The sequence below is a fragment of the Mauremys mutica genome, chromosome 13, assembly GCF_020497125.1.
Source record: "Mauremys mutica isolate MM-2020 ecotype Southern chromosome 13, ASM2049712v1, whole genome shotgun sequence".
In the NCBI taxonomy this organism is placed as follows: Eukaryota; Metazoa; Chordata; order Testudines; family Geoemydidae; genus Mauremys; species Mauremys mutica.
In genome coordinates, this window is record NC_059084.1 from 46064450 (window position 1) to 46295577 (window position 231128).

A 231128-nucleotide genomic window follows, 5' to 3' on the forward strand; every position below is an offset into this window, starting at 1 on the left:
GTCTGTGTGTACTACAAAGGAAGGAAGAGGCTGAGGGACAGGACACAGAGAGATAAATAAAGAGGCACCAAACTTAGGCCAAACTCCACCTCCGCATCAGCTTGAACAGTCTCTGGCGTGTGGTTGTTCCTGCAGCTCAGCCACCAGCCCCATCTCCGTTCCTGTAAAAAGTTACATGACTCAGCTGCTGGGGGACGCTGACGGCTGAGACACGTCCGTGACCCCTGCCCACGCGGTGTTCGCCTGAGAGCGGCGACCGGAGAGCTGGCGAGAAGTGCAGGTCTAATTCAGTTCTGTCCAGTTACATGTTCTGAGTCAGTGCTGACCCCGTGTCCCAGGGCAGTGCTAGGAGGCGCCGTGCTGCAGGGATCATGGAGGGGCTCACTAGGGGGCGCTCTCCCCCCCAGTCAGTGCTGACCACCATGTCCCAGTGCTGGCCCCATGGCCCTTCACAGCCGGGAGTGCGGGTTTGGTGCTGGGCCCGTGCCCCCTGCTGTACCTGGCCAGGGTAATGGATGGAGTGAGGAGCCGTTACCTGGTTACCCTGTAACTGACCCTTCTGCTATTGTCAGACCAGGCCCTGCAGCGTGGCTGGGAGCTGCAAAGCATGCTGGGAGCCCCCCGACCTGGCTGTGGTCAGCCCACAGCGTGTGGTGCCTCGATGGTGGGGCGGGGAGGTGGCTGCGTCCCTTAGGCAGCACTTCCTCCAGCTGTGATCAGAGGGGAGCAGGCGGCTCGCAGGAGATGGAGGTTGGGGGTGCAGCTTCCAGGCTCAGACTGGTCCCCCCAGAATGGAGCTAAACGTGTCTCCCTGCGCCAGGTGAATGACTCACCCTGCACCCCTCCTTCCGTGCCTGCCTCATTCACGCCTTCCCTCCGTCTCCCCCTTTCCCTGCCTCACTCTGCCACCCTCTTCTTCATCCTCCCCACTCCTCCATCTCTCTCCCTCATTCACAGATTCACTCCGTGTGTCTGACTTTCATTCCCCCTCTCCCTCCCCCCCTTCTCTCACAGTCGCCTCTCCACTCCTCCTTCTCGCTGTCTCTCATTCAATCTTTCTGTTTCTGACTGTCCGCCTTGTTCTCAGTCAGAGACCTCCTTCTGCACTTCTCCTGCTGTCTCTTTCTCTTTCACTCTCTCCATCTGCATCACTCCTCTTCTTCAGACACTGTCTCTTCTTCTCCCTCTTCACTCATCCTTTTGTCAGTGTCTCATTCCCCCTTTCCTTTTCTCACTCTTCTCCATGTCACTGATCAGTTCACTCCTGTTCTCTTTCACTTCCTCTATTTGCAAAGCAGCCTGTCTCTTCATCTCTTTGCCTCTGTCTAGTTCCCCATTTTGCTCTCTCACTCTTTCATTCCATCTCCCCCATTAATCTGTCAGGTTTCTCCATCCCGGACACCAGGGTTCTCCAGTGATCAGCAGGTCTTGAGGCTGCATCATCACCACACTTCCGGGCTCCTTTCAGACACCGGCTGGCCCATCCCAGGAGCTGGTTCCTCTCTCGGATGTGCAGACCTTGGGGAAGTGTCTCGCCCCATGGGACGGACGGTCACAGATATTTGTAAGAGCTCAGTTGCTATTTAGGTAGCCCATTGCAAGAGCAGATTCACCTGGCAGCATCATCCTGTTACACCCAGCATGGAGCTCCTCCATCTCCTAGGTGAGTGACCCTGAACTGCTCCTTCAGTCTGTGTCTCCTTCCCACCCCCCGCTTCCCTGCATGCGTCTCATCTTCTCCTTCCTCCTCCAGCTCCTCGGGGCCTCTCGTTCCCCAGCCTCCATTCAGCGGCAGTCGAGGGGGCATCCGGCATTTCCCTGCTGTGCGGGGTCAGCTAACGGGGCCTTTCTGTGCAGGGGCCATGAACCCTGAGCCTCGGGCTTCTGCAAATAGAATCTCAGTCACCAGGTGGCTTCTTTCCTAGGGCTTTACTCAAGTATCGAGCTCCTGGTCTTTCCCCGACAGTCATTTCCTTCCACCTACTGCCTGTCGCTCTGCCCTAGGGAAATAGATGTTGAGCCTCGTCCACCTGGGCTCACGTCTCCCTAAATTACTTTACCTGTTCCCCAGACCTGTTCCTGCCTGTGCCGTTTCCACAGCTCTCAGTCCCCATCTCATCTCTTCTCTCCTTCAGCTTCTCTCCAGATCTTTCCCCGGCTGGTGTCACCTGCAGGTAAGGAGGAACTCAATCCACACACATGCCCCAGTTGTCTGTCCAGGTGGGTCCCCTCCATGTTAGGGGGTCACCCCATCGGGCAGACTTCAAGTTCCAGTCTGGCCCCATGGCAAGGGGTCTGGCTGGTTGGGTCAGAGAATGGGACATGGGGCCTTTCACCTCTAGGGGCTGCCAGTTCCGATCCTGCCCCAGAGGAACTGGCTGGTCAATGGGATGGGGAATGGGACCAGACAGGGGACACTGATTCCAGTATTCGCTTCTCTCCCTGGCTTCTCAGTGTGATGTCACAGGCACTGTGTGTAGATACCACCCCCTTCCAGGCATTAGGTGCAGAGACCTTCCCACCCCTCCTCTGAATGTGTCTTACTCTCTTTATGCTCCACTCAGCTCCCAGATTCGGGACCTGCCAAGGGCCCCAGGCAAGACTTCCCAAAGTGACTGGAGATTTCTGGGGGGCTCAGTTTTCTGAGGTCCCCTGGAGGCCTTATAGGGTCTAGATTCTCTGATGGGGGAGCCACTCCCCTGCTTAGAACCAGACCCCTGTAAGCTGCTTGAAATGGAGCACCCCAGAAACAGACTCTAACCGTGGCCTCAGGGCCAGACGCAGAGTGAAATCTCAGCAGCGCTGGCTGCAAGCCAGGAGGTGGGTTGGGATTTGATCCTGGGGGCTTCTGTGGCGGGAGGTCTCTCTCCCTAGCTGCCATCTCCTCTCATCTTCCCACCCCCACTCCCACTTCCCTCATCCATCCGGTCTCAGCACCCCCACAGTTCTGACTGAGCTGCTCCATGACCTGCAGAGCACATGACGTATGGCGTGGCCAGGTGGGAACCAGAACCCCCTAGAGGGGACGGGGGCTCCTGCCCCATCCCCATGGAGCACAGGGGTGGGGGTGAGGCCAGGAGGGATGAAGCCAGAGCTCGGGGGCCTGTGAGCTGCAGACACCAGGTGTCTTGTTGTGTGGGAGGAACGGAGAGCTGCAAGGGGCTGCCAGCTACAGCCAAGGGGGACAGAAATAGGGAGGCATCACTTGGCTGGGGGAGTGTAACATCTCCTGAATCTCTCTGCCCTTCCTCAGCCCCCCTGCAAGCCCCCACCATCATCGTGGACCCCCAGCACCCTGTGTATTTCCCGGGGGAGCGTCTCACCCTCAGATGCTCGGCCCCTGGCGGGGAGGCAGTAACCAGCTACCAGTTCTACAATCAGCGCGGGGAACGGGTTTTCACGGAAACCACCAGCCTGTCTGGGGGGCCCTGGCTGGTCCTGACGGCTGAGACTGGGAAGGCCGGGGCGTACAGCTGTGAATACTGGGCAGTGAGAGACGGACGGCACATCTACTCTGCACGCAGCCAGCTTGTCCCGGTATCAGTGATGGGTGAGTCCCCTTTCTCCTGCTGTCTAATAGGGGATTCCCGTCCCCATCTCCATCACACGTGAGACCCCAACCCCTCATATGTGGGGAGGGTCACCAGCCTGCTCACTTCCACCCCCAGGGTCTCCTACCCTTGATGGATGGTCCCGTTGTCTTCACTCCACCTACCCCAAAAAAACAATGAACCCCCACAAACAAACCAGAACCATTTCACAGATTCTCAAACCAGAAAGGGCCCCTGTGATCCCCTAGTCCCATCTCCATCGGACATCTCCAGAGTAATTCCTGTTTGAACTAGAACAGATCTTCTAGGGAAACATCCACCCTTGTTTTAAAAATGGCCAGTGATGGAGAATCCAGGGAGACTGCGTTCGATTTTTGTCAGTAAACATCAATTTCGCTGCCCACACACAACGCATCAGAGAAATATTTCCAACCTTCATAATTGACATTTACCACTAGGCAAAGTAAGAACAATGATGACGAGATCTATTTACTTTGTATGTTTTGTCCGCGTGGTCTCACCACAAGCACTGGGCTGGCCACGTTGCGTGAGCACAGCCTCTGGAGTGCAAGCCAGAGGCCTCTTCCTTTTCACCTCACCAGGCCCAAAAGGAGCCCGGTTTGAACCAGCATCTCCTATGACGCTTTCTCACAGCCCTTGGGGGTGCAGGGGGCAGCCGGCCCTCACGCTCATCGCGTTACTCTCCAGTGCTCAGCTCCCAGGAGGGAGATATCGCTTCAGCGATAAAATCAGGGTGCACTCCTTGCTCAGAACAGGGGTGCTCAGCTGGGGCTCACAGCTGTGATGGGGATCCTGAAAGCACACACCTGCCTGTCCTGGGGAGCAAAGTCTGGGTGGGAGACCATCTTGGAGCGCAGCCGTCCCTGCTTGGCCCTAGGGACTGGTGCATCTGTTTCCTAGGGCTGGCTGAGCTGGGGTCGATGGCATTTCTTCCCCCCCGGGGCTCAGACGCAACCAGCAATCTAGCTGCTGTCAAGGGAATCAGCTCAGTTTCGCTACCTGGTTCTCCTCCTACTTGTGTCAGGTTTTCAAGAACTGAAATTCACTCTCCTCTCAGAGCCTGGGATAGAACCCAGGAGTCCTGGCTCCCAGCCCATGCCTTGATTTGACCTTTACACCCCACTTCCTCATCACCAATTGCTCTGCTGTTTCCGCACTCTCGGTACATTAACACCCCGTCTTCTCTCCTGTTGTTGCTCTTCACAGATTTCCCTGTTGCTCCATCCATATCTGCGATTTCTCATCCCCCCAGGAAGAGCCCTGTTACCATCCTATGCTCGGCCCCTCCGGGAAACGTGGCTACAAGGTACCAGTTCCTGAGGCAGGGGAATGTCATTGTCTCACAGCCGGGTGCCCATCTCCAGCTCCATCAGTCTGATTTGGACGCTACCAGCACTTACACCTGCAGCTATGAGATCAGTGTCTCAGGGAGAATGATCCAGTCACTGCCGAGTGCCCCCCTCTCAATCCATCTGACTGGTGAGTCATGTTTCCATCTACACCTCTTGGGTCAGGCGATGGCTGTTCAGACATCTGGCCTGCAGAACGGAGAGGCTGTGGGCTACCAACCGGTACGTCTGTGATGGACTGAGCAATCTGTCCGTAGAGCTGATGAATCTTGTCTGATATTGGCGGGTTGGTATCCGGGCCAAACTGCAGATTCCATTTTGGATGGGGGATTCTTTACCTTCGCAGTGGTCAGTTGGTCTCCATCTTCAGCTGAACCTTCGAAGGAAGGTGGCAACAGAATCACACAAGAGAGTGGTTAAAATGCTCAGCCATTGTAATGTGATTGATCTGGGCAATCAGAGAGCTCCTGTCCAGGAGAGTTGGTTTGTCAAGGGAGGTCGTGTTAGCAACTAAGTCCCTGTGATGCTCTCCTCAGCAAGGGAGAGCTGTGGTACTGCTGAAATCCCACCTGTCGGCCTTGCCAGCAAATTCCTTGAGATCTGCCAGTCCAAACCTGGCCTTGCAGGTCCAAATCGGTGTCCGCAGAGGCATCTCCCTGCAGTTCCCAGTCCTGCTGCTGGGAGACTCAGAGAAATTACTAAATTCATTGTCTCCACAGAGACCGAGCACTGGTTGGCCTGTTGGGTTAGCTGTAGGCTCACACCTGCCTGATTCCAGGAGCATCACCTGATGGTCTTTAAAGACCAATTAACCTTCTCTGAAATGAGCAAGAAAATGGAAAAAAATTAGTAAATGAAAAGTGGGTGAACCCAGAACTGATGCTCCTCAAAGAAAACATCACTGGGTGGGGAAGGAACGTTAGTGACCAGGGAGGGAAATATGGCGTGGTAGCAAATGAACTTGAGTCTCATCTACCTTTGGACACATCAGCCACCTCAGGGGACTGAACAGTCAGGCTTTGGGGATCTTTCTCCACATGACTCATCCTTACATTTCTGGCCAGGTTTGGCGCTGAGTAACGCTCTGATTTGCTCTTTGCTGTTGGGGTGCAGAGTGTGGCCACCAGAGGATGCATGGTATGAAGGGATTCTCTATCGAAGGGTGGAAGTGGAGGTGTAGCTTTTCCAAGGGGTATGTGACAGCTCCCCATTTTATTTGCACAATCAGCCAGGGCTCTTCATTCAGAGCCCTTCCATTTCTCTCCTTGTTTTCTGTGCTCTTCATTCTCTCCAGGTGTCCCACTCCCCCCACCAGCCCCCCAAATCATTCTGGACCCCCCAAAACACATCTATTTTCAGGGGGAACATGTCAAGCTCACCTGCTCAGTTCCTGGCAGCGAGCAGGTGAGGGGATACAGATTCTACCATCGAAGAGGGGAACAGATCTCCGAGCTGGATGAGGGGCCTTGGCTAGAGCGCATGGCTATGACTGGGAATACTGGGGCATACTCCTGTGCCTATTGGATAATCCGATCTGGGCAAGCGATCCTGTCAGGGAAGAGTGACTCTGTCTCCATCACCGTGAGTGGTGAGTCCAGCCCTGTCTGCAGCACCCCTTTGCCCTTGGTGTGTGTTCTGGAGAGGCCCTACTCCTTCCATGGGCTCCAGAGTCTTCATGGCTTCCTGTTGAATCCCACTGACCATTGCGAGGTGGGAAACTGAGGCAGGATCCCACCCAATATTGGCTTAATCTATTTTTTTACATTTATTTATAAATTTTCAGATTGAATCATTGACACTTGTCCGTTCTGATCATACACGTGTGACAAACAATAAGACAGATCAGACTGAACAGGTAGGGGCCCAATTTTCCAAATTTGTCTGTTTCTGGACCAGTGTTCTCCAATTTGGGCCCTTGGTCACTTCCTTTTTATACATTAATTTGTGCTTCTATGTCTGTCATCCTGTTTCTCCAGTTATACATTTACCCAAACGTTCATAAGTTGTTCTTATTCTTCTCTGTAGTTACAAACACGGGCATTACATCAGCATAACTCCATGATTCTTTTACCAGTCAGCGTACATCATCATGAGCTATGAAGATTAAACTAATAAAACAGCCCTTATTTTTCCCATTCCACATATTGCAGTGGTAGGTTTTCAGCAGGATTTGCAGATTGAGACAGTCTGACATGGGCCGTGATGTGCACGTGTTTGCCATCCCAGCCATGGTCATTGGTGGCTTCCTAGGTGTAATGGAATTGCTTAAAAAAATCCATGGCCACACAACTGGAAAGGTGGCATACATGACTTGAAATACTTACCAAGGTTGTCAAAATGTAGAGCGATTTGCTGAATGCCTCCCCAGAGGAGTGAAGATTGGTCGACCTGGAGATCTTTAAATCATCTCCGAACAAAAGTTGGCAACTCCAAAGTGAATCTCTGGAAGTGGGGCTAGTCCACTGACCCAGACACAAGTGACTGCGGCAAACACAAAATAGGGAACATCTCTTGGTCTGCAGGCTCCTGGAGGAAGATCTGCAGACTGGGCCATAGCATGTGCCCAGCACTGGGGAAACCTATGATTGTCGTGGAGGACACACGATGAAATAGACCATTCAACATCCATCATCATGAACGATTAGTATTAAACTAGCAAACCACAGCCTTGATTTATACCATTCAGCACATTTCTCACTCTTTAGCACCACAGGTCATTTCCTGTGTCTCGTCCTCAGTTATCCAGCAGCGTCACCATTATTTTTCTTGAGAAGGGAAATTTATGGAGACCACCAGGTCCTTCTGGTGTCATATCCTCGCCTTTGTCAAATGTGGGTGTGTCCAGGCTCATTTGCTCCAAGTTGAGCAGCTCAAGGTTCAGCACTTCTGATTCTAAATCACTCGAAAGTCTCGCCAGGAATTTCCTTTGTTACATTTTGAGGTGGTTGTTCGGTTAGGTGCTGTAACCGTTCCCCCACAGCTCTGCCAGTTGGGAGATGCCGTTCCACTCAGACTGGTGACTGGCATCTGCCCTGTGGGGTGTTTGCTGTGGAGTGTTTCACAGGCTGGGGGATCACTGGACTCCGCATATTGACTTCTCTTGACTCTGGGGGGGTTTCCCCTTTGCACTGACCCCTTTCTCTATTGCAGCTCCTCCACTGGCCCCCAAACTCTCTCTGCACCCCAAGCTCCCTGTGTACCTGCCCGGGGAGAAGGTCACCCTCAACTGCTCGGCCCCCCAGGGCGAGGAGGTGGTGGGGTTCAGGTTCCACCAGCACAGAGGGGATCAGAGCCCTGAAGAGCTGCCAGCTGCCAGCGGGGGGCCCTGGATGGACCTCACGGCACAGACGGGGAATGACGGTGCCTACACCTGTCAGTACTGGAGACGGGAGGCCGGGCAGGAGATTGTATCTGAGAACAGTAACAGCATCACTGTACCAGTGTCAGGTGAGGTGCTGACCCCTGGGATGCTCCCGCCAGGGTCTCTCCCCACATCTCAGGTGGTGCTAGACAGCCAGAGGAGCAGTGGATTCCCCATCATTCACCTCTGTTGCTCATTGCACAGTACAGCCGCCCCTTCTCCACCCCCACCCTCTGCTGCCCCCTAGTGTCCATTATACAGTACAGCCGCCCCTTCCCCACCCCCACCCTCTGCTGCCCCCTAGTGTCCATTATACAGTACAGCCGCCCCTTCCCCACCCCCACCCTCTGCTGCCCCTAGTGCCCATTATACAGTATAGCCGCCCCTTCCCCACCCCCGCCCTCTGCTGCCCCCTAGTGCCCATTATACGGTACAGCCGCCCCTTCCCCACCCCACCCTCTGCTGCCCCCTAGTGCCCATTATACGGTACAGCTGCCCCTTCCCCACCCCTCACACTCTGCTGCCCCCTAGTGCCCATTATACAGTATAGCCGCCCATTCCCAACCCCTCACACTTTGCTGCAGCTAGTGCCTATTATATAGTACAGCCTCCTCTTTCCTGACACTAAGCATTCAGGAAGGTCCTTTCTCTGCTGACTCCTCCCCTATTCTGCCCCTCTCAGATCTCCCTCCCCAGCCAGCGCTGAGTGTATATCCCCCATCCAGAGCAGTGAGCGAAGTGCTCCCCCTGCTCATCACCTGCATGGCCCCTGAGGACGCCAGCAAGCGGAGATTTCACTTCTACAAGGATGGAGCTGAGCTCATTCCCGGGGACATGGGGTCAGAGATCAGCACCATGGAGCCCGGCACCGGCTCTATGAACGTCTCTGTGCTCAGTATCCCACGGGCCAGTCCCGAGAGCACCGGGGAATTCACCTGTGGGTACGAGAAGAACATGAGCGGGAGGTGGATCTCTTCCCCCAGGAGCCGGGCTGTGAATGTCACCGTGACAGCAAAGGCTTCCCCAGGCTCCATTCAGGGTATGTCTACTCTTCACACCATGCCCGGCTCTCACTCATCCACCCATAAATCAGTCTGACTTGGGTCAGCAAGCACTCAGGAGCAGGGCCCCGGAATCCTGCTGTGGGGGTCAGAGCCCAAGTCCCACTGTGATGCGGATTCAAGCCCCTCCATTGCTAGTGTGAACACAGCTCAAGCCCCAGACCTGGCTCAGAAGGTCTGCGTGGGGCAGTGTGGATGTGTTAGCATGTTGCAGAAACCTGGGTGCAGCCATTGCAATCCCAGCATAGACTGAGAAACACCACCTCCACCAGTCTGGGTCCCACACATCTGGGTTCACAACACAGTGGGGACATAGCCTCAGATACACCCCCCAAAAGCACTGGGCAAGCTGCTTGCTGGGGGAGAAATCAGAGCCAGGCATCACCCCTGGGAGATGGAGCATAAAGAATGGAGGGGGCAGGGACAGAGCCTGTCTCATGAAAGACTCTCTGGTGGGATTTATGACCCGTGGGGTGCGGCTCCTGTGTCTGAGCCACGGAGGGCAGCACTGCAGCTGAGGGCAGCTCCTGTGTTCATAGAATCATAGAACTTAAGATCAGAAGGGACCATTTTGATCATCTGGTCTGACCTCCCACAAGATGCAGGCCACAAAAGCTGACCCAACCACTTCTGAAATAATTCTCTCCCTTGACTCAGCTGTTGAAGTCCCCAAATCCTGATTTAAAGACTTCAAGTAGCAGATAATCCTCCAGCAAGCGACCCCTGCCCCATGCTGCGGAGGAAGGCGAAAAACCTCCAAGGCCACTGCCAATCTACCCTGGAGAAAAATTCCTTCCCGACCCCAAATATGGTGATCAGCTGAACCCCGAGCATGCGGGCAAGACTGTCCAGCCAGACACTCAGGAAAAAGACTTTCAATATCCCAACATTGACCCTTGGTACTAATTACCAGTGGTTGCACGTTATTGACCTATTGACTAAATCACGTTATCCTATCAAACCATTCCCTCCATAAACTTATCAAGCTTAATCTTAAAGCCAGAGAGGTCCTTCGCCCCCACTGTTTCCCTCGGTAGGCTGTTCCAGAATTTCACTCCCCTGATGGTTAGAAACCTTCGTCTAATTTCAAGCCTAAACTTCCCGACTGCCAATTTATATCCATTTGTTCTCGTGTCCACATTAGTACTGAGCTGAAATAATTCCTCTCCCTCCCTGGTATTTATCCCTCTGATATATTTAAAGAGAGCAATCATATCTCCTCTCAACCTTCTTTTGGTTAAGGAAAACAAACCGAGCTCCTCAAGTCTCCTTTCATACGATAGGCTTTCCATTCCTCGGATCATTCTAGTGGCCCTTCTTTGTACCCGTTCCAGTTTGAATTCATCCTTCTTAAACATGGGAGACCAAAACTGCACACAGTACTCCAAATGAGGTCTCACCAACGCCTTGTATAACGGGACTAGCACCTCCTTATCTCTACTAGAAATACCTCGCCTAATGCATCCCAAGACCACATTAGCTTTTTTAACAGCCACATCACATTGCCGACTCATAGTCAGCCTGCGATCAACCAGGACTCCGAGGTCCTTCTCCTCTTCCATTACTTCCAACTGGTGCGACCCCAGCTTATAACTAAAATTCCTGTTAGTCATCCCTAAATGCATAACCTTACACTTCTCACTATTGAATTTCATCCTATTACTAATACTCCAGTTTACAAGGTCATCCAAATCTCCCTGGAGGATATCCCGATCCTTCTCTGAATTGGCAATACCTCCAAACTTCGTGTCATCCGCAAACTTTATCAGCCCACTCCTACTTTTGGTTCTGAGGTCAGTGATAAATAGATTGAATAAGATCGGACCCAAATCCGAACCTTGAGGAACTCCACTGGTAACCTCCCTCCAACCCGACAGATCACCTTTCAATACGACCCGCTGCAGTCTCCCCTTTAACCAGTTCCTTATCCACCTCTGGATTTTCATTTCGATCCCCATCTTTTCCAATTTAACCAGTAATTCTTCATGCAGTACCGTATCAAACGCCTTACTGAAATCAAGATATATTAGATCCACCGCATTTCCCTTGTCTAAAAAATCTGTTACTTTCTCAAAGAAGGAGATCAGGTTGGTTTGGCACAATCTACCTTTCGTAAAACCATGTTGTAATTTGTCCCAATTGCCATTGACCTCAAGGTCCGTAACTACTCTCTCCTTTAATATTTTTTCCAGACTTTACATACTACAGATGTTAAACTAACAGGCCTGTAGTTACCCGGGTCACTTTTTTTCCCCTTCTTGAAAATAGGAACTATATTAGCTAATCTCCAGTCAAACGGTACAACCCCCGAGTTTAGAGATTTGTTAAAAATTATCGCTAACGGGCTTGCAATTTCACTCGCCAATTCCTTTAATATTCTAGGATGAAGATTATCCGGGCCGCCGGATTTACTACCGTTAAGCTGTTCAAGTTTGGCTTCTACCTCTCGGATACTGTAATTTCCAACCCCGCACTTTCATTCCCATCAGTCACTCTGCCACTATTCCTAAACCCTTCATTAGCCTCATTAAAGACCGAGGCAAAATATTCGTTTAGATATTGTGCCATGCCTAGCTTATCCTTAATCTCCACTCCATTTACAGTTTTAAGCGGTCCCACTTCTTCTTTCTTGGTTTTCTTCCTATTTATATGGCTAAAAAACCTTTTACTATTGGTTTTAATTCCCTTCGCAAGGTCCATCTCTACCCGGCTTTTGGCCTTTCTCACTGCATCCCTACACCCTCTGACCTCAATAAGGTAGGTTTCTTTGCTGATCCCTCCCATCTTCCACTCCTTGTACGCTTTCTGTTTTTTCTCAATCACCCCTCTGAGACGCTTGCTCATCCAGCTTGGTCTAAAACTGCTACCTAAGGACCGTTTTCCCTTTCTCGGGATACAGGCCTCTGACAGCTCCTGCAACTTCAACCTGAAATAATCCCAGGCGTCTTCCGTCTTTAGATCCCTAAATATGTTAGTCCAATCCACTTCCCTAACTAGTCGCCTTAATTTAGTAAAGTTAGCCCTTTTGAAATCGTAAACCTTAGTCTCAGATGCAATTTTGTTTATCCTTCCATTTATTTTGAACTGAATTAGCTCATGATCACTCGAGCCAAGGTTGTCCCCTACAACCATTTCCTCAACAAGGTCCTCACTACTCACCAAAACCAAATCTAAAATGGCATCCCCCCTCGTCGGTTCAGCTACTACTTGATGAAGGAATTCATCAGCTATCACGTCTAGGAAAAGCTGAGCCCTATTATTATTACTAGCATTTGTTCCCCAATCTATATCCGGGAAGTTAAAGTCTCCCATGATCATACAGTTCCTATTAGTATTTACCTCCTTAAAAACATTAAAGAGTTCTCTATCCATATCCAGGCTAGATCCCAGCGGTCTATAGCACACCCCAATCACTATCCCAGGGGAGGCTCTAGTAGTTTTCTTCCCTAATGTGACCATTGCCCAAACAGACTCCGTATTATCCATTCCATTACTAGTTATTTCATTACAGTTTACCTCATTATTGACATACAATGCTACTCCCCCACCTTTACCTTTGTTTCCGTCTTTCCTAAACAGCACATACCCTTCCATACCTGTACTCCAGTCATGCAGCGGGTGCAAAATACCCCTCATTTACCAGCAGCTCACCCATCCCCTTCTCAACCCCAGCCTGGCCTCCATGGATCCCCCTGGCGGCTGGAGGCATCGGGGCCACAGCTCTGCTCCCCCTGCTGCTTCTCCTCATCTGCCTCTGCAGGAGGAGGAAAGGTACTGGGGAGGGGAGACTGGGAGGAGGGGTGGAAGCTGGGTCTCCCACTTAGGAGCCCTGACATGTGACAGAGGAAAACAGGATCAGATTCCCCCTTCTGCACTCTTGGGGGCGGGGGAGTTTTCAGAGTCAATCAGCAGAAGGGAGCCCTGGCCACCAGCTCTGAGCCCTGCTCCTCTGAAAGCAGACTAGCCCCCAATTCGGTCACACACGCCTGCTCGGTCCCTCAGCTTCCAGGCAGCTCGGGTTTATCCAGTTCACCGGCTTCACCTTAGAGCACCGTTCTCCTCCGCATGAGGTGCTCGGACGTGTCTCCAGGGACACCGAACTGAAGGTTATTTCATGGGGCTAGAGGTAAAGATGCAGAGAGAATCAGGAATCGGGATTTGGAAACAGAAGGTGATAAGTGAAAAGACCCCTTGAGATGCAATCGAGAGCCAGTGTTTGGGAACACGGGACGTCCTTGTTCTCTTCAGTATGTCTCATCCCAACAGCCGGCCTTGCAGCCTTGTCCGATCTGTAGAGCAGGGAGATCCCCCTCTCAGGTGGTGGGTTTCTCCCCCCACAGGCTCAGTGCACAATATCCTACATCGCTCTAAAGTGGTTCCCTGTTCAAACACTTCCCACTGAGCATGGCAATCCTGAGACCTTTGCTTTCGGCCAAGGCCCCACAATACCATGCAGGCTCCTGTTTAATGGCTCTGTTTCCCCTTCTCTTCACAGGTGGTATCGCGGCAGAGACACAGTAAGTTGCCTCAATTCCAGAGGCCGATACACCCCCACCCCTCAGGGACTGGCTCTGTCCATCCCTCACGGGGCTTGTCCGGGTTCCCTCCCCACTCTGAACTCTGGGGTACAGATGTGGGGACCCACATGAAGGACCCCCTACGCTTATTTTTACCAGCTTAGGTTAAAAAATTCCCCAAGGTACAAATTCCTTCCCTTATCCTTGGACAGTATTGCTGCCAAGTGATTTAGACAAAGATTCAGGAAAAGGACCACTTGCAGTTCCTGTTTCCCCAAAATATCCCCCCAAGCCCCTTCATCCCCTTTCCTGGGGAGGTTTGAGAATAATATACCAACCAATTGCCTTTAATAAAAGTACAGACCAGACCCTTTATGTTTAGGACACTAAAATCAATCAGGTTCTTAAAAGAAAAACTTTATAATAAAGAAAAAAGTAAAGGAAGCACCTCTGTAAAATCAAAATAAAAGGTAATTTTACAGGATAATAAAGAAAATTAAAACAAAGAGGTTTCCCCTCTAGTCTCAACTTCAAAGTTACGAAAACAGAAATAAACCTCCATCTTATCATAGGAAAAATTCACAAGCTAAAAAAAAAGATAATCTAATGCATTTCCTTGCCCTTACTTGCAATTATGTCATTTTAGATGTATCGTTTCAAGGTATCTTTTCAAAAGATGGCTTCCCTGCTTGGTCTCTCTCTCTCTATCCAGAGGGAGCAAAGAGATCACAAACAAAACCTCCCCCCTCCCCAGATTTGAAAGTATCTTCTTTCCTTATTGGTCCTTTTGGTCAGGTGCCAACCAGGTTATTTCAGCTTCTTAAAAATAATTCTGTACCTCTGTCTGTACTTCTGGCCAGGAGAGATTTTATGTTACTGCATACATAACGGTTGTTACCCTTCCATTTTATATTTATCACAGGCTATCCATGCCCACCCACCCCAACAGACTGTCCCATCCCATAAGAAACTCATTGTTAGCAATGGGCAAGGGGAATGGCCACCCTAGCCCGGCATCTAATCCAGTAAATTTCCTAGGTCCCCAACTTCTAATCTATGGTCATGTAATATTTGCTGCAACACTGCCATGTACTAGGATGGGGCATCTTCTCCCCTAGGCCAAGCTCGTAGGACCTGTGTTGAGAATGACTAGGCTTGGCAGAATTCATTTTTTGTTTTTCTGTAATTTAAATGAATAATATCAATGGTTATTTTTAAGCGTCCCCCCCCACCAATTTTTCCTCTTCAAATTGTCAAAATCACAGGAAATTCCAAGGAAGACACTCTAATTCTTTAAGGACAGGAGACATCCACTAAACCAAACTGCCGATGTCCCATGTCAAAATAGGCAAAGTAAATATCCTTAAAGCAAACTAAATAGGCAGCAAGTATCAGAGAGGTAGCCGTGTTAGTCTGGTTATGTAAAAGCAGCAAAGAATCCTGTGGCACCTTATAGACTAACAGACGTTTTGCAGCATGAGCTTTCGTGGGTGAATGCCCACTTCGTCGGATGCAAGAGTGGAAATTTCCAGGGGCAGGTAAATATAAGCAAGCAAGAAGCAAGCTAGAGGTACCTCGTTATCTCTAGCTTGCTTCTTGCTTGCTTATATTTACCTGCCCCTGGAAAATTCCACTCTTGCATCCGACGAAGTGGGCATTCACCCACGAAAGCTCATGCTGCAAAATGTCTGTTAGTCTATAAGGTGCCACAGGATTCTTTGCTGCTTTTAAATAGGCAGCATTTCTCTTACTTTTTCTATTTGTAAATTTTGATCATCATCAATGGAAATACTTTTTAAATCCGTTTGTGTGTGTACGGCAAAGTTGACCTTTGCCGATGTTGACCAAGGAAGATCTAATGCTCCCAAACCTACAAATGAAAGAGAGAACATGGAATGAATGAATGAGTTTGAGAGGAGATGAATGAGAGAGAGGATGAATGGGAGACAGAACAAAAGAACGAGACTAAAGGAGAGTGCATGAATCAATGAAGAAAGGAAGTAGAAAAGATGATTGGGAGACAGAAGGAAGGGGTGTGTGACAGAGGGAACTAAAGAGAGCAGAAAAGTGATTATGAGAAAGAATGAATGAAATAAAAAGAGGAAATAATTGAGAGAGACAGACAGAATAAAGGAAGGAAAGAAGGAGAAAATGACCGAGTTTGCAAAGAGATGAATGAGAAACAAAGATGAATCAATGGGAATGGATGATTGCAAAAAACAAAGACTACAGTAACCTTGACCCAACCACCGCAGCCACCTCCTCTCTCCCCAGTGCCATTACCCCAGTAACCTTAAATCTTCCTGCCCTGGGATCAGAACCCCAACCCGGCTCAGCAGACCCTGCTCTACCACTGATGTTTGGTTCTCCTTCTTTCAGCCCACTTTATGTCAACAGACCCTCCAGCACTGGCACAGGTGAGTAACACTCCCAGGTGCCACCATAGGTGACAGAGACGCATACCCCACTGGTGGAAGACATGGGGTCTGGAACCCTGGGTTGGGGTCTCTGAGGCACTTCCCCTTTAAGAGGGGAATTTCTGACTACCACACTCTGACTTCCTTATGGGTAACTCTAATGTGAGGTTGCCACCTACTGATTAAAGATGGGAACCACAGAAAAGAGAAGATATTCACCCCCTGAGATCTCCTGGGAGACCAGGCCACAGGGAATGATTTCTTGTGTGGTTAGTTCTGCAGCAACGGATCCATGATGGGCAGGTCCAGCCAGTGACCCATAACCACCCAGCACCGCCCAATGACCCTGGAGGGAAGCCCAGAGTGGGTCGAAACCCACAGGAAAGAGGCAAGAGAGAAGAGGATGCAGATGCCAGGGTAGAGTGCAACTCCTTGGTAAGATCAGGAGAGAGCGCACCACCTTCGGAGCCCCACATCCCGCTCCCTGCATCACAGAAACCCCCAGTGCCATCCTGGGGCATTGGGGTCAGCAACGACTGCATGGGGAGAGCACCCTCTATTGTGTCTCCACCCTGATCCTTGCAACACAGCTCCCTCTGTCATTGCATAGGGGTCAGCAGAGACTCCAAGGGGAGAGCTTCACTTCTGAGCCTCCCATCCTGCTCCCCACAGCACAGTGCCCCCTACTGCCACACTGAGGCATTGGGGTCAGCACAGACTGCACAGGGAGACATCCCCTACTACAACTCCCCATCCAACGGCTTGCAGCAGAGCACCCCCTAGTGTCCCACTGGGGGATTGTAGTCTGCTCTGAGCAGAGAGTGCCCCCTCCTGATCCTCCCACCCTGCTTCCTGCAGCAAAGCCCCCCTCCACCCCCAGCTGACACGAGCCCCTGTCTTTTCTGTCCTAGGTGAGCAATCCCATCTATTCCATGCTGACTCCCTCTAGCGCCGTGGCCCAGCAGAGAGGAGGAAAGTACATCTCAGAGGCCGTGGTGTACAGCGAAATCCCGTACTGATCACGGCCTCTGCCACCACCCCATCCCCATCCCACCCCATGCTGAGAACACCTCACATAACACCCCATCCCCCCAACCTTCCCTTCCCTGCAAACCCTGCTAACGGCCACAAACTTCTTCCTGGTGTACTTTGAATGCGAGGGAGGGGGGGCTGGCAGCCAGGACTCCTGGGTTCTATCCCAGCGCAGGAATGAGAGTGGGCTTAGTTGGTTCGAACAGGAGATGGGACTGGGATCCAGGATCTGTGAAGGGAGTAGATTAGAATGGGGAAGAGTCATAATTCCTAACACTTGGGTTATTTTCAGCATACGGGTTAGAGGAGGGAGTTTGGGTTTTAATCTGTCAAAGAGAAGCGGTTGCAGAACTATGTGAAATAGTCCAGAGGGGCCCCTACCCCATGTCTGTTCCAATGCACATTGCACCCTTTTGTTGTGGGAACCTTCTCTTACAATGGGACCCCCCTGGATATTATTACTTTTGTTCCTTTGCCATGGAGTTCTGGGTCGGTGTTTTCAAAAATCCTTTAAACAAAATGAAATCAAATTGATTTTTATTAAGGGGTTAGATAGGGGAGTGGCCTCGACACACACACACATCTCATCCCCTCCAGTAGGGGGCAGAAGGGAGGGACACACACACGGCTGGAGGAGAGCGTGTGAGCAAGACATCTATGCAACATCCCCAGCATCAAAAGAGCATCCAATACTGGGAAACATTAAGAAACCACTGAAATGCAGCCACTGGGGGTGAGTGAGGTGAGCACTGACCACTCTTAAACACAGTTAGTGCTACCCCTCCAAAGGGATCTTCACCCAGGGCTGAAATGCAGCCACTTCTGGGGGATGGTTTGACAGCAGTTTAGCAGCATCAGGGCAAGTACTGCGGAAGGGGATCTGGCCCCCAGTACCAAAATGCAGCCACTTCTAGGGTGGAACATGGCAGCTCTTGAAGAGGTGCCTGGAAGAGCTGTTCGAGAGATGGGGATGTGATGTTCCCCTGGTGTTATCTAGACCAGTGATCTGCTTGGTCACTCCAGTCCTTGACTCTGGGAGCCAGCCTTACCCTGCTCTGCTGTGAGAACCCCCACTCCTGAGCTGTTCACGCACAGCCTCTGGCATGTAAGCTGCTCCTTGGCTTGTGCAACTGAATGACACTAGCCAATATCTCCGGTCCCAGACACAACCATAGGAACCTCCAATCTACAGTTTCCAGTTATGCCCTATGGACGCTGCAAGCTTATATGCGTTTGTCAATTTAAGAAAGAAATTGATATATACCGGGCTTGTTATCCCAAGGGGAGTCTCTGACACGCTTCAAACCAAACGCACTGCTTCAGGTAGAATAAACAAACAGATTTATTAACTACAAAGATAGATTTTAAGTGATTATCAGTCAAAACACAAGAAGTCGGATTTGGTCAAATGAAATAAAAGCAAAACGCATTCTAAGCTGGTCTTAACACTTTCAGTGCCCTTACAAACTTAGATGCGTCTCACCACAGGCTGGCTGGCTGCCCTTCAGCCAGGCTCTCCCCTTTGATCAGCGCTTCAGTCGCTTTGCGGTGGTGTCTGTAGATGGAGGTGGAAGGGAGAGGAAGAGCAGGGCAAACGTCTCTCCCTTTTATCATGTTCTTTCTTCCCTCTTGGCTTTGCCCCCCGCCCCCTCCTGCCACTTCAGGGTCAGGTGAGCGTTACCTGATTATAGTCCCAAAGGGCCCAAAGGAAGGGGGGGTTGTTCAGCCTCAAAACTATATACATGAAATTACAACCTATAACATCACTATAACAACAATACCCAGTGCATCATGGGCCTTTCGAAGACACCTGACATGACAAACTTTTCATTGGATACCACAGAATCATTTTACATGGATGAACATGGGGGTGCAGGGTGTTCCCCTGAGGTACAGAGCATCACAGGGGGCTGGAGAAACCTGGGTTCAATTGAGGCTGCAATTTGAGGGAGGCAAAACGAGTTGTGAAAATGCCAAGGGACCTGTGATGACCACGAGCAGTGAACGAAGGAGTATTTCATTTTAAACCAGACACCACAGCGCCCCCTAGTGCCATGCTGGGGAATTGGGGTCACCATTGACTGCAGAGTGAGAACACCCCCTCCTGAGCCCCTGCCCTGCTCCCTACAGCACAGCGCCTCCTAGAGCCACACTCGGGGATTGAGGTCAGTACTGACTCTGAAGGGACAGTGCCCCCTACAGGCTCCCCTGCCCTGCTCCCAGCGGTGCTTTAGAGATCCTCCTCCGAGCACTGATGTCACCCATGTGTCTCTCCCATACAAGGTGGGATTGGACAATGGCACGAGAAGCTATGCCAGTCTGCGTTGCTCCTGGCCTGCATGGGTTTCACAGGAGGATCATAGGCCAAGCAGAGGAGTCCGGACTCAGAGATCTGATGCATTCCCCAAATTGCCAGCTCAAACGCTCTCCGTGAGTTTGCTCGATTGCTCACAACACAGAGCTCATCCGCTTTCCTATGACTGAATCTTGCCTATGACTTGTGTTGCCTAGAGGTAGCTTATCCAGTGGTCAAACAAGGAAGAACCTGGGATGCGGGACTCCTGGGTTCAATTTTCCCCCCTCCACTGAGTTGTGTGCCTCAGTTTTCCCATTTATAAATTGGGGATCACGCTTCTGTCACATGGGGATTGTCACAGCTGCAGACTGCGGTGAGATGCTCAGATCAAAGATGTGGCAGGGGCACCAAAGGATTAAATCTCACCACCCGTAGCCCTGTTCACACTGTGGAGGCAGTATTTCCCTTCAGCTCCTCGAGGCAGGGCTGCAAGGTGGTGATGGCGCAGTGCGGGGGCGGGTGGGCCTATTACTCATCTCTGCAACCACAACAGCGCCAGCTGTTTCTCTGCGGCTGTGAGGCTCCCTGCGTCGGCTGGCTCCCCCGGGCTGCTGCGCCCTGCGGTTTCCAAGGGCAGGGCAGTGGCTGGGTTGCTATTGGCCCCCGCCCCAATGCACTGGGTCTGTGTGTCCTGCCCTCCGTGTGATTACGGGGTCGACACACACCCAACGCTGGGTCTCCTTCCTGCTCAGAGACACACACAGCAATGGCTACTGCATTGGTGTCACCCCCACAAACACACCTGCATAGCCGGTATGGAGCGGCAGGTCTGTGTGATCCTGGACGCTGACCATCCCGAGCCAGAGCCAGAAGCAGGCAAAGCAGGGTCCTCTGGACATACCGAGATCTTCCTACAGTTTTCAAATGGGCTGACAGGCCATTTGCTCCAAGCTACACCTCCCTAAAGTCTCTTCCTCACAGCACCACACCTGCCCCTTCTCCCCAGCGCTCTCACTCCCTTTAGCTGATCTCCACCTTGCTAAACCCACCATCACCCCCAAAATAGCCATGCCGTCAGTTGCCATCCCATTGATCTCTCCCCTCAGGGTGTCCTACCCCTTTCCCTGGCCTGTGGCCACCTGCTCTATTTCAATCCATGGCCAGTCGTTAGGCCCAGCTGAAACAGACGTAGTGAGGCAGGTGATATCGGTTATTGGACCAACTTCTGTTGGTGAGACACAGGCTTTCAAGCCACAGGGAGCTCATCAGGTCACTAAAGAAATCTTCATCTGGGTTAGTGTAATGGAGTCAGCACCCACCTCTCGCGAGCGCCCCCACTGGTTGGGTGGGTCCATGGTCTTTAAATCAGTCCCAGCCCTGCCTTTGGGCCGTACCCCCCCCACGGCTTCCTCCCTCCAGGCTTCCTTCCCTCCCTCTCTTCCTCTAAGGCGTGGGAGGGGGACGGGAATCGACCTAAGATACGCAACTTCAGCTATGAGAATGTCTTTGGTCAACTTACCTCACATCCTCACAGCACAAGGTCAACCGCCGCCGCTCCCCTATCGACTCCACTTCCGCCTCTCACCGCGGTGGAGTACAGGAGTCGACGGCAGAATCCGGCGGGTAGTGTAGACATACCCTTACTCTGTTTTGGTCCCAGTTTTCAGCTGGGGCTCCTGACAGTTCAGTCCCCTTCTGGGGGTTTGCTGATGTCCACTTGTAGGCCCTTCCCCAGTGGCCTTCAGGAGGGCTTGGGCACACCCACAGCTACAGGCCCCAGCCTTCACCGCTGCCTTATCCTTAGCTTAGGGCTCAGCTAAGCTGAGGCCTAGTAGCCAGCCAGGAGCTCTTCCTTGCTCCCCCAGTCCCTACGAGCACCGGGCTGCCTGTCGTGCTGCAGGTCCCTGAACCTGCCACACCATACATGCGCCTCTAGCTCTAGCAAGGAGCTGCACTGGCTCTGTAGCTCCTTTTTATACAGCCCTGCTGGGCATTGATTGGCTGCTTCCCCTGCAGCCACTCTACCCTCCTTGGAGGACCTCTCCACTGCTCCTGACCTGTGACAAGTGTGGTAGGACCCTGAGGGCTCCAGCAGGGGGCCTCTGGGCTAGTCCAGCCCATCACAGTTAGTTAGAAGCATCAGGGCATTTCCCGGGTCTGCCAGTTGCTCAGAGCAGCTGTTAGACTGTAATGACGGCCAGACTGGGTCAGGCCAATGGTCCATCTAACCCGCTATCCTGTCTCTGACAGTCACGGATGCTTCAGAAGGAAGGAACAGAACAGGGCAATTTATCCTGCGATTCATCCCCTGTCATCCAGTCCCAGCTCCCGGCAGACAGAGATTTAGGACACCCCAAGCACAGGGTTGAGTCCCAGACCATCTTGAACCCAATTTTACTTTGGCCTTCACAGCATCCCCGAGCAGTGAGTTCCACTGGTTGTCAGTGCATTGGGTGAAGAAGTATTTCCTTCTGTTTGTTTCAAACCTCTTGCCTGTCCATTTCATTGGGTAATCCCTCACCCTTTTAAATAACCCTTCCAAGTTCACCTTCTCCACATCCTTCATGACTTTATAGACCTCAATCATATCCCCTCCCGCCTCAGTCATTTCTCTTCTAAGCTGAACAGTTGCCGTCTTTTTGGCCTGCCCCCTGTTCTGTCTGGATTTATATCTGTCTCCAGCTGTGACAAAGGGAAGAATTTTTTGCAATATTTTCACGATGCTGGCATGTGCCTCAGTTTCCCCTCTCTACTTGACAGTGCTACCCAGTGGGAGGGGAAAAGGGGGAAGGCTGCTATAAGGCATTTGACTGCCAAGTGTCCCTGCAAATCCCGACTCAGGTGCATTGCTCCTCCACGGGTGGACAAGCCTCTACCAGGCATCTCCCTCATCTGCCCTCACTGGGCAGAGCTTAGGGGGTGAAGATGGAGGGCTGGGGAGCAGAGACTCAATCCAGGAGATAGGGAGGTTGTGTGGCCGACCCTGAAGGACGTGTGGTCCCTCTCAGGGGTCTGGCACATGGAAGAGGTTCCTCCAAAGGACAGTTGAGAAGATGGGGTATCCCCTGAGCCTGGGTGTCCGTGGCAGAAGCCCAGGGAGGCCCTTGGCATCCTTTCAGCTTGGCCTATGGTGCCCAGCGGATCCATGGTGCACTGCTCTGGACATGCGATCCATGCTCAGCAGTGGGAGGGAAGGGGGATCTAAGGGGAGCGGTGGAGGGGAGAGGTCAGCGGGGGAACCAATGTGCTGAGTATAAGGAAGGGGTGGCTATACTGCATAATGGGCAGCAGAGGATGGGGGTGGGAAGGAGCAGCTGTGTGGATGTTGAGGTGCTCTGTTGCCAGAGCAGGGAGTAGAAGACCCCAGGAGACAAAGGGCTAATGAGGGGGGTGAGAGTTTCACCCCCCCAAAATCTGTAGTATCTGTGTAATGAAGAGAAAATGGGAGGTGTTGCGGGGATATACTGGGACTCCAAGTTGTCTTGACAGGCCAGGATCCTGATTTCCAGCTCCTGAAGTGCTGTCACCACTGGACCCGACTCCCTTCCTGAAGCCATGACCCCTTGGACTGGATGTGGGGCCTAGATCAGAGGTGGGAAGATTATAGCCCATAGCCCACATCTGGAAAAATTGTGTTGTTTGGGGAACACCCCCCCACACACACACACACACAGGAATGTTGAGAAAACTTAAAATATCTGCGGTAGTTACGTGCTTATCAAAACTAAACTTGCTTTACTCCTTAAAGAATGGGACATGCATTATGTAAAGTGGTGGTTTTCAACCTGTGGTCTGCAGATCCCTCAGGGTCCGTAAACTAACATTTCCAAAGGCGGCCGCACCTCCATTTGAAATTCTTTAGGGGTCCGCGTTCATGTCACCCTCCCCGTCAGTACCTGGGCCAAATTTGGTGATGAATCCTGCTCACCTGCTACATGAGGCCACACACTTTGGGCCCCACACTACAAGAAGGATATGGAAAAATTGGAAAGAGTCCAGCGGAGAGCAACAAAAATTATTAGGGGGCTGGAGCACATGATTTATGAGGAGAGGCTGAGGGAACTGGGATTGTTTAGTCTGCAGAAGAGAAGAATGAGGGGGGATTTGATAGCTGCTTTCAACTACCTGAAAGGGGGTTCCAAAGAGGATGGATCTAGACTGTTCTCAGTGGGGCAGATGACAGAACAAGGAGTAATGGTCTCAAGTTGCCATGGGGGTGGTTTAGGTTGGATATTAGGAAAAACTTTTTCACTAGGAGGGTGGTGAAGCACTGGAATGGGTTCCCTAGGGAGGTGGTGGAATCTCCTTACTTAGAGGTTTTTAAGGCCCGGCTTGACAAAGCCCTGGTTGGGATGATTTAGTTGGGATTGGTTCTGCTTTGAGCAGGGGGTTGGAGTAGGTGACCTCCTGAGGTCCCTTCCAACCCTGATATTCTATGATTCTATGAGGCACGTTGCGCATATGCTAAGAAGGGTCTGCAAATGCAGGGAGAGGGGAGGTTGAAAACCACTGATGCAGAGTTGAGTTAGCGTCTTAAACAGTGTGGTTTGGTAAGGTTCTGAAATGTTTAAATTCTTTTAGTTTTGCTTCAGATAATGACAAATACACCTCGTCTTAGGGCTGGAGCAGCAGATTCACAGTAAGGTTCTTAGGAGTATTTTTCTTTTTGCCCCTCGGCAAATAGGGGAAAAATATAAAATGTTGTGACTAGCAAGCGTCAACAGTGTAAACAACACAGGTTCTAGCCTCTAGGCTGAAATAGGATGTAAAGAGACCGGATCTGACACTATCATGCAGTTGCAGAAGAAATGAAAGTTTCTAAAGGCAAAGCTCAGAAAAGGAAATAATTGGGCCTCTAACGTAGTTAATAGAGCACAGTATTAAGAGGGACGCTCCCAAGAGCTCCCTGCAGCTAGAAAGCTTGCCTCATTCACCCACACAAGTTGGTCCGGTAAAAGATATCACCTTGTCTCTCTCCTAATGCCTGCACCCATGGGGGTATGAAAAGACGGCAAACCACAGTGTTAAAGGCCAACAGTGCATTCGGGTATATAGCTAGACTTTATAGTAACACCACCAGACTCTTTAATAGCACATTATCCTCATGCTCCTACCTGGGGCGAGGCTCTGTAGCTCAGGGGGTTAGAGCTGTGGTCATGGAATGCAGGGGTTGCAAATCCAAAATTCACTAGGGCCTGGGTAGCCATCTGTGCTGTCCTAGGAACAGTCACTAACATCTCCTTGGAAATGCTGGTGGAACTCAATTTTTCTCTTCTTCCACTGTTGGTTCTGAGAGAGGAAATAGTCCATGTAACGGCTTCTTTTCAATTCCATGGCCCATCCCCGCCACTAGGGGGCAGCAGGCACACACATATACACACACAGAGAGAAGTTCCCATATCCTCCAACAGGGGGCAGCAGGGACACACACACACACACACACACATTCCCATATCCTCCAACAGGGGGCAGCAGGGACACACACACACACACACACACACACACACACTTCCTACCATTCTTAACCTTTATCACTGTCTCTTGCTTTCGCTGCATTTGCTAAACTCAATTTCAATTAGAAAGGCATGACTCTTTCTGTCCCAAACTGCGCAGTTCTGTTGCTGGGAGGAGGAAGGAAACATTGAGCCCCAGGGAGAAGCGGCTCATGAAGAACATCCTTCCCACCTAGGGGAGTCGGCGGGAGCTGCCCATGGGCGATGGGTGATCACATCAAGGGGAGAATGAATGGAAGGTTCTACCAGGCCAGGCAGCTGCTGTGGGGTCTGTGGCAGGGACACCCCCTGTGGTGAGACACTGTGTGTATTCACGAGGGGGCCCTCTGAACAATGGGGGGGGCTGATCTCAGCTGGGGTGTGAGCAGTGTCTGGCAAGACTTGGGGGGCCTTGATCTGAGTCTGTGCAGCACCTGGCACAACGGGGGGCTTGATCTCAGGCGGGGTCTGGGCTGCATTAGACAATACGCTGAGGCTCCGTGCTGCAGCTCCCTGCACAGCAGCAGACACTGTGCTGCAGGGCAATGGGGAAACTGAGGCACAGCCTCATCCAGCAGAGAATAACCAGCTGCAGAGCTAGAGCTCAAAGGAGATACCGAGCCCCCATAAGCTCTGGGAAGGGGCCGCTGCCTTTGGGGACCAGGGAAAAGCCCCAAGGAGGGAGACCCAGGCGGGTGTGAGGGGTGCCATGCAGAGTCTACCTCTGTGAAAGTGGACCTGCTGGAAACAGACTCTGGTCCTGTTAATCTCTCTGGAACCCAGGAGTCCGAGGTGCGGAAGGCTGATGGAGGGAGAGAGGGAACGAGACAGGCTGAAGGAGAAGAGCAGGAGGTGACTAGGAGAGAACGAACAGACACAGAGGGGATGACAAGGGAAAGAGGAGGAGCGTAGATGTTGCATGTTATTTATTGTTTGATGGACACAATCTGGTCAAGCCGAGCCACAGCGTCTTATCAGCCACGCTCAAGGCACGAAGACCTGCAGGAAGCTGAGTCATTTTGCAGCCCTCACCAACATGTGTCAGGGTTTGGGGGACAGAAACGGAGTGGAAGAGAGAAACAAAAGAGTGAATGGGCCGGGCTGTGGGGAGGAGTGTGAGTGGGAGCAAGAGATGGAGAGAAAGAATGAAAGTGAGCGACAGAGGAAAAAGACAGAAAGCAAACGGAAGAGTGAGACCAACAGCAGAGAGTGAATGAGGCAGGGGCTGAAGGAGGGGAGCAGAGGGAAAGAGGCAGGTGCCAAGGGAGAACAGCGGAGGGGAAGAGGGGAACCAAGGCAGGGACTGAAGCTGGTTGGGTGTGTCACTCACCCAGCACAGGGAGGAGGCCAGTTAGCTCCATACTGGGTTGAACTGGCCGAGGCTGGGAGCTACATCCCCCGCGCCCGGCCCTGCCTCTCTGCTGACAGCAGCCGGGGCCCCGGGGCCACTCTCGGTGCAGCGGGAGGAAGTGCTGTCTGAGAGACGCAGCCACTGCCCCGCCCCAGCACGGAGGTGTCAACCACTGTGGGCTCAGAGCCAGGCCAACCACAGCTGGGAAACAGGGCTCCCACAATGCCTTGCTGCTCTCAAGCACTTGCTCCAGGTGTGAGCAGTGAGGGCTTTGTGGGGGTGGGGCTCCGGGGGGGAAAGGTTGGATCCTCTTACATCCTGTATTCGGGGTGGGGGAGAAAAGGGGCACACAGAGTGTTAAGGGGCACCTTACATGGTCCAAGGCCGACTGCCCCGCCTCTCCGTGGGGTTCTGCTGCAGCCTTCACCACGAGCCGCTCCACTCCACCAGCCATCCTGTGAGCTGCTCCCGCCGTCCCACAAACTGCTCCGCTCTGCTCTGCTCGCCGTCCCGCGGGCCACTCCAACCAGCCCACAAACTGCTCCGCTCAGCTTGGCTCCGCTCCACTCCACTCACTGTCCCACAAACTGCTCTGCTCTGCCAGCTGCTTAGCTCCACGTCCCATAGGCGTCTGCTCCACTCGATTCACCATCCCACAGGCCTCTCCAACTGGCCCGCAAACTGCTCAGCTCCGCTTGCCGTCCCACAAACTGCTCTGCTCGGCCAGCTGCTTAGCAATATATCTTCAAGCTCCCCCACTAGTCAACACAGCACTCAGTGATCTGAGCAGCTGGCAATCTTAGCACTTTAGTGATTTCAGCTTGTAGTAAGGGAGCCCCAGCGCTGGTGCACCATTGGCCCAAAGTGAATTCAGCATAGCAGTCTGTAACTAGATCCTTTATGAAATCAAAATTAACTCTGGTATTTCACAGTGGAGGAAAAAGAAGAGAGGGAACTGGTATTTCATGCCCTCAAAATAGACCCATACTATCAAGTACAAATACCTGTCCTCAGTTTCTCTCAATTCACTGGGTTTTGGAACACATGTCCCTTGTCTAGCGAGTGCTACTTAGTTGATGGTGAGACCCTCTGTCATAAAACAGTTCCACTGGCCTTGATTCACATAATCAGGATAACAACACTTTATTCTTCCTGCCCCAATAACAGAGAAACTGGGGATCCCACAACAGCCAAAGTGACCATTTGGGCACCTGAGGGCTCATGCTAGGTGGGGTGGGTGTGCCTATGCAAACAAGACCAGCCCCTGAAGTTCTTTTCCTCATTCGCCACCATTCACCGCCAGATGTCAGGGTAGAGCTCATCCTGACTCTGCTTACACTGGTAATGCAGCCAGCTCTTGGGTGGGGCAGCTGGGGAACAGCCGCAGAGGAAGCACCAGGCAGGGTCTCTTTCCAGCCCCTCTCCCCACTTCCTACAGCATTTCCAGGAGCTGCTATTTGGGGCCCAGGGCCAGGCTGTGGCTAGTGCAGTCCCTGTCTCTGGGTGCTTGGTGCTGAACTTTCCCCTTTAGGGGGTGCTGGCTCCACCCCTCAATAACAGGCCACGCCCCATGTATCTCTGAGCCCCGCCAATATCAGGTCCCACCCTAGAGCTGGGGTATCAGGGTCACCCCTGACTGGGAGGGGGCAGCCACATGCCCCTGCCCCCAACACACAGAGCCCCCTGAGCCAGCCAGTCCCTGCCCTGAGGCCGGATCAGAGCCAGCACCCTCTAGAGGGGACAGTACAGGGGTGACTAGCAGCAGGTCTCCTCCCCAGCACCAGGCGCCCAGAGCCTGCAGCCGGCTCAGCTGAACCCTGTGGCTTGAGGTCGGCTCTCAGCCACATTCCCTCAGCCTGGCCTCAGCGTGTGCCCAGGAGAGGGACTGCACTAGCCATGGCCCGGCCCCTGGGCCCTAAATAGCAGCTCCTGGAAACGCTGCAGGAAGTGGAGAGAGGGGCTGGACTGAGACCCTGCCCTGTGCTTCGGGGGAGGGGCTGGAGGGGTCAGTAGGTGGGGCCGTGCTGCGGGGAGTGGGGCAGGGGGCTCAGCAGTCTGTACTTTCCGCTTGCCGTCAGTGCTGACCTTAGTACTGCAGTTAGGCACTAGGGGGCGCTGCCTGTTACGCCAGAATGAGGGGGCCCTAGGCAGTGTCTCTCTGTGGCTGTTCGCCAGCCACCCCACCCCAGGATACATGATGCAACAGGATCCTCCCCCGACCACCCCCAAAGCCCTCTCTGCTCACACTGGGTGAGGGGAAAGCAGTGGACGTGTTATTCCTTGACTTTAGAAAAGCTTTTGATACAGTCTCCCATAGTATTCTTGCCAGCAAGTTAAAGAAGTATGGGCTGGATGAATGGACTATAAGGTGGATAGAAAACTGGCTAGATTGTCAGGCTCAATGGGTAGTGATCAACGGCTCCATGTCTAGTTGGCAGCCGGTATCAAGCGGAGTGTCCCAAGGGTCGGTGCTGGGGCCGGTTTTGTTCAATAACTTCATTAACAATCCGGAGGATGGTGTGGGCTGCACCCTCAGCAAGTTTGCAGATGATACTAAACTGGGAGGAGTGGTAGATACGCTGGAGGGTAGGGATAGGATACAGAGGGACCTAGACAAATTAGAGGATTGGCCCAAAAGAAACCTGATAAGGTTCAACAAGGACAAGTGCAGAGTCCTGCACTTAAGATGGGAGAATCCTATGCACTGCTACAGACTAGGAACCGAATGGCTGGGCAGCAGTTCTGCAGAAAAGGACCTAGGGGTTACAGTGGATGAGAAACTGGATATGAGTCAACAGTGTGCCCTTGTTGCCAAGAAGGCTGACAGCATTTTGGGCTGTATAAGCAGGGGCATTGCCAGCAGATTGAGGGACGTGATCATTCCCCTCTATTCAACATTGGTGAGGCCTCATCTGGAGTCCTGTGTCCAGTTTTGGACCCCACACTACAAGAAGGATGTGGAAAAATTGGAAAGAGTCCAGTGGAGGCCAGCAAAAATTATTAGGGGGCTGAAGCATATGATTTATGAGGAGAGGCTGAGGGAACTGGGATTGTTTAGTCTGCAAAAGAGAAGAATGAGGGGGGATTTGATAGCTGCTTTCAACTACCTGAAGGGGAGTTATAAAGAGGATGGATCTAGACTGTTCTCAGTGGTACCAGATGACAGAGCAAGGAGTAAAGGTCTCAAGTTGCAGCAAGGGAGGTCTAGGTTGGATATTAGGAAAAACTTTTTCACTAGCAGGGTGGTGAAGCACTGGAATGGGTTACCTGGGGAGGTGGTAGAATCTCCTTCCTTAGAGGTTTTTAAGGTCAGGCTTGACAAAGCCCTGGCTGGAATGATTTAGTTGGGGTTTGTCCTGCTTGGAGCAGGGGGTTGGACTAGATGACCTCCTGAGGTCCCTTCCAACCCTGATATTCTATGGAGCTGTCAGCACAGGCGGTGCACAGCGGCTGGTAGCTGCAAGGCATGCTGGGAGCCCTGAGGCTGGGCCGTAGTCAGCCTCGCTTTGAGCCCACAGCACTTGATGCCTTGCTGCCGGGACGGGGTGGTGGCTGCGTCCCTCGGACAGCACTTTGTCACGGACTCACAGATCGTGCGGTCCATGCGGGGTGCCCCTTTCCGTGAGACAGCCCTTCTCGGGGGTCCACTCTCTCTCGGGGTCAGGGCCCTCCACCTCCTGGAGCCGCACCTCTCTGAGCATTGGCACATCTGTTTCTCGCCCTGAGCCTGTCCCGGAGTGTGGGGGAGACCAGACCCTGCACCCCCGGCTTCCTGCGATTCACCGTGACTCTCAGCCAGCCAGTAAAACAGAAGGTTTATTTAGACGACAGGAACACAGTCCAACACAGGTCTTGCTGGTACAGGCAACAGGACCCCCTTTAGTTAGGTCCATCTGGGGGGTCCCAGGGAAGCCACAGCCCCGTTGGGAAGCCCAAGCCCCGTTGGGGTGCCCCTCTCCATTTCCCAGCCAGCTCCAAACTGAAACTTCCTCCAGCCTCTCACTCAGCCAGGGCCGGCTCCAGGCACCAGCATCCCAAGCAGGTGCTTGGGGCGGCAATCTGCAAGGGGCGGCAGTCTGTGTGTTTTTGCAAGTGGACTCCCTGAGGAAGGTTACAGGGGATCCTGCATTGGGGAAGGGAGCATATCTGAGCATGTAACATGAGAACCCAGGAGGGGGGTTGGAGGCCAGGTAACACCTCTGCCCGGAGTGTTGATATCATAGAGTCATAGAAGATTAGGATTGAAAGAGACCTCAGAAGTCATCTAGTCCAACCCCCGCTCAAAGCAGGACCAACCCCAACTAAATCATCCCAGCCAGGGCTTTGTCAAGCCAGGCCTTAAAAACCTCAAATTTGGCGGCAGCTTCTATGTTCATCTGTCCGCGGCGCTGCAGCTTCTGTCTTCCGGCTGAAGACAGAAGCTGTTGCCGAATTGCCACTGTGGCGGAAACGCGCATCATGCTGCCCTAACAGCACCCGGACTGCCCCCGCCCTGCGAGGCAGCAATTCGGCGCGCTGCTTGGGGCGGAAAAAACAGTAGAGCCAGCCCTGCACTCAGCCTCCCCCCGGCTCCTCCCCCAGCCTTTGTGTCCTTTGTCCAGTTTCCCGGGCAGAGGTGTCACCTGGCCTCCAACCCCCCTCCTGGGTTCTCATGTTACATGCTCAGGTGTCCTCCATTCCGCAATGCAGGCTCCCCTGTAACCTTCTCAGGTCAATACGCCCCACTCAGCATTCAAATAACACATCAAGAATATGCCCACTTCGTCACAGGGCCCCCTCAGGGAGTCCACTCGCTCTGGACCCCCAGGGCCTCTGCCCCCCAAAGGGGTTGATACCCCCTGTTCTCTAGCCCGGAGTGACTCTCAGCCAGCGTAAAACAGGAGGGTTTATTGAGCATGGAACACAGCACAGGAAACTCTCTGACCCTTAGGCCTGGCCTCCCTCAGCCCAGCACATTCCCCGTCTACCCTGGATCCAGGTCGGCCCTGCCTGCCTCCTCTCTCCAGCCCCGAGACCCCTGCTCCCCAGCTGGACATCTGATATCACCAGCCCCAGGCACCACCTCTGTCCATTGTCTTCTCTCCAGGTAAACAGGGTCGTCTGGGCCTCCTCTCCTCTCCTCTCCGCCCTCCTCTGCTGGAACCGGCTGGTCAGGTCACTGGCCAGAACCGGCTGCCACTCCTGAGCTGGGCCAGGTCACCAGTCGCTGGGGTCTCCATCCTCCAGGCCTCGGCTGGGGTCCCAAGTTCCCTCTCCGGTCCTGTGTAACAACAAACTCCCTCTCCCCTCCCTCGTTAAACCAGTAACATCCAGAGACACTGAGTCCCACTCCCTCTGCATGCAACCCATTGGAAAACCACAAAAAAAAATAAAAAAATCCCCCACTTCGTCACACACTTCCTCCCGCTGCACCAAGAGTGGCCCCGTGTAGCCCCGGCTGCTGTCAGCAGAGAGGCAGGGCCGGGCTCGGGGGATGCAGCTCCCAGCCTCAGCCAGTTCAACCCAGTATGGAGCTAACTGGCCTCCTCCCTGTGCTGGGTGAGTGACCCCCCCACCCCGGCTTCAGCTCCTGCCTCGTTCCCCCTTCCCCTCTGCCCCCCTACCCTGGCCCCTGCCTCGTTCCCCCCTTCTCCTCTGCCCTCCTCCTTCAGACCCTGCCTTGTTCCACCTTCGCCTCTGCCCTCCTCCTTCTGCCCCTGCCTCGTTCCCCCTTCCCCTTTCCCTCCTCCTTCTGCCCCTGCCTCCTTGCCCCTTCCCATCTGCCCTCCTCCTTCTGCCCCTGCCTCCTTGCCCCTTCCCATCTGCCCTCCTCCTTCAGCCCCTGCCTTGTTCATTCCCTGCTCTTTGTCTCACTCTACAATTTGCTTTTTGTCCTTTTCCTCTGTCACCCACTTTCATTCTCTCTCCATCTCTTGCTCCCACTCCCACGCCTCCCCCCTCTCCCCACCCCGGCCCGTTCACTCTTGTCTCCCTCTTCCTTCCGCTCTGTTTCCGTCCCCAAAACCAGGACACACGTCGGGTGAGGGCTGTAAAATGACTCTGTTTCCTGCAGGTCTTCGCGCCTTGAGCGTGGCTGATAAGACGCTGTGGCTTGGCTGGACCGGACTGTGTCTGCGAAACAATAAACAAACCCCACGCGACCGCCGCACCCCTCCTCTTTCCTGTGTCGTCCCCTCTGTGTCTGTTCTTTCTCTGCTAGTCACCCGCTGCCCCGCTCCTTTGGCCCTGGCTCATTTCCCCCTTCAGCCCCAGTATCACGCAGGGAGCTGCAGCACGGAGCCTAAGCGTGTTGTTTGGTGGGGAATTTCCTAGAGCAACAGGCTCCGTCAGGCCAGGCGCTGCCCAGACCCCGGCCGAGATCAGGGCCCCCTAGTGGCAGGTGCTGCAAGGACACAGATTGGGGCCCCCCTTGTGAATACAGAGAGTGAAACTGACAAGAATCGTGTCAGTTTCACCCAGCAGCTGCCAGGGTCTGGGGGCCCTGTCATGTGCCAGTCTCTGCCCCCAGAGCTCCCAGGCTCCGGGGCCGCCCAGCTCCCAGGCAGGCAGCGGGGAGGCCTGGCCTGGCAGGGCTGCCCCGATCTGCGGGCCTGGGAGCCCAGGATCCCCTGCAGCCTTCCAGGAGCCCGGCCTGCGACCCACTGACCAGCTCTAGTGGGACCAGAGCCCAGGTGTCCTGTCAGCCACCCCCGGCCCCATCCCCCGACCCTCCTCCCTGTCCAGCCCCAGCTCCATCCCCCGACCCTCCTCCGTGTCCAGCCCCGGCCCCATCCCCCGACCCTCCTCCGTGTCCAGCTCCGGCCCCATCCCCCGACCCTCCTCCATGTCCAGCCCTGGCCCCATCCCCCGACCCTCCTCCGTGTCCAGCCCCAGCTCCATCCTCCAACCCTCCTCCGTGTCCAGCCCCGGCCCCATCCCCGACCCTCTTCCGTGTCCAGCCCTGGCTCCATCCCTCGACCCTCCTCCCTGTCCAGTCCCGGCCCCATCCCCCGACCCTCCTCCCTGTCCAGCCCCGGCCACATCCCCCGACCCTCCTCCATGTCCAGTGTTGGCCCCATCCCCCGACCCTCCTCCGTGTCCAGCCCCAGCTCCATCCTCCAACCCTCCTCCGTGTCCAGCCCCGGCCCCATCCCCCGACCCTCCTCCATGTCCAGTGTTGGCCCCATCCCCCGACCCTCCTCCGTGTCCAGCCCCAGCTCCATCCTCCAACCCTCCTCCGTGTCCAGCCCCGGCCCCATCCCCCGACCCTCCTCCGTGTCCTGCCCCGGCCCCATCCCCGACCCTCCTCCGTGTCCTGCCCCGGCCCCATCCCCGACCCTCCTCCGTGTCCAGCCCCGGCCCCATCCCCCGACCCTCCTCCGTGTCCTGCCCCGGCCCCATCCCCGACCCTCCTCCGTGTCCTGCCCCGGCCCCATCCCCGACCCTCCTCCGTGTCCAGCCCTGGCTCCATCCCTCGACCCTCCTCCGTGTCCAGCCCTGGCTCCATCCCTCGACCCTCCTCCGTGTCCAGCCCTGGCCCCATCCACCGACTCTCCCCTGTGTCCAGTCCCGGCCCCATCCCCCGACCCTCCTCCTTGTCCAGCCCTGGCCCCATCCACCGACCCTTTTTCTTTCCTTCTTTCCCCTTGTTCCCTGTAACAGACCGGGATGGTCTGTAATCCAATATCCAGCGTCATTTGCCCCACACCCCTCGATCCTGCCCCCCATCACCTGTCCCACCCCAGAGCCCTCACCCCCCTCTTGTCTTCTCTCTTACAGCCTGGCTGCAGATCCTCCCCCGGCTGGTGTCGTCCACGGGGACTGAGGGACCCGGTTCATCCCCTGGTCTGTGCAGGGGGGTCTGTGGGTGTCGTTGTTGGAAGTGGGGGCTGGCTGGCTAAAGGGGGGTGGAGAATGGGGCACGGGGCCTTTCTCCTCTAGGGGGCACCGGCTCCCATCTGGTCTCCCCATGGGGGGGGGGGGGCTGGCTGAGGGGTGGGGGATGGGCTGTTGTCATCTCTTGTCCTCTCCCTCCACTTCCTGTGTCTCCTGACCACAGCCCCTGAGTCAGCTTCTCCCAGGCTGGGGTGGGCAGCGCGGGGCTGGGCCCCTCCCAGCAGAGCCAGGCCTGGGCCGAGCAGAGTCTCCTGGGGCTCGGGGGGGAGGATAGAGGGAGGGCTTTTGAGGCCCTGGGTCTCCAGAGGTGCCAGTCATCCCTGGGTCCCTGTGGAGACGAGCAACATGCAGACCATACTGCTTGTCTGGGGGTCACCAGGGCTGATTGAGAGGGAGGGGAAATGGGGGGAAAGAGAGGGGTGGGGTCCCAGCAGGGTTGGGCAGCAGGAGTGGGGTGTAGGGTGGAGTCCCAGGACGGTTAGGGGGTGGGGGAAGGGGAGTCTGTGTTACAGACACTCAGAATTTGGGGCTCTGACCCCATCGCTCCCCACCCTGGGGAGACTGACTCCCCCCTTGCACCCCAGATGTTGCCCTCCTCTTTTGCCACCCTGCTGACGGTCCCTCCTTTGCCAGATTCCCAGCCGCCCACCACGGTCCCGGCTCCCCCAGCCCCCAGCCTGTCTCTGAGCCCCCCGAGTCCAGTGAGGGGGCAGCAGGTCCAGCTGACGTGCTCTGCTCCGAGGGGCTCCGGGGCCCTGGGGTTCGTTTTCTATGAGCAGAGGAGTGGGATCTGGGAGAGGCTGCGGTCCCAAAGCAGTGGGACCTGGAGGATCAGCACAGAGAACAGTGAACTCAGCCGGACTTTCACCTGCTCCTATCGGATCCAGAGCAGCCCCCCAAGACAGCCCCACTCCCAGTCTCTGCAGAGTAATGCAGTGACCTTGCTCCTGACAGGTAATGGGAACCGGGGTCGAGATCTCGGCTTTCCTCTTGCTGCAAAAGTAGGGATTAGGAGCTAGGACTCCTGGGTTCTCTCCCCAGCTCTGGGAGAGGAGTGAGACCTGATGGTTGGGGTGGGAGCTGGGAGCCAGGACTCCTGGGTTCTCTCCCCAGCTCTCAGAGGGGAGTGGGGTCTGATGGTTGGGGTGGGAGCTGGGAGCCAGGACTCCTGGGTTCTGTCCCCAGCTCTCAGAGGGGAGTAGGGTCTAAGATGGGTTGGAGCATGAAAAGGGGTTGGAAGACAGGACTCCTGGGTTGTAGTCCTGATCGTTCCACTGAGTTGGCTGTCACGCTATGTGCCTCAGTTTCCCCTTTTGTTAAGTGGGGATGTAACCGTCGTGACCGCCCCCCCGCCATAGGGTTCCTGAGGCTTGAATTACATCCCTGCCCTTTGAGCTCCCGGGCGGCGCTTTCCCTTGGGTTGTCAGGGATAGAGACGGGGGTGGGGGTGAGGGAAATATCTGGCAGTGGGAGAAACGGAACCAGAAGGAAGTGGGTTGGGTGTACATCCCAGGGGAGCGGGTGACCCTCAGGGGCGAGGGGGTGGCCAGGTACAGGTTCTACAGGCAACCAGGGGGACTGCAAGCTGACGAGGTCCCTGAGCCATCTGGCGGCGCCCGTTCCCCGCCCCTAACCTCTGCTGCCCCCTAGCGCCCATTATACAGTACAGCCGCCCCTTCCCCACCCCACCCTCTGCTGCCCCCTAGTGCTCATTATACAGTCTAGCCGCCCCTTCCCCACCCCTCACCCTCTGCTGCCCCCTAGTGCCCATTATACAGCACAGCTGCCCCTCCCCACCCCCACCCTCTGTTGCCCCAGTGCCCATTATACAGTATAGCCACCCCTTCCCCACCCCCACCCTCTGCTGCCCCCTAGTGCCCATTATACAGTACAGCCACCCCTCCCCCGCCCCCACCCTCTGCTGCCCCCTAGTGCCCATTATACAGTACAGCCTCCCCTTCCCCACACTCAGCATTGTGGTTTCTCTGTTGACCTCTGCCCTGTCCTGCTCCCCTCAGATCCCCCTCCCCAGCCAGTGCTGAGCGTGGATCCCCCGTCCGGAGTGGTGAGTGAAGGGCTCCCCCTGCTCATCACCTGCATGGCCCCCGGGGACGCCAGCAAGAGGAGGTTTCACTTCTACAAGGATGGAGCTGCGCTCATCCCCGGGGACACAGGGTCTGAGATCAGCACCACAGAGCCCAGCACCGGCTCTATGAACTTCTCTGTGCTCAGCATCCTGCGAGCCGATCCCAGCAACACCGGGGAATTCAGCTGCGGGTACGAGGTGAACATGAGCGGCAGGTGGATCCCATCCCCCAGGAGCCAGGCCTTGAATGTCACCGTGACAGGTGAGGCCTTTAATCGCACCCCACAATAACCCCAGCACCCCAACACCTGCTACCCTGGGGGAGACCCTAGAGCCAAGAAACAGCATGTGTTAGAGGCGGGCAACAGAACCACATGTGGATCCAAGGGTGAAGTACCTGAGTCTGACACCAGGTGGCAGCAGTTCCTCATGGGCAGGCAAAAAATCCCACCTTAAAAGGGAGGGCCCAGATTGTTCCCTGTCCCAGCTGGGGTCTGGAGCAGTTAGTGGGTCTCCAGACGCTGCCTCCTCCCTTCTTCCTGGCTGTTAACTCGTCCCCTCCTTTTACCAGACTGGTCTCTGCCCTTCCCCCTGGTGGCTGGGTGCGGTGGGGCTGCTGCGGCTCTGGCTCTGCTGCTGCTGCTCATCTGCCTCTGCAGGAAGAAGGCAGGTGCGTGAGGCGTAGGATGGGGAATGGGACCCAGGCGTCCGGGATGGCAGCACAGGGCATTCACCCCTAGGGGGCACCGCAGCTCTCAGTGCCTGTGGGGGATGGGACCCAGGCATGAGAGACAGGAGTGTTCTCACCTTGGGGCGGCTTCAGCGCTCTCAGCCCCCACAAGGAGTGACGTGGGATAGCAAGAGCCAGTTGCAAAGGACTGTGGGTAACTGGCTAGAGCAGAACTGCCATACAAGGGATCATAGGTAGTTGGGTACCACAGGACTCTGAAACAAAGGACTGTGGGTAACTTGGCACAGCAGACTCCTATGCAAAGGATTGTGAGTGATTTGCCTCTGGGGGGAGGGAATACCAGGAATGGGCTGAGACCCAGCCAACTTCGGGTAGGGGACAGGATGGGGGATGGGACCCAGGCATCCAAGAAGCAGCACAGTCACCTCACCCCTGGGGGAGCCGTTCAGGTCCCAGACCCAGGGCCAGACAAACTGGGAGGGTGGATGGGTCCCAGGCGTCCGGGATGGCAGGGTGCTCCCCCTTAGGGGGCATCGCAGCTGGGGAGAGACGGGTACGAGAGACTCTGTGGAATCTCACTTTAATTCAATCTCTTTCCCTTTCTTCCCCAGCTACCCGCCGGCTCTCCACGTAAGTTCCTCCAGGTCCTCTGGGTCCTCAGGGCCCTCCGTGGGGCCAGGAGCCATTTGTCCCTGGGAGGGCAAATCTGTTCTAACTGGTCCCTCAGTCCCCAGGGGATAGAACCCAGGAGTCCTGGCTCTCGACCGCCCCTCCCGTCTCCCCCGCCCCATCCCCGCAGTAGGTCAAAATTCTGCTTCCCACCAATTCTCTTTTCCCGCACCTCACAGCCTCCTGGTGGTCAAATTGGGAATTGCAGTCACCACCCTCTGGACCCAGCTAATCCCAGCAGTCCCCCCTTGCCATGCTGAGCCCCATATTGACACACACACACACACACACACACACACACACACCACCCCCAATTCCCTTCCAGGTCCTACTGGAAGAGAGGGGAGCTGCGCCGGTCATGGATAGCGAGACGGTATGTAAGGGGACAGGGTCTGGTCCTCCTGGCCCCACCCCCCCAAGGGACTGGCTCTAGGGTCACCCCTCCCAGCCTGGCTCGCTCACACCCTCTAGTGGTGACACCAGCACATAGCGGGTCGCACAGCTTGGATGAGGGCTGGGCATTGAGCTCAAGTGATAGGGGCTCCAGTCCATGGATCCAGGTGGCCAGGGGAGTCAGTCTATGGGGGGAACATGTCCCATAGAAAATAAAGGGGGGGATTTCTGTAGCTGTGATGCCATGAATGATATGGAGGGGCTGGGGCCCATGTGGGGCACTGGATGGCTACATGCACCCGGGGCTGGTCTCAGTGGGGAACACCATGGGAACAGGGATCGTTTGGAGGTTGGGGGAGACCAGGATGGATCTCAGGGGAAGATGTGGGGCAGGGAGACCAGGCTGGGGCAGAAGGGGGGTCAAATAGTGCACAGGACAGGAGGGAGGTTGGAGGGAATCAAGGGGAGGGTAAGGAAAAGAGAATGAAGGAGGGAACTGGAGTGTGACCGAAGGGAACGAGTGAAGGGAATGGGACGAAGACAGGAGAAATTGATGGAGGAAAGGGAATAGAGAAAAAAAGGAGGAGAGGAGGAAAATGGGGAGGGAGGAGGAAGGAGAGAGAATGAAGGAGATGGAGGAGGACAAAGAGAATGAACGGCTAGGAAAGGAGGAGAGAAGAGAAAGTGGTGACCCAGAATCCTTTGCAACAGCGTGGGGCATTGGGGGTCATATGGGCTGAGGACAGGGGCCCCCAGCAGCCTCCCACCCCACCACTGAACCTCTGCTTCTGCCTTCGCAGGTCGGCCGAGATCTCCGGGCTAAATATGTGTAAGTAATGACTGCTCTGATCCCACTAAGGTCAGCCCTCCCACCTCCAGGACACCGCTGGCCTCCCCTTTAAGAGGGCGATTTCTAACTGCCATACTCTGGCTTCAGTGGGTTACGATGTTGCCTTTCAATTCGTGGGTTTCTCCCCGCACAGGCTCAGCGCACAATATCCTACATTGCTCTAAAATGGATCCCCGTTCAAAGGCCTTGCACTGAGCACAGCGATCCTGAGACCTTCGCTTTTGGCCGAGGCCCCAAGGTCCACAGGACCAAGCGCCCTCCTGTTTAATGGCTGTTTCCCCTTCTCTTCACAGGCGGTGTCGCGGCAGAGACACAGTAAGTTGCCTCAATTCCAGAGGCCGATACCCTCCCCCCCCCAGGGACTGTCTCTGCCTTTCCCTGGCAGGGCTGTCCATGCCCGCCCACCCCAACAGACTGGCCCATCCCATAAGAACCTCGTTATTGGTGAGGGGCAAGGGGAACGGTCACCCCAGCCGGCATCTGATCCGGGTAAATTTCCTAGGTCCCCAACTTCTAACCTATGGTCACGTAACCTGCGGTGCAACACTGCCACCTAGTGTTATGGGGCATCTTCTCCCCAGGCCAAGCTGGTAGGAACTGCGTTGAGAGTGACTAGGCTTGGCAGAATTCGGTTTTCATTTTTCTGTATTTTAAATGGATAATATCAGTGGTTATTTTTAAGCATTTTCCCCTCAATTTTTCCTCTTCAACTTGTCACAGCTGCAGGGAATTCTGAGCGGGGCTTAGACTCTAATTATTTAAGGACAGGAGACCAGGGGCGGCTCTACACATTTCGCCGCCCCAAGCACGGCGGCATGCCACGGGGGGCGCTCTGCCGGTCGCCGGTCCCGAGGCTCCGGTGGACCTCCCGCAGGCGTGCCTGCGGAGGGTCCGCTGGTCCCGCGGCTTTGGTGGAAGGCTGCCGGCAGAGCGCCCCCCGCGGCATGCTGCCCCAAGCATGCGCTTGGCGCACTGGGGCCTGGAGCCGCCCCGGCAGGATACAATGAGACTCAAAAAGATGAGTGTCACTAAAACAAATTGCCAATGTCCCATGTCAAAATAGGGAAATTAAATATCCTTAAAGCAAACTAATCAATTCTCAGGCAGCATTCTTCTTACTTTGCCGATTTGTAAATTTTGATCATCAATGGAAATACTTTTTAAATCCGTTTGTGTGTGTACGGCAAAGTTGACCTTTTCCGATGTTGACCAAGGAAGATCTAATGCTCCCAAACCTACAAATGAAAGAGAACATGGAATGAATGAATGAGTTTGAGAGGAGATGAATGAGAGAGAGGATGAATGGGAGGCAGAACGAAAGAACGAGACTAAATGAGTACATGAATCAATGAAGAAAGGAAGCAGAAGAGATGATTGGGAGACAGAAGGAAAGAGGGAACCAAAGAGAACAGAAAAGTGATTAAGAGAAAGAAAGAATGAATGAAAGAAAGAAAAAAGAGATGATTGAGAGAGAGAGAGAGAGAGAGAGAGAGACTGATGGATGGAAGGAAGGAAGGAAGGAGAAAATGACTGAGTTTGCAAAGAGATGGATGAGAAAGAAAGATGAATGAATCAATGGGAATGGATGATTGCAAAAAACAAAAACTATAATAACCTTGACCCAACCACCGCACCCACCTCTCTCCCCAGTGCCATTCCCCCGATGACCCTGCATCTTCCTGCTCTGGGATCAGACCCTGCGCCACCACTGATGTTTGGTTCTCTCTCTTTCAGACCCGTGTATGTCAACATACCCTTCAGGGCCGGCACAGGTGAGTAACATTCCCAGGTGCCCCCACAGTTGACACATACCCCACTGGTGGGGGACATGAGGTCTGGAACTCTGGGGCAGGGTCCATAGGCACCAACACCAGTGCCTGGAGCACCCACGGGGAAAAATTGGTGGATGCTTAGCACCCACCGGCAGTTCCCCACCCCACCCCAGCTCACCTCCGCCTCCACTCTGCCTCCGCCTCGTCCCCTGAGCATGCTGCGTGCCCGCTTTTTCCCCCTAGCTCCCAGTGCTTCTGCCATGAAACAGCAGTTTCGCACAGCTGGGAGGGGGGAGGACAGGGAATGTGGTGCGCTCGGGGGAAGAGGCAGGGCTGGGGCAGGGATTTGGGGAAGGCGTCAAATAGGGGCAGGGAGGGGGCGGAGTTGGGGCAGATACTTTGGGGAAGGGGTTGGAATGGGGGCGGAGTGGGGGTGGGGCCAGAGGCAGGGGGGCGTGAGCACACAGCGGCTCCGGGGAAAGTTGGCGCCTATGGTGGGGTCTCTGGGGCACTTACCCTTTAAGATGGGAATTTCTGACTGCCACACTCTGGCTCCCTTGTGGGTAATTCTAATCTGAGGTTGCCACCTAACGGTTCAAGATGGGAACCACAGCACAGATAAGCTCCTCTGGGAGACCAGGCTGCAGGGCAGGGGGGATGATCTGTTGTGTGATTAGCTCTGCAGCAATGGAGCCGTGATAGGCAGGTCCAGCCGGTGACCCACAACCAGCCAGCGCAGCCCAACAACCCTGGAGGGAAGCCTGGAATGGGTCAAAAACCCCAGGAAAGAGCCAAGAGAGAAGAGGATGCAGATACCACAGAAGGGCGCAACTCCTCGGTAAGATCCAGAGAGTGCACCCCCCCCGAGCCCCACATCCTGATCCCTGCAGCACAGCAACCCCCAGCGCTGTCCTGGGGCATTGGGGTCAGCAATGACTGCATGGGGAGAGCGCCCCCTATTGCACCTCCACCCTGCTCCTTGCAACACAGCTCCACCTGGCACTGCATAGGGGTCAGCAGAGACTCCATGGGGAGAGCCCCCCCTTCTGAGTCTCCCATCCTACTCCCCACAGCACAGTGCCCCCTACTGCCACACCGAGGCATTGGGGTCAGCACAGACTGCAAGGGGCGAGATCACCTACTACAATCCCCCATCCCACGGCCTGCAGCAGAGCACCCCCTAGTGTCCCACTGGGGGATTGTAGTCTGCACTGAGCAGAGAGTGCCCCCTCCTGAGCCTCCCACCCTGTTCCCTGCAGCACAGCCCCCCTCCCCCCCAGCTGACACGAGGCCCTGTCTTTTCTGTCCTAGGTGAGCAATCCTGTCTATTCCATGGTGACTCCCTCTAGTGCCGTGGCCCAGCAGAGAGGAGGAAAGCACATCTCAGAGGCTGTGGTGTACAGCAAAATCCCGTACTGATCACGGCCTCTGCCACCACCCCATCCCCATCCCACCCCATGCTGAGAACACCTCACATAACGCCCCATCCCCCCAACCTTCCCTTCCCTGCAAACTCTGTTAACGGCCACAAACTTCTTTCTGCTGTTTGAATGTAAGAGAGTGGGGGGCTGGCAGCCAGGAATCCTGGGTCCTATCCCAGCTCTGGGAGGGGAGTGGGGTTAGTGGGTTCGAGCAGGGGATGGGGCTGGGAGCCAGGCTCTGTGAAGGGAGTAGGTTAGAGCAGGGAGAGCAGTAATTCCTAACGCTTGGGTTAGTTTCAGCACACGGGTTAGAGGAGGGAGTTTGGGTTTTAATCTGTCAAAGAGAAGTGTTTGCAGAACTATGGGAAATAGTCCAGAGGGGCCCCTACCCCTATGTCTGTTCCAATGCACATTGCACCCTCTTGTTGTGGGAAACCTTCTCTTACAATGGGACCCGCCTGGATATTATTACTCCTGTTCCTTCACCGTGGAGTTCTGGGTCAGTGTTTTCAAAAATCCTTTAAACAAAATGAAATCAAGTTGGTTTTCATTAAGGGGTTAGATAGGGGAGTAGCCTTGACACACACACACACACAGATCTCATCCCCTCCAGTAGGGGGCAGAAGGGAGGGGGACACACACACACACACGGCTGGTGTACAGCCTGCGAGCAAGAGATCTATGCAACATCCCCAGCATCAAAAGAGCATCCAATACTGTGAAACATTAATCAAACCACTGAAATGCAGCCAGCTCTGGGGTGAGGACTGACCGCTCTTTACACAGTTAGCACTAGCCCTCCAAAGGGATCTTCACCCAGGGCTGAAACACAGCCAATTCCGGGGGATGGTTTAACAGCAGTTTAGCAGCATCAGGGCAAACGCTGCAGAAGTGGATCTTGCCCCCAGCACCAAAATGCAGCCACTACTAGGGTGGAAGGTGGCAGCTCTTGAAGAGCTGCCCGGCAGAGCTTTCGGGAGATGGGGGCCTGGAGAAACCTGGGTCCAACTGAGGCTTCAATTTGAGGGAGGCAAAACAAGTCGTGAAAATGCCAAGGGATCTGGGATGGCCACAAGCGGTGAACTAAGGAGTATTTCATTTTAAACCAGACAGCACAGCGCCCCCTAGTGCCATGCTGCGGAATTGGGGTCACCACTGACTGCAGGGTGAGAACACCCCCTCCTGAGCCCCTGCCCTGCTCCCTACAGCACAGCGCCTCCTAAAGCCACACTCGGGGATTGAGGTCAGCACTGACTCTGAAGGGACAGCGCCCCCTACAGGCTCCCCTGCCCTGCTCCCGGCAGCGCTATAGAGATCTCCCCTCTGAGCACTGACGTCACCCATGTGTCTCTCCCATACGAGTTGGGATTGGACCACAGCACAGGAGGCTACACCAGTCTGCATTGCTCCTGGCCTGCATGGGGTCCGCAGGAGGGTCATAGGCTGAGCAGGGGAGTCTGGACTCAGAGATCTGACGCATTCCCCAGATCGCCAGCTTGAAGCCTCTCTGAGTTTCCTTGATTGCTCACAGCAGAGAACTCATCCACTTTCTTATAACTGAATCTCTCCTATTGTGTTGCCTGGAAGTGGCTTCTCCAGTGGCCAAAAGAGAAGGATGCTGTGACACGGGACTCCTGGGTTCGATTCCCCGCTTCCACTGAGTTGTGTGCCTCAGTTTCCCCATTTATAAATTGGGGATCATGCTTCTGTTGCATGGGGATTTTCACACTGCAAACTGCACTGAGATGCGCAGATCAAAGATGTGGCGGGGGCACCAAAGGATTAAATCTCAGCATCCATCACCCTGTTCACACTGTGGAGGCAGTATTTCACTTCAGCTCCTCGAGACAGGGCTGCAAGTTGGTGATGGCGCAGCGCGTGGGCGGGTGGGTCTATTACTCATCTCTGCAACCGCAACGGCGCCAACTGTTTCTCTGTGGCTGTGAGGCTCCCTGCGTCGGCTGGCTCCCCCGGGCTGCTGCGCCCTGCGGTTTCCAAGGGCAGGGCAGTGGCTGGGTTGCTATTGGCCCCCACCCCAATGCACTGGGTCTGTGTGTCCTGCCCTCCGTGTGATTACGGGGTCAACGCACACCCAACGCTCGGTCTCCTTCCTGCTCAGAGACACACACAGCGATGGCTACTGCATTGGTGTCACTCCCACAAACACACCTGTGTAGCCGGCATGGAGTGGCAGGTCTGTGTGATCCTGTACGCTGACCATCCCCAGGCAGAGCCAGAAGCAGGCAAAGCAGGGTCCTCTGGACACACCAAGATCTTCCTGCAGATTTCAAATGGGCTGATGGGCCATTTGCTCCAAGCCACATTTCCCTATAGTCTCTTCCCCACCACGCCACACCTGCCCCTTCTTCCCAGACCTCTCACTCCCGTTAGCTGATTCCCTCCTTGCTAAACCCACCATCACCCCCAAAATAGCCATGCCGTCAGCTGCCATCCCATTGATCTCTCCGCTCGGGGTGTCCTACTCCTTCCCCTGCCCTTTGGCCGCCTGCTCTATTTCAATCCAGGGCCAGTCGTTAGGCCCGGCTGAAACAAACATAGCGGGGCAGGTGATACCGGTTATTGGACCAACTGCTGTTGGTGAGACACAGGCTTTCGAGCCACAGGGAGGTCGTCAGGTCACTGAAGAAACCTTTGTCTCGGTTAGTGTAACGGGGTCAGCACCCACCTCTCGCGAGTGCCCCCACTGGTTGGGTGGGTCCGTGGTCTTTAAACCAGTCCCAGCCCTGCCTTCGGGCTGTACCCCCCACAGATTCCTCCTTCCAGGCAATAGTTTTGCTCTCTTAGTCTGTTTTGGCCCCAGTCTTTGGGCCTCCTGATAGTTCAGTTCCCTTCTGGGGGTTTCCTGATGTCCAGTTGTAGGCCCTTCCCCAGTGGCCTTCAGGAGGGCTTGGGCACACCCACTGCTCCAGGCCCCAGCTTTCACCGCTGCCTTATCCTTAGCTCAGGGCTCGGCTAAGCTGAGGACCAGCAGCAGCCAGGAGCTCTTCTTTCTTCCCCTAGTCCCAACTAGCACCGGGCTGTCCGTCGTCCTGCAGTTCCCTGAACCGGCCACACCATCCATGCGCCTCCAGCTCTAGCAAGGAGCTGCATTGTCTCTGGTGCTCCTTTTTATACGGCCCTGCTGGGCATTGATTGGCTGCTTCCCCTGCAGCCACTCTACCCTGCTTGGAGGACCTCTCCACTGCTCCTTACCCGTGATGAGTGTGGCAGGACACTGAGGGCTCCAGCAGGGGGCCTCTGGGCTAGTCCAGCCCATCACAGTTAGTTAGAAGCATCAAGATGGTTTCTGGGTCTGCCAGTTGCTCAGACTGGGTCAGGCCAATGGTCCATCTAACCTGCTATCCTGTCTCTGACAGGATGCTTCAGAAGGAAGGAACAGAACAGGGCAATTTATCCTGCGATCCAACCCCTGTCATCCAGTCCCAGCTCCCGGCAGACAGAGGTTTAGGACACGCAGAGGACAGGGCTGAGTCCCGGACCATCTTGAACCCAGTTTTACTTTTGGCCTTCACAGCATCCCTGAGCAGCGAGTTCCACTGGCTGTCGGTGCGTTGGGTGAAGAACTATTTCCTTCTGTTTGTTTTAAACCTCCTGGCCGTTCATTTCATTGGGCAACCCCTCGCCCTTGTAAATAACCCTTCTCAATTCACCTTCTCCACACCCTTCATGACTTTACAGACCTCAGTCATATCCCCTCCCACCTTAGTCATCTCTCTTCTAAGCTGAACGGTCCCAGTCTTTTTGGTCTGCCCCCTGTTCTCTCTGGATTTATATCCGTCTCCAACTGTGACAAAGGGGGTAATTTTTGGCAATATTTTCATGATGCTGGCATGTGCCTCAGTTTCCCCTCTGGACTTGACAGTGATGCCCAGCAGGAGGGGAAAAGGGGGAAGGCTGCTATAAGGCAGTTGACTGCCAAGTGTCCCTGCAAATCCTGGCTCAGATGCATCGCTCCCCGAAGGGTGGACAAGCCTCTACCGGGCGTCTCTCTCATCTGCCGTTGCCGGGCAGAGCTTAGGGGGTGAAGAGGGAGGGCTGGGGTGCAGAGGCTCAATCCATGTGGCAGGGAGATTGTGTAGCCGACCCTGAAGGACGTGTGGTCCCCTCAGGGGTCTGGCACGTGGAAGAGGTTCCTCCAAATGATTGTTGAGAAGCTGGAGGTAGCCCTGAGCTTGGATGTCTGTGGCACAAGCCCAGGGAGCCCCTTGGCATCCTTTCAGCTCAGCCCAGGGTGCCCAGCAGATCCATGGTGTGCAGGGGAAATCAATCCAGCCCCATGTCACCACCGGGGGTTATTTCCACAAGCCTTTGCAGAAGGGGCCTTGCCCCATGCAGGCTCACAGGGATGGCAGAGCCGCTCGGATGTGGCTGGTGCCCTGCACCATTTCCCGCCACACCGGAGGGGCTGAGAGGTGACCCGGGCTCAGGCCGCTGTTCCCTGCCTGCGTCTCTTCGGTGGCATTGGCAGAGGGTGGGGCCAGGGGCTGAGCCAAGAATCCAGCTCCTCGCCCCAGCGGGACCGGCTCGGCATGGCGCCAGCTCTCCTCTTGGCACTTGTTAGCTGACCTCCCCCTGTCCTGAGCAGCCCATCCCCCGTAACCCCCATCCCTCCCCCTCCAGTTTCTCCCCCAGCCGGGTCCCATGCAGGCCACACTGACGCCTCCCCTTCCAGCAGGGTGACGAGCTGGCAAGTGTGAAAACTTGGGGCATTGGGAGGGTGTAGCTGCGTATATAAGGCCAAGCCCCTAACATCGGGTTGGCTGTTAAAGAGTCTGGTGGGGTTACTATAGAATCTAGCTATATACCCGACTGCACTGTTGGCCCTTAGCACTGTGGTTTGCCATCTTGGCACAGCCACGTGAGACCCAGCCCCTCCATGCAGCTGCATCTCCAGAATCCTCTCTGGGATCTGCACAGCAGCCCCGCTGGAGAACAGGGCCGGGGGCAGTTGCGCAGCGGCGAAAGGAGCAGAACATCAGGCGGCCCCACGCCGGCAGCTCCTCCGGTGTGACTATCGCCCCCAGCCCTGCCTCCAGCACAGTCCTCCGGCAGGGCTGCCTACGGACCCCAGACCGGAGATGCTGACGCAGCTGCATGGACGGGCTGGGGGCGGTACAACCACACCAGAGGAGCTGTGCCAGACAGCCCCACATTCTGCTCCTCCTGTGTCTTTCCAAAAGTTTTTGGTACGCCATAATGGCTATAAATAGCTCACTGGTATGGTGTATCGGATTGTACCACCCTAGTTCCACCACTGCCTGCCCCCTGGACCTATCCTTCTTCTCTCCTCCGTGGTGGGAATTCTGATTGGCCTCCTGCCCTTCACAGCATCCCTGATCCAGCCACTCTTCCCTTGCTCTGCACCCCCTGGCTTCAGAGGTCAGCCTAGATGATCACAATAGTCCCGTCAGGCCTGGAAATCTGAGCCCTGCTGGCCGGACGAGGGGAGAGCAGCAGGGATGGAAGGTCTCTGGGGAGCGATCGGGGGACCAGAGGCTGGGACAAAAAGGAGACAATGGTACAGGGGACAGTGCTGGGGTTTGCTCCTCAAAGCAGAGAGCAGAATGGTGTCTGCTGCGAATCATGTCTCCAGGATGCTCCATCTCAAGGTAGGGATTTGGACGGACAATCTGCAAATCTCTGGGGACACCCTGGCAGGTCTAACCTCTGCTACCCCCTCTTTGATCCCTAGTCACCACTTCTGTGGTTACCTATGTCACCCCCACCCTCCATCAAGGGCTGTGAACTCATGAGGTCCCACCCACCACAGCCAAGGTGGACCCTTCATGGCCTCAGAGCCTGGTGAGTACCACTGATGGGATGCTACATCCTCACGGGCAGGACGTCAGTGGCCTCTGTGGAGGCCCACGGGCAGTGCACTGTTACCAGATTTGCCCGTTACTTTGGGATATGCTCATTTAATTGGGTTACTCTTCGGGGGAGGAGAGGATGTTTATGTAATTCTGTCAATGTTCTGCTTGTGTCACATGTGTTTTCATACAGAGCTCTACTTCTCCCTGCTGCAAGTGCCCTCCCAATGGAGCTGTCCTGCAGGACCTCGGTTCCCCAGGGCTGGGTTCCTCCAGCCCCAGAATCTCTCTCTCTCTCTCTCTCTCTCTCTCACACACACACACACACAAACAGAGCAAGTCTGAGTGGACCAGGTCAATCAGCACTTTCAAGCTGTCCCCCCCACTTATATTCCCCTGGGCTCTATGGACTGGGTCAAGCACAACTTCCAAGCTGCCACCCTTTTGTGTCCCAGATTCAGCAGGTCCCCATCCCCACTCTCACAGCACAATTGTACTGGCAGTAACCTACTTGGTGAGCAAACCCCACAGGATTCTGGGCACTGCAGGGATCTTTAGCTCAGGTAAAAGCAGCGTTGCTGTAGAGTGACTGGGGGAAGCTAAAAACACAAAAGAGTAAAGTTCAGCAAGAGAGAGAGAAGCAACCAGCTTAACCATACCAGTTATGTATTGAATACTAGTGATCACTCCACAAGGAGCCTAAACCAACATAACCTTTAGTAATGTATGCTCATACCTAAGGTAGAAAGGAAAACAGAGGGGGGAGGGGGATCTCACCCACTCCATGAGGCTTGAACTGGTCGGGGTTCCCAGGTGATGGTGGTAGCTCAGGGTCCGGAGGGCTGGAGACAGGCAGAGCCCCCAGCACGATCAGTCAGGAGACGATGGAATCCCAGTGGAACTGAGGCAGAGTTTGGAGCTAAGCATCAGAACCCTGACTGGAGTGTGAGTAGGGTTTTTGTAGAGAAACAACAATGGGTCAAGGGAGACACTAGATTTGTTTATGGGTAAACTGATGACTCAAAGGTTTGCTTTAGGCTAGGCCAGGGGTAGGCAACCTATGGCACGGGTGCCGAAGGTGGCACACGAGCTGATTTTCAGTGGCACTCACACTGCCCGGTCCTGACCACCGTTCCGGGGGGCTCTGCATTTTAATTTCATTTTAAATGAAGCTCCTTAAACATTTTAAAAACCTTATTTACTTTACATACAACAATAGTTTAGTTATATATTATAGACCTATAGAAAGAGACCTTCTAAAAACATTAAAATGTATGACTGGCATGCGGAACCTTAAATTAGAGTGAATAAATGAAGACTCGGCACAGCACTTCGGAAAGGTTGCCGACCCCTGGGCTAGACAATAGGGGCTGATCACTCTTGGCGATGGGTGGTGTTTTCTTTCAGGGAGCTCACAATGCAGCTAGGCTGCTTCAGTATTTTGGATACCAATCAAGGATTCATTGCTAGATTTGGTCTGATAACCACTGAGCTGGGTGTGGGCAGGTTCATTAACATCTACAACAGAGATTCCTATGATGCCGTGCTTCCCTGCTTTTCTGGTCCCAGAGTTCAGTGTGGTTCTCTGTTCTTCATTCTGTGTGCTAATCCCTGTCCCATCTTTCATGCAGGTGAGGCGAGGGGAGTGGTCTCTGCTCTCCACTCTGTATGCTAATGGAGATGTCTTAATCTCGTCACCCTTGTGACAATGCCCTTCACTGTTCTCTGCAAGCATTTTCTCTGATCGGTTTTGGTTCAAGCAGAGGCTGGGGGCGGGGAGGGTGTCTTTCATGAGTCAGACAAGCTAGATACTGCGCCCTGGTTCCCCCAGAACACAGAGCTGACTGGTACCAGCGCTCAGACCAGGACGGCACTAGGGATGCCGGCTCCCTGGGGACACCCCAAGCCAGATGGAAAGTCACATCCAAGGAGCACAAAGTCCATCCCTGGAGCTGCCCACACAGAGGGATTGTGCGAGCGAGGACACAAGGGATGTTTCTTTGGCCCCCCGTCTTGGCGCTGGGGTGTGACGTTCAGTCCATGAGAAGGGTCTGGCTGTGAGACCACTGCTCCCAGCAAATGTCGGGGTTCTCAGAGCAGGATCCACAGCACGACCAGTGAGGGGGAAAATAGTCCACAGAGCCTGAGCTCTCCATGTTATATCCTTGGGGCAGCCGGTGTAGGAAGCAATCACTTGAGGCCAGAGAGCAGGCAGCTAACCAAAACCTCCATTTTATTTACATATATACAGAGAGCTCCCTCGGCCGGTTGAAACCGGTTGAGCTAACCCATAATAATCTAACTCAGTTGCCATAGCAACAAAACCATGACAACCAAATACACAACATATTCCTCCCCCCCTAATAAGAACATCCCCTAAATAAAACACACACTAGACTAGAGAAGGAGGGTAGACTGCCTCCATTCCCGGCTAAACCCTGGGGATTATTTTGCCCCATAACCGTGGGTTTGCCCTAGCTAAAGATCCAGCCGATGAGGAGGCCTTCTGTCTCTAGGTGGATTACGGCGAACTACTGGTGTTATTGCACCCGAAAGCACTAGGGGCTCAGGGTCCGCAGCACGAACAGGTGAGGAAGTGGTATCAGCTCGTGCTGGGCAAAGGGGTATCTCAGCCGCCGGCAGTAATGGAGGAGAACAGTCAGAAACAGGTGACTCGTGATTCGATCCCTCACCAGAAGAGGTGAAGTCAGACCCCTCAACTGCAGATGGGTCCTGAGGACTGGCATGACCTGGCAACAGCTGATCTACATGTCGCCGCCAGGTAAGATTCTCTGCAGTCCGGACTGTGTAGGAAACAGGTCCTGTTTGAGTGATGACTGTGGCCGGAACCCATTTAGCTCTGGAAGTATAATTCCGAGCCAAAACTGGCTGTCCCGGGCTAAAGGTTCGGTCTTTTGCTCTGGGTGCCCGTCTGATGACTTGATATTGCTGCTGATGTTGCACAATTTGTCGGGGTTCAGAAGGTTTCAGCAGATCAAAGCAAGTGTGCAGCTGTCGTCCCATCATTAGAAAGGCCGGAGATGCGTGGGTCGTAGCATGAGGTGTGTTTCTGTAGGAAAGTAAAAAGGTATCCAGACGCTTTTGAATGGAGTGTTGTCCCCTTGCTGATTTCAAAGCGTTTTTCATTGTCTGCACAAATCTTTCAGCTAATCCGTTGGTGGACGGATGATATGGTGCTGACGTGATGTGGTGTATCCCATTTGCTTTCATAAAATTTTGAAACTCCTGAGAAACGAACTGCGGTCCGTTGTCGCTCACAAGTTGTTCTGGCAGACCAAAACGACTAAAGAGTCCTCGTAGTTTTTGGATAGTACTCTCTGCAGAAGTGGACTGCATTATAGAGACTTCTGGCCATTTAGAATGGGCATCTATTGCCACCAAGAACATGCTTCCTTCAAGGGGGCCAGCAAAGTCAACGTGAATACGTTGCCACGGGTTTTCAGGCCAGTCCCATGGGTGTAGGGGTGCCCACTGGGGTGCATTCCTCACACCCTGACATGACATACAAGCTTTTGCCTTCTCTTCAATAGCGCTGTCCAGTCCAGGCCACCAAAAATAGCTTCGTGCAATTTCCTTCATGCGCACTATTCCACAGTGACCGGAATGTAGCTGTTCTAACATCTGTGATCTCAGTGGTGGTGGAATAATGACACGTCTCCCCCACAACAAACAACCAGATTGGACCGATAACTCCGTCCGCTTGGACATGTAGGGAACAAGGTCGGATGAGACCGGAGAGGTTTGTCGAGATGTTCCATGCATCACCAGGTCCATAACGTGGGACAATACTGGGTCAACGCGAGTTGCCTTCTTTATCTGAGTAGCAGTGATGGGTGTATTCTCTACCTGTTCAAAGTAGAAGATTTCCTTGTGGGCACTATCTTGGTGTTTGACCGGCAAAGGCAACCTTGAGAGGCCATCTGCATTGCCGTGTAGAGTGGATTTCCGATATTTGATTTCATATGTGTGTGCTGAAAGTAACAATGCCCAACGTTGCATACGACTAGCAGCTAATGGGGGAATGCCTGTGTAAGGTCCAAAAATTGATGTCAGAGGTCGATGGTCTGTGAGAAGAGTAAATTTTCGCCCAAACAGGTACTGATGAAACTTCCGAATTCCAAAAACAATTCCTAATGCCTCACGTTCGATTTGGGCGTAGTTAGTTTCTGCTTTGCTTAGAGTGCGTGAAGCAAAAGCAATAGGTCTCTCTTCTCCTGAAGGCATAATATGTGACACGACTGCTCCCACTCCATAAGGGGAGGCATCGCAGGCCAATTGCAGTGGTAAGGATGGATCAAAGTGCGTTAGAACTTCAGAATTTAGCAATGCATCCTTAGCTTTGTTGAACGCAACATCACAGGCTTCAGTCCACTTCCAGGCCTTGTTCTGCCCAAGGAGCTCATTAAGTGGTTTTAGCAGTGTGGCTAACTGTGAGATGAACTTTCCATAATAGTTCAGGAGTCCTAGAAACGAGCGCAGCTGGCTTACATTTCGAGGTGGGGGAGCCTCCACAATAGCTTTAACTTTTGCAGGGGCCTTATGAAGACCTGCAGAATCAATGATGTGTCCCAAATATTCAACAGAGGGCTTGAAGAATTCACACTTGTCTTTGCGAACTCGTAGGCCATACTCTTCCAGTCTTTGTAGGGTAGCCTCTAAATTCTTTAAGTGATCCTCTTCATTTCTTCCAGTGACCAGGATATCATCCAGATAGCACTGAACTCCTGACAAGCCACACAAGATCTGGTCCATAGCCCTCTGGAACAGGGCGGGAGCAGATGTTATTCCGAAGGGTAGACGACAGTATCGATAAAGCCCCTTATGAGTCACAATAGTCAACAGCTCTTGGAACTTTTCATCGACGTGCATCTGTAAATATGCTTGACTCAGATCAATCTTACTGAACTTTTGTCCCCCAGCCAGGCCTGCGAAGAGGTCATCGATGCGGGGAAGCGGGTATTGCTCTGCACACAACACTGGGTTGACAGTGACTTTAAAATCCCCGCAAATCCGGAGAGAGCCATCTTTCTTCACTATTGGAACGATAGGAGTGGCCCATGAGCTATGGGTAACTGGTATTAGGACTCCATTGGTGACCAGGCGCTCCAGGTCTACTTCAACCTTTGGCCTGATGGCATATGGCACAGTTCGGGCTTTCAGATATTTTGGTGGACTGCCAGGTTTAATGTTCAATGTCACAGTGATTCCCTTCATACTTCCCAAATCATCTCCAAAACCAGCAGCATGTTTCCTTAGTATAGGGGTTAGACTGGTTTCTTCTTTAGTCATCCGGTGCACTTCTGCCCAGTTCAGTTGAATCTTCCCAAGCCAAGACCTACCCATTAAGGCTGGGTAGTTACCTCTCACCACAAACAGTGGCAATTTAGCCACCTGTCCATTGAGCTCCACCTTAACATCAATAGTGCCCAGCATAGGCACAGCTTCTCCCGTATACGTCTTCAGAACAGTTTTTGTTGCCTTAAGCGGAAGATGCTGTAGCTTTTCTTTATACACAGTCTCGGAGATCAGTGAGACGGCTGCACCGGTGTCCAGTTCCATGCGTATACGTTTGCCATCCAATAACGGGGTTACCCAGTATTCATGTGAGCCCATTGCCAAAGACAAAACATGCAGTGGCACTTCCTCTTGCGATGAGGTGTCACCATGATCATCCTGGGTCTGCTCTAGGGTATGCAGGGTTCCTCTTTTTGTCGGCCAGACCACAGGCCTCTTTTTCTTTTGTTTACAGGCACACTCAATGTGTCCCTTTTTGCCACAGTGTCGACACACCAGGTCCTTACACCAGCATTCTGATCCCTGGTGACCCGGCTTACCACAGCGGTAACATTCTTGACTCTGCACAGTTTTGTGGGTCGGTTCTTGTGACACTTTTTGCACCCTAGGGGGTGCACCGATGAATTGTGCCTCCCTTGTAGCCAGTTCCATGGAGACAGCAATATCAACAGCCTTCTGTAAGGTAAGCTGAGCCTCTGTCAGTAGGCGCTTCCGTATAGCTTCACTGTACAGGCCACACACTAACCTGTCACGCAGGGCATCATGTAACATTTCTTTAAATTCACAGTGTTCTGCTAGCTTTTTTAAAATGGCTACAAATTGTACAACTGTTTCATCTTCCTTTTGGTCTCTTTTGTGGAACCTATATCTTTCAGCAATTACCAGTGGTTTTGGGGAGAAATGAGACCCCAGGATTTCCACAATGTCACTGTAAGATTTAGTCTCAGGCTTAACAGGGTGCAGTAAGCTGCGTAGCAGAGAGTAGGTTTTAGCCCCTACAACAGTTAAGAATATTGGCACCTTCTTCGCTTCTGTAATGTCATTTGCAATACCAAAAAGCTCAAAACGCTCAGTATACACATGCCACTGCTCTGTATTCTCATCAAAAGGCTCCAGGGGCCTGGTCAGAGTAGCCATGATTTTTAGTTTCACTTTCACAGTCAGTGCAACAAGCAGCTTTTTTGTTTGTTTGTTCTTTACCTTAACTTCTACTTCCTTCTGTTACTGGAGCAGCACCGGAATCCCATCCTCGTCGCCAGTGTTATATCCTTGGGGCAGCCGGTGTAGGAAGCAATCACTTGAGGCCAGAGAGCAGGCAGCTAACCAAAACCTCCATTTTATTTACATATATACAGAGAGCTCCCTCGGCCGGTTGAAACCGGTTGAGCTAACCCATAATAATCTAACTCAGTTGCCATAGCAACAAAACCATGACAACCAAATACACAACACTCCACCCCCTCCCGGACCATAACAGAAAGGTGCCCACCTTCTGGCAGTGACTCATGACCAGCCACCCAACAATCCCAGAGGATTGAACCTGTGCGAGGCTCCCCACCGTTTTAATCCCTCCCCCCCCCCAGGGCAGGGGCAAAGCCAGGGGGTTCTCCCCTAACACCTCAGGACACTGTGATGGAAAATGAGCCTCTCTGGTCTCCACCAGGAGCATTCTGCCCTGTCCCTGGCTGCAGGGGGGCAGACTCAGGGGGCCCCATATGGGGAGGCTGGAAGCGCAAGCCGGGAGATGGAGAGACCCACAGGGTCTGTCTGTGCCCAGCAGCCCCAGGCGAGAGTCTGCTCAGCCGGGGCCTGGCCCTGCAGGGAGGTCTGTGGTGAGAGCAGCCAGCTCCAGTGAGAGACAGGAAGTGGGGGAGGGGACAAGAGGCAGCAACCGCTCATCCCCGCCCCCCTCCCCAGGCAGCCAGTTCCCCACCCAGGGTCCCTATGGGAGCCAGCCCCCCCTAGAGGGGAAAGGCCCCGTGCCCATTTCCCACCCCCTGAGTCAGCCAAGCCCTCCCCTTCCAACAACACGCACAGACCCCTGTGCACAGACCAGGGGATGAATCCGACCACACCAGCTGGGGAAGGATCTGCAGCCAGGCTGTAAGAGAGGAGATAAGAGGGGGGTGAGAGCTCCGGGGTGGGACAGGTTATGGGGGGCAGGATCGAGGGGTGTGGGGCAAATGACTCTGGATACTGGATTTACAGACCATCCCAGTCTGATACGGGGAGCAAGGAGAAGAAAGAAAGAAAGAAAGAAAGAAAGAAAAGAAAGAAAGAAAGAAAGAAAGAAAAAGTTTGTCACAGAGTCTCTGGGGTGATGCTCTGGAGCTGCTCCCTACGAAGCTATTCAGGACTCTGGCGGAGCCTCCTCTCTCTGACACTGTCTCCAGGGCAAGAAGCTTACCCAGCTTTGACCTTCCTGGGTCTGACCTCGGAGCATTCAGCATCACCTGCCCCACCATGCGCTTCCCACAGAGTTCAGCTGAGCTGGCTGCAGGCTCTGGGCGCCTGGTGCTGTACTTTCCCCTCTAGGGGGCGCTGGCTCCACCCCTCAACAACAAGCCCCACCCCTAACCTCACACCACGCCCCATGTATCTCTGAACCCCGCCAATATCAGGTCCCACCTGGAGCTGGGGTATCAGGATCAGCCCTGACTGGGAGGGGGCAGCCACACGCCCCTGCCCCCAATACAGAGAGCCCCCCGCCCTCCCTGAGCCAGCCAGTCCCTGCCCTGGGGCCCCCCTTAGAGGGGACAGTACAGGGGGAACTAGTAGCAGGTCTCGTCCCAGCACCAGGCGCCCAGAGCCTGCAGCCGGCTCAGCTGAACTCTGTGGCTTGAGGTCGTCTCTCAGCTCAGCCGCGGCCGGGTCTCTGTTCCAGTAACAGCCACATCCCCTCAGCCCGGCCTCAGCGTGTCCCCAGGATGGAGACTGCACCGGCCACAACCCGGCCCCTGGGCCCCAGATAGCAGCTCCTGGAAACGCTGCAGGAAGTGGGGAGAGGGGCTGGACTGAGACCCTGCCCAGCGCTTCCGGGTGAGGGGCTGGGGGGCTCAGCAGGGGGCGCCGTGCTGCGGGGAGTGGGGCAGGGGGCTCAGCAGGGGGCAGTTCCCCCCTGGAGTCAGTGCTGCCCTCAGTGCCACAGTGCGGCACTAGGGGGTGCTGCCTGTTACCCTTGAAAGGGGGCCCTAGGCAGTGTCGCTCTGCGGCTGTTCCCCAGCCGCCCCACCCCAAAACTGGCTGCGTCTTAGCCCCAGGCAGGCCATCACGTGTGGCGTTATGTGTGGCTGTCCCCTAGCCGCCCCACCCAGAGCTGACTGCATTTCCAGGACACACGATGCAACAGGATTGTCCCCCTCCCCCGACCACCCACAAAGGCCTCGCTGCTCACACTGGCGCGGTCGGCGCAGGCAGTGCAGAGGGGCTGGTAGCTGCAAGGCATGCTGGGAGCCCCAAGGCTGGGCCGTGGTCGGCCTGGCTCTGAGCCCGCAGTGCTTGACGCCTCGGTGCTGGGACGGGGCGGTGGCTGCGTCCCTCTGCATTTCGCTACACTGGGGCCCTGGCTACAGTCAGCAGAGAGGCAGCCTCATCCAGTTCAACCCAGTATGGAGCTAACTGGCCTCCTCCCTGTGCTGGGTGAGTGACCCCCCCAACCCGGCTTCAGCTCCTGCCTCGTTCCCCCCTTCCCCTCTGCCCTCCTCTTTCAGCCCCTGCCTCATTCGTTCTCTGCTCTTTGTCTCACTCTGCAAATTGTCCTTTTCCTCTGCCGCCCACTTTCATTCTCTCTCTCCATCTCTTCCTCGCACTCACACTCCTCCCTGCACCCCGGCCAATTCACTCTTTCTCTGTGTCCTCTTCCGTCTGCTCTCTTTCTGACCCCCAAACTAGGACTCGGTGAGGGCTGCAAAATGACTCTCTTTCGTGGGATCCTCACGCTTTGAGTGTTGCTGATAAGACTCTAAGAAGCTTGACCGGATTGTGTCCACAAAACAATAACTAAATCCCACGCAACCTCCGCACGCGTCCTCTTTCCTGTCTCATCCCCTCTGTGTCTGTTCTTTCTCTCCCAGTCACCCTCTGCCCCCCTCCTTCGGCCCCTGTCTCCTTCCCTCTGTGTCTGTTCTTTCTCTCCTTTTGTCACAGAGTCACTGGGGCGATGCTCTGGAACTGCTCCCTATGAAGCCAGGCAGGACTCTGGGGGAGCCTCCTCTCTCGGAGCAGACTGTCTCCAGGGCAAGAAGCTTACACAGCTTTGACCTTCCTGGGTCTGACCTCGGAGCATCCAGCATCCCCGTCCCCCCATGCGCTACCCGCAGCGAGTCCGCCCGGGCAGGGTCCTGGGGGAGCCAGAGGGCCCTGCCCCCGACTCCGCAGTCAGACGTGACTCTCAGCCAGTGTAAAACAGAAGGTTTATCAGTTGACAGGAACACAGCTTGTTAGCTCAGAAATCAGTGGCTTTCAGCTGAGTCCATTTTTGGGGGGAAGAGAACTCAGAACCAGGGCTCAGGTCCTTCCCCTGTGCCCTAAGCCAGCCAAGACTGACCCGCTTCCAGCTGCCTGGCCCCTGCTGTGACGGGTTGGATCACAGAAACCCCCTTGGGAACTGCCACCTGATGTGCTGAGACCACATCTGAGCCTGTTTTCCCTGCCAGCCTGGGACTTCAGTGCCCTGACTGGTTGTGCCAGACCCGCTAACCTGCTGCAAACCCACACTCAGGTCTGAACCACATCCCCCAAAAGCTGCAGGCTTAACTGAAAACAGTTTAAGAAGTGCTCCTGTCTCTAGCACCCAGATACCCAGGTCCCAATGAGATTCAAATCAGTGGTTTGAGCATTGGCCTGCTAAATCCAGAGTTGTGAGTTCAATCCTTGAGGGGGTCACTTAGGGATCTGGGGCAAAATCAGTACTTGGTCCTGCTAGTGAAGGCAGGGGGCTGGACCCAATGACCTTTCAAGGTCCCTTCCAGTTCTAGGAGATAGGATATCTCCATTAATTATTAAATCTGTTTTACTCTGTATAAAACTTATACAGGGTAAACTCATAAATTGTTCACCCTCCATAACACTAATAGAGACATATGCACAGCTGTTTGCTCCCTCAGGTATTAATACTTGCTCTGGGTTAATTAATAAGTAAAAAGTGATTTTATTAAACATAAAAAGTAGGATTTAAGTGGTTCCAAGTAATGACAGACAGAACAAAGTAAATTACAAAACAAAACAAAATAAAATAAAATACGCAAATCTAAGCCTAATACAGTAAGAAAGTGATTATGGATTAAATCTCACCCTCAGAGATGTTCCAATAAGCTTCTTTTACAGACTGGACTTCCTCCTAGTCTGGGTCCAGCAGTCACTCACACCCCTGTAGTTACTCTTCTTTGTTTCGGTTTCTTTCAAGCATCTCTTTGGGATGGATAAACTATCTCTGGAGCCAGCTGAAGACAAAATAGAGGGATCTCCCACGGCTTTATATAGTTTCTGTCTTGTGGGTGGAAACCCCTCCCTCCCCCTGTGTGGAATCCCCTCTACAAGATGGAGTTTTGGAGTCGCATGGGCAAGTCACATGTCCATGCATGAGTTAGTTTTCTACAGGAACGTTCCCAGGAAAGTTCAGATGTGGATTGGTTTCTATCAAGGTCCATTGTTCGCCAAGTACTTCCATTTACTTGAATATGATCACATTTGCCTTAGGTTCTTTCTACAGCAAACACTTTAAATACAAGCATAGAGTCAACGCTCATAACTTCAGATATAAAAATGGTACGTGCATACGAACAGGATGAATACATTCGGTAGATCATAACCTTTGCAGAGATATGTTACATGGCATATCTAGCATAAAACCTATTCCAGTTATGTCATATTTACACTCATACTCATATTTCTATAAAGCATTATGGGGTGCAATGTCACATCTGCCCTGCCCTGCCCATTGCTCCTCCTCTGGCCTTTGTCTTCCTGGGCCAGAGTCACCTGATCGCACCCCCCTCCTGGGTCTCAGCTTACGAAGGAGCGGCCATAGCATCTGTGCAGGCAGCTGGAGCAGCCTCCAGAAGAGTCACACGCCCCTATTCCCACCACCTAGACATTGGTGCAATACACAAGGAAACTGAGGCACACACAGCATTCATGCAAAACAGCAGGACACACACAACATAACAAGGGAAAATCCCCACTTCATCACATCTCTCCCCTATTCGAGACTGAACTGAGCAGGGCCACTTTAGCCAGTGACCTGGGGAAGTTCAGGCCTCCCTCTCCAGGACAAACATCAGCTATAACATTTGCACTCCCCTTAACGAGGACCACCTCCATCTCATACTCCTGGGAGAACAGACTCCACCTCAGGGGCTTGGCATTGGCCCCTCTCCTCTGGTGCAGCCACAGCAGGGCGAGTGGTCCAGGTACACAGTGAAGCGCCGCCCAAATAGATCTGGCTGCAGCCTTTTAAGAGCCCAGTCCAGGGCCAGGCATTCCTTCTCTATGGCCGCATAGCCCTGCTCCCGGGGCAGCAGCTTCCTGCTCAGGTACACGACGGGGTGTTTCTCCCACTTTGCATTGGTCTGCCTCACCACCGCACCCAGCCCTGTGTCTTGTCACAGTCTGGCTTTCCCAGCTCCGGGCCCTTGACCAGATCCTCTTTCAGCGTGCAGAGAGCCCCCTGGCACTGCCCGGCCCAGACCAGCTTGTCTGGCTTCCCCTTCCTGCACAGCTCAGTGATGGGGGCTGACACAGAGCTAAAGTGGGGCACAAACCTCTGGTTCTGCCCCACCTCCCAATAAAGGCCGGGGCCTGTTCCTTAGTCTGGGGAGCAGCCCAGGCTCTGATCGCCCCCACCTTGGCTGACTCCGGCTTTAGGCAGCTGCTCCCCACCTTGTGGCCCAGGTACGACACCTCTGCCATCCCCACCTTGCACGTCCCAGCTTTTACAGTCAGCCCTGCATCCTGGAGGCGACTCAGCCCCCTCTTGGGACACCTGGTCCTCCCAGGTCTGGCTAACGGCACAAATATCATCAATGTACGTTAGGGTAAAAGTCTCCTTCCCCCTCAGTAACTGATCCCCTGGCACTGGTAGGTGACCGGCGCCTCCTTGAGGTCAAAAAGTAGGACCAGGGATTTGTACAGCCCCAAGGGGTGACAAAAGCAGGTTTCAACTTGGTACCTGGATCCAAAGGCACCTGCCAGTAGCCTTTGGTGAAATCCCTGGTCATGGGGTACCGCATGCCCCCCACCCCCAAATTGTCTAGGATCTCATCAGGCCTAGGTATGGGCCGGCACCAGACATGGTGATGGCATTGTGCTTCCAATAGGCCACACAGCATCGGATGGACCCGTCTTTCCTTGGGACCAGCCCCAGGGCTGGTGGGTGGCTGGATCACCCCTAAAGCCAGCAGGTCTCTGACCTCTCCCTCCAGGGCCTGGGCTGTGTTCCCAGTTACTCTGAATGGGGAACACCTGATGGGAGGGCCGGCTCCCATCTCCACCCAGTGGACAGGTCGGTTAGTGAGCCCAGGCCAGTTGGAAAACAGCTGCTGATACGAATGCAGCCTCTCTCTGATCTCTGCCTGCTGGGCAGGCTTCGCTGGTCAGAGAGGGGAGCTGATTCCAGCAAGGGGCCGGCTCCTGTCTCGGGGCAGAGACCCACCGGGGGATCTTCCCCCTTCTCCCACTGGCCCCACACGCCCAGTACCAGCCTCTCCCTGTCAGAGTTCGGCTCCATCACGTTGACCTGCTCCCCCCGGTGGCTGTGAGCCCGGCTGGGCAGTTCCAGCACTTGGTTCTCCTCACCCAGCTGCTGGATGACTTTGGGGCCCATCCCAGGCAGCTTGCGGCTTATTCTTCTGCACCAGGATGAGAACCCTCACCTGGTCCCTGGTGCCATCGGCTGAGCTGTCGTACCAAACCCTCTGCCACCCTTGGGACCTGGCTAGGTTCCCCCTGGCCGGACCCATGCGCTCAGTGGGCTTTTCCCGGAAAATCAGCACGTGCTCCACCACTGCTTCTCCATCGGGGCAGACGTCCCCTCCCATCCGTCCCTCCCCAAGCCCAGGGCCACCTTCGGAAAAGGCTCCTCTAGGACAGGCAGGGGTCCCAAGGCTGCTTTGCCCTTGTCCCAGGCCATTTGCCCCTCTGGACAAGGCAGCCCTGGCTGGCAGCTGTCCCGCCCGGCTGCGGTTCCCCACACTCAGCTGGGGTCTCCGATCCCCCTGGACTCAGCTCTGCCCCTGCTGTCCCAGTGAGGGCAGGCAGGGAGCCCGCTGCTTTGCTCACAGCATCAGAGCCAATGTCAGCCACCTCCCCGTGTGCAGTGGGGTGGGGAGCATCTCTCTGCCCCACCCAGCCCCAGGGCTCTGGCTACAGGCAGGCAGGTGTCCTGAGCCCAGCAGCTCCTCCCTCCTGCCAGCCAGGTCATTCGCATTTTCACTGACAGCTTCAGTCTCAGCCAATTGGTTCCCTGGATTCAACTTCAAACCCTCGGCCGTTACAGGAGCAGGGCCTGGATCCTGTCCCAAAGAGACACAGTCACCCCCCAACAGGGCCTCCCAGCCGATATCCTGGAGAACCCCAATGACCAGCCAGCCCCACCCCTCCTGGGGCTGCACAGGGATCCAGGCCATAGGCAGGGCGAGGGGCTTCACCCCTTGGAGCTTCACCCAGGTCACCCAGCCCCTCAGCATCTGGTGAGGCTGCACCACCCAGGGCCTGACAACAGTTCTCCCTGTCCCAGGGTCTCGCCACCCCAGGCAGGTCTCACCATTGACCATCACCTTCCGCTCCCACTGGGGGTCCAGAGGGGCCTGAGCCCAGCAGACTCCATGCAGACATATATGCTGGGGCCAGGAGTGGGAGCCAGCCGGCCACTTCGCCCATCTGGCTAAACAGCTCCATGGCCTGGGACCCTGGAATGGGGCTAGACACTGGAGCCTTTCCACAGGGCCAGCCTGGTTCCAATTCCCAGCCTCCCAAAGGCCGCAAGATTGGCATCTATAGCCCCGCCCCCTCCTTAACCTGGGGAAGAAACTTAGCGTCATAAGACCATAAGAACGGCCGTACTGGGTGAGACCAAAGGGGAAATCCCCACTTCGTCACACCTCGTCACTCTCTGAATCCCTCCTTCGGCCCTGTCTCACCCCTTCTCTGACCTTTCTCTCCTAGTCACCCTCTGCACCCCTCCTTCGGCCCCTGTCTCCTTCCCTCTGGGTCTGTTCTTTCTCCTCTCGTCACCCAACCAACCATTCTCTGTGTCCATCCTCTACTCATCCGCCGACCCTCCTCCGCCCGCGTCCATCCTTCTCCCATCCCCCCACCCTTCTCTGAGTCCAGCCCCGGGCCCATCCCCCGAACCTCCTCCATGTCCAGCCCCTACCCCATCCCCCGAACCTCCTCCATGTCCAGCCTAGGCCCCATCTGTCAACTCTCCTCCACATCTAGCCCCGAACCTCTCTGCCAACCCTCCTCCGTGTCCAGCCGTGACCCCTCTGCCGACCCTTCACCATCCAGCCCCAACCGCATCCACTGAATCAATCTTTCTTTCTTTCTTTCTTTCCCCTCCTCCCCATAACATAACGGGATAGACTATAAATCCAGTATCCAGAGTCCTTTGCCCCACACCCCTCACTCCTGCCCCTTATCACCCACCCCACCCCAGAGCTCTCACCCGCCTCTTGTCTCCTCTCTTACAGCCTGGCTGCAGATCCTCCCCCGTCTGGTGTCGTCCGACAGGAATGAGGGACCCGGTTCATCCCCTGGTCTGTGCAGGGGGGTCTGTGGGTGTCGTTGTTGGAAGTGGGGACTGGCTGGCTCGGGGGGTGGGGAACAGGGCACGGGGCCTTTCCCCTTTAGGGGACACCAGCTCCAATACGACCCCATGGGGGGAAACGGGCTGACTGGGGGGTTCCATCTCTTGTCCCCTCCCCCCATTTCTTGTGTCTCTCTCGAGCTGTCTGTTCTGACCACGGCCCCTGAATTGCCTCCTTCTCTGGGACTCCCGGGTCGTGGGGTGGGGTGGGACGGGGAGTTGGGGAGGGGGGCTGGGGCCCTCCCAGCAGAGCCAGGCCTGGGATGAGCAGACTCTCTCCTGGGGATGCTGGGCACAGACAGACCCTGGGGGGGTCTCTCCATCCCCTAGCCAGCGAACGGCTGGGACCCTCATCCCGGGGGAGCCGTGCCAGGACTGTGGGCTGTGGCACTAACTGGGTGCTGGGCTGTCGCCACTGGACCTGGCACCACCCGCAGGCCCTGAGTTCAAAGCCCATCCGGGACGAAGGATCCCCTGGGAGCCAGGTGGGGGGCTGGGGTGGAGAGCTGGGACACTGAGTGGAGATCCAGGGTGACCCTGCCAGCTGGGATAGGGGTGTCTGCCTTGGATTTAACCTCCGCCCACGCCCCCTCTGTGCCCATAGATCTAACCCCACATCCTGCCCACCCCCCCTCCAGACTCCTCTGAGCCTGAGGAAACCTTACGGCCAACTCTGCGGCTGCACCCGCCGGGTCCCCGGTACCTCGCTGGATCCTCCGTCACCCTGACGTGCTCGGCCCCCCTGCAGGCCGGGCGGCTGGGATTCTGGTTCTTCCACGGTACATGGTCCATGCGCACTCTAGGGACCACCCCCCAGGCCTCCCGCAGCTACCAGATCCCCCGACTCGGCCTGGAGCACATCGGCATCTACACCTGCAAGTACTGGGTAGAGCAGGACGGCCAGGAGAGCCCATCCCCCGAGAGCCACCCTGTCTCCATCACAGTGACCGGTGAGGCCCCCTTCTCCTGGCATGTGGGGCGAGGGGGCTGGGAGGTCTCTTCTGGGGTCTCTCATCCCCACAAGCACCACCTGGTGCCCTAGATAAATGGTGGGGGGGCTGCAGACAGTGACCCCGCAAAACCCACCCATTCCCTCCCTTCTGCTCCAGCCCCCAGTGACAGCAGGCAGAACTGCATCCCCCAACCCCACCAGGATCCTCCAGTGACAGCAGGCAGAACTGCAACCCCCAACTCCACCAGGATCCCCCAGTGACAGCCGGTGGTACTGCAGCCCCCAGCCGCACCAGGATACCTCACCCCCCCCCCCCCCCCCCGAGTGACAGCAGGCGGTACTGCATCCCCAGCCCCACCAGGATTTCCCAGGTGTCAGCAGAAGATACTGCAGGGCATAGCCCCTCCAGGGTCCCCCCAAGTGGCAGCAAGCGGTACTGCAGCCCCCAGCTATAGTGGGATGTCGGGGGTGGTGAGGGGTAAGCAACCTATGGCACGGGTGCCAAAGGCGGCACGCAAGCTGATTTTCAGTGGCACTCACACGGCCCACTGGTCCGGGGTGGGGGGGGGGGGCTCTGCATTTTACTTTAATTTTAAATGAAGCTTCATAAAGGTTTTTAAAACCTTATTTACTTTACATACAACAATAGTTTAGTTATATATTATAGACTTATAGAAAGAGACCTTTAAAAACATTAAAATGTATGGCTGGCACATGAGACCTTAAATTAGAGTGAATAAATGAAGACTCGGCACACCACTTCTGGAAGGTTGCCGCCCCTGATTTCTGTGAATTACCTGCCGTGTGCTGTTTCCCAGGCTGGGGGAGCGCAGCAGGCAGGGGAATGTAGCTGGTTTTATCACTGTTTTTAAGATCTCACCACCCCTTTTTCCTTCCCCCAAATGTCTCCCCCTCTGTCTCTGTTCCAGGCCCCCTGCCGTCCCCCACACTCTCTCTGGGCTCCCAGGACCCTGTGTATTACCAGGGGGAGAATGTTAACCTCAGCTGCTCAGCTCCCCATGGCGAGGCAGTGACAGGATACAGATTCTACAGGGGAAGAGGGGACCAGACCCCGGAGCAGCTCCTATCTCCCAGCAGGGCAGCCTGGCTGGAGCTCAGGGCCGAGACGGGGAATCAGGGGCCCTACACCTGCCAGTACTGGAGAAATGAGGCTGGGCAGGAGATCCCCTCCGCCGAGAGTAACAAGGTCTATATAACCGTGCAGGGTGAGTGCCTCCGGCCGGGTATAAAAAGGGCTGTTTGTTACCCTCGCCCAGGGGAGACAGGGCTGGGGGGCCGATCCAAGGGGAGGGAAGAGAGGGGGCCAGACCAGCTCAGCGAGGCTGATCTGGATCCTGGTGGCCCCAGTGATTATTCTAGCAGGTGCCTCATACCAAATCCTAGACATGGGAACCAGGGTCTGGGCCCCACAGCCTGCCCCAATGATGCCCAGGTTCCGAGGTCTCCCCCACAATTCACTTCTGAGCAACGTTCAGCTCCCACCAGCTATTGCTCTCTGCTAGCCCCCCAGCACTGCATCCTGCTGCCCCCCAGCGTGGCTGGTGCTCAGAGCCCAGTGGGATGCTGCCCCCCAAGTGCAGCGACTGAGTGCTGGTGTCGGGGGCACATGGGGGGCCGGGTGTGAAGGGAGTTACATGAGGGTCGGTTGGAGGCACGTTGGTTGGGGGGCCAGACTCAACGTGGGAGGGGGCAGCTCCCCCTATGTGGGGGCCATTGGCTCTTGACCAGGTATTTCTCATTCTGAACTCTCACTCATTTCCCCTCCCCCTGTGATCTCCTCTCTCCTCATCCCAGCCCCCCCGACAGCCCCCACACTCTCCCTGCACCCCCCACACCCGCTCTATCTCCCGGGGGAGCGTGTGACTCTCAGGTGCTCAGCTCCAGGGGGCGCCAAGCTGCAGGGATACAGGTTCTATAAGGAACAGGAGAGGCTGATCCATGACAAGGTCCCTGCCCCGGCTGGGGGCGCCGGGCTGGAGATCGTGGCCGAGATGGGGAAAGCCGGGGTGTATACCTGTGCCTACTGGACCCTGCGATCCGGGCGACATATCCCGTCAGAGAGAAGCCAGCCAGTGTCCCTATCAGTGCAAGGTGAGGCCTCTTTCCCTGGTGGGAATGAAATGGGGGGTATCATCTCCTATGGGGTCTCTCCCCACTACCCTGGATCCCCCATTCCCTGCAAACCTCACCCCCGTCCTGACACCCATCCACCTGGCTCCCTCTGCCCCCCCATATGCGTGGCAAGGCATCCCCCTTGCCCCAGGGCAGCAGGTGGTCCAGCCCCCTGCAGTGCTGAACCGAACCCCTCCCCACCTCACCCCCTCAGCAGAAGCCACTTTCTCTGCTGGAACCTCTTTGTGCTCCCCGTCCTGGCGGGAGTGCTGCCTAGTGATTAGCGCCCCAGGCTCGGGCGTGACAGACCTGGGATCTGCTCCACGGTCAGCTGCATCACATCCCCCCCCATAAAATGAGGATAATGCCCCGATCTCCTGTACAGCACTGAGAGCTCCTTGGCTGGACGCTGAGGGCGAAGGATTGTTCTTCTCCCTTTCAGCCCCCCGGCAGCCCCATCCCTCTCCCTGAGCCCCCCGCACCCTGTGTAGCTCCCTGGGGAATCTGTCCCACTCACATACTCCCCTACACAGGGGGCGCCGGTGGCTGCCAGATTCTGGTTCTCTGTGGACGGGGGATGGAGGATCTCATCTGGGAGCAGCGATGCCCATGCCCTGAGCATAATGGGGCTGGAGGACTCGGGGTTGTACACCTGTGCATACTGGATACGCCACACTGGGTGGAGATCCAGTCCCCGGACAGCCGTGGTGTCTCCATCACTGTCACAGCTGAGCTCCATGTGCCCCCTCCAACTCCAGGGACATGTATTATGGGGAGATCCCCACTCCAGGGCCCCGGCTGGGGTATGGCTCTGGGGTGGAGCCAGGGATGAGGGGTTTGGGGTGCAGAAGAGGGCTGAGGGCTGGGGCATGGGTGTTGGAGCAGGTTTGGGGTCTGGGGTCCCGGTGATGCTTACTGCAGCTCCCCGGAACTGGCCACCAGGTCCCTGCAGCCCCAGAGCAGGCCAGGTCTGGGGGGAAGGTGACCCCACTGGGCTCCCAGGGGCTGGCAGAGCTCAGCTGGAAGCCTGACTCTGGTCCTGGGCACCCGTGTTGGGAAGAGGCCGGATCCCGGCTGGAGCTGGGACAGGGAAGGGCTCAGGGGGCACCAAGGGGTATGGAGAGCCAGGCCCACCAGAGGGGACTGGGGGAGCTGGGGTGGTTTGCCCCAATCACCGGCCGAGTGGGTCTGATGGTGCCGTAACCACGGGGGGGGGGGGCGGCTGTGCAATAGCAGCCAAAGGAGGCAAGAGAACAAAGGGGATGAGAGGAGCCGGGCTGGGCTCGCTGGAGGCTGGCCAGAGGGAGAAGGTTTCTGACCATCGGGGGTGGGATGCTCTGGACCAGCCTCCAGCAAGAGATAGGAGGGTAAAGACCTGCTGTCCCCAGCTCCCCAATGCGCTGCTAGGAGACCTTCTGCGGCAGGAAGCCGAGATTGAGACACGTTTTCCCCCCAGATTTCTCTAGGAAGCCCTCGGTGTCCTTGTCTCCGGACTATCTGGCCTATGTGGCTGGAGACAAAGTGAAAATTAACTGCTTAGCTCCCACCGCTACCTCCCCGGTGCAGTACTGGTTTTACCAGAACAGGACACCCCTAGGATCCCCGCCAGGAAAGGATTCATCTTGGCAGACGGGTCTTCAAGCCAACACCAGAAACGCCACCCCGTCCTTCTCCTGCGCCTACGTGGAGCTGATCCAGGGCAGGGCAGTGCCCTCCTATGCCAGCGACCCCGTCTCCGTCTCCGTGTTCCCAGCACCGGCTGCCCCGTCCCTGCGGCTCATCCCGCCCCTCCCGCTCTACGTGACGGGGGAGATGGTGACGGCCGAGTGCGTCGTCCCCGCTGGGCTCTACGTCCCCCGGGCCCACTGGGTGCTGAGAGATGGGGAGGCACTTCGAGAGCAGCCGGGGCCCCGGCTCCCCCTGAACGTCACCCCCAGCGACAGCGGGACCTACCGGTGTGGGTACAGCACAGAGCTCCACGAGCGCCACCTCCGCTCACCCCCCAGCGACCCGGTGCCACTGAGCGTGACTGGTACGGACCCCCCCAGCCCCCGTTCTACATGATAGACAGCCCCCCCCCCCGCTGCCTCACTTCCCCTTATACAGTACAGCCGCCCCTCCCCCACCCCCACCCTCTGCTGCCCCCTAGTGCCCATTATACAGTACAGCCGCCCCTTCCCCGCCTCCACCCTCTGCTGCCCCCTCGTGCCCATTATACAGTACAGCCGCCCCTTCCCCGCCTCCACCCTCTGCTGCCCCCTAGTGCCCATTATACAGTACAGCCGCCCCTTCCCCACCCCTCTCTCTGCTGCCCCCTAGTGCCCATTATACAGTATTGCCGCCCCTTCCCCAGCCCCACTCTCTGCTGCCCCCTAGTGCCCATTATACAGTACAGCCGCCCCTTCCCCACCCCCACCCTCTGCTGCCCCGTAGTGCCCATTATACAGTATAGCTGCCCCTTCCCGCCCCCACCCTCTGCTGCCCCCTAGTGCCCATTATACAGTATAGCTGCCCCTTCCCGCCTCCACCCTCTGCTGCCCCCTAGTGCCCATTATACAGTATAGCCACCCCTTCCCCTCCCCCACCTTCTGCTGCCCCCTAGTGGCCATTATACAGTACAGCCGCCCCTTCCCCGCCCCCACCCTCTGCTGCCCCCTAGTGGCCATTATACAGTACAGCCGCCCCCCCCCCCCCCCCACCCTCTGCTCCCCCCCGGTGCCCATTATACAGTACAGCCGCCCCTTCCCCTCCCCACCCTCTGCTGCCCCCTAGTGCCCATTATACAGTATAGCCTCCCCTTCCCCACATTCAGCATATGGTTTCTCTGTTGACCTCTCCCCTGTCCTGCTCCCCTCAGATCCCCCTCCCCAGCCAGTGCTGAGGGTGGATCCCCCGTCCGGAGTGGTGAGTGAAGGGCTCCCTCTGCTCATCGCCTGCATGGCTCCCAGGGACGCCAGTGAGAGGAGGTTTCACTTCTACAAGGATGGAGCTGAGATCGTCCCTGGGGACACAGGTTCTGAGATCAGCACCACAGAGCCCAGCACCGGCTCTATGAACTTCTCTGTGCTCAGCATCCTGGAAGCCGGTCCCAGCAACACCAGCGAATTCAGCTGCGGATACGAGGTGAACATCAGTGGCAGGTGGATCCCATCCCCCAGGAGCCAGGCCTTGAATGTCCCCGTGACAGGTGAGACCTCTAATCACACCCCGCAATAAACCCAGCACCCCAACACCTGCTACCCTGGGGGAGACCCTGGAACCAAGACACCACATGTGTTAGAGGGGGTGACAGAACCACATGTGGCTCCAAGGGTGCAGTACCTGAGGCTGACACCAGGTGGCAGCATTTCACCGTGGATGGTACCAAGAGCATCTGGCAGGCAAAAAATTCCTCCTTAAAGGGGAGGGCCCAGATTGTTCCCTGTACCAGCTGGGGTCTGGAGCAGTTAGTGGGTCCCCAGATGCTGCCCCCTCCCTTGTTCCTGGCTGTTAACTCATCCCCTCCTTTTACCAGCCTGGTCTCTGCCCATCCCCCTGGTGGCTGGGTGCAGTGGGGCTGCCACGGCTCTGGCTCTGCTGCTGCTGCTGCTCATCCCCCTCTGCAGGAAGAAGAAGGCAGGTGTGTGAGGCGTAGGATGGGGAATGGGACCCAGGTGTCCAGGACCACACCACAGGGCATTCACCCCTAGGGGGCACCGCAGCTCTCAGTGCCTGTGGGGGATGGGACCCAGGCATGAGAGACAGGAGTGTTCTCACCTTGGGGCGCCTTCAGCGCTCTCAGCCCCCACAAGGAGTGATGTGGGCTAGCAAGAGACAGTTGCAAAGAAGTGTGGGTATCTGGCTAAAGCAGGACAGCCATGCAAGGGATCATGGGTAGTTGGGTACCACAGGACACTGGTGCAAAGGACTGTGGGTAACTTGGCACAGCAGATTCCTGAGACAAAGGATTGTGAGTGATTTGGCTTTGGGGAGGGGAGGAGGGAATACCAGGATTGGGGATGGGACCCAGGCATCCAAGTAGCAGCACAGTCACCTCACCCCTGGGGAAGCCGTTCATGTCCCAGACCCGGGGGCAGAGAAACTGGGAGGGGGGATGGGACCCAGGCGTCCAGGATGGCAGGGTGCTCCCCCTTAGGGGGCACCGCAGCTGGGGAGAGACTCCATGGAATCTCACTTTAATTCAATCTCTTTCCTTTTCTTCCCCAGCTACCCGCCGGCTCTCCATGTAAGTTCCTCCAGGTCCCCAGGCCCCTCTGTGAGGCCAGGAGCCATTTGTCCCTGGGAGGCAGCTCTGTTCCATCAGGTCCCTCGATCCCCTGGGGATAGAACCCAGGAGTCCTGGCTCCCGACCTGCCCCCCCACCCCACTGGTGGGGCAAAATTCTCTGATTACCCCCCATTCTATCCTCCTGCACCTCGCAACCGCCTGGTGGTCACATTGGGAATTGCAGCCACCATCCCCTGGGCCAGCTAATCCCAGCAGTGCCCCCCCACCAGGTCGAGCCCCATATTGACCCGTGTAACAAAGCAGCCTTTGGCGGGACACTACGGAGAGTATCTATTCAGGACAAATTGCTTAGAGCTGGGCAGTCACAGCCCGAGGCTGGGGGTTCTTCACTATTAAGGCACCAAACCAGCCAGACAGAGAGGAATTCGGTTTTACCCCACGGGCTGACCAGAAGTCATACAAGCAATTCCCTCAGATTCTCCAGTTCCTTTGTATCACCACCAGCAGCACTCCTTATGGGGATGACTGGTTATGAAACCCAACACCCCAGTAAAAGAGAAAAACCGTTCTCCCGATCCCAAAGGACCACAAACCCCAGACGCAGGTCAATATACAAGTCAGATCTTACCCACAAATCACGCTGTTACCAATCCTTTAGAATCTAAAAATCTAAAGGTTTATTCATAAAAAGAAAGAAATATAGACGAGACTTAAAATTAGTTAAATGGAATCAAATACTTACAACAATTGCAAAGTTCTTAGTTCAGGCTTGTTGGGATTACTGCTGATTTAGACCAATCAAATCTCTGGAGTACAAACATCCCAGCTTCGATGGGTCATTCAGTCCTTTGTCCAGAGCTTCAGTTTCTAGCAAAGTCCTTCCAAAGGTCAGAAGCAGGATTGAAGAAAAAAATGGAGGGGTTTCCAGGGCCTTTTATATTTTCTGCCATGTGGAAGGACACCCTTTTGTAGTTACTGTGGAAAATCACAGCAGCAAGATGGAGGTTGGAGTCACATGGGCAAGTCACATGCCCATGCATGACTGTGTTTGCAGGCCGACGCCATTGTTTACATGTTAGTTTGAACATTCCCAGGAACACTGGGTGGAGCAGGGATTGTTTGGAGGGTGGGGGAGACAAGGGTGGATCTCAGGGAGAGATGGGGGGCAGGGAGACCAGGCTAGAACAGAAGGGGGTCAAATAGTGCACAGGACAGGAGGGACATGGGCGGGGGGGAAATCAGTAGGGAGGGTAAGGAAAAGAGAACGAAGGAGGGAACTGGAGTGTGACCGAAGGGAATGAGCGAAGGGAATGGGGGGAAGACAGGAGAAATCAATGGAGGAAAAGGAATAAAGAGAGAGAAAGGAGGAGCGGAGGAAAAGGGGGAGGGAGGAAGGAGCGAGAATGAAGGAGATGGAGGAGGACAAAGAGGATGGACGGCTAGGAAAAGAGGAGAGGAGAGAAAGTGGCGACCCAAAATCCTTTGCAGCAGCGTGGGGCACCAGGGGTTGTATGGGATGACCTGTCCCCATCCCCATAGAGGACAGGGGCCCCCAGCAGCCTCCCGCCCCACCACTGACCCTCCACTTCTGCCTTCACAGGTCAGCTGACATCCCTGGGGTCAATACATGTGAGTAACGACTGCCCCACCCCCACTGGGGGCAGGCCACCCACATCCAGGGCCTCAGGTGCCCGACCCAGCACCGCTGGGCACTGGCAGGGGAGGCACCATAAGCCTTCCCCTTTAAGAGGGGAATTTCTGACTGCCACACCCTGGCTTCAGAGGGTTACGATGTTGCCTTTCAAGTGGTGGGTTTCTCCCCCCACAGGCTCAGTGCACAACATCCTGCATTGCTTTAAAATGGATCCCCGTTCAAACACCTCACACTGAGCACGGCGATCCTGAGACCTTCGCTTTTGGCCGAGGCCCCAAGGTCCACAGGACCAAGCGCCCTCCTGTTTAATGGCTGTTTCCCCTTCTCTTCACAGGTGGTGTCGCGGCAGAGACACAGTAAGTTGCCCCAATTCCAGAGGCCGATACACCCCCCCCCTCAGGGACTGGCTCTGTCTGTCCCTGGCGGGGCTGTCCATGCCCGCCCACCCCAACAGACTGGCCCATCCCATAAGAACCTCGTTATTGGCGAGGGGCAAGGGGAACGGCCACCCCAGCCCGGCATCTGATCCGGGTAAATTTCCTAGGTCCCCAACCAGGGCCGCCCAGAGGATTCCGGGGGCCCGGGATCTTCGGCGGCGGGGGGCCCTTCCGTTCCGGGACCCGCCGCCGAAGTGCCCCGAAGACCCGCGGCGGGAACCCCCTGCCGCCGAATTACCGCCGAAGCAGGACCCGCTGCCGAAGCGCAGCCCGGTCTTCGGCGGTAATTCGGCGGCAGCGGGGGGGGTCCCCGCCACGGGTCTTCGGGGCACTTCGGCGGCGGGTCCCGGAACAGAAGGGCCCCCCGCCACCGAATTACTGCTGAAGACCGGGCTGCACGTCGGCGGCAGGTCCCGCTTTGGCGGTAATTCGCCACTGGGGGGTCCTTCCGCTCCGGGGCGGAAGGACCCCCCGCCGGCGAAGACCGGGAGCGAAGAAGCTCCTGCGCCCTCTTGCCCCACCCCCTCTGGGCGGCCCTGACCCTATCCCCCCCCAGAACACCCACAATCCAACCCCCCCATTCCCTGCCCCTGACCGCTCCCCCAACCTCCGCCCCCTCCCTGTGCCCTGACTGTCCCTGCCCCTTAGCCAACCACCCCGGCCCCAGCCCCGGCCCCGGCCTCTTACCCCCGGCTCCAGCCTCTTACCCCCGGCTCCCTCCTCGCCCAGAGTCTCAGCGCCTCGCCCGACAGCCGCAGTGTGTCTCCGCCGGGGCCCCTGAGCCCCGCCCCGCTCAGAGCCGCGTGGTGAGGGGGCGGGGCTGCGAGCTCCATGCTGAGCTCTGAGCGGGGCGGGGCTCAGGGGCCCCTCTGGAGACACGCTGCGGCGCTGTCTGAGGACACCGCTTGATGTGCTAAGGCTCCCGGAGAGGGGCGGAGGCAGGAGCCTTAGCTGTTCTCTTGGGGGCCCCTCCGGGGCCCGGGGCAAATCGCCCCCTTTGCCCCCCCCTCTGGGCGGCCCTGTCCCCAACTTCTAACCTATGGTCACGTAATCTGCGGTGTAACACTGCCACCTAGTGTTATGGGGCATCTTCTCCCCTTGGCAAAGCTGGTAGGAACTGCGTTGAGAGTGACTAGGCTTGGCAGAATTCGGTTTTCATTTTTGTGCAATATAAATGGATAATATCAGTGGGTATTTTAAGCGTTTCCCCCACCACCACCACAATTTTTCCTCTTCAGATTCTCACAGCTGCAGGAAATTCTGAGCGGGGCTTAGACTCTAATTCTTTAAGGACAGGAGACAGTGAGATTCAAATAGATCAGAGCTTGCTAACCACTCAAACAAACTGCCAACGTCCCATGTCAAAATAGGCAAAGTAAATATCCTTAAAGCAAACTAATCAATTCTCAGGCAGCATTTTTCTTACTTTGCCTATTTGTAAATTTTGATCATCATCAATGGAAATATTTTTAAGGCCATTTGTGTGTGTATGGCAAAGTTGACCTTTGCTGATGTTGACCACACCCACCTACTCTATCCCCGGTACCAGTGGTGAGCTTGAGCCGGTTCGCACGATCCGGTTGTTAAATTTAGCAGCCATTTTAGAACCGGTTGTTCCAGGACAACCAGTTCTATAAGGGCTGCTAAATTTAACAAAAGCTCCGGCCCAAGCTCTCCTGCTCCGCCCCCTTTCTCCTCCCCCTGCCCTGCTTCCCGCGAATCAGATGTTCGCGGGAAGCCTGAACAAGCAGCAGGAAGGCAGGCAGGTAAGCTGGGGAGGGGAAGTGCGGCTCCGCGGCGCAGCCTGGCTCGGCTCCTGCCCCGGGCTCCGCGGCGGGGGCTCCTGCCGCCCCGGGGTCTGGGCAGCGCACGGCGGGGGCTCCTGGCGGTCCGGGGTCCGGGCGGCGCGGCCTCCTGCCGCCCCAGGGTCCGGGCGGCGCGGGCTCCTGCCAGTCCAGGCGGCACGCGGCGGGGCCTCCTGCCGCCGGTCCGGGGTCCGGGCGGCGCGGCGGGGTGTGGCGCGGCCTCATGCCGCCGGTCCGGGATCCGGGCGGCGGCGGCTCGCGGCGGGGCCGCCTGCCTGTCCGGGGTCCGGGCGGCGCGCAGCGGGGCGGGGCAGGGCCTCCTGCCGGTCCGGGGTCTGGGCGGCGCGCGGCGGGGGCTCCTGCCGGTCCGGGGTCCGGGCGGGGCGGCGGGGCGCAGCAGGGGCTCGGCTCCTGCCCCGGCGTCCGGGCCCCAGCCCCAGCCCCAGCCCAGCTGGGCCCCCATCTCCAGGCAGCAAGGTAAGGGGAGCAGGGAGGGCGTGTTGGATAGAGCCTGGATGGGGTAGGGGTCCTGGGGGGCCATCGAGAATGAGAGAAGGGGTTGGGTGGGGCAGCAAGGGGCAGTCAGGGGACAGGGAAGGGGGGGATGGGTCAGGGGTCCCAGGGGGTGTGTGTCAAGGAACATGAGGGGTTGGATGGGGCACGACCCCTCCTGGGGGGGGCGGGCATGACCCCCCCCCGGGGGGGGCGGAGGGAACCGGTTGTTAATATTTTGGCAGCTCATCACTGCCCGGTACCATTCCCCCAATGACCCTACATCTTCCTGCCCTGGGATCAGAACCCTGAGCCCTGCTCAGCAGGCCCTGCGCCACCACTGATGCTTGGTTCTCTCTCTCTTTCAGGCCCCTGTATGTCAACATACCCTTCAGGGCCGGCACAGGTGAGTAACACTCCTAGGTGCCCCCACAGGTGACAGAGACACATACCCTGCTGGTGGGAGACAGGGGGTCTGGAGCCCTGGGGTGGGGTCTCTGGGGCACTTCCCCTTTAAGGGGGGAATTTCTCACTGCCACACTCTGGCTTCCTTCTGGGAAACTCTAATGTGAGAGGTTTCAGAGTCTGTATCCGCAAAAAGAACAGGAGTACTTGTGGCACCTTAGAGACTAACAAATTTATTTGAGCATAAGCTTTTGTGGCTACAGCCCACTTCATCAGATGCATAGAGTGGAACATATAATGAGGAGATATATATACACGTACAGAGAACATGAAAAGGTGGGAGTTGCCCTACCAACACTAAGAGGCTAATTAAGATGAGCTATTGTCAGCAGGAGAAAAAAACTTTTGTAGTGATAATCAAGATGGCCCATTTAAGAAAGTTGGACAAGAAAGTGTGGTGTTTAGATGCTGCTTGTATTATTAGAACTGGGAGCACTGGCTGTTGGGAGTCCGAAAGGACAGGAAACAGGAAGGGGGGAGGAGTGGAGGAGGCTGAGTGAGAGTTACAGAGGGTGCAGCAACAGCTTGGTGAAGAGGTTTCCACTGACAAATAAAGTTCTATTGAAGCTCGTTAGCACCTTGCCTGGCTGATACAACAGAAGGTGTGAGGATACTTAACATTCGATGTGTGTAATGGCTCAGCCATTCCCAGTCTCTATTTAAGCCTAAATTGATAGTATCTAGTTTGCATATTAATTCAAGTTCAGAAGTTTCTCGTTGGAGTCTGTTTTTGAAGCTTTTCTGTTGCTAAATTGCCACCTTTAAATCTGTTACTGAGTGACCAGAGAGGTTGAAGTGTTCTCCTACTGTTTTTTTTATGATTCCTGAGGTCAGATTTGTGTCCATTTATTCTTTTGCTTAGAGACTGTCCGGTTTGGCCAATGTACATGGCAGAGGGGCATTGCTGGCACATGATGGCATATATCACATTGGTAGATGTGCAGGTGAATGAGCCCCTGATGGCGTGGCTGGTGTGATTAGGTCCTGTGATGGTGTCCCCTGAATAGATAGGTGGACCGAGTTGGCATCGGGCTTTGTTGCAAGGATAGGTTCCTGGGTTAGTGTTTTTGTTTTGTGGTGTGGGGTTGCTGGTGAGTATTTGCTTCGGGTTGGGGGGCTGTCTGTAAGCGAGGACAGGTCTGCCTCCCAAGATCTGGGAGAGTGAGGGATCATCTCTCAGGATAGGTTGTAGATCTTTGATGATGCGCTGGAGAGGTTTTAGTTGGGGGCTGAAGGTGATGGTTAATGGTGTTCTGTTATTTTCTTTGTGGGCTCGTCTTCTAGTAGGTGACTACTGGGTACTCTTCTGGCTCTGTCAATCTGTTTTTTCACTTCAGCAGGTGGGTATTGTAGTTTTAAGAATGCTTAATAGAGATTTTGTAGGTGTTTTGTCTCTGTCTGAGGGATTGGCGCAAATGCGGTTGTATTTTAGAGCTTGGCTGTAGACAATGGATCGTGTGGTGTGTCTTGGATGGAAGCTGGAGGCGTGTAGGTAAGTATAGCGGACAGTAGGTTTCTGGTATAGAATGGTGTTTATGTGACCATCACTTATTAGCACAATAGTGTCCAGGAAATTGACCGCTTATGTGGATTGGTCTAGGCTGAGGTTGATGGTGGGATGGAAATTGTTGAAATCATGGTGGAATTCCTCAAGGGCTTCTTTTCCATGGGTCCAGATGATGAAGATGTCATCAATGTAGCGTGAGTAGGGGAGCTAGGGGATGAGAGCTAAGGAAGCGTTGTTCTAAGTCAGCCATAAAAATGTTGGCATACTGTGGGGCCATGCGGGTACCCATAGCAGTGCCACTGACTTGAAGGTACGCATTGTCCCCAAATGTGAAATAGTTGCAGGTGAGGACAAAGTCCCAAAGTTCAGCCACCAGGTTCTTTTTTCTAATGTGAGATTGCCACCTAGTGCTTAAAGATGGGAACCACAGCACAGAGGAGATATTTGCCCTCTGGGATCTCACTGGGAGACCAGGCCGCAGGGCAGGGGGGATGATCTGTTGTGTGGTTAGCTCTGCAGCAATGGAGCCGTGATGGGCAGCTCCAGATGGTGACCCACAACCAGCCAGCGCAGCCCAACAACCCTGGAGGGAAGCCCGGAGTGGATCAAAACCCCCAGGAAGGGGTCAAGAGAGAAGAGGATGCAGATGCCAGGGTAGGGCGCAACTCCTCGGTAAGATCCGCAGAGTGCACCCCACCCCACCCCCGAGCCCCTCATCCTGCTCCCTGCAGCACAGTGACCTTCAGCACTATCCTGGGGCATTAGGGTCAGCAATGACTGATTGGGGAGAGCACCCCCTATTTCACCTCCACCCTGCTCCTTACTGTCAGGGACTCGAACCCCGACAGCAAAGTTCGTTGTCTGACCACAGAGAGACAGGCAACACCAGCAAGGTCCGATCAAAAGCTCTTTATTGACAAGTGCACGCATCAATAGAGAGCAGCTCGGCTCCAGAGAGAACCAGACCCCCTTTACAGCTTAGTATTAGCCTATATAGACAGTTTTATTACATCATAGATCATTCACTTGAGCAACCCACCCCCCTTTGTCTAACAACTAGAAATTAGACACCTTTTAATATATACGCATGCCTAGTCTCTACAGTATTAAATTGTTAATATCTTAACAAGCGCCAAAAGTTAGGAATGTAAGGGAGTTAGAGTCAGAACTGTGGGATGTTAGTGTTTCTTATCAGTTCTTCAAACACTGTTCCTAACATAACACAGCTGGTACCAACCCCTCACTTATCTCACTCTTTCCCAGGGCTTTGTGAGACAATGCTGCTTCTCAGTATTTTTCCACTCTGGGATTACCCAGAAACCTCTGTTAGCCTGACTTCAGTCAGGTTGGCATAACTGGTTTTGTGCTACATCTTTATTCAGGCCTAATATTACCACACAGCTCCCCCTGTCACTGCATAGGGGTCAGCATAGACTCCAAAGGGGAGATCCCCCTCTTCTGAGCCTCCCATCCTGCTCCGCACAGCACAGTGCCCCCTACTGCCACACCGAGGCATTGGGGTCAGCAAAGACTGCAGGGGGTGAGATCACCTACTACAATCCCCCATCCCACGGCCTGCAGCAGAGCACCCCCTAGTGTTCCACTGGGGGATTGTGATCTGGACTGAGCAGAGAGTGCCCCCTCCTGAGCCTCCCACCCTGCTCCCTGCAGCACAGCCCCCCTCCCCCCTCAGCTGACATGAGGCCCTGTCTTTTCTGTCCTAGGTGAGCAATCCTGTCTATTCCATGGTGACTCCCTCTAGCACCGTGGCCCAGAAGAGAGGAGGAAAATATATCTCTGAGGATGTGGTGTACAGTGAAATCTCCTACTGATCATGGCCTCTGCCACCACCCACTCCCCATCCCACCCCGCTGAGAATACCTTTCGTAATGCCCCATCCCCCAGACTTTCCCTTCTCTGCAAAACCTGCTAATGGCCACAAACTTCTTCCTGGTGTACTCTGAATGCAAGGGAGTGGGGGGCTGGCAGCCAGGACTCCTGGGTCCTATCCCATCTCTGGGAGGGGAGTGGGGTTAGTGGGTTCGAGCAGGGGATGGGGCTGGGACCCAGGCTCTGTGAAGGGAGTGGGTTAGAGCAGGGAGAGCAGTAATTCCTAACGCTTGGGTTAGTTTCAGCACACGGGTTAGAGGAGGGAGTTTGGGTTTTAATCTGTCAAAGAGAAGCGGTTGCAGAACTATGTGAAATAGTCCAGAGGGGCCCCTACCCCATTTCTGCTCCAATGCACATTGCACCCTCTTGTGGGAAACCTTCTCTTACAATGGGACCCCCCTGGATATTATTACTCCTGTTCCTTCACCGTGGAGTTCTGGGTCGGTGTTTTCAAAAATCCTTTAAACAAAATGAAATCAAGTTGGTTTTTATTAAGGGACCTCGACACACACACAGATCTCATCCCCTCCAGTAGGGGGCAGAAGGGAGGCGCGCACACACACACGGCTGGTGTACAGCCTGCGAGCAAGAGATCTATGCAATATCCCCAGCATCAGAAGAGCTTCTCATACTGGGATACATTAATCCAGGGGAAGGCAACCTATGGCACAGGTGCTGAAGGTGGCACACGAGCTGATTTTCAGTGGCATTTACACTGCCTGGGTCCTGGCCACCAGTCCGGGCGGCTCTGCATTTTGATTTAATTTTAAATGAAGATTCTTAAACATTTTAAAAGCCTTATTTACTTTACATACAACAATAGTTTAGTTATATATTATAGACTTATAGAAAGAGACCTTCTAAAAAGGTTAACATGTATGACTGGCAAGCAAAACCTTAAATTAGAATGAATAAATGAAGACTCGGCACAGCACTTCTGAAAGGTTGCTGACCCCTGCATTAATCAAATCCCTGAAATGCAGCCAGCTCTGGGGTGAGGACTGACCACTCTTTACACAGTTTGCGCTACCCCTCCAAAGGGGCTGAAACCAGGGGCTGAAACGCAGCCAATTCTGGAGGATGGTTTGACAGCAGTTTAGCAGCCTCAGGGCAAAATGCTGCATTAGTGGATCTCGCCCCCAGCACCAAAATGTAGCCACTTCTAGGGTGGAAGGCGGAAGCTCTTGAAGAGCTGCCCGGCAGAGCTGTTCGGGGGATGGGGGCCTGGAGAAACCTGGGTCCAACTGAGGCTGCAATATGAGGGAGGCAAAACGAGTTGTGAAAACGCCAAGGGATCTGTGATGGCCACAAGCGGTGAACGAAGGAGTATTTCATTTTAAACCAGACAGCACAGCGCCCCCTAGTGCCATGCTGGGGAATTGGGGTCACCATTGACTGCAGAGTGTGAACACCCCCTCCTGAGCCCCTGCCCTGCTTCCTACATCACAGCGCCTCCTACAGGCTCCCCTGCCCTGCTCCCAGAGGTGCTTTAGAGATCTCCCCTCTGAGCACTGACCTCACCCAGGTGTCTCTCCCATATGAGGTGGGATTGGACCACAGCACGGGAGGCTACACCAGTCTGCATTGCTCTGGGCCTGCATGGGGTCCGCAGGAGGGTCATAGGCCGAGCAGAGGAGTCTGGACTCAGATCTGATGCGTTCCCCAGCTCAAACCCTCTGTGAGTTTGCTTGATTGCTCACAGCTTGATTCGCTTTCCTACAGCTGAATCTCACCTATTGTGTTGTCTGCAGGCAGCTTAGCCAGTGGCCAAAAGAGGAGGAAACTGGGATGTGGAACTCCTGGGTTCGATTTTCCGCCTTCCACTGAGTTGTGTGCCTCAGTTTCTCAATTTCTAAACTGGGGATCATACTTCTGTCACACGGGGATTGTCAGAGCTGCAAACTGCGGTGAGATGCTCAGATCAAAGTTCTTAAATCTCACCATCCATCACCCTGTTCACCCTGCAGAGGAACTATTTCCCTTCAGCTCCTCGAGGCAGGGCTGCAAGGTGGTGATGGCGCAGCGCGAGAGAGGGGGGATCTATTACTCATCTCTGTGACTGCAACGGCGCCAGCTGTTTCTCTGTGGCTGTGAGGCTCCCTGCCTTGGCTGGCTTCCCTGGGCTGCTGCATCCTGCGGTTTCCAAGGGCAGGGTAGTGGCTGGCTTTCTATTGGCCCCCACCCCAATGCACTCGGTCTGTGCGTCCTGCCCTCCGTGTGATTACGGGGTCGACACACACCCCACGCTGGGTCTCCTTCCTGCTCAGAGACACACACAGCGACGGCTACTGCATTGGCATTTCCCCACACACACACACACACACACAGCTGCATAGCCAGCATGGAGCGGCAGGTCTGTGTGATCCTGTACTCTGACCATCCCCAGCCAGAGCCAGAAGCAGGCAAAGCATGGTCCTCTGGACACACCGAGTTCTTCCTGCAGATTTCAAATTGGCTGACGGGCCATTTGCTCCAAGCCACCTCTCCCTAAAGTCTCCTCCCCACCACGCCACACCTGCCCCTTCTCCCCAGCCCTCTCACTCCCTTTATAGGTTCATAGATTCTAGGACTGGAAGGGACCTTGAGAGGTCATCGAGTCCAGTCCCCTGCTCTCATGGCAGGACCAAATACTGTCTACACCATCCCTGATAGACATTTATCTAACCTACTCTTAAATATCTCCAGAGATAGAGATTCCACAACCTGCCTAGGCAATTTAGCTGATCTCCTCCTTGATAAACCCACCATCACCCCTAAAAATAGCCATGCCGTCAGCTGCCATCCCACTGATCTCTCGGCTTGGGGTGTCCTACTCCTTCCCCGACCCTCTGGCTGCCTGGGTCTATTTCAATCCATGGCCAGTCGTTAGGCCCAGCTGAAACAGACGCGATCGATAAGCTGGCATCAAGACACCCAGCTAAGCGCCTTCCTCTGGGATGACAAGGTGGGGCAGATGATATCGGTTATTGCACCAACTTCTGTTGGTGAGAGACACTTTCAAGCCACATGGAGCTCGTCAGCTCATAGAATCATAGAATCATAGAACTTAAGATCAGAAGGGACCATTATGATCATCTGGTCTGACCTCCCGCAAGATGCAGGCCACAAAAGCTGACCCACCCACTCCTGAAATAATTCTCTCCCTTGACTCAGCTGTTGAAGTCCCCAAATCCTGATTTAAAGACTTCAAGTAGCAGATAATCCTTCAGCAAGCGACCCCTGCCCCATGCTGTGGAGGAAGGCGAAAAACCTCCAGGGCCACTGCCAATCTACCCTGGAGGAAAATTCCTTCCCGACCCCAAAGATGGTGATCAGCTGAACCCCGAGCATGCGGGCAAGACTCTCCAGCCAGACACTCAGGAAAAAGACTTTCAATATCCCAACATTGACCCTCGGTACTAATTACCAGTGGTCGCACGTTATTGACCTATTGACTAAATCACGTTCTCCTATCAAACCATTCCCTCCATAAACTTATCAAGCTTAATCTTAAAGCCAGAGAGGTCCTTTGCCCCCACTGTTTCCCTCGGTAGGCTGTTCCAGAATTTCACTCCCCTGATGGTTAGAAACCTTCGTCTAATTTCAAGCCTAAACTTCCCGACTGCCAATTTATATCCATTTGTTCTCGTGTCCACATTAGTACTGAGCTGAAATAATTCCTCTCCCTCCCTGGTATTTATCCCTCTGATATATTTAAAGAGTGCAATCATATCTCCTCTCAACCTTCTTTTGGTTAAGGAAAACAAACCAAGCTCCTCAAGACTCCTTTCATACGACAGGCTTTCCATTCCTCGGATCATTCTAGTGGCCCTTCTTTGTACCCGTTCCAGCTTGAATTCATCCTTCTTAAACATGGGAGACCAAAACTGAACACAGTACTCCAAATGAGGTCTCACCAACGCCTTGTATAACGGGACTAGCACCTCCTTATCTCTACTAGAAATACCTCGCCTAATGCATCCCAAGACCGCATTAGCTTTTTTAACGGCCACATCACATTGCCGACTCATAGTCATCCTGCGATCAACCAGGACTCCTAGGTCCTTCTCCTCTTCCGTTACTTCCAACTGGTGCGTCCCCAGCTTATAACTAAAATTCCTGTTAGTCATCCCTAAATGCATGACCTTACACTTCTCACTATTGAATTTCATCTTATTACTAAGCTCACTGAAGAAACCTTTGTCTGGATTAGCATAACGGCATCAGCACCCACCTCTCACAAGCGCCCTGCTGGTTGGGTGTGTCCATGGTCTTTAAACCGATCCCAGCCCTTCTCCAGGTCACCACCTCTCCACCAGGGTCAAGCCGCAGACTCCTCCACCCCTGGAATCACTCACCAGGGAGACCCCATCCCTGCAACAGTCCTTCTCTCTCCCAGGGTCAAGCCACAGACTCCTCTGCCCCTGGAATCGCTCACCATGGTCCCTGGGGGACCCCATTACTGCAACAGTCTTTCTTGCTGGTCACACACTCCTAGGGGTTAAGTGTAGCTTCTCCAACCCACTCCAGCCCTCAAAACCGCTCCTCTCCGAGCCTTCAGCGTGCCTGGTCCTCATCAATGCCCCTTCGTTTTACTGCTCCCCATTCACTTACTGCAAGAACTGCCATCCATGGGGTGCAGTAGATCCCACTGCTAACACCAGTCATCATGGAGCGTTGGGGAGTCAGGACTCTGCACTCCCCACTTCCTGTGATTCACTGTGACTCTTAGCCAGCCAGTAACACAGAAGGTTTATTAGATGACAGGAACACAGTCCAACACAGAGCTTGTAGGTGCCAACAACAGGACCCCCTCAGTCAGATCCATGTTGGGGGGGGCAGGGAGCCTAGACCCCAGTCCTGGGTCTCCCTCCATTTCCCCAGCCAGCTCCAAACTGGAACCCCCTCCAGCCGTCTCACCCAGCCACACCCCCCAGCTCCTGCTCCAGCCTTTGTCCAGTTTCCCGGGCAGAAGGTGTCACCTGGCCCCATCCCCCTCCTGGCTCAGGTTACGTGCTCAGGTATCATCCCTCGAGTGAAGTCACACCCTGATATCCCACCACCATCCAGCACCAATGCAGACAGTACCAGTAAAACTCCCACACAACATCCCCAGGTCAATACTCCCCACTGCCTGCACCGTCACTCTGATGTCCAGTTGAAGGCCCTTCCCCAGTGGCATATGGGAGGGGCCCAGCCTTCACCGCACCTTACCCTAAGCTCAGGGCTTGTCTAACCTGAGGCTCAGTAGCAGCCAGGAGCTCTTCCTTGCTCCCCCAGTCCCTACGAGCACCGGGCTGTCCGTCGTGCTGCAGTTCCCTCACCCAGCCACACCATCCATGCGCCTCCAGCTCTAGCAAGGAGCTGCACTGGCGCTGTAGCTCCTTTTTATACGGCCCTGCTGGGCACTGATTGGCTGCTTCCCCTGCAGCCACTCTACCCTGCTTGGAGGACCTCTCCACTGCCCCTGACCTGTGACCAGTGTGGCAGGACCCTGAGGGCTCCAGCAGGGGGCCTCTGGGCTAGTCCAGCCCATCACAGTTAGTTAGAAGCATCAGGGCATTTCCCGGGTCTGCCAGTTGCTCAGAGCAGCTGTTAGACCAGGGGTCGGCACTGCCTTTCCGAAGTGCTGGGCCAAGTCTTCATTTATTCCCTCTAATTTAAGCTTTCGTGTGCCGGTCATACATTTTAACATTTTTAGAAGGTCTCTTTCTATAAGTCTATAATATATAACTAAACTATTGTATGTAAAGTAAATAAGGTTTTCAAAATGTTTAAGAAGCTTTATTTAAAATTAAATTAAAATGCAGAGTCCCCCGGGCCGGTGGCCAGGACCCGGGCAGTGTGAGTGCCACTGAAAATCAGCTCGAGTGCCACCTTCGGCACCCGTGCCATAGGTTGCCTACCGCTGTGTTAGACCATAACGACGGCCAGACTGGGTGAGGCCAATGGTCCATCTAACCCACTACCCTGTCTCTGATAGTGCCAGACGCTTCAGAAAGAAAGAACAGAACAGGGCAATTTATCCTGTGATCCATCCCCTGTCATCCAGTCCTGGCTCCTGGCAGACAGAGATTTAGGACACTGTGACGGGGATGAGCGGCCCTGCACTGGTATCTCAGGGGTTAACCCTTCCTTCCTAGCAGAGGAAGCCTCGCCCCGGAAGCTCTGCTGGACATGCTCCAGCTGGAGAAGAGGTATAAAAGCCTGCAGAGCTGCTCAGTCTGGGCTGACCGCCGGACGGGAAGGAGGTACGTTGCTGCCAGTGCCTGAGAGGGACAGACAGTGCACCAGGACCCAGAGGCCAGCCAAGCCGGGACGCACCCTGATGTCCAGGCGGAGGACGTCACAGGAGGGGAACAGACTGGAGGACTCCCCAAAGTGGAGAACCTGGCGTTTATGGTAGGAAGTGACCCAGAGGAACTTTAAAGGCAAACGCCACAGAGCCACACCTACGTTCGGTGTGTTGCGTGAAGATCCCCACTGAGCTGGTGGCAAGGGGAATTTGCCACTATCAGGGTCCTGGGTCAGGACCTCGTGGAGAGGGCGGGCTCGGGTCCCCCTAACACCGCCTCCCTCTGCACGCACCCCAGGAACTCTACAGACTCGGGCCAATAGGCCATTCTACCCTGCCTGAAAGGGGATTAGATGGACGCTGACATTCGGGTCATTAAGAAAAAACAAAGCGTACCAGGAGTGGAAAATGGGAGGGATCAACAAAGAAACCTACCTTATTGAGGTCAGAGGGTGTAGGGAAGCAGTGAGAAAGGCAAAGCGACGGGTGGAGATGGACCTAGCGAAGGGGATTAAAACCAATAGCAAAAGGTTTTTTAGCCATATAAATAGGAAGAAAACCAAGAAAGAAGAAGTGGGACCGCTTAAAACTTTGAACGGAGTGGAGATTAGGGATAATCTTGGAATGGCACAATATCTGAACGAATATTTTGCCTCGGTCTTCAATGAGGCTAACGAAGGGCTAAGGAATAGTGATAGAGGGACCGATGGGAATGAGGATATGGGGGTAGACATTACGGTATCGGAGGTGGAAACCAAACTTGAACAGCTTAACGGAAGTAAATCGGGGGGTCCGGATAATCTTCACCCTAGAATATTAAGGGAATTAGCGAGTGATATTGCTAGCCCGTTAGCGATGATTTTTAATAAATCTCTAAATTCGGGGATTGTACCGTTGGACTGGAGAGTAGCTAATGTAGTTCCTATATTCAAGAAGGGGAAAAAAAGTGACCCGCGTAACTACAGGCCTGTTAGTTTAACATCTGTAGTATGCAAAGTCATGGAAAAATTTTTAAAAGAGAGAGTGGTTACAGAGCAGGAGGCCGATGGCAACTGGGATAGTTTACAGCATGGATTTACGAAAGGTAGATCGTGCCAAACCAACCTGATCTCCTTCTTTGAGAAAGTAACAGATTTTTTAGACAAGGGAAATGCGATGGATCTAATATATCTGGATTTCAGTAAGGCGTTTGATACGGTACCGCATCAGGAATTACTGGTTAAATTGGAAAAGATGGGGATTGAAATGAAAATCCAGAGGTGGATAAGGAGCTGGTTAAAGGGGAGACTGCAGAGGGTAGTATTGAAGGGGGAACTGTCGGGTTAGAGGGGGGTTACCAGTGGAGTTCCTCAAGGTTCGGTTTTGGGTCCGATTTTATTCAATCTATTTATTGCTGACCTGGGAACCAAGAGTAGGAGTGGGCTGATAAAGTTTGCGGATGACACCAAGTTGGGAGGTATTGCCAATTCGGAAAAGGATCGGGATATCCTCCAGGGAGATTTGGATGACCTTGTAAACTGGAGTATTAGTAACAGGATGAAATTCAATAGTGAGAAGTGTAAGGTTATGCATTTAGGGATGACTAACAAGAATTTTAGTTATAAGCTAGGGACGCACCAGTTGGAAGTAACGGAGGAGGAGAAGGACCTGGGAGTCCTGGTTGATCGTAGGATGACTATGAGTAGGCAATGTGATGTGGCCGTTAAAAAAGCAAATGCGGTCTTAGGATGCATTAGGCGAGGTATTTCTAGTAGGGATAAGGAGGTGCTAGTCCCGTTATATAAGGCGTTGGTGAGACCTCATCTGGAGTATTGTGTGCAGTTTTGGTCTCCCATGTTTAAGAAGGATGAATTCAAATTGGAACGGGTACAAAGAAGGGCCACTAGAATGGTCCGAGGAATGGAAGGCCTGTCGTATGAAAGGAGACTTGAGGAGCTCGGTTTGTTTTCCCTAACCAAAAGAAGGATAAGAGGAGATATGATTGCACTCTTTAAATATATCAGAGGGATAAATACCAGGGAAGGAGAGGAATTATTTCAGCTCAGTGCTAATGTGGACACGAGGACAAACGGATATAAATTGTCAGTCAGGAAATTTAGGCTTGAAATTAGACGAAGGTTTCTAACTATCAGGGGAGTGCAATACTGGAACAGCCTACCAAGGGAAATAGTGGGGGCGAAGGACCTCCATGACTTTAAGATTAAGCTAGATAAGTTTATGGAGGAGATGGTATGATAGGATACCGGGCTTAGTCAATAGGTTAATTAAGTGCCACACTGGTAAATAGTACATGGGTCAATGATATGATATTCTTAACCTTTTTCCAGAGGGTATGGCTGGAGAGTCTTGCCCGCATGCTCGGGGTTCAGCTGACCGCCATATTTGGGGTCGGGAAGGAATTTTTCTCCAGGGTAGATTGGCTGTGGCCCTGGAGGTTTTTCGCCTTCCTCCGAAGCATGGGGCAGGGGTCGCTTGCTAAAGGAGTGGGGGGATAGGCTTATGTGGCCTGCATCTTGCAGGAGGTCAGACTAGATGATCATATTGGTCCCTTCTGATCTTGAATTCTATGATTCTATGATTCTGACCATTAGGCCACACTGCCCTGATACTTGGGGCGAGTTGTAAGGACTCCGGCCGCTAAGCCGCACGACCTAGCTTGCAAGGGGGATTGCACAGACTCTGGCCATTAGGCCACACTGCTCCAAAGTGGTGAGTGGTTTATATGGATGCTGGTCATTGGGCCACACTGCCCTGACACTCGTGGCAGGTTACTGGGACTCTGGCCACTAGGCTGCACTACCTCGCCTGCGGGGGGGGGAGGTTATGGACTCTGGCCATTGGGCCGTACACTGCTCCAACGCTGGGAGCAACTTACAGGGACTATAGCGGTTAGGGCCCACTACCCCGGCCAAGGGGTGATTGCGGAGAGGCAGGCCATTAGGCCACATCAGACCACCCACAGAGAGGTGAGCGCGAGAACTGCTGAGTGGCGAGGTTCTGACACCCCATCCCACCCCTGCCACAAAGGGCTCACCCCATCCCACCCCTGCCACAAAGGGCTCACCCTGAGGCTCACCACAGACACCCCGAGCACAAGGTTGAGTCCCGGACCATCTTGAACCCAGTTTTACTTTTGGCCTTCACAGCATCCCCGAGCAATGAGTTCCACTGGTTGTCGGTGCATTGGGTGAAGAAGTATTTCCTTCTGTTTGTTTTAAACCTCCTGCCTATTCATTTCACTGGGCAATGTACAGTCACCCATGGAATTTGTTGCCAGGGATATTGTGAACACCAAAATTATAACAGGGTTCAAAAAAGAACCAGATAAGTTCATGGAGGTTAGGTCCATCAATGGCTATTAGCCAGGATGGGCCGGGATGCAGCACCATGCTCTGAGTGTCCCTAGCCTCTGTTCGCCAGAAGCTGGAGTGGATGACGGGCTGGATCGCTCAAGGATTCCCTGTTCTGTTCATTCCCTTGGATGCACCTGGAATAGTCACCGTCGGAAGACAGGATACTGGGATAGATGGACTATTGGTCTGACCCAATATGGCCGTTCTTACATAAAAATTAATTATAATTACAAAGTTTAGTACAGAAACTTCCCAAGATAGCAATGATGTGAAATAACGACCTTGGCAAATAACGCATTTTTTTAAATCTTGGCCTACTAGGAAATGTATATTTTTATACGTTTCCCTGTCACAAATCTAGCATTCTGGAGTGAAGTCACTAAAACACAGTCCAACAAACAAATGCTCTGGCCATTGTTGTTTATCGTGCCACCATTCACTCTATCGCTCCATCCCCAATGGCCCTGCACCGTCACTTTCTGCTGCCACCTGCCACTGTGGCCTCTGCGAGTCCATCTCTCGAGGTTCCACCAGCTCCGTGATTTCAGCTGAGCTCTCGGTGGGGGAACCTCGCTGCTCGTCCAGGCTGGGCCGTCTCCTCCACAGAAACACTGTCCCACAGCAGGTCTAAGCACTTAGACCTGTTACCAGTGATTTCAGCTGTAGCCGTCACTTAACAAACCAAAAGACTCTCTATGAAGCCTAATCAGCTCTCTCCAAACAGGAGTGCGGGCAGGTCAAATAGTGCCTGTGACTTAGGCTGTGGCTACACTTAGCGCTTCAAAGCGCTTTGAAGCGCTAAGTGTAGTCAAAGCGCCAGCGCTGGGAGAGAGTTCTCCCAGCGCTGCGCTGTCCGTACTCCACCTCCCTGTGGGGAATAACGTACAGCGCTGGGAGCCGCGCTCCCAGCGCTGGGGCTTTGACCACACTGGCGCTTTGCAGCGCCGCAATTTGCAGCGCTGGAGAGGGTGTTTTTTCACACCCTGCTGCAGCGCTGCAAATTTGCAAGTGTAGCCAAAGCCTTAGGCAGAGCCCACACCACCAAGCAAAACCCCTGTGCCCCACCCTCTCTCACTATTTGCCGTATTGTAATTCAAACCCCATTTTAAAATGCTCACTGCGTTTTGTAAAAGCTTCCTCCAACCTTCATTTCTGCAAACCCTGCTGTAATCTTATTAGTTTAGGTTAGCTGTGTGGCTGAGGTATGGAAGGATGATGGAATCAACCTCCAGCCCCAGCCTGTGCTGATGAAATGGAGTTCAAACACCACCGGCTCAAGATGCAGACAAGAGCCCTAACCAAGTAAGCAGAGTCCACCCTAAAAAGAAAAGGTGCAATAGAAGGAAGATCAAAGCCAGGTCCCAGGCTGAAAGTCACCTGCAATTGACAGGTGATCGATCACCAAACCCAGAGGCAGGCTGACACAGCAAGACCTATAGACTCTGGATACAAACTAAAGCCTACAAAAAGGATGGGTGAGATGGGGGACTTTGGAGGGTAACATTCTGCTGCCAACATGGAAGGGCCCAACAGAGACCCAGCTCGTCCTTGTGCCCGGCTTTCCTGGCCAGTTAGCCACCATGTTGCAAACTGAGGCCACGAACCAAGCTATGTTCAGGACTGGTAACTATGCAGCAGCTGCAGAACATCTGATGGATGTGTGTGTGTGGGTGTGTATAGGTGTTAGGTATAATGTGTGTGTATATGGATTAAATTATTAGTTATTGGTCATAAATCAGATTGTTATCATAATAAATGTGGCATCTTTGTCTTGCCCCCTGAAAAGATCCTGTGTAGTTTTGTCTGTACAACAAAACTCATGGGGAGCCGGAAGCGCTTCTGAGATCTGCCCCTGTGTTTGCGTGTCGGATCGGTGCCTCATCAGCCCCACAGGGGTTCTCCAAGGCGCAAGAGGGGAGTGGGGTCTAGGGGCTTGTGGGGGACTGGGAGCCAGGACTCCTGGGTTCTGTCCCTGACTCAGAGGGGAATGGGGTCCAGTGCTTAGAGAGCGGGGAGGCTGGGACTCAGGACTCCTGGGTTCTATCCCCAGCTCTGGAAGGGGAATAGGATCTAGTGCAGGGGTCCCGAACGTGGTGCCCGCCGGGGCATCCAAATGCACCCGTGAACTGGCCAGCGGATGAGCATCTGCCAAAATTCAGCAGCATTTTGGTGGTGACGCCTCTGGATGACACCGCTTGTCGGTGGGATTTCAGCGGATGCTCGTCCACCGCCACAGTCCTCCGTGGTCGTCGTCTGGCGCCCGCCAGAGAAAAAAGGTTGGGGACCATTGATCTAGTGGCTTAGAACAGAAGGGGACTCACAACCAGGATTGCTAGGTTGTGTTCCAGACCTGAGAGAGGTTTTCAGCATGTAGCCCCATAAATTGCGATGCTGAGTGGGGATGTGCGAGTGCATTGTTTGTAACAAGCCCTGCAGTGGATTCGGGCTAAGTGGGGGCACTGACTAACTGGTTCAGGTGAGACAGGAACAGAATATGGAACCTTTCCCCTCTGGTGGGGGGCAGCTCCCAACCGGCCCCAGAGCAGGGACTGGCTGGCTCAGGGTGGTGGGGAATGGACACGGGGCCTTTCCCACTACGGGGCGCTGGCTCCAATCCAGCCCCAGGGCAGGTCTATGGGAGAGGGTTGGAATCGGTTCTGTCTTAGGCACCAGCTGCCTTCTGCTCCGGGTGACTCGACGCTTTGAAACAAAAACCCCGTGTGAGCAGCAGGGGCCTTCTTTGCCCCCCCTTGGGGTTCCAGTTGCAAGGGATGTCCGGGAATCGACCCCACAGCCCAGTTGCAGCCGGCTCCCCTTGCCTCATTTCCTGTGAATACAGAGGTGCTACTGAACACCCAACCACGCAGGGGCCGTCTCCCTCGGCTGGGGGGGCATGGTTGGGGGCTGTCACTGCACTTCCTGTGTTTGTCACTTTTCTGAGCGAAGCAGAGACGGGGCCGGTGGCTGAGCTGAGAACCCAGCTCCCAGCCCAGAGCAACCGGCTCCGCATGGCGCTAACTCACCTTCTGCCTGTGCTGGGTAAGTGGCCTCATTTGGCCCCCATCCCTCTGTGTGTCTGTCCAGAGATCCCCCTGCCCCATCCCTCCATTCCTCTCCAGCCCCAGCCCCTCCCAGGAGCTCTGAGCCCATAATGGTCCTCACTCGGTTGGGGAGCGTGGCCTATTGGTCACAGCCACAACCCCTGACTGCCAAGGAGGGTGCAGGGAGGGCCCCCCCATTCCACCAGGCTGCAGGGAGGGCCCCCCCATTCCACCAGGCTCCAACCCAGGGGCCTTTGGCCTACCAGTGGTCTGGCAACCAAGGCTGCTTAAGGCTGTCCTCCCTGGGCCAATTCCTCTCATCCTGAAATGGGTAAGTTTAGTCCAAGCCTTTCCCATGGTGGGGAATTCCAAACCAAATAAGTAAGAGGGGGTTACCCATGTCCAAGCTTCACAGGCTGAGGGGCCAGGGATACTTCCCTCTCTGATTGTCTCTGGGGGGGCAGTTGTGTCAGAGCCTTAGGCTTCCCTCTTCTCTGCACTACTGGAGCCGAGGGCTGCATGTCTCCTCACCTTTTAATGCCTCCAGATGGAGCATTGGGGGTCCCCACGGGCAAGATGTCTCCTCTGGAATCCAGCAGCAGCGTCACTTGAGATTCCTGGCCAGGGTGACCCCTGGCTCATGACAACCGTTTCTCCTTCCTCCCAAGATCAGCAGTACCCCACCTCCAGAGTTCTTCCTGCCCCCACGCTAGCCCCCCGTAACGTCATCTCCCCCTTAACGATCTCTCTTCCTCTTCCATTCCCGTGTCCCCTCTCCGGGGGCTCTGACCTGTTCTCCTCTCTCACACAGCCTGTCTCCTGACTGTCCCACAGCTGGTCTCACCTGCAGGTAACCATCTCTCCTGCCTCCCCGAGAGGCTACCTCCGGGGTGGGGGAGGGTCTTGGTCTGGGGGGAGCCTCCCCTCTAGCACACAGCGGGGGTTGCAAGTGTGACACAGAGGGAGGCCTGTTGCATTTCCCTGTGATTAGACGGATGGCAGCTCAGACCCAGCCTCCTGTGGATGGGGACTGGAGATCATCCCTGCCTGAGGCCTGGTTGGTGAGATGAGTTTGTGGGGTCTCGGTTCCCAGCGAGACAGGGGCTCACCACGCTCACTGACTGCTCCCTGCACTGACGGCCTCAACAGAGGGCTTGGCATTGTGTGGGGAAGGGTTTGGGGGGTCCCAAGAAGCCCCCTTCACAGCATCCATCTCTCCTTTCAGCTGCAGTGACTCAGCTCCCCCCCCCCCACGATCTCCACTGGCCACAGACGTTTGGAGACACGGGATGGGGGGAGCGAGGGGGGTTGGGATTTGCCAGTGAGATGGGCTGACTGAGCTACAGGTCTGGGGGTCCCTGCTGGGTCTAACCTGGCCAGACTCCAGCACTGGCTGTCGTGTAAACCCTCTGCAATTACAGATACCAGCCCCCAGCCCTGTCACTGACTGCGACCCCACAGGGCCCCCTCCCGCACTGGGGGGCCTCTGACCCTCGGCCCCACGGCGCCTGCCAGTGCACTCAGCACGACCCTCTGCCCAGCCCCGGGGTGCTGCACGCTGGGTTGTCCAGCTGGATGTGCTGGGCCCCCTGAGCTGGGCAGATGGATCCGTCCACACAGGGCCGGGCCATGTCCGTAGCTGTCCCGGGTGCAGGGGATACTTGAGAGGAACGGGCCATGGAACCTGGGCTCTCCTCTCACCCGACGAGTGTCCCTGCAGCGCAGGGGACGGCACATTCTGTGGGACCCTTTGGGGGCACATGCCCAGGCTGCCCGCAGAGCTGCCAGGCGCTGCAGAGCCGATACCTTCAAGCAGCAATTGAAAACCAGGCTGCAAAGCCCACCCAGTCGTGGAGGAAACCCATCCCCCTGCTCACATCCGGCTGCACTTCTCACCTTCCTCCCTCAGCCGGCAGCTGCAGTTCAGCACAGACGCTGCCTCCAATGGGCCCTGGGAGCCACCCAGCTCAGGAGAGGGAAAGGGAGCTGGTGCGCTTGGGCGGCACGTGATCCACCCGTTCGGGGGGGCTAGTCCCCAGCCCACCCCTTCCGCCCACCTTCCCTGCCAGAGCCCCCCACACCCTTCCCTGCCCCAGTCGCCCCAAGTCCCGGCCTGGGCTGGGGCCATGGGGGAAGAACAGGGAACCATGAGGGGGCCTCGGGGTGGAGCGTAGGCAGGGCCACGCCTGGCTGTTTGGGGAGCCTGAGCCTCCCCTGGCCTGTGAGACCCACCTCCCGTGCTGGAGGGGCTCAGAGAGCCAACATGGATCACGCATGGGGATCGGCCTATGTAAGAAAAACTGCAGTTGTGCCCGGAGGGCCATGCTGGGCGCTCTGCTCCTGTGTCCACACCACGGCACGGGGAATTCGGAGCTAACGGCAGCGCTCAGAGCTTCATGGGGGCCCCTCACTGATGGGTGGGATGGAGCAACCTAAATGGAGAAGTCTCGTCACCACCATCTCCCTGGTTTTCCTTCTCTTCCACCTCCACAGGATTTCCAGACGTGGCTCCCCGGGCCCCGACACTGTCTGTGAACCCCCACAGACCTGCCTACCTCTCCGGGGAATCCCTGAGCCTTACCTGCTCCGCGCCCGGAGCGGACCAGGTGGTGCAATTCCAGCTGTGGAAGGACGAGGCGGCACAGTCCCCTATGGACAGCCACAGGCAGCGAGTTCACAGCTTCCCTCTGGCACAGCTCGGGGTGCAGGACTCCGGGACATACACCTGTGTGTACCTCGTACAGCAATCCAAAGGACAGAGCCAATCCTGGAGGAGTAACCCCGTCTCCATCTCTGTCTATGGTACCGTCAGCACCTGCTCTAGGGCTGCGGCTGTGTGAGCAGGTTATTAAAGATTGAGGTGGGAGGAGGAGAGCAGTTTCCTTTTCTTCAAGGCAGGCATGGGCTGGGAAGCCAAGCCCCCCGATGTGACAATATTCTGCCCAGCAGGTGTCAGGCCAGGAGATGCCACCTCCAATGGGTTATCAGCGTGTGGGGGGCTCTTCCCACTGGGTTACTGGGGAGTGTGATTTACTGGTGGTTTATCGCAGGATATTTCATAGATGGGGAGCTCAGTCCTGGGCCGGCAGATGGGAGGAGAGTCTAATGTATGTTCCCATGCTGGGGTCTCGCTACCACCTATTCCCTGCGCCCCCACTCCCTGCTGCATTGACCCTCTGTCACTATTCCAGACCCCCCCACCCAAGCAAGAGCCATCTCCTCCACCCAACATTGTCCAGCCCCCTTGCCAGGCCCCCACCTCTCCCTGAATCCTCCTACCCTGTCTACACATCACCCTCACCCGTTCAGCTCCCAGCAGCCTCAGGGTACAGATTCCCCACCCAAAGCAGGGAGCAGATCTGGGAAGGGGACCCCAAGCCACATGGGGGCTGCCTGGTTGGAACAGGTGGTGGACGTGGGGACCGGTAGGGTGTACAGCTGCAGGTACTGGTGAAGGGAACTTGGGCGAGACTTCCTGCCCCGACAGAGCAGCGCCATGCGGATATCAGCAACGGGGGAGTTCCTGTGTCCATCACTGGTGATTTCACTGGGCTGCCAAAACTTTTGGCAACCACGTGATCGCCAGCAATTCCTTGGTAAACACGGCATTGGAATCTGTCGGTTTTCCATCCAGCGGAGGAAGAGGGTGAGACTCAAACCCAGCAATCTGCTGCTCTTCAGCCTTGCTCGGGGCCCACGTCTCACTGCCACACAAACAGAGCTGGTACACGCACGGCTCTGCAGATCTGCAGCGTTGTAGAGAGCTAAATAGTCCCTGTTGTTAAAAGAGGGGAACAAGGAGATCCGGGGAATTATAGACCAGCCGGCCCAGCTTCAATACCGAGAAAGATACTGGAGCAAATTATTAAACAATCAGTTTGTCAGCACCTGGAGGATAATAGGGTGATGAGAAAGAACCAGCAAGAACAAATCACGCCAAACCAACCTCATTTCCTCCTTTGATAGCGCTAGTGACCTAGGGTATAGAGGGGAAACTGGAGACGTGTTGAACCCCGATCTGAGTCAGGCCTTTGACACAGGGCCACGTGCCATTCTCACAAGCAAGGCGGGGGAATGTGGCCTAGATGAAATTACTGTAAGGTGGCTGCACACCTGGTTGAACGAGCATACTCAGAGACTGGCTGTCAATGCTTTGCTGTCAGATCGGGAGGGCGTATCTAGCGGGGGTCCCACAGGGTGGGTCCTGGGTCCGGTACCATTCAATATTTTCATTAATGACCTCAATAACGGAGTAGCGAGTATGCTGGTAACATCTGTAGATGACACCAAGCTGGGAGGGGTTGCAAGCACTTTGGAGGGCAGGTGTAAAATTCAAAATGACCTTGACAAATTGGAGACTTGGTCTGAATTCAACAAGATGAAAGTCAATGAAGACAAGTGCAAAGTACTTCACTTAGGAAGGAAAAATCAAATGCGCAACTACAAACTGGAGAACAACCGGCTAGGTGGCAGCACTGCTGAGGAGGATCGGGGGTGACACTGGGTATCCTGTTGAATATGTGTCAACAATCTAATGCAGCTGCACAAAAGGTTAATATGATTCTGAAGTGTATGAACAGGCGTGTTGTGGGTGAGACACGGAGAGTCATCGTCCCATCCTACTCGGCACTGCTGAGGTCTCAGCTGGAGAACTGTGTCCAGACCTGGGCCCTGCACGTTAGGAAAGATGTGGACAAATGGGGAGCGTCCAGAGAAGAGGAACAAGAACAATCACAGATTTAACAAACCTGACCTACGAGCAAAGGTGAAAAAACCTGGACATGTTTTACTCTGAGGGGAGACCTGATAACAACCTTCAGACAAGTGAAGGGCTGTTACGGAGGACAGGGATCGATGGTTCTCCATGTGCACTGAAGGCAGGACAAGGAGTGATAGGCCTCACCTGCAGCAAGGGAGATTGAGGTTACATATGAGGACAAACTTTCTAGCTCTAAGGGGAGTTGAGCTTTAAAGGGCGGTTGTGGAATCTCCATCACTGGAGGTTTCCAAGACCAGGCAGGACAAACCCTGTCAGGGCTGGTCTGGGTTTACTTGGCCCAGCCTCAGCACAGGGGGCTGGACGAGATGCCCTCTCGGGTCCCTTCCAGCCTGATGTTTTGATGATGCTCAATGCCCAAAACATGCCATGGCTGCTGCTCTGAGTGTCCGTATCTCTCACAGCCACACACACATTCAACTGCAACCATATGTGGTGTCATTGCTGTCTCTCTCTGTATATTATTCTGGTGTCCCAGGCCCCTCTCTCCCCCCAAAACATTTCTCCCTGGCTAAAGGGGATCGGCGCCATGGGAAGCCCTTTTCAGGGGTGGCCGGCTGAACCGTAACCAGAGACGTGAGGGTTTTTGCAGGGTGAGTCTGGAAACTTACACTGGGTGATTCACAGACTCTTCGATTTCCAGGCCAGAGGCTCAGGCTAGTCTGCTCTCTCGTAGGCCGGAGAACGTCCTGTCCTAGGAATGGGACTCAGGGAGGGCTCTCCGAAGCTTGGGGAGAGGGCATGGGGATGCGTATGAGACTCTCATTCAACGTTTCCCATTGAACCTGTGTTTTTCAGACCGTCCCGCAGCCCCGGCCCTGTCTGTGAGCCCTCAGCGCCCCGTGTATCTCCCTGGAGAAGCTGTTACCCTCCAGTGCATGGCTCCCCCTGGAGCTCACCCAGTTACAGGATTCCAGCTCTCGAAGGTTGGTGGAAGGAACCTCTCGTCTGGAAGCAGTGACGCCCACACCCTGAGCATCACAGGGCTGGGTGATGCTGGGTCCTTCACCTGCCTGTACTGGATATGCCCATCCAGCCGGTGTATCCAGTCCTGGGAGAGCCACCCCATCTCCATCAGTGTAACAGGTGAGCTCTGCGCTGACTCTCACACGTTTCCCCCTCGGGTGTAGGGATATTTTATTCGTCTGTCTTGCAGTCATGGATGCGGATTTGCTCTTGGTCTTGTTCTTTTGCTGCTGTGTTTGAGTTTGAGTCACTTTCTAATCTAGTCACTCAGTTTTCCTCATCGAACTGGCAGCATTTCTCTCCTATTCTGTGGAATTTTTTCGTTACTTTTCTTCCTTGAAGTCTCTCATCCAATCGGATTGGGACCAACGTGGCTGCCCATCTGCTGTCAATATGGCAGTCCAATATGGACGCCCAACTCCCAACAACATGGCCACTCAAATACCAACAACATGGCAGCCTAACTTCAAGCGACATTGCTGCCTGATGAATCCAGCATGAGTGCCCAAGTGCCTACAACACGTCTGCCCCATATGGCCTCCATAGGCAGCTTGACCGGGACAATCAGCTACCAACACATGACAAAAACAAGAATGCTCCACTTTGTTGATCTCTTTGAGTGTAGATGCCTCAGTCAGCCTGGCCTCAAGGCCAAGGAAACTGCCATGGGTCAGTGGGACTTTAGAGAAGGTGGGTGAGATGGGAATTTAACTATCAAAGCCCCTGCTGACTCCTCCCCATTGGGCTCCCCTCAGATCCACCTTCCCGGCCACTGCTGAGCGTAGATCCCCAATCGGGAGCAGTGAGAGAAGGGCTTCCCCTGCTCGTCACCTGCATGGCCCCCGGTGACACTGGCGATCGGAGGTTTCACTTCTACAAGGATGGAGACGAGCTCGTTCCTGGGGACGTTGAGTCTGAGATCAGCACCACAGAGCCCAGCACCAGCTCTGTGAACGTCTCAATGCTCAGCATCCCCCGGGCCAGTCCCAACAACACCGGGGTATTCACCTGCGGGTACGAGGAGAATGTGAGTGGAAGGTGGGTCCCATCCCCCAGGAGCCAGGCCGTGAACATCACCGTGAACATCACAGAGACAGGTGAGTTTCCCTGACCAGAGAGTGTCTGCCAAGCCCCGATAGATAGAGCATCACTTTTGGTTCCTGACCAGTCCCTTGTCACCTTTTCTCTTCTCTCACAAGCAGCCTGGGCCCAACCTAGGAACATGCTGCCGGCATGTGGGATCCTCGTGGCTCTGGGCATGGCTCTGCCTGCCCTCGTCTGGTACTGCAGGAGGAACAAGAGAGGTACGTCAGGGAATTATAGCCACCGGACACTCCCAGAGCTCTAGTTATCTGAGTCTCCCTTGAATCCCAAAACTAAGCCAAAACCTGCATGTCTCCTTCTCTGCACCCTGGTGAGTTGTTCCTTAACTGGCCACATGGGTGGTGTTGAGTGACATTATCAGAGCTGAGTTAGCTGCCCCTGTGGGGCTCCCGGGCCCCTCACCAGCTCCAGCAAAGGAGAGACTGGGATGGGGAATGGGATCAAGCGTGGGAGCAGAAGACTCTACCAAGCCCCTGTAATATTCCCAGCTCACAAGGAGCAGGCAAGCCCCTGCTGAAATGTCTAGGGTTCCCTCCAGCACAGGGGGGTCATCAGGTGGTGGAAATGGACAATCCCACAACCCCTGGAGTATGCTTTTTTCTAAAGAGGGTCTCAAGCAACTTGCTATGACTAAAAATAGTTTTCAATGATTTACAGGAATAGGGGATATGGTCTGGGTTCAAATCAAGTGTTAGGCTTTAAGGGTAAGACTAGGTATTAGGCTTGTTAGGTGTTATGATTAAGGTTGGGGGAAAGGTTATGGACAGGGTTAAGGCTATGGGTATAATAAAAGCTAGGAGTTAGGATTAAAGACAGGAATGAAGACTAGGGTAAGATGTTAGGGTTAAGATTAGATTTTATTATTAGGATAAAGGTTAATATTGGATTTTAGGGTTACAATTAGATTTAGATCTTAAGTTTAGATTCATAGATCATCAATTCCAAGACTGGAAGAGACCCCTGATAATCTTATCAGACCCCCTGCATAACACAGGCCAGAGAACTTCCACCAAATAACCCCTAGAACAGAGCTTTTAGAAAAACATCCCTGTGATGGGTTAGATCACAGAAACCCCCTTGGGAGCTGCCAACTGATGTGCCAAGACTACTTCTGCTCCTGTTTTCCCTACCAGCTCAGGACTCCAGCACCCTGGCTTGCTGAGCCAGACACTCCCATCTGCTCCGACAAAGACCCAGGGTCTGAATTACCTGCCCCAAAGCTGCAGGTTTACCTGAAAACAGCTCACAGAAGTGTGCTTGAGGATAAGGTTATGGTTAGGGTAAAGGTTAGGGGCTAGTGTTAAACTCAGGTGATAGGACTACATCTAGATAGCAGCAGTATGGTTTAGGTTAGCTTTTATGATTATGATAAAGGTTAATGTTTGATCAAAGGGTTACGGTTAGTTTGAAATGTAAGTGTTAGGATAAAATTCCCTATGGAAAGGAGCAGCTGTTACATTTAGTGCTAAGAATAAGATTAGAAATTAGAGCCAACTGCTAAGATTAATGTTAAGAAAAGCTGACAGGACTAAATTTCAGTATTAGAGTTAATGTGGAAGTCCTGGGTTCGGGTTAAGTTTAGGGAATGAGGGAAAAGATTTCAAAAACTTCAATGGTCTCCTAACTTCGTGGATCTATGTTTAGTCAGTTAACCAAAAGTGAACCAATGAAATCTGTGCCCCCACGCCCCCCGTCAGGCAGTTGCTTCACCACGCTCTGTCTATCTGCGGTTTAGTTCCGGAGCCTTCGCAATATCTGACAGGATCTGAGCCCAGGGGAGGCGATGGGGAACTGGACTCCAGGAGGTGCTATGAGGAATTGAAACCCAGCAGTGTCGGAGTGGAGCTACCGGAAGAGGTAACAGGGATCTCTTAACAACAGAGTTTCAAACACGTCCACATTCCAGAGCCTCCTTGAGCCTGCAAATTCCTTGCAGATAAAATAGTCAGGGGGTGGGGGGCGAGTGAGAGAAACTGAACGGCACATTAGCTCCATCAACCTGCCATTCCTGCTGGGGTCATAACCATGGGGGCTAAAATGTGCAAAATCCCACAGTTCCATCAGTTCCCTTCTGTTCCACCCTCACCATAGTCACACTGAGCAGCACTTTGGGACAGGAAGTGAAGGAGAACCGTGTATCCAATAAACACCGCAGGCAGGGCTCAGAGAGGCAGGATGGATCAGCTGATTTGGGGATGTGCTCAGGACACCTGGGTTCCATCCCCAGCTAGTGGGGGGAGTTCCGAGGGAACATCAATGAGTGGGGGAGGCCATTCTATGTCTCATTAACTCCCCTTGCTGCGGAGATTGGGGCAGAAGGGGGTGTTAGAAACTGATGGCAATAGTGGAACAGCCGCAAAGCAGGGGGTGACACACAGCGCAGGAGAATCCAGCATCCCGTACACAGCAAAGCAGGACAGAATGGAATAAGAGAGAGGCTGCGGGCGGGACACCGGGATTCACAATGTGACGCATGGTGGGGAAGCACCAGGGGATGGTTAATGATCGAGATCAGGTTGAGGGGCTGGTTTGATATCTCATTAGCGCCCCCTTGTGGGGAGATGTGAATTCACCTCTCCCCCCCGGCTCCCCCGCTGCCCCATTCACTGTCTCTTCCCTCCCCAGGTCTCCGATGTGTACACACTCCTGACCTTCCCCTCCTCTGCAACGCCCTGAGCACTGGGGAAGAGGAATAGACCATCGGGAACAGAGGGGATGCTGTGCCGTGAGGGGCTGCCCCGGCACATATGGGGAGCCATTTGGTGAGGGATTGGGAGAGAACCCAGAAATCCAAATCAGGGGTCCTTTAACAACCAGGGCTCGGACACCCCAGCCTGGGCGTCTCCTCCTGTGGCCGATCATCCAGCTGCCCTCATACACACACGAAGTGGGGCCCATCCCCACCAGCAGGGGGCAGCAGGGACATGGATACACACACACTCACACACACGGAACAGGTCGCATCCCCTCCATCGGGGGCAGCAGGGACACACACACACACACACGCATAGCAGAGCCCATCTCCTCCAGCAGGGGGCAACAGGGACAGACACACACACACACACAAACACACACTTCCTACTATTCTTAACCTTTATCACTGTCTCTTGCTTTCGCTGCATTTGCTGTTCCATTAACAGGGCCGGCTCCAGGCACCAGCATTCCAAGCTGGTGCTTGGGGTGGCAATCTGCAAGGGGGGGCAGTCCCTGTTGTTTTGCCCCCAAGCAGCGCGCCGAATTGCCGCCGCGGACGGCGGGGGCAGTCCATGTGCCCTTAGGGCGGCAGGGGCGTTTTCGCGGTACCGGCAATTCGGCGGCAGCTTCTATGTTTAGCTGTCCGCGGTCGCTTCAGCTAAACATAGAAGCTGCCGCTGACTTGCCGCAGACGCAGAAACGCGCCTGACGCCCTAAGGGCACAGGGACTGCCCCCGCCGTCCACGGTGGCAATTCGGTGCGCTGCTTGGGGCGGCGAAAACTGTGGAGCCAGCCCTGTCCATTAACATTCATTCTCCAAGGACAGAGAATAAACTCAATTTCAGTTAGAAAGACATGACTCTTTCTGTCCCAAACTGCGCAGTTCTATTGCTGGGAGGAGGAAGGAAACATTGAGCCCCAGGGAGAAGCGGCTCATGAAGAACATCCTTCCCACCTAGGGGAGTCGGCGGGAGCTGCCCATGGGCGATGGGTGATCACATCAAGGGGAGAATGAATGGAAGGTTCAACCAGGCCAGGCAGCTGCTGTGGGGTCTGTGGCAGGGACACCCCCTGTGGAGAGACAGATCCAAAATGCAAAGAGCCAAAGGGGAGGTCCTGGGGAAAACAAGACTTTTTTTCTGGGCTCCGGGCTCCCCGGGGAACAGCATTGAAAAGGCATCGACCCAGTTGTGAGTCTGATGCTGCAACATCTGAAATGTCCCGTCCCCCCCCCACCATCTCCCGTTGGGATGTGCCACAGTCACTGCTCTGCTGCTGAGATCCCAGATCCCTCCCCTCCAAGCTTTACTCTGCACCTCGCTTCCACGTTGGGGCAGGACCCTTCTGCCTCCAGCCCCCGCCCCGCTGGGCACAGCCCCAGCTGCAACTTCCACTGCTCAGAGACTCATAGACTTTAAGGTCAGAAGGGACCATCATGATCATCTAGTCTGACCTCCTGCACCTCGCAGGCCACAGAACCTCAGCCACCCACTCCTGTAATAGACCCCGCACCTCTGGCTGAATTACTGATGTCCTCAAATCATAGTTTAAACACTTCACATTACAGGGAATCCCCCATTTACACTAGTTAAAACCCATGCCCCACTCTGCAGAGAAAGGTGAATAATCCCCAGGGCCTCTGCCAATCTAACCTGGGTGGAAATTCCTTCCCAACCCCAAATCTGGTGACCAGTTAGGCCCTGAGCATGTGGGCAAGACCCAGCAGCCAGACACCTGGGAAAGAATTGTCTCTAGTAACTCAGAGCCCTCCCCATCTCGTGTCCTGTCTGCGGCCATTGGAGATATTTGCTGCTGGCAGTCGCAGATCGGCCACATGCCATTGTAGGCGGCCCCATCATACCTTCCCCTCCATACACTTATCCAGCTCAGTCTTCAAGCCAGTTAGGTTTTTTGCCCCCACTGCTCCCCTTGGGAGGCTGTTCCAGGACTTCACTCCTCTGATCTTTAGAAACCTTCACCTAATTTCAAGCCTAAACTTGTTGATGGCCAGTTTAGATCCATTTGTTCTTGTGTCGACATTGGTACTTACCTGAAATAACTCCTCTCCCTCCCTGGTATTTATCCCTCTGATGTATTTATAGAGAGCGATCCTATCTCCCCTCAGCTGTCTTTTGGTTACGCTAAAGAAGCCAAGCTCTTTGAGTGTCCTCCCATAAGGCAGGTTTTCCATTCCTTAGATGATCCTAATAGCTCTTCTCTGCACCTGTTCCAGTTTTAATTCATCTTTCTTAAACCTGAGCGACACAGTATTATAGATGAGGTCTCACCAGTGCCTTGTGTAATGATTCGAACACCTGCCTGTCTCTACTGGAAATTCCTTGCCTGATACATCCTAGGACTGCATTGGCCTTTTTCATGGCCACATCACATTGGTGGCTCATAGTCATCCTGTGGTCAACCAATGCACCCAGGTCTTTCTCCTCCTCTTCCCACTAATACGTCCCCTCCTTTCCTACCTCTTGGCTCTCGCCATAAAGCACCAGGCACTTGAAAATCAATGACATGGCACCAAGAGGCAGCCAGCCTTGAGTGGGACACCTACCTTCACTCTAGAGGCAGCAGTGGGTGATGAAGAAGATGAGGGCGTTGATGACGAAGAAGGAGCCTCTAATTGCAAGGTCTATGGCCAACGGGAAAGTGACGCACTGGGCTGTGGACAGAGGGGAATCGCTCCTGAAATTTCAGGCACATTGGGATCTCTCCAAGATATGGCCAGCTGGAGATGACTCCCACTGCTTGACTTGGTAGGGTTCAACTGCAACTCTCCAGCCCCCAGTCAGTCTCCTTCCCATGAGGGGAACTGGGATCCAGACATGTCACTATCCAGGAAGCTGGATATAGAGGGACTGGATTATATGGGATACGGCTGGAGACTATGAGTTCACCTGTCACTGTGATGTTCCCGGTGACAGTCAGAGCCTGGCTTCTGATGGACGGGATCCATCTCCCGCTCATGTTCGACTCGTACCTGCAGGTGAATTTTCCAATGCTGTTGGGACCGGCCCATGGGATGCTGAGCACAGAGTCAGTGCCGGGCTCTGTGGTGCTGATCTCAGACCCTGTGTCCCCAGGGACGATCTCAGTTCATCCTTGTAGAAGTGAAACCTCCTCTCACTGGTGTCCCCGGGGATGGCACAGGTGCTCAGCAGGGGGAGCCCCTCACTCACCACTCTGGATGGGGGATCCATGCTCAGTATTGGTTGGGGAGGGGATCTGAGGGGAGCAGCAACAGAGAGGGGTGAACAGGGGAACCACAGCGCTCAGCGTGGGGAAGAGGACACTAGGGGCAGCAGAGGGTGGGGGTGGGGAAGGGGAGGCTGTACTGTATAATAGGCACTAGGGGGCAGCAGAGGGTGGGGAAGGAGCGGCTGTATTGGATAATGGGCACTAGGGGGCAGCAGAGGGTGGGGAAGGGGCGGCTGTATTGGATAATGGGCACTAGGGGGCAGCAGAGGGTGGGGAAGGGGCGGCTGTACTGTATAATAGGCACTAGGGGGCAGCAGAGGGTGGTGAGGGGGAAGGGGCGGCTGTACTATATAATGGGCACTAGGGGCAGCAGGGGGGTGGGGAAGGGAAAGCTGTACTGTATAATGGGCACTAGGGGCAGCAGAGGTTGGGGGCGGGGAAGGGGCGGCTGTACTGTATAATGGGCACTAGGGGGCAGCAGAGGGTTGGGGCGGAGAAGGAGCGGCTGTACTGTATAATGGGCACTAGGGGGCAGCAGAGGGTGGGGGTGGGGAAGGGGCGGCTGTACTATATAATGGGCACTAGGGGCAGCAGGGGGGTGGGGAAGGGAAAGCTGTACTGTATAATGGGCACTAGGGGCAGCAGAGGTTGGGGGTGGGGAAGGGGCGGCTGTACTGTATAATGGGCACTAGGGGGCAGCAGAGGGTGGGGGTGGGGAAGGGGCGGCTGTACTGTATAATGGGCACTAGGGGCAGTAGAGGGTGGGAGTAGGGGAGGGGCGGCTCTACTGTATAATGGGCACTAGGGGGCAGCAGAGGGTGGGAGTAGGGGAGGGGCGGCTGTACTGTATAATGGGCAATGAGGCAGCGGCGGGGAGGACTGTCTATAATGTAGAACGGGGGCTGGTGGGGGGGTCCGTACCAGTCACGCTCAGTAGCACCGGGTCACTGGGGGGGTGAGTGGCGGTGGCGCCCGTGCAGCTCTGAGCTGTACCCACACCGGTAGGTTCCGTGGTCGCTGGAGGTGACGTTCAGGACAAGCCAGGGCCCAGGCTCCCTGTCTTGCAGCACCCAGGGGACCTGGGGGATGTGGAGCCCAGCAGGGACGATACACTCGGCTGTACCTTTCCCTGCCTGGTGCATTCCCCCAGCCTGCGAAACAGCACATGGCAGGTAACCCACAGAACAGATCATCCCTCACCCCAACATCCCACTACAGCTGGCGGCTGCAGTACCGCCTGCTGCCACTGGGGGGATCCTGGTGGGGCTGGCGGCTGCAGTACCACCTGCTGCCACTGGGGGGACCCTGATGGGGCGGAGGGCTGCAGTACCACCTGCTGCCACTGGGGGCTGGAGAGGAAGCGAGGGGATGGGTGGATTTTGGGGGGTGTCTCTCATCTGCAGCCCGCAGCCCCCTCCCCCCCACCATTCATCTAAGGCACCAGCTGGTGCTTGTGGGCATGAGAGACCCCAGCAGAGACACCCCTCACCCGCACCACCCCGGTCCCCTTGTCCCAAACGCCACGAGAACGAGACCTCTCCGGTCCTTGCGATGGAGACCAGGTGGCTCTTGGGGGATTTTCTACACCTGTTACACAGCCCCCCTCCCCCCAGCTCCTAACCCCCCTGGGCCCTCACCCACCATCTTTCCCCCCATTTCACCTTCCCACTCCATCACCCCAGGTGGTTTCATGACTCCCAGACGAGCGGCGGCGTCTCCATCTCCCCCATCTTCACAGGGACCCAGGGGCGACTGGCACCTCTGGAGACCCAGGGCCCCAAATGCCCCCCCTGCCCCACACCGAGCTCCCCCCTGCCCTGTCCCTGGCTGCAGAGGGGCGGACTCAGGGGGCCCCATATGGCGAGGCTGGAAGCGCGGGCCGGGCCGGGAGCTGGAGAGACCCACAGGGTCTGTCTCTGCCCAGCAGCCCCAGGCGAGACTCTGCCCAGCCGGGGCCTGGCTCTGCAGGGAGGGACCCAGGCCCCTGCCCCAGCCTGGGAGCAGCCCAGCAAGGTCTGTGGTGAGAGCAGCCAGCTCCAGTGAGAGCCAGGAAGTGGGGGAGGGGACAAGAGGCAGCAACCGCCCATCCCCCCCAGCCAGACAGTTCCCCCCACCCAGGGGCCCTATGGGAGCCCCCCCCCCACCCCAGAGGGAAAAGGCCCCGTGCCCATTTCCCACCCCCGGAGCCAGCCAGGCCACCCCCTTTCCAATAACCACACGCACAGACCCCCGTGCACAGACCAGGGGAGGATCTGCAGCCAGGCTGTAAGAGAGGAGACAAGAGGGGGGTGAGAGCTCTGGGGTGGGACGGGTGATGGGGGGCAGGATCGAGGGGTGTGGGGCAAATGGCTCTGGATACTGGATTTACAGACCATCCCAGTCTGTTACAGGGAGAAAGAAAGAAAGATTCAGTGTCTTGGGAGGGGACAGGACATGGAAGGGGGTTGGCGGATTCACCCCTCCTGGGTGAAACTGACACGATTCTTGTCAGTTTCACTGTGCGTATTCACAAGCGGGGCCCTGATCCTTGTCTGCGCAGCGGCACAATGAGGGGCTTGATCTCAGGCGGGGTCTGCGCTGCACAGAGCACGACGGGGGCGGCTCTTGGAAACTCCCCATCAGACAACACGTTGCGGCTCCGTGCTGCAGCTCCCTGCACAGCAGCGCACACTCTGCTGCAGGGCAATGGGGAAACCGAGGCAGGGCCTCCCCCAGCAGACAATAACCAGCTGCAGAGCTAGAGCCCGAAGGAGACACCAAGCCCCCACAAGCTGCCTTTGGGCAGCAGGGAAAAGCCCGGGGGAGGGGGACCCAGGCGGGTGTGAGAGGCGCCATCCGGAGTCTGCCTGTGCGGAACTGAACCTGCTGGAAACAGGCTCCAGTCCTGTTAATCTCTGAGGAACCCAGGTGTCCGAGGTGCGAAAAGCAGATGGAGGAAGACAGGGAATGAGATGGGCCGAAGGAGGGGGGCAGCGGGTGACTAGCAGAGAAAGAACAGACACAGAGGGGACGACACAGGAAAGAGGAGGGGTGCGGCGGTCGCGTGGGATTTATTTATTGTTTCGCAGACACAGTCCGGTCCAGCCAAGCCACATCGTCTTATCAGCCATGCTCAAGCCGCGAAGACCTGCGGGAAACGGAGTCATTTTGCAGCCCTCACCCGACGTGTGTCCTGGTTTGGGGGATGGAAACAGAGCGGAAGGAAGAGGGAGACAAGAGTGAACGGGCCGGGGTCGGGGGAAGGGGGAGGCGTGGGAGTGGGAGCAAGAGATGGAGAGAGAATGAAAGTGGGCGACAGGGGAAACGGACAAAAAGCAAATTGCAGAGTGAGATGAAGAGCAGAGAGTGAACGAGGCAGGGGCTGAAGGAGGAGGGCAGAGGGGAAGGGGGAACGAGGCAGGAGCTGAACCAGGTTGCGTGGTGGGGGTGTCACTCACCCAGCACAGGGAGGAGGCCAGTTAGCTCCATACTGGGTTGAACTGGCTGAGGCTGGGAGCTGCATCCCCCGCGCCCGGCCCTGCCTCTCTGCTGAGAGCAGCCGGGGCCCCGGGCCCCTCGGTGCAGCGGGAGGAAGTGCTGTCCGAGGGACGCAGCCACCGCCCGCCCCAGCACCGAGGTGTCAACCGCTGTGGGCTCAGAGCCAGGCCGACCACAGCCCAGCCCTGGTCCCCAAATAGCAGCTCCTGGAAACACTGCAGGAAGTGGGGAGAGGGGCTGGACTGAGACCCTGCCCAGCGCTTCGAGGGAGGGGCTGGGGGGGGCTCAGCAGGGGGCGCCGTGCTGCAGGGAGTGGGGCAGGGGGCTCAGCAGGGGGTGCTGTCTGCTACCCCAGAATGAGGGGGCCTAGGCCGCGTCGCTCTGCGGCTGTTCCCCAGCCGCTCCACCCCAGAGCTGGCTGCATCTCAGCCCCAGGCGGGACATCCTGTGTGGCGTTGGGTGTGGCTGGAGCTGTCGGCGCAGGCAGTGCAGAGCGGCTGGTAGCTGCAAGGCATGCTGGGAGCCCCAATTCCCAGCCGTGGTCGGCCTGGCTCTGAGCCCGCAGCACTTGACACCTCGGTGCTGGGGCGGGGCGGTGGCTGCGTCCCTCGGACAGCACTTCCTCCCGCTGCACCGAGGGGCCCGGGGCCCCGGCTGCTGTCAGCAGAGAGGCAGGGCCGGGCGCGGGGGATGCAGCTCCCAGCCTCGGCCAGTTCAACCCAGTATGGAGCTAACTGGCCTCCTCCCTGTGCTGGGTGAGTGACCCCCCCACCCCGGCTTCAGCCCCTGCCTCCTTCCCCTCTGTCCCCCTCCTGCAGCCCCTGCCTCATTCACTCCCTGCTCTTGCTCTCACTCTACAATTTGCTTTTTGTCCTTTTCCTCTATCGCCCATTTTCATTCTCTCTCCAGCTCTTGCTCCCACTCCCACTCCTGCAAAATGACTCAGTTTCCCGAATTACCACCGAAGCGGGACCCGCCGCCGAAGTGCCGGGTCTCCTGCGGTAATTCAGCGGCAGGGGGCCCCCGCCGCAGGTCTTCGGGGCACTTCAGCGACGGGTCCCAGAGCGGAAGGACCGCCCCCACCAAATTACTGCTGAAGACCCCAGGCCCCCTGAATCCTCTGAGCGGCCCTGCCCGTCCGCCTGGGGGGCCGTGCACTGGAGGGCAACGTGCTCCCCTCGGAGATACACGGGCTGTGGGGGCAGGGCCGGCTCCAGACCCTAGCGCACCAAGCGCGCGCTTGGGGCGGCGTGCCGCGGGAGGGCAGCAGGCGGCTCCAGTGGACCTCCCAAATGCGTGCCTGCGGAGGGTCCGCTGGTCCCGCGGCTTCGGTGGAGCATCCGCAGGCACGTCTGCAGAAGGTCCACCGGAGCCGCGGGACCGGCGACCGCCAGAGCGACCCCCACGGCGTGCCACCCTGCTTGGAGCGGCGCAATTCCTAGAGCCGCCCCTGTGTGGGGGATCCAGGACTAAAGTGGGGGGCAGCGGGGGAGCTGGAATGGGGGGAGGGATAGCTCCGTGGTTTGAGTATTGAGCCTGATAAACCCAGGGTTGTGAGTTCAATCCTTGAGGGAGCTGCTTAGGGATCTGGGGCAAAAATCAGTCCTTGGTCCTGCTAGTGAATGCAGAGGGCTGGACTCAATGACCTTTCAATATCCCTTCCAGCTCTAGGAGATAGGTATCGCTCCATATATTTATTTAATACCATGTGCACCATAGGGTGGCCACCTGTCTGGTCTTTAACCAGAAAGTCTGGTCAAAAAGGGGACCTGACACTGTCCAGTCAGATCTACTGAATGGACACCCAGAGTCCGGTTACTGCAGGTGGGGAGGCACCGAGTCATCACCCATGTCAGCTTCTACTCAGCCAGGGCCGCCTCCTACCTGCATCAGGTGCCTGCAGCTCCCCGCCCCGGCTCTGCAGGTGAGTCCCTCCTGACTCACACGGGGCCGAGGGGAGAGGGGGAAGGCAGCGGGCAATGGAGGGAGGGGGAAAGTGGAGTGAATGGGGGTGCGGCCTTCCCTCCTGTGCCGTCCCCGGAGTGCTCACTCCCCATCTCTTCTCTTCTCTCCTTCAGCTTCTCTCCAGGTCCTTCCCCGGCTGGTGTCACCTGCAGGTAAGGAGGGACCCGATCCACACTCACACCCCAGCTGTCTGTCCAGGTGGGTCCCCTCCATGAAAGGGGGTCACCCCATGGGGCAGACTTCAAGTTCCAGTCTGGCCCCATGGCAGGGGTCTGGCTGGTTGGGTCAGAGAATGGGACATGGGGCCTTTCACCTCTAGGGCCTGCCAGCTCTGATCCTGCCCCAGAGGAACTGGCTGGTTAGTGGGGTGGGAATAGGACCAGACTGGGGACACTGAGTCCAGTATTTGTTTCTGTGCCTGGCTTCTCACTGTGGGGTCCCAGGCACTGTGTATAGAGACCTCCCGCTCCCAGGCATCGTGTGCAGGGACCCTCCCACCCCACCTCTGAGTGCATCTCACTCTGTTTCTGCTCCTCTCAGCTCCCAGCTTCGGGACCTGCAGGGGGGCCCGGGAAGACTTCCCAAAGTGACTGGTGATTTGTGGGGGGCTCAGTTTTCTGAGGTCCCCTGGAGGCCTTATAGGTGCTGGATTCTCTGATGGGGGAGCCACCCCCCTGCTTAGAACCAGACCCCTGTAAGCTGCTTGAGAAGGAGCACCCCAAAAACAGACTCTAGCCCTGGCCCCAGATGTTAAATCTCAGCAGCTCTGGCTGCAAGCCGGGAGGTGGGAAAGGATTTGAGCCTGGGGGCTTCCATCTCTCTCCCTAGCTGCCATCTCCTCTCATCTCCCCACCCCCACTCCCACTTCCCTCGTCCGTCCTGTCTCAGCACCTGCATGGAGCTGAGTGAGCTGCTCCATGCCCTGCAGAGCCCGTGACGTATGGCATGGCCAAGTGGGAACCAGAACCCCCTAGAGGTGCCGGGGGCTCCTGCCCCATCCCCAGGGAGCACAGGGGTGGGAGTGAGGCCAGGAGAGATGCAGCCAGTGCTCTGGGGCCTGTGGGGTGCAGACACCAGGTGACTTGTTGTGTGGGAGGAACGGAGAGCTGCGAGGGGCTGCCGGCTACAGCCAAGGGGGACAGAAATAGGGAGACAGCACTTGGCTGGGGGAGTGTAACATCTCCTGAATCTCTCTGCCTTTCCTCAGCCCCCCTGCAAGCCCCCACCATCATCGTAGACCCCCAGCACCCTGTGTATTTCCCGGGGGAGCGTCTCACCCTCAGATGCCTAGCCCCTGATGAGGAGGCGGTGACCAGCTACCAGTTCTACAATCAGCACGGGGAACGGGTCTTCACAGAAACCACCGGCCTGTCCGAGGGGACCTGGCTGGTCCTGACGGCTGAGACGGGGAAGGCCGGGGCGTACAGCTGTGAGTACTGGGCAGTGAGAGACGGCCAGCCCATTTACTCTGCACGCAGCCAGCTTGTCCCGGTATCAGTGATGGGTGAGTCCCCTTTCTCCTGCTGTCTAATAGGGGATTCCCATCCCCATCTCCATCACAGGTGAGACCCCAACCCCTCATATGTGGGGAGGGTCACCAGCCTGCTCACTTCAACCCCCAGGGTCTCCTACCCTTGATGGATGGTCCCGTTGCCTTCGCTCCACCTACCCCCCCCCCAAAATGAACCCCCCCAAACAAACCAAAATCATTTCACGGATTCTCAAACCAGAAAGGCTCCCTGTGATCCCCTAGTCCCGTCTCCACCAGCTGTCCCCAGCATAATTCCTGTTTGAACTAGAGCAGATCTTCTAGGGAAACATCCACCCTGGTTTTAAAAATGGCCAGTGATGGAGAATTCACCACAACCGTGGGTACGTTCTCCAGTGGTGAATTCCCATGGCCTCCCTTATTCCACCTTATTCCCAGTCTGAATTTGTCTAGCTGCAGTGTTCATTCATTGGATCCTGTTAGATCTTTGGCTGCCAGATTGAAGAGCCCTTTGGTATCAGATTTCTGTCGTCGCATTAGGCACTTACAGACCACGATCAAATCACCCCTCCACCTTGGTTAAGCTAAACCTGTCGAGCTCTAGAGATTCCTTCAGCGCCTGAGCTGGTAGTGAGGTGGACTGGAGATTTCAAGAACGTGGCTAAGTTTTAGGTTGCTGGTTTGATTCTGGCTTGAAGGAGCTTCCTGATGGTCTGTTCAATAGTGCTTGTAGCTCTTTGAATTCTCACTCTGTCCTCCAAAGTCCTCGCATGGGATGGGAGGGGAGGGTTGAAATTCGTTGCAGACACACAGAATGTTTCATTTAAAGATTGTGGATCCGAATGAGACATTTTCCTCCTTCTTGAAACAAAATCCTTTATTTTTGGCTCTGTTCGTATCCTGTATCTCCCAGAGCGGCTGTGGTGCCTGATGGGAGTTTCAGAGCTGGTGTTTCGTGGCCCCGTTCTCCTTTCCTGGCCAGCCCCCCCTCTCAGAACTAAGCCCCCCATGTTGTGCTGCAGCAGTTCAACTAGAGGGGTGAGCGCTGTGCCTCTTGGCAGACGTAGTCCGGAACAGGAGTCCGTTCTGTGTTCGATTTTTGTCAGTAAACACCAATTTCGCTTCCCACACACAACACTACAGAGAAATATTTCCAACCTTCATAACTGAAATTTACCACTAGGCAAAGTAAGAACAATGATGACAAGATCTATTTCAGGCTATTTACTTTGTATATTTTGTCCGTGTGGTCTCACCACAAGCACTGGGTCGGCCACGTTGCGTGAGCACAGCCTGGAGTGCAAGCCGGGGGCCTCTTCCTTTTCACCTCATCAGGCCCTAAAGGAGCCCGGTTTGAACCAGCATCTCCTAGGACGCTTTCTCACAGCCCCTGGGGATGCAGGAGGCAGCCGGCCCTCACGTTCTCTCTCACCCCTAATCATAGACACCTTACACCAGTGGTCCCCAACCTTTCAGTGTGGGTGGGCGCCGGACGACTAGCCGCCGAAATGCCGCCGAGAAGCAGCAGCATTTCGGCAGCGACGTTTCTTGATGTTGCCGCTTCTCGGAGGCATTTCGGCGGCTGCTTGTCCGGCGGCCGCGCTCCTCGGTGGCGGGGCACAGTAGGCGGGTGCCCATAGATGCCCCGGCGGGCGCCATGGAACCCACAGGCACCGCGTTGGGGACCACTGCCTTACACAACAACCTTTGTATAATATTTGCTGCAAATATCTGTAACCCTTCTGCGTTGGCAGCAACAAGGGCCGGGTTCAGTATCCAGCGGTTCCGTTTCAATAACGCGAATGCAAAACCAGCTCGAGCCCCCACCCAGTGACCTGGGACAATTACATACCACCCCCCGGGCGCCTCTAGGAGGCAGTACTTCCCCTCTCGCAAGCACAGAGTCTGAATGTAGCAAAATCCTTTTAATAAAGGAAGGAAACAATGTGGCATCATATTGGGGAAACACCACAAACAGGATTCATAACATAATCCATGAGCAAAAGACCCACCAAGTAAGTTTTGGCAGTGTCCTTTTCCCCTTAGGGTCTTAAGTCCAATCACCCCAAAGTCCAACAACCCAAAAGTCTCTGTCCCCGTTCAGTGCCGCCCCAGAGTTCAAAACTTTATCTGCAGAGTTTCACACACACTGTCACGGAGTGTGTGGGAGTCAGGCCCTGCACCCCCGGGCTCCCTGCGGATTCACCAGGACTCTCAGCCAGCCAGTAAAACAGAAGGTTTATTTAGACGACAGGAATACAGTCCACCACAGGTCTTGCAGGCACAGATAACAGGATCCCCCCTGTTAGGTCCATCTTGGGGCCCCACAGCCCCCCTCGGGGATCAGAGCCCTCTCTCTCTGCTTCCCCTCTGTTCCCCAGCCAACTCCAGTCTGCCCAACCCCCTCCGGCCCCTCCTCTCTGCTCAGCCCCTTTCCCGGGCTAGGAGGTCACCTGACCCCTTTGTCTCCAACACCTTTAGCCAGCACCTTTGCAGGGAGGGGCCCGGCCATCAGTTGCTAGGCGACAGAGTGTCAGGCATTTGCTGCATGGACTTTTGCTGCTAGATACTTAGGATCTGTACCCAGCCCCGAGTAAGACCAGTCCCACTTCGTCACACACACACACACAGCCTGGGTGGAAATGGGGGGGGGGCACACAGGGTGTTAAGGGGCATCTTACATGGACTGGGGCCGACTGCTCCCCCTCTCCGTGGAGTTCTGCTGCAGCCTTCACCACAATCGGCTCCACTCCACCAGCTGTGCCACTCCTCCAGCCATCCCCGCAAACTGCTCCATTCCACTCATTGTGCCGTGGGCTGCTCCAACGTGCTGCAAACTGCTCCGCTCTGCCAGATGCTTAGCAATAGATCTTCAGGCTCCCCCACTAGTTAACACAGCACTCAGTGATCTCAGCTCAGTAAGTTTAGCTCTTTTAGTGATTTCAGCTTGTAGTAGAGGAGCCCCAGTCAGGGGTGGCTCTAGACATTTTGTCAAGTATCAGAGGGGTAGCCGTGTTAGTCTGGTTCTGTAGAAGCAGCAAAGAATCCTGTGGCTTATAGAGGCACCTCTCCCGGCAACCGGCAGAGCACCCCCCACGGCATGCTGCCCCAAGCACGCACTTGGCATGCTAGGGCCTGGAGCCGCCCCTGGCCCCAGTGCTGGTGCACCGTTGGCCCAAAGTGAATTCAGCTCAGCAGCCTCTAGATGGACTCCTAAGGGAATCAAAATTAGCTCTGCTCTTCAACAGTAGAGAGAGGAGAAGATGCAATTGGTGTTCCAGGTCCTCAAAAGGGACCCATACCATCAGCTGTACACATCAATCCCCAACCTCTCTCCATTCACTGGGTTTTGGCACCCATGTCCCTTGTCTAGCATGTGCTACTTAATTGATGGTGAGACTCCCTGTCATAAAGCAGTCTCATAGTTCCTCATTCACATAATCAGAGTGACAACACTTTATGCCTCCTGCCCCAATAACAAAGAAATCGGGGATCCCAGAGCTGTCAAAATAACCATCCCAGGCTGCCATGGACTATGCTAAGTGGGGTGGGTGTGCAAATGCAAACACCTGAAATTCCTTTCCACACTCCCCATAATTCACCATCAGATGTCAGGGTAGAGCTCATCCTGACTCTCCTTACATCTATAACACTGCTTGCAACAATGATCTATACGGTCACAGTTTATGTCAATAATGTCACAACAGGACTTCTGGGTTCTATTCCTGAGTGTTCCTCTGAGTTGCCAGTCATGCTCCATGCCTCAGTTTCCCGTTTTGTGAAAGGGGGATGTAACTGTCTTGACCCATCTCCCATAGGACTCCTGAGGCTTGAATTACACCCCTACCCTTTGAGCTCCCGGGCGGCGCTTTCCCCTGGGTGTCAGGGAGAGACGGGGGGTGGGAGGGTGAGGGAAGTATCTGGCGGTGGGAGAAAAGGAACCAGAAGGAGGTGGGTTGGGTGTTCTCGGGATCAGCGGGGGGGCTGAGGGCAGGGCCCCAGTCACTGATTCCTCTCCCCGTTTGCTCCAGAGCCCCTGCCGGCCCCTGCACTCTCTCTGAGCCCCCAGCACCCTGTGTACGTGCGGGGAGAGCGGGTGACCCTGGAGTGTTCGGCTCCCGGGGGCCAGGAGGTGGCTGGATACAGGTTCTACAAGAGACACCGAGGCCGGGCCCCCGAGGAGCTGCCTGCAGGGGCCACGGGGCCCTTGGAGATGCTCACAGTGGAGGTGGGAGATCCCAGCGAGTACAGCTGTGCCTATTGGGCCCTGCGAGCCAGCCAGGAGATCCCTTCCCGGGAGAGCCCCCCCGTGCCTGTCGCTGTGATCGGTGAGTCTCACTAACTCGGCCAAGGGGTTGGGGCACCGGGTAATTCTCCCCCAGCAGCCACTGGGACATACTGGGGCCAGAGGCCCCCACCTGCTCAGCTTCGCTCTCTGGGCTCCAGGCAAGGGGAGAAGGAGGGGGGGCAGGCGCTGGGATCCAGGACTCCTTGGTCCCATCCGTAGCTCTGGAAGGGGGCTAAGAGCCAGGACTCCTTGGTCCCATCCCTCACTCTGGGAGGGGAGAGGTGGTTAGAGCTGGGGGGCTTAGAGCCAGGACCCCTGAGTTCTATCCCCGGCTCTAGGGGGCTAGTGAGTTAAACCAGGGGATGAGACATTTTAGCTGCACTGGAGATACAAACTCACCTGCCCCATCCAGCCGGCCTTTCTCATCCCACTCATTTCTAGCACATGTCATGCAGGATCATCCCTGCCGCCCGGCTGTGGTGAGGAAACCTCAGTCCCATGCTAGCTACCGCCCGCACCTCCGGAGGTTGGGTCTGGGTCATGCCCCGGGCAGTGGGGAGTGAATTTGGGATCTGGGGATGGCAGAGCATGAGCCGCCTTGGCTGGGTGAGACCCAGCTCTGTTAGATGAGGCTAGAGCAGGTTCACCAGCAGGGGACACCCCCCAGCTCAAAGCCTCCTCCGAGCCAGCACCCCATGGTTGGCTTGTCAGCTGTGGCCGTTTGAAGGCGTCTCCTTGGTGAGATGGGGGCAGGTGTATCTGTAGGTGAGAACTAGCCATGACCCTGTAACCTAAAGGTGATGGCTCCCAAAGTGCACTGACCCACAGTGGGCTGAGTCCTCCCAAATCCCCTAGGACTCCTTCCCCCTCACCGTCTCTTTCAGCCCCCCTGCCTGCCCCTTGGCTCACCGCGAGCCCAGCACACCCGGTCTACGTGGTGAGAGAAGCCGTGGCTCTGACCTGCTCGATTCCTGGGGCTCCCACTCTGCCCACGGTTCAGTTCTCCAAGGACGGAGGGGAGCTCCCCTCACCTCTGCTCAGCGACAGCCCCACCCTGCAGCTCGCCAGCGTGGGCACGGGGCACGCCGGGACCTACTCCTGTCGGTACCGGAGGTGGGAGTCCGGGAGAGAGATCGCATCCCCCCCGAGTGGGACCGTCGCCATCTCCGTGCTGGGTGAGACCACGTTCCCCGCAGGACCCGCAGGCAGGAGCCTCCAGTCTCTGCCACAGAGCGACTCCCTGGGCCGGGGACACGCTGGGAGCCGAGGGTGGCAGGGAAGAGGCGAAACAGATGATTGATAGGGATCATCACCATGAACAGCCGGGGCTGGGGGCGGGGGGGAGTGGGTGTCCGGCTGCCCCCTGCTGGAGGGGAAGAGCCCTGCCCTGTGTGTGGGTCTCTGCTGCCCCGGCTGGTTTAGCTTCCCCTTGTCTCATGTTGTCCCCTGTCCCTTTTCCCCATGTCACCCAGTCCCCCCAGCTGCCCCCCAGCTCTCTGTGTCCCCGTCCCATCCCAGCTACATCCCTGGCGACTCCGTCACCCTGACGTGCTCGGCTCCCAGGGGCCACACACTGTCGAGGATCCAGTTTCTCAAGGACGGTCAGAACCTAGATTCCCAGACGCCTGGTCCTGACCCACTCCAGCTCAGCCGCGCCCTCCAGCTGCCCCCCCTGGCCCCATCCCACTCTGGGGCGTACAGCTGTGGGTACTGGTTCCTGGAATCGGGGCGGGAGATCCCATCTGGGCTGAGCGACCCCGTCCACATCCTGGTGCTGGGTGAGTGCACGTCCCTTCGGAGGGTGGCAATGGGTGGAGAGAGAAAGAAGCTGCCGACAGGGCTTGTCAGGGTCCCCTCCTCACTCTGAACTCTGGGGTACAGATGTGGGGATCCTCATGAAAGACCCCCTAAGCTTATTACTACCAGCTTAGGTTAAAAACTTCCCCAAGGCACAAATCCTTCCCTTGTCCTTGGACGGTATCGCTGCCACCACCAAGTGAGTTAGACAAAAATTCAGGAAAAGGGTCACTTGGAGTCCCTAGTTCCCCAAAATATTCCCCCAACCCCCTTCTCCCCCCCCCTTCCTGGGGAGACTTGAGAATAATGCGAGTGCCAACCAGACCCTTCGTCTTTAGGACACTGAAAATCCATCAGGTTCTTAAAGGAAGAACTTTATTTCAAGAAAAAGTAAAAGAATCACACCTGCAAAATCAGGATGGAAGGTAACTTTACAGGGTAATAAAAAGATTTAAAACACAAGGGATTCCCCTCTAGGCTCAGCTTCAAAGTTACAAAAACAGGAATAAACCTCCCTCTTAGCGTAGGGAAAATTCACAAGCTAAAACAAAAGATAACATAAGGCATTTCCTTGCTATTACTTACAGTTTTTTAAATCTTAGATGAACCATTCCAGGTATGTTTTCAGGAGATGTCTTTCCTGTCTGGTCTCTCTCTCCATCCAGAGAGGGAACACCAAAGAGCACAAACAAAACCTCCCTGCAGCCTCACCCACGGCGGGTGGTACTGGTCATAGGGACACACCAGCTCTGCGTGTGGTCCAGCACAGCTGGGGAGGAATGAGGGCCACCCGGGGGAGGCGCCTCTCACTGGCGATCTAACCGTGTGCTGCCCCGTGACACCAGCTCTGGTGCTGGTTACCCGGCGGAGCTGGGCTGCAGGGGGCAAATGGAGATAACGGGGGGCAGGGGGTTGGGAGCACAGACTCACTGGGGGCAGGTTCCCATCTCTGGGCTCACCGGCTACGAACTGGGGGGTCTCATCTGAGCTGTCTCTTTCCCTATCCCCCACCCCATTCTCTCTGTCTACCCCAGAGTCGCCCCCTGTCCCCTGGCTCACTCTGGCTCCCACACCCTGTGTACGTTCCGGGGGAGCGGGTGACCAGGAGGTGGCCAGGTGCAGTTTCTACGGGCAATGAGGGGGGCTGACCACTGACGGGGTCCCTGAGCCAATGGGGGGCGCCTGGCTGGAGCTCAGGGCTGAGACGGGGAGGGCCGGGCTGTACGTCTGTGCGTACTGGACACTGCGCACTGGGTGGGAGGTGCCATCTGAGGAGAGCCGGCCCATCCCCGTGTCTGTGACAGGTGAGCTCGGTCTGGTCTCTGATACCCCTCCCAATGCGCCCCTGCACCTTGTCCATCTTCACCCTGTCCCCCGTTCCACATCCTCCTTCCCCCTGCACCCGAACTCTTATTGCCCTTCACCCCCTGCGTCCCTTCACCCTGTCCCCCTGCGTCCCTTCACCCCATCCCTCTGTGTCTCTTCACCCGTCCCCCTGCGTCCCTGCACCCTGTCCCCCTGCGTCCCTTCACCCCATCCCTCTGTGTCTCTTCACCCGTCCCCCTGCGTCCCTTCACCCTGTCCCCCTGCATCCCTTCACCCCATCCCTCTGTGTCTCTTCACTCCATCCCCCTGCGTCCCTGGACCCTGTCCCCCTGCGTCCCTGGACCCTGTTCCCCTGCATCCCTGCACCCCATCCCCCTGCATCCCTGCAACCTGTCCCCCTGCGTCCCTTCACCCCATCCCTGGCTGTGCGATGGCAGCCAAAGCAGGCAAGAGAACAAAGGGGATGAGATGAGTCGGGCTGGGCTCGCTGGAGGCTGGCCAGGGGGAGAAGGTTTCTGACCATCGGCGGTGGGATGTCCTGGACCAACCTCTGCCAGGAGCTGGGGGGCAAAGACCTGCCTTCCCCAGCTCCCCCCGGACCACTTGGAGACCGTCTGTGGCAAGAGGCCAAGATTGAGTCACATTTCCTCCCCAGATCCCCCAGGGAAGCCCTCGGTGTCCCTGTCTCTGGACTATCCGGCCTACGTGGCTGGAGACCGGGTGGAAATTAACTGCTCGGCTCCCCCCGGTGCCTCCCCGGTGCAGTACGGGCTCTACGAGAGCGGGGAGCCGCCAGGATCCCTGACGGGAGACGCTGGGATTTGGTGGATGGATCTTGAAGCCAACAACACCAGAAACTCGACCCCGTCCTTCTCCTGCGCCTACGTGGAGCTGATCCAGGGGAGGGCACTGACTTCCCACGCCAGTGACCCCGTCTCCGTCTCCGTGTTCCCAGCACCGGACGCCCCATCCCTGCGGCTCATCCCGCCCCTCCCGCTCTACGTGACGGGGGAGACAGTAACGGCCGAGTGTGTCGTCCCCGCTGAGCCCTACATCCCGCGGGCCCACTGGGTGCTGAGAGACGGGGAGGCACTTCGAGAGCAGCCAGGGCCCCGGCTCCCCCTGAACGTCACCCCCAGCGACAGCGGGACCTACCGGTGTGGGTACAGCACAGAGCTCCTTGGGCGCCACCTCCGCTCACCCCCCAGCGACCCGGTGCCACTGAGCGTGACTGGTACGGACCCCCCCAGCCCCCGTTCTACATGATAGACAGTCCTCCCCCCCCCCCGCTGCCTCACTGCCCATTACACAGTACAGCCGCCCCTCCCCGCCCCCACCCTCTGCTGCCCCATAGTGCCCATTATACAGAATAGCCACTTCCCCACCCCCACCCCCACCCTCTGCTGCCCCATAGTGCCCATTATACAGTACAGCCGCCCCTCCCCCACCCCCACCTTCTGCTGCCCCTAGTGTCCATTATACAGAACAGCCACTTCCCCACCCCCACCCCCGCCCTCTGCTGCCCCCTAGTGCCCATTATACAGAACAGCCACTTCCCCACCCCACCCTCTGCTGCCCACTAGTGCCCATTATACAGTACAGCCGCCCCTTCCCCACCCCCACCCTCTGCTGCCCCTACTGCCCATTATACAGTCTAGCCGCCCCTTCCCCACCCCCACCCTCTGCTGCCCCCTAGTGCCCATTATAAAGTACAGCCGCCCCTTACCCACCTCCACCCTCTGCTGCCACCTTGTGCCCATTATACAGTACAGCCGCCCCTTCCCCACACTCCACATATGGTTTCTCTGTTGACTGCTCCCCTGTCCTGCTCCCCTCAGATCCCCCTCCCCAGCCAGCGCTGAGTGTGGATCCCCCGTCCGGACTGGTGAGTGAAGGGCTCCCCCTGCTCATCACCTGCATGGCCCCCGAGGACGCCAGCGAGAGGAGGTTTCACTTCTACAAGGATGGAGCTGAGACCATCCCTGGGGACACAGGGTCTGAGATCAGCACCACAGAGCCCAGCACCGGCTCTATGAACTTCTCTGTGCTCAGCATCCTGCGAGCCGGTCCCAGCAACACCGGGGAATTCAGCTGCGGGTATGAGGTGAACATGAGCAGCAGGTGGATCCTATCCCCCAGGAGCCAGGCCTTGAATGTCACCGTGACAGGTGAGGCCTGTAATTGCACCCCGCAATAACCCCAGCACCCTACACTTGCTCCCCTGGGGAAGACCCTGGAACCAAGACACAGCATGTGTTAGAGGGGTGACAGAACCACATGTGGATCCAAGGGTGCAGTACCTGAGCCTGACAATAGGTGGCAGCATTTTACCATGGATGGTACCAGGAGCATCTGGCAGGCAAAAAAACCCACCTTAAAGGGGAGGGCCCAGATTGTTCCCTGTACCAGCTGGGGTCTGGAGCTGTTAGTGAGTCCCCAGATGCTGCCCCCTCCCTTGTTCCTGGCTGTTAACTCATCCCCTCCTTTTACCAGCCTGGTCTCTGCCTGTCCCCCTGGTGGCTGGGTGCAGTGGGGCTGCTGCGGCTCTGGCTCTGCTGCTGCTGCTCATCCTGCTCTGCAGGAAGAAGAAGGCAGGTGTGTGAGGCGTAGGATGGGGAATGGGACCCAGGCGTCCGGGACGGCAGCACAGGGCATTCACCCCTAGGGGGCACCGCAGCTCTCAGTGCCTGTGGGGGATGGGACCCAGGCGTCAGGGACAGGAGTGTTCTCACCTAGGGGCGGCTTCAGCGCTCTCAGCCCCCACAGGGAGTGATGTGGGCTAGCAAGAGCCAGTTGCAAAGGACTGTGGGTATCTGGCTAGAGCAGGACACCCATGCAAGGGATCATGGGTAGTTGGGTACCACAGGACTCTGCTGCAAAGGACTGTGGGTAACTTGGCACAGCAGACTCCTGATACAAAGGATTGTGAGTGATTTGCCTCTGGGGGGAGGGAATACCAGGAATGGGCTGGTAACTTCGGGTAGGGGACAGGATGGGGGGTGGGACCCAGGCATCCAAGAAGCAGCACAGTCACCCTCACCCCTGGGGGAGCCATTCAGGTCCCAGACCCGGGGCTCGACAAACTGGGAGGGTGGATGGGTCCCAGGCGTCCGGGATGGCAGGGTGCTCCCCCTTAGGGGGCACCGCAGCGGGGGAGAGACGGGGACAAGAGACTCCATAGAATCTCACTTTAATTCCATCTCTTTCCCTTCCTTCCCCAGCTACCCGCCGGCTCTCCACGTAAGTTCCTCCGGGTCCCCAGGCCCCTCCGTAGGGCTGGGAGCCGTTTGTCCCCGGGAGGGCAAATCTGTTCCAACAGGTCCCTCAATCCCCTGAGTTCTCCGATTCCCCCCATTCTATCCTCCTGCACCTTGCAGCCTCCTGGTGGTCACATTGGAATTGCAGCCACCATCCCCTGGGCCCAGCTAATCCCAGCAGCGCCCCCACCACCAGGCCAAGCCCCATATTGACCCCCACTCCCACAATTCCCTTCCAGGTCCTACTGGAAGAGCCAGGAGCTGCGCCGGTCGCGGATTATGAGACGGTATGTAAGGGGGCGGGGTCTGGTCTCCCTGGCCCCACCCCCCAGGGGACTGGCTCTAGGGTCACCCCCCCAGCCTGGCTCGCTCACACCCTCTAGTGGGGACACCAGCACATAGCAGGTCGCACAGCCTGGATGGGGGCTGGGTGTTGAGCTCAAGTGATAGGGGCTCCGGTCCATGGATCCAGGTGGCCGGTGGGTCAATCTATGGGGAGGGACGTGGCCTATAGAAAATAAAAGGGGGGATTTCTGTTTCTGGGACATTGTGAATGATAAGAGGGGGCTGGGGCCCAGGTGGGGCATTGGATGGCTAAGTGCGCCCAGGGGCTGGTCTCAGTGGGGAACACGGGGGCAGCAGGGATCGTTTGGAGGTTGGAGGAGCCCGGGATGGATCTCAGGGGAAGATGGGGGGCAGGGAGACCAGGCTGGGGCAGAAGAGGAGTCAAATAGTGCACAGGACAGGAGGGAGGTTGGGGGGAATCAGGGGGGGAGGGTAAGGAAAAGAGAACGAAGGAGGGAACTGGAGTGTGACCGAAGGGAACGAGCGAAGGGAATGGGGCGAAGACAGGAGAAATCGATGGAGGAAAGGGAGTAAAGAGGGAGAAAGGAGGAGAGGAGGAAAAGGGGGAGGGAGGAAGGAGAGAGAACGAAGGAGACGGAGGAGGACAAAGAGGATGATTGACTAGGAAAGGAGGAGAAAAGAGAGTGGTGACCCAGAATCCTTTACAACAGTGTGGGGCATTGGGGGTCGTATGGGCTGACCTGTCCCTGCCCCCATAGAGGACAGGGGCCCTCAGCAGCCTCCCGCCGCACCACTGACCCTCCCTTCTGCCTTCACAGGTCGACCGACATCTCCGGGGTCAATATGGGTGAGTAACGACTGCCCCACCCCCACTGGGGGCAGCCCCCCCCCACCTCCGGGCCTGGTGCCAGGACCTCAGGTGCCCATCCCAGCACCGCTGGCCTCCCCTTTAAGAGCAGGATTTCTTACTGCCGCACCCCGGCTTCAGTGGGTTACGATGTTGCCACCTAGTGGTGAAATATGAGAACTGCACCTGGATGGGGGGGAACATGGTGTCACATCCATGGGGAGACCCCAGGGTAAGGGAAGGCCAAGATGGCTGGGCCAAGGGACCAGTATGGGGGGGAGGGGAGAGACAGGGCCAAGGGGCCGAGCCATGGGGCAGAGACAGAGCCAAGGGGCTGATATGGGGGTGGGCAGGGGGAACCCGCTCTGACCCCCCCTCCCGTGGTTAGGTCTCCAGCAGATGACTGAGTGGGGCTGGCCCCAGGCAGTGTCCCAGGACTGGGGGCTGCTCCCCAAGCTCCCCGCAGAGGGGCCCAGGCCGGGGCAAGCGGCTGGGGGGGCAGCGCCCCTTAAAGGCCAGAAGGAGGAAGACGACGCAGACTCCGGAGCTGAGTTTGAATTCCCGGTAAGCCCCCCCCAGCACCCCTCTGCCCAGCCCTCCACTCCCCGCTCCTTTCCCCATGGCACCCCTTGCCCAGCCCCCCACTCCCTGCCCCATGGCACACCCCTGCCCAGTGCCCCACCTCCAACTGTGCTCTCTACCGCACAGCACACACCCCCATCCAGCCCCCCACACCCAAACTGCTCCCCACCACACAGAGACCCCTGCCCAGGGCCCAGCCCCTATCCCATGGCACCCCCTGCCCAGTCCCCCACCCCCAGCCTGCTCCTCACCCAGGAGCAGCTCCAGGGTTTCTGGCGCCCTAGGCAGAATTCGGGGGGCGGCATTTTGTGCGCTCCCCATGGGGCGCGCGGGAGCTTCCGGTTCCGCTCCCATCGTGCCGCCAAAGAAGGACCCTCCGCCGAAATGCCGCAGGCGACAGTGGCAGTCATTGAGCTGCTCAATTGCCTGCCGCTGTTTTCCACGGCACATCGGCAGAAGTTTCTTCTTCGGCGGCGCGACGGGAGCGGAACCGGAAGCTCCCGCGCGCCCCGTGGGGAGCGCATAAAATGCCGCCCCCCGAATCCTGGTGCCCTAGGCAACTGCCTAGGGTCACCTAATGGAAGCCCCAGCCCTGTCCCCACCCCTTGGTACCCCCTGCCCAGCCCCCCCAACCCCTACCCCTCTCCCCGCCCCAGGATGCCCCTTGACCATTCCCCACCCCAGAGCACTCCCTGCTCAGCCTCCCACTCTACCCAGTTCCCTGCCCCACAGCACCCCCTGCCCCACTCCCCACCCCCGGTGCCTGCCCAGCCCCCACCCCTACCTCCCCCCACCCCACAGCGCCCCCTGGCTGCCATGACAGATCCATCTTCTCTCCACCCTTCCAGGACATCGATCCAACGTACACACAAGTCACGTTCTCCTGCTCCACCTTCCGCCAGGGCCAGGAGCTCTCGGCCTCCCTGGAGCACGTGTACAGCACCCCTGACCTGTGACCACGGCACAAACACACACCCCAGCACCAGTCCCTGCCACTGGGGGTCGCTCTCCAGCAACCTTCCTTCTGCACCCCCACCTGCTGCAAGGGGCCTGGGGGTTACAGCCGCTGGGAGACAGGATGCCTGGGTTCTATCGCCGACTTGGGGAGTGGGGTCTAGTGGTTATACTGGGGTTGGGGGCCAGGACTCCTGGGTTCTATCCCCAGCTCGGGGAGAGGGGTCTAGTGGTTGGGGCTGGAGAGGTCTGACTGTTGGGGTCTCTTCATCCACCAAAGGGGGCATAACTGGGTTGTTATCCCCATCGCCTGCCCCCAGTGGCAGCTGTGCACGCCCCCTGGGCCCTTTGTAACTGAGGAAGGAGCCCGTATGGTTCGGGTGCAGACTAACTGGTACCGGCTACGCCGCCAGCTGCCCCCGGGAGCCGGCCTGGGTGGGGGCACCAATTAAAAGTGTCTTCGCAGTTTGATCTGGTTCCTTCTATGGCTCAGTTAGGGATGGGGGTGGCCAGCAGGGGGCAGTGCACGGGGCGCACCCAGCCTGTCAGGGATGCTCAACACACCAGTTGTCACCGAGTCCCCGGGGGATGCTCTGGAACTGCTCCCTACAAAGCCAGCCGGGACTCGGGGGAGCCTCCTCTCGGAGCAGCCTGGCTCCAGGGCAAGAAGCTTCCACAGCTTCCACCTTCCTGGGACTGACCCCAGAGCATCCCCATCCCCCCATGCGCTTCCCGCAGCAAGTCCGCCCGGGGGGTCCGGGGAAGCCAGAGGGCCCTGCCCCCCGACTCCGCAGCCAGACGTGACTCTCAGCCAGCGTAAAACAGAAGGTTTATTAGTCGACAGGAACCCAGCGTAGAACAGAGCTTGTGAGCACAGAAATCAGTGCTAACTGGTCCTCCCCTTGCGCCCCGAGCCAGCTGAGACTGACTCGCTTCCAGCTGCCTGAACATAAGAACATAAGAACGGCCGCACCGGGTCAGACCAAACGTCCATCTAGCCCAGTATCTGTCTACTGACAGTGGCCAATGCCAGGTGTCCCAGAGGGAGTGAACCTAACAGGCAATGATCAAGTGACCTCTCTCCTGCCATCCATCTCCATCCTCTGACAGACAGAGGCTAGGGACACCATTCCTTACCCAGCCTGGCTAATAGCCATTTATGGACTTAACCACCATGAATTTATCCAGGCCCCTTTTAAACCCTGTTATAGTCCAGCCTTCACAACCTCCTCAGGTAAGGAGTTCCACAAGTTGACTGTGCACTGCGTGAAGAAGAACTTCCTTTTATTTGTTTTAAACCTGCTGCCTATTAATTTCATTTGGTGACCCCTAGTTCTTGTATTATGGGAATAAGTAAATAACTTTTCCTTATCCACTTTCTCCCTTGCCTCTGTTCTTGGATTTCCCACCAGGGATGCTGGGCAGCCACCACTGGTTGTGGGTCACCGGCTGATCCCACCCGTCATGGCTCCTTTGCGGCAGAGCTAATCACGTAACAGATCAGATCCCCCTGCCAGGTCTCCCCTCTCTGCTGCCCTTCATCAGACCCTCCATCCAGCACCCGGTGTCCTGTCCCCGCTGCCCTGTGTCAGACCCTCCGCCAAGCTGCCAGACTCCAGGTCTCTCTTCTCCATGCGCAATCCCATTTTTGACCACTAGCTGGCAACATAGACTCAACATCACCAGTAGGGGAGCCGGAGCGTGGCAGTCAGAAATTCCCCACTTAAAGGGGAAGTGGCCATGAGAAGGCCCTTCAGACACCTCCCACGTACCGTGTCCCACCTCGGAGACCCCTTGGGCCACACAGTGGGGGAGAGTGTTGGGGGGGAGCAGGGCGGTCATTACTCACCTAAATTGACCCCAGGGGCTCCGTTGACACCCGGGTAGCTGAAAGAGGCAGAGCTGTGTCTCAGTGATGGAGCTGGGAGGGTCAGTGGGGGGAATTAGGCTGGGGAGGATTTGGGGAACAGACCCCTGGAGTGTGATAAGGGGTGAGGGTGGGAGTTTTGGGTGGGGCTGTCATTGGCCAGCAATGCTCTAGCTGGTAGCTTTTCTCCCTGCTGCATTCCTCCATTCCCGCTCATTCTCTCCTCTTCATCCATCGCCCCCCTTCTTTCCGTGTCCCGGAGTTACCATGGCACCAGACCCACGGTCCAAAGGGGCCCCGGCCCGTCCTGCTCTTCTCCACCCCCCACCCCACCGCTCTCTCCTGTGGGGGTCCTGCCGGCAGCCAAGCTCCCCCCTCCCCCACCTCTTCCCCCGAGAGTGCCACATCCCCGCCCCTCCCCCTCCCAGCGCTTCTCCCGCCACCTAACAGCTGTTTGCCGGCGCGAGGGAGGGGGAGGAGCGGAGCTGCAGCGCACTCGCCTCTCGGGGGAGGAGGCAGAGACGAGGCAGGGGTGGGGCCTTGGGGAAGGGGGTGGAATCAGCTCATTTCCCCGCCAGTCCCCTGCCATGATCTGCTCAGGGCAGGGAGGTGGGAGCACCCCTATGACCCCAGCCCACACCCCCGGCCCTCTGCCCTGACTTCTGCACCCCCCACGTCCCCACCCCCACCCTGAGCACCAAACAGGAGCTCCTGCACCACCCACCCACATTCCCACCTGCCCCCCTCGCACCAAATGGGAGCTGCCCCAGGTAAGTGCTCCGCACCCCAACCTCCTGCCCCAACCCTGAGGCCCCTCCCTCATTCTAGCTCCTGGCCAGACCCTGCACCCCGACCCCCAGCCTGCTCCTGCACCCTAACGCCCTCCCAGACCCCGCACCCCGACCCCCAGCCTGCTCCTGCACCCTAACGCCCTCCCAGACCCTGCGCCCCAACCCCCAGCCTGCTCCTGCACCCTAACGCCCTCCCAGACCCTGCGCCCCAACCCCCAGCCTGCTCCTGCACCCTAACGCCCTCCCAGACCCTGCGCCCCAACCCCCAGCCTGCTCCTGCACCCAAACGCCCACCCAGACCCCGCACCCCGACCCCCAGCCTGCTCCTGCACCCTAACGCCCTCCCAGACCCTGCGCCCCATCCCCCAGCCTGCTCCTGCTCCCTAACGCCCTCCCAGACCCTGCGCCCCAACCCCCAGCCTGCTCCTGCACCCTAACGCCCTCCCAGACCCTGCACCCCGACCCCCAGCCTGCTCCTGCACCCTAACGCCCTCCCAGACCCTGCACCCCAACCCCCAGCCTGCTCCTGCACCCTAACGCCCTCCCAGACCCTGCACCCCGACCCCCAGCCTGCTCCTGCACCCTAACGCCCTCCCAGACCCCGCACCCCGACCCCCAGCCTGCTCCTGCACCCTAACGCCCTCCCAGACCCTGCGCCCCGACCCCCAGCCTGCTCCTGCACCCTAACTCCCTCCCAGACCCCGCTCCCAGACCCCCAGCCTGCTCCTGCACCCTAACTCCCTCCCAGACCCTGCGCCCCGACCCCCAGCCTGCTCCTGCACCCTAACGCCCTCCCAGACCCCGCGCCCTGACCCCCAGCCTGCTCCTGCACCCTAACGCCCTCCCAGACCCCGCACCCCGACCCCCAGCCTGCTCCTGCACCCTAACTCCTTCCCAGACCCAGCACCCCAACCCCCAGCCTGCTCCTGCACCCTAACGCCCTCCCAGACCCTGCGCCCCAACCCCCAGCCTGCTCCTGCACCCTAACGCCCTCCCAGACCCCGCACCCCGACCCCCAGCCTGCTCCTGCACCCTAACGCCCTCCCAGACCCTGCGCCCCGACCCCCAGCCTGCTCCTGCACCCTAACGCCCTCCCAGACCCAGCACCCCAACCCCCAGCCTGCTCCTGCACCCTAACGCCCTCCCAGACCCCGCACCCCGACCCCCAGCCTGCTCCTGCACCCTAACGCCCTCCCAGACCCTGCGCCCCGACCCCCAGCCTGCTCCTGCACCCTAACTCCTTCCCAGACCCAGCACCCCAACCCCCAGCCTGCTCCTGCACCCTAACGCCCTCCCAGACCCTGCGCCCCAACCCCCAGCCTGCTCCTGCACCCTAACGCCCTCCCAGACCCCGCACCCCGACCCCCAGCCTGCTCCTGCACCCTAACGCCCTCCCAGACCCTGCGCCCCGACCCCCAGCCTGCTCCTGCACCCTAACGCCCTCCCAGACCCAGCACCCCAACCCCCAGCCTGCTCCTGCACCCTAACGCCCTCCCAGACCCCGCACCCCGACCCCCAGCCTGCTCCTGCACCCTAACGCCCTCCCAGACCCTGCGCCCCAACCCCCAGCCTGCTCCTGCACCCTAACGCCCTCCCAGACCCTGCACCCGACCCCCAGCCTGCTCCTGCACCCTAACGCCCTCCCAGACCCCGCCCCCCGACCCCCAGCCGGCTCCTGCACCCTAACGCCCTCCCAGACCCTGCCCCCCAACCCCCCCCAGCGCCGGCACCCTAACGCCCTCCCAGACCCCGCGCCCCAACCCCCAGCCTGCTCCTGCACCCTAACGCCCTCCCAGACCCTGCGCCCCGACCCCCAGCTCAGTGCAGAGAGAGACGAAGAGAATGGGCTAGAGCCAGGTAGGTACCCGCTCTATGTGGGCAGGGGTGGGGGGATCCTGTTTACCCCCTCCCCAGCCCTGCTGCACTTGCAGTTTACCCCAGCCCCTGCCTCGCTCCCGCTGGGGACCAATCCTTCCCCCCCGCCCCATGCCCCACTGTGCTCTTGCCCCTGGCCCCTGCCTCGCTCCTTCCCCCCCTCCCCCACACGATGCCCTGCTGTCAGGGTGGATAAAAATCAATGACTTTTTAAAAACATTTAAAAATCAGATTTTTTTTATATAAATCGGATTTTTGAGGAAAAAAACCTACCTAAAGATAGTTTTAATTAAGCTACATTGTATCTCATCCTGGAACAGGGATTATAAATTCTACGTCTACAGTACGAGACAATAGAGTCATGTCATGTTTAAGAAAACTTTTGTGACTGAGTTCTAATAGTTCATGGATTAGGGACCCGATTTTATGGGGCTCCACAGGCTTCTGTAGAGATTATTTAGGTTAATCCTTCGATCTACCCACTGGGGCCCAGTGCTCAGTCTAAAAGATGCCATCAGAGATGCTTAGCTGTGCAGTTCTCAAACTGTGGATGTGTGTCTTCAGAGGTAACATGCTTGTTAACAGCAAAAATGTTTTTATATAAATAAATAATATATTGAGGTGAGAAATAACAGACCTCAGCTCTATCGTCCCTCTGCAAATTTGTGTACACAGAGTCAATCCCTGACCTCTCTCTGTGAAAGTGCAAAGTTTCAAAAAGTTCAATGAATAGAAGATTGTTGGGGGCGGAATAGATCTGGACAAGGAGAAGAAGTCTGGAGATAAATGTGAGAAGCGAGGGACATATGCTTTTTTTGTTAAAATATTCTGTTTGCTGTTGAAGAAAAAAATCCAGAATACTTAACCTTGTTGTTTTAGTTCAATAAAATAATTTAAATGTCTGTCTGGTGGTGTTCTCCTCCTGATACAGCAAGAAAATTCTTCAAATATTAATGATTAACCTGTTGAATTGGAGCTGGTTCATCTCCCAATGACTTCATAAATATCTGCTTCAATTATCTTTGGTAAATGAAATAACCAAGCAATAATTCATTTTCTGATATAGCTGTAAAACTCATCTGAAAAGTTTTCAAAATAAATCACAGTTTAAAAATGTATAGTGTGTACCTTCTCAAAATGAACCCTACCTCTATCTCTGAGTTGTGAAGAATATGTATTAAGGGTATAACGACCAACAAGACTGCACTTTTATGTAGAAAACCATGATTAAATTGAGTCTTCCTGAGTGGTGATTTAAATCAAATCCACCCTGCCCGCTGTGCTCTTGCCCCTGGCCCCTTCATTCCCCAGGAGGGCCCACAAATATGTTTGGTGCCGGGCCCACAAAAAGTTCATCCAGCCCTGTCGGCCATCACTGTCTCCCCCGTCATGTAGAGCGGGTGGGGCGGGCTGAACTGCAGGGCCGGTGCGGCCGGTGCTGGGAACACGGAGACAGAGACGGGGTCATAGAATCATAGACTATCAGGGTTGGAAGGGACCTCAGGAGGTATCTAGTCCAACCCCCTGCTCAAAGCAGGGCAAATCCCCAACTAAATCACTGGAATAGGAGAGCACTTCCCTCCCCTGGATCACCAGCACATAGATGCAGGGGAAGGACCAGGTGGCATTTCCGGTGCCACTGGCTTCACGACCCATCCTTCAAGTTGTGGTGTCTCCTGGTGGTGATCCTAGCAGCTCCCTGCTCTCGTAGAGCCCGTACTGCACCGGGGGGAGCCGAGCTGTTAATTTCCACCCTGTCTCCAGCCACGTAAGCCGGATAGTCTGGAGACAGGGACACCGAGGGCTTCCCGGGAGGAGAGGGGGGTCTGGGTGGAAAATATGCCTCAGTCTCAGCCTCCTTCCACCGAGGGTCTCCAAGCTGCCCAGGGGGAACTCGGGACAGTTGGGTCTTTGCCCCTCCCCAGCTCTCGCCATAGGCTGGCCCAGGGCATCCCACCCCCATGATAAGAAACCTTCTCCCTATCACCAGCCTCCAGCGAGCCCAGCCTGGCTCGTCCCTTTGTTCTCCTGCCTCCTTTGTCCTCCATCGCTCCAGCACCTGCCCAACCCCTCCTTGAATGGGAGCAGGTGCCCTCAGACCCTGCTCGGCTGGCGATTGGGCTGAACCAGCCCAGGTCCCCGAGTCCCCTCTGGTGGGACCGGCTCTCCGTGCTCCTGGGCCCCCCCGCAAGCCCTTCCCTGCCCCTGTTCCAGCCAGGATCCAACATCTCCCATGGCCCCCAATCCAGGGCCAGGCTTCCGGCCAGCCCCCAGGAGCCCAATGGGGTCACCTTCCCAACAGACTGGTCATGCTGGAGCTCAATGGGGGTTTATGGAGGATGGTTCCCACCAGCCACTCCAGGGTGTGGTGTGCAGCGGGGAATGAGACCAGACCGAGCTCACCTGTCATGGACACGGAGACAGGCCGGCTCTCCCCGGATGGCACCTCTCGCCCGGCGCGCAGTGTCCAGTACATACAGACGTACAGCCCGGCCATCCCCGTCTCAGCCCTGAGCTCCAGCCGGGCACCCCCAGTCGGCTCAGGGACCCCATCAGCGATCAGCCCCCCTCGCTGCCTGTAGAATCTGTATCTGGTCACCCCCTCACCCCGGGGGGGCCGAGCAATGAGGGTCAGCCGCTCCCCTGGGACGTACACAGGGTGTGGGGGAGCCAGAGCGAGCCGGGGGGTGGGGGGCAGCTCTGGGGTAGATGGAGAGAATGAGGCAGGGGAGAGGGAACGAGCGCTCAGATGAGACCCCCCCCAGCTCATAGCCAGTGAGCCCAGAGATGGGTCCTGCCCCCCACTGAGTCAGTGCCCCCAACCCCCCCCCCCCCATTCACCCCCTGAAGCCCAGCCGGGCCCAGAGTGTGGCCAGCGGCAGATCTGATGTCATGGGACAGCACCACGTTATATCGCCAGTGAGAGCCCCACTCCCCCCACATGGCCCCCATCCCCCCCACCGCCGGCCATGCCAGGCCACATGCAGAGGTGGGTCCCTCAGACCAGCACCACCAGCCATGGGTCAGGCTGTAGGAACTGGTGGATTCAGACCCCAGGGACAATCCCCACTGCCCAGGCCCCACCCGTGGGCACCATGTTGCACCAGCGCCTCCTGCTGGTGGGTTCCGGGTCCAGCTGGGGCAGGCTGGGGACTGGTGGGACCAGAGGGGGATGGTTCTGGGGTCCCAGGGGGCTCTGTGGAGGCTGCAATGTCCTGGCCGGGTTCGCCTGAGGGGTAGGAAGTGGAGATCTCGGAGCTGGCGTTGGGATGGGGCTATGGCAGCAGGGCCAGGCCTGCATTCAGACTGAACCAACCAGGTTCTTTCACTCCCCCCGGTAATACACAGGGAACTGGGAGCCCAGAGAGAGTGTAGGGGGTGGCCACGGGCCTGGAACAGAGGCAGAGGGGGAGACATCTGGGGAGAGGAAAAAAGAGGAAAGGGGCTGGTGAGACCCTGAAAATAGTGATAAAACCCAGCCCCATTTCCCCGCCTGGTGCACAATGAACAATGGGTGGGGGGGCTGATCTTGGCTAGGGTGCGGGCAGCGCCCTGGTGCCCAGCACAACAGGGGGCTTGATCTCGGCCGGGGTCTGGACAGCACGACGGGGCGGCTCTTCTGGGAACCTCCCCATCAAACAACATGCTGAGGCTCCATGCTGCAGCTCCCTGCACAGCAGCAGAGGCCGTGCTGCAGGGCAATGGGGAAACTGAGGCAGGGCCTCGCCCAGTGGAGACTAACCAGCTGCAGCACTAGAGCTGGAAGGAGACGCAAGCCCCAGCGATCTCTAGGAAGAGGCTGCTGCCTTTGGGGAGCAGGAAAAAGCCCCCGAGAGGGGGACCAGGTGGGTGTGAGAGACGCCGTACAGAGTCTGCCTGTGTGGAACTGAACTGCTGGAAATAGACTCCGATCCTGTTAATCTCCGAGGAACCCAGGCGTCCGAGGTGTGAAGAGCGGATGGAGGGAGACAGGGAACGAGACAGGGGCCGAAGGAGGGGGACAGAGGGTGACTAGAAGAGAAAGAACAGACACCGAGGGGACGACACAGGAAAAAGGAGGAGCACAGAGGTCGCGTGGGATTTATTTATTGTTTGAGAGACACAGTCCGGTCCAGCCAAGCCACAGCGTCTTATCAGCAACGCTCAAGGCGCGAAGACCTGCAGGAAACGGAGTCATTTTACAGCCCTCACCCGACGTGTGTCCTGGTTTGGGGGACGGAAACAGAGCGGAAGGAAGAGGGAGACAAAGAAAGAGTGAACGGGCCGGGGTGGGGGCAGGAGTGGGAGTGGGAGCAAGAGTAACGGAGAGAATGAAAGTGAGCGACAGGGGAAAAGACAGAAAGGAAACAGAAGAGTGAGTCGAAGAGCAGAGAGTGAATGAGGCAGGGGCTGCAGGAGGGGGGCAGAGGGGAACCAAGGCAGGGACTGAAGCCAGGCTGGGGAGTGTCACTCACCCAGCACAGGGAGGAGGCCAGTTAGCTCCATACTGGGTTGAACTGGCCGAGGCTGGGAGCTGCATCCCCCGCGCCCGGCCCTGCCTCTCTGCTGAGAGCAGCCGGGGCCCCGGGCCCCTCGGTGCAGCGGGAGGAAGTGCTGTCCGAGGGACGCAGCCACCGCCCCGCCCCAGCACCGAGGTGTCAAGCACTGCGGGCTCAGAGCCAGGCCGACCACGGCTGGGAATTGGGGCTCCCAGCATGCCTTGCAGCTACCAGCCGCTCTGCACTGCCTGCGCTGACAGCGCCAGTGTGAGGTTTGTGGGGTGACTCTGGGGAGGTTGGATCCTGTTACATTCTGTATCCCAGAAATGCAGCCAGCTCTGGGGTGGGGCGGCTGGGGAATAGCCGCAGAGCAACACTGCCTAGGGCCCCTCATTCTGGTGTAACAGGCAGCGCCCCCTAGTGCCAGACTGGGGCACACAGGGCATCACTGACTCCAAGGGGAAAGAGTCCCCCTGCCCCACTCCCCGCAGCACGGTGCCCCCTGCTGAGCCCTGCCAGCCCCTCCCCCAAAGCACCGGGCAGGGTCTCAGTCCAGCCCCTCTCCCCACCTCCTGCAGCATTTCCAGGAGCTGCTATTTGGGGCCCAGAGGCCGGGCCGTGGCCGGTGCCGTCCCTGTCCTGGGGACACACTGAGGCCGGGCTGAGGGGACGTGGCTGTTACTGGAGCAGAGACCCGGCCACGGCCGAGCTGAGAGCCGACCTCAAGCCACAGAGTTCAGCTGAGCCGGCTGCAGGCTCTGGGCGCCTGGTGCTGTACTTTCCCCTCTAGGGGGTGCTGGCTCCGCCCCTCAACAACAAGCCCCACCCCTAATCTCACGCCACGCCCCGTGTATCTCTGAACCCCGCCAATATCAGGTCCCATCCTGGAGCTGGGGCATCGGGGCAAGCCGTTACTCGGGGGGGCCAGCAACACACCCCTGCCCCCAACACACAGAGATTCCCGCCCCCATGAGCCAGCCAATCCCTGCCCTGAGGCCAGATCAGAGCTGGCGCCCCCTAGAGGGGACGGTACAGGGGTAACTAGCAGCAGGTCTCCTCCCTAGCATCCCTCACCAGCCCGACATCCTGCTCCAGCTGGGGGCTGGGGTACCAGGGGGAGAGACAGCTCAGTGGTTTGAGCATTGGCCTGCTAAACCCACAGTTGTGAGCTCAGTTCTTGAGGGGGCCACTTAGGGATCTGGGACAAAAATCTGTCTGGGGATTGGTCCTGCTTTGAGCAGGGGGATGTGACACAGTAGGGAGCAGGGTGGATTGACCTGGGAATATCAATTAGTTTTACTGGAACTGTCTGCATGGGGGATGGGAGAGCAGGGGGTGACTTTAGGTGAGGGACGGTACCTGAGCTGGGAGAGGGGTGGGGAAGTCGACACCTTTGCCCGGGAAACTGGGCAAAGGGAAAGGGGGAACAGCCTGCTGGAGGGGTTTTGGTTTCAGTTTGGGGCTGGCTGGGAAGAGGCAGGGAACCCCAAGTCTGGGGTCTAAGCTCCTGGCCCCCCAAAGGGACCTGGCTGAGGGGTCCTGGTTGTACCTACAAGCCCTGCTTGGGACTGTGTTCCTGTTGTCTAATAAACCGTCTGTTTTACTGGCTGGCTGAGAGTCCCGGTGAATCGCAGGAAGTGGGGGGTGCAGCGTGCTGACTCCCCCACACTCTGTGACAACTGGTGGCAGTAGTGGGATCTACTGCACCCCGTGGCTGGCACTTCCTGCAGTAAGTGACTGGGGAGCAATAAAACGAAGGGGATTGATGGGGGCCAGGCGTGCTGAAGAGTCAGCGAGGGACAGTTTCAGGGGGCGATTAACCCCCAGGAGTGTGTGACCAGTAAGAAGGACTTTGCAGTAACAGGGTCCCCCGGGGGATCCCAGTGAGTGGTCCCAGGGGCGGAGGAGTCTGAAGCTCGACCCTGGCAGAGAGGTGGTGACCTCGAGAAGGGCTGGTGCACTAGGGGTCTCCCTGGAAACTGTGGGGAGCAGCGAGCACACAGGCCTGTGAGTGGCCAGCAGGAAGGTATATGCCAAGCACCTTAAGAGTGACCTGGTGGAGCTGTGCAAGCAGAGGGGGCTGCGCAGTGGGAGGCTCACCAAAGACCAGCTGATTGCCCAGCTGGAGGAGGGAGATCGCTCGAATGAACTGATCCTGTCTCTGAGAGAAGCAGCCGGGCAGATGCAGCGCAGGCACCAGTGTCTGTCCCAGCTGGGAGTGGTCAGCTGGCTGCTGAGGGCTTCCCGGCTGAGGGCTTCCCAAGACCCCTCCTTCCTATGCCTAGGGGAAGGGCGGGGAGGAGCCCAGCAAATACCGAGGGCACCGTGACACTCCCAGCCAGCAGGGGATCCTCCCGGCGACACTCGGCATCCATGGAGCTGAAGCAGCTGAAATGGGAGCGAGAGCTAAAACTGAGAGAGCTGGAGGATCACGAAAAACAGAGACAGCATGAACTGGAGGAGAAAGAGAGACAGAGGCAGCATGAAGAGACACAGAGGCAGCATGAGCTGGAGCTGGCGAGGCAGAGGAGCAGCGAGCTCCCAGCTGCAGTGAGTGAGGGGGGACCCAGCATTGCACAGAGCTTTGATAAGTGCATCCTGGCCCAGCGTAAGGAGGGGGAGGAAATGGATGACTTCCTGGATGCCTTCAAGACGGCCTGCGAGCTGCACCAGGTGGATCCTGCGGACAGGCTCCGGGTTCTCACCCCCTTACTGGACCCCAAAGCCGTGGCATTGTACCGCCAACTGGAAGGGGCGGAGAAAGGGGACTACGAACTGTTGAAAAAGGCCCTGCTGCGCGAGTTTGGGCTGACTCCTGAGATGTACCAGGAAAGGTTCCAGAGTCAGGATAAAACCCCTGAGGTCTCCTATCTGCAACTAGCCGTCCGCATGGAGGGCTACGCCAGCAAGTGGGCAGATGGGGCCTAGATGAAGGAGGACCTGGTTAATCTGATTGCCCTAGAGCAACTGTATGAGCGGTGCCCACCCGACCTGAGGCTGTGGTTGATGGACAAAAAGCCAGAGAACCCGCGACATGCAGGGCGCCTGGCTGATGAGGAACAGGCCCACCGCGATGCAGGAAGAGAGTGACCCTGGGACCTCCCCTAGGGGAAACATGGAGAACCCTCCCAAGGGGAACATCCGGCATCAGGGACAACCGACTGGCTCGAGGGGACCCATGGGACATGGGCTGCTATTACTGTGGCCAGAGAGGCCACATACGGTCCCAGTGCCCCAAACTCAAGGACAGACTGAGCAGACCGAACCCACACAGGGTTAACTGGGTAGAGACCCAGCCAGACGAGGGGCAGGCTTCCCAGCCAAGGGGGGCTGGCAGCTTATCAACTGCTCAGGAGAGAGAAGGGCCCCAGGCCAGCTCCTTGCGGCGGTTGGATGCCCCGGACTCAAAGTTATCCGTTTACAGGGTGGGAGCGGGGCTGTCCCTGCGGCGTGAGTGGCCTGTTCCCCTGGAGGTGGATGGGAGGAAGGTCAGTGGATACTGGGACATGGGTGCTGAGGTGACGCTGGTCCAGCCTGAGGTGGTAGCTCCAGATCGGGTGATGCCCAACACCTACCTGACCCTGACGGGGGTGGGCAGGACCCCATTCAAGGTGCCCGTGGTGAGGGTACACCTGAAATGGGGGGCCAAGGAGGGCTCCAAGGATGTGGGAGTGCACTACCATTTGCCGACTAAGGTGTTAATGGGGGGACCTGGAGGACAGGCAAAGCAACCCCCAGGGTGCCCTGGTCGTGACCCATAGCCAGAGCCAGCAAGGGGCATTATGCCCTGACCTCGGGGAGGGTACCTGCCCTGACCTCGGGGAGGGTACCTTGCCCAAGGCGCAGGGCCCTACCCTGGAGGGGAGGGATTGCCCAGGGACACAGCTCAGGGAGGCTGCAGCTACAGACCCAGCCAGTGAGAGGGAGCCGGTCCCCATCCCTTCCCCAGCTGCTGAGTTTCAGGCCAAGTTGCAGAAAGATCCCTCCTTGCGGAAGCTAAGGGACCTGGCCGACCTCAGTGTGATACAGACCATGGGGAGAGGTTGCCAGGAGAGGCTCCTGTGGGAGAAGGGATTCCTGTACCGAGAATGGGCTCCCCCAGGGAAAATGGATTCATGGGAGAGCAGGAGGCAGCTGTTGGTCCCCCAGAAGTTTTGTTGCAAGCTACTGTACCTGGCCTGTGACATCCCCCTCGCAGGGCACCAGGGAATCCGGCGCACCAGGCAGAGGCTACTACAGAACTTTTACTGGCCTGGGGTCTTTACTATGGTCCAACAGTATTGACAATCCTGTGACCCCTGCCAGAGGGTGGGGAAGGCCCGGGACAAGGGGAAAGCGGCTTTCAGACCTTTGCCCATCATAGAGGAACCTTTCCAGAAGGTGGTTATGGACATAGTGGGACCTCTCAGTAAGACGACCCGGTCGGGGAAGAAATACATTCTGCTGGTGGTGGATTTCGCCACCCGCTACTCCGGGCAGTGCCCTTAGCTTCCATTGAAGCAGACACTGTGGCGGATGCGCTGCTGACCATCTTCAGTTGAGTGGGATTCCCCAAGGAAGTCTTGACCAACCAAGGGTCCAACTTCATGTCAGCCCTGCTCCAGTGCTTTTGGGAGAAATGTGGGGTCTGGCACACCTGGGCCTCAGCATACCAACCCCAATCCAATGGGCTGGTGGAGAGGTTCAATGGGACGCTAAAGATGATGCTGAAAACCTTTATGAACCAGCACCCGCGGGACTGGGACAAGTACTTACCTCACCTGCTGTTCGCGTACAGGGAAGTTCCCCAGGAGTCTACTGGGTTTTCACCTTTCGAACTGTTATACGGCAGGTGGGTGAGGGGGACCCTAGACCTGATGAGAGACGAATGGGAGGGGAAGGCCGCTCCTGATGGAGAGTCAGTGGTGGAGTATGTCCTGACCTTCCAGGAAAGACTTGCCGAGCTCATGGGCCTGGCCAGGGAGAATCTGGCCCGAGCCCAGAGGAAGCAGAAAGCCTGGTATGACCGCATGGCGCGGGCCCGCACCTTCGCCACCGGGGATCAAGTGATGGTTCTCATCCCCGTGAGAAAAAACAGGCTGCCCGAGAAGGTCCCTTCAAGGTTGTCAAGCAACTAAATGAGGTAAACTATGTGGTGGAGCTGTTTAACCGGGTGCACCACCGCCGGGTACCATGTGAATATGATGACATATTATGACAGGGGGAATGTGGTGTTGGCCGTTTGTGGACATTGGGAGGAGCAGGGAGATGACCCTTTAGTGGATCTGTTCCCTAGGACAAGAGCTGGTTCCTCCCTGGAAGCAATTCCCCTCTCTGATCGGCTGACCCCTGCCCAGCAAGCTGAGATCAGAGGAGTGCTGCATCTGTACTGACAGCTGTTTTCCAACCAGCCTGGGCGCACTAATTTGACTGTCCACTGGGTGGAGACCGGGTCACATTTTCCTATAAGATGCTCCCCTTTCCGAGTTACAGGGAAAACTGCCCGAGACCTGGAAAGAGAGGTCAGGGACATGCTGGCCTTGGGGGTGATCCAGCCGTCCGCCAGCCCCTGGGCCTTGCCGGTGGTGCTGGTCCCCAAGAAGGACGGGTCGATCCGGTTCTGTGTGGACTATCGGAAGCTCAATGCCATCACCGTATCTGATGCCTACCCCATGCCCAGGCCTGACAAGCTCCTAGACAAGCTGGGAGGCGCTCGGTACCTCACCACCATGGATCTTACAAAGGGCTACCGGCAAGTGCCACTGGATGCAGATGCCAGGCTGAAATCGGCCTTCATCACCCCTCTGGGGCTCTATGAGTTCTTGACCCTGCCTTTTGGCCTCAAGGGAGCGCCGGCCACCTTCCAGCATCTGGTGGATCAGCTACTGAGGGGCATGGATAGTTTTGCCGTGGCGTATATTGACGACATCTGTGTCTTTAGCCAGACCTGGGAGGACCACGTGTCCCAGGTTAAACAAATGCTGGACTGACTCCGGGAGGCTGGGTTAACCGTAAAGGCTGAGAAGTGCAAGGTGGGGATGGCTGAAGTATCTTACGTGGGCCATCGGGTGGGGAGCGGCTGCCTAAAGCCGGAACCAGCCAAGGTGGAGGTGATCAGAGACTCACTCGCTCCCCAAACCAAGAAGCAGGTCCAGGCCTTTATCGGGATGGCGGGGTACTATCGAAGGTTCATGCCCCACTTTAGCGCCATAGCCGCCCCCGTCACTGAGCTGTGCAAGAAGGGGAAGCCAGACAAGGTGGTCTCGACCGAGCAGTGCCAGGAGGCTCTCCAGGCACTGAAGGAGGCTCTGGTCAGTGGCCCAGTTCTGGCAAACCCAGACTTTGACCAGCCCTTTATGGTGTTCACCGATGCCTCAGACACGGGACTGGGGGCGGTGTTAATGCAGGAGGATGAAAACGGGGAGAGAAACCCCATCGTGTACCTGAGCAAGAAGTTGCTACCCCAGGAGCGGAACTACGCGGCCATCGAGAAGGAATGTCTGGCCATGGTGTGGGCCCTTAAGAAACTGGAGCCATATCTCTTTGGGCGCCACTTCACTGTGTACACCGACCACTCTCCCCTGACCTGGCTGCACCAGATGAAAGGAGCCAACGCCAAGCTCCTGAGGTGGAGCCTGCTCCTGCAGGACTATGACATGGACGTGGTCCATGTGAAGGGAAGTGCCAACCTGATAGCGGACGCGCTGTCCCGGAGAGGGGGCCCTGAACTTCCCCAGGTCACTGGGCAGAGTGACCCCGCTCAGTTCAGTCTCGAAGGGGGGAGAGATGTGACGCAGTAGGGGGCAGGGTGAATTGACCTGGGAATGTCGTTTAGTTTTACTGGGGGTGTCTGCGTGGGGGATGGGAGAGCAGGGGGTGACTTTAGGTGAGGGACGGTACCTGAGCCTGTTACCTGAGCCAGGAAGGGGGTGGGGCGAATCGATCCCTTTGCCCGGGGAAACTGGACATAGGGAGAGGGGGAGGGAAGGAGGGGCAGAGCCGGCTGGAGGGTTTGGGTTTCAGTTTGGGGCTGGCTGGGAAGAGGCAGGGAACCCCAAGTCTGGGGTCTAAGCTCCTGGCCCCCCAGAGGGACCTGGCTGAGGGGTCCTGGTTGTACCTACAAGCCCTGCTTGGGACTGGGGTCCTGTCGTCCAATAAACCTTCTGTGTTACTGGCTGGCTGAGAGTCCCGGTGAATCGCAGGAAGTGGGGGGTGCTGGGCTCAGACTCCCCCACACTCTGTGACAGGGGGTGGGTCTAGATACCTCCTGAGGTCCCTTCCAACCCTGATAGTTTATGATTCTACCCTTTGCTGCAGCTGGGCACATCCTGCTGGGGCTGGGGGCTGGAGGTGGATGGATTTTGGGAGGTGTCTGTCATCTGCAGCCCCCCCACCATTTATATAAGATAATAGCTGATGCTTGTGGGCATGAGAGACCTGAGCAGAGGCACAGTCCCCTCGTCCCATGACAACGGGGCCTCACTCATCCTTGTGATGGAGACGGGGTGGTTCTTGGGGGATTCTCAGTACCTGTTACACAGACCCTCCACCCCCCTGGGACCTCACCCACCCTTTTCCCCTCCATTTCACCCTCCATCTCCATCACCCCAGGTGGTTTCAGGACCCCCAGACAAGTGGTGGCATCTCTGTCTCCCCCATCTCCACAGGGACCCAGGGGCGACTGGCACCTCTGGAGACCCAGGGCCCCAAATGCCCCCCCCTGCCCCACACCGAGCTCCCCCCTGCCCTGTCCCTGGCTGCAGAGGGGCGGACTCAGGGGGCCCCATATGGCGAGGCTGGAAGCACGGGCCGGGCCAGGAGCTGGAGAGACCCACAGGGTCAGTCTGTGCCCAGCAGCCCCAGGCGAGACTCTGCTCAGCCGGGGCCTGGCCCTGCAGGGAGGGACCCAGGCCCCTGCCCCAGCCTGGGAACAGCCCAGCAAGGTCTGTGGTGAGAGCAGCCAGCTCCAGTGAGAGCCAGGAAGTGGGGGAGGGGACAAGAGGCAGCAACCGCCCATCCCCCCCCAGCCAGTCAGTTCCCCCCACCCAGGGGCCCTATGGGAGCCAGCCCCCCCCCCCCCAGAGGGGAAGCGCCCCGTGCCCATTTCCCACCCCCGGAGCCAGCCAGGCCACCCCCTTTCCAATAACCACACACACAGACCCCCGTGCACAGACCAGGGGATGATCTGCAGCCAGGCTGTAAGAGAGGAGAGCAGTGGGGGGTGAGGGCTCTGGGGTGGGACGGGTGATGGGGGGCAGGATCGAGGGGTGTGGGGCAAAGGACTCGGGATACTGGATTTACAGACCATCCCAGTCTGTTACGGGGAGGATGGGAAAGAAAGAAAGAAAAAGATTCATTCTGTGTCTTCGGACGGGGCTGGACTGGGAGGAGGGTCAGTGGCTCAGGCCAGGGCTGGACATCAGGACACCTGGGCTCTGGTCCCACTGGAGCTGGGCCTGGGAACGGCTCAGGTTCGACAGCCTGTCAGTAGCTCGTGGGCCGGGCTCCTGGCAGGCTGCAGGGGATCCTGGGCTCCCAGGCCCACAGCTCGGGGCAGCCCTGCCAGGCCAGGCCTCCCCGCTGCCTGCCTGGGAGCTGGGCGGCCCCGGAGCCTGGGAGCCATGGGGGAAAGCCCAGCACATGGAAAGGCCCCAGACCCTGGCAGCTGCTGGGTGAAACTTACACGATTCTTGTCAGTTTCACTGTGTGTATTCACAAGGGGGGCCCTGATCCGTGTCTGTGCAGCGCCCGGCACAACGTGGGGCTTGATCTCAGGCGGGGTCTGGGCTGCACAGAGCACGACGGGGGCGGCTCTTCTGGGAAACTCCCCATCAGACAACACAACAACACGCTGCGGCTCCGTGCTGCAGCTCCCTGCACAGCAGCGCATACTCTGCTGCAGGGCAATGGGGAAACCGAGGCAGGGCCTCCCCCAGCAGACAATAACCAGCTGCAGAGCTAGAGCCCCAAGGAGACACCGAGCCCCCACAAGCTGCCTTTGGGGAGCAGGGAAAAGCCCCCGAGAGGGGGACCAGGTGGGTGTGAGAGACGCCATCCAGAGTCTGCCTGTGCGGAACTGAACCTGCTGGAAACAGGCTCTGGTCCTGTTAATCTCTGAGGAACCCAGGCGTCCGAGGTGCGGAAAGCTGATGGAGGGAGAGAGGGAACGAGACGGGCCGAAGGAGGGGGGCCGAGGGTGACTAGCAGAGAAAGAACAGACACCGAGGGGACGACACAGGAAAGAGGAGGCGTGCGGCAGTCGCGTGGGATTTATTTATTGTTTCGCAGACAGTCTGGTCCAGCCTTGTTTAAGGCACGAAGACCTGCGGGAAACGGAGTCGTTTCGCAACCCTCACCAACATGTGTCCTGGTTTGGGGGACGGAAACAGAGGGGAAGGAAGAGGGAGACAAGAGTGAACGGGCCGGGGTGGGGGGAGGGGGGAGGCGTGGGAGTGGGAGCAAGAGATGGAGAGAGAATGAAAGTCGGCGACAGGGGAAAGATGGAAACAAATCGTAGAGTGAAACAAAGAGCAGAGAGTGAATGAGGCAGGGGCAGAAGGAGGGGGGGCAGAGGGGAAGGGGGAAGGAGGCAGGGGCTGAAGGAGGGGGACAGAGGGTGACTAGGAGAGAAAGAACAGACCCAGAGGAGGAGGCCAGAGGGGAAGGGGGGACCAAGGCAGGGGCTGAAGCCGGGTTGGGGGGGTCACTCACCCAGCACAGGGAGGAGGCCAGTTAGCTCCATACTGGGTTGAACTGGCCGAGGCTGGGAGCTGCATCCCCCGCGCCCGGCCCTGCCTCTCTGCTGACAGCAGCCGGGGCCCCGGGCCCCTCGGTGCAGCGGGAGGAAGTGCTGTCCGAGGGACGCAGCCACCGCCCCGCCCCAGCACCAAGACATCAAGTGCTGCGGGCTCAGAGCCAGGCCGACCACGGCTGGGAATTGGGGCTCCCAGCATGCCTTGCAGCTACCAGCCGCTCTGCACCGCCTGCGCTGACAGCGCCAGGGTGAGCAGTGAGGGCTTTGGGCGCGGGGTCTGATTCTGTTACACTCTGTATCCCGGAAATGCAGCCAGCTCTGGGGTGGGGCAGCTGGGGAACAGCCACAGAGCAATACTGCCTAGGGCCCCTCATTCCGGGGTAGCAGACAGCGGCCCCTAGTGCCAGACTGGGGCACGGGGGCAGCACTGACTCCAAGGGGACAGTGCCCCGTACTGAGACCCCTGCCCCACTCCCTGCAGCACGGCGCCCCCTACAAAGCCCCCCAGCCCCTCCCCCAAAGCACCGGGCAGGGTCTCAGTCCAGCCCCTCTCCCCACTTCCTGCAGCGTTTCCAGGAGCTGCTATTTGGGACCTGGGGGGACAGTACGGGGTGACTAGCAGCAGGTCTCCTCCCCAGCACCAGGCGCCTAGACCCTGCAGCCGGCTCAGCTGAACTCTGTGGCTTGAGGTCGGCTCTCAGCTCAGCCACGGCCGGGTCTCTGCTCCAGTAACAGCCACGTCCCCTTGGCCCGGCCTCAGCGTGTCCCCAGGACGGGGACTGCACCGGCCACAACCCGGCCCCTGGGTCCCAAATAGCAGCTCCTGGAAACGCTGCAGGGAGTGGGGCAGGGGGCTCACTAGGGGGCACTTTCCCCTTGGAGTCAGAGCTCACCTCAGTGCCCCAGCGTGGCACTAGGAGGCGCTGTCTGTTACCCCGGAATGAGGGGGCCCTAGGCAGTGTCGCGCTGCGGCTGTTCCCCAGCCGCCCCACCCCAGAGCTGGCTGCATCTCAGCCCCAGGCGGGACATCCTGGGCTGTGTTATGTGTGGCTGGAGCTGTCAGCCCGGGCGGTGCACAGCGGCTGGTAGCTGCAAGGCATGCTGGGAGCCCTGAGGCTGGGCCGTGGTCAGCCTGTCTCTGAGCCAATGGTGCTTGACACCTCGGTGCTGGGGCGGGCGGTGGCTGCGTCCCTCGGACAGCACTTCCTCCCGCTGCACCGAGGGGCCCGGGGCCCCGGCTGCTGTCGGCAGAGAGGCAGGGCCGGGCGCGGGGGATGCAGCTCCCAGCCTCGGCCAGTTCAACCCAGTATGGAGCTAACTGGCCTCCTCCCTGTGCTGGGTGAGTGACCCCCCCTCAACCCGGCTTCAGTCCCTGCCTCTTTCCCTCTGCCCCCCTCCTTCCACCTCTGCCTCATTCTCCCTTCCCCTCTGCTCCCTTCCTTCCACCCCTGCCTCGGTCCCCCCTTTCCCCCTGCCCCCCCTCCTGCTGCCCCTGCCTTGGTCCCCCCTTCCCCTCTGGCCGCCTCCTCTGGGTCTGTTCTTTCTCTCCTAGTCACCTTCTGTCCCACTCCTTCTGCCCCTGCCTCCTTCCCCCTTCCCCTCTGTCCCCCTCCTGCAGCCCCTGCCTCCTTCCCCCTTCCCCTCTGCCCCCCTCCTGCAGCCCCTGCCTCATTCCCCCTTCCCCTCTGTCCCCCTCCTGCAGCCCCTGCCTCATTCACTCCCTGCTCTTTGTCTCACTCTACAATTTGTTTCTGTCTTTTCCCTGTCGCCCACTTTCATTCTCTCTCTGTCTCGTGCTCCCAGTCACACTCCTCCCCACTCCCCGGCCCGTTCACTCTTGTCTCCTTCTTCCTTCCCCTCTGTTTCCGTCCCCAAACCAGGACACACGTCGGGTGAGGGCTGCAAAATGACCCCGTTTCCTGCAGGTCTTCGCGCCGTGGCTGATAAAACGCTGTGGCTTGGCTGGACCTGACTGTGTCCGCGAAACGCAAACGCCGCCTCCTCTTTCCTGGCTCATCCCCTCTGGGTCTGTTCTTTCTCCTGTGTCACCCTCTGCCCCCCTCCTTCAGCCCCCGGCTCATCCCCTCTGTGTCTGGTCTTTCTCTCCTAGTCACCTTTGTTACCAGCTTTGCCCGTTACTTTGGGGTACATGCATTTATTCGGGTTACTCTTCTGGGGAAGGGGATTCTGTAATCCTATCAATGTGCTGCTTGTGTCACTTGTGTTCTCACGCCGAGCTCTACTGCTCCCTTTGGCAAGTCCCCTCCCAATGGGGCTGTCCTGCAGGACCTCGGTTCCCCAGGGCTGGGGTCTTCCAGCCCCGGAATCTCACACACACACACACACACACACACACACACACTAATCAGCACTCCCAAGCTGACCCCTAATATGTCCCTGGACTCAGCAGGCTGGGTCGAGCAGCACCTCCAAGCTGCCCCCCTCGTACGTCATAGGCACCGCACCGGAACAGAGCACACCTGAGCAGGCTGGTCGAGCAGCATTTTCCATCTGCCACCCTCATAGGTCCCAGGTTCAGCACGTCCCTGTCCCCACTTTCACGTTACAATTGTTCTGGCAGGAACCCACTCGGTGAGCAAACCCCACAGGCTTTTTGGGCGCTGCAGGGAGCTTTTAGCTTTGGTACGAGGAGCGTTGCTGCAGAGCGAATGAGGAAACGAAAAAACAAAAAACAAAAACCACCCACGAAGGGAGAGAGAGAGAAAGAGAGAGAAGCCACCAGCTTAACCGTGAGAGTTACTTATTGCCGGGTAATAACCACAGGGGAGCCAAACAAACAGCACAGCTGTACTATTAAATCTAACTGAATTTTGATTATAAAAGTCGGGTTTAGAAAACGACACCTGATCACACAGGTCAGGGTCAGAAGGCTGCACCGAGAGAGCGAGCGAGCTGGGTTCTCACCACTCCGTGAAGCTTGAATCGATCGGGGCTCCCAGGTGGTGGTGGTAGCTGAGGGTCCGGAGGGCTGGAGACAGGCAGAGCCCCCAGCACGATCACTCAGAGGAACTGAGGCAGGTTTTGGATCCAGGCAGCAGAGCACTTACTTGAGTGTGGGAAGGGGGTTTCGTAGAGAAACAACAATGGTTCAAGGGAGACGCTAGATTTGTTTACGTATGAACAAGGCAGGATACCAGTGTTGTTTTGTTCAGGCTGGACATGGGAGCTGATCATTCCCTGGCTATGGACGGTGCTCCTTGGAGGCAGCTCACAATGCAATTAGGGAGCTTCACTATTTCGTCTGATAACTACTGGGCTGGGTGTGTGCAGGCAGTAGGTGCATTGACATCTGGAGCAGAGATCCCCCATCATGCCATGCTGCCCTGCTTTGCTGGTCCCAGAGTTCTGTGCGGTTCTTGCCTTGGAGTCTCTGGTCTCCGTTCTGTAGCTAATGGAGACGCCTCCCTGTCCCATCTTCCTGCAGGTGAGGCCAGGGGAGTTTCCTTAATCCTGTCACCCTTATCCCAGGGGTTTAGGGGTGTCTCCCACGGCCTTTTCATTGCTCTTTGTAAGTCTTTCTTCTGATCGGTTTTGGTTCAAGCAGAGGCTGGAGTGGGAGGGTCTTTCGTGAGCCAGACAGGCTGGGTACTGCGCCCTGGTTCCCCCAGAACACAGAGCTGCTAGGTAACACCCTCTGCACCCCGCCTTCAGCCCCTCTCGCATTCCCTCTGGGTCTGTTCTTTCCCTCCTAGTCACCCTCTGCTCCCCTCCTTCAGCTCCCTGCCTCGTTCCCCCCCTTCCCCTCTGCACTCCTCCTTTGGCCCCGTCTCATTCCCCCGCTCTCTGTCCAACAGCGCTCTGCACCTCGGACGCCTGGGTTCCTCAGAGATTAACAGGACCCGAGCCTGTTTTCAGCTCTTTCAGTTCCACACAGGCAGACTCCGGATGGCGCCTCTCACACCCACCTGGGTCGCCCTCCCCAGGGCTTTTCCCTGCTCCCCAAAGGCAGCGGCCCCTTCCTAGAGCTCACGGGGGCTAGTGCCTCCTTCGGGCTCTAGCTCTGCAGTTGGTTATTCTCCACTGGGTGAGGCCCTGCCTCAGTTTCCCCATTGCCCTGCAGCACTATCTGTGCTGCTATGCAGGGAGCTGCAGCACAGCGCCTAAGTGTGTTGTTTCATGGGGACTTTCCTAGAGCAACAGAACCTGTCAGGCCAGGCTCTGCCCAGACCACGGCCACGATTAAGGACCCCACGTTGTGCCGAGCTCTGCACAGACATGGATCAACCCCCCCCCGCCCTTGTGAATACACCCAGTGAAACTGACAAGAATCCGCCGACCCTCCTCCGTGTCCAGCCCCAGCCCATTCACTGAATCAATCAATCTTTCTTTCTCCCCCCCCCCCGCCCCCACTTAACATAGTGGGATGGACTGTAAATCACAGAATCATAGAATCTCAGGGTTGGAAGGGACCTCAGGAGGTATCTAGTCCAACCCCCTGCTCAAAGCAGGACCAAACCCAACTAAATCATCCCGGCCAGGGCTTTGTCAAGCCTGACCTTAAAAACCTCTAAGGAAGGAGATTCCACCACCTCCCTAGGTAACCCATTCCAGTGCTTCACCACCCTCCGAGTGAAATAGGGTTTCCTAATATCCAACCTAGACCTCCCCCACTGCAACTTGAGACCATTGCTCCTTGTTCTGTCACCTGCCACCACTGAGAACAGTCTAGATCCATCCTCTTTGGAACCCCCCTTCAGGTAGTTGAAAGCAGCTATCAAATCCCCCCTCATTCTTCTCTTCTGCAGACTAAACAATCCCAGTTCCCTCAGCCTCTCCTCATAAGTCATGTGCTCCAGCCCCCTGATCATTTTTGTTGCCCTCCGCTGGACTCTTTCCAATTTTTCCACATCCTTCTTGTAGTGTGGGGGCCAAAAACTGGACACAGGACTCCAGATGAGGCCTCACCAATGTCGAATAGAGGGGAATGATCACATCCCTCGATCTGCTGGCAATGCCCCTACTTATACAGCCCAAAATGCTGTTGGCCTTCTTGGCAACAAGGGCACACTGTCGACTCATATCCAGCTTCTCGTCCACTGTAACCCCTAGGTCCTTTTCTGCAGAACTGCGGCCTAGCCACTCAGTCCCTAGTCTGTAGCAGTACATGGGATTCTTCTATCCTAAGTGCAGGACTCTGTACTTGTCCTTGTTGAATCTCATCAGGTTTCTTTTGGCCCAATTCTCTAATTTGTCTAGGTCCCTCTGTATCCTATCCCTACCCTCCAGCGTATCTACCACTCCTCCCAGTCTTCAAACTTGCTGAGGGTGCAGTCCACGCCGTCCTCCAGATCATTAATGAAGATATTGAACAAAACCGGCCCCAGGACCGACCCTTGGGGCACTCCGTTTGAAACCAGCTGCCAACTAGACATGGAGCCGTTGATCACTACTTGTTGAGCCTGACAATCTAGCCAGCTTTCTACCCACCTTATAATCCATTCATCCAGCCCATACTTCTTTAACTTGCCGGCAAGAATACTGTGGGAGTCCGTATCAAAAGCTTTGCTAAAGTCAAGGAATAACACATCCACTGCTTTCCCATCATCCACAGACCCAGTTATCTCCTCATAGAAGGCAATTAGGTTAGTCAGGCATGTCTTGCCCTTGGAGAATCCGTGCTGACTGTTCCTGATCACTTTCTTCTCCTCTAAGTGCTTCAGAATTGATTCCTTGAGGACCTGCTCCATGATTTTTCCAGGGACTGAGGTGAGGCTGACTGGCCTGTAGTTCCCTGGATCCTCCTCCTTCCCTTTTTTAAAGATGGGCACTACAGTAGCCTTTTTCCAGTCATCCGGGACCTCCCCCAATCACCATGAGTTGTCAAAGATAATGGCCAATGGCTCTGCAATCACATCCACCAACTGCTTTAGCACCCTCGGATGCAGCACATCCGGCCCCATAGACTTGTGCTCGTCCAGCTTTTCTAAATAGTCCCGAACCACTTCATTCTCCACAGAGGGCTGGTCACCTCCTCCCCATGCTGTGCTGCCCAGTGCAGCAGTCTGGGAGCTGATCTTGTTTGTGAAGACAGAGGCAAAAAAAGCATTGAGTACATTAGCTTTGCCACATCCTCTGTCACTAGGTTGCCTCCCTCATTCAGTAAGGGGCCCACACTTTCCTTGATCATCTTGTTGCTAACGTACCTGTAGAAACCCTTCTTGTTACTCTTAACATCCCTTGCTAGCTGCAACTCCAAGTGTGATTTGGCCTTCCTGATTTCACTCCTGCATGCCTGAGCAATAGTTTTATACTCCTCCCTGGTCATTTGTCCAATCTTCCACTTCTTGTAAGCTTCTTTTTTGTGTTTAAGATCAGCAAGGATTTCACTGTTAAGCCAAGCTGGTCGCCTGCCATATTTACTATTCTTTCTACACATGGGGATGTTTTAAATCCAGTATCCAGAGCCCTTTGCCCCACACCCCTCACTCCTGCCCCTTATCGCTCGTCCCACCCCAGAGCTCTCACCCCTCTTGTCTCCTCTCTTACAGCCTGGCTGCAGATCCTCCCCCGGCTGGTGTCGTCCGACGGGAATGAGGGACCCGGTTCATCCCCTGGTCTGTGCACAGGGGTCTGTGGGCGTCGTTGTTGGAAGGGGGGGACTGGCTGGCTCGGGGGTTGGGGGTGGGGCACAGGGCCTTTCCCCTTTAGGGGGCACCAGCTCCAATACGACCCCAGGGGGGGAACGGGCTGACTGGGGGGTGCCATCTCTTGTCCCCTCCCCCCATTTCTCATGTCTCTCTCAAGCTGTCTGTTCTGACCACAGCCCCTGAGTCGGCTCCTTCTCTGGGACTCCCAGGAGGGTGCAGGTTGTGGAGGAGAGCCCAGGGCTGGGGCAGCAGGGGGTGTGGGGGGGGGAAGCCCAGGGCTGGGGTGGGGGGCAGCCAAAAAATTTTTTGCTTGGGGCAGCAAAAAACCTAGAGCCGGCCTTGCCGGTGCCACCCCCTTCTCCCGGCATGTGGGGCGAGGGGGCTGGGAGGTCTCTCATGCCCACAAGCACCACCTGGTGCCCTAGATAAATGTCAGGGCTGCAGATGACAGACACCCCCAAAACCCACCAATACCCTCCCTTCTGCGCCAGCCCCCAGTGACTGTAGGCGGTACTGCATCCCCCAACCCCACCAGGATCCCCCCAGTGGCAGCAGGCGGTACTGCATCCCCCAACCCCACCAGGACCCCCCCAGTGTCAGCAGGCGGTACTGCATCCCCCAACCTCACCAGGATCCCCCCAGTGGCAGCAGGCGGTACTGCATCCCCCAACCCCACCAGGATCCCCCCCAGTGGCAGCAGGCGGTACTGCATCCCCCAACCCCACCAGGACCCCCCCAGTGGCAGCAGGCGGTACTGCAGCCCCCAACCCCACCAGGATCCCCCCCAGTGACAGCAGGCGGTACTGCATCCCCCAACTCCACCAGGACCCCCCCCCCGTGGCAGCAGGCGGTACTGCATCCCCCAACCCCACCAGGACCCCCCAAGTGGCAGCAGGCGGTACTGCATCCCCCAACCCCACCAGGATCCCCCCAGTGGCAGCAGGCGGTACTGCATCCCCCAACCCCACCAGGATCCCCCCAGTGGCAGCAGGCGGTACTGCAGCCCCCAGCCATAGTGGGATGTCGGGGGTGGTGAGGGATGATCGATTCTGTGGGTTACCTGCTACGTTCTCTTTCCCAGAGTTGGGGAGCGCAGCAGGCAGGGGGATGTAGCTGGTTTTATCACTGTTTTCAGGATCTCACCAACCCCTTTTTCCCTCCCAACTGTCTCCCGCTCTGCCTCTGTTCCAGGCCCCCTGCCGCCCCCCACACTCTCTCTGGGCTCCCAGGACCCTGTGTATTACCAGGGGGAGAATGTTAACCTCAGCTGCTCCGCTCCCCATGGCGAGGCAGTGACAGGATACAGATTCTACAGGGGAAGAGGGGACCAGACCCCGGAGCAGCTCCCATCTCCCAGCGGGGCAGCCTGGCTGGAGCTCAGGGCCGAGACGGGGAATCAGGGGCCCTACAGCTGCCAGTACTGGAGAAATGAGGCTGGGCAGGAGATCCCCTCCGCCGAGAGTAACAAGGTCTATATAACCGTGCAGGGTGAGTGCCCTCCGGCCGGGTATAAAAAGGGCTGTTTGTTACCCTCGCCCAGGGGAGACAGGGCTGGGGGGCCGATCCAAGGGGAGGGAAGAGAGGGGGCCAGACCAGCTCAGCGAGGCTGATCTGGATCCTGGTGGGCCCAGTGATTATTCTAGCAGGTGGCTCATGCCGAATCTTAGACCTGGGAACCGGGGCCTGGGCCCCACAGTCTGGGCCCCACAGCCTGCCCCAATGATGCCCAGGTTCCGAGGTCTCCCCCACAATTCACTTCTGAGCAACGTTCAGCTCCCACCAGCTATTGCTCTCCGCCAGCCCCCAGCACTGCATCCTGCTGCCCCCCAGTGTGGCTGGTGCTCAGAGCCCAGTGGGATGCTGCCCTCCCCCCCAGTGCAGTGACTGAGTGCTGGTGTCGGAGGCATGGGGGGGGCAGGTGTGAAGGGTTTTACGGGAGGGTTGGTTGGAGGCACGTTGGTTGGGGGGCCAGACTCAACGTGGGAGGGGGCAGCTCCCCCTCTGTGGGGGCCATTGGCTCTTGACCAGGTATTTCTCATTCCGAACTCTCCCTCATTTCCCCTCCCCCTGTGATCTCCTCTCTCCCAACCCCAGCCCCCCCGACAGCCCCCACACTCTCCCTGCACCCCCCACACCCGCTCTATCTCCCAGGGGAGCGTGTGACCCTCAGGTGCTCAGCTCCAGGGGGCGCCAGGCTGCAGGGATACAGGTTCTATGGGGAACAGGAGAGGCTGATCCATGACGAGGTCCCTGCCCCGGCTGGGGGCGCCGGGCTGGAGATTGTGGCCAAGATGGGGAAAGCCGGGGTGTATACCTGTGCCTACTGGATCCTGCGATCCGGGCGACGTATCCTGTCCGAGAGAAGCCAGCCAGTGTCTCTATCAGTGCAAGGTGAGGCCTCTTTCCCTGGTGGGGATGAAATGGAATATGGGGGGGTATCCTCTCCCCTGGGGTCTCTCCCCACCTCCCTAGCCCTGGATCCCCCCATTCCCTGTAAACCTCACCCCCCAACCCCATCCATCTGCCTGGCTCCCTCTGCCCCCCATATGCATGGCAAGGCATCCCCCTTGCCCCAGGGCAGCAGGTGGTCCAGCTCCCTGCAATGCTAAACCCCCGTTCCCCCCACAAGCAAGAGCCACTTTCTCTGCTGGATCCTCTGTGCTCCCCAACCTGGCGGGAGTGCTGCCTAGTGATTAGAGCCCCAGGCTGGGGCTTGGCAGGCCTGGGATCTGCTCCACACTCAGCTGCATCACACACACCCCCATAGAATCAGGACAACGCCCCGATCTCCCAGGTACAGCACTGAGAGCTCTGTGGCTGGATGCTGAGAGTGAGGGATTGTTCCTCTCTCTTTCAGCCCCCCCGGCAGCCCCAACCCTTTCCCTGAGCCCCCCGCCCCCTGTGTACCTCCCTGGGGAGTCTGTCATGCTCACGTGCTCCCCTCCACGGGGGGCGCCGGTGGCTGCCGGATTCCAGTTCTCCAGGGATGGGGGACGGAAGATCTCATCCGGGAGCAGCGATGTCCACACCCTGAGCATCACGGGGCCGGAGGACTCCGGCTCATACACCTGTGTGTACTGGATACGCCCATCCGGGCGGAAGATCCAGTCCCCGGGCAGCCGCCCCGTCTCCATCACTGTCACAGGTGAGCTCCATGTGCCGCCTCCGACTCCTGGGACATGCGTTATGGGGAGATCCCCTCTCCAGCAGGATGCCAGTTCCTACAGCTCCTGGGTGGGGGGATATTGACCCCCATACAGCCCTCTGGGGAGCCCCAGAGATTCGAAACTGAGCCGGGTTGGGGGATGCTGTCCCCACTGGGGTCTCCGGGGGCTGCGCCGCCCTTCACAAGCTGGGGTGGGAGCTCTGGGCCATGAGCCACAGATCGAAAGCCAGAAGGGCCCCCCGCACCGATCTGCACAGAGAGCTCCCCAAACTAGTCCCTAGGGGACTAGAGCAGATCCCCTCAGAACCCCACCCGGCTGGATTGAAACATGGCCAGGGATGGAGAAGCCCCCGCGCCCCTCAGTCAATCCCCGCCCCTAAAACCCTGCACCTTGGTTCCACCCTGAACTCGTCCCCCTTCAACCTCTGTTCCAGCCCCCCCGCCAGCCCCCAGGCTCTCGCTGGACCCCCCGAACACCGTGTATCTCCCAGGGGAACGGCTCAACCTTAGCTGCTCGGCTCCCGGGGCACAGGAAGTGACAGGCTACAGATTCTACAAGCAAACGCCGGAGCAGAGCTCCGAGGAGCTGCCGTCGCCCCCGGGGACCTGGCTGGAGATCCTGGCTGCGGTGGGGGACGAAGGACCATACACCTGCCAGTACTGGAGCAGGGAGTCTGGACGAGAGCTCCCCTCGGAGCTCAGCCAGCCCATCGCCATACGTGTGACGGGTGAGTCTCTCCCGCTCGGTGCCATCAGGGAGAGCGGGTGGTACCCAGGGGCTGCATGGGTTCCCCCTCGTGAGCTCTTCATCCGTCCTTCCAGCAGGCTGTGGCTCATCCCCAAAAATCAGTGGTGGGGCTGTAGCACCAGAGACCACCCCCACCCCGAGTCAGGGCAGGGCAACAAATGCTGAGTCAGGAGCTCAGGCCCTCAGGCAGGGCTGAGCAGTAACAACAGGCTCCAGCCTCCTCAGGCCGGGGAGAGGGGGAGATGCCACCCGTGAGCTGGGTAGCAGCGGGGCCGCAGGCCCTCCCACTCCACTGCGTCCCAGCCGGGCCCTGGCAGCTGCAGGCGGCCTGCTGCTGCGTCAGTGGGGATCCTGGCCGCAACACACTGACCTGGGCTCTGGCAGTGCTGCAGCCAGACGGGGGTCGGCTGCCCCCGGGCTACTTCCACTCTCCCCCTCGGGCCCTATCTGGGTCCTGGCGTTGGCCTCTGGGGCGTCCAGGAGCTTGGGCTCGTCGGGCCAGGGGTTGGTCGGCAGCTCCGGCGGCCCCTCCAGGTAGTGAGCACAGGGCGGGCCCAACCAGTCTGGGCGGCCGCCTTGGGCTGCAGGAGCTTCCCAGTCTTGGGCTCCCCCAGGGACATCTGCTCTCTCCGGCGGCTGGGCTCCTACTGAGCGCCGAGGGCCGGCTTTTATAGCTCCGGCTCACCACCTGACCCTCTGAGGGGCGGGCTCAGAGCTCCCTAGCTCCGCCCACTCCGGGCGGGATCTTCCCCCTCCGGGGCGGCAGGGAGCCACACCACCTCACTACACCCCACGCCCCAACTCCTGTCACCCCTGCACCCCATCGCCCCTGCACCCTGCACCCCCTGCGTCCCTAGCTCTCCTGCACCCTGTCCCCCATTGCCCCTGCACCCTGAACCCCCTACGTCCCTGCACCCTGTCACCCTGCACCCCCTGCGTCCCTAGCTCTCCTGCACCCTGTCCCCCATCGCCCCTGCACCCTGAACCCCCTACATCCCTGCACCCTGTCCCCTGGCTTCCCTGCACCCTGTCCCCCTGCACCCCGTCCCCATCCCCATCCCCCTGCACCACATACCCCTACATCCCTGCACCCTGTCACCCTGCACCCCCTGTGTCCCTGCACCCCATCCCCCTGCACCCTGTCCCCCATCACCCCTGTATCCCTGCACCCTGTCCCTGGCTTCCCTGCACCCCATCTCCCTGCACCCCAGCACACTGGACCCCAGAGCAGCTGGGGTGAACCGTTCCCCAGCTGAGCTCCACCAAGCCCCAGAGCAGGCCAGGTCTGCGGGGAAGGTGACCCATTGGGCTCCCAGGGGCTGGCCGAGCTCAGCAGGAAGCCTGACTCCAGTTCTAGGCGCCCATGTTGGGAGATGCCCATACAGCCCCCTGGGGAGCCCCAGTGATCCAAAACTGAGCCGGGTTGGGGGATGCTGTCCCCATTGGGGTCTCCGGGGGCTGCGCCGCCCTTCTCAGGCTGGGGTGGGAGCTCTGGACTGAGAGCCACAGATGGAAAGCCAGAAGGCGCCCCCCCCCATCTGCACAGAGAGCTCCCCAAACTAGTCCCTAGGGGACTAGAGCAGATCCCCTCAGAACCCCACCCGGCTGGAGTGAAACATGGCCAGGGATGGAGAAGCCCCCGCGCCCCTCAGTCAATCCCCGCCCCTAAAACCCTGCACCTTGGTTCCACCCTGAACTCGTCCCCCTTCAACCTCTGTTCCAGCCCCCCCGCCAGCCCCCAGGCTCTCGCTGGACCCCCCGAACACCGTGTATCTCCCAGGGGAACGGCTCAACCTCATCTGCTCGGCTCACGGGGCCCAGGAAGTGACAGGCTACAGATTCTACAAGCGACCGCCGGGGCTGAGCTCTGAGGCGCTGCCGTTGCCCCAGGGGACCTGGCTGGAGATCCTGGCTGCGGTGGGGGACGAAGGACCATACACCTGCCAGTACTGGAGCAGGGAGTCTGGACGAGAGCTCCCCTCGGAGCTCAGCCAGCCCATCGCCATACGTGTGACGGGTGAGTCTCTCCCACTCGGTGCCATCAGGGAGAGCGGGTGGTACCCAGGGGCTGCATGGGTTCCCCCTCGTGAGCTCTTCATCCGTCCTTCCAGCAGGCTGTGGCTCATCCCCAAAAATCAGTGGTGGGGCTGTAGCACCAGAGACCAGGGCCGGCTCCAGGCACCAGCATCCCAAGCAGGTGCTTGGGGCGACAACCTGCAAGGGGCGGCAGTCCCTGTGTTTTTGCCCCCAAGCAGCGCGTGAATTGCCGCCGGACGGTGGGGGCAGTCCGTGCGCCGCTAGGGTGGCTCGTGCGTTCCCGCGGTGGTGGCAATTCGGCGGCGGCTTCTATGTTCAGCTGTCCGCGGCGGTGCAGCTTCTGTCTTCTGGCTGAAGACAAAAGTTGCTGCCGAATTGCCGCCACTGCGGAAACGCGTGTGCTGCCCTAACGGCACACGGACTTCTCCCGCCGTCTGCAGCAGCAATTCGGCGCACTGCTTGGGGCGGCAAAACCAGTAGAGCCGGGCCTGGTGGCCCACAGTGGAGGCTGCAGAGCCTAGCACAATACCCCTGCCATAGCCAGTTGCAAGCATCCAGCCAGTGGGGTCTGGAGCCAGGTTCAGAGCCGGCTCCTGCCGAGCCGTCCCCAGTGGGCCGAGCAGGGCCCATGGCGATAGGAGCGCGGACACTCCACATGCACCAGCGCTGGGCCGCAGCTCAGTCGGGAGAGTGCCGGAGTCCCGTGTAACTCAGGCAGCGCCTGTGGGTGGCCGGCTGGGGCCGACCCACAGCAGCCTCGCAGAACAATGGGTCAGCCCGGCCTGGGCGCGGCTGGAGGGAGAGGCGTCCCCTTGGGCAGCCTGGGCCTTACCAGCGGGGGACATGTGTGACCCCCGTGTAGCTCCCCCCGGGGGCCGGGTACCACTTCCTGCCCCGTTCCAGGCCGGCCCTTCCTGAAGCCGGAACGTTCCTCCCGCGGCCAGGTGCGCCGGTTGGACGAGTTTCAACGGCACCGAGTGGGTGGGGTGGGGGGGTTCCGAGAGTTTGTCGCGGGAAGCTCGAGCTCGGTCCTGGCAGGTCAGTGGCATGAGCTGGGATCCACGCGTCGCCCCGCTAAGTGCCCCGACCGGCCTGGGAGAGCGGGAGCGCGCGGGTGGCAGGAGCAGGTCGGGGCTGAGGGGAAAGTAGAGTCGCGCGCATGCCACCCTAACGGCACATGGACAGCCCCCACCGTCCGCGGCGAATTTGGCGCGCTGCTTGGGGCGGCGAAAACTGTAGAGCCGTCCCTGCCAGAGACACCCCCCTCCCCCGAGCCACAGCCCTTTCTTCCCCCTCTACCCTGCCGTGAAAGGGTGGGCACCCAGCTCTTGCGAGCACCCCCTGTGGTTGGGTGTTTCTGGGCCATTTGAGTTCTGGTAACTTCCTGCAGCCCTTCCCGGGCTCATTCCCCACTCAGTCCACAGGCAGCCAGGAGCTGCACTCCCTCCCTCCCTCCGTCACTTGCTCTCCCCCACCCTCACTCACTTTCGCCAGGCTGGGCTGGGAGTTGGGGTCGGGGCGGGGAAGGACTCCGGCTGGGGATGTGGGCTCTGGGGTGGGGCCAGGGATGAGGGGTTTGGGGGGCAGGAGGGGGCTCAGGGAGGGGTATGGGTTGCGGGACAGGGTTTGGGGTCCCAGCGACGCTTATCGCAGCTGCCAGTTAGTGGCCACCACGTCCCTGCAGGCCCTAGGCATACGGGCGGCCAGGGAGGCTCCACGCGCTGCTGCTCACCCACAGGCGTCACCCCCACAACTCCCATTGGTCGTGGTTCCCAGCCAATGGGAGCTGCAGAGCCAGCATTTGGGGCAGTGGCAGCACATGGAGCCTCCCTGGGGCCACAAGGACCTGGCAGCTGCTTCCAGGAGCCGCGCAGAACCAGGGCAGGTAGGGAGCCTGCCTTAGCCCTGGGCCTCCACTGTGCCACCAACCGGACTTTTAACGCCCGGTCGGCAGTGCAGACCGGAGCCACTGGGGTCCCTTTTCAACCAGGCTTTCCGGCCAAAAACCAGACACCTGGCAACCCTGGCTCCTTCATTGCTGCCAGCAAACGCCTTGGTCCTGCTGCTCTTCCACCCCGGCACACACCCCTGTCTCCTCCAGTGCCAAGCAGCAACTACCTGCTGCTCTGGCCTGCAGCTCCTTTTATACGGCCCTCCTGGCCCCTCCTTGGCCGTTCCTGCAGCTCCTCCGATTGGTTCCTTCCTCGCAACCACTCTAGGCCCCTTGGAGGACCTCTCCACTGCTCCGTTCCCGGGATGACTGTGGCGGAGCCCTGAGGCCTCAGCAGGGGACCTTTGGGCTTAGTCCACCCCCTCCTCCCCCTCCTGCGGGGAACAAAGCTCTGGCCGCCCGTCAGAAGTGGGGAGTGATAGAAACGGGGGAAATTTCCCCCCCAAGCCCCAGGTCCTGCCCGTGGGGACCAGCCCGGAGAATTGCTGCTCTGAGCCGGGGCCCATGTGCTGGGAATGAGGGCGGAGGAGAGAGACCTGGGGGTGTCGGTCGATGCAGGAGGAAGAGGGGCCGCACCAGGAGAAAGGCCGATGCCGCCCTGGGCTGGCACAGCCGAGGTGTCTGCTGTGCAGAGGGCGGGTTTAATGCCCGTGGAGAAGGCGCTGGGCAGAGCTCAGCTGGAAGCCGGGCGCGATCCTGGGCAGCCCCGTCCCCGATGGAGGAACCCCGGCTGGAGCAGGAGCCGAGGAGGACTGGTGGGACGCCGGGGGGGAGGGGATCCTGTCCCAACAAGGGATCCTGGTCCAGTCTGAATGCAGGTCTGGCCCTGCTGCCACAGCCCCAATCCCCAGGCCAGCTGCAGCCTCCCCCTCCCACCCCTCAGACTGCCCCGGCCGTGACATCGCAGCCCCCCCCCCCCCGAGTGCTATGAGACCTCCGCACCATCCCCCTCTGACCCCAGCCCTCCCCAGCCTCCCCCGGCTGCCCCATGATGGACCCGTGCCAGGCAGCAGGAGGCGCTGGTGTCATGTGGTGCCCTTGGGTGGGTCCCAGGCAGTGGGGCTCGACCCTGGGGTCTGAATCCACCGGCTCCCACAGCCTGCCCCATGGCGGGTGGTGCTGATCATAGGGATGCACCCAGCTCTGCGTGTGGCCTGGCATCGCTGGGGGGACAAGGGCTGCCCAGTGGGGGGGCTCTCACCGGTGATCTAACCGGGTGCAGCCGTGTCACACTAGCTCGGGCGCTGGGCCCCCCCCCAGGGATCTGGGCTGCAGGGGGCGAATGAGGGGGGATTGGGGGCATAGACTCAGTGGGGGGCAGGTCCCCATCTTTGGGCTCACTGGCTATGAGCTGTGGGGTCTCATCCGAGCTGTCTCTTTCTCTCTCCCCCTCCCCATTCTCTCCGTCTGCAACAGAGCATCCCCCTGCCCCCCGGCTCGCTCTGGCTCCCCCACACCCCGTGTACGTCCCAGGGGAGCAGCTGACCTTCAGGTGCTCGGCTCCCCGGGGTGAGGGGGTGACCAGATACAGATTCTACAGGCAGCGAGGGGGGCTGATCGCTGACGGGGTCCCTGAGCAGACTGGGGGTGCCTGGCTGGAGCTCAGGACTGAGACGGGGATGGCCGGGCTGTACGTCTGTATGTACTGGACACTGCGCGCCGGGCGAGAGGTGCCATCCGGGGAGAGCCGGCCTGTCTCCGTGTCTGTGACAGGTGAGCTCAGTCTGGTCTCTGGGACCCCTCCCCCTGCGCCTCGTCCCTCTGCACACTGCGCCCCATCACCCCATCCCCCTGCACTCTATCCTCCTGCACCCCTTCACCCCATCCCTCTGTGCCCCTGCCCCCCATCCCCCTGCACTCCATCCTCCTGTGCCCCGGCACCCCGTCCCTCTGCGTCCCTGCACCCTGTCCCCTTGTCTCCCACACCCCAACTCCTGTCACCCCTGCACCCCATCCCCCTGCACCCTGTCCCCTTGTCCCCCATACCCCATCCCCCTTTTCCCCACACCCCGACTCCCGTTGCCCCTGCACCCTGTCGCCCTGCATCCTGTCCCCTGGCTCCCCTGCACCCCACCCCCCTGCACCTGTTGCCTTGTGACCCCTGGGTCCCTGCACCCTGTCCCTGGCTCCCCTGCACCCCATCTCCCTGCACCCCAGCACACTGAACCCCAGAGCAGCTGGGGTGAACCATTCCCCAGCTGAGCTCCACCAAGCCCCAGAGCAGGCCAGGTCTGGGGGGAAGGTGACCCATTGGGCTCCCAGGGCCTGGCAGAGCTCAGCAGGAAGCCTGACTCCGGTTCTGGGCACCCGTGTTGGGAAGATGCCGGATCCCTGCTGGAGCTGGGACAGGGAAGGGCTGGTGGGACACCCAGGGGCACGGAGAGCCGGTCCCACCGGAGGGGACTGGGGGAGCTGGGCTGGTTCACCCCAGTTGCCGGCCGAGCAGGGTCTGATGGTGCCGTAACCACAGTGGGGGCAGGGGGAGGAGCTGAGCAATGGCCTGGGGCGGCTCCAGGCCCCAGCACGCCAAGCGCGTGCTTGGGGCGGCATGCCGCGGGGGGTGCTCTGCCGGTCGCCGGGAGGGTCCGCTGGTCCCGCGGCTTCGGTGGAGCATCCGCAGGCACGTCTGCAGGAGGTCCACCGGAGCTGCAGGACCAGCGACCGGCAGAGCGCCCCCCGCTGTGTGCCGCCGTGCTTGGGGCGGCGAAATGGCTAGAGCCGCCCCTGGCGATGGCGGCCAAAGGAGGCAAGAGAACAAAGGGGACGAGCCGGGCTGGGCTCGCTGGAGGCTGGCCGGGGGAGAAGGTTTCTGACCATCGGAGGTTTGAAACCTTGGACCAACCTCTGGCAGGAGCTGGGGGACAAAGTCCTGCTGTCCCCAGCTCCGCCCTGGGCTACTCGGAGACTGTCTGTGGCAGGAGGCCGAGATAGAGTCACATTTTCCCCCCAGATTTTCCCGGGAAGCCCTCGGTGTCCCTGTCTCTGGACTATCCGGCCTATGTGGCTGGAGACAGGGTGGAAATTAACTGCTCGGCTCCCCCCGGTGCCTCCCCGGTGCAGTACGGGCTCTACAAGAGCTGGCAGCTGCTAGGATCCCTGACGGGAGACACTGGGACTTGGCAGATGGATCTTCAAGACAATGGCTCCGGATACGCCACCTGGACCTTCTCCTGCGCCTACACGGAGTGGATCCAGGGGAGGGAAGTGCCCTCCAATGCCAGCGACCCCATCTCCGTCTCTGTGCTCCCAGCACCGGCCGCCCCATCCCTGCAGCTCATCCCGCCCCTCCCGCTCTACGTGACGGGGGAGACGGTGACGGCCGAGTGCGTCGTCCCTGCTGGGCCCTACGTCCCCCGGGCCCACTGGGTGCTGAGAGACGGGGAGGCACTTCGAGAGCTGCCCGGGCCCCGGCTCCCCCTGAATGTCACCCCCAGCGACAGCGGGACCTACCGGTGTGGGTACAGCACAGAGCTCCACGGGCGCCACCTCCGCTCACCCCCCAGCGACCCGGTGCCACTGAGCGTGACTGGTACGGACCCCCCCAGCCCCCGTTCTACATGATAGACAGTCCTGCCCCGCCCCCGCTGCCTCACTGCCCATTATACAGTACAGCCGCCCCTCCCCCACCCCCGCCCTCTGCTGCCCCCTAGTGCCCATTATACAGTACAGCCGCCCCTTCCCCGCCCCCACCCTCTGCTGCCCCCTAGTGCCCATTATACAGTACAGCCGCCCTCCCCACCCCCACCCTCTGCTGCCCCCTAGTGCCCATTATATAGCACAGCCGCCCCTCCCCCAACCCCACCCTCTGCTGCCCCCTAGTGCCCATTATACAGTACAGCCACCCTACCCCCACCCTCTGCTGCCCCCTAGTGCCCATTACACAGTGTAGCCGCCCCTCCCCCGCCCCCACCCTCTGCTGCCCCCTAGTGCCCATTATACAGTACAGCCGCCCCTTCCCCACACACAGCATATGATTTCTCTGTTGACCTCTGCCCTGTCCTGCTCCCTTCAGATCCCCCTCCCCAGCCAGTGCTGAGTGTGGATCCCCCGTCCGGAGTGGTGAGTGAAGGGCTCCCCCTGCTCATCACCTGCATGGCCCCCGGGGACGCCAGCGAAAGGAGGTTTCACTTCTACAAGGATGGAGCTGAGACCATCCCTGGGGACACAGGGTCTGAGATCAGCACCACAGAGCCCAGCACCGGCTCTATGAACATCTCTGTGCTCAGCATCCTGCGAGCCGGTCCCAGCAACACTGGGGAATTCAGCTGCGGGTACGAGGTGAACATGAGCGGCAGGTGGATCCCATCCCACAGGAGCCAGGCTGTGAACGTCACTGTGACAGGTGAGGCCTGTAATCACACCCCACAATAACCCCAGCACCCTACACCTGCTCCCCTGGGGGAGACCCTGGAACCAAGACACAGCATGTGTTAGAGGGGGTGAGAGAACCACATGTGGATCCAAGGGTGCAGTACCTGAGCCTGACACAAGGTGGCAGCATTTCACTATGGGTGGTACCAAGCGCATCTGGCAGGCAAAAAATCCTTCCTTAAAGGGGAGGGTCCAGATTGTCTCCTGCCCTAGCTGGGGTCTGGAGCAGTTAGTGGGGCCCCAGACGCTGCCCGCTCCTTTCTTCCTGGCTGTTAACTCATCCCCTCCTTTTACCAGCCTGGTCTCTGCCCGTCCCCCTGGTGGCTGGGTGCAGTGGGGCTGCCGCGGCTCTGGCTCTGCTGCTGCTGCTCATCTGCCTCTGCAGGAAGAAGAAGGCAGGTGCGTGAGGCGTAGGATGGGGAATGGGACCCAGGCGTCCGGGATGGCAGCACAGGGCATTCACCCCTAGGGGGCACCGCAGCTCTCAGTGCCTGTGGGGGATGGGACCCAGGCATGAGAGACAGGAGTGTTCTCACCTTGGGGCGCCTTCAGCGCTCTCAGCCCCCACAGGGAGTGACATGGGCTAGCAAGAGCCAGTTGCAAAGGACTGTGGGTAACTGGCTAGAGCAGGACAGCCATGCAAGGGATCATGGGTAGTTGGGTACCACAGGACTCTGGTGCAAAGGACTGTGGGTAATTTGGCTAAGCAGACTCCTGATACAAAGGATTGTGAGTGACTTGGCTTTGGTGGGGATGGAATACCAGGAATGGGCTGAGACCCAGCCAACTTCGGGTAGGGGACAGGATGGGGGATGGGACCCAGGCATCCAAGAAGCAGCACAGTCACCTCACCCCTGGGGGAGCCGGTGCTGGACAAACTGGAAGCGGGGATGGGACCCAGGCGTCCAGGATGGCAGGGTGCTCCCCCTTAGGGGGCACCGCAATGGGGGAGAGACGGGGACAAGAGACTCTGTGGATTCTCACTTTAATTCCATCTCTTTCCCTTCCTTCCCCAGCTACCCGCCGGCTCTCCACGTAAGTTCCTCCGGGTCCCCAGGCCTCTCCGTGGGGCCAGGAGCTGTTCATACCTGGGAGGGCAAATATGTTCCAACAGGTCCCTCGATCCCCTGGGGATAGAACCCAGGAGTCCTGGCTCCTGACTGTGACACACACACCCCCGCACCCCATAGGGCAAAATTCTCTGATGCCCCCGCTTCTATCCTGCTGCACCTCACATCCCCCTGGTGGTCACATTGGGAATTGCAGCCCCTGGGCCTTGCTAAACCCAGCAGGAGCCCCCCCCCCGCCCCCACCACCAGGCCAAGCCCCACATTGACCCCCACTCCCACAATTCCCTTCCAGGTCCTACTGGAAGAGCCAGGAGCTGCGCCGGTCGCGGATAATGAGACGGTATGTAAGAGGGCGGGGTCTGGTCTCCCTGGCCCCACCCCCCAGGGGACTGGCTCTAGGGTCAGCCCCCCAGCCTGGCTCACTCACACCCTCTAGTGGTGACACCAGCACATAGCGGGTCGCACAGCCTGGATGGGGGCTGGGTGTTGAGCTCAAGTGATAAGGGCTCCGGTCCATGGATCCAGGTGGCCGGTGGGTCAATCTATGGGGAGGGACGTGGCCTATAGAAAATAAAAGGGGGGATTTCTGTTCCTGGGACTCTGTGAATGATAAGAGGGGGCTGGGGCCCAGGTAGGGCATTGGATGGCTAAGTGCGCCCAGGGGCTGATCTCAGTGGGGAAAACGGGGGCAGCAGGGATCGTTTGGAGGTTGGGGGAGACCGGGATGGATCTCAGGGGAAGATGTGGGACAGGGAGACCAGGCTGGGGCAGAAGGGGGGTCAAATAGTGCACAGGACAGGAGGGAAGTTGGGGGGAATCAGGGGGGAGGGTAAGGAAAAGAGAACGAAGGAGGGAACTGGAGTGTGACCGAAGGGAACGAGCGAAGGGAATGGGGCGAAGACAGGAGAAATCGATGGAGGAAAGGGAGTAAAGAGAGAGAAAGGAGGAGAGGAGGAAAAGGGGGAGGGAGGAAGGAGAGAGAACGAAGGAGACGGAGGAGGACAAAGAGGATGATTGGCTAGGAAAGGAGGAGAAGAGAGAAAGTGGCGACCCAGAATCCTTTGCAGCAGCGTGGGGCATTGGGGGTCGTATGGGCTGACCTGTCCCTGCCCCATAGAGGACAGGGGCCCTCAGCAGCCTCCCACCGCACCACTGACCCTCCCTTCTGCCTTCACAGGTCGACCGACATCTCCGGGGTCAATATGGGTGAGTAACGACTGCCCCACCCCCACTGGGGGCAGCCCCCCCCCACCTCCGGGCCTGGTGCCAGGACCTCAGGTGCCCATCCCAGCACCGCTGGCCTCCCCTTTAAGAGCAGGATTTCTTACTGCCGCACCCCGGCTTCAGTGGGTTACGATGTTGCCACCTAGTGGTGAAATATGAGAACTGCACCGGGGGGGAACATGGTGTCACAGCCATGGTAAGCGGGGGAGGGGAGAGACCAAGGGACCAGTATGGGGGGGAGGGGAGAGACAGGGCCAAGGGGCCGAGCCAGGGGGCAGAGACAGAGCCGAGGGGCTGATATGGGGGTGGGCAGGGGGAACCCGCTCTGACCCCCCCCTCTGGTTAGGTCTCCAGCAGAGGACCGAGGGGGGCTGGCCCCAGGCAGTGTCCCAGGACTGGGGGCTGCTCCCCAAGCTCCCCGCAGAGGGGCCCAGGCCGGGGCAAGCGGCTGGGGGGGCAGCGCCCCTTAAAGGCCAGAAGGAGGAAGACGACGCAGACTCTGGGGCTGAGTTTGAATTCCCGGTAAGGCCCCCCCACCCCTCTGCCCAGCCCCCCACTCCTTTCCCCATGGCACCCCTTGCCCAGCCCCCCACCCCCAGCACCCCTCTGCCCAGCCCCCCCTCCTTTCCCCATGGCACCCCTTGCCCAGCCCCCCACCCCCAGCACCCCTCTGCCCAGCCCCCCTCCTTTCCCCATGGCACCCCTTGCCCAGACCCCCACCCCCCAGCACCCCTCTGCCCAGCCCCCCTCCTTTCCCCATGGCACCCCTTGCCCAGCTCCCCACCCCCCAGCACCCCTCTGCCCAGCCCCCCTCCTTTCCCCCTGGCACCCCTTGCCCAGCCACCCACCCCCCAGCACCCCTCTGCCCAGCCCCCCTCCTTTCCCCATGGCACCCCATGCCCAGCCCCCCACCCCCGCGCACCCCTCTGCCCAGCCCCCCACTCCTTTCCCCATGGCACCCCTTGCCCAGCCCCCCACCCCCCAGTACCCCTCTGCCCAGGCCCCCCTCCTTTCCCCATGGCACCCCTTGCCCAGACCCCCACTCTCTGTCCCCATGACATACCCCTGCCCAGTGCCCCACACCCAGCCTGCTCTCCACCACACAGCACCGCCTGCCCAGCCCCCACCACACAGCAACCCCTGCCCAGGGCCCGAGACCTGCCCCTCTCCCTGCCCCATGGCACCTCCTGCCCAGTCTTTCACCCCCACCCTGCTCCCCACCCCTTGGTGCCCCCTGCCCAGCCCTCCAAACTCCTACCCCCCACCCCACGATGCCCCCTGGCTAGTCCCCACCCCCACCCCACAGCACTCCCTGCTCAGCCTCCAACCCCTGTCCCGCTCTCTGCCCCACAGCACCCTCTGCCCTACTCCCCACCCCCTGATGCCTGCCCAGCCCCCACCCCTGCCTCCCGCACCCCACAGCGCCCCCTGGCTGCCATGACAGATCCATCTTCTCTCCACCCTTCCAGGACATCGATCCAACGTACTCACAAGTCACGTTCTCCTGCTCCACCTTCCGCCAGGGCCAGGAGCTCTCAGCCTCCCACGTGTGCAGCACCCCTGACCTGTGACCATGGCACCCCACTCCTCAGCCCTGGCCCCTGCCACCGGGGGTCGCTCTCCAGCAACCTTCCTTCTGCACCCCCACCTGCTGCAAGGGGCCTGGGGGTTACAGCTGCTGGAAGCCAGGACTCCTGGGTTCTATCCCTGACTTGGGGAGTGGGGTCTAGTGGTTAGACGGGGGGGGGGCCTGGGAGCCAGGACTCCCTTGTTCTATTCCCAGCTCGGGGAGTGGGGTCTAGTGATTGGGGGGTGGGGAGAGAGAGAAGGTCTGAACTGTTGGGGTCTCTTCAGCCATCAAAGGGGCCATAATTGGGTTGTTGTCCCCACACCCTGCCTTTCGGGGGGGGGGAGGACTGTTCACACCCTCAGGGCCCCTTGTCACTGAGGAAGGAGCCCGGAGAGCCGACGATGGTTCGGGAGCAGACTAACCGGTACCAGCTACGCCGCCAGCTGCCCCCGGGAGCCGGCCTGGGGGGCCACCAATAAAATCATCTTTGCAGTTTGATGTGGTTTCTGTGGGCTCAGTGAAGGCTGGGAGGGGGGCAGCAGGGGGCAGCGTGCGGGTCGCACCCAGCCTGTCCCAGGCCTGGGGGCTAGAGCCGCCTGCTTGCACGCCAGAGCAGGTGGGTGGGGCTGGGAGCCAGGACGCCTGGGTTCTCTCCCTGGCGCTGGGAGGGGAGTGGGGTCTAGTGATTAAAGCGGGGGGGGTCTGGGAGCCAGGACACCTGGGTTCTCTCCCTGGCTCTGGGAGGGGAGTGGGGTTTAGTGGTTGGGGGGAGGGCAAGACTTCTGGGTTCTCTCCCTGGCTCTGGGAGGGGAGTGGGGTCTAGTGGTTAAAGGGGGGGGGGTGTCTGGGAGCCAGGACTCCCATGTTTCATCCCCAGCTGTGCCTCAGTTTCTCCCCCTACAGCACAAGGGGGAGCTGTGGGGTCTAACACTTGACTGGCACCCATGGCCTCACTTCCTGCCCTCACCCACCTCCCTCCCCGCCCTGCCCTGGGGGACCTTGGAGTTTGCCTCCCCCCACTGTGTGTCACCCTCCCCACTCCCCGCCTCTGAGCCGTGGAGTCCAGAGTCCAGGCTGGCTGGCGGCACACGGAGCGAGGGAGCCTAACGCCAGACAGACGCCCTGACCCCCAGGACAAGGACCCCCCAACCCCGCTAACGCCATGGACTACGTCAGCGCCCTGGCCCCCTCCTCCCTGCTGCAGTGAGTGGGTTCAGACCCCCCAAACTGGGGGGCCAAGGGGAGCCTCAGGCTGGGGGGCAGGGCTGGGGGTGTCACCGCCCCCAAGGAGGGCCCCTCCCCACAACATGGGGTGTCAACTCCCCCTACTCCAAGGAATGGGCCATTCCACCCTGACACCCCCCTTCTGTGACTTGGTGTGTCCCCTCCTGATACCCCCCCAGCAAGGGAAGGGGTTCTCCCCTCCTGACCCCCCTCGAGAATGGTTTCTACCACCCCAAGGGGTACCCTGGGCCCCACAGGGACGGTACCCCTCTAACAGGATATTGGACCCCCTCACCCCTCCATATCCCACCAATAGGACAGTGCCCCCCCACCGCCATGGTGCCCCCTCCCTGTCCCCCCAAATCATGACAATGGTCTGCCCCACCCCAAGCACCCCCCACTCACCCCCTCCCCGCCCCCCCCAGGTCGGTGTCCAGCGCCGGCTCAGAGCTGACCCGTCGGGTCTGGGCCCCCCGTGCTCCCCCCCCGCGCCCCTTCCGCGTCTGCGACCACCGGCACAGGGGCCGCATGGGGCTGATGGCCGGGACCCTGCAGGAGCTGCTGGCCAAGGTGAGCCCCCCCCATGCTCCCCCTATTGCCCCTGACCCCATCCCTCGCTCCCCCCAGACCCTCCCCACGCCTCCTGATACCCCATCCCCACCCCCCCAGACTCCTTGTTACCCCCAAACACCCTCGCTCCCCCCACTAGCCCCTGACCCCCACTTGCTCACACTCAGACCCTCCCTGCTTCCCCAACCCAGCCAGACCCTCCTGCTGCCCCCCATGCCACCCCCAGCGCCACCCTTCAGCACCTCAGCCAGCCCTGCCCCACTGTCCCCCACCAGCCAGCCTGCTCCTCCCCCGTCCACTCCCCCACTCATCAGCCTGCAGGACCTGGGGCCAAACTGAGCCACCCCCACCTCCCTGCTCCCCCGCCCCCAGGCTGCTCCCACCTACAGCACCTTGCTCCCCCAGCCCCTGTGCCCCACACTGACTCCTCACTGCTCCCCCACCCTTTCCTGCTCCCCCCCACAGCCCTCCTCGCTTCCCCGCCCCACGCTCTGCCCCCCCCCCACACTCAGGATGCTCCCCCCTCACCGCTCTGCCCCCCACAGGCGATGGAGGCGCTGCTGGTGGCGGGGATGGCGGGGCTGGTGCTGGAGGAGGACGGGACGGCGGTGGAGAGCGAAGCCTTTTTCCAGACGCTGCCCCCTGACACGGCCCTGATGCTGCTGGGCCGCGGGCAGAGCTGGAGCCCCCCACGGGTGAGTGAGCCCTGCCCCATCCTCCGTCCCCCCCATCCACCAGGCAGAGACTCCCCCATCCCCCATACAGCCCCCCCAGGGGAGACCCTACAGACCCCCAAAACCCCTGCAATGGAGACCTACATACACCTCCCAGGGGCCCCCATGCACACCCTGCCCCCCCCACAGTGGAGATGCTAAACACATCAACCCAGTATGCCCCCTAAGGGATGACCCCCACATATGCCCCCTAAAGGGAGACCCCCACATATGCCCTGGTCCCCATACACAGAGACCCACACACACATCCTGCCCCCCATATACCTCTGAAGGGGAACCCCCAATTCCTCCTCCTGACATAGCCCACAGGAGTGACCCCCGCCAAAGTGAGAGAGATTCCCCTACATCCCTGCCAAGACTCCCTCTGTACACACACACCCCCAGGAGACCCCCAGTCCCTCCCCCAGCCCCGTGAGAGAGACATGCACCACACCTGTCCAAGATGATACCCCCATGGGACACCTGAGGCCCCCCCACACGCACCCGTCATCCACAACACCCCTCCCTGAGATCCTCCCCAGACACCCCCAAACCTTAGATACAGCACCCCAGGGAGCCCCAGCCCCATCTTGCCCCCACAGGTGAGACACCCCATATGCACACCCCCACCCAACTTCCCTCCCAAGTGAGATCCTCCCCACCCCAGGAGCAGCAAAGGGGGATGGGCACCACTCACCCCCTGGAGCAGGGGACGGGGGAGCCCCACAGAGGGAGGTGGACAAAGGGGGGGAGGGATCCTGGGAATGGGGTGGACTTGGAGGGGGGGGAAGTGAAGGGGCATGGCCAGAGCTGGGGGGGGGGGGTGTCTGACATCACTACTGCTAAGGGGTGTGGCCAGAACTCCGGGGGGTGACATCACTACCACTAAGGGGTGGCGCTAATGGAAGTGGCCAGCCCAGGGTGCAGGGAGTGCTGACATCTCTAGCCCCGCCCCAACCCAGAGCCCCACAGCCCCGCCCTGCCAGTGGCTGGCCAGGCTGGGAGCTGGGGGGCCGCCGGGGGTCCCCTCCCCCATGACCCCACTGTGCTGCAGGGAGGGGCCCAGGCCTATGGGCGGAGCCGGGAGCAGCCGCGCCAGGGGCAGGACATCGCCCGCATCACCTTCGACGTCTACAAGCTGGGCCCCCGCGACCTCTTCGGGAGCCTCAACGTGAAGGCCACGTTCTACGGCCTCTACTCCATGAGCTGCGACTTCAAGTGCCTGGGCCCCAAGAAGGTGCTGAGGTGGGTGAGAGCCCCCACCCCCCCCACTGGCAGGGATCCCACCCTCCTCCCGCCTGCACCCCCCACTGGCAGGGCCCCTGCCCCTTCACCCTGATCCCCCCCGAGCCCCCTGCCAGCAGGAATCCCATCCCACAGCAGGGACCCCGCCTCTGCCCCCTCCCAGTACCCCCTGCTGGCAGGGCCATCTGCACTGCCCCACAACCCACAGCGCCCCCAACCGGCAGGGACCCCTGCCCCCCACCCTGCTCCCCATTGCCACTCCAGTCCACCCCCTGTTGGGCAAGGCAGGGGCTGCAAGAGCCTGGAGCTCCCCCCACAGGCAGCACCCCACGCGTCCCACAGTGCACCCTGTGGGGGCACCGCACCACCTCTCACCCCCTTCTCCCCCCGCAGGGAGGTGCTGCGAGTGGTCTCGGCCGTGATGCAGGGAATGGGGCAGCTGCTGCTAGGCGCCTCCAGTTACATCCGGCGCCTCCTGGAGGGGGTGGAGACCTGGCACCACCCTGCTCAGCTCAGCCACTATGAAGACTGAGGCCCTGGGCCTGGCCCCATCCCTACCCCGTCCCTGTGAACTCAGTGCACCCGCGAAGCTGCTGCTATTACAATAAAAAGGCTATTTAAGTTCGTTTCCGGACCCCTCTCTTTCCAGGCACCAACAGTAGCCAGAGAGGGGGCAGCTAAGGGGGTGTAGGGGTTACCGTGGGGCTAAGGGGGCTGGCTGGGGCACAAGAGTCCCCCCGCTGGCTAACCCCCCCCTACACACACTGAACACGCAGCAGAGCATGTAGGGAAATAGAAACCTTTATAGAAAATCAGGATTGTAACCGCCTCTGTGCAGCTGGGAGCAGACAAGAGGGAGAAAGGAAGTCCAGAGCGGCCCCTAGTGGGGGTGAGTCCTCCAGGATCTCTATGGTTCAGAACAGATAGTGGGTAGGGACAAGGACCCCAACACAGACACCACCCGAAGTCAGTCCTCCAATATCTCTATGCTTAGATGCCAACAAGGACATTAAAACTCCACAGTACCCACTCTGGCATTCAGTCCTCCAGGATCTCTATGGTTAGAAGCAGATGTGGGCAGCACCTATTCTGCTAGTCAGTGTTCCACAATCTCTATGGGTCAGAGCAGATGAAGGCAGCACCCGCTCTGGCATTCAGTCCTCCAAGCTCTCTATGGTGAGGAGTCAACAGCGACTCCTACAGCATCCGCTCTGGTATTCAGTCCTCCAGGCTCTCTGGTCAGAAGCAGATGAGAGCATAAGATCCAACACAGCACTCCTGGTATTCAGTCCTCTATAGTCTCTATGGTTAGGAGCCAAGAGGGGCATAAAAACTCCACAGCGCCCACTCTAATATTCAGTCTTCCACAAGCTCTATGGGTAGCAGATGTGGGCAGCACCCACTCTGGCATTCAGTCCTCCAGGATCTCTATGGTTGGAAGGAGAATCTCTCCTGGTGCCCGAAGGGGCCAGCAATCCCGTCCCTGCCCCCCAGCATTCAATCCTCCAGAATCTCAGCGAACAGCTCCCTGCGTTTGGTCTCCGCCTCTTGGTGCCGGTCCCAGTCTCGCCGGCGCTTCAGGAAATGGGTCAGAGCGAAGTTCCGCACCACGTGGTGCCCAAAGGGGTCATTACGCAGTTGCTGCTCCTGCTCAACTGAGGGAACAGATGGATTGGGATGAGAGATGCAGCCAACTCTTGAGTGGAGCACTGGTGCTTTTAGCAGCACACAGGAACAGCCCAGTTTAGGACAGGAAGTGATCAAGGATCCTGTATCCAGTCCACAGATTAGGATGGACTGGCCTGAACTGGGATTCAAACAGGACTCCGGGGTAGGGAGAGGAGCTAGGGTTGGAACGGGAAGGGGGCTCTTACCCAGTTCCTGGGCAATCTGTCTCTTGGCCGGCAGGGTGGCCCGGCTCCAGATGGCGTCCAGGACTCTGCTCCCGTGTTTGTTGCAAGCCAGAGACACGTAGTGACCCTGAGGACGAGCGGGGAGAGTCAGATGCGTAGCCCGGGCACTGCAAGCTTCCCCACAGCAGTGCCCCTGGCCCCACACTCACCTGGAGCCCGCGCAGCACCTTGCGCCTGGGCTTGCGGGGTACGGAGGGGCTGGCCAGGAGGGCGTCGTAGACGTGGCTGCCGGCCGGGCTGCAGGCCAGGGTGACCAGGTCGTGCGGGGGAAGAGCGGCCAGGCTTCGCAGCACAGGGGAGGGGTCGGCAAAGTGCAGCAGGTGTTGGAGCAGCAGGGAGCCGTGGAGGGAAACTGAGGCCAGGGTAGGTGGGGAATCAGGCTGAGAGAGAGAAGGGAAGAGGGGAAAGGAATAAGGGTGGAGGGCATCCCAACTAGCCCCTACCCTCCAGTCACTGCTCCAGCAGTGACCCACCCTCTTCCAGCCCCCCCCTTCCTCTTAACCCCCCCATTTCCCTCCTCCCCCCAATAACCCAGTCCCTCTGAGAGCCAAAACAGCCCCCCGCAATTCTTCCACTGCCCCCCCTGCTGCTTGATCACTGCCCCAGGGAATGACCACTGCCCCCCACCCAGCTCCATCTGTGCCCCCCCCACCTTTTCCCCATACTCACCTGCTCTTCCAGGGGGGGCTGCGCCTCCTGGCCCTCCCCTGGGGCATAGTACACCTCGTAGGGCAGCAGGGAGGCAAAGAGGGGGGCGCAGGCTGCCCGCCGGGCAGGGGGCTCCCAGCAGTGGAAGGCCTGTGGGCAGGAAGGGGGAGCCTGAGATGAGAGCCAGGCAAGGGGAGAGGGGAGCAGAAGGGGGGACTGATCTGGGGGGAGGGTGGCTACTCACCTCCATAAGCACCTGCAGCGCCTCCTGCTGGCCGGCCCCGCACCGCCGGCAGGCTCCCAGCAGCGCCGTGGCCACCCCCGCGTGCCCCTGGGCCAGCACCTCCTCCAGCCCAGGGCCCAGCTCTGCCAGCACCTTCCCCAGCTGCGAGGGAACAAAGGGGGCATCAGGGGGCGTGGCCAAGCCCCACCCACTGGCTCCTCCCCCCACCAGGAGCAACCTACCTCCACGTGGCCTCCCCCATTCAACCCCCTCCCTCCCAGATACCCCCCCCCAGCTCCACCCCACTTCCCACCATCTGCCCCATGCCCTCCGCCCCACACCTCCCCCTCCCCCGTGGCCCCACTGACCAGCTTGGGGGGCGCGGCCCCGATGAGGCGCTGGAGGGTGAAGTTGGCCACCCCGTGGCCCGCCAGCGCCCGCAGCTGGCCCCGGAAGTGCTGCCGGTAGAGCAGCCGCAGCGCCCGCGGCTCCGACACCTCCAGCACCTTGTCCAGCACTCGGCTGCAGACCGGGTCCTTCAGGAACACCAGCAGGGGGCTGCAGGGATCGAGGGGGCGTTAGCCAATCAGACAGCACCAGCCTGGCCCAATGAGAAGGCACCCCAACCCCCTTACAGCCAATCAGAGCACACCCAGCCAATCACCAGCCTCCTGGCAAGTCTGAAAGCAGCTGCTCACAGCCTCAGCCAATCATAACCCAGGTGGCCACAATCACCAATCACAGCCACTTGGCCTTCTCCTGACCCATCAAAAAAATAGAGCTAGTTTCCAGCCATTCACAACCCACCTAAGACAGCTGCTGACCAATGAGAAAGCAGCCTTCCTGCCCCATCATCACAACTTTCTGGACTCATTTCCTGACCAATCAGAAGGCATGTGACCACACCTCAGCCAATCACAACCCATCCTTCGTGCTCATGCCGTGCACCCAATCAGAAGTCAGATAAGACTGGCACCAGCCAATCACAACCCACCTACCCAAGTAGAACCCAGCCACCTTACCAAACTACATGCCATTCCCCCATGGCCAATCAGAATGGGTCTAACCCACAGCCAATCGCATGACCCCAAGCCCACCATCCAGCCAATCAGGCAGTACCCACTACTCTGGGAGGGAGAAGGCAGAGAGCCATACTCATCCCACAGCCAATCACAAGCCACCTGCTCCACCCCCTACAGACAGCACTAACCATCCCCCACCTCCACACCTAATTAGAGCCTATCCAAATAGACCCCATAGCCAATCAGAGCCCTCATGGCCACAACCAATCAGGAGGCTCACCTGCATCCAGCGGCGGGGTTCCGCGAGCTCAGGTAGCCAATCACAGAGCTGCACAGCTCAGCGCAGGCCTCGGGCAGTTTCCTGTGCAAAACCTCCAGTGCCACCTGCAGGCAGAGGCTGGCGACTCTGTGGGTGATGAACTCTGGGGCGGGGACAGACGGACGGGGTGAGTGGGGGGGGAGCTCTCCAGCAGGGGGCGCTGTGGGGCAGGAGGGCTGGTGGTGGGGGGTGCTCCCAATCCCGCGGGGGGGGCGCTGGGGTCGGCTCACCTGCGATGTTCTCCTGGAAAGCAGCAATGAACTCGCGCAGGAGGGCCGGGAACGAGTCCGGCACTTCAAACTCCACCGGCCCCTCGCTCTTGGCTTCAGCCCGTTTCTTGCGTGGGGCAGGGGGCCCTGGAGGGGCAAGATAGGAAGAGCAGGATGAAGGGGACCATCAGGCAGCGAAGGGGGCGACACTGAGTCGTTAACCTGCGGAACTCACGGCCACTGGATATTCAGGGGGCAGAAACAATGAAAGGCCAGGGATGGGGGATCAGTTCCCCCATTCTTCCTACACCCCCTTGTGCTGGACCCTCATATCCCTCACGCCAACCCCCTTCTCAGTCTCAACCCCCCCCACACACACACCGGGTCCCATTTTACCCTCCCCTTCCCACCTGGACCCCACTGTCCTCCTGTACGTCTCCCCACTACTGAGTCCCTTGTCCCCTGCTCCATCACAATATGCCCCCTCTTGTTCTCTCCCCGCCCCCCTCAGCCCCCCACCCTCTGTTTCCTCCAGTCTCTACCTCCTCTTGATTCTCCCCATCCTCCCTGCCCAGTGCCCCCGTCCTGCCGCCCTGTGCCCCAGTCCCCACCCCAGACATCCCCTCCCCAGTGGTAGTGTGTGGAAGTGACACTGGCCCCGATCAATACTCACCTGTCCCCGAGAGCCCCCGGGCCGCATCAGAGCCGACACGGACCCCCCCCAGTACCTGCAGCAGGGTCCTCACCACAAAACTGGCGTGGGGGTCCCGGGCGAAGGCCCTCAGCTCCTCCCTCACGGCCTGCCCCAGCTGCAGCACAAGCTCCTCCAGCGTCCCAGCGTCCTCCTCTCCCAGCAGCTGGGGAGCCCGGAGCAGGGCAGCCTCCAGAACATGGGCACCACAAGGGTGGCAGGCAGCCTGGCACAGGGCGGGCAGCAGGGGGCGCAGGAGCTTGGCCAGCTGGGCAGGTGAGGCCTCAGGCAGCAGGGCCTGGAGCAGCAGGGAGCCAGAAGGGTCCAGGGCCAGGGGCAGCACGGAGCCCACCGCCTCCTCCAACACGTTGGTGACGAACAGACCTGGGGGGAGAACACAGTGAGACGTACTGCGCTGTGCACTCCCCAGCAACCTCCTGGCCCCCAGTATCCTCCTGCCGCCACCTCCAGCGTATTGGTGACAAACAGACCTTGAGGGGAGAACACAGTGAGAGACGTACAGCACCGTGCACCCCGTGACGTTATGAGTGTAATAGAATATCTCACTGAAAGGTGACATAGGGCTAGAAAGTTAATTAACTCACAGACTGACCTGACCCATGGCCAAACTTTATAAAGACTAGTTAGGAAGATATGTAAATACACAGAGCTTTGAAATGCAGCCTGCATGTTAGAGATAGAAGGGTAGGTGTTTGCTCAGGTCTTATAATGTCAGCAAACAAATCTTGTCTATTGCTATAGCTTGGATTCAAAGATCAAAAAAGGAGTAGTACTGTAATATTTAGGAAGATACTTGAGGGAAATAGTATTATTGTCTATATGTCTCTTTGAAGGTTGTGGTATCCTGTATCTGAATAGCAACCCTGTTAGTCTGTATCCGCAAAAAGAACAGGAGTACTTGTGGCCACACGTACTCCTGTTCTTTTTGTATCTGAAGTGTTTAATGGATAAATGACCCTGTGCTAATTGCCAGGATGTTTGAGAGAAGGAGAGTTAAGCCTATTGTTTTCTCAGGCCAAAAGGCTGCTGGAAATGTATAAAAATCCCAGGGCCGAGGGGAGGGGGTGTACAAATTACCGGAGCCCGGCGGTCTGGAAGGGGGCCCGGGGCCCGGCTTCGTCTGCCCTGTTTAGCCAATCCACCCTTGCTGGAGGGCCCAAAAAAATTTTTCACCAGGGCCTGACCCCACTCTCGGCAGCCCTGCACGATCCTTCTTCATCACAGATCTGCTTTGGGTTTCAAGAGGGGGAAATCTTAAGCCATTAAGGCCTGAGATCCCCAATCATTGCCTAGATTCACCCTGAATATGGACATTGAACTATAGGACTATTTCTAAGAGGACTTTTGGCAACTACAAGCTCGTCTCTGCTATATGGATCTGAACCTCAAGAACTGAATTCAAGTCTGTCTGTATATTCATCTTTTAACCAACACTCTCTCTCTTTTCTTTTTTTAATAAATTTTAGCTTAGTTAACAAGAATTGACTATAATGTGTATTTGGGGTAAGATCTAAGTTATAATTGGACCTGGGTGTGTGGCTGATCCTTCGGGGTTAGATGAACCTTTTTTTATATGATGAGAAGATTTTCAGAAATCATCATCATATCTGACGTGTGTGTCTGGACGGAGGCCTGAAGCTGGGCACTTTAAGGCAACTGCACTATTTGGACTTCTGAGTAACCAGTGAAGTGCTAGAGCAGCTGTTTTGGGCTGGTTGGTAAATGTAAGTATTGGAAGATCCACCAGCGTTTGTGGTTTGTCTGCCCCATTCTGTTTGCAGTTCACGCTAATTGAGTGACCTCAGCGGGCTCCCACGGGCAGCAGCATCACAACCCCCCAGTGACCCCATTACCTCCCATTATCCCCCCTGCCATCTCCTCCAGCACATTGGTGATGAACAGACCTGGGGGGGGATGGACAACACAGCGAGAGATGTACAGCACCGTGCACCTCCTCCAGCACATTGGTGACAGACATGGGGGGGGGGGCCACAGTGGAAGACATACAGCTCCGTGCACCCCCCAGCGATCCCACTACCCCCCGCCACTGCCACCACGTTGGTGACTATCAGACCTGGGGGGGATGGACAACACAGCGAGAGACGTACAGCGCCGTGCACGATCCATTATCGCCCCCACTACCCCCGTCTTCCCACCGCCGCCTCCTCCGGCCGCTCGGTGACGAACAGCCCGGGCGGGGGACCCCACCCAGCGAGAGACGTACAGCGCCGTGCACCCCGGCGCGCCCCGCTCACCCCGCTCGCTGCCCGGCCCCAGCCCGGCCCGGAGGCTCTCGGCGGCCCGGCGGAAGTAGCCCGCGGCGTCGGGATCCAGGCGGGGCCGCGCCCCCAGCCCGGGGGGCTCCGACCCGGGCCGCCGCCGCTTGCGCCCAAGGGCGCCGCCTCGGGGCGGGTCCGCCATAACCGGGCCCGGAGCGCACGTGGGGCCCGCGAGAGCGGCTCGGCTACCGCGGCACGCCAAGCCCCGCCCCTGTCCCGGCACACCGCGCGCCTAACCCCCCCCTGTCCCCGCACGCCAAGCCCCGCCTCTAGCCCCGCCCCTGTCCGGGCATGCCGCGCGCCCCGCCTCTAGCCCCGCCCCTGTCCCGGCATGCCGCGCGCCTAGCCCCGCCCCTGTCCCGGCATGCCGCGCGCCCCGCCTCTAGCCCCGCCCCTGTCCCGGCATGCCGCGCGCTCCGCCTCTAGCCCCGCCCCTGTCCCGGCACGCCGCGCGCCCCGCCTCTAGCCCCGCCCCTGTCCCGGCATGCCGCGCGCCCCGCCTCTAGCCCCGCCCCTGTCCCGGCACGCCGCGCGCCCAGTCCTGCCATTTCCCCTAGGCCACGCCTGTGCCCCGCCCCTTTCTCAGGCCCCGCCCCGTCCCGCTCCGGCCCGCTCCACCCCGCCTCCCTCTATCCCTCAGTCTCCCGCAGGCCTCACGCTGGGGTGTGGGGGGCTCTGGGGTGTGGGGGGATGGGGTCGGGGCGGTCAGAGGGCGGGGACGGGGGGGTGGATGGGGTCCCGGGGGGGGGGCAGCAGGAGTGAGAGGAGGGGGCGGGAGGGGGCAGTCAGGGGCAGGGAAGGGGGGCGTGAATGGGGGCAGGGGTCTCAGGGGGCATCAGGAGTGAGAGAAGGGGTTGGAGGGGGCGGGAGGGGGCAGGGAAGGGGGGGTGGATGGGGCTGGGGTCCCGGGGGGGGCAGCAGGAGTGAGAGGAGGGGTTGGAGGGGGTGGGAGGGGGCAGGGAAGGGGGGGTGGATGGGGCTGGGGTCTGGGGGGGTCATCAGGAGTGAGAGGAGGGGTTGGAGGGGGCAGAGAAGGGGGGGTGGATGGGGCTGGGGTCCCGGGGGAGGGGGCGTCGAGGAAGGCGGGGGGTTGGATAATTGACAATGCAGCTGCGGGAGAGCCCGCTCGGCTGTGCTGCTGGGGATCTGAGCCTGCACATGGAACTGCCTGGAGGGGATTGGTCATGGGGCCAGTCCCAGCCCTGCGCCCGCACCTGCTGCCTCCCTGGCTGGACTCCAAGGACTGGTAGCAGGAGTGGGGCTGTGTGGCCCCCCAGCAGAGACATGGGTGAGCTCTGTCCACCAAGATGAACCCTCAGTGGTCCCCAACATGGTGCCCACAAGCGCCGTGGCACCCGCCGGGGCGTTTCTCTGCACCCCCTTAGTGCTGAGCAGGGGAGAGAAGCTGCGGCCCCGCACCTGCCGGGGACAGAGAACTCCGGGGCTGCAGGCTTCGTTCTGTGTTAAAGTAAGAATAATAAATAGATTTGGACCAGCAGTTCAACTGTGTTTATTTTTAAAAAGTTAAACAATGAAAACTGTTTTTGATATTTTGTAAAAACGCCTTAATTTTTCTTACAGGTAGATTAAAAAAGAGCAAATTCACGTGGTAAAGTGAAAGAGTAATTGCCAAATAATTTAATTCCTACCTTTTACATGTAAATTTACCCTTTTTATCTTATGGATTCATATGTATATTAAATATTATTTTCATATTATTCAATGTACAAATACAAAATAAGCCTTTAAAAATTGTTGGCGCCCCCCCCCACTCTTCTGAAAACATGAATGTGCTACTGGCCACAAAAAGGTTGGGGCCCACTGCCTTAGCCTGTAGCAGGGACTCTCAAACTCTCCTACTGGTGACCCCCTTCACACAGCAAGCCTGTGAGTGCGCCCCCCCTTGTAAATTAAAAACACTTTTTAATATATTTAACACCATTATAAATGCTGGATGCAAAGCAGGGTTTGGGGTGGAGGCTGACAGCTCATGACCCCCCATGTAGTAACCATGTGACCCCCTGACGGGTCCCAACCCCCAGGTTGAGACCCCCTGGCCTAGAGCACCAGTGTGTGCTGGCCACATGGGCTGGAACCTTGGGCCACAGCTTTTATGTAGCACCTTTTTTATTTACCTTCTTGCTTTTACCAGGCAGTGTGATCGGGGGGGGGGGAAGGGCTGAGGGCCCCCCTTTGTCACTGCCACGGCAGTGCCACCCCTTAGCAGCACCCTCCCCTGTCCCTCCCAGCCTGGGGCCCAGCAGAGCCGGCTGAGTTTATGTAGCGGAAGGAGTTCCCCTGATGGAGCCCTTCCTCCCTTAGGCAGGGGGAGCCCAGCTTTGCAGGGGGCTAGCAGAGTTCGGGAAAGATGCTGCTCTCCAGACCCTGTTTCTGCTCTTCACCCCCTCTCCCAGTTGGGAACTGGTGCCATCCCAGAGCCTGTGTCCTGGGTACTCTGTCATTCTGCAGCTCGCTTTTTCAGTCTCAGCTCCCTTCTCTGACTGCTGCAGAGATGCCCCACTGAGGGCATCACTGAGTTGCACTGTGCTGGGTGCTGTCTGCAGCCTGGACTCCTGATAGGTTGGCTTTAGTTCTGAAGGTGGTTTTTAAAATGTTTTCAAGCTGCCTCCCCCTCCCGTAACACGCAGTGCCGGGGAGGGGTGGGCCCTTCCTGCTGCCTCAAGATGTTTAAAAAAACCTTTGGGGCCTTTATTTTTTGTCTACATTTGTTACCTTTAGAAGCATTCTGGTCTCCCCTGTTCCTACTGGAGGTCTCCTTGGAGGAGCAGAGAGTTGCGGGGGAGGGTATGGCTTCTGCCTGCTGATGAGGGAGGGCGTGCCGGGGCCTTGCACAGACCTCTTGCACCTTGAGTGTCTGGCAAAGCCTTGGGTTCGGCACCAATCCCTTCCTACCCAAAGGGCTGGGGCTCTTGCTCTCTGATGTCACAATTCCGCAAGACCCCAAGCCCTTCAGAAGCCTCCAGCTCAGGGGCGAGCCCCTTGCCCCACTGTGGCTCCGTTTCTATTTTTAGCACACTGGCTTGATCAGCGCTAGCATGGGTATGTCTACACAAGCCCGAAATTACACCTCCCTTTTCCAGTGTAAACATACCCCAAATCATGGGGATGCTTCCTTTCGGCCACCCTCTGGGTATATGGGGAGGGGAATTAGTGACCGTGTGCCTATGTAACGGTGTTTGGTGTTTGTGAGACAAGGTATAATAATCACACTTCCAAATTGCAAAGAACTGTGGAGAAGTTCCTGTTTGGTGTGAGAGATGTTACTTATACCTAGATGCCCTCCCCTTCCCCACCCCCAGCCCTACGCATGCTGGCTTGGGAACATCACTGCTGTAGTGGCAGCTTTTAAGACACTTTTCACATGCACCACTTCTAGTATTACGGTAAGTTAAAAGAAGCTACAGTGCATTGGGACATTAATACTCTATTATAGTGTTTGTATTTGCATATTAAAAGCAATAACACTTAACAGACCAGTATATCCAGTACATTACTAGTGCACTTTTCCCCCACCGATACCGAGCAGTTGCACTGTCATCTCCCATAGCTACTTAATGTTGCAGCTTTTTTTGTTAAAACTACATTGGGAAGAAAGACTGATTCAGAACTTGTTTAATGGTTACTTTCTTGCTAAAGGGTGTCATGGGGTGGAGTCTTGGAGGGAGGAAGGTTTCTATGATATAGGCAAGATCAGGTGTTTTATCCAAAACCAGAATATGAATGGTGCTGGTCTTGGTGGCTGCCTGACCCTGAATTATGGTCAAAAGTGAGAGGGTGACGTTTCTCCTTCCTCACATTTTGGTTGAGGATTCCATTGATAAAGGGATTGGCCTCAAATATCTGGTTGTACGGCTCTTCCATGGCGTAGTTTTCATCTTGGGTGGCCCACTCCTAATTATCTTAAAGCGTGTACTTTAGTCTCTGTAATTATCTGTTGTAACTCTGTAGCTTTTTATGAAGGCAGGAGTAAAATAAAAGTAGCTGCGATGGTTCCACAGTTAACTCAAACTGAAAATTTACATCATTTAAATCAGACTCCTAATCTTAATTTTGGCTTAATAAATAAGTCCATAAGGAAACTCTGTTGGGAAACTGCTACAGTTTACTTAGAAAGTCCACTTCTCCTAGATAGGTCCTAAGGATCCGATCTGCCTGAATCCTGGCTGCTCTTTCTTTCTTTGATCTGCAGAGCGACTGATGCTTTTCAGACATCAGTTGTGGGTACAGGAGGGTTTCATTGCATCTTCTTTCTTGGCCCCAGCTACTTTTCTCCCTTCTTGTTGCATTGATAGTGGGTGGGTGTGTCTCGCCTTTTTTTTTTAATCATATATGCTAGGGACAGTCTTGTCCTCTCCTCTCCTGATGTCAGTGTAGATGCAGGCAGTGCAAAATGTACTACAGTCAGATAGTATCTCAAATGCAAAGCTGCATTTCTCTGATCTGAGGTTTGAAGAACAATGTGGAACTAGCTATTTTATGGGATGTCTAGATTTCATTCCTGTAGTAACAGAACTGATGATAGGAAAGCAGGAAGAGGTTTGTGTTTTGGTGGAGGGTGTGTGTCTGTGTGTGTGTACAGCTTAAATTGGTTAGAAACCCTAACTTTCAGTACTCAGTGTTTCTAAAATGTTAGACTGCCAACCTGTGTCGTGGAGAGGTCTTTTGTTTTAAAAAAAACCCCATGAATAAAGGTACTTTAAGGGAAATTACTGCTTTGTCCAACCCCGAAGAGCTATGAGATCTTTGCTCACCAAGTCTCATCAAACTTGTATATGTCATGCCTTTTTGGTGGCTTTAGTATCACGATCTATTATAAATAAAGTGCATTTCATTGATTGATTTTAAAATGAAATTAGTAACTGGAAAAAATGGCCAGTATTTTTTTTAAACCTGTGACAATTATAAACTACTGTATTCTGTCATTTACTTTCTAGAATCTAAAGAATATCTAAGTATAATCTAAAGTTCTCCTGTGAAATGCCGGCTGTGCAAACCCTTCCGTGGCTGGATCATTCTTGTTTTGATTTTAAGTACAAATAAATATGTATAACAAATTTAAAAGTATGTAATTAGTAATTTGATATGTCAGGTGGGGCCTTTTATGATGTGTTCGCTCCCCCTGATGTTAGAACCTGGCTATGCCACTGGCTGTGGGCTTGGGCCAGGGATGAGGGGTTTGGGGTGCAGGAGGGGTGGCTCCAGGCTGGGGGTTGTGGTGCGGGCTCTGGGGTGGGGCTGGGGATGAGGGGTTTGGGGTGCAGGAGGGGGCCCAGGTGTTGGGGGCTGTGGGGTGGAGGGAGTTTGGGTGCAGTAGGGGGCTCTGGGCTGGGGCAGGGAGTTGGGATGCGGGGGAGGGGGCGAGGGCTCTGGGGTGAGGCTGGGGATGAGGGGTTTGGGGTGCAGGAGGGTTGCTGGATTAGGAGGTGCTGGGCTGGGGCAGGGGGTTGGGGTGCGGGAAGGGTGAGGGCTCCAGATGGGGATGCGGGCTCCGGGGTGGGGCCAGGGATGAGGGGGTTGGGGTGCAGAAGGGGGCTATGGCTTGGGGCAGGGGGTTGGGATGTGAGAGGGGATTTGGGGTCCCAGTGATGCTTACTACAGCTCCTGGAAGTGGCCGCCAGGTCCCTGCAGCACCTAGGCACATGGGCAGCCAGAGAGGCTCCGCATGCTGCCCGCAGGTACCGCCCCCACAGCTCCCATTGGTCACGGTTCCTGGCCAATGGGAGCTGTGGAGCCAGCCCTCGGGGCTGGGGCAGCACATGGAGCCTCCCTGGCCGCCAGGCCCTGACAGCCACTTCCGGGAGCCACAAGGAGCTACTGCAGGCAGGGAGCCTGCCTTAGCCCCGGGCCCCCTTCAGAGCCGCCAGGGTCCCTTTTCGACCAGGCGTTCCAGTCGAAAACCAGCTGCCTGGCAACCCCAGCCTCATCGTGCACATGCAGGAGCCACCCCCCCCCCCGGCACAGCGCCCCCTGTGGCCGAGCTGAGAGGTGGGGCAGGAATGGGACCCCTTGGCACAGCACCCTCCGTGGCCAGGCCGAGAGGCGGGACAGGGCCGGGATCCTCTGGCACAGCACCCCACCAGGACCCACCCCCTGGTCCGAGGGCCCAGCTTGTCACCCTGTGCCCTGCGTGGGGCTGGTTCACACTGTGTCGGGCTCGAATGGGCCCAGGTCCGTGTCCCCGCAGGGCAGACACACCAGCGCCGTCCATCGACTGGCAGATCCCTGCTCCAGCGCCGAGCCCTGCAGGGACCCACAGCCACGCCCCGTGCCCTGGGGGCACCCCCCAATGACTCTGCTCTGACATCACCCAGCCTTTACTGCACAGCCTGTGCAAAGCTAATGTGTCACATCTACACACCTGCCTGGGCCCAACACTGACTGTGATGGGGAGTTGGCATTCCCCGGGGCAAATGGGGAGGAACCCAGCTGTAAGAAGATACTGGGGAATGCTGGGCTGGTGCCAACTGGCCAGGCTTCCCGGCCTTGTGTGACTCACGATTCCCCTCCTGGCTGGGACGCCAACACCCACCGAAAGCAGCAATTAGGGTGCGTTCAGCCTGAACACTCAGCTTGGCTCGGAGTGACGGGGCCGGGCAGGGAGCAGAACCCAGGAACCCAACCCACCAGGCCCAACTCCCCGCTCCACCCCACCTCACCCCAAGTTGGCATAGAACCCAGGAGTCCTGGCTCGCAGCCCTTTGCTCTAACCACTAGTCCCCACTCCCCTCCCAGAACTGCGGATAGAACCCAGGAGTCCTGGCTCGCAGCCCTTTGCTCTAACCACTAGTCCCCACTCCCCTCCCAGAACTGGGGATGGAACCCAGGAGTCCTGGCTCTCAGCCCTTTGGTCTAACCACTAGTCCCCACTCCCCTCCCAGAACTGGGGATAGAACCCAGGAGTCCTGGGCCCTGGTTTCACCCACCCACCGACTAGATCCCATGAAAGTTTTGAAACATTTCCCCCCACCCCCCGCCCCACCACCATTTACTCCAACCCTGCCCCTTTAAGAGCGAAGCAGCCCCTTTAAGAATGGGGACGCTCTCTCCCGCTTGGCGGGCTGTTCTCTATGCTCTGTGCAGGGAAGGAGAGGGATGGTAGAGTCCCAGCTGGCTCTCCCCTCTCTGTGCGCGGTGGTTGGTATTGCCCGCAGGAGTCCTGCGTTGCAGCCCGCTGGGCGGTTCCATCTCACCCCTGCCTCCCGCCCGCGCTTTGGTATTGCCCCCGGGGGGCCTCTGGGTGCAGCCCGTCCGGCCCCCGTGGCCCTCCGCAGGTTGGTATTGCCGCATTGGGAGCCCGGCCAGTTTCCCCGGGAGAGACCATTCCATACCCTGGGCGGGGGGAGGCCTCGGAATCCGGATCAAGGGGGGATGCCTCCGGGTTCAGCGCGCCTGGGGCGGGGCTAAGCAGGCAGGCGCGGGCAGGAGGAGGGGGGCATGCAATGGCCTGGCCCAGTGGCTACTCCGACTCAGTCCCAGAATGCACCTGGGGGCATGATCTGAGGTTGGCATGAGTGGCAGTGTGACCCCACTGGGCCCCAGGACGCCTGGGTCCTTGTGCACGCAATCCTGGACACCTGGGACCCTCCTCGTGCAAGCAGCCTCAGGGGCTCCCAGACGCCCGGGTCCCTCCTTGTGCAAGCAGCCCCAGGGTCCCCCGGACACCTGCGTCCTCCTGCACGCAATCCTGGACACCTGGGTCCCTCCTTGTGCAAGCAGCCCCAGGGGCCCCCAGACGCCGGGGTCCATCCTCGTGCAAGCAGCCCCAGGGGCCCTCAGACGCCTGAGTCCTTGTGCACACAGTCCCGGATGCCCGGGTCCCTCCTTGTGCAAGCAGCCCCAGGGGTCCCCCGGACACCTGGGTCCTCCTGCACGCAATCCTGGACACCTGGGTCCCTCCTCGTGCAAGCAACCTCAGGGACCCTCAGACGCCTGAGTCCTTGTGCACGCAGTCCCAGACGCCTGGGTCCCTCCTCGTGCAAGCAGCCTCATCCTTGTGCACGCAGCCCTGGAGGCCTGGGTTCCCTGAGCCTGCAATGGGCACCACAGGGCTGGCTCAGTGCTGGATTGGGCCCCTCCCCAACAATCACCTGTTCTCTCCTTTAGATCCAGTAGGTTCAAAGTCTGGACCCTGATTTCTCACCTCTGGGCCCCCCCACGGCTGAGTCACCATGGTGAGTGTGGTCCTCTCGGCTACCCCAGCCCTCACCCATCGCCCCCCTCAGGGTGATCTGAGCCCCCCCACTCCCCAGTAACTGCCCTGGGGTAACCGGACTTCTCCTTGTACACACAACCCCAGGGACACTGCATGCCTGGGTTCCCGGCCCCATGCCCAATAGAGGGGCAGTCCCTAGCGACCTCCCAGGGGATTACTGTTACCCCCCCAGGGGTGTCCCTGCCCCCTAGAACTGCCCCACGGGATCTGGTTTCCATATTCAGGGGTGGGGGTGCAGTCGCATTGCCCCGACACCTGCCCTTGCTCAATCCCATAATGCACCTGGGTGGGAAGCATGGTGTGAAGGCCTGGGGCAGCAACCACCCCTCCCCATTTACACAGCCCCCTCCCCCCCAGCACGGCCGTCTGAAGGTGAAGACGACAGAGGAGCAGGCCGAGGCCAAGCGCCTGGAGCGGGAGAAGAAGCTACGTCAATACGTAGCCGCCACAACAGCCATCTTTGAGAAGGTGAGATGGGCTGGGGGCAGGTGGGGGGAGCAGGCTTCCTGCTGACCTTTCACCCCTGACCCTTGCGCTCAGCATGGCTTCCTGGCGTCCAGACTTTATGCTCGGCCACTGCACATTGACCTTTGACCCCATGGCCTTTCCCTCGCTCTGCATGGTCAGGCTGTGCTGTAACCTTTGACCCCGACTTTACACTACGCCTTGTGTGGATTGGCTGCGCAGTGATCCTTGAACCCTGGCCTTCCCCATCATGGTGATTGGGGAGCATGCTGACCTTTGAACCTTGACCTTTCTTCCAATGGGTGCCCCCTTAGCCTGGATCCCTCCTGGTCAGAGTGACCTTTGACCTGACACCCCCCCAAACCAGAGAGGAAGATATCTCTCTCCTTTGGCATTGGCCCCCTGATGTTGTTTGTCACCCCAGAACTCTTCCCCTCTGAGTCATGAGTAGTTAAGGTGCAACCTTTGATCTCTGACCTCTCCCCGCAGTTGGAGATGGTTGGATGAGTGTGTGACCCTTGGGCCCTGGCCGTTCCCCTCTGGGCAGAAGCAGTTGGGTGTTTGGTGGCCTTTGACCTGTATCTAGGATGACCTTTGACCCTCCTGTAATCCCATTGGGTGACTGGAGGCAGCTGAGGTTGAAGAATTGGGTCAGTGTTAACCCTTGACTTTCTTCTGGCTCGTGAGTGGTCATGACACGTTATGCCCTTTGGCTCATGGCCTTTGACCCTTGATCAGAAGCAGATGTGGTCAGGTGACTTTTGACCACTGCCCATTGGTCAAATGTTGGCATGGGCGGGTAGAGTAGTTGCCCTTTGACCCCTGACCTCTGATATTTCACCCCACTGAGGGAGGGACATTGATGTGAATGGTGACCCCTGACCTCTTGATCCTTTGCTGGGTGAGATAGGGTGGCTCCGGGTGGGGGTAGCATGACCTTTGACCCTCTGACCTTTCCCCTCCCCAGAGGAAGACAGGGCAGCTGGACAAAGAGGCGCTGGAGCTGACCAATCAGATCTTGGGGGTCAACCCCGACTTCGCCACCCTTTGGAACTTCCGCCGGGAGATCATCCTCTGCCTGGAGCGGGAGGGGTGAGAGGGGTCTGGAGGGGCAGGGGAGGGGAGTCTAGGGGGAGAAGGCCAGAGGGGCAAGGAAGGAAGGTATGGAGGGGGAAGGATGGGGGAGCTGGGGAAGGGGGGTATATAGGATGAGGGGTAGAGCGGGGGCCTGAAGGTGAGGAGAGTAGTTCAGGGGGTCGCAGGGAACCTGGAAGGGGGGAGCCTTGGGGTCCATATGGGATTGACTGTGGTTTGGTGGAGTCACTGGCTCTGACCCCCCCAGTGACAGGTCCCCGGTGGGGTCAGTTTGGGGTTCTGGGGGGAGGGTGCCTAGTTCTGACCCCCCAGTGGCAGGTCTCCAGGGGGTTTAGTTTGGGGTTGGGGGGATCCTCAGCTCTGACCCCTCAGTGGCAGGTCCCCGGTGGGGTCAGTTTGGGGTTCTGGGGGGGAGGGCCAGCTCTGACCCCCCAGTGGCAGGTCTCCAGGGGGTTCAGTTTGGGGTTGGGGGGATCCTCAGCTCTGACCCCCACCCCCAATGGCAGATCCCCAGGGGAGTCCCCGGCTCTGACCCACCCCTCGTGGCAGGTCCTCAGAAGAGATGCAGTCGCTGTGCCGCGGGGAGCTCTCATTCCTGGAGTCCTGCCTGCGGGTGAATCCCAAGTCGTACGGGACATGGCACCACCGCTGCTGGGTGATGGAGCACGTCCCCCACCCTGACTGGGCCCGTGAGCTGGAGCTGTGCGCCAAGTTCCTGGAGATCGACGAGCGCAACTGTGAGCTGGGCCCCGGGCCCCCAACCCCAGAGCCCCACCAAATGCTCTCACCCCCAATCCCCCCACCCCCCCAAAAAAAAACCTGACCTCTGACCCTGGATCCTCCAGATGCCCCCGACATCTGACCCCAGATCCATCCAGGATTCCACCAACCTCTGACCCAAGGTCCACCCCCAAACTCCTGACATCTGACCCCAGGTCCACCCCAAAACCGCCATACCTCTGACCCCGGGTCCATCTTTGACCTCTGAGCCCAGATCCACCCCCGAACTCCCAACCTCTGACCCCAGATCCCACCAAAACCTCCAGATCTCTGACCCCAAATCCTCCTGAACCCCTGACCTCTGACCCCAGATCCATCCCTGGACCACCCCTGCCCTGACCCCAGATCCACCCTGCTGCCCTGACCCCAGATCAACCCCAAACCCCACTGGCCTGACCCTCAATCCACTCCGGCCTTTGACCCCAGATCCACCCCCTGAAAACCCCCAGACCTCTGACCCCAGATCCACCTCTGAATCTCACTGTCCTGACCTCTAATCCTGGATCCACCCCTGAACCCTCCCTTCCCTGACCTCTGACCCCAGATCCACCCACATACCCTCTGACCCCAGATCCAATCCCAACCCCCCCAACCTCTGACCCCAGATCAATCCCAAAACCCTGTTGCCTTTACCTCTAACCCCGGATCCACCCTGAACCCCCAGAATCCCGCTGCCCTGACCGCTGACCTCTAGCCCCACCTGTGACCCCCAAGCCCTGGCGTCCCCCCAGCTCACACCCGCAGGTGCTGGGGTGGCGTGGGGGCATGGGCAGCGGGGGGTGGGGGCAGTAGGGGATCCCACTCTCTGACCTCCTGCTCTCTGGTGCTCCCGCAGTTCACTGCTGGGATTACCGGCGCTTTGTGGTGCAGCGCGCCCAGGTGTCGGCGGTGGACGAGCTGCACTTCACCGACCGCCTCATCACCCGCAACTTCTCCAACTACTCGTCCTGGCACTACCGCAGCTGCCTGCTACCCCAGCTTCACCCCGACCCCCAGCAGCCGGGCCGCCCCACCGAGGCCGTGCTGCTCAAAGGTCAGGGCGGGGGCTGGGAGCCAGGACACCTGGGTTCTCTCCCTGGCTTGGGGAGGGGAGGGGAGTCTCGTGGTTGGGGGCGGGGCTGGGAGCCAGGACTCCTGGGTTCCTTGCCAGCCAGTGGCCCAGCCCAGGGGTGGAGTCATTCCTGGCGAAGGGCCCCACCTGCTTGGAGAGATCCCTGAGCCTCTGCCCTGCCCTGAACTTGGCAGAGATGCCGTTCCTGGAAGCTTGACCCTGTTGGGACATCGCTGACAGGTTCTGCAGGCCAGAGGAGGCACTGGCCCCACCCGGCTCCCTGCTGGCCTTGGCACGAGTTCCCCAGCCGAGCGCCGCCGGCCTCAGAGACCGGGATGGCACCTGGGAACCTGCCCTGGGGCGACTGTGCCTCAGACAGCTCATGGGGAGGGCCAGGAGAGCGTCCTGGGGCTGGATCGGGGCCAGCACCCCCTAGAGAGGACAGGCCCCGTGTCCCATTCCCTGCCCCCCTGACCTAGCCAGTCCCTGTCCTGAGCCCAGATCGGGGCCGGCGCCCCCTAGAGGAGAAAGGCCCCGAGCCTCGTCCCCCACCTTGCTTTCTTCTCTTGCCCTGCCAGAGCTGGAGCTGGTGCAAAACGCTTTCTTCACCGACCCCAACGACCAGAGCGCCTGGTTCTACCATCGCTGGCTGCTGGGCAGAGGTAGGCGCCGCCCTGCTGGCCATGTGCCAGAACGATACCCAAGTACTGGAGGGGGCAGGGACTCATCCCGTAATACTCAGGCACTCTTTGGCGAGCCAAGGAGAGATTCCATCGGGAGTACCATCCGGGGCACCTGGCTGTAGAGACCAACTCTGGACTATACTCCATTGGTACCTAAGTACTGGGAGCAACAATAGCAGTCTGGGGTACCTCACACTGTGGGCACGGCCACCAGCTACGCACCAGTGGTGGCCAGTTACTGCGTGCTGAAGGGTAATGTCCCCCTGGAGTATTGGCCAGTGGTGCCTGAGTATTCTTTTGCTCTAGGTCTCTACCTGCAGTATGATTGCATGATACCTGAGTACTGCACGGGGCAAGGAAGCCGTATCCCTTAAGGTATGGGCCAGCAGTACACAATTACTGTTTAGCGAGGAGAGAGTATTGTCTGATGATAGATCCACTAGGCTGTTCTCAGGATGATACCGGAGTATACTGTGCTGTGGGTATACACCTCCTATTGTTACCCAGGTACTGGGTGCATTGGAGTAATAGCACCCGGGGGCATAGTACAGCAGGACTCAATTAGTTGGTAATACTGGGTTACAATCGGCTAATACCCAAGTATTGTATGGCGTAAGGAAATATCCTTGTGAAGGGGAGACCGCTGATACCCAAGTATTGCTCAATGAGGGAGAATTGTCCCTTGGTAACTGAGTACTTGGGAGACCCCTCCCTGGAGTATAGTGCAGTGGTATCCAGGTACAGTAACTCCTCACTTAAAGTCGTCCCGGTTAACATCTCATTGTTCTGTTGCTGATCAGTTAGAGAACATGCTCGTTTAAAGTTGCGCAATGCTCCCTTATAACCTTGTTTGGCAGCAGCCTGCTTTGTCCACTGCTTAAGAACATAAGAACAGCCGTTCTGGGTCAGTCCATCTAGCCCAGTATCCTGTCTACTGACAGTGGCCAATGCCAAGTGCCCCAGAGGGAGTGAACCTAACAGGTAATGATCAAGTGAGCTCTCTCCTGCTGTCCATCTCCACCCTCTGCAAACAGAGGCTAGGGACACCATTCCTTACCCAGCCTGGCTAACAGCCATTCATGGACTTAACCTCCATTAATTTATCCAGTTCTCTTTTAAATGCTGTTATAGTCCTAGCCTTCACAACCTCCTCAGGCAAGGAGTTCCACAGGTTGACTGTGCGCTGCGTGAAGAAGAACTTCCTTTTATTTGTCTTAAACCTGCTGCCCATTAATTTCATCTGGTGGCCCCTAGTTCCTATATTATGGGAACAAGTCAATAACTTTTCCTTATTCACTTTCTCCACATCACTCATGATTTTATATACCTCTATCATATCCCCCCTTAGTCTCCTCTTGTCCAAGCTGAAGAGTCCTAGCCTCTTTTTAATCTCTTCTCATATGGGACCTGTTCCAAACCCCTAATCATTTTAGTTGCCCTTCTCTGAACCTTTTCTAGTGCTAGAATATCTTTTTTGAGGTGAGGAGACCACATCTGTACGCAGTATTCAAGATGTGGGCGTACCATGGATTTATATAAGGGCAAGAAGATATTCTCTGTCTTATTCTCTATCCCCTTTTTAATGATTCCTAACATCCTGTTTGCTTTTTTGACCGCCTCTGCACACTGCGTGGACGTCTTCAGAGAACTATCCACGATAACTCCAAGATCTTTTTCCTGACTCGTTGTAGCTAAATTAGCCCCCATCATATAGTATGTATAGTTGGGGTTATTTTTTCCAATGTGCATTACTTTACATTTGTCCACATTAAATTTCATTTGCCATTTTGTTGCCCAGTCACTTAGTTTTGCGAGATTTTTGAAGTTCTTCACAGTCTGCTTTGGTCTTAACTATCTTGAGCAGTCTAGTATCATCTGCAAACTTTGCCACCTCACTTTTTACCCCTTTCTGACTGACCCCTGGGGAACACCACTAGTTACCCCTCTCCATTCTGAAAATTTACCATTTATTCCAACCCTTTGTTCCCTGTCTTTTAACCAGTTCTCAATCCAGGAAAGGACTTTTCCTCTTATCCCATGACAACTTAATTTACATAAGAGCCTTTGGTGAGGGACCTTGTCAAAGGCTTTCTGGAAATCTAAGTACACTACGTCCACTGGATCCCCCTTGTCCACATGTTTGTTGACCCCTTCAAAAAAACTCTAATAGGCCTGGTCTGCACTGGGGGGATCGATCTAAGATATGCAACTTCGGCTACGAGAATAGCGTATACATATATATAAAATGTCTTTTGTCTGGCAAAAAAATGTCCCTGGAACCTAACCCCTCCTCCATTTACATTAATTCTTATGGGAAATTGGATTCGCTTAACATCATTTCGCTTACAGTCGCATTTTTCAGGAACAGAACTACAGCGTTAAGCGAGGAGTTACTGTATAGTAGAGTGTTACTACATAGTCCAGGGCTGGTATGCTGCATTGATACCCCAGTACTGCGTGCAGAACTGTAATACCAGCCTGGGGGATAATGCAGCTCTTACACAAATATTGTATGAAATCTGCTGTGTCCCCAGAGTTCAGTGAGATACCTGAGTACTATGTAGTATTGCTCTAGAGTATAGGTGAGTGTTCGCTGTGATGTATTTGAATACTGCTTGGTACGGCAGGGCTGCTTCCTCCAAACGGCCCCTTAATGTTATCTGAGTATTGTGTGGTACTGGCTTTGCTCAAGTCCTGAGTAATATTGCTCCAGGGTTTCCTCTAGTGATACTCAAGTACTGCATGATCCATGGAAATGTCTCCTGGTGGTACCTGAGTACTGTTTGGTACTGGCGAGGAACATCACTGCAGGGTGTTGTCCGTTTGACCCAAGTGCTGTGTGATGCATGTAGATTCTTCCCCCAAAGTACACCATGATGGTACCCGAGTAACCCTATAGCCCTGGTGACATTGTAACACTGAGTTACTCCAGAGCATTGTGCAATGATACTGGAGTATTATATGAGTCTTAGGGTATGCTCAGGGGAGATCTCAAACAGTGCCCCACTGCCCGTATAGCACGGAGGATACTTAAGTTCTCAAAAAGAACAGGAGAACTTGTGGCACCGTAGAGACTAACATTTATTTGAGCATAAGCTTTCGTGGGCTACAGCCCACTTCATCAGATGCATGCAGTGGAAAATACAGTAGGAAGATAGATATATATATATACACACAGAGAACATGAAACAATGGGTGTTACCAGACACACTCTAACGAGAGTGATCAGTTAAGGTGAGTTATTACCAGGAGGAGAGAGAAGAACTTTTTGTCGTGGTGATCAAAATGGTCCATTTGCAGCAGTTGAGAAGAAGTTGTGAGGAACAGTGGGGCGGGGGGGATAAGTTCTCAGGAATGTTACTGCAGGGATTGGCCAATGGTACTAGAGTCCTACGCAAAGCATAGAGCTGTCTCCCGCAGGCGGCACCCGAGTACTGCTGCTACTCAAAGCACTGAGTAACGTTACTCCAGGACATGATCCAGTGATACCACGTGATGCATGGGGATCCCCCCACCCAAGCATACCCTGAAGGTACCTGAGTACTGCACAGCACTGAGAAATGTTACTCCAGGACTTGGTCCCATGACACTGACCCCCCCCCTCTCTCCCCACAGCCGAGCCGGAGCCGACTATCCTGTGTGTCTACGTGAGCCGAGAGGACTCCTCGCTGGCGGTGGCTTTCTCCCAGCCCGTGGTGGTGAGTACCCGCGAGCCGGGGTGGAGGGAGGCAGTGCTGAGCCGGGGCTCATGAGTGTCTCCTCCGGCAGGTGATGCCAGGATCCTGCGACCTGCTGCTCTTCGCAGACGAGGCCCCCCTGGCAGTGAATTGGCGCACACCTGATGGGAGAAACCGCCCCGGCCTCATGTGGGTATCCTCCCAGACGCCTGGGTTCTCGCCCACTCGGGGAGAGGAATGGAGTCTAGTGGGTTAGAGTGGGAGGGTGGTGGGGGCTGGGAGTCAGGACTCCTGGGTTCTCTGGGAGGGGAGTGAGGTCTACTGGCTAGAACCTTTTTCCTTGACCACCCCAACCCCAGCTGTGCGACCTGCCGGCCTCGGCCCTCAACGAGCACTGGCCCCAGCACACCTTCCGGGTGCACTGGGTGGGTGGGGAGTCCCAGAAGGAGTGCGTCCTCTTCAAAGGTAACCAGACACCCCCCCCAACACCCCCGAAAATCCTCCCCCCACCCCCCTGACACTCTGCCTCTGCCCTCCAGGCCGCAGCGACGGCTGGTGCCGGGACTCCGTCACCGAGGAGCAGGTGTTCAGGTAGGGGACCCCGCCCCCCACCTTCGATCATCTGCCTCAGAGGCCCCAGCCCCTGGAGGGAAGTCCTGCCTACTCCCCCAGGAGCTCCACTCCTTGCAAAGTAGCCCCTTTCCCTAGTGTGCATGGTCTAGACAGGCCCCGCCCCTTCAGAATGGCCCCGCCCCCGGTCTGTCCAAGTAGCCCCACCCCCAGTGTGTTCCAGACCAGGCTCCGCCCCTAAAGAGCAGCTCTGTCGCTTTCCATTTGAGACTAGCACCGCCTCTCAGATAAACCACACCTCCTGATTGTGTGTAGGTGGATAGGCTCCGCCTCCTGGGGGTTGCCACCCCCCCTTTAAGTGCATGTTTCACACTAGGCCCCATCCCTTGAATATTTTTAATAAAACACACACACCCTTGGTGTGTAGTCAGAGCTAGCTCCGCCCCCCCATTTCCGTGCAGCGCAGCCCCCCCCCCCGGTGTGTAGTCAGAGCTAGCTCCACCCCCCCATTTCCGTGCAGCGCAGCCCCCCCCCTGTGTAGTCAGAGCTAGCTCCGCCCCCCCATTTCAGTGCAGCGTAGCTCCCCCCCGCATGTAGTCAGAGCTAGCCCCCCCCCCCCCCGCATGGGACCCGGCCCCACACATCTCAAGTGCTGGCCAGCCCCCTAACCTCCCCCCTCCCACCCAGGTGCGAGCTCTCTGTGGAGAAGTCGACTGTGCTGCAGTCAGAACTGGAGTCCTGTAAGGAGCTGCAGGCCCTGGAGCCGGAGAACAAGTGTAGGTACCTCCCGGACGCCTGGGTTCTCTCCCAGCTCTGGGAGGAGAGTGGGGTCTGATGGTTAAAGCGCAGGGGGCTGGGCGCCAGGACTCCTGGGTTCTCTCCCAGCTCTGGGAGGAGAGCAGGGTCTGGTGGTTAAAGCGCGGGGGGCTGGGCGCCAGGACTCCTGGGTTCTCTCCCGGCTCTGGGAGGAGAGCAGGGTCTGGTGGTTAAAGCGGGGAGGCGGGGCTGGGTGCCCGGACTCCTCGGTTCTCTCCCGGCTCTGGGAGGAGAGCAGGGTCTGGTGGTTAAAGCGCGGGGGGCTGGGTGCCCGGACTCCTGGGTTCTCTCCCGGCTCTGGGAGGAGAGCGGGGTCTGGTGGTTAAAGCGCGGGGGGGCTGGGTGCCAGGACTCCTGGGTTCTCTCTCTCCGCAGGGTGTCTCCTCACCATCATCCTCCTCATGCGGGCTCTGGACCCGCTGGTGTACGAACGCGAGACCCTCAGCTACTTCAACACCCTGAAGGTGAGGGGCGGGGGGGGAGGGGAAGGGGGATCTTTGGGGGGAGGGGGGCTGGGAGCTGCACTTCCCAGCCCCCCCACCCCGTCTCTCTGCCCCCCCAGGCCGCTGACCCCATGCGCTCGGCCTATCTGGACGACCTGCGCAGCAGATTCCTGGTGGAGAACAGCATCCTGCGGATGGAGTACGCCGAGGCCAGGGTGGTGGACCTGTCCGGCCGGGTACGGGCCGGGGGCGGGGCCAGGGGAACAAAGCACAGGAGCAAGAGAGGACTAGTGGGCGGAGCTGAGACCAGGGAGAGGCAGGGGGTGGAACTAGAGGATTGATGGAGGGGTGAGCACCAATGAGTGAGGCCAAATGGGAAATGGGCGGGACTAGAGGGGGCAGAGGGCGTGGCTAATACAAGCGGGGAGGCAGGAGGTGAAGCTAGGGGAGGAGCAGGGGACAGGGGTGGAGCTAAGAGAACAGGGCGTGGCCAGAAAGGCAGGGGGCGGAGCCAGGAGCTGAATGTGTAGGCAGGGACAGCAGGGATGGAGCCGATGAAAAGTGGGTGGAGCCAGGTGAGGTGGAGGAATAGAGGGCGGGGCCAAGTAGATGGGTGGGGCTAAGAAGCAAAGACCTCCTCCCTCCAGCTCTCTCTGTCCCCCAGGGCCTGACCGTCCTCTGCCACCTGGAGCAGCTGCCGCTCGTCACCCACCTGAACCTGGCGGGGAACCGGCTGCGCCGCCTCCCTCCTGCCCTGGCCATGCTGCGCTGCCTTGAGGTGAGAGACCCCGGAGAGGGGAGGGACCCAGGCATCCGGGCACCCAACCCCCTCCCCTGCTCTAACCACTAGCCCCACCCCCGGAGCGGGTAGGGCCCCAGCCCCCCCTGCCCTGGTCTCACCGCTAGGCCCCACCACCACCCAGGAGCAGGTGGAGGGACCCAGGTGTCCGGGCCTGGGCCGGGAGGCGTGTCACTGATTCTCTCTGTCCCCAGGTGCTGGAGCTGGATGGGAACCAGATCGAGACCCTGGAGGGGCTGCCCCCCCTCCCCCGCCTGGAGGAGCTCTCAGCCTGCAGCAACCGTATCCTCCAGCCCCCCCGCATGGGGCAGGGAGCCCCTCACGGGCGGCGGGGGAAGGGCAGTGGGGGAGGGGAGAAAGTAGAGGGGGTGGAGGAGGGGCAGAGGAGGGCTGGGATGGGGGGAGCTCTGGGGGCTTGGGCCCCTCTAGCCATTGCACCCTCCTTGACTCCGCTGCTCCTCACCGACCCCCAGACATCCAGCGACCTTCTGACCTGCGACCTTTGGCCTCCTTCCCCAAGCTCCGCCTCCTGGCCCTGCGGGGGAACCCCCTGGGTGACCTCCCCGATGCCCAATCAGAGCTGGCCGCGCTGCTGCCCCGCGTGGAGATCGCCCTCGCCTGATTGGCCGGGAGAGGCTGGCCCCGCCCCCTTTCCTTCCCCGCCTGCCAATAATTTATTGGACCTGGGAAATAAAAGGTTAAAAACGTCCTGGTGTGAATTGAGTCAGTGGGTGCCCCTCACTCCTGACCCGCAGCCCCCCCGTCCATCGCCCCGCGCAGCTCTGCCGGTGCCTCTCCCGACCCACAGCCCCTGCTGGTCCAGCCCTGCCCCCCCCGTCCATCGCCCCCCGCAGCTCTGTCGGTGCCTCTCCTGACCCGCAGCCACCCCCGTTCCCCGTCCCCCAGCTCTGCCAATGCCCCTCCCAACCTGCAGCCCCTGCTAGTCCGGCCCTGCCGGTGCCCCTCACTCCCGACCCGCAGCCCCCCCGTCCATCACCCCTCCTGACCAGCAGCCCCCCTGTTCCCCATCCTCCAGCTCTGCCAATGCCCCTCCCGACCCGCAGCCCCTGCTAGTCCAGCCCTGCCCTCCCTGCGCCCCTCACCCCGACCCGCAGCCCCCGCTAGCCCAGCCCCCGGCTGCCGGCCCGCTCCCTGGGCAGAAGGAATTTGCTCTGACATCACCCCTCTCTGGGGTGGGGCCATGGCTGTTACACCGAATTCCTCGCACTCAGTGCTCCGTTGGGCTGCTGCGCCCCAGCGGAAGCCGCGACATCCGCCGCTCGCCCGTGGTTGCTTCATGGTCTTCGTGGGAACGGTGACACCCCGACACGCAACTGGAGCCACCGCAGGGGTTACAACATCCCGGGCGTTTCTTGGCACATCAGGCCTTGAGTGATGTGGGGCAGCACCTAGCCAGCCCCACCTGGGGCTCCTCCCCGGCCCCACGGTGCCAGGAACCCCAGGCTGGGAGCCAGGTTCAATTGGGAGACACTTCACAGCCTCCTCCCAAATTCCTGACTGGGCAGGGGGGGAGCCCAGGGCTGGGCTTGCCGGGGCTGTGGGTGGGGAGTGAGGGGCACAGGCAGGGCTGGTGGGGGAGGCCCCGTGTCCCATTCTCTGCCCCCCTGAGCCAGCCGGGCCCCCACCCTGGGGCTGGCTCTGAGCCAGCCTCCCCGCAGGGGGAGAATCCCTGGGCTCCGTGGGGCAGGTTGGGCTGGTTTTGTCTGTTCCAGCATTGGCTTGACTAGGGCCCGAAATCCCCCATCCCTGGCACAATGAGCATCTCTGGGGCTCAGGGGGGGAGGGGCAGGCTTGGGGGTTCTGGGAGGAGGAGATGCCCCAGTGCCCCCCCAAGCCCATCAATCTGCCCCCAGCTGAGACAACCCCCCCTCCCCCAGCCTCACTCTCTTCCCAGGGCCTGTCCCGATGCAGCCCCATCAGCTCCTGCGGTTAGCATGGCCCGGATGCCTGGGTTCTGTCCCTGCTCTGGGAGGGGAGGGAGGTCCAGTGGTTAGAGCAGGGAGCCTGGCAACCCGGACTCCTGGGTTCTCTCCCAGCTCTGTCCTGGCAAGGTGGGGAATGGTTGCTGGGGGCTGTTCAGTGGCGCGGCAGGTTGGGGGAGCAGGAGACGCTGCCTCAGGGAGGTGGTTACAGGGAAGCTGAGGGCAGTGGGGGGCCCCCAGCCGGCAGGGGACTGGGGGACTCCCACTCCGCAGGCCCTGCGGAGCAGAGGGCCGGGGGCAGGGGATGGAGCTGCGGAGAGACAGCGAGGGAGTGGGGTGGCTGGAGAGAGGGGGGCGTATGGGGCTAGGTTAGCTGTGGTGTCCATGGGGAGAGAGAGGGGGACAGATCGATTGAGGGGTGCGTAAGGGGATGGGGAGGGGGTGTCTGGGGAGGGGTCTGAGGATGGGAAGGGGGTGCGAGGTGGGGTGGGGGGATGGACAGGGACGGGGGGGCTGTGAGGAGGGATAGATGGGGGGGGGTTGCCAGGCCCTGCGAGAGGAAGTGCCTGGGGGCAGCTGAGGTCACCCAGCTCCTTCCCCCCCCCCCGCCCCCGTCACGGGTGACTCGCGGGTCGCTGGGTGCGGACCCCTCCCTGACCCCCCGCAGGCCCCGCCCCCCGGTTCCGCCCCCCGCCCCCTGGGCTCCCAGCTCCGGAGCGCAGCGCCTGGCCCCAGAGCGCAGAGCAGCGAGCGAGCGCCCGGCCAGTGAGTGCGGGCTCCGGGGCTGGGGCTCGGGGGGCTGAGAAGTCTGGGGGGCTGGGAAGAGGTGTTGGGAGTTTGGGTCCTGAGGATTTGAGGTGCTGGGGAAAGAGTTGCTGGGAAGTTGGGGTGCTGAGGAACGAGGTGCTGGGGATTTTGGGGGGCTGGGAGTTGGGGTGTGGGGGAAGAGGGGCTGGGAGTTTGGGGGGCTGGGGGAAGAGGGGCTGGGAGATTGGGGGCTGGGGATGAGGTGCTGGGGTTTTGGGGGGCTGGGAAGTTTGGGGTGTGGGGGAAGAGGGGCTGGGATATTGGGGGGCTGGGGATGAGGAGCTGGGGTTTTGGGGGGCTGGGAAGTTTGGGGTGTGGGGAAGAAGTGCTGGGAGTTTGGGGGGCTGGGGGAAGAGGGGCTGGGGATTTGGGGTACTAGGAAGTTTGGAGTGTGGGGGAAGAGGGGCTGGGATATTGGGGGGCTGGGGACGAGGAGCTGGGGTTTTGGGGGTTGGGAAGTTTGGGGTGTGGGGAAGAAGTGCTGGGATATTGGGGGGGTGGGGATGAGGTGCTGGGATATTGGGGGCTGGGGACGAGGTGCTGGGATGTTTGGGGGCTGGGAAGTTTGAGGTGCTGGAGGAAGAGGTGCTGGGATACTGAGGGGCTGGGGACGATGTGCTGGGATGTTTGGGGGCTGCGGAAGGAACGGGGTGGAGTTTGGGAGTTGGGCGCTTTGGGGTGATGCGGGTGTGGGGTGCTTAGCCTGGGGGCGGGTTGGGCCCTGGCAGAGTGTCCCGGGTCCCCTCCCCAGAGCCCTGGTCCTCAGTCCCTGCAGGGAGGGGAGGGGTGTGCAGTGCTTAGAGCAGTGGCGCTCGTACTGGTGACCAAGCCTCTGAGTGCGACCCCCCCCCCCATATGGAAATTAAAAACGCTTCTTTTCTATTTACCACCATTCTCAGTGCCGGAGGCCCAGTGACCGCGGGGTCTGGGGTGGAGGCTGACAGCTCGCGACCCCCTGAGGGGTCCCAACCCCCAGTTTGACAACGCCTGCATTACAGGGAGTTCGAGCAGCGGGGTGGCTGGGTGTCAGGACTCCTGGGTTCTGTCTCCGGCTCTGGGAGGAGAGGGGGACTAGTGGCTAGATGGGGGGGCAGGACTCCTGGGTTCTCTCCCGAGCTGGGGGAGGAAAGGGGGGGCTAGTGGTTAGAGCACGGGGTGGGGGGGCGGTTAGGACTCCTGGGTTCCAGAGGCATCAAATTCCTCGATTCCCTGTTAAATTTCCACTCTGTGAGCAGGTGGGGCGCGGTGGGGTTCCTGGGGCAGAGGGTAACCCCTTCTGACCCCTCTGCCCTGACCCCACCCTGCGCTCCCATTGGCTTCCCTGGGCCCCAGCCACGCCCCCGTGTCACAGCCCCCCCCCCCCCTCCCACCAGTGCCCAATCCAGGTACTGCAGCCCGGCCAGCTCTGGGCTCTCCTCTCACCCCCAAAACCCCAGCGTCACCTCCCCGGCTGTCTGTCCGTCCCCATGCACGTTCCCTTCCTGACTCAGGCTGGACATCTGACGCAGAACCAGGGTGAAGCATCTCTGACCTAGTTCCTCACAGTCCCGAGGCCGATTTCCCCATCACTTGGTTCCTGTGGCCCACTTGGCAGGCAGCCCTCCCCCTGGCATATGTCAGGAAGTGATGCGCCCGGTACTGAAATGCAGCCGCCTCTGGGGTGGGGCACGGCTGGGGAACAGCCGCATATAACGGTGCCGGGGAACTGCGTTCACTGCTTGTCTCTCTCCCACCACAGGCAGGATGCCGGAGCCCGATACCCGGATGGATGTGGGGAGGTGGGCGAGTGCCAGCTACCGGGTCCGCCAGCCCGGCCCCTCCAGTCCCCCGCCTGAAAGGAGGAAGCGATCCTTCTTCAGCAAATTCTGCAGATGTTGCAAATGCTGCGCGGGGACCAGAGACGACACAGACTGGGGGCCGGCGCCGGGGGAGGTGCCGGGGTCCCGGCCGGCCCAGCCAGTCATCCGGGGTGAGGGGGGTTCCCCGGGGCAGGAGGGGACCCCCATGCTGGTGAACCAGCACTGGACTTGATCTGGGCACCGCTGTGGGGTCCCCGGGTGGGTGTTGGGGGCAGCAGGGAGTGGAGGAGAAACCAGATGCTACTCCCCACTGGAGTCCACCCGGGGACCCCCCATGTCCCCTCATGAGACCCCAATTCCCCACTGGGAACCCCCCTCGTTCCCCTCCCCCTTCAGAGCACCCTGCCCCACTCTGATCCCCAGCCCCAGGGTGCCCCTTCCCCCAGCACCCCCCTTCTGCTCTGGGGGGGCCCTGCTGACCTTCCCCCTCCCTCCAGCTTCTGGGCATCTGGCCCCTGCCCCTCCCACAACTGCCGTTGAGGTTCCAGCTGCAGGTCGAGTGGCCCCCATTCTGGATCTGGGGTGTCCCCTGCCCCTCTGACTTCTGGAGATCCCCTTTCTAGGTCGGGGTTTTCCCCTGCTGACCCCTGCCCCTCCCCCGCTGGGGTTCCCCTTTCTGGGCCTGGGGGGACCCTGCCCCCCCCCAGAGCCCCCCGCTGACCGGCGCCCTGTCCCGCAGAGGGGATGCTGGTGGTGAGCGGCATGGACCTGATGGGGCAGCGCTCGGGGGCCAATCGCCGAGCCCACCACACGGACGAGTTCGAGTACGACGAGCTGATCGTGCGCCGGGGGCAGCCCTTTGACATCCGCCTGCAGCTGCAGCAGCCCTACGACCCCGAGCTGCACCGGGTCTGCCTGGAGCTGCTCGTCGGTGAGAGCCGGGCCCCTGGGGCTCCCCCACGGCGCCCCCTGCTGCCCCTGCCCCCCACAACGCCCCCTGCCCCCGCCGCGCCCCCTGCTGTCCCTGTGCCCTGCTGCTCCCCAGCGCCCCCTGCTGCCCCGAGCTGCACCGGGTCTGCCTGGAGCTGCTCGTCGGTGAGAGCCGGGCCCCTGGGGCTCCCCCGCGGGGGCCCCCTGCTGTCCCTGCCCCCCACAACGCCCCCTGCCCCCGCCGCGCCCCCTGCTGTCCCTGTGCCCTGCTGCTCCCCAGCGCCCCCTGCTGCCCCGAGCTGCACCGGGTCTGCCTGCAGCTGCTTGGCGGTGAGAGCCGGGCCCCTGGGGCTCCCCTGCGGCGCCCCCTGCGGTCCCGGGCCCCCGCGGCGCCCCCTGCTATCCACGCCCCCTGCTGCTCCCCAGCACCCCCTGCTGCCCCCATCCCTCGCTGCTCCCCCTATGACCCTGAGCTAAACCGGGTCTGCCTGGAGCTGCTCATCGGTGAGAGCCGGGCCCCTGGGGCTCCCCCGCCGCGCCCCCTGCTGTCCCCACCCCCTGCTGCTCTCCAGCGCCCCCTGCTGTCCCCACCCCCTGCTGCTCTCCAGCGCCCCCTGCTGTCCCCACCCCCCACGACTCTGAGCTGCACCAGGTCTGCCTATAGCTGCTCATCAGTGAGAGAAGGGGCCCCTGGGGCTCCCCTGCTGCTCCTCGCTTCCACCCTGCTGCCCCCTGCTGCTCCCCAGGACCCCCTGCTGCCCGAGGTCTGCCTGGAGCTGCTCGTCGGTGAGAGCTGATCCCTGGGGCCCCTGCTGTGCCCCCAGCACTCCTGTTACCTCCCTGCTTCCCTCTTCCTGCTCCCACTGCTCCCTGGCACCCCCTGCTGCCCCCCAGCAGCCCCCACTGCCCTGCAACTCCCCCTGCTGCTCCTCCCTTCCACCCCACAGTGCCCCCTGCCTCCCTGTGGTTCCCCCCACTGCCCCATGGTGCCCCCCACTGCCCCATGGCATCACGTGCTGGGGGGCAGGACCTCCCGACTGCTGGACCTCCGGCCCCGCTCCCCACACCGCCCCCTGCTGAATCCTGCATGCAGTTCTGGTCGCCCCATCTCAAAAAGGGTCTATTGGAATTGGAAAAGGTTCAGAAAAGGGCAACAAAATGATTAGGGGTCTGGAGCGGCTTCTGAATGAGGAGAGATTAACAAGACTGGGACTTTTCAGCTTGGAAAAGAGACGGCTCAGGGATAAAATCGTGACTGGTGCGGAGAAAGTAGATAAGGACGTGTTATTTACTCCTCATAACGCAAGAACTAGGGGTCACCCAATGAAGTTAATAGGCAGCTGGTTTAAAACAAACGAAGGGAAGTATTTTTTCACACAACGCACAGTTAACCTGGGGAACTCCTTGCCAGAGGATGTTGTGAAGGCCAAGACCATAACAGGGTTTAAAAAAGAACTAGATCAATTATTGGAGGCTAGGACCATCAATGGCTATTAGCCAGGATGGGCCGGGATGGTGGCCCGGGCCTCTGTTTGCCAGGGGCCAATGGGCGACAGGGGATGGCTCACTTGATGATTCCCTGTTGGGTTCGTTCTCTCTGGGGCACCTGGCACTGGCCACTGTCTGAAGACAGGACACTGGGCTAGATGGACCTTTGGTCTGACCCAGTCTGGCCGTTCTTACGAGAGGCCGAGGCTGATCGGGGGGAGGAATTCAGCCTCTCCACGGGGCTGGCTCTGAGGCGCGGCCTGTTCCCGTGGTCGCCAGCCCAGCCAGCTCTGTAATTACCCCCATTCCCAGGTCCCACACCCTGGGGCCACAAACCCACCCCGTCATTAGCCACCCGCCTGCTCCGGCAGCTCTCCAGATGTGGTGGCCACATTCCCACACCCCTCCCTGCTTGGCCAGACCCAGAGGCCACGTGGCACCACTGGGCGGGGAGCTCACAACACCCGATTCTCCCCCTGTCCCGTCTGAGGGCACTGCTGGAGGGAAGCTTGCAGCCCTGGAGACCCCCTCCCTCCCCCTAGCTTGGGGCACTGCTGGGGAGAAGCTCGCAGCCCTAGAAACCCCCTCCCTCCCCCTAGCTTGGGGCACTTCTGGGGGGAAGCGCACAGCCCTGGAGACCCCCCTCTCCCAGCCAGGGGGCACTGCTCTGGGGAAGCTCGCAGCACAGCAGTCCCCGGCTGGCTGAGAGTGAGGCTGTGGGAGGCAGCAGGGTGTGGAAGGGAAGCGGGGCAACCGCACCCCACTGGGCCCCACCTCAGCTCCCCCACACTCGGGTCAAACAGGTTTGGGAGGGGCCCCTCCTGCCCAGACCTGCTGATGGAGCTGAAATCACAGGGCTGGGACAGCAGGACATGCCGGGTCCGTGAGCTTCCTCCCAGCAGTGCCCCCAGCCAGGGATGTGCCAGGCCTGCGAGCTTCCCTCCCAGCAGTGCCCCTGACTAGGGACATGCTGGGGCTGCGAGCTTCCCCCATCAGTGCTCCTCCAGTCCTATGCTATATGAGATCAGATATATCTGGGTGTCTGGGCCCAGGGATGGGGGCACATGGGGACGACTGGTCCATCCCTAGACAATGGGGGTAGATGGACAGAGTGTGGGGGGATGGGTGGTAGGTTTCTCCTAGAAGGGTTGGTGGGGGTCTGTCTGTCTGGTTGGGGGATGAGGTGTCAAGGCATAGAGAGGGGCTGGCCGGAGGGGGGCTGGGCCGGGGAGCTGGATGGAGGGCTTGGGGAATGGGATGTCAGGGACTAGAGGGGGGCTGGGTAGAGTGGGGCAGGAGGCTGGGCTGGGGGGCTGGGCCGGGGAGCTGGATGGAGGGTTTGGGGAGTGGGGTGTCAGGGAATGGAGGGGGGCTGGGCAGAGTGGGGCAGGAGGCGGGGCTGGGGGGCTGGGCCAGGGAGCTGGACAGAGGGCTCAGGGAGTGGGGTGTCAGGGAATGGAGGGGGGCTGGGCAGAGTGGGGCATGAGGCTGGGCTGGGGGGCTGGGCCAGGGAGCTGGACAGAGGGCTCAGGGAGTGGGGTGTCAGGGAATGGAGGGGGGCTGGGCAGAGTGGGGCAGGAGGCTGGGCTGGGGGGCTGGGCCGGGGAGCTGGATGGAGGGCTTGGGGAGTGGGGTGTCAGGGAATAGAGGGGGGCTGGGCAGAGTGAGGTGAGGGGCTGGCCAGAGGGGGGCTGGGCCAGGGAGCTGGCCGGAGGGCTTGGGGAGTGGGGTGTCAGGGAATGGAGGGGGGCTGGGCCGGGGGGCTGACCACAGGGCCGGGGGGGTACCCCACATAGGGTTTCACTCCCTGTCTCCCCCACAGGCCCCACACCCCAGCTGTCCAAGGCCACGCACATCCTGGTGCCGTTGGGGGCCCCGCTGCCCGGACTGGGCTGGGCGGCCGAGGTGAGAGACTCCACCAACGACAGCCTGTCCCTGCGGGTCAGCACCGCCCCCACCGCCGTCATCGGCAAGTACCGCTTCAGCGTCAAGACGCGGAGCCCGGCTGGCGAGTACCAGATGCCCTTCGACCCCCGCAACGAGATCTACATCCTCTTCAACCCCTGGTGCCGCGGTGAGTGGGGGGCACTGCTGGGGGGAAGCTCCCAGCCCATGGGGGTCAGGCTCACAGGGCGTGGGGGCACTGCCGGAGGGAAGCTCACAGCCCATGGGGGTCAGGCTCACAGGGTGTGGGATGTGGGGGCACTGCCGAAGGGAAGTTCACAGCCCATGGGGGTCAGGCTCACAGGGTGTGGGATGTGGGGGCACTGCCGGAGGGAAGCTCACAGCCCATGGGGGTCAGGCTCACAGGGTGTGGGATGTGGGGGCACTGCTGGAGGGAAGCTCCCAGCCCATGGGGGTCAGGCTCACAGGGCATGAGGGCACTGCCGGAGGGAAGCTCACAGCCCATGGGGGTCAGGCTCACAGGGCGTGGGACGTGGGGGCACTGCCGGAGGGAAGCTCGCAGGACGTGGGGGCACTGCCAGGGGGAAGCTCACAACACCTGGGGGAGCCAGTATACCTGGAGCAGAAGGGTTTGGGGGTGGAGTCATGGGGAAGGGTGGGACTGTGGGGCTGATGGCCCAGAGGACGTGGTGTACCTGGCACAGGACGAGCAGGGCAGGGAGGATGCAGTGCACCTGATGTGGGCGGGTTAGAGGGTGAGGCTTTGGGTAGTGGGCGGGGTTGACGGCCAGTGGGCGGGGCTGACGGCCAGTGGGAATGGCCGAGGGGCAGGACTGGGAGGCAGGGGGCAGGGCCGAGGGAGGGGCCGAAGGGTAGTGGGAAGGGCCGAGGGGCGGGGCTGTGAGGCAGTGGGCGGGGCCGAGGGGTAGTGGGAAGGGCCGAGGGGCGGGGCTGTGAGGCAGTGGGCGGGGCTGAGGTGCAGTGGGCGGGGCCTAAGGGCAGTGGGCGGGGCTGATGGGGTAGTGGGCATGGCTGAGGGGCGGGGCTGTGAGGCAGTGGGCGGGGCTGTGAGGCAGTGGGCGGGGCTGAGGTGCAGTGGGCGGGGCTGATGGGCTCTCTCCCCCCCAGAGGATGCCGTGTACCTGCCCCACGATGACTGGCTGGAGGAATACGTGCTCAACGAGAGCGGGCGCATCTACTACGGCACCGAGAGCCAGATCGGGGAGCGCACCTGGAACTACGGGCAGGTGAGACGGGGGGGCAGAGATGGGGGAGGGAGGGGTTCCGGGGCAGGAGGGGGATGGGGGAGGAGTACCCCAGGGGGGAGGGGTCCCAGGACAGGAGGGGGATGGGGGAGGGATACCCCAGGGGAGGGGTCTCGGGGCAGGAGGGGGATGGGGAGGAGTACCCCAGGGGAGGGGTCTCGGGGCAGGAGGGGGATGGGGGAGGAGTACCCCCGGGGGGAGGGGTCCCAGGACAGGAGGGGGATGGGGGAGGGATACCCCAGGGGAGGGGTCTCGGGGCAGGAGGGGGATGGGGAGGAGTACCCCAGGGGAGGGGTCTCGGGGCAGGAGGGGGATGGGGAGGAGTACCCCAGGGGAGGGGTCCCGGGGCAGGAGGCGGATGGGGGAGGGGGTACCCCAGGGGAGGGGTCCTGGGGCAGGAGGGGGAGGGGACATCCTAGGGAAGGGGTCCTGGGGCAGGAGGCGGATGGGGGAGGGGGTACCCCAGGGGAGGAGTCCTGGGGCAGGAGGGGGAGAGGACATCCTAGGGAAGGGGTCCTGGGGCAGGAGGGGGATGGGAGAGGGGATACCCCAGGGAAGGGGTCCTGGGCAGGAGGGGGATGGGAGAGGGGGTACCCCAGGGGAGGGGTCCTGGGGCAGGAGGGGGAGGGGGCATTCTAGGGAAGGGGTCCTGGGGCAGGAGGGGGCCATTCAGCACTGACCCCCGTCTCTTCCCCCCCAGTTTGACCGGGGGATGCTGGACGCCTGCCTGTACATCCTGGACCGGCGCGGGATGCCCCACTCGGGGCGCGGGGACCCCATCAGCGTCTCCCGCGTCGTCTCCGCCATGGTGAGTGGGGGAGGGGCCTGCGGGCGGGGAGGCACCTCCACCCCCCTGCCCATCCCCCATCCCGTCCTGCCCTCCACCCTCGGCACCTGTCTGTCCGTCCGTCTGTCCCTGCAGTCGTCCCCCCCGTCCTTTCTCCCCCCACTCACCACTTTCTCCCCCCCCCCCCCCGGTGTGGGGCAGGTGAACTCCCTGGATGACAACGGGGTGCTGGTGGGGAACTGGACGGGCGACTACGCGCGGGGCACCAACCCCTCGGCCTGGGTGGGCAGCGTGGACATCCTGCGGCAGTACCACCGCACCGGCTACCCCGTCCTCTACGGCCAGTGCTGGGTCTTCGCCGGCGTCGTCACCAGCGGTAACTGGGGCAGGGGGCGCCGGGGGGCACCACCGGGGGGAAGCGCCAGGCCTGGCTGGCCGCCAGGGGGCACTGCTGGGGGGAACGCGCTGCCAACTGGCCACTGGGGGGCACTGCTGGGGGGGGACACGCTGCCCCCGACTGGCCACTGGGGGAGGCTCTGGTCTGACTGGTCACTGGGGGGGCCGAGGGAATGACCAAAGGGAGGGGAAGCAGCAGGGCCGGCTCCAGACCCCAGCATGCCAAGCGCGTGCTTGGGGCGGGATGCCGCGGGGGGGGCGCTCTGCCGGTCGCCGGGAGGGCGGCAGGCGGCTCCGGTGGACCGGCGACCGGCAGGGCCCCTCCCGCGGCATGCCGCCCCTGATCACGCTGGGGGGATCCTGCAGGGGGTGGGGGGGCGCCATGTCCCCCATGGCAGCTCCTGACACCCCCCCCTCGTTCTGCCCCCTCCACAGTCCTGCGGTGCTTCGGGATCGCCACCCGCACAGTCACCAACTACAACTCGGCCCACGACACGGACGTCAGCCTCACCATGGACATCTACTTCGACGAGAACATGAAACCGCTGGAACGGCTCAACGCCGACTCCGTCTGGTGAGGGGGGGGGGCACCGGGGGGCGCTGGGGGGCAGCTCGTGGCTACTCCAGCAGGGGGTGCTGGGGGGCAGCTCCCGGCTACTCCAGCAGGGGCTCTGAGGCAACTGGTGACCCCCCCACTCTGCCCCCCAGGAATTTCCATGTGTGGAACGACTGCTGGATGACCCGGCCCGACCTGCCCTCGGGGTACGACGGGTGGCAAGTGGTCGATGCCACCCCCCAGGAGACCAGCAGTGGTGAGTGGGGGGCAGAGGAAGAGGGGGGAGGGGAGAAGAGGGGGAGGCTGGGGGATAGGTTTGAAGGCGGAGCCAGGGGATGAGATGGGGGGGGTCTTGGTCAGAGGGGTCCCCTGCTGCTGTAGCGTGAGAAGCCCCCTCCCCTGGCGCGCACTTCGCCTCTGTTGGTGGGTGGGATCCAGTGTCGGGGAGTTCCCCAGGACAACGGGAACGTGGCTTTGGGGCCCCAAGCCCCACGGGGGCTGTTGGGTCTGACTGTGTGTGTGTCTCCCACCCCCACCACCCCTCCCCCCCATCCTGGCCATACCTCCCCCCCTTTAACCCCTCCCCCAGGTATCTTCTGCTGCGGCCCCTGCTCGGTGGAGGCCATTAAGAACGGGCTGGTGTACCTGAAGTACGACGCGCCCTTCATCTTTGCTGAGGTATTGGGGGGGGGGAAGTCTGCTCCCCCTGAAGATGAAAATCAATATTTGGGGGAGGGCTGTGAAGGGGTGGGGGTCTCGGTCTCTCCGTGGGACACTGTGTTGGGGTGGGGTCTCTGTGTGGGCGGGGACACTCCGTGGGGGCTGTGAAGGGACGGGGTCTTTGTGGGGGTGGTTCACTCTGTGGGGGCAGTGAAGGGGCGGGGTCTCCCTGTGGGGGCTGTGAAGGGGCGGGGTCTCCGTGGGGGCTGTGAAGGGGCAGGGTCTTTGTGGGGGTGGGGCACTCCGTGGGGGCTGTGAAGGAGCGGGGTCTCCGTGGGGCGCTGACCCAATCCCCGCTCCTCCCCCCCCAGGTGAACAGCGACAAGGTGTACTGGCAGCGCCAGGCCGACGGCACCTACAAGATTGTCTACGTGGAGGAAAAGGCCATTGGGCACCTGATCAGCACCAAGGCCGTGGGCTCGCACGAGCGTCACGACATCACCGATATCTACAAGCACCCCGAGGGTACGCGCCAGGCACCGGGGGGTGGGCAGTACCAGGGGGGCCGGGCCCCTCGCCCACGCCGCCTGCCTGGCCTGCCCCCCACAATCGCACCGCCTTAAGCACTTGCGTGTGCACACTCGGTCGTGCACGCTTGCTCATGTCACCTCGGCTGCATTTGCACACTGGCTCTGGCACGTGTCACACGCCCTCTTCTGCATGGGCATGCTCACTCTTGTGCCCTCTTCTGCACGTGCATACTCACTGTTGCACATTTCACATGCCCTCTTCTGCATTTGCACACTCATTCTTGCACACTTCACACACCCTCTTCTGCATGTGCATGCTCACTCTTGCACCCTTAGTCACGCACTTGCTCTCTGTTGCACTTGCACTCTGGGAAGCACCTGTCGCTGTGCACGCTTAGTTATTGGGCTCCTGCCTGAACTCTCCTCCATTCCCATTTGCACCCTTGATTTGGAAAGCACACTCACTCGTGCACAGCCTTGTGCAAGTGCAGCACTGACTCCTGCAGGTCTCTCATGCACCTTTGGACTCTCTTACATACATACCCACTCACTGGGCACACGAATTCTTGCACTTGCGCACACTCACTAGCACTCTTGCCCTTCTCTCTTGCCACCCTGTTTGCACACTCACATGGCAGTGTCTGCACACTTGTGTGCATGTCTTCTGCACTACGTTGGCAGGCTTGCACACAGTTTTGGTTTGCACGCTCGTTCCTGTGCCCTCCCCCATCCATGTTTGCATGCTCACGTCTCCCTGTGTGCTGGTGATCACTCACTCGCTGGACCCCCGCCAACAGCCGGCTGATTTCTTGCTGCGCACCAGCAGGAGCGAGAGGTCCAATCCGGGAAGCTGCCCCGTGCGGAGTTGTGACACTCCCCTAACACGGAGGCTGGGCTCCCAGCAGTGCAGGAGGATTTTATACACTGCCAAACTCCTGACCCATCCCTACGACCCAACCCACCCTGTTGTGCCAGTTCCCTGCGTGTTTGTTCTGGGGCTTGGCTTTGCTCTGGTTTGGAGAGTGGATTCCAGGGGCCGGGCCGGCCCCTCCTCGGCGCACGCTGAGCCCTGGAATGAGCGTGGCTGGCTTTGGACACCTTGTCTCGCTGCTTGTGCCAAACACTGGGTGTCGGGCGTGTGGGCCGCGGCCCAGCGGGCGGGAGCGGAATTCATGGGAAAAGAGCCCCAGAGAGCGCCTGGACCCGCCGAGTGTTCACTACCCTGACACCGGCTAGCTGTGCACATGCACGCTGGCACACACAATCATGTTTGCACGCTGGCTTTTCCACGTGTGTACGCTCACCTGTGCACCCCCACATTTCCACGTGCCCTTTTTTGCCTGCCCACTCCCTCTTGTGCACCCACACATTTCTGTTTGCGTACTCACTTTTGTTTGCACTCATATGTTCGTGTGCATGTGTCACTTTTGCACACTCATGCACGCATACACAGCTGTTTGCACGCTCAATTTTCTGCACTTGAACGCTCTCATTCTTGCACATTTTGGAAAGACCTTTTTCTGAATTTCCACACTGTCGCAGGCACATGCCTGCACACTCGCTTTGCCATGTTTGCACACTTGCAATCCTGTTTGCACGGTCATTTTCTGCATTTCCACACTCACCCTTGCACACCCACATCTGCAGGCTTTTGTTTCTGAATGTACACACTTACACTCACCCATTTCTCTTTGCACACTCACCATTTCTGTTTGCACACCCACCTTGTACATCCTGGTGTTTGCACACACGAGCATGCTCAGGCACTGCTGTTTGCGCACAAGTGCCCACCCTTGCACAAGGACCCTGGTCCCTGCGGGGGAGGCCCGGCTGGGATCCCCTCCCGCCCTTGCTAACCCCTCGTGCCCCCCAGGCTCGGAAGCGGAGCGGCAGGCGGTGGAGACAGCGGCCCGGCATGGCACCAAGGCGCACATCTACAAGAACAAGGAGTGGGGCGAGGACGTGTCGCTGAGCGTGGAGACCTCGGAGGCCGTCATGGGCCAGGACGTGAGCGTCCAGGTGGCCCTGAGCAACCGGGGCAGCAGCAGCCGCAGCGTCTCCCTCAAACTGCACCTGGCCCCCATGTTCTACACAGGCGTGACGGGGAGCACCTTCAAACAGGAGAGCCGGCAGGTGGAGATCCCGCCGGGGGGAGGTGAGTCCTGGTTCCCAGCCCCCCGACCCCGGCAGCCCTGAGCCCCCGGCCCCCAGCTCCTCCCCCCAACCACGATCTCCTGCAGCCCTGAGCCCCCGGCCCCTCCCCCCCAACCCCGATCCCCCTGCAGCCCTGAGCCCCGGCCCCCAGCTTCCCCCCTGAACCCCGATCCCCTGCAGCCCTGAGCCCCCGGCCCCCAGCTCCTCCCCCGTAACCCCGACCCCCTGCAGCCCTGAGCCCCCGGCCCCCCGCTCCTCCCCCCCCACCCCGATCCCCCTGCCGCCCTGAGCCCCCGGCCCCCAGCTCCTCCCCCCCAACCCCGATCCCCCTGCAGCCCTGAGCCCCCGGCCCCCAGCTCCTCCCCCCAACCACGATCTCCTGCAGCCCTGAGCCCCCGGCCCCTCCCCCCCAACCCCGATCCCCCTGCAGCCCTGAGCCCCCGGCCCCCAGCTCCTCCCCCGCAACCCCGATGCCCCTGCAGCCCTGAGCCCCCAGCTCCTCCCCCGCAACCCCGATCCCCCTGCACCCCCGAGCCCCCGGCCCCCAGCTCCTCCCCCGTCACCCCAACCCCCTGCAGCCCTGAGCCCCCGGCCCCCAGCTCCTCCCCCGCAACCCCGATGCCCCTGCAGCCCTGAGCCCCCAGCTCCTCCCCCGGAACCCCGATCCCCGTCCGGCCCTATGCCCCGGGCCCCATCTACTCCCCCGTAACCCCAACCCCCGGCAGCCCAGAGCCCCCCGCCCCCCGGTCCTCCCCCGCAACCCCGATGCCCCTGCAGCCCTGAGCCCCCAGCTCCTCCCCCGCAACCCCGATCCCCCTGCGGCCCTGAGCCCCCGGCCCCCAGCTCCTCCCCCGTAACCCCAACCCCCTGCGGCCCTGAGCCCCCAGCCCCCAGCTCCTCCCCCCTAACCCCGACCCCCTGCAGCCCTGAGCCCCCGGCCCCCAGCTCCTCTCCCCTAACCCCTACCCCCTGCAGCCCTGAGCCCCCAGCCCCCAGCTCCTCCCCCCTAACCCCGACCCCCTGCAGCCCTGAGCCCCCGGCCCCCAGCTCCTCCCACCCTTCCCCGATCCCCCTGCTGCCCTGAGCCCCCGGCCCCCAGCTCCTCCCCCCTAACCCCAACCCCCTGCGGCCCTGAGCCCCCAGCCCCAAGCTTCCCCCCTGAACCCCGATCCCCCTGCAGCCCTGAGCCCCCGGCCCCCAGCTCCTCCCCCTGAACCCCGACCCCCTGCAGCCCTGAGCCCCTGGCCCCCAGCTCCTCCCCCATAACCCTGACCCCCTGCAGCCCTGAGCCCCCGGCCGCCAGCTCCTCCCCCCTAACCGTGATCTCCTGCAGCCCTGAGCCCCCGGCCCCCAGCTCCTCCCCCCTAACCGTGATCTCCTGCAGCCCTGAGCCCCCGGCCCCCAGCTCCTCCCCCTAACCCTGATGCCCCTGCAGCCCTGAGCCCCCAGGCCCAAGCTCCTCCCCCCTGCAGCCCTGAGCCCCCGGCCCCCAGCTCCTCCCCCCTAACCCCAACCCCCTGTGGCCCTGAGCCCCTGGCCCCAAGCTTCCCCCCTGAACCCCGACCCCCTGCAGCCCTGAGCCCCCGGCCTCAAGCTTCCCCCCCGAACTCCGATCCCCCTGCAGCCCTAAGCCCCCTGGTCTCTGAACCCTGACCCCCCAGCCCCCAATCTATCCCCCTGAATCCCAATCCCACATCCCCCAGCTCTTGAACCCACAAAACCCCCCCCCCACCACAGAGCCTGACCTCCCGGCCCCCAGTCCCTCCCCCGACCGCCTGCAACCCTGATCCCCTGGGCCCCAATCCATCCCCCTGATGCCAGATCCCAAACCCCCGAACCTTAATCCACACCCCTAAACCTCCCGGAACCCCAATCTCCTGAGCCCCCCCAGTTCCCAAACCCTTATCTCCCCATCACTAACCCACAAATCACCCTGTCCCCTAAGCCTCAGTCCACACCCCCCACATCCCTGTGAGCCCCGATCTCATCTCCTGCACAGCCACCCCCAAGTCACCCTGAACCGCCAGCTTCTGAACTCCCCGATGCCCAGCCCCCCTTATGCCCCCAGCCCCAGCCCCTCCGTGACCCTGGATGCCCCAGTCCTTGGGCAGCTGCCCCCCGCCCCCGCCGGGCTCTCTGACCCCCTCCTTGCCCCCTGCAGCCCAGTCCGTCCGCATGGTGGTGTCCTACGCCGAGTACCAGCCCCACCTCGTGGACCAGGCGGCCCTCATGCTCAGCGTCTCGGGGAAGGTGGCTCAGACCGGGCAGGTACTCGCCAAGCAGCACAGCTTCCGCCTGCGCACGCCAGAGCTGACGCTCACGGTAAGGGGCCCGGACGCCTGGGTTCTCTGACTGCGGGGGGCGGCCTGGATGCCAGGGTTCTCTGACTGCGCGGGCGGAGGGGCAGCCCAGACGCCAGGGTTCTCTGACTGCGGGGGGCGGTCCGGACGCCAGGGTCCTCTGACTGCAGGGGGCAGCCCGGACATCAGGGTCCTCTGACTGCGGGGGGCGGCCTGGACTCCTGGGTTCTCTATTTGGGGGGATGCTGGGGTTCTCTGACTATATTGTGGTGAACCTGATGTTCACGGTAAGGGGGCCCGGATGCCTGGGTTCTCTGCGGGGGGCAGCCCGGACGCCTGGGTTCTCTCACTATGGGGGGACCTGATGCTCACTGTAAGGGAGCCTGGACGCCTGGGTTCTCTGACTGTGGGCTGCCTGGGTTCTTGCACTATCGGGGAGGGGGGAACCTGAGGTTCACGGTGAAGGGGGGGTCCCGACGCCTGGATTCTCTCATTGCAAGTGCAGGTGGGAAGAGGGGACTCCAATACCTGGGACTGCTGGAGGCGGGGCGCTGTGTGGGGGAGCATAAAGCTGTCCCGGACACCTGGGTTCTCACCTCTCTCTCTCTCTCAGGTGCTGGGCCCAGCTGTGGTGGGGAAGGAGACGCAAGTGCAAGTGGTCTTCAAGAACCCGCTGCCCCAGACGCTGACGGGTGCTGTCTTCCACATGGAGGGGTCAGGGGTGTCCAGCCCCAAGGCCACGAACATAGGGTGAGTGATCCCCCCTCTCCCCTCTGCTCCCACTCCTCTCTCTGAGCCAGGGATGGACCCCAGGAGTCCTGGCTTCCAGCAGCCCCCCCCCGACCCCACTATCCTCCCTGAGCTGGGGAGAGAACCCAGGAGTCCTGGCTTCCAGCCCCCGCAACCACTATCCTCCCTGAGCTGGGGAGAGAACCCAGGAGTCCTGGCTTCCATCATCCCCCCGTTCTAACCACTAGACCTCATTCTCCTCCCAGAGCCAGGGATGGACCCCAGGAGTCCTGGCTCCCAGCCCCCTTCCCCCTGCTCTAACCACTAGACCCCTGCCACTCCTAGGACTGGTATGGAACCCAGGCGTCCTGACCCATTCTCCTCTCCCCACAGGACCATTGGCGGGCACCAGACGATCTCCTTCCGCCAGACCTTCGTGCCGCTCCGGGCCGGGCGGCGCCAGCTGGTGGCCAGTCTGGACAGCCCACAGCTCTCCCAGGTCCATGGGGTGGTGACTGTGGATGTGGCCCCGGCCGCAGGGGGCCAGCCGGCCCCTACCCGCAGCTCCCCGGCCCGGGAGGCCCCTGCTCGCAGCTCCCCAGCACGGGGCTCCCCAGCCAGGGGCTCCCCAGCACGGGGCTCCCCCTCGCGCCAGCCAAACCCCCGGAACTCCCCCGCCCGGCACCGAGAGCCAGGCCGCGCTGGCTGAGCCCCACAGGAGGCGAAGGGGTGCTCTGTGCCACGGGCGGGAGCGGGGGCTGGGTGCCTGCCCACCCCCCCGCCACCTCCAGCAGTGTTGAAATGCGGCTCCATCCATCCACACTCCCCCTTCATCCCTCCCTCCACTCGTCCCCCTCCACCCCCCCACACCTGCCCCCCTCTTTGTCTCCATCCATCCACCCCCCCAGCCCCTCTCTGAAGTCCCCCCAGCTGCTGCCCCATCGCCCCTGCTTTCCACCCCCCCGCCCTCAGCCAGAGGGAACAGCTCTTCCCGGACCCCTGGGTTCCCCCTGCTGCTCCCTGCCCCCCACCCCGGGGGCTCGGTCACGACAGCGGAGGTGGATCCGGACCAGGGGTTGATGCGGGGAGATCCCCAGCTCGGGAGCCCCCCCGCCCGCCCCCCGCCATGGCTGGCCCGGGCTGCCCCCGAGCGGGGGGCGGGGGGAATCCCTGGGGGGTGTCGGGCTCTGATCGTTATTTACAATAAAGGGTTTGCCCCCAACTCCTGCCTCCGACTGTGTTATTCCCCCGGGGGGGTCACGCGGGGGGGGCAGGGACCCCGCCGGGGGGGGAGGGGGATCCCCAGCGGCGGGGCGGGGCCTCCCCAGCACAACGGGGTGGAGCCGAGATGGGGACCGGCCGGGGGCTGCAGCTGCTGGGGGCGGGGTCTCCTAGGGAAGGGGGCGGGGCCTCCTCTGAGGGGCGGGGCGAGGCTACGGCGCCGCGACGGGAGCCGGGTTGATCCGGCCCGTCTCGCGCAGCCCGGGCCGGAAGTGACGTAGGGAGACCGGCCCGAAGGCGGGCGGTGCGAGCGGCGGCCGCCAGGAAGAGCCGCCAACGGCCCGGGCCGAGGCCAGGCATGGCCGGAAGTGACGTGAGACAAAACGGGTGAGCGGCGGTGGGGGCACGAGGGTCCGGGGGGGCTAGTGGGGGGCAGGAGGGGCGGGGCCTGAGCTGGAAGCGGGGCTAGAGCAGGGGCGGTGCTGGCAGTTGGGCGGCGCTAGAGCCGGGGCAGGGCGGAGGGCGTGGCTATACGTGGGGGCGGTGCTAGAGCCGGGTCGGAGGGGCGTGGCTAGAGCCGGGGGCGGGTAAAGGGGCGGGGCTAGAGCCGGCGCAGGGGCGGGGCCATTGGGGCTGGCAATTGGGCGGGGCAAGATGTGGGGGCGGGGCTAGAGCCGGGGCAGGGCGGAGGGGCGGGGCTAGGTGTGGGGGCGGGGCTAGAGCCGGGGCGGAGGGGCGGGGCCATTGGGGTTGGCAGTTGGGCGGGGCTAGAGCCGGAGCAGGGCGGAGGGGCGGGGCCATTGGGGTTGGCAGTTGGGCGGGGCTAAGAGGGACAGCGCAGAGCAGTGGGGCTGGAGATGGGGCAGGGGGCGGGGCTAGGGAGGGGGCAGGACAGAGTGGGGCCGGGGGGCCTGGAGGTGGGGGAGACACTGGGCGCCCCCCACACTAACCCCCCCCGGTCTCCCTCCCAGGCAGGCGACGGGGGGCATCACGCCGGCCCCCCCCAGTCAGGACCCCTGCGCCCCCCTGCGCCTGGCCGCGGCGGCCGCCTGGCAGGTGATGCGGGCGCGGCAGGTGCGCGACTTCCCGCGGGTGCTGGGGCTGCTGGAGGCCGTGGGGCAGGCGGCCCCCGACGTCGTCTTCTTCCGCCACTACGCCCGGCTGCGCCTGGGCCTGCAGGCTGCGGTAAGGGGGGGCAGCCCCCGCGCCACCCAGGCTCCCCCCCCAGCTCCGGGCCGCTAGCCCAGCATGCTCTGCTCCCCGCAGGTGATCATGGGGATGCTGCAGGAGGAGCAGCCGGACGGGAAGATCTACGACGCCGTGGACACCTACTTCCCTGAGGGCGAGCACCAGCGCCACCCGCTGGCCGTGAGTCCTGCCCTGCGGCGGGGGAGGGCTCCCCGGGCACCACGTGGCACTCGAGGGTGCTGTGCTGCAGGGAGTGGGGTGGGGGATCAGCAGGGGGCGCTGTTCCCTGGCCGTCAGACCTGGCCTCGGCATGGTGCTAGCGGGTGCTGTGCTGCAGGGAGCGAGGCGTGGCAGAGGCCCAGTAGGGGGCGCTCTTCCCCCACGGTCAGTGCTGGCACTAGGGGGCGTTGTGCTGCAGGGTGTGAGGCAGGACGGAGGCTCAATAGGGGGCGCTGTCCCCCAACAGTCAGTGCTGGCAGGGAGCTGGTGGAGGGTCAATAGGGGGCACTCTCCCCCCACAGTCAGTGCTGGCACTAGGGGGCGCTGTGCTGCAGGGAGCTGGCGGAGGGTCAATAGGGGAAATGGTCCCCCCACAGTCAGTGCTGGCACTAGGGGGCGCTGTGCTGCAGGGAGCTGGCCGAGGCTGGTTTTCATGCCGCGCTACGCCCTAGAGGTGGCTGCATTTCAGGAGCTGGTTGGCCCCAGGGGCTCACGTCCTGCTGCCCCCTGCCCAGACTGCCCGGGACCTGCGCCGGGTGGGAGAAGCCCAGGAGACCTTCCGGGAGCTGGTGCTGGGGCTGCTGAGTGACCGGCAGCGTCGGGAGACCTACGTGGAGGTGAGCAGGGCTGGGGCGCGGCCTGCAGGGGGCTGGTTGGGACAGGGGTGCAGGGGCTCTGGAGGGTGCAGGGGGTGGGGAATTGGGGTGTGTTGGGTGCACAGCTGAGGCTGGTGGTGCGCAGAGGGTTGGAGGCATGGGGTGCTCTCCTGGAGTGCAGGAGGTTGGGGGGCACAGAGTTAGGGGGCTGTGCCAGGGGTGCAGGAAGTTGGGGGGGGTTGTGCCAGGGGATGGGAGTACAGGGAGCTGGGGGGCTGTGTCAGGGGGCACATGGGGTTGGGGGGGCACACAGGGGGCTGTGGCGGTGGGGGTGCAGGAGGTTGGGAGTACAGGGAGCTGGGGGGCTGTGTCGGGGTTGGGGGCACACAGGGTTGGGGGGACCTGTGGGAGGCACAGGGGGGCATGGGGCTGTGCTGCACGGCTCATGGGGGGCACAGAGTGCTGGGGGGGGGCTGTGCCAGGGGCTGACATCTGCGCTCTTGCGGCAGGAGCAGCTGGAGGCCGAATACGGGGAGCCCTTCCTGGGGGGGCTGGAGGGGCTGCTCTACGAGTATCTGGGGCGCCTGGAGAGCACCCTGCCCCCGCCCCAGCTCCAGCAGGTATGGGGAGGGAATGGGGGGAGGGGGAAGGAAGTGGGGGGGTCAGTTCTGGATCACACGCTCTAATCCCCACCTCCCCCCCCAGCTGCAGGAGGCTGCCTGGAGCGAGTGCCCCCTGGCTGGCCCCCCCCAGCGCCCCCCGGAGCTCAGCGTCCTGGCCCAGTACCTCGCGGACATGGGCCACCCCCAGCACACGGGTAGGTGGGGCATTGCGGGGGCAGAGCAGGTGGGTGGGAGCGCCTGGGGGTGGGGCAGGTGGCTGGCTGGGAGCATGTTGGGGGGCAGGGCACATGGGTGGGTGGGAGTTTGGGGGGCGGGGCTGACAGAGGGGCAGGACTCATCCCAGGCTCCACCTACCTCCCCTCTCTCCCCCAGGCTCCCCCACCTTGCAGCTGGTAACCAGCACGCCCTCCCTGCCCCAGCCAGTGCCCGGGACGCCGGGGTCCCGCCGGAGGCGGAGCCAGGAGGGGGCGGTGCCCGCGCAGGAAGAGTGAGTCTGTCTCCCCCCCACTCACCCCCCCGTCCCCTCCTGTCTGCCCCCCACTCACCCCCCTGCTCTCCCCCCCCAGGATGCCCCCTGACCTTGGCCTGCGCTGCCAGCCGCCCGGAGAACAGGAGCTGGGTACGTACCGGCCGTTCGGAGAGGGGGGAACCTAGGGGTCCGGGTGGGGTCCCCCAATGCAGGGACCGGGACAGAGGAATCCCGGGTCCAGGGGGGTGGATGTTGTCATTCCCTGGCCTTTTCCCCTGGCCCCCACAGGAGCAGGGGCCAGTTGTGAACCCAGGAGTCCGGCTGTGCGTCCCCACCCCCACCCCCATGCCAGGAGCAACTGGGAGCCTGGGTGTGTCTCTTTCCCAGGGGTGAATCCTGGGGGAGGGGAGCACATGTCCCCATCCCCACGCACCCCTAGGAGGCAGAGGATGGGGTGAACCCAGGCGTCCGGGGCCACCCGTGTAACCCCCCCGCCTTCCTCCAGACACGACCGGGGACATCGTGTGGGAGTCGGAAGAGGAGGAGAGCTGCAGCCCCCGCAGGAAGGTGAGTGACTTGCGGGGGCAGGAGGCACTGCCCTGGCTAAGGCTGCAGGGCAGAGCGGATTGGGGGGGCTGGGGGCTCAAGGGCAGGGGTTGGAGCTCACGGGGCCAGGCTCAGGCTGAGGTTCAGGGGTCACTCATGGAGTTCAGGGGTCACTCGAGGTCCAGGCTCTCAGGGGCTTCAGGGGTCACTCGGGGGTTCAGGGGTCACTCAGGGGGCCAGGCTCTCAGGCTGGGCTTCAGGGGTCACTCGGGGGTTCAGGGGTCACTCAGGGGGCCTGGCTCTCGGGCTGGGCTTCTGGGGTCATTCTGGGGCTTCCGGGGTCACTCTGGGGTTCAGGGGTCACTCGAGGTCCAGGCTCTCAGGCTGGGCTTCAGGGGTCACTCGGGGGTTCAGGGGTCACTCAGGGGGCCAGGCTCTCAGGCTGGGCTTCAGGGGTCATTCAGGGGTTCAGGGGTCACTCAGGGGGCCAGGCTCTCAGGCTGGGCTTCAGGGGTCATTCAGGGGTTCAGGGGTCACTCAGGGGGCCAGGCTCTCAGGCTGGGCTTCAGGGGTCATTCAGGGGTTCAGGGGTCACTCGGGGGTTCAGGGGTCACTCAGGGGGCCAGGCTCTCAGGCTGGGCTTCAGGGGTCACTCATGGAGTTCAGGGGTCACTCAGGGGGCCAGGCTCTCAGGCTGGGCTTCAGGGGTCACTCAGGGGTTCAGGGGTCACTCGGGGGCCAGGCTCTCAGGCTGGGCTTCAGGGGTCACTCGGGGGTTCAGGGGTCACTCGAGGTCCAGGCTGTCAGGCTGGGCTTCAGGGGTCACTCAGGGAGCCAGGCTCTCAGGCTCTGACCCCATAACTCACCCCCCCCGTCACCCCCAGGCCAGCTACCAGCGCACGCGGCACAACACCCTGATCCCCACCTTCAGCGACCACCTGGACCCCCCCGGCGGGTGAGTGACCCTCCGTGTGCCCCGGCGCGAGGGGCACCCCCATACCCCCCCTCACCCACTCTCCCTCTCTCTCTGCAGGTGCCCTGGCTGCTGCGCTCCCGGGACCCTGCCCCTGCCCCACGGCACAGACACGCCAGCCTCCGGAGGGTGCCCCACAAATCTTTTATTGGTGACACCAAATAAACACAGCACATGATTCAGCCCAGTCTCCCCCTCGGTCTCCAGCTGGGGGGTGCCCCATAGCCCCCCTTTGGCAGAGTAAGGGGAGATGACCCCAGGGGGATGGATCCCCTGGAGGAGGCGGGGAGGGAATTGGGGGTCCCCTCTGCCACCCTCAACGTCAGGAGCTGCTCTGGGGAATGGAATGATTGGGGAAAAATTAGGGATCCCTGCTAGTGGATGTGCTGGGGGATGAGCTGGGGGATCCCTGCTACTGGATGAGCTGGGGTGCGCTGGGGGATCCCCACCGCTGGATGTGCTGGGGGCCTCTACTCCCCTGCCCCGAAGAGGGGGGGGCCCTGCGGGGTGACGCGGATGAAGGTGGTTCGGCGGCTCAGCTCCTTCAGCTTCGCGGCACCAACGTAGGTGCAGGTGGAGCGGAGCCCGCCCAGCACGTCCCGCAGCGTGTGCTCCACGGCGCCCCGGAACGGCACCTCCACAGCCCGGCCCTCCGACGCCCTGTGGGGAGAGCGTGAGAGTCCCACGGCGCCCCCCAGGGAGAGCCCGGCCCTCCGACGCCCTGTGGGGAGAGCGTGAGAGCCCCACAGCGCCCCCCAGGGAGAGCCCAGCCAACCCTGAACAGCACCCCCATCGCCCGGCCCTCCGACACCCTGCGGGGAGAGTGTGAGAGCCCCACGGCGCCCCCCAGGGAGAGCCCGGCCCTCCGACGCCCTGCGGGGAGAGCGTGAGAGCCCCACGGTGCCCCCCAGGGAGAGCCCGGCCCTCCGACGCCCTGTGGGGAGAGCGTGAGAGTCCCACGGCGCCCCCCAGGGAGAGCCCGGCCCTCTGACGCCCTGTGGGGAGAGTGTGAGAGCCCCACGGCGCCCCCCAGGGAGAGCCCGGCCCACCTTGAACAACACCCCCATCGCCCGGCCCTCCGACACCCTGCGGGGAGAGCGTGAGAGCCCCACGGAGCCCCCCAGGGAGAGCCCGGCCCTCCGACGCCCTGTGGGGAGAGTGTGAGAGCCCCACGGCGCCCCCCAGGGAGAGCCCGGCCCACCCTGAACAACACCCCCATCGGCCGGCCCTCCGACACCCTGCGGGGAGAGCGTGAGAGCCCCACGGCGCCCCCCAGGGAGAGCCCGGCCCTCTGACGCCCTGTGGGGAGAGTGTGAGAGCCCCACGGCGCCCCCCAGGGAGAGCCCGGGCCACCCTGAACAACACCCCCATCGCCCGGCCCTCCGACACCCTGCGGGGAGAGAGAGAGCCCCACGGAGCCCCCCAGGGAGAGCCCGGCCCTCCGACGCCCTGTGGGGAGAGTGTGAGAGCCCCACGGCGCCCCCTGGGGGAGAGCCCAGCCCACCCTGAACAGCACCCCCACCGCCCAGCCCTCCGACGCCCTGCGGGGACTGAGTGGGAGCACCCCAGGAGAGAGCCCATCCCCAGCCCAGCATGCCCCGAACGGCACCTCCACCACCTGCCCCCCTGGGGAGATCCCAGCCCTGCCCTGCTCCCCCAGTGCCCCCTGCAGGGCCGGGCCGGGCCAGGCCGTACCTGTACTCTGCCACGCCCCCGGCATGTTTCTTCATGGCCACCTCGGAGCTCATCCCATAGAAGAGTTTGTATTTCTTGCCCCCCCTCTCAATCAGCTCCCCCCCCGACTCCGTGTGTCCCGCCAGCATCCCCCCTAACATGACGAAGTCCGCGCCGGCGCCTGCAACCACAAAATGGGGGGGACCAGTGAGGCAATGGCACCCCCACCTCGCTCAACCCAAGGCGGGAGGTGAGCTGCACTTACCAAACGCCTTAGCCACATCCCCCGGGCAACTGCAGCCCCCGTCCTAGGGGAGAGAGACGGAGAGCAATCACAAGGGGAAACTGAGGCACTCCCCTGCCCAGACCAGCCGTGGAACCCAGGAGTCCTGCCTCCCTCCTCTAACCACTGGACGCCCTCCCCTCCCAGAGCCGGACAGAACCCAGGAGTCCTGCCTCCCAGCTCCCTGCTCTAACCACTGGACCCCCCTCCCCTCCCCGGATAGAACCCAGGAGTCCTGCCTCCCAACTCCCTGCTCTAACCACTGGACCCCGTCCCCTCCCCGGATAGAACCCAGGAGTCCTGCCTCCCAGCTCCCTGCTCTAACCACTGGACCCCCCTCCCCGGATAGAACCCAGCTGTCCGGCGCTGCTCACCGAGATGATGTGTCCATTGAGGCCGTGGGCTGCATCGGCGCATTCCAGGACCGCGCTCAGCTGGGGGTATCCCACCCCTGTCTTCTTCCGAGTGGTACAGACCGAACCTTGACACGGCAGGGACGGGTATCAGTGCCTGCCAGCTGGCAAGAGCACCCCACTACTGGGGATCCCCCATCCTGCTGAGATGGTCCAGCCCCCTGGGGTGTGTGTACCCCCCCATCCTGCAGACATGGTCCAGCCCCCCGGGGTGTGTGTACCCCCCCATCCTGCTGAGATGATCCAGCCCCCCAGGGTGTGTGTACCCCCCCATCCTGCTGAGATGATCCAGCCCCCCAGGGGGTGTGGACCCCCCCCATCCTGCTGACATGGTCCAGCCCCCCGGGGTGTGTGTACCCCCCCATCCTGCTGACATGGTCCAGCTCCCTGGGGTGTGTGTACCCCCCCCATCCTGCTCAGATGGTCCAGCCCCCCCAGGGTGTGTGTACCCCCCCATCCTGCTCAGATGGTCCAGCACCCCCAGGGTGTGTGTACCCCCCCATCCTGCTGAGATGGTCCAGCCCCCCCGGGGTGTGTGTACCCCCCCCCCCATCCTGCTGACATGGTCCAGCTCCCCGGGGTGTGTACCCCCCCCATCCTGCAGACATGGTCCAGCCCCCCAGGGTGTGTGTACCCCCCCCATTACACTGAGATGGCCCAGCCCCCCCACCCGCTGGGGTGTGTGTATCTGTGACAGAGGAGGGAGTGGGGCGGATTGACCTGGGGATACGGCGGGGGAGTTTTGCTGGTACTGTCTGCATAGTGTCGGGTGAGCAGACAGCAAGTGTGAAAAATTGGGACAGAGGGTGGGGGTGGGGGGGAAAATAGGAGCCTATCTAAGAAAAAGACCCCAAAATCGGGACATCTGGTCACCCTATGTGATGGGCTATCAGGGTGTGACCTCACCTGAGGGATGATCCCTGAGCCAGGAGGGGGATGGGGCCAGGTGACACCTTCTGCCAGGAAACTGGACAAAGTCGCGGGGGGGGGAGGCTGGGTGAGACGGCTGGAGGGGGTCTCACTTTGGAGCTGGCTGGGGAAACGGTGGGAGGCCCAGAGCCAGGGTCCAAGCTCCCTGCCCCCCCAATAGGGCCCTGACTGAGGGGGGGTCCTGTTGTCGGTACCTACAAGCTCTGTTCTACGCCGTGTTCCTGCCGTCGCATAAACCTTCTGTGTTACTGGCTGGCTGGGAGTCCCGGTGAGTCGCAGGAAGTGGGGGGTGCAGGGCCCTTGTCTCCCCCACATTCCGTGCCAGTATCTCCCCCCCGCCCCCCATCATGCTGAGATTGTCCAGCCCCCGCGGCTGTGTGTATCCCCCGCAATCACACCAAGATGGTCCAGGCCCTCTGGATCATGCTGAAATGGTCCGGTCTCCCTGGGAGTGTGTGCCCCCCCCATCACGCTGAGATGGTCCAGTCCACCAGATTTTAGCCCCGCCCCCAGTCCAGTCACCTGGTCCGATGCCCACTTTGATGATGTCAGCGCCAGAGAGGATCAGCTCCTCCACCATCTCCCCCGTCACCACGTTCCCAGCCTGTGGGGAGAGTGGGGAGCCCTCAAGCCCCCACATGCCCCAGGGTGGGGGGCAGTGGAACATACCATCATGGGGGTGGGGAAGGCAGTACATGTCGGGGGGGGGTGTGTGAGGGGATGGTGGGGGGGGGAGTTCATACCCCCCCTGTCAATCGCATCATGGTATGTACCAGGATGGTGGTACTGGTCAGGGGTGGGGACAGTGGTGTGATTGACAAGGGGTACATACCATGAGGGTGGTACCAGCTGGGGGCAGTATGTACCACTATGTTGTGACTGGAGGGGATGGGGCGGTATGTACCAAAATGATGCAATTCATGGGGGAGAGGAAAATACATACCATGATGGTGGTATTGGCCAGACTGGGCTGGTACATACTATCACGGTATGACTGACGGGGATGGGGCGGTACATACCACGATTGTATGAGTGGCAGGGCAGAAGGCGGTACATACCATGATGGTGGTACTGGCGGAGGTTGAGCAGAACATTCCATGATTGTATGACTGGCAGGGGTTGGGTGGTACGTTCCATGATTATGACTGGCGGGTGTGGGGACAGTACGGACCATGATTGTATGACTGATGGGGGTGGGGCGGTGCGTACCATGATGGTGTGGTTGGGAAAGCGCTTGCGCACGTCCTGCAGGAACTGGACAAAGTGCTCCGAGTAACCGTTGGCCACATCCAGGCAGATGTAGCGCACCTGGGGTAGGGCCTCCAGGATCTTCTCCAACTGCTCGAAGTCTGAGGGGCCGGTGCCTGAACTGGCCGCCACGTGCTGGGGAGAGACACTGGTGTTAGGACACTCCAAGACAGAGACCTCCAGGGGTAGGATCTGGGGAGGGAGTTGGGATGGCTCCCTGGGGCAATACGGGGAGAGTGGGGTGGTCTGGGGGCAGGGGAATCTCTGGGGCAGTGGGATTATTTTCTGGGGGGAGAACATCCCCACGAGGCAATAAGGAGGAAGTGGGGGGGGTGAGGATGGCTCCCCATATGGCAGGAGATCCCCCTGGGGCAGTTGGGGGAAAGCCAGGGCTAGGATGGCTCCCAGGACAGCATCGGGGTTCATTCCCCTGGAGGTAGTTGGGGGCGTGGAGGGTGGGGCTGACCCCCCTCCACCCTATGCACCTGCAGGCAATCAGGCTCCTGGGCAGCAAACTCCTTCCACTCCTCCAGCTTGTAGTGCTTGTGGATGGCAGTGAAGAGTGAGAACTGAGGGAAGAGGAGGATATGGGTTGTGACACTGAGCAGAGGGACACCCTCACCCAGACACCCCATCATAATGGAATGATCCACCAAGAAAAAAGATTCCCCCCCCCGTTATAATGGAATTGCCCACCAGGAACAGAGATATCCTTTCCCCCTCCCTCCTCCCCATGTAATGGAATAACCCACCAAGATGATATAATGGAAGGAGGAAAGAAAATTCTTCCCCCTGCTATAATGGAACAGCCCAAAATGATAGTCATGAACTCCCCTTCCTATAGTGGAAGATTCCAGGGGAGATCCTGATTGTTTACTGGCTGTGCACTTAATCAGGCAGTTTGAAATGCTGCTTCAGCAGGGGGCGGGAGGGGGCTGATTGGCTAAGCAGTTAATCAAGTATATTTCAGTGACAGCCCTGAGGAGAGGGAATCCCTAATGCTGATTGGCTGGGAAGTCAATCACATGGCTTATAAAGCTCCTACAGTCCTGTGGGGGAGGAGGGGGGAGATCCCTGATGCTGAATGGCTAGGGCAGTTAATCACATGGTGTTTGACCTGCGGGGTGGGAATCCCCAGTGCTGATTGGCTGGGAAGAAGAACACATGGGGGTGTGGATCTCCATTACTGATCAGCTGGGGAATCGGTGATGCTGCTGCTACAGGAGACGGCTGTGGGATCCCTGGTCCATGTACCTTGCAAAGGACTTTGGCCATCTCAAAGGTGCCCACAGTGTCCATGTTGGCAGCAATGATGGGGATACCACTATACGTCTGGTGCGAGTTGCGGAAAGTAAATGATCGGAGGAGATCCACCTATGCCAGAGAGAGAGAGAGAGGTGCTAGCAGGGCTCCCTGAGGAGGAACCCTAGAGTGCACCATATCTGCCCCCAGACACTCAGGGATAGGCTGTGGGTCTCCCACCAGGCAGGTCTGGGGACTCCTAGGGAAGGAAGAGCCAGGCTGGGGCGCTCACCTCGCTCCGGGATTTTAGGGTGCTGCGCTTGGGTCTCAGCAAGACATCCTTGAAATCCAGCTTGATGTCATTATCGATGCGCGGCATGGTGGGGGAGGCAGAGACTGTGGCTCAGGATAGGCTAGGGAGACTCCTCCACAATCCCAGAGGCCCCCAGGGGACTCCACTCCAGCCCTGGCACCCTATCCTCGGTGCTTTACTGGGACTGGGACGTGGGGCTCAGCAACCAGGCATCTGTCATGAATCTGGTGCAGCGCTCTGAAGGAAAAAGGCAGAAGGGTGACTGGCTAAAAATAAGACAACAAGTCCCCAGATTTGATGGCCCCACCTGAGGTGACTCCCCGTAGGCCTCGGGCGCTGTGGGTCCTTGCTAAATGTGCTGGAGAACAAGTTGCCAGAGATCCCGGAGTGAGGTCACATCTAACGGTCCCACTTCTGGGTCCTTATCCCCACAACCGCTGACCCCATAGTGACTTCTGACACCACTAACAGTTCTGCCTCGACACCCGACCCTCCTGAACCTCTGGCCCCACAGTGACCTCCAGCTAGTTCATGATTTCTGTCCCCCTGCATAATCTCAGCAAGGGGCGGCTCTAGGATTTGCGCCACCCCAAGGAGGGCGGCACGCCGCGGGGGGGGGGGGCGCTCTGGCGGTCGCCGGTCCCGCGGCTCCGGTGGACCTCCCGCAGGCGTGCCTGTGGATGCTCCACCAGAGCCACGGGACCAGCAGACCCTCCGCAGGCATGCCTGCGGGAGGTCCACCGGAGCTGCCTGCCGCCCCCCCGCGGGATGCTGCCCCAAGCGCGCGCTTGGGTCTGGAGCCGGCCCTGATCTCAGCCACCACCGAACCCCCCGACCAGGGCGTAACCTCCACGTTGTGGCCTCCACCTGTGACCTCTGACCCGTTTGGAATGCCCCCATGACCTCTGACCCCGCCACAGCCTCCTTCCTGCAGGTGACCTGTGACTCCCTCCCCGCTACTCGCCACCATGTGCCCTCTGACCCCATCATAACCTTTGACCCCATCACCGTTGTCTCAGCCTAGCCCAGCCCATCTTGCCACTGGGGGCTGAGCCAGGGCGCTGATCCCGCTGTACGGCGGGGCCCAGAACCCAGACTGGCAACACGGGCTTAAATTTGTGGGGAGGCCACTTCCGGTGCGCCCCTCCCCCTCCACTTCCGGTGGTGGCTACCAGCGCCGCGGAGTGATCGAGGCTCAACCTCCACGGCGCGATCGATCCTCCGCACCCAAAGGTTCCTCCAGCGCCCCGCCCCTTCCCCGCGCGCGGTGCCTCACGGGAGGGGCGCGGGCGGCCGGCGAGACTACATCTCCCGTGGGGCGTCGGGGCAACAGCGGGGGAGCCCTGTTCTACGCGCGGCGCCTCATGGGAAATGCGGTCCGGCCCCTGGCCGTTCTGAAACGGGTGAACGGACTACAACTCCCATCATGCACCAGGAGGCGCCCCCCTCCCAGGCCCGCCGGCTTTTTTACCATGCTCCTTTGCGTCTCCGGGGCTCTTAGTCCCTCTCAGCCGCTTTGCCTCATGGGAAAGGTAGTTCGGTCCCCGTCGTGCTCAAGGGGTAACAGCTGTACGGGGACTACAACTCCCATCATGCACCGGGATTGGGGGCGCTCCCATGGGCCTTTGCGCGACCCGCTCCCCCCCTTGAGTTCTGCATTGCCCCATGGGAGGTGTAGTCCCTTACGTTCCGCAGCGGGGGTGGTGCTGAGGGGACCACGGCTCCCATCGTGCAAAGTGGAGGAAGTGACGTCAGGGAGAGGGCCGCGCGCGCGCGGAGGCTGCTGGGTAAAAGTCTCCGAGCGGCTGGGCGCTGGGTTCTGGTTCCGGGTCAGAGGTGAGGAGCTGCCGGACCACGATGCTGATCAAAGTGAAGGTGAGCAGGGGCCCGCCGTGGGGGCCGCTGGGAGGTGGGGGCGTGGGGGGGGGCAGGGCAGCGAGCAAGAGTTGCTGCCCCAGAGCATCCTGGGATAGGTGCTGCCCACTCCCTGCCCTGGTGCATGCCGGGAGCACAGGGCGGGGCCCCACGGGGATGGGCGGGCAGCAGGGTACGAGCCCCCCAGGGCCCCGGGGCAGGCTGGGTGAAGGGGGTCTCAGGGGATTGCGGGGGGGGGGCAGAGCAGGTGAGCAAGAGGTGCTGCCCCAGTGCATGATGGGAAGGCTGGGTCCCCAAGGGCATTGTGGGAGAAGCAGGTTTAGGGACCTCTCTCTGCTCTGGTGCATGATGGGATAGAGGGGCAGGGAGTGGGGACAGCTCGGCTGCACCGGGGCATCCTGGGGGAGCTGCTGCTAACCGGGGCTTCCTCTGCTGCTTCCAGACGCTGACCGGGAAGGAGATCGAGATCGACATTGAGCCCACAGACAAGGTACCTGCCCTGAGGGAGTGGGGCTGGGGGACACCCTGCCCCTCTGGAGACACCCCCCCCCCCATCCCATTCTCCTGGGATCCAGCATTCAGACCCGCCCCCTCCATCCCTTCCCTGCTCGCCTGGGGTCCAGACCTTGGTCCTACCCCTCTGTCCCAGAAGCCCCTGGGGCAGGGAGTTATTTGGGGATTTAGCCCAGCGTTCACCTCTCTCTCACTCATACCCCAGGTGGAGCGGATAAAGGAGCGCGTGGAGGAGAAGGAGGGGATCCCACCCCAGCAGCAGCGTCTCATCTACAGCGGCAAGCAGATGTGAGTGGGGGGGGAGGGGTGTGATAGTGGCTGCAGCCCAGGGGCATTCTGGGATATCTGAAGTGTAGCAGCCCCTGGGGCATTGTGGGATAGGTTTTGCTCCCACTGCCAGCATAACGTTCCCTAGGGCATTATGGGATAGAATCCAGGCATCCTGGCTCCCAGCCCCCCATGCTGTAACCACTAGACCCCACTCCCCTCCCAGAGCTTGGAACAGAACCCAGGCATCCTGGCTCCCAGCCCCCCATGCTGTAACCACTAGACCCCACTCCCCTCCCAGAGCTTGGAACAGAACCCAGGCGTCCTGGCTACCAGCCCCCCCCATTAGCAGCAGCTTTAATGGTGCTTAAACTGGGTGGTGTGCCAGCCTGTCTGCCTCCCCCGCCAACCCCTCCAGGCTCTGCCCATCTGGCCCTCCCTGGGAGGTGCTGCCCATCTCCCAGGCCCCCTGGTGGGGTCTCCTGGCAGAGAGAGAGACAGAGGCCCCGGCGGGGGGCTGGCCCAGCTGAGGATGCGCCCTTGCCCCCTGCACAGAGCCGGTTCTAGGGACACAGACCAGCTCTCCCCGGCCATCGAGCCGTTGGCATGGCCAGTTCCTGGCAGGGAGATGCCCCGAGTGCGCTGGCAGAGTGTCTCCACCCATTTGGGTAACCCGGGACGTTCTGCCGCGTATCTCCATGGGCGCCGGGCCGGCTGCCACCTCAGGCCAGTAAAATCCCCGTTTCTGCCAGGCGGTGGCCTGCTGCCTCGGGGGCGCGTTGGCAGCATGTGTGGGGACCGGTGTGTCCGGGGCCTGCACCGTGCCATGGCTCTTGGGTCACTAGGGGTTACAGGGCACCCGACCAGGGGCTGTTGGGCTGAATGTTCAGACTACGGGGGGTGCCTTTCGCCAGCTGGCATAAAGGGCTGTGAGGGCCGCCCCCACTCCCCTGGGGTAGAACCCAGGAGTCCTGGCTCCCAGCCTCCCCTCTCGCCCCCCACTAGACCCCGCTTTCCCCCCCCCCCCCCGAGCCAGGAAGGGAACCCCAGAGTCCTGGCCCCACCCTCACGGCAGGCAGCTGTGTGGTGGCTCCTCACGGCTCATGCCCCCTCTGTCTGTGTGTCCCTCCGTCTGCCCCGCAGGAACGACGAGAAGACGGCGGCCGATTACAAGATCCAGGGCGGCTCTGTCCTCCACCTGGTTTTGGCTCTGCGGGGGGGGCAGCTACGGTGATGGGACCCCCCTCCCCCCCGCTGGAGCGACAGAGCCCCCCACACGCACACACACTGCTCTGCTAGCACTGTCCGGATGGCTGCTTCCCCCTCCCCCATGGACTCTCAGTGGGGGCGGCCGTCCATGGGGGGCTGGGCCGGTGCTCGGGGGTCCCCGTTGGTGTCTTGTTCCGTGTGTTTGGATCGCTGAGTGTTAATAAAGGTGTCTCAGTGCAGCAGAGTGTGGAGATGCGGCTGCTTCTGGGGTGGGGGGGTGGGGCTGGTTATAGGGGGACCCCTTGCCCAGCATGGAGATGCAGGTGTGGGGTGTGGGTGCTGGTATTTGGGGACCTGGCACTGAGATGTGGCCCCTCCAAGGGGGGGCAGGGGCTGGTTATACAGTGAGCCCCCCTGAGAGGGGGCCCCTCTGGGGTGGGCGCAAGGGCTGGTTACACGGGGACCCAGCATGCCAGAAGTGGGGCCAGGGGCCATGGCCCACCCAGTTTTTACCCCCGTAAGGGCAAGCCATGGGGAAGAGGGGGTGTGGAGGAGTCAGCGGGGGGCAGAGACTGGCAGTGAAGAGAGGTGGGGCCTCCTCTGTGAGGGAGCTTCCCTCACTCCTGCGGGGACCCCTCGCCTGGCCCTGACATGCAGCTGGCTCGGGGCGGGGGCTGGTTACACAGGGCCCCTCACCCAGTGCTGCGATGCAGCTGGCTCTGGGGTAAGGTAGGGTGGGGGTGGTGGGACTGGTTACAGGGGGACCCCTTGCCTGGTGCTGAGATGCGGCTGGCTCTGGGGTGGGGGCTGGTTACACGGGGACCCCTCGCCCGGCGCTGAGATGCGGCTGGCTCTGGGGTGGGACACGGGCTGGTTATATGGGGACCCCTCGCCCAGTGCTGAGATGCGGCCGGCTCTGGGGTGGGGGCTGGTTACACGGGGACCCCTCGCCTGGTGCTGAGATGCGGCTGGCTCTGGGGTGGGGGGTGGGAGCTGGGTCTATGGGGACCCCTCGCCCGGTGCTGAGATGCGGCCGGCTCTGGGGTGGGGGGTGGGAGCTGGGTCTATGGGGACCCCTCGCCCAGTGCTGAGATGCGGCTGGCTCTGGGTGGGGGCTGGTTACACTGGGACCCCTCGCCCGGTGCTGAGATGCGGCCGGCTCTGGGGTGGGGGGTGGGAGCTGGGTAGACGGGGACCCCTCGCCCGGGGCTGAGATGCGGCTGGCTCTGGGGTGGGGGGTGGGAGCTGGGTCTATGGGGACCCCTCGCCCGGCGCTGAGATGCGGCTGGCTCTGGGGTGGGGGGTGGGAGCTGGTTATACGGGGACCCCTCGCCCGGTGCTGAGATGCGGCTGGCTCTGGGGTGGGGGGTGGGAGCTGGGTCTAGGGGGACCCCTCGCCCGGCGCTGAGATGCGGCTGGCTCTGGGGTGGGGGGTGGTAGCTGGATCTAAGGTGACCCCTCGCCCGGTGCTGAGAT

The 231128-nt window shown here is 59.1% G+C and overlaps 8 protein-coding genes and 1 long non-coding RNA gene across 20 annotated transcripts; 7 read left to right on the plus strand and 2 right to left on the minus strand.

Annotated features, from left to right (window-relative positions):
- Positions 1-20420: 20420 nt before the first annotated feature.
- Positions 20421-166110, plus strand: LOC123347462. Its single transcript, XM_044984877.1, has 10 exons — positions 20421-20481; positions 34207-34272; positions 34957-35277; positions 36342-36671; positions 162346-162447; positions 163065-163083; positions 163411-163458; positions 164296-164324; positions 164689-164864; positions 165812-166110. Exons 1-10 carry the CDS (start codon positions 20421-20423, stop codon positions 165911-165913), a joined length of 1254 nt encoding a protein of 417 aa, XP_044840812.1. The 3' UTR covers positions 165914-166110.
- On the plus strand, positions 72396-79158 carry LOC123347265. The gene is made up of 4 exons (XR_006573091.1): positions 72396-72479; positions 75226-75263; positions 77341-77483; positions 78554-79158. It is a non-coding gene; the product is annotated as an uncharacterized LOC123347265 (long non-coding RNA).
- Positions 166111-166960: 850 nt separating the features above from the next.
- On the plus strand, positions 166961-170289 carry CIDEB (cell death inducing DFFA like effector b). The gene is made up of 5 exons (XM_044985746.1): positions 166961-167115; positions 167562-167706; positions 168252-168401; positions 169474-169664; positions 170058-170289. The coding sequence occupies exons 1-5, from the start codon at positions 167075-167077 to the stop codon at positions 170194-170196; spliced, it is 666 nt and encodes a 221-aa protein (XP_044841681.1). The 5' UTR covers positions 166961-167074; the 3' UTR covers positions 170197-170289.
- A 158-nt stretch (positions 170290-170447) lies between these two features.
- Positions 170448-177191, minus strand: NOP9 (NOP9 nucleolar protein). The gene is made up of 10 exons (XM_044986685.1): positions 176966-177191; positions 174672-175073; positions 174020-174145; positions 173751-173892; positions 172817-173006; positions 172470-172610; positions 172247-172375; positions 171727-171957; positions 171539-171644; positions 170448-171319 (listed from the first exon to the last, which is right to left on the minus strand). The coding sequence occupies exons 1-10, from the start codon at positions 177129-177131 to the stop codon at positions 171162-171164; spliced, it is 1791 nt and encodes a 596-aa protein (XP_044842620.1). The 5' UTR covers positions 177132-177191; the 3' UTR covers positions 170448-171161.
- A 6871-nt stretch (positions 177192-184062) lies between these two features.
- Positions 184063-196308, plus strand: RABGGTA (Rab geranylgeranyltransferase subunit alpha). Of its 4 annotated transcripts, none has more exons than XM_044986644.1 (17): positions 184063-184281; positions 185114-185181; positions 185565-185690; positions 186655-186779; positions 187332-187519; positions 188398-188595; positions 189192-189275; positions 192912-192994; positions 193065-193166; positions 193333-193438; positions 193513-193564; positions 194231-194319; positions 194735-194823; positions 194922-195038; positions 195467-195580; positions 195796-195883; positions 196075-196308. In XM_044986644.1, exons 2-17 carry the CDS (start codon positions 185179-185181, stop codon positions 196221-196223), a joined length of 1713 nt encoding a protein of 570 aa, XP_044842579.1. In that variant the 5' UTR covers positions 184063-184281; positions 185114-185178; the 3' UTR covers positions 196224-196308. The 4 variants fall into 4 exon arrangements, with proteins under 4 accessions (XP_044842579.1, XP_044842582.1, XP_044842583.1 ...); XM_044986647.1 differs by having other exon boundaries at positions 185580-185690; XM_044986648.1 differs by lacking the exon at positions 184063-184281 and adding an exon at positions 184422-184511 and having other exon boundaries at positions 185580-185690.
- Positions 196309-198290: 1982 nt separating this feature from the next.
- Positions 198291-214963, plus strand: TGM1 (transglutaminase 1). The gene is made up of 15 exons (XM_044984587.1): positions 198291-198309; positions 200090-200320; positions 200890-201081; positions 204391-204642; positions 205602-205720; positions 206439-206546; positions 206727-206901; positions 207357-207495; positions 207630-207733; positions 208067-208155; positions 208509-208662; positions 210541-210822; positions 212983-213143; positions 213735-213871; positions 214244-214963. The coding sequence occupies exons 2-15, from the start codon at positions 200095-200097 to the stop codon at positions 214557-214559; spliced, it is 2454 nt and encodes an 817-aa protein (XP_044840522.1). The 5' UTR covers positions 198291-198309; positions 200090-200094; the 3' UTR covers positions 214560-214963.
- Positions 214964-215274: 311 nt separating this feature from the next.
- TINF2 (TERF1 interacting nuclear factor 2) lies at positions 215275-220022 on the plus strand. Of its 5 annotated transcripts, none has more exons than XM_044986112.1 (11): positions 215275-215458; positions 216043-216256; positions 216338-216439; positions 216931-217095; positions 217584-217694; positions 217780-217891; positions 218070-218184; positions 218264-218316; positions 218672-218733; positions 219597-219667; positions 219746-220022. In XM_044986112.1, exons 1-11 carry the CDS (start codon positions 215430-215432, stop codon positions 219861-219863), a joined length of 1152 nt encoding a protein of 383 aa, XP_044842047.1. In that variant the 5' UTR covers positions 215275-215429; the 3' UTR covers positions 219864-220022. The 5 variants fall into 5 exon arrangements, with proteins under 5 accessions (XP_044842047.1, XP_044842048.1, XP_044842049.1 ...); XM_044986113.1 differs by having other exon boundaries at positions 217590-217694; XM_044986114.1 differs by having other exon boundaries at positions 216994-217095.
- On the minus strand, positions 219811-227105 carry GMPR2 (guanosine monophosphate reductase 2). Of its 4 annotated transcripts, none has more exons than XM_044986117.1 (10): positions 226961-227105; positions 225768-226025; positions 225488-225607; positions 224719-224802; positions 224195-224368; positions 223508-223589; positions 222017-222123; positions 221625-221667; positions 221381-221540; positions 219811-220345 (listed from the first exon to the last, which is right to left on the minus strand). In XM_044986117.1, exons 2-10 carry the CDS (start codon positions 225852-225854, stop codon positions 220156-220158), a joined length of 1047 nt encoding a protein of 348 aa, XP_044842052.1. In that variant the 5' UTR covers positions 225855-226025; positions 226961-227105; the 3' UTR covers positions 219811-220155. The 4 variants fall into 4 exon arrangements, with proteins under 4 accessions (XP_044842052.1, XP_044842056.1, XP_044842055.1 ...); XM_044986121.1 differs by having other exon boundaries at positions 226989-227097; XM_044986120.1 differs by lacking the exon at positions 226961-227105 and adding an exon at positions 226797-226950.
- A 357-nt stretch (positions 227106-227462) lies between these two features.
- On the plus strand, positions 227463-229891 carry NEDD8 (NEDD8 ubiquitin like modifier). Of its 2 annotated transcripts, none has more exons than XM_044985864.1 (4): positions 227463-227663; positions 228106-228153; positions 228382-228464; positions 229587-229891. In XM_044985864.1, exons 1-4 carry the CDS (start codon positions 227646-227648, stop codon positions 229675-229677), a joined length of 240 nt encoding a protein of 79 aa, XP_044841799.1. In that variant the 5' UTR covers positions 227463-227645; the 3' UTR covers positions 229678-229891. The 2 variants fall into 2 exon arrangements, with proteins under 2 accessions (XP_044841799.1, XP_044841798.1); XM_044985863.1 differs by lacking the exon at positions 227463-227663 and adding an exon at positions 227735-227835.
- Positions 229892-231128: the final 1237 nt, after the last annotated feature.

Bases quoted from the DNA above. Each gene is read 5' to 3' on its own strand.
- LOC123347462 (XM_044984877.1), top strand. From the start codon at position 20,421: ATGGAGCGGCAGGTCTGTGTGATCCTGGACGCTGACCATCCCGAGCCA. The intron at 35,278-36,341 runs GTAATGGGAACC...TGCTCCCCTCAG, and splicing joins AGTGACCTTGCTCCTGACAG to ATCCCCCTCCCCAGCCAGTG. The intron at 163,459-164,295 runs GTATGTAAGAGG...CTGCCTTCACAG, and splicing joins CGGTCGCGGATAATGAGACG to GTCGACCGACATCTCCGGGG.
- CIDEB (XM_044985746.1), top strand. From the start codon at position 167,075: ATGGACTACGTCAGCGCCCTGGCCCCCTCCTCCCTGCTGCA. The intron at 168,402-169,473 runs GTGAGTGAGCCC...ACTGTGCTGCAG, and splicing joins AGAGCTGGAGCCCCCCACGG to GGAGGGGCCCAGGCCTATGG. The intron at 169,665-170,057 runs GTGGGTGAGAGC...CTCCCCCCGCAG, and splicing joins GGCCCCAAGAAGGTGCTGAG to GGAGGTGCTGCGAGTGGTCT.
- NOP9 (XM_044986685.1), bottom strand. From the start codon at position 177,131: ATGGCGGACCCGCCCCGAGGCGGCGCCCTTGGGCGCAAGCGGCGGCGG. The intron at 172,611-172,816 runs GTCAGTGGGGCC...GTTCCCTCGCAG, and splicing joins GGGCCGCGCCCCCCAAGCTG to CTGGGGAAGGTGCTGGCAGA. The intron at 171,958-172,246 runs GTGAGTATGGGG...TCTCTCTCTCAG, and splicing joins AGCCCCCCCTGGAAGAGCAG to CCTGATTCCCCACCTACCCT.
- RABGGTA (XM_044986644.1), top strand. The intron at 188,596-189,191 runs GTCAGGGCGGGG...TTGCCCTGCCAG, and splicing joins CGAGGCCGTGCTGCTCAAAG to AGCTGGAGCTGGTGCAAAAC. The intron at 189,276-192,911 runs GTAGGCGCCGCC...CTCTCCCCACAG, and splicing joins TCGCTGGCTGCTGGGCAGAG to CCGAGCCGGAGCCGACTATC.
- TGM1 (XM_044984587.1), top strand. From the start codon at position 200,095: ATGCCGGAGCCCGATACCCGGATGGATGTGGGGAGGTGGGCGAGTGCC. The intron at 201,082-204,390 runs GTGAGAGCCGGG...TCTCCCCCACAG, and splicing joins CTGCCTGGAGCTGCTCGTCG to GCCCCACACCCCAGCTGTCC. The intron at 207,734-208,066 runs GTGAGTGGGGGG...CCCCTCCCCCAG, and splicing joins CCCCCAGGAGACCAGCAGTG to GTATCTTCTGCTGCGGCCCC.
- TINF2 (XM_044986112.1), top strand. From the start codon at position 215,430: ATGGCCGGAAGTGACGTGAGACAAAACGG. The intron at 217,695-217,779 runs GTATGGGGAGGG...CTCCCCCCCCAG, and splicing joins CCCCGCCCCAGCTCCAGCAG to CTGCAGGAGGCTGCCTGGAG. The intron at 217,892-218,069 runs GTAGGTGGGGCA...TCTCTCCCCCAG, and splicing joins GGGCCACCCCCAGCACACGG to GCTCCCCCACCTTGCAGCTG.
- GMPR2 (XM_044986117.1), bottom strand. From the start codon at position 225,854: ATGCCGCGCATCGATAATGACATCAAGCTGGATTTCAAGGATGTCTTG. The intron at 224,369-224,718 runs GTGCATAGGGTG...GTCTCTCCCCAG, and splicing joins AGGAGCCTGATTGCCTGCAG to CACGTGGCGGCCAGTTCAGG. The intron at 221,541-221,624 runs GTAAGTGCAGCT...TTGTGGTTGCAG, and splicing joins GGATGTGGCTAAGGCGTTTG to GCGCCGGCGCGGACTTCGTC.
- NEDD8 (XM_044985863.1), top strand. From the start codon at position 227,788: ATGCCGGGAGCACAGGGCGGGGCCCCACGGGGATGGGCGGGCAGCAGG. The intron at 227,836-228,105 runs GTACGAGCCCCC...TGCTGCTTCCAG, and splicing joins GGGGATGGGCGGGCAGCAGG to ACGCTGACCGGGAAGGAGAT. The intron at 228,465-229,586 runs GTGAGTGGGGGG...TCTGCCCCGCAG, and splicing joins ATCTACAGCGGCAAGCAGAT to GAACGACGAGAAGACGGCGG.